Source organism: Heterodontus francisci, chromosome 2, assembly GCF_036365525.1.
Source record: "Heterodontus francisci isolate sHetFra1 chromosome 2, sHetFra1.hap1, whole genome shotgun sequence".
In the NCBI taxonomy this organism is placed as follows: Eukaryota; Metazoa; Chordata; class Chondrichthyes; order Heterodontiformes; family Heterodontidae; genus Heterodontus; species Heterodontus francisci.
The window spans coordinates 95,733,096-96,021,453 of NC_090372.1; positions in this window are offsets into that span (position 1 = coordinate 95,733,096).

Genomic DNA, 288,358 nt, shown 5'->3' on the forward strand with positions numbered 1-288,358 from the left:
GGGTACACCACTTCAGCTGTTTCCCTTTTTTGTTATAAGTCCCCTTTTAGTTTTGTTGTTTTTAGCTCAGGTGTTTCCTTTTTATTTTACTTCTGTCAGATGGCCCCTTTTAACAATTACTTCCCTTGGTCCTTTACTTTCAATGGTCCCTTTTGACATTGAACTGACTGAGGTACTCTCTTAATATATTTGTTGCTGCCCATGTTGCTCTTTTGAAATTTCTTGGTCTCTTTTTTTGTTTTTTTCACTCCTTTTTTGTTTAAGCTACTCTTCCAGGTGTTCCACACTGTGCCATGCCATGCCTCAGGCTTTTACCCATAAAGCCATTGGGAGAACTTGTGTGGTTAACTTGACAGGTTAGAAAAAAGTATTTCGAGAGGTTAGAAGGTGGAAATGTTCCAAATGAAACAAAGTACATAACTCCCCATCCACTCAGCAAAAGAAAGCATTGAAAATTCTGTTCTAGTGAGGGCAGGGGTTTCAACAAATGTGCATTTATTCTGCCTTTAACACTACATGACATCCAGTTTAAAGTGATTTGTTTGTTTTGAAGATGAGAGAAATATATACAAACAATGATTAACAGCTAGTTTTCTGCCCACAAATTGTTTAAAGCTTTGATGTGGATGACTTAATGTTACTGCACTAAAATATCTTTCTAACTAATGGGAAAATGCTTCAGGTGTACAGCAACTGCTGTTGTGGTTTCTTCACTGCCAAGCCAACCCACAGCCACTAGACAGTGATTACACATGCAATGTCTTCTACAATCAGACGCTATGTAAGCCTGAACCAACTGTTTTCAGGTAAATAGTTAGATAATTACATAACTAGCAACAGTTATTGAAATGTAAGGTTTGGAAACTGCAAACATTTCCTCAAAAAGTTTTTAGATGTTCATTAAGAACAAAGAAAATTTGCACTCAACAGGAGACTGCTTGCTGCCTTTGGTTTCTATGACCACAAAATTGGAGTCTGTAGCACCCATAGTTTTGGTACCAAAATGGAATCTGCGCAACATGGCACTCATGCCAAATGCCACCTTGGTGAGGACATTAATGCCAACATTAGCGGCATGCACCAAAAGAATGCTGAATAGGTAGATTGTGATGTCAATCAGCGTGTAATGCTGATTTGACATCAGCGCTGCCATTTTGGACTTCACCACTCCTGCTAATATCCTCTCTTAAACAAACAAAGCTGAACATGCATTCTGCAGCAGGAAGGACCCCTCCACCAGCACTATTTAAAGGGATCATCAACAACTTGCAAGTTAGTTGCTGATTACTTACTACTGGGTCTGTTTGAGTTGGTTAAAGTTGCTAATTCAGCAGGGAGTGGTGCTGCATGTGGAGAAAGCCTTGGTTGTGGCTTCAAGGATTCTGGACAGACCACATGCTCCCAATCACGGGTACTATAGTTGTAATTCCCCATGGGCTGCAGCATGAGCGAGAGATGGAGCACAGGCAGCAAAGAAGAGGACAAGCTGCTCGCAGAATGAGGAGGAGGGGAGAAGGGCTCTCAGCAGGAGGCCTTATCCACCTCGGGTCGTCCGGGAGCATTTTCTTACCTCCACCTAAGCCAGTGTGTGCATCATCTGCACTTTACAAAGGAGGTCCTCACAGAACTCTGTCACCTCTTACAACCAGACCTGCAGTCTCAGTAGGGCAAGAACTGCAGGGCTATTGGCTGTGAAGGTGACTGTGGCCCTGAATTTGCTTACGTTGGGATCCTTTCAGACTGGAGCAGGTCACATCTGTAACAGCTCCCAGTTCACCATCAACTGCTGCATCAGAGAGGTGGCAGGCAATCTTGATGCCAGGAGAAGGGAGTTCATTGTGATCTATCTGACCTGAAAGAAGCAGATGGAGCGTGCATGTGGCTTTACCAGAATAGAAGATCTCCTCATTGTGCAGGGTATCATCGACCTCCCACATGTGGCTTTGCGGATGCTGTACCTAAATGCTGAGAAACTGCAAAAACTACCACCCTCTGGATGTCCAGTTGATGTGTGACCCTGCTCAACACATCATGCTGGTGAATTTCTGCTTTCCTGTCGGCTGTCATGATGCTTTCATTCTGTGTGAGTCTGCTGTTCCCTCAATATTTGAGATACCATGTCAGACTAAAGGATGGCTGCTGTGTGATGAGGAATATCCACATAACACTTGGCTTATGACTCCGCTCCGTAACCCAACCACATATGACCATCATGCGTACAATGAGAGCCATGCTGCTGCATGAAACATTATAAAGCAGATCATCGGGATGCTGAAGCAATGGTTCCGCTGCCTGGACTGCTCTGGGGGGGGGGGGGCCTCGAGTACTCTTATGACGCATACCAGAGTATGTGTCCCGATTCATAGTGATCTGCTGTATCATCCACAACCTGGCAACCAGGGATATAATAAGCAGCAGAGGTATAGCAGTAGAAGGAAGCTGAAAAGGAGAAAGTGACTCATTTGTAAGGATATGGGATGTGAAGATGAATTCAGACCCCTGACCATTTGTGTGAGGTCTTTGAACTTTTTGCGGCACTGCATCTAGGTCCTCAGAGCTAAACTGCTGGCATTCACCACGACAGTGATTTGCTCGGACTGCCTTCATAGCATCTGTCTGGAAGGCCCCAGAGGGAAGAGGACATCTCTCCTTCTGTGCATCTCCTGCACCAAGGTCTCTAGTGCTGCATCGGAGAATCTTGGAGCACATTCTTTGGCTTAGTTTAGTTTAGAGATACAGCACTGAAACAGGCCAGCATTTATTGCCCATCCCTAATTGCCCTTGAGAAAGTGGTGGTGAGCTGCCTTCTTGAACCGCTGCAGTCCATGTGGTGTAGGTAGACCCAAAGTGCTGTTAGGACGGGAGTTCCAGGATTTTGACCCAGCTACATTGAAGGAACAGCGATATAGTTCCAAGTTAGGACAGTGTGTGGCTTGGAGAGGAACTTGCAGATGGTGGTGTTCCCATACATCTGCTGCCCTTGTCCTTCTAGATGGTAGAGGTCGCGGGTTTGGAAGGTGCTGTCTAAGGATCCTTGGTGCGTTGCTGCAGTGCATCTTGTAATTTGTACACACTTCTACCACTGTTGGTGGAGGGAGTGAATGTTGAAAGTGGTGGATGGGGTGCCAATCAAGTGGGCTGCTTTGTCCTGGATGGTGTCGAGCTTCTTGAGTTTTGTTGGAGCTGCACCCATCTAGGCAAGAGGAGAGTATTCCATTACACTCCTGACTTGTGCCTTGTAGATTGTGGACAGGCATTGGGGAGACAAGAGATGAGTTACTCACCGCAGGATTCCTAGCCTCTGACCTGCTCTTGTAGCCACGGTATTTAGATGGCTACTCCAGTTCAGTTTCTGGTCAATGTTGACCTTCCAGGATGTTGATAGTGGGGGATTCAGCAATCGTAATGCCATTGAATGTCAAGGGGGGATGGTTGGATTCTCTCTTGTTGGAGATGGTCATTGCCTGGCACTTGTGTGGCATGAATGTTACTTGCCACTTATCAGTCCAAGCCTGTATATTGTCCAGGTCATGCTGCATTTCTACACCTGGCTGCTTCAGTATTTGAGGAGTCACGAATGGTCCTGAACATTGTGCAGTCATCAGCGAACATCCCCACTTCTGACCTTATGATTGAAGGAAGGTCATTGATGAAGCAGCTGAAGATGGTTGAGCCTAGGACACTACCCTGAGGAACTTCTACAGTGATGTCCTGGAGCTGAGATGATTGACCTCCAACAACCACAATCATCTTCCTTTGCACTAGGTATGACTCCAACTCACGGAGAGTTTTCCCCTAGGTTCCCATTGACTCCAGTTTTGCTAGGGCTCCTTGATGCCATACTCTGTCAAATGCTGCCTTGATGTCAAGGGCAGTCACTCTCACCTCACCTCTTGAGTCAGCTCTTTTGTCAATTTTTGGACCAAGGCTGTAATGAGGTCAGGTGCTGAGTGGCCCTGGTAGAACCCAAACTGAGCGTTACTGAGCAGGTTATTGCTCTGCAAGTGCCGCTTGATAGCACTGTCGATAACCCCTTCAATCGCTTTACTTATGATTGAGAATAGACTGATGGGGCGATAATTGGCCGGGTTGGATTTGTCCGCTTTTTGTGTACAGGACGCACCTGGGCAATTTTCCACATTGCCGGGTAGATGCTAGTGGGAATGCGCGGGTTGTCTAATGAGGAAAGGTTGGACAGGCTAGGCTTTTATCCATTTGAGTTTAGAAGAGTAAGAGGTGACTTGATTGAAACATATAAGATTCTGAGGGGTCTTGACAGGGTGGATGTGGAAAGGATGTTTTCTCTTGTGGATGAATCTAAACCAAGGGCCACTGTTTAAAAATAAGTGGTCGCCCATTTACGACAGATGAGGAAATTTTTTTTCTGAGTGTTGGGAGTCTTTGGAACTCTCTTCCTCAAAAGGCAGTGGAAGCAGAGTCTTTGAATATTTTTAAGGCAGAGGTAGATAGATTCTTGCTAAGCAAGGGGGTTAGATGTTATTGGGGGTAGGCGGGAATGTTGAGTTGAGATTACAGTCAGTTCAGCTTGTTGAATGGCGGAACAAGCTTGAGAGGCCGAGTGGCCTACGCCTGTTTCTAATTTGTATGTTTGTAAAGAAGGTGTGGCAGGAAGTGTCCCAGGAGGTCAGCAGCTGGACAATTGTGTCATGTTGCAGGCTTCAGTGCAGGAAGCACTATGATGACTTAACCAGGTTAGGAAAGGTGAGTACAGTGTTATGGCCAGGTGATGAGGGGGTCTCAGGCTCCCCTTTTGCTCCTTCCTCTTATTTGACTGCAACAGGGTTTATTCCTTTTAAACAGTGGTTATGCTTCCCAACTCTGAGTGTTTTACTTTTTTCCTTTACTGTGATTACGAAAGAACCAATCGGACAGGTTTTCTTGAGTTTAAACAAGAGGTAAGTTTGTTGTACTTAACACTCTAACCTGATTTAAAAATACTAAAAATATGCTACACTTTCATGCACACCATCATGCTAGGCCCCCACCTGCCAAGAATGAGACACATCCATTTTGTCATGAACATTGATGTTAAACTGTTACTGGAGTGAAGAAAGGACTTGTTAAACAGACCAGCTGTGCTGGAAAAGACATTTGCATGTTAACAGATGGTGATTGGAAGGACAAAGGACCATTCCCTGCCACATTCAACCCACAATGGACCTTGATCACCAGGTATTGTGTTTAAGAGGAGCATTCCAGAGACTGCTAATGTGATACAATCCAAGACGTGGTCAGACCAGTTAGTCACATGACTAACTGCTTGGCAACCTCGGTTTTTCTGAATTGTGCAAACCGTTTGAACTGAGAAGGTCTGTTTGCTCCTGAACTGAGAAGATCTCTCCTCTCCTGTCTGCTCCAATCTCTTTCTCAGAAGCCTCTGAATCCACTGAAGACACATGAACCCCAAGAGAGAAAAGTCTCCTACAGAAAACAAGGTTTAAGAAGAATACTGGGCCCCAACGAAAAGCAAGATCTACCTACAATCAAGGACTCTACAGTGAGCTCGAAGAACCATAACAAAAATCTTCAGATATTGCCTCAAACTTTTCTACTTTATTTTTCCTTTGCTCTTTTCTGTCTCTATTTGCATGTGTGTATCGTGTATGCATGATAGCGTGGGCGCGTTGTGTATCCATAGGCGTCAACCGAATTAGAGTTTAAGTTCAAGTTTAAATAAATTTCAACTTTTCTTCTTTAAACCTGAGAAAGCCTGTTTGTGCTGGTTTCTTTGCCTTATAATTGGAAAGCGGTGAACAAGGATTTAGCAAGGGGGAGCTAAAAACTGTGTTTAAAAATTAAACCCTGTTACGGTAAGACCAGGTGAAGGATGAGAGGGAACCCTAGACACCTTTCTCACCTGGTCATTGCAACACATTCACACGAGAATCACACATACACAAATAGATTACGAGGGAAAATAGATTTGGTGGTTGGATTAAAGTCCAGAATAAATGGAACTTAAATACATGCTGTCAAGTGAATGATCCAGTAGTCCTCAGCTGAAGCTGTATTCTTGAAGTTTTTGGTTGGTCAAGGTATATTTTGGCTGACTTGCTTTGCTTCGCGTTTTCCTGAAGGCAGAATCTGTAATTGGCTCTCTTCCCCTGGTTGCTGGCTGTAGTGGACTATGGCCTTGGAAAATCCCCCAGTCGCAGACGTTTTTCAAACTTGATGTTTTCTGGGGAGAGAGAAAGAGAGAAAGGGAAGCACACCGCTTTCTGCTGTTGCACACTCAGTTACTGCTTGTCTTCTGTCTGTGTAACAAAACCTCTAGGCCAGAATTTTGTGGTGGCCAGAGGGGAGCCGTACACCCACCAAAAAGTTGATGGCGACACCGCCTCCACTCGGCCTGAGGATCCAGACTGGATTTTACGGTCCCCAGGCCCTTAATTGGTCTTAGGTGGGATTTCCACCTCATTGAGGCAGGAAGTCCCGCCTAATGGAGCTGTCAGCCAATCAGCGGGCTGGCAGCTCTATGTCCCAGCAGCATCACCGGGAACGGTGGCCATTGCTGGGACTGCAACCCAGCTGAAGACTGAAGATGTCACGGAACCCTGGAGAATGGGTAAGTGTCCCTGGCGAGGCCCCAAAAAATCAGTCGGGCCCTGGCAAGGCAGGGGACTTTGATTGGGGGGGGGGGGGGGGGGGTGGTGGGGGGCGTGTTGGGTGGTTGGGGCATTGAGGGCGGCTCTCCGTCAGGCACAGGGTGCTCGATCAGGAAGGTCCCCTGCAGGGCGTCAGAAGGCTGCCTACATTTATCAGGCTACTTTTCTGAGGCCTCGGCCGCCCACCTGCCAACTGAGGCAGGCGGAGGCCCTTAAGTGGCCGTTATCTGGCCAGTTAAGGGCCTTGATTGGCCTGGGGTGGACGGGCCATTTTTTGCCGCTGCCGCCCACGTAAAATGGCAGAGGCGGGAGCCTGTCAGCAAGGGTCCCCTGAGACTCCCACTCCATTTTATGCCCCCCACCACCAGCCCACTCTTTGCGGGGACATAACATTCCAGCCCTAGTTTCTTCTGAGATGGGCAGACAATCACGTGGTTCTCTCAATCCCCTTTTGTTTTTAATGAAGTTTTCTGGCACCTGCTAATGAAATTCAAGGTTCCACATGCCTCAGGATGCCAATTCACACTTGGAGGGGGTTGGCTCTTTCAAAGTTAATGTATAAGGGTTGCCTTGACTGTCGTGCTAATGAAGCCATTTTAGGTAAGTCAATTACTTCGAGCAAGCCATTGTCCTGGCAGTTCGTCTTATTAGACTTCCTGTCTTCACTTCAATCTCCTGATATTTCAGATGTAAATTGCAGTGGCCATCTTGGCTGTTAGTTTTTTAAAAGTTACTGTAGGATTTGTTCCCATTAAAAGTCTAATGTAAGTTTCCAACCGATAAAATTAATATTTCCCATTTAGCATATAGGGTTTTCTTGACAACAGTTGCACATTAACTTGCATCCAATTGTGCACAACCCCCTCACTCTGGCTTGTCAAGCCTCCTCAATCACATCACTCCTTACACCAACTTACCTTGCACACCCACCCATCCTTCTCTTTCTAGGCACTTCTTCACATTCCATCCATCCATCCACCGCTGGCATTCACCCTGATCCTTCTGCAATTTGATGCCTCTCCCTAATAGTCACCTTCATCAAATACACTCCATTTGCCAAGTGAACAAATGCCATTCTAACAACAACTTGTATTTATATACTGCCTTTAACACAGTAAAAATATCCTAAGGTACTTCACAGGAGCATTATCAGACAAAATTTGGTCCTGAGCCACATAAGGAGATATTAGGATAGAAGGTCGGTTTTAAGGAGCAACTTAAAGGAGAAGAGAGAGGTGGAGAAGTTTAGAGAGGGAATTCTGGAGGTTCGGGCCGGGGGAGCTGAAGGCTGGATCAGATACATTGGAGGTAAAGTTCATTCATGTAGAGCTGCCTCTAGCGGTGCTACGCAGGCCTACCTGCAGTGTTGTAGCAGGGGAGGCACTGCTGGCTGCATGCACCCGAAGTTGCTGACCATGCACAAGCATGACATCACTGATGTCAGTGGCCTGATGCAACACCAGGATACCAAAATGGACCAACAAATGTGCAGGCAATGCCTCCTTATTCACTCCTGCATTCCTGAAACAACTAACGTTGGGAAGTAAGATCAGCCCTGTTCTGGGGCGATTTAAAGGGCCACTCAACAAGTTACAGATAAGGTGCATTTGACTTACTTATGCTTAAGCAAAGTTGGTGGAAGCCCTGTAGTGACATGCTTGAGGAGTTTGGAGGTTTCTGCTGACCACAAAGACAGAAAATAACATTGGTTTGCATAAATATGGGAGCGGTTGCTGCAATGCCACTTGCTCCGCAACATGAGCAGGACATGCAGAGGAGGAGGAAGAGAGAGGAGGCTCGATGAGGAGGGAGGAGAAGGAGGGCTTTCCTTAGAATGCCCTACTCCAAGAGGATCTTCCAAGAGCACCAGTCCAATGTTGGTATGAGCCAGGAGCAGTGCCTCAGGAGGCTTCACTTCATGAAAGAGGTAGTGATGGAGTTGTGCCACCTGCTTCATGATGACCTGAAGCTTCAAACCAGGGTGAGGACGGCCCTCCCAGTGGCTGTGAAGATCACCATTGTCCTTTCTTTCTCTGCAACGGGATCCTTCAGGCTGGAGATGGTAACATCAGCACCGTGTTGCAACTCTCTTGATCCGGGAGGTGACATCGGCACTCTGTTGGAGGAGAGGGGACTTCATTTTCTTCTCTCTGACGTGGGAAGACCAGGATGAGAGGGCATGAGGATTTACCAGAATAACAGGCTTCCCAATGCTGCAGGGCACCATCGACTGCACACACGTTTAGTTTAGTTTAGAGATACAGCACTGAAACAGGCCCTTCGGCCCACCGAGTCTGTGCCGACCATCAACCACCCATTTATACTAATCCTACACTAATTCCATATCCCTGCCACATCCCCACCTGTCCCTATATTTCCCTACCACCTACCTACACTAGGGGCAATTCATAATGGCCAATTTACCTATCAACCTGCAAGTCTTTGGCATGTGGGAGGAAACCGGAGCACCCGGAGGAAACCCACGCAGACACAGGGAGAACTTGCAAACTCCACACAGGCAGTACCCAGGATTGAACCCGGGTCGCTGGAGCTGTGAGGCTGCGGTGCTAACCACTGTGCCACTGTGCATGTGAATCTGCCAGCCCCCCACGCCAACAGGGATCGATACCACAATCACAATCACAACTACAATACTCTGTCAATGTACAGTCGGTGTGCGACCACACCAAGAAGTTCAACTCTGAGAATGCCTGCTATCCTGGCACAGTCAACAATTTCCACTGTCTTCAGGCCTCCAAGATTCACCACAGGATGGCTGCTCAGAGACCAGGAATACACCGCCACCCCCCTACAGCACATGACTCATGACCCTTTCTGACATCCCACCATGAGAGCTGAGAAGGTCTTCACTGAGAGCTATGGAGACACTTGCAACGCTGTGGAACAAGCTATCAGCCTCCTCAAGCAGAGAATTAGCTGCATTAGATCACTCCGGGATCTCTGCAGTACACGCCCGAGAGGGTCTCCATGTTTGCCATGCTGTGCTGCGTCCTCCACAACCTCACAATTATGAGGGCCCGGCCACTACCTCCAGATGGCCTTGTAGGATTCCCTCAAACAGCCCAGCTACGAACTGCACCACAACAGCATGGGTGGTAGCAGTCTGGGCTGGCTGGCTGAGAGGCATCAAGCAATGGCACTGGCGGAGTGACAGTGACGGGAGCACAAATGTCGTCACCCTGAGAGAGGATAGCAAGTTCGTGCTCCACAGATCCACTCAGCAATCCTCGTAATCTGCTGAAGCACAGATTGCTGGACTGCTGTGAGAGCCTGCATGCTCCATCGAGTACTGAGATCCACATCCATGATGGCAGCAGTCTGAGACTGGATGGCCAGGGATCTGATTACCTCTGTCTGAGATTCCACTGCAGCAGTGAGATGTTGGTAAGTCTCTGCTTGTGCTGCAGTGGAAGCTCAGACAGCAGACACTCCATCATGGTTTGGTCTGGCAGTACTGCCATGGAGGAGCCTGTCCCTTCCATGGTGGGAAAGATGGACTCCAAGCTCTGCATGATGCCCTGTGCCATGATGGAGCTGGGCTCCTCAATGCTGCTAGCTGGTGACTGGAGACTATCTGCAGCCCACTCGTGCCCAGTGACTTACCATGTGCAGGCCCTGACTCTAAACTACCCACTGCCATTCACACTGTCCCAGGATCTGAACAGGTCACGTGACAATGCTGCTTCCTCAGTGCTCTCTTCATCCTCTTGTCCTACCACATGAGGCTGCAGTGGCTGAGCGGTTGGCAGTTCTTGACTATCTGAAAGCACAAAAGCATAAGCAGAGGGGAGGGGTGAGGGAAGTGGCGGTCCTTGGTCACTCCATCGGCAGTTTCCATTTTGTGACATCTTTCAGGATGATGGTGAAGATTGAGTGGAGAAGCTACATAAGGCAGCAATTTACCATTGTCTGGGATGGCCTCGGCATCACCGGGCATCACTTGCTTTGTGGCACTGGTGCCCATGATCCTGCGGACCATTTACTCGAGTGTGCCAAGGGGATGCAGGAGTGCTGGTACTCAGCCTCTCCGTCTAGTTGTGGGCAACCTTCTCCTGCAAGAGAGAGGGCAGAATGTCAATGACTGTGCAGCACTGAGTTTGGGTTATTTGCCTGCCATAGCTAACTAGAAGGAAGTATATGGAGGCAGTAAGAGGTGAGTGTGAGGTTGGCATGATTGGAAGGTGCATGTAGGTGAGCTGTGGGTAAGGATATTAGGGTGTTCTGAGTGCTAGGGTGTGCTGCTGGGTGAGTGATGGGGGTATGGTGCATTGAACAATGTGAGAGGTGGGTGGTGTGGTGGGTCTGAGATGTGATGTTCAGATGCAGCCACTCACCTTAACCACTCGAGTGAAGTTATTAAATGTTTCCATCACTGTTGCCAAGTTTGGGAACCATGCTCTGGGCACTAACCACCCTCGCCCCCCTTCCCCCCACTCTCATTCCCTTCAAAGGGTTAGTCTCAAGAGCTTCCTGCCAAACCCCCCACCATACCCCACCAGAAACATGGCCTCCTTCCCTACTTGGACCTCTCCACATAGTGCTTCTACGACAGCCATTGCCTTCACCTGGTGTTCCATTCCTCCTTCTCCATTATTACCAAAATGGTCTGCAGCAGTGCATTGCTGCAACTTCCCCTTTTATATGGACTGTGTCTTTAAAAAGGCAAAACTTTACAAAAAAACCAAAAAAAAATACTTTGGCCAAATACTTAATTCTTGAAGAAAAAGGATAAGATATGAATTGTTCAAGATGGTTCTTTTGTATGGCATCCAGGTACACGCAGATGGGTGTCACTAGACACAAGAGGTGGTCACTGGGATCTTTTCAGAAGCAGTTTGTTCAGGAGATGTCGAGAGAAAGTCTTGCAGAAGCTTCTCAGGAGAAATGCTGCATCAGTTTCTCCAGTTCTTACCATGGATTCTCAGGGTTTCTCAAAAAGGTGGAACAGGATGAGCCTCTCTCTCTTAGCAGGCTTACGCCTCAACTGCCCATTCAAACAGTTCAAAAATGAAACCAACTGCTGACCACCATAAATCTAAACATGTCATTTCTCTGTAAACAACACCAGCAGTCAGCAAGGCTCCTGCTGTTAACTTAGCTTAAGACATGTGACTTCCAAAAGTGTCTGTTTTTAATCAAAATCCTAAGTGTCCTTCCAGTGACCCTCTTTAAAATAAAAATCAAGTCCAGCATTTCCTCAGGTATTTCCACAGTCTTTTGAACACAAGTCCTCAAAAAATATTAACAATGGAAGCACGTTCATGACTAGTTAAATTTCCCAGTCACTTATAGTTCTGTTCTTCCGCTGTTGCAGAAGAAAAGAGTGCAAGATACAAGTGAAAGCGAGAGAACCTTCATAGATCTTGCAGCTGACAACTGCAGAGGAGGAGGACATACTGGAGATCACTGGTGTCTTGGAGTCCCTGGCCATTGGAGATTGAGAGATGGAAACCTCCCAGCTACCTGGTAACACAGTTCAAGATCATCGACCCATAGATCATGCATACAAAACTCTGTCATGTTGACTTGATTTCAGCAGTGAATGAAATACCATCATCTTCATAATGCTAAGTTGCAATGTTCTTCCCTTACCATTATTAATTCATATCTTTTCTCTCCACCCTGGCCGTCACATGTGCAGCTGCAGTCACTGGACTTAGGGGATGACAAACTTTTGGTGGAGCTGATTCCTTCTGAGAGTGCTCAATCACAGGATTCATGCTTACCAAGTATCAGAGCAGATAGTTACACTTCAGTGGGTCCAGTTAGACAAATAGTTGGATTTTCACCCAGTGACACACAGTTCACAAGTGAACAGGAGCAAACGGTGGTGGCAGAGACAGCAGTGGAGAGTCTGCATTGGAGGGCACAGCCTTCTCTAAGTTCTGATCTGCTGGATATGGATGTTGCACCCCAGGGCTATTAACGAAAAGGATAATCATTGAAGACCAGCTGAAAATCTGCGATATACTGACAGGCCCCCTATTCACACTGTCTCTGATTGCAGAGAGAATAGAGGCATCCACCTGAAGCATGGGTGGGCTGAAGTCACAGGGCATTCTGACGATGTCTTCTTCCATGGATACAGGGACCAACTCTGTGGAACATTGATCACAGCAATCAAATGAGTCCACGCAGGCCTCGACAACAGCTGTGCACAGTCTGGATGCCAACATGTCTGGACCTCAAATAGGAGGCCTTACGGCACTTGACGGACCTGCACCAAGCTGTTGTCCAGTCTGGCTGGCCCATGAGAGGGATGATGATGAAAGGGGGCATGTAAGTGCGAACTCTACGAAAATGCTCCCACCTCTCACCTGTTGTCAGCCAGTCCATACCCAGAGGATGTTGGTCAGGAGCACCTTAGCAGTCAGAGCAGCCTGTCTCTACCTGAACTGAAGCCTTAGAAGTTGCACCATGCAGGTATGGAAGAATAATGCTTTGTAGTTTCACAGCACTATGCACAGGGGTGTCTGGAAAAATACTTGCAAAAAGCTTTTCCAGTGGTTTCACACCAGCTGCACACTGATGGAATGGAACACCTTGTGGTGTTCCTGGGTGACCTGGGGGTGTATGGATTGCCATGTGTGTGCTGCCAATGACAGCCTGCACCCGTGGGAAGTTAGCCAGAGATGGAAGCCTGAATGCCTGCTCATTCTCAGTGGCATCATCACAGCCATGTCGCCACCCCCATCCTTATCTGAGTCTCAAAACATCCAAAGTGTAGATAGAAACTAACCTCTCGCCACAAGTGTTCTGAACAAACACTTTCCCAGTGGTAGGTATGAAAGCTGCTGTGAGCAAGGAATATGTATTGCAGTATTTTCCTGACTTTTAGTGAGCCCCTGGATTGCCTTTTTCTTCTCACCTTGGTTTCAATGGTGAGTTCCAGGAAGCTTGAGAAACCTGTGGATGTGCCATTGAGTTGGAAAGGACAATGTCGCTACAATGGAGTAATTTGCATCTTAAAGTCAGTAACCTGCTTCTCCTGAGGGCATTCTGTGCAACTTGCACAATGTGCTCGTCTTACACCCGGAAATTGAAGAGTTGGAACCAGCTTCTGGATACACTAACATTTTAGGCAAACTTAGCCCCCTCCTGCACCTAAACCTACATGGTCTTCAATGTGAAAATTTTCTCCACCATTTCTAGTAGGAGTCAATGGAGAGTGTTTAATTAGTAATTAACAAAATGGACAACGATAGATACTTGAAGGAGAGTCTGGTTCCATTCCTATCTATCCAGTCATTAGCCAGTGAATCTCCTGCAATAACTTCTCTTCCTGCTAGTGCACCATGGCTTCTAGAGCACTGCAAGGATTAATGCTTGGTCCTTTATTCCTGCCCTACACACTGCCCCTTTGCAGCATCAACCAAAACACAGTGGCAGATTCCACATGTTCACTGATGACACCCCGCTCTACCTCACCACCATCTCTCTCCATCCTTCCACTTCTGAACTGATTTGGCGCACTGCTTGTCGACATTCAGTACTGGATGAGCAGAAATTTTCTTCAATTAAATATTGGGATGACTTTGGTTTTCGGTCCCTACCACAATTACATTCCCTTGCCACCGATTTGTTTGCAACATCAGTGTCCTACTTGACCTTGAGCTAAGCTTCTGACCCTCTCCACCACCAAGACCATCTACTTCCATCTCCTGTAACCTACCCTGTCTCTGCCCCTGCCTCAGCTCATCTGCTGCTGAATTCCCCCATCTAGTCCTTTGTTATTTCTACACTCAACTATACTAATGCTCCCCTGGTTGGCCTTCCATCCTCCCACCCTCTTTAAATTTGAGCTGGTGGAACCCAAAGTCAGCATCAGTGAGCAAGTTATTGCTGAGCAAGTTGATGACCTCTTGCACCACTTTGCTGATGATCGAGAGTAGATTGATAGGGGGGTAATTGGTCAAACTGGATTTGTCCTTTTTGTGGACAGGACATACCTGGTCAATTTTCCACATTGCTGGAAAGATCACAGTGTTGTAGCTGTACTGGAACAGCTTGGCTAGGGACGTGGCTAGTTCTGGAGCACAAGTCATCAGTACTATTGTCAGAATGTTGTCAGGGCCCATAGCCTTTCCAGTATCCAGTGCCTTCAGCCATTTCTTGATATCACCTGGAGTGAATCAGATTGGTTGAAGACTGCTCTGTGCTGCTGGGGACCTCAGGAGGCGGTCGAGATGGATCATCCACTCGGCACTTCTGGCTGAAGATGGATGAAATCCCTTCATTGCCTCACTCCTTCCTATCTCTACAAACTTCCAGCCTTACAAGCATTTTGAGATTCTGCACTCCTCCTATTCTGGCCTCTTGTGCATCCTCAATTTCCTTTGCTCCACTATTGGCAGTTGTGCATGCTGCTGCCTATGAACTAAACTCTGGAATTCCATGCCGAAACTGGCAGCTGTGGCTCACTTGGTAGCAATCTCGCTTCTGAGTCAGAAGGTTGTAGATTCAAGTTCCACTCCAGTACAACACTGTTGGAAGTGCTGTCTTTCTGATGCAAGATCAAACTGAGGCCCAGATTTCCCTCTCAGGTGGATATAAAAAGCCCCATGGTAATATTTCAAGGAGGAGCAGGGAAGTTATCCCCTGTACCCTGGCTGCTATTTATCCCTCAGCCAACATCATAAAAGCAAATCACATTGCTGCTGTTGGGGATTGCTGTGCACAAATTGGCTGCTACATTTCCCACATTACAACAGTGACCACACTTCAAAAGTACTTCATTGGCTGTAAAATGCTTTAGGACACTGTATGGTCATAAAAGGAACTACATAAATGCAAGTCCTTTTAAAAAAAAATCTTGCTGCCTCTCTAACTATCTCTCCACCTTTAAACCCCTCCTTAAAATTTACCTCTTTGACCAAGTTTTTGGTCACCTGTCCTAATATTTTTTATCTACCTCACTTTTTTTCCCCAAAAATATACTTTATTCATAAAATCTGTAAAAAAAAAAATACATTACAAAACAGTTCCAAATAGCACCAAGTTGACATTCCAAAAGGTGCAAAGGAAATCGGTTTTCTTCAATACAGGAGTAAGTTGCCTCACAAACCTTCCATTTCATTTTATATGCCATATACATTTTACAGCAAACCCATATTTGGTGTATACAGCCCGAGGGGTTTCCCATGTGTCCAGCCCCTCAGTTCACTATGGCGGGAGGACCTTACACAGTGTTCTTTCCCCATTGAGCCTTTACAGCGGCTGCCCCAAGCTTTAGTGCGTCCCTTGGCGCATAGTCCTGGACCTTGGAATGTGCCAGTCTGCAACACTTGGTCGTGGACAACTCTTTGTGTTGGAAGACCAGCAAGTTTCGGGCAGACCAAAGAGCGTCTTTTACCAAATTGATGGTCCTCCAGCAGCAGTTGATGTTTATCTCGGTGCGTGTCTTGGGATCTGCTTGGGATGAACCTTGACAAAAACCACTGCATTTCTTTCCACGCCTGCTTTGCAAAGACACATTCCAGTAGGAGGTGGGCAACTGTCTCTTCCCCACCGCAGCCACCTCGAAGGCAGCATGTGGAGGGGGTGAGACTCTGGGCGTGCAGGAAGGATCTGACTGGGAGGGCCCTTCTCACCACCAGCCAGGCTACGTCTTGGTGCTTGTTTGAAAGTTCTGGTGATGAGGCATTCTGCCAAATGAACTTGGCAGTCTGCTCGGGCAACCATCTGACAGGATCCACCATCTCCTTATCCTATACAGCCTTGAGGACATTCCGTGCAGACCATTTCCTGATGGATTGGTGGTCAAAGGTGTTTTTCTGCAGAAACTTTCCCACAAAGGATAGGTGGTATGGCACGGTCCAACTGGATGGAGCGTTCCACAGCAATGTGACCAGACCCATCCTTCGCAACACCGAGGACAGATAGAACCTCAGCATGTAGTGACACTTGGTGTTTGCGTATTGGGCCTCTATGCACAGCTTGATGCAGCCACACACGAAGGTAGTCATCAGGCTGAGGGCGACGTTGGGTACATTTTTCCCGCCCTTATCCAGAGATTTGTCCATTGTGTCCCTCCGGACCCGGTCCGTTTTGCATCTCCAGATAAAGTGGAAAATGGCTCGGGTGACCGCCACAGCGCAGGAGTGGGGTATGGGCCAGACCTGCGCCACATGCAGCAACAACGTGAGTGCCTCGCACCTGATGACCAGGTTCTTACCCATAATGGAGAGAGATCGCTGCTCCCACATGCTCAGTTTATGGTGTACTTTGGCTACTTGCTCCTTCCAGGTTTTGGCGCAGACCCCAGCCCTTCCGAACCATATTCCTAGCACCTTCAGGTAGTCTGACCTGACGGTGAATGGGACAAAGGATCGGTCGTCCCAGTTCCCAAAGAACATGGTCTCACTCTTGCCATGGTAACTTCGGCTCCTGAGGCCAATTCGAACTGGTCGCAGATGCTCATCAGTCTGCGAACGGACAGCGGATCCGAGCAGAAGACGACGACGTCGTCCATGTACAGGGAGGTTTTTACCTGAGTGCCTCCACTGCCTGGGATTTTCACTCCTCTTATGCCCGCATCCTTCCTAATAGGCTCAGCAAAGGGTTCAATACAGCAAACAAACAAGACAGGGGAAAGAGGACAGCCCTGTCTGACTCCAGATTGGATCGGGAAACTTTCTGATTCCCACCCATTGAGACTGCGCTACTGATGTTTGTGTAGAGCAGTTTGATCCAATTGCGGATTCCCTCCTCAAACCCAATTTTGGAGCACGTCCATCATGTATGTGTGTGATCTCCTGTCAAAAGCCTTCTCCTGGTCCAAGCTGATGAGGCAGGTGTCCACTGTCCTGTCCCGTACATAGGCGATCGTATCCCTGAGTAGCTCGAGACGATCAGAGATCTTCCTGCCGGGTACAGTACAGGTCTGGTCAGGGTGGATCACCAACTCCAGAGCAGACTTGACCCGACTGGCGATGACTTTGTACGGAATCTTGTAGTCAACATTAAGCAGTGAGATGGGCCGCCAATTTCTGATTTCTGCCGTCTCCCCCTTCCGCTTGTAGATGAGGGTGATGATGCCTTTCCTCATGGATTCTGACATGCTGCCAGCCAGAAGCATACTCTTGTACACTTCCAGCAGGTCTGGGCCGATCCAGTCCCACAGAGCCGAATACAACTCAACCGGTAAGCTATCGCTTCCCGGAGTTTTACTCGTCTCGAAGGACCTGACTGCATTTGTCAGCTCATCCAGAGTTAGCAGTTTGTCCAGTCTCTCCCACATGCTGTCATCTAAGACCTCTGTGATAGATGACAGGAAGGACTGGGAAGCCGTGCTGTCCGTGGGCTTCACGTCGTACAGCCCAGCATAAAAGGATTTGCTGATCCTTAGTATGTGGACTGCGAAGACGTTACTGAGCCATCCTCTTCCTTCAGGATGCTGATCACCGAGCTCTCTCTGTGTACCTTTTGGAAGAAGAAACGTGAGCACATCTCATCCTGCTCAACGGAGCGAACTCTGGAACGGAAGATGATCTTGGAGGCCTCCGTGGCAAAGAACGAGGCCTGTTGGCTCTTCACCTCTTGGAGATCCTACTTGAGCTCAACCCCCATCGACTGCAGCCGGAGCAAATTTTGCATTCTTTTCTGGAGTTGGGACATTTCCCTCTGTCTCACTCTCTCGCCCTCTGAACACCTTTGAAGATAAAGAACCTCGTGATCTTCTCCTTGATTGCCTCCCACCAGCGGACTGGAGACTCAAAGAGGGGTTTCAACCTTTGTAATCCCTTTTGTGTTCCTCAATGTTCTCTGCGGATAGCAGTGTAGCATTGAGCTTCCATGTCCCCCTGCTAACCCGCTGGTCATCCTGTAAGTGACAGTCGGCCAGTAAGAGGCAATGGTCAGAGAAGAACACTGGCTTGACGTCAGTGGATCTGACTGTGACAGCACGGGACACAAACAGGAGGTCAATCCTGGAACGGGCAGACCTGTCTGATCTTGACAAGGTGTATCTATGCTGCGCTCCGTCTGCAGGGTTGCTGAAGACGTCATGCAGTTTGGCATCTTTTACTGTTTCCATTAGGAATCTCGACATAGCGTTCAGTTTGCTGTCATCCCTGCCAGATCATCCAGCTGCGTTAATGATGCAGTTGAAGTTGCCACCTAGAACGACCGGTCTGGATGTTGCCAGCAGCACTGGGAGCTGCTGGAGGACGATCAGTCTCTCGCTGCATTGAGCAGGGGCATACACGTTGATCAACCTGAGTGGAGTATTGTTGTACATTACATCTGCTATGAGGATGCGACCGCCCACCACCTCCTTAACTTTCGGAGATGATGAGGTTGCCTCCCCGCAGCAGAATACCCAGGCCGGAGAAACAGGAATCATTTCCCCGTGACGAGATTGATGTCCCGTGCAACCACCATCGCGACCATTGTCTGTAGGAGCTGAGATGTGGTATTCCACACTCCTGCAGAAACAACAGGTTGGCTTTGACCTTGGTGAGGTAATCCAAGGTTGAAACACATCGCGTAGTGGATTTAATGCTACGCATATTAATCAAAGCAATCTTTATACCCATTTTAAAGTTGGGTGTTGCTTCCCACACCAGTTGTCCTTTCTAGTCCCAGTCCTTGGGTATGTTCCTGCATACCCATAGTGTACACAAGCTGTTTCACGTTCGTTGGGCTCAGAAACCCCTCCTGGTTACTCAGGGGGGGTTTGTTCCACTGGGGTGACATCGGGTGGGGGGGGGGTGGATCTTGTAGACAGCAAGGCATGGGCTGTCCTCTGCTGTTGGTGTCTTTCCCCTCTGTTCGTCCTTGAAGACATCAATGCTTCCGGCTTCCCGGAGCTGGAGTGTGCCAGACGCGTCTTTGTTCTCGGTGCCCTGGAGCTGGGGTGCGCTGGGCATGTCGCTGGGTTCGGTGCTTTGGGTTTGGGATGCGCTGAGCCCATCATAACTTCCAGTGACCCGGAACTGGGGGGCTTTATCTTCCAGCTACTTTTGAGTTCTGCCACTACTTTTGCAGGTGCCGTTGTTCTAGTCCTTCCTCGTGCAATGAGGAGGAGCTGCTGTAGTCCGTCTCAGATGGTAGCCCTCTTGCCACTGGTTTGGGTGGTGGCCTGTTCCTTTTTTGGAGGTTTTATCTTTGTGGTTTTTCTTTGTACCACATGCCACTGTCCAGTTTGTCCATCTGCTGCCTCCTCCTCCATTGATTCTGTCTGTAGAGGAGGGGTTTCCAGGCACGGGGTAGGTGTTGGGTCGCTGGTTGCAGCTGCCTCTCCTTTCTTCTCCTTCTCAGGTAGACTTTCCTTGTTGAGGAGAGGGTTGCTTGTCTCCTTCCCAGCACCAGACACGTTCACCGTTCCTTCTCCCGGCCTTTCCTTGGAACTTGGCACCTGAGCATAACTGAGGCAGTGTTTGGGGCAGGTTTATTATAGGTGGCTTGCCTCACCACACAGGTTGCAGCACTTACTCTGCTTACAGTCCTAGGTCTGATGGCCTTCCTTCTTGCAGACGACTGTGCTGCAGATTTGCCACAGGTGCAAAAAGCTCTGGGCTGCCCCGCATAGACCAAGAAGCCTCGACTTCCCCCAATAGTGAAGTTGGAGGGAGGATGGATGATGGCTCCATTGGCATCGATCTTCAAGGTCACCTTGACCTGTCGCTTGCTGGTCCAAATCCCAAATGGGTCTTTGACATCAGTGCTGCTGCCAGCCACCTCGACATACCTGGCGAGGAATGTGAGTACATCCATGACAGGAACATGAGGGTTGTAGAGGTGAACTGTCACCACCCAGTTGCGTTGCGATGGCAGTGTGAAGAGCGGCTCCACTGTTAGGATCGATGGCGACACCTGGTTTCCCTTCTCTTTGAATACTTTCAGGAACTTGATGCATCCTGCTGCACTGTTGAACGTCACGTCAAAATATCCACTGCTGGGGAAGTCCTCCAGGCAGAAAATGTCTGCAGCTTAGAATCCACAGCAATCAATAAGGATTTTCTTAATGAAGAAGGTACGGTCAACAGGTGCACCTCCTTCCTTATCCTTCACCTCCACCTGAACGGTGTTATGCACTCCTTGGCCTGAAGCTCTAGAATTGGTAACAGCCATTTTACTCAAAATCTACCCAGAATAGGATCAAGGGCCACTGACCATGGTTTCTCCCCTGCCAGGTCAGTATCTAACTCTTATCAGCACCTCACTTTTTTTTATTTCCAAAATATACTTTATTCATAAAAATCTGTAAAAAATACATTACAGAACAGTTCCAAACAGCACCAAATCAAAAAATACAAACCGTGCAAAGGTCAGTTTCCTTCAATACAGGAGTGAGTTGCCTCACAACCCTTCCATTTCATTTTTCATGCCATATACATTTTACAGCAAACAAAAATTTTCCCGTTACAGTTCAAGGGGTTTTCCATGGATCCAGCCCCTCAGTTCAGCTTGATGGGGGGCCCTTACACAGTGGTCTTTCCCCATTGAGCATTTGCTGCGGCTGCCCCAAGCTTTAGTGTGTCCCTCAGCACGTAGTCCTGGACTTTGGAATGTGCCAGTCTGCAACATTCGGTCTTGGACAACTCTTTTCGCTGGAAGACCAGCAAGTTTCAGGTAGACCAAAGGGCGTCTTTCACCGAATTGATGGTCCTCCAGCAGCAGTTGATGTTTATCTTGGTGTGTGTCCCTGGGAACAGCCCGTAGAGCACAGTCTCAGCACTTTACTGTCAGTCTGATAATGCTCCTGAGAAACACCTTGGGATGCTTTACTATGTCCTAGTCTTCTCCACCTCTCTACCACTCATCCTCCTTTAAGCTGTTCCTTAAAACCTCTTTGACCGAGCTTTTGGTCATTTGCCCTAATATCTCCTTATGCAGCTCACGTTAAATTCTGTTTGATAAGACTCCTTTGAAGCATCTTGGGACATTTGACTACATTAAAGGCTGTTTATAAATACATATTGTTGTTGTTGTTGTTGCTAAGGGCGCTATTTAAATATAAGCTGTTGTTGTAAAGGGCATGGGGAGTAAATAGGAGAATGAGATAAGATTAGGCGGTTTATGGGAAGGAAAACACCAATACAGACTTACTAGGCTAAAGGTCTGTGTCGTAATTTTATAATTCTCTTTTCATTTCTAGGTCACAGGTTAAGTATTGACTGAGCCACAGTTCTGACTTGAGTTTCAGTAGTTTCACTCTTAACAACTTGAAAACGGTTACGTCTTCCCCAACCATCATCCCCCATCCCCCTTACCCCCCAAAAATAGGATGCATTTGTTTCAGTAAAAATTATGTTCCAGCAAGGGCAAAGGGTTAATCAAATATGTAAATTTACTGCCTCATATTTTCTCTTCTCAGCCAGGCATGCTGAGGCCAGTCGTGGTTTACCAACTGCTGCTCCACTGAGATCGAGTAGTTTGGTGTTCAACATACTTATTTACTGGGAATAAATAAATAGAATAAATGTAAATAAAAATTAGGGTACGATCTTTAGCTACTTCCTTATTAGAAACAGAACATTTGTCAAGATTTTGCTTAAATTAAATCGACAATATGATGATTTAAAACATATCATTTGATTGTGCTCAAAAAGGTGTCACAATATTGCTTTAAAAGACTACTGTAGCACAACATCTTTATTGCAAAAGTTAGCAGCCAGCACATTGCTTTTCTAATTCCATCTAATTTCATCCATATAAATCTAAAGCAAGGCAAGGATTGCAATCATTAGCAGAAAGGCAAAACAATGGCAGCTTTTAAAGTTAAGCAGCCATTCAAATGCTAACACAGCAAAGACTAATTAAATGGCATTCACTGGCCACTTACAACCCTTTCATCCCGGCAGTCTAGTCACTCAAATGCAGTCAGCTAAAGTGTTTTGTTATTTTGCATTTGCAGTCGTCAATTTAGCAGAGTGGCATAAAATCTCTATTGTGCGTGAGTCTTTTTTTGCATACAGTGCTTAAGTGAGTCGAAGATTGAAGCTTGCATAGAGCGGGTATGAAGAATTAAATTAACTACAATTTGTTTCACAAAAAGATCACACAGTGAAATTTCATCAGTCAAAATGGATATTGACAATTAAAAAAAGCTATCTTGATGGGTGCGTCATCATTTCAAAGATGCTATGCTTGTTTCCCTATGCTTATTTGGAACTGCTGTGCTGGAGAGCTACCCAATATTTTCCCATGAGAAAAGTGCAACATTGTTTTGATCTCAGCATGAGCAAATAACTTTGCAAGAGAGAGAAAATAGGATCTGTGAAGAGCCCATATGAAAGGAATGTTGTCCAGGCTGTTCTATAAAACATATCCTACTTCATTTAACTGTATACCTGTTCCTATAGAAACCTGGTAAATGTAGACCAATTAGGCCATTTTCAACTTTGTGTATAGTTTTACAGTTTGTACATACAATGTGCATTTAAGCAATAGGTTAGACGTCATCTATTCTCACTTTTGTAATTGCTAATCTCTTAATTATTTGTCGAACCAAGTTATTTTAACATCTCATTATTCGCTGGCTTATATATATATACCCAGCCTCCACATTCAAGGACCATCCTCCTGGGTGATGCCACCATTAAACACATCTTCCCTCCCTTCCCATTTCAGCATTCTGAAGGGACCATTCCCTCTGCAACACCCTGGTCCACTCATATTAACTATCCCCAACACCCCTCTTCTTCCCATTGTGCCTTCCCATGCAAGCTCGGGAGGTGTAACACCTGCCCTTTTACCTCCTCCCTTCCCACCATGCATGGCCCCAAATACTCTTTCCAGGTGTAACAAAGGTTTACTTGTACTTCTTTCAATTTAGTATACTGTAATCACTGTACTGTTCACGATGCAGTCTCCTGTAAATTGGGAAGATCAAACATAGATTGGGTGAGCGTTTTGCAGAACACAATCATTCAGACCACAAGCATAATCCTGAGCTTCAAGTTACCTGTCATTTTAATTCTCACTCTGGCCTCTCTGTCCTTGGCCTCCTACACTGTTCCAATGACGCTGAACATAAGCTGAGGACAGCACCTCAGCTTTCGATTAGGTACTTTACAGCCTTTTGGACTCAACATTGAGCTCAATAATTTCAGATCATAACCTCTGTCCCCATTTTTATTCTCAGACATTTGACCCCTCCTACCTACTACTCTATCACAAACCTTTCCTTTTGTTCTTTCCCCTCTCCCCCCTTTCCTTGCCTCTGCACTTGCGGCACAGTGGCGCAGTGGTTAGCACCGCAGCCTCACAGCTCCAGCGACCCGGGTTCAATTCCGGGTACTGCCTGTGTGGAGTTTGCAAGTTCTCCCTGTGTCTGCGTGGGTTTCCTCCGGGTGCTCCGGTTTCCTCCCACATGCCAAAGACTTGCAGGTTGATAGGTAAATTGGCCATTAGAAATTGCCCCTAGTATAGGTAGGTGGTAGGGAACTATATAGGGATAGGTGGGGATGTGATAGGAATGTAGGATTAGTGTAAACGGGTGGTTGATGGTCGGCACAGACTCGGTGGGCCGAAGGGCCTGTTTCAGTGCTGTATCTCTAAACTAAACTAAAACCAGTTACATTTCTAACTTTTTCCAGTTCTGTCTAAAGGTTATCAACCTGAAATGTTAACTCTGTTTCTCTCTCTGCAGATGCTGCCTGACCTGCTAAGTATTTCTAGCATTTTCTACTTTTGTTATAAAGGTCATAGAGTGGATTTCACTCATTGTCACAGTTTCATAAAGACCCAATTCTTAGTACTAGATCTGATTCATTTTTTGAAATATCTAGCATTGCTTAATATGGCCAGTTCCCATTTAGTGTTGCTTTTATGTATACAAAGATTTTGTGTATACATATGCTTTATCAGAAATTCTTTGTCCATTCATTGAGATATAAATGTTACAGTGCTGTCTAATGTAATTAAAACTTGCACAGAACTGCAATAATGGTAATTGCAATATGTGTGCAATTTCTTTTGTTCTGATTTTATTACAAAGCAGTTCTCAGAGAATAATTCTCTGAGGAAAAACAGCATTACATTGAAGTTGTTATTTTTACATTTATTGTCATTTTGTTGGTTGGCAGAGATTGAAAGGAACACCAAAACGTTTTGTGTTCAATTTCTGGCACCTCATTTTAGGAAGAAGGTCTTGATGTAAGCTTGCTGATGATTCATCAGGATGATACATGGAAGAAAGGTCTGAGTTATGAAGAGAAATTGGATAAATTTCGGTTATATTCCTTGAAGACGAGGAGATTAAAATACAGAGAAAATGAGTGTTCCCCAATCGGGAATTCCAGTATAAGAGGGCATATTTCTTAGAATTCAAGTTGAGCTGATTAAAAGTGAATCCAGGAAAACTTTTTTTTTACAGAGAAAGAGCTATGAGATTGTGGATTGCCAAAGATGGCAGATGCAAATTCATTTGAGGTATTTTAAAGGAAGATGGATATTTATCTGACGTAAAGTCATTAAGGACTTTGGAGAAAAAACAGGGGATTGTATTTAAATAGATGCAGAAAAGTTATGGAGATGACTAAGTTGGGCAAATAGCTTACTCATGTTCCTATGTACGAAGGTTATTCAGTATTTGCACTTTAGTAGCAGCCTTGGCTCAGTGGTGGCACTCTTGCCTCTGAGTCAAAAGTTTGTGGGTTGAGGTCCCACTATAGAGAATTGAGCATGTAATCTAGGCTGACACTTCAGTGCAGTACAGAAGACACTATATAAACGCAAGTTCTTTTTCAATTATTTTGAATCTGTACAAAGAAATCTCACTGATGGATTTTTCCAGTTTGCTTCCTTTCTTTTCTAAAGGTGTACTTCACCTTAACATACATTTCTGCAGGTATTGACAGCACCTTTTCCAGTGTCCATTCTTCATTTATGAGTATAGGCACTGAGGCCCAGAAAATGCATGATTCTCCTTCGCTGCTGTAACAAAGGTGGAGCAGGATTTCCTGTGCATTGGTCAGTTGCACCATTGACTGCATAACCCTCAAAGCCCTTGCTTAACAAAAATCTATCAACAACTTTTTGAGGGAGAGACATCCACGACCATTTGTGTGAAGAAGTGCCTCTTGACATCACCCCCAGACATCCTAGCTCAAATTTTAAGGTTGTGTCCTGTTATTTTGGATTCCTCATTAGAGGAAATATTTTGGGTGTAGAGATTAGCCCAGCAACTAAGGCCAGTCAGTTTAACTTCAGTGGTGGGGAAACTTTTAGAAAAAATAATTCGGAACAAAATTAATAGTCACATGGTTAATTAAGGAAAGCCAGCATGGATTTCTTAAGGGAAAATCATGTTTAACTAACTTGCTGGAGTTTTTTAAGAAGGTAACAGAGAGGGTTGATGAGGGCAATGCAGTTGATGTGGTGTATATGGACTTTCAAAAGGCATTTGATAAAGTGCCAAACAACAGACTTGTGAGCAAATGTGTAGCTCATGGAATAAAAGGGACGGTAGCAACATGGATATGGAATTGGCTGAGTGAAAGGAAACAGAGAGTAGTTATTAATGGATATTTTTCGGGCTGGATGAAGGTTTGTAGTCAAGTTCCCCAGGAGTCAGTGTTGGGGCCCTTGCTTTTCCTGATATATATTAATGACCTAGACCTTGGTCTACAGGGCACTATTTCAAAGTTTGCAAATGATACAAAACTTGGAAGCATTGTGAACTGTGAGGAGGATAGTGTAGATTTCCAAAAGGACATAGATAAGTTGGTGGAATGGGCAGACAGTAGCAGACGAAGTTCAATGCAGAGAAATGTGAAGTGATTCATTTTGGTAGGAAGAACATGGAGAGACAATATAAAATAAAGGGTACAATTCTAAATGGGGTGCAGGAGCAGAGGGACCTGGGTGTATATAATTGCATAAGACATTGAAGATGGTAGGACAGGTTGAGAGCGTGGTTAATAAAGCATACAGTTTCCTGGGCTTTATTCATATGGGCATAGAGTACAAGAGCAAGGAAGTTATGTTGAACTTGTATAAGACACTAGTTCGGTCTCAGCTGGAGTATTGCATCCAGTTCTGAGCGCCGCACTTTAGGAAAGACGTGGGGGCATTGGAGACAGTACAGAGAAGATTCACGAGAATGGTTCCAGGGATGAGGAACTTCAGTTATGAAGATAGATTGGAGAAGTTAGGACTGTTTTCCTTGGAGAAGAGAAGGCTGAGAGGTGATTTGATAGAGGAATTCAAAAGCATGATGGGTCTGGACAGAGTAGATAGAGCGAAACTCTTCCCATTTGTGAAAGGATCGAGAACGAGAGGGCACAGATTTAAAGTATTTGGTAAGAGAAGATAAAGTGACATGAGGAAAAAAAATTTTGATGCAGAGAGTGGGTAAGGTCTGGAATGTGCTGCCTGAGAATGTGGTGAAGGCAGGTTCAATTGAAGCATTCAAAAGGGAATTAGACAGTTACATGAAAAGGAAGAATATGCAGGATTATGGGGAGAAGGTGGGGGAATGGAACTGAGTGAATTGCTCTTTTGGAGAGCCAGTGCGGACACGATGGACCAAATGGCCTCCTTCTGCACTGTAACAATTCTGTGATTCTATGATTTTCTCTGTATCTAACATATCCAATCATTTAATGATCTTTAAGCGATGATATAATTCAGGTGTTTAATCTTCTGTATTCAAGGAAATACAAGTATAGTCTGTGCAACCTGTTCTCATAACTTAACCCTTTCAGCCCCACTATCATACTGGTGAATCTCTTCTGCACCCCTGCCAAGAGCAGTATATCCTTTATGGTGTGGTGTGGTGCCCAGAACTGAACATAGTTCTCCAGATGGGTTCTACCAGAGTTTTATGTAACTGTAACATATCTTCTGCTCCTTTGTATTCCAGCCCTCTTGAGATGAATGCTTACATTCTATTCACCTTTCTAAAATTATTATTTGTATCTGTCTTCTAGCGTTTGTGATTTCTGTGCATGGACCCTTAACTCTCTCTGCTCCTTCACTTCCTACTTTTTCACCATTTAAAAACTAATCTGATCTATCTTTGTTAGGTCCAAAGGGGATGACCTCATGTTTCCCCACATTGAATTCCGTCTGCCACAGTTTATCCCACTCACTTAATCTATCAAAGTCCCTTTGCAACATAATGCTCCCAACCACACTACCTGCTGTCCTCCCAAAATTAGTTTCATCTACAAACTTGGCTATGTCCTTCCTCCAAGTCATTGATAAATATAGTGAAAAGCTGAAGTCCCAGTCCCTGGCAGACACCACTAGTCACCTCCTGCCTATTGGAGTTGTGACGACCAGGTGAGAAAGAGGTCTAGGGTTCCCTTTCAGCCTTCACCTGGTCTTACTGTAATTAATTTTAAACACACCTTGCTTTTTAGCTCCCCCTTGGTGAATCCTTGTTCACCTCTTTCCAATTATAAGGCAAAAGAACCAGGATCCAAAGGAAACAGGCTTTCATAGGTCTAAAGAAGAAATTTATTAAACTGAAACTTAAACTTTAATTCGGTTGATGCCTACGGGTACACGACATGCCCACGCTAGCATGCATACACGATACACACATGAAAATAAAGGCAGAAAAGAGCAGAAGAAAAATAAAGTGGAAAAGTTTGAGGCAATATCTGAAGAGTATTTGTTATGGTTCTTCGATCTCACTGTAGAGTCCTTGATTGTAGGTAGATCTTACTTTTCATTAGGGCCCAGTATTCTTCTTAAACCTTGTTCGCTGTAGGAGACTTTTCTTTCTTGGGGCTCATGTGTCTTCAGTGGATTCAGAGACTTGTGAGAAAGAGATGGGAGCTGTCAGATAGGAGAGGCTGTGGCGAACCAGCCAGGAGAGATCTTCTCAGTTCAGGAGCTTTCTACTTTTTACCCAAATTGTTTGTACAAATTCAAAAAACTCAGGTTGCCCAGCAGTCATGTGACTGGCTGGTTTGACCATGTCCGTTTGTGTTTTCGGCCATCTTAGCCTGGAATGCGAGCTTTCCCACCTTCACCGTCCGGTGATCAAAAATCCATTGTGGATTGAATGTGTCACGGACTGGCTGCTTTGTCCTTCCAAACACTGTCTGTTAATATGCAAATGGCTTTCCAGCCACGGCTGGTCTTTTTAACAAGTCCTTTCTTCACTCCAGTAATAGTTTAAAATCAATGTTCATGACAAAATTCATGCGCCTTATTCTTGGCAGGTGGGGGCCTAGCATGAACGAGTACATATCCATTGTCCTTACTCTCTGTCTCGTACCTCCCATTCAATTCCCTACCCATGTCAAAAAGTTGCCTCCAATACTTAAAAAGAGGTCTTAATCTACTGGTTGTTACCACTGTCAAAGACACCTTCATAAATGCATCTGGGAATCTGAGTAGCAGGTGAGAGGTGTTCTTTAAATGCTGCAACTCTACATTTCCCTTTCTCCCAGCAGAAATAAAATTACCACATGCAGTATTATCACTCCAAACTCACCTCACATACATAGGGCTGGATTTTGCGGAGGAGGCAGGTCTCCCGGCACCGGGCCATAAAGACAGGAGGAGCTTCAAGAGGCCCAATCATAGGGCCAGCAGCTCAGCAGTATCGGCAGTGCCACTGGGAATGGTGGCCACTGCCGGTACTGCAGAGGCCTTGGACCCACACCCAGCACTGGAAGCACGGACCTCAGGTAAGTGAGGCAGTGTTGTTGGGGCCTGACTCAAAGGCTTGGTGAACGGGGGCTGGGAGGGTGATCGCAAAGTTCAGGGGAGGGGATCCTGGGAGGTGGATTGTTTCCCATCTGGGGCCCTCCGGAGGAGGGACCACCCCCCAAGCCTGTAGGGAGGGTCTCATTTTACCACCCCGCATGGCAGAGACACTCCTGCCGCCCCCCCACCACCACTGCCACTGGTTAAATCCCAGCGGCGGGGGAAGAGGCCCAGAAGTGGCCATTAATAGGCCACTTAAAGGCCTCAATTTGCGTCGGGCAGGAAGGCCGTCATCGACCTATCCCAACAATAAAAAATCGCTTGGCGATGGCAGCGACAGGCCCATCACCACCCATTGTGATTCTATGGGGCCCCCTGTTTCTGACCCCACCTTGTGGGGCCCATAAAACCCAGCCCATAGTGTCATCTCTGAGAGGAAACACCAATGAGAGGAGAATCCAGCCACAGGTTACTTGGGACAGAACAAGGATTGAACCTGGAATCATTTTGGTCTCCAAGACTTAATCACACAGCGACTGAATGAGCTATCAAGAGGAACTTCTTTTTCTTGAAAGGTACAACATCTCCTCCTTCCAACAGTTCAGTTGAGAGAATGGTGATATGTCAATGATAATATTCCAAGTTCCCCTCCCCTTCTGGGCACTCATGACAAATGTATTGTCTGTCTGGGTATTTGCCATCTTCCTGTTGGTTGGATTATTTGTACTGACTTACAAAAAAGCAGTTAAAAGTTCAATTAATTAACTACAGATTTGAATGATTTTGAATTTTCTGCTGCATTTCTTTATCAAAAACTTTAGCACAAAAGTCTGAAATTCTGGCTTAATCTCCAATTCTTGGACAGGAATGAAGATGAAAGACAAAAAATCATCAAACAAAAGTCAGAGGCCAAGAAAGGGTAATTTCCTCCTATTTAACCTCCAGCACAATCTTAGGAGCATCCAAACAGTGTTTACAGCCCTTGGCTATTACTGGTAGATTAGTCAGAGAACAAGACTATACAAAACTTAAAATGATTTTGATCTGCTATTCTCTTGACAGCAAGTGCTTGTTAAAGAAGGTGCAACACAGAAATTTACCTTTATACAAGCCTTAATTAACATTGATCATTGAATGACACCAACAACTTGCATTTATATAGTGCCATTAATGTAGTAATGTTCCAAAGTGATTCACAGGATTGTTATTCAATGCCGATCACCTAAGCAGATATTAGGGCAGATGATCAAAATTTTGGTGAAAGAGGCAGGTTTTGAGCAGGGTCTTAAAGGAGAAAAGAGGGGTAGAGAGCCAGAGAATGCTAATATCAACATCAGGGCTGGGATTTAACGAGCATAGCCAAGGAGTGGAAGGCAGGGCTGTAAGGAGACAGCGCTGACACTCCCAACCCGATCACCGATTGCACTGCTATCTCGTGCCCGCCGGCCAATTAACTGCCGGCAGGCAGGGGAGGTGGACCATTCTGAGGTTGGAGGCAGACATTTAGGTGGCGGCAGTTGCATTAGCTGATGCCAACAGATGTGCTGGCGCCATCTTTAAAGGGCTGCCAGCTCCGGAACGCAGGCAAGGCCCTCCTTCAGTGAAGCCAGTGTTCCCTGGAAGCCCTCTTTGACTGAAGCCAGCCTTCCCTCAAGATCCAGCCAGCAGTGCAGGCCTCATGGAGGACCTGTCTCCTGCGTGGATGATGCCCATGGCAGGTGGGCATTCCCAGTCTCAAGGGCAACTCTGCCAAATGCTTCCTCCAACCACCCCAGCCCACCTCTCAGTCCCCTTTCAATGCACCCAAATGCCAGCAGCCAGATCACACAATCACACAATTTGGGTTAGACCCAAAAGCCCTGGCACCTGAACTCCCCCTCCTCGGTGCAAGATGCTATGGCTGCGCTGCCCCAGCCTTCCTGTAAGGGCAAGCTGCCTCACCTGAAGGCTGCCGAATGCAGAAATGACCTGGGCTGCCTCCTCGTTGTTAGCCTGATATACCCGTCGAGGCTCTGACATCATATAGCTCTCATACACTTTTCGGATAATTGCAACAAGCCTGTAAAATATCTGTCGATTGCCACCTTGATTGCCTTAAGTACCTTTCCTTCAGAACCGCGTGCTATTCCCATTAGACATGCCGTCTGCCCCTTGTAAAATCTGGACCTGATGTGTTGATGTCAGAACACCCCCACCTCCAAGGCTGTCCGCAAAGGAGCCAGAGAATCCCAGCCCATGACTCAACATCAAAAATTTTGGCACTGGCATTATTTCTAAGGTAGTTTGTATTTTCCTCATGATCTTGCAAGTTTGCTGATCAACAACAAGGACAACTTGCATTTGTGTAGCACCTTTAACATAGTAAAACATTCCAAGCCACTTTGCAGGAACGTAATCAGACAAAAATTGCCACTGAGTCAGAGAAGGAGGTATTAGGACAGTTGACCAAAGCTTAGTAGGTTTTACAGAGGGTCTTAACGGAGGAGAAAGAGCTGGAGAGATGAAAAGGTTTAAAGAGGGAATTCAGAGATTAGGGCACAGGCAGCTGAATGAACAGCTGCTAATGGTGGAGTGAAGGGAGTTGGAGGATTGGCGAGAGGCATGTTGGAGGAGTGCAGAGTTTTTGAAGGATTGTAAGGCTGGAGGAGTTTACAGGTGTAGTATTTCTATGGCGATTTTTATGATGTCCCTTTGTAAATTTGGCAGCAGAGCAGTAGAATCCTGGAGAAATAGTGTAAGTAGCAATTTTGGGATTTTTGCCATCTTTCTGGGGTTCTGCGGTTCTCCTGCGAAGTTACAGAAGAAGATTTGAAGAACCTTGTGGCAATTCATAGACTCACAGAATGGAACAGAACAGAAGGATGCCAGTCGGCTCAATGTAAATATGAAATAAAACACGATGTGACATCTAACGTGTCGCATCGGAAAGGTGACATGCCACAAAATGAGACATGATATGATGTAAACGAGACACAATGTAAAAAGCGATATGACATAAACAGGACATAAAATGTGACATGACCTAAAATGTAGCATGACAAAAATGTGACGTGAAAAGTGACATGAAAATATGACACGCTGTGAAATGAGATGTGATGTGAAATGCAACACATGATAAAACCTGATGGGACAGAAAACATGACACAGCATGATGTGACGTAAACATGACATAAAATGTGATGCAAAATAAAATGTGACATGACATAAAATGTGACATAAAACATGTCACAAGGGAAAACTTGCCGCAACAGAAAACGTGACATATAAAAAATGAGACGTACTAGAAAAATTAAACCTAGTACCGCGTAAAACATATTAAAGGTGAAGTGATGAAAAATGTGATATAATTTGTGTTACAACAGAAAATTTGATGTGACCTAAAATGTAACATGACATGAAGCATGATGTCAAAGACCTTGCAATAGAAAACGTGATCTGATGGAAAACATGGCACAGTGTAAAATATGACGTGAACAGCCATAAAATGTGAAATGACATAAAATGTGACATGATGTAAAATGAGACTTGGTGTAAAATATGGCATAAAACAAGACATATTGTGCCATCATGTAAAACATGATGTGATTGAAAACATGACGTAACCTAAAAGAGAATATGATTCAAAAGGTGACGCAATGGCAAATGTGATAAAATGGATAACCTGACACAACATTAAATATGATATTCCAGAAAATGAGATGTGAGGTAAAACGTGACATGAAGTAAAAGGTAACATGATATTAAATGCGAAATAAAACATGCCACAGTGTAAAATGTGACATGATCTAAAATGTAACATGATGTGAAACATGAGGTGAAACGTGATATGAAAGGTGTGTGACAGAAATCACACCTGCCAAATGGAAACATATTAATTTTGTCATATGGGACACTACTTGAACCTTTTTTGACTGGACATTGCACATAACTTGTTTAAAAGAACAACAGAACTGAACAGCTGAAAACATGGTTGCACATTTACATTCTGAGAGACTGTTGAATAGAGATACAATGGGAGTGCTCACTGATTCAATTAACAAGTTTAGTCTGGGCAATAGTGATGATCCACATCCTGTCTGTGTAAGAGCCAGAACTCCACCCCCCACCGAATGTGTCTGGAAAGCTTTGAAGTCCAGCAACCCCCCCACCCCCACCCACCCATTCTCAAATAGCTGCTGTTTCAAACTAAGAGATGGTCACATGATCTACCTGCTGGCCAGACTGGGGACTTTTTGAATTGTGCCACATAAAAAAGGCAGACTGCATTTTGAACAGAAAGGAAAGAGCCTGCAACAGGGCTGGCAGAAGGAAGACCTCTCTCTCTCTGCCGATCTCTCCAGCAAAGTCCCAGGGGAACCATGGTGGCAGCATAAGCCTCAAGACTACAGAACCTTACAGGTGACCACCAAGAAGACAAGTGAAACCCGTCTTTGGCCTTCTGGTACCAGAGAAGCAAGCCTGAAATTGTGCACCGGACCCCAGCAAGAACTCCAGACCTTACCTTCAATCAAGGACATTACATCAAAGACCCAAAGGACAGTAACTGAATTCCATTTATTACAAACTCTACTTCAACCCACCCCCCCAATTCTTTCTTCCCCTCTGTATCTATTTGTGTGTGTTTCTCTTGTGTGCATGCGAGCATGGTTGCATTGCGTATTTTAGTAATTTGAACTGAGTTAGAGTGATAAGGCTAATAAACTTACATCTTCTTTGTTTAAACTTCAGAAAACCTGTCTGATTGGTTCATTTGCAATTACAATTAGAGTGCAGTGAGCCCAGGGCTCACTGAGGAGGTAAGCTAAAATCATTGTATTTTAAAAGATAAACCCTGTTACGACCAAACAAGAAAAGGGGCAAGAGGGGATCCTGAGACCCCTTCCTCACCCGGTCGTAACAGGGATCACAATGGAAAATGTGTGTCATGCTCATGCAATCTGAACTTATGAACTATAAAATGAACTTATGAAGTAAACCCGAAATGGGCACTTTTCTTGTAAACAAAATGGAGTAAGAGGTCAGGTGAGCCTTCCTTTCCTGCCAATACACATAGAACTACAAGAACCCTGAGCTAATTTCCATGTCTGTACAAGCCCTAAAGAAGTCATTCAAATGCAAATAGCTTTTCTGGACACATTCCTGAGAAATTATTAAAACGCAAATGACCTTTTATGTGGAAATGGCTGCTTCTCTCCAACTGATTGGGTTAACAATACAGTCACAGACTTTTTGAGTCCAAACTCAAAAACCAAAGAATGGGTGTGAAAAGCCCTACTTTATGAAGGTGAGCTGAGTAGGAAAGACAATGGCCTCACCATCAGAAACCATTTATGAGGACAATGAAAGGAGAAACTATGGTCACATGACAGAAGCTAGGTTTCTGATAAGGAGCTTTAATAAAGGTATATTCTGGGAAGACAAAGAAGACCCATCTATGCCATCGAATGGAAAAGACATCTGCCTAAGATTACCAGCTTTGAACTACACGAAGGCAGTGACTGGAGTTTGGCCTTGAACTCCCTACCTGAGAAATCATACCAGGACTTCGCCAGTGACCTTTGGCTGGAATATGACAAAAGCAGTCTGTCGCAGCACATCCATCTTCCTAAACCTCCTATGTCATTCTTTAGTGAACTAGGGAAAAGAATACAGGCCTGCACCATTTCATGTCTTCACCCTGGGGAAAAGCAACTTTAACAGAGGATGCTCTAAAATCATCAGACCCAATACATTTATCTTTATAATCTCTATCTTTTCTTGTGTCTGTATGAGTGTGAGAGTGGGTGGAGTTGTGAATATTTCTAGTGTTGTATAATAAACATTATCGTTACGAGAAAACCTATCATTTGTCTGTTCTTGATAATTAAAACACTCGGGTTGAAAAAAACACATTAAAAAAATAACACTGTCTTCGGTCAGTCGAGAGGTGGAAAAGGGTGAACCATCCCAATCATCTCTCACCTGTCCGTAGCAATGTGCATAAAATGAGAGTGGCATAAAACTTACACAACATAAAAGGAGACACAAGCATGGCTTAAAATGTGACATGACGGAAAACATGAAACACCATGAAATGCGACATAAAACATGGCGTGTTATAAAATGTGATGTGACTTAAAGGCAGCATGTTATTAAAGGTGACATAATTTGTGATGTGGCAAAAAATTGACATGACATAGCACATATGTGAACACAACATAAAACAGGATGCAAGTTATTAGTGCAATAGAGAGGAATGATCTGAGTTCAGGAAACCAGGATGTAGAAGTGGTTTGGGTCGAGATGAGAAATAATAAAGGCAAGAAGCCACTTGTGGGAGTTGTGTACAGGTCCCCTAAAAGTAACCTTATGGTAGGACGGGGTATAAGGGAAGAAATAATGGGAGCTTGTCAGAAAGGTACCGTGATAATCATAGAGGATATTAATCTACATATAGATTGAAAAATCAGATGTGCCTAGGTAGCCTAGATGAGGAGTTCATAGAATGTTTTTGGGATAGTTTCTGAGAACAGCATGTTCTGGAATCAACCAGAGAGCAGGCTATACTAGACCTGGTATTATGCAACAAGATAGGATTAATTAATGACCTCATAGTGAAGGCACCCCAAGGCAGCAGGGATCATAATATGATTGAATTTTACATTTAATTTGACAGAGAGTTGAGTGCGTCTAAGACTAGATTTTAAACTTAAGTAAGGGCAATTATGAGGGCATGAAAGCAGAGCTAGCTAAAGTGAATTGGCAAATTAGGTTAAGGGATAGGTCAATAGTAATGCAGTGGCAGACATTTAAGGGGATATTTCAGAATACACAGAATGGATACATTCCAACTACAAAGAAAAATTCAGGGTGAACCCATGGTTAACTAAAAAGTTAAAGATAGTATCAAACATAAAGAAAAAGCGTGTAATTGCACAAAGATGGGTGGCAGGTGGGAAGATTGGACAGAATATAAAAAACAGCAAAGAATGAGTAAAAGGTTAATAAGGAGGGAAAAATCAGACTACGCGAGAAAGCTAGCTAGAAATATAAAAATGATAGTAAAAGTTGCTATAGTGTCATGATCTTTTTTTTTCAGGAAACATGCGATGTGCCTTTAAGGCTATAAGAGATCGGTACTTCTTTAAGGCAGCAAGCCTCAGAAGTTCCCAAGGAAAGTGCACCTTGGTTGCCCTGGATACAACCATTCAGAGATGGAGAACCGGATATACAATGTTGCCATTTAACTTTGAAAGTAGCTGAAAAAAAACTGGCTTTGCAGAGACAATTGAGAGACAGTTTGAGAAACAGACATACATCTGTGTGTTAGCACCTGAAAGGAGTGCTCTCAGACCATTTAAACTGAAAGAAGAGAATTTAGTCTGTTTATTTAATATTCTCTCTAAAAATTATAAAAAGTCAAGCCAAAACAGAGATCACTGAGAATTTAAACTGAAGGAAGGGAAGTTAGACTGTGACAATCATTTTTCGCTCAAAAATTCTAAAGCCACATTGATTCATTAAAAAGTGTTTGCAAATTGATAATTGTTGAAATTCATCGCTGGCGAAGGAAAGCACTAATTTCGACATCTGCATTAGACTACGGACTGTTCCACTGTTGAAGAACCTTTTTTTCCTCCATCACACGGCTGTGAGGACTTCAAGCAACCTTGGACTGCTCCACATCCGGCAGGAGCATAAATCTGCAAGGACTCTAATTTTTTCTATTTTTAATGTTGTTTATATCTTAGTAGTGTTTAAGAATTTAGTTTTTTCTAATTAAACAGTTAATTTGTTGATTTAATGACACCTGGTTTGGTTAGCCTCATTCGGGGGTTAATAGATGGTATAATTTGGCTGGGTCTTTCTTTAATTTGGAAAGTTTAAAAATGATATGTTAGGCGATCTATGGAGGGACAGGATTGAATCAACAGTGCATTTCTCCCACCACAATCAGAATGGTATATTTTGATTGGGGGCTTTGACTGGAGCATTGGTCGTAATAATACATATTTAAAAAAGAGTTAACAAAGTGAGTGTCGGTCCTATAGAAAGTGAGTCTGGGGAATTAATAATGGAAAATAAGGAGATGGCAGATGAATTGAACAGGTATTTTACATCGGTCTTCACTATGAAGGATACAAGTAACATCCCAGAAAGAGCTGTAAATCAGAAAATGGAAGGGAGGGAGGAAATCAAGAAGTGGTACTGAGCAAAATATTGGAGCTGCGGGTTGACAAGTCCCTAGGTCCTGATGGACGTCATCTAGGGTTTTTAAAGAAGTGGCTAGTGAGATAGGGAGGGAGGCAGAAAGCAGGATACTAAGGGCCACATCTACATCTGTCATAGGGAAAATGTTAGAAGCTACTATTAAAGACATTATAACAGGCCACTTAGAAAAATTCAAGGTAATCAGACAGAGTCAACATGGTTTTGTGAAAGGGAAATCATGTTTAACCAATTTATTGGAGTTCTTTGAAGAAGCAACATGTGCTGTGAATAAAAGGGAACTGGTGGATGTACTGTACTTAGATTTCCAGCAAGCATTTGATAAGGTGCCAGATCAAAGGTTATTGTGGAAAATAAAAGTTCATGGTGTAGAGGGTAACATATTGGCATGGATAGGAGATTGGCTAGCTAACAGGAAACAGAGAGTAGGCATAAATGGGTCATTTTCTGGTTGGTAAGATGTAACGAGTGGTGTGCCACAGGTTTCAATGCTGGGGCCTCAACTTTTTGCAGTTTATATAAATGACTTAGATGAAGGGACCGAAGGTATGGTTGCTAAATTTGCCGATAGCACAAAGATAGGTAGGAAAGTAAGTTGTGAAGAGGACATAAGGAGGCTACCATGGGATATGGGTAGGTTAGATGAGTGGCCAAAGATCTGGCAAATGGAGTATAATGTGGGCAATTGTGAAATTGTCCATTTTGGCAGGAAGAATAAAAAAGAAGTATATTATCTAAATGGTGAGAGATTGCAGAGATGCAAAGGGATCTGGGTGTCCTTGCGAATGGATTGCAAAAGGTTAGTATGCAGATACAGCAAGTAATTAGGAAAGCTAATAGAATATTATTGTTTATTGCGAGGTTAATTGAATACAAAAGTAGGGAGGTTATGCTTCAGCTATACAGGGCATTGGTGAGACCACACTTGGAGTACTGTGTACAGTATTTGTCTCCTTATTTAAGGAAGGATGTAAATGCATTAGCAGCAGTTCAGAGAAGGTTCACTGGACTACTACCTGGAATGGGCAAGTTGTCTTATGAGGAAAGGTCGGACAGGCTAGGCTTGTATCCACTGGAGTTTAGGAGAGTAAAAGGCAACTTGATTGAAACATATAAGATCCTGAGGGGTCTTGACAGGGTGGATGTGGAAAGGATGTTTCCTCTTGTGGGAGAATCTATAACTATGGGTCACTGTTTAAAAATAAGGGATTGCCCATTTAAGACAGAGATGAGGAGAAATTATTTCTCTCAGAGGGTCGTGACTCTTTGGAACTCTCTTTCTCAAAAGGCAGTAGAAGCAGAGTCTTTGAATATTTTTAAGGCAGAGGTAGATAGATTCTTGATAAGCAAAGGGGTGAAAGGTTATCGGGGGTAGGAGAGAATGTGGAGTTGGGGTTACAGTCAGATCAGCTATGATCTTGTTGAATGGCAATGGCGGAGCAGGTTCTAGGGGTCGAGTGACCTACTCCTGCTCCTAATTCATATGTTCGTATGTTCGTATGTATGTTCGTATTTAAAATTTGGCACAGATTGAAACATGGCGTGAAATGTATCACAATGAAAAACTTGATGCACTGGAAAACGGGACGTGATGGAAACCAGGACACAATGTGCTGGATTTTAAAGCCCCACTGCTGCTGGGAATGGTGGCGGGGGGCAATGCAGATTGGTACGGCGGAGGCCCGCCACCGACGGTGGCAGGCCCCGTACAGATCTCTGCAGTGGAGCCAATGCCTCGTGGTGGCTGCCCTGCCGCTTGGTGACAGGACCCGCATTAAAATATGTTAATGCCTACTTACCCTGTAGGCTGCAGCAATTCAGCCACCACATTCCAATCTTTATTATGGCGGCTGGCAATGCCCCGCCTTCGAATCCCCATTCGGGGAAATGAGGTGTGATACCTGTTGGGAGGGGGCAGGAGGTTTTCTTCTCTGTGTGGGAGGGGGGAGAGGGATTAGAATGCCTCTGATTAGTTGGGGGGATGGTGATGGGAAGGGGTAAAGGACAAAGGTGTCGACCTTTGTTGGGGGGGGTGATGGTCAACTGTATTCTAGGACGGTGGGGGGTGGGCAAGGAAGAGTAGGAATGTTGCAATATGCCATTGCGGGGGGTGGGGGGGTTGGCAAAATGCATGGTAAGGTTATTTCATTCATTTTTGCAACACTTAACATTAACTGGCCCTTTAAATTTTAAATATACATTGAAGGCCTTAAAAATGGTGGCAGTGCCAGCGCATTGGCGCTGGACTCCGTTGCCAGCGACAGCTTGCCCACCCCCTCCACGTCATCGCGAGGGGTGGCGTCGTGGCCATGCAAATGAGCCACCGCTTTTGAAATCATGGTGGCTCCGCGACGTGGTGCCCATGCGCGCAGACCACATGTTTTTACACCCGTCGCCTATTTCGGCGGCAGAGTGTTAAAATGCAGCCCAATGTAAAACATGGCATAACGAATAAATGTGTCACAACATAAATCATGATATGCCTCAAAATGAGATGCAATGGAAAGCATGACACAATATAAAATGTGATGTGACAAAAACATGACATAAAATATGATGCAATGTAAAACATGATAGGACCTAAATCGCGACATGTGGTGAAACATGACATGAAATGTGATGTGAAAAGTGTCTCAATGGAAAATGTGATGCACTGGAAAACGAGATTTGATGGAAAGTATGACTCAATGTAAAACATGACTTGACAAAAATTGTGTCATTACAGAAAATGTGACGTACCATAAAATCAGACTTGAGGAAAAGCATGATAGAATATAAAACGTGATGTGATGTAAAGATGACATAACTTATGATGTGATGTAAAACATAACGTGGCCAAAAAGGTAATATGATGTGAAACGCAATGTCAAATGTGACATGAAAGGTTTTGCGACGAAAAGCTTGTTGGATCATATAATTTGATGTGATGTAAAATGTGAAGCAAAACAGGACGTGATGTTAAACAAAAGACACAATGGAAACTATGACACGAAGGAAAACATAACCATAATGTAAAATGTGTTGCAATGGAAAACATAATGCATTATAAAACATGACTGGCTGTAAAATGTAACACAATGGAAAACGTGATGTGATGTGACGTGACGTGATGTAAAAGGTGACATGAACTAAAATATGACATAAAAATTCTGCAAAGTAAAATATGTCATTACAGAAAACATAATGCAACGTAAAAGTGGTGTGACATAAACCTGACAAAAATGTGTTGCAATTTGAAACGTGATATGAAACGGAACGTGTATTGTGATGTAAAAAGAGACAAGATGTAAAATATGCCACTGCGTAAAGTGAGACATGGGCTGGAATTTTCCACCCCCCTCCCCACAAGAGCGGGCTGGAGGCAGTGGGGTCGTAAAATTGAGTGGGAGGTGAGGGTTTCTGCTCCCATCGCCTTCCCGCTCCTGCTGCAATTTTACAAGGGGCAGTAGCAGCGAGAAACAGCCCACCCGCACCAGGCCAATTAAGGCTCTTAAGTGGCAATTAACTGCTACTTAAGGGCCTCCTCCCACTGCCACTACTATTTTACCAGTGGCTGGCGGGCGGCTCAGGCCCCCAGAGGCCGTCCAGTAAAACAGGGCAACCTCCTTGTGGGCTGAGGGGGGCCCTCCTGATCGGGCACTCTGTGCCCCATGGAGGGCCTCCCACAGCCCAACTGCCCCGACTGAAATACATTCCTCCCCCCACCTCCCAACCGATGCCTTTGCCTTGCCAGTGCCCAGCCAATTGTCCCCGCGAGGCCCCACAAACTTACCTTTTTTCTGGGGCCAGTGTCCCTCTTGCTCCACTCCCTGTCTGCAGCCCCAGCAGTGGCCACTACTTCCGGTGGCGCAGCTGGGACTGAGAGCTGCCGACCTGCTAATTGGTCAGCAGCTCCAGGAGGTGGAATTTCTTGCCTCAGAGGGGTGGAAGTCCCGCCCAAGGCCAACTAAGTGCCTGGAACACGTAAAATCGTATTGTGGCTCGAGGCCTGACAAAGGCAGCCTCGCACCCGACTTTTTGGCCGGTGGGCAGGGCCTCCCACCCAAAGTAAAATTCCGGGCATGATGTAAAACGTGACATTAAATGTGTCGCATCCTGAAATGTGCCATGACATTAAGTGTGACTTGGCAGAAAACATCATGTCATACATGACATAAAATGACACGCTATAAAATGAGACAAGCTACTTGACCTCATCCTCACCAATCTACCTGTTGCAGATGTATCTGTCCATGACAGTATTGGTAGGAGTGACCACTGCAGAGGCCTTGTGGAGACAAAGTCCAGTCTTCACACTATGCATACTCTCCATTATGTTGTGGCACTACCACCGTGCTAAATGGGATAGATTTTGATCAGATCTAGCAGCTCTAAACATTCATGAGGTGCTGTGGGCCATCAGCAGCAGCAGAATTGTACTCCACCACAATCAGTAACCTCATGACCCAGCATTTCCCTCACTCTACCATTGCTATCAAGCCAAGGGATCAACCCTGGTTCAATGAGGAGTGTAGAACAGCATGCCAGGAGCAGCAGCAGGCATACGTAAAAATGGGGTACCAACCTGATGAAGCACCAACACAGGATACATACATGTTAATCAGTGCAAGCAGCATGCTATATGCAGAGCTCAGCAATCCCACAACCAACAGATCAGATCTAAGCTCTGCAGTCCTGCCAAATCCAGTCATGAATGGTGGTGGAAAATTAAACAACAAACGGGAGGAGGAAGCTCCACAAATATCCCCATCCTGAATGATGACACAGCCCAGCATGTCAGTGCAAAAGACAAGGCTGAAACATTTGCAACCATCTTCAGGCAGAAGTGCTGAATGGATAATCCATCATGGCCTCCTCCCGAGGTCCCCAGAATCACAGATTCCAGTTGACAGCCAATTTGATTCACTCCATGTGTTATCAAGAAACAGCTGAGTGCACCGGACACAGCAAAGGCTATGGGCCCCAATAACATCCCAGCTATTGTACTGAAGACTTGTTCTTCAGTAATAGCCATGCCCCTAGCCAAGCTGTCCAGAACAGTTACAACACTGGCATTTACCCAACAATGTAGAAAATTGCCAAGGTATGTCCTGTCCACAAACAGCAGGACAAATTCAATCCAGCTAATTACCGCCCCATCAGTCTACTCTCAATTATCAACAAAGTGATGGAAGATGTCATTGATAGTACTATCAAGTGGCATTTGCTCATCAATAACCTGCTTACCGATGCTCAGTTTGGGTTCTGCCAGGATCACTTGGCTCCAGATCAATGGCCTCACTTCCTGTTCCCACACCGTTACCTCTGGTGTCCCCCAAGGATCTATCCTTGACCCCCCTTCTATTTCTTATCTTCATGTTGCCCCTTGGTGACATCATCCAAATGCATGGCATTAGTTTTCACTTGTATGCTGACGACACTCACTCTACCTTACCACCACTTCTCCCGACTCCTCCACTGTTGCTAAATTTTCAGACTGCTTATCCAACATCCAGTACTGGATGAGCAGACATTTCCTCCAATTAAATATTGGAAAGACTGAAGCCATTGTTTTGGTCTCCACACCAAACTTCATTCCCTAGCTACCGATCCATTCCTCGCTCTGGCAATAGTCTGAGATTAAGCCAGTCTGTTTGCAACTTCGGTGTCACATTTGACCCCATGATGAGCTTCCAACCTCATATTTGTGCAATCAGTAAGACTGCCTATTTCCTCCTCCAAAACATCGCCCAACTTCACCCTTGTCTTAGCTTATCTGCTGCTGAAGCCCTGATTCATGATTTTATTACCTCTAGACTCTGCTGAGCGTGTTTTAACTTGTACCAAGTCCTGTTCACCTATCACCCCTGTGCTTGCTGAGCTACATTGGCAAGCAATGTTTTGATTTTCAAATTCTCATCCTTGTTTTCATATCCCTCCATGGCTTCACCCCTTCTATCTCTGTAATCTTCTCCAGTCCCACAATCCTCCAAGATATCTGCACTCCTCTAGATTCTGGCCTCCTGCGCATCCTTGATTTTAATTGCTCCACCATTGGTGGCCTTAAGTTACCTAGGTCCCAAGCTCTGAAATACCTTCCCTACACCATCCACCTCTTTCTTCCTTTAAGACTCTCCTTACAAGCTTTAGGTCATCTGACTTAATATCTCCTTTTGTGGCTCAATGTCATGCTTTTTTTTTGTAATGCTCCTGTAAAGTGTTTTGGGACGTTTTATTATGTTAAAGGTGCTATATAAATATAAGTTGGCCTCTTACCCGCTCTTGATCTTTTCATTGAAAACTGTCGGCGAGACATTGGTCATCTCAATTTCTCTGCCCCCCTCACTCACTCTAACCTGTCCCCCTCTGAACTTGAGGCACTCTGTTCTCTCAGGTCAAACCCCAACTTGGTCATCAAATCTGTAGACAAGGGGGCGGGGGGGTGGTGCTGTTGTATGGCGTACCGACTTCTACCTTGCAGAGGCTCAGCACCAACTCTCAGACATTTCTTCCTACTTCCCCCTGGACCATGACCCCACCACCGAACATCAAGCTATTGTCCACAGGACTGTCACTGACTTCATCTCCTCCGGAGATCTTCCCTCTATAGCTTCCAACCTCATAGTCCCACAACCTGGACAGCCCGCTTCTACCTCCTTCCCAAAATCCACAAACAGGACTGTCCCAGCAGACCCATTGTGTCAGCCTGCTCCTGCCCCACTGAACTTATTTTTTCCTATCTTGACTCTATCTTTTCCCCACTGGTCCAGTCTCTTCCCACCTACATCCATGACTCTTCTGACGCCCTACGTTATTTTGACAATTTTCAGTTTCCTGGCCGCAACCGCCTCCTCTCAACGATGGATGTCCAATCTCTCTACACCTCCATCCCCCACCAGGACGGTCTGAGGGCTCTCCGCTTCTTCCTTGAACAGAGACCCAACCAGTCCCCATCCACCACCACCCTCCTCCGCTTGGCTGAACTTGTTCTCACATTGAACAACTTCTCCTGCAACTCCACTCACTTCCTTCAAGTAAAAGGTGTTGCTATGGGTATCCGCATGGGTCCTAGTTATGCCTGTCTTTTTGTGGGATATGCCGAACATTCCTTGTTTCAGTCCTACTCAGGCCCCCTCCCCCAACTCTTTTTCCAGTACATTGATGACTGTATTGGTGCCGTTTCCTGCTCCTGCCCCGAACTGGAAAACTTTATCAACTTTGCTTCTAATTTCCACCCTTTTCTCACCTTTACATGGTCCATCTCCGACACTTCCCTTCCCTTCCTCGACTTCTCTGTCTCCATCTCTGGGGATAGGCTGTCTACTAATATCCATTAAATGCCCACCGACTCCCACAGCTACCTTGACTACACTTCTTCACAACCTGCTTCCTGTAAGGACTCCGTTCCATTCTCCCAGTTTCTCCGTCTCCGACACATTTGCTCTGATGATGCCTTCCATGACAGTGCTTCTGATATGTCTTCCTTTTTGCTCAACCGAGGATTGTCCCCCACTGTGGTTGACAGGGCCCTCAACCGTGTCCGGCCCATTTCCCGCACCTCTACTTTCACCCCTTCCCCTCCCTCTCAGAACCGCGACAGGGTTCCCCTTGTCCTCACTTTCCACCCCATCAGGCTCCATATCCAAAGGATCATCCTCCGCCATTTCCACCACCTCCGTCGTGATGCCACTACCAAACGCATCTTCCCCTCCCTTCCCCTGTCAGCATTCCGAAGGGATCATTCCCTCCGCGACACCCTGGTCCACTCCTCCATTACCCCCACCGCCTCATCCCCTTCCCATGGCACCTTCCTCTGCAATCGCAGGAGGTGTAATACCTGCCCATTTACCTCCTCTCTCCTCACTATTCCAGGCCCTAAGCACTCTTTTCAGGTGAAGCAGCGATTTACTTGTACTTCTTTCAATGTAGTATACTGTATTCGCTGCTCACAATGTGGTCTCCTCCACATTGGGGAGACCAAACGCAGACTGGGTGACCACTTTGCGGAACACCTCCGCTCAATCCGTAAGCAGGATCCCGAGCTTCCAATTGCTTGCCATTTCAACACTCCCCCCTGCTCTCATGCTCACATCTCTGTCCTGGGATTGCTGCAGAGTTCCAGTGAACTTCAATGCAAGCTCGAGGAACAGCATCTCATTTACCGATTACTACAGCCTGCCGAACTGAACATTGAGTTCAGTAGTTTCAGAGCATGACAGGCCCCCCATTTTACTTTTATTTTTAGTTATTTTTTCTTTTTTCTTTTTTATATATATTTTTTGTGTGTTTATTTTATTTTATTTCATCTTAATTTGTTCAGTTTGCTTACCCACTGTTTTTTTCATATTTGTACTTGCTGCTGTTCAATTTTCAGTCTGTTAACACCCTTTCTGTACTAATGCTTTGTCTTTCAACACACCATTAACATATTGTTTGCCTTTGCTCCATGACCTTCTGGTCAGCTATTCTGTGACCTGGTCCTATCTACACTTTCTCCTTTGTTATCTCTTGCCCCACCCCCCGCTTTACCTGCTTATAACCTTTCACATTTCTAATATTTGCCAGTTCTGAAGAAGGGTCACTGACCTGAAACGTTAACTCTGCTTCTCTCTCCACAGATGCTGCCAGACCTGCTGAGTATTTCCGGCATTTCTTGTTTTTATTTCAGATTTCCAGCATCCGCAGTATTTTGCTTTTATTTTAATATAAGTTGTTGTTGACCTCATAATAACCTTGGTCCAAACATGGACAAAAGAGCTGAATTCCAGAGGTGAGGTAAGAGTGACTTCACTTGATATCAAGGCAGCATTTGGCCTGGTGTGGTATCAAGGATCCCGAGTAAAATTGAAACTAATGGGAATCTGAGGGGAAACTCTCTACTGGCTGGAATCATACCGAGTACAAAGGAAGCTGGTTGTGGTTGTTGGAGGCCAATCATCACCGCAGGAGTTCCTCAGGGTGGTGTCCAAGGCCCAACCGTCTTCAGCTGCATCATCAATGACCTTCCTTCAATCATCAGGTCAGAAGTGGGGATGTTTGCTGATGATTGCACAATGTTCAGCACCATTTGCGACTCCTCAGATACTGAAGCAGCCTGTGTCCAGATGCAGCAAGACCTATGTGTGATCCCTCAGTTCTGAAAGAACACAGTAGGAGAGTACCATAAACTGTTCGCTGACAAGAATTAAATCTAAACATGATAATTTCACACTTCAACAACTTTTTATTGCTGTCAGAAATTTCCAACAACATTTCCGGGTGACAATGGCAACTGACAAATGAATTGATGCCAATCTCTAACAGCATCCCAACCAGCAGGGACATACGTGAATGGGTGCCATTTGCATGCCATCTTCAGTCTTGTAAGAATTGTCAGAGCTACTTCACACTGTGTTATCAAATCTCATTTTTGTTGGAAAAACCTCAACTGCAACAGAAAGGTGGGACAAATGAGCATCCTTACCAGGGTTGATCGGGACAACGGATTCGAAACCCAAAATCGGCACTGTCCAAATGAAATCAAGATAGATGGCAATCCTACCCACATTCGGTTATCTCTGTGTACAAAAGCATAGCTACAAAAAAGTGATGAATAATTAGTTGACCATAGGAAACTGCAATCTCAACACACTATTTCTTCTGCTTGGCTTTGCATTTGTTTGAAATCTTTCTATACCGATCTTCACAGAGAATAGAAAGTCTAGGCTCATCAGTTTATTTGCTCAATGCCCCTCTCCTCACACTTGCACAAAGGCAGGAAAAAGTCTCTTTCAAAAAGCAGTTAACAGAAGCCATTCAATTGTTACAGTACTGGACATAGTTGCAAAAAGAAAGAAACATTATAAGATTTCCCATAAATTAAAACAAGATGAATTCTAGATCCATCACACTTTCTAACAACTGTAACATCAACCTCTGAAAAGATGCCAAAGTTGAGGAAATCCTGATTGGTAATCTTCTCAAGCAAAATTGCTTGAATGTTGTAATAAATTAACGTGACTGACAAAATTACTGTTGGCCGATTGCTTGAATTGGCATCCAGTTTGGAAAAGACTTTTACGCTTTCCAGCAGAAATAAAGTCTGGTCTAAAGTCTGGTCTACTGATGGTAGCACTCTTTTCTGACAATATACTTTTGTTTCACTTAGTGAAATCCATGCAACTTTGTATTGTGTCCTTTAGATTTGGGACAATGAGAATGTCAGCATGTCAGCCTTGTGGGTGCTTCCAGCTCAGAAACTACAACCAGTTGTTCCATTCTGGCAAGTTCCTATTTAACCCTTGATAGCCTTGGAATGGATCTGCACTTGGAAACAAGGATGAGAAATAATTTTGCATTATGTTTCATCTTGACTGGTATTCTCAGAAAGTATGCCGAGACAATTGAACAGTTTGGGATATTTTGATTTGTAGTCTGCTTTTTCCCATGCCCACTGTCTCTAATCTGGACATTAGTCCAAGGGTTAGAATCATTGAACAAATACATTGCCATGTTCATGCTCTTGAATGGGATGAACAGAATTCCGTTTTTTGGATATTGCCTGGAAATGATCTTTCCTCTGACAAAGTGTGTCATGTCTCGATCAAGACACTGTTGAATGCCTCCATCCAAAGCAAGCTTTCAGTTTACTGGTGAGTGTCTTTTCTTTTTGTGAATTTCTTTAGAAGCAAGTTTGGCTGCTAAGATTTTCCCTCTGCCTTCAGGTGATCTATATTTATTTTTCCATTTGGCTGTTTTCTAGCTACTACCTGTTGCTTTTTTAACAGCTTCATTCAATATTAGCTTTTTAAGTGTAAACTCAGGATCAAGCTAAAGCCTTTCCCACAGCCTTTCATCTTGCAGTCTAACTACCACACATCATTTCAGTGTTTAGTGCATCATCTTTTCAATACCCTGCACTATAGGTTCAGGATTGTAACAATGGTCATAGAGTTATAGAGTTATACAGCACAGAAACAGGCCCTTCAGCCCATAGTGTCTGTACCAGCCATCAAGCACCTAACTATTCTAAATCCCATTTTCCAGCACTTGGCCCGTAGCCTTGTATGCTATGGCGTTTCAGGTGTTCATCTAAATACTTCTTAAATGTTGTGAGCGTTCCTGCCTGCACCACTTCTTCAGGCAGTGCGTTCCAGATTCCAACCACCCTCTGAGTGAAAAAATGTTTCTCAAATACCCTCTACACCTTCTGCCCCTTACCTTAAATCTATGCCCCCTGGTGATTGACACCTCCGCTATGGGAAAATATTTCTATCTAACCTATCAATGCCTCTCATAATTTTGTATACTTCAGTCATGTCCCCCCTCAGCCTTCTCTGCTCTAAGGAAAACAACCCTGGCCTTTTCAGTCTCTCTTCATAACTGAAATGCTCCAGCCCAGGCAACATCCTGGTGAATTTCCTCTGCACTCTCTCCAGTGCGATCACATCCTTCCTATAGTGTGGTGACCAGAACTGTACACAGTACTCCAGCTGTGGCCTAACTAGCATTTTATACAGCTCCATCATAACCTCTCTGCTCTTATATTCTATGTCTCGGCTAATAAAGGCAAGTGTCCCATATGCCTTCCTAACCACCTTATCTGCCTGTGCTGCTGCCTTTAGTGATCTATAGACACGTACACCAAGGGCCCTCTGACCCTCTGTACTTCCTAGGGTCCTACCATCCATTGTATATCCCCTTGCCTTGTTAGTCCTCCCAAAATGCATCACCCCACACTTCTCAGGATTAAATTCCATTTGACACTGTTCCACCCATCTTACCTGCCCATCTATATCATCTTGTAATCTAAGGCTTTCCTCCTCACTATTTATGACATCACCAATTTTCATGTCATCTGCGAACTTACTGATCATACCTCCTATATTCATGTCTAAATCATTAATGTACACTACAAACAGAAAGGGTCCCAGCACCGATCCCTGTGGTACACCACTGGTCACAGGCTTCCACTCGCAAAAACAACCCTGGACCATCACCCTCTACTTCCTGCCACTATGCCAATTTTGGATCCAATTTGCCAAATTGCCCTGGATCCCATGGGCTCTTACCTTCTTAATTAATTTCCCATGCGGGACCTTATTAAAAGCCTTACTGAAGTCCATGTAGACTACATCAACTGCTTTACCCTCATCTACACATCTAGTCACTGCCTCGAAATATTCAATCAAGTCAGTTAGACATGATTTCCCCCTGACAAAGCCATGCTGACTATCCCTGATTAATCCCTGCCTCTCCAAGTGGAGATTAATCCTATCGCTCAGAATTTTTTCCAATAGTTTCCCTACCACTGATGTTAGATTCACCGGCCTGTAATTACCTGATTTATCCCTGCTACCCTTCTTGAATAATGGTACCACATTTGCTGTCCTCCAATCTTCTGGTACATCTCCTGTGGCCAGAGAGGTTTTGAAAATTTGTGTCAGAGCCTATCTCCTCCCTTGCCTCACATAACAGCCTGGGATACATCTCATCTGGGCCTGGGAATTTATCCACTTTTAAGCCTGCTAAAACAGCTAATACTTCTTCCCTTTCAATGCTAATATGTTCAAGTATATCACAACCCCCCTCCCTGATCTCAACATCTATATTGTCCTTCTCCATAATGAGCACAGATGAAAAGTAATCATTTAAAATCTCACCTATGTCCTCTGGCTCCACACACAGATTGCCACTTTGGTCTCTAATGGGCCCTACCCTTTCCCTGGTTATCCTCTTGCCCTTAATATACTGATAAAATGCCTTCGGATTTTCCTTTAACTTGCCTGCCAGTGTTTCCTCATATCCCCTCTTCGCTCTCCTAATTACTTTTTAAAGTACCTCCCCTACACTTTCTATACTCCTCTAGTGCCTCTGCAGTTTTCAATGCTCTGAATCTGCCATAAGCCTCCTCTTTTTTCCTGATCCAATCCTCTATATCCCTTTACTTCCAGGGTTCCCTGGACTTGTAGGTCCTACCCTTCACCTTAACGGGTACATGTTGGCTCTGAACTCTCACTATTTCTTCTTTGAATGACTCCCACTGGTCTGATGTAGACTTTCCTACAAGTAGCTGCTCCCAGTCCACTTTGGCCAGATACTGTTTTATCATATTGAAATCGGCCTTCCCCCAATTCAGTACCTTTATTTCTGGTCCATCTTTGTCCTATTCCATAACTACCTTAAATCTTACAGAGTTATGGTCACTATCCCCGAAATACTCCCCCACTGACACTCTGTCACTTGTCCAGCTTCATTCCCTAAGATTAGGTCCAGTACTGCCCCTTCTCTTGGAGGACTTTCTACGTTCTGACTCAAAAAGCTCTCCTGTATGCATTTTAAAAATTCTGCCCCCTTTAAGCCTTTTGCATTAAGACTATCCTAATTGATATTGGGTAAGTTGAAATCCCCTACTATTATTACCCTAGTATTTTTATACCTCTCTGAGATTTGCTCACTTATCTGCTCCTGTATCTCTCCCTGACTGTTTGGAGGCCTGTAGTACACTCCTAGCCAAATGATTGCCCCCTTTTTGTTTTCAGGTTCTACCCATATGGCCTCATTTGAGGAACCTTCTGAAATATCATCCCTCCTTACTGCAGTAATTGACTCCTTGATCAACAGTGCAATGCCACCTCCTCTTTTACCCCCTCCCCTGTTTCGCCTATAGATTCTATACCCTGGAATATTGAGCTGCCAGTCCTGCCCCTCCTTCAACCATGTCTCTGTGATAGCAATAATATCATAATGCCATGTGCTAATCATCGCCCTCAATTCATCTGCCTCACTATTAACACTCCTTGCATTAAAATAGATGCAATCCAGCCTTGCATTTTTCACTTGTGCCATTAATAGGTCTATATTTGCTCTGCCTTCCAGACTGACTCAGTTTCTCTTTTATATTTGACTGTGCATCACCCCCGATTGTACCTCCACTCTGCATCCCATCCCCCTGCCAAATTAGTTTAAACCCCCCCAACAGCACTAGCAAACCTCCCAGCAAGGATGTTGGTCCCATTCCAGTTCAGGTGCAATCTGTCCAACTTGTACAGGTCCCACCTTTGCCAGACACAGACCCAGTGATCCAGAAAACTGAAGCCCTCCCTCCTGCACCATCTCCTCAGCCACACATTCATCTGCTCTATCCTCCTATTCCTATACTCACTCACACGTGGCACCCGGAGTAATCCAGAGATTACAAACTTTGAGGTCCTGCTTTTTAATCTGCTACCTAATTCCATAAATTCTTGTTGCAGGACCTCATCCTTCTTTCTACCTATGTCGTCTACAAATAGTGTCTACGAATCAATTTTTTATTTCATTGATTCTATGTCATTCGACGTAATTCTAATTACATTTTGGTCTTTTGAAGATGATATCTCTGCAAAATGACATGTCCCTCAATCTGTACTTTGTACCCCATCTCTCTGTGAGCTTAAATGAACAGAGAATAGTTTATATTCCTTCCCATATTACATATATCATAAAACAGATTTCTATTTCCTCATCCTTTTTGCATAAACCAGAAGTTTGAATGTAGCCAGTGCAGAGTGATGCTCATAGGGATGTATCTCAGGAAGTCACCTGTCTATTATATCAACTGACCTAATTTTCACTTCATTTCATTCAAAGGGATGAAATGGATAAGTGATTACTGCCCAGGCACTGAGGATGAAAATTACCCCCCATGGGTAAGCAGCCCATAATCTTTTGCCCATTAAAATTTATGGATAGAACATAGAACATAGAACATTACAGCGCAGTACAGGCCCTTCGGCCCTTGATGTTTCGCCGACCTGTGAAACCATCTGACCTACACTATTCCATTTTCATCCATATGTCTATCCAATGACCACTTAAATGCCCTTAAAGTTGGCGAGTCTACTACTGTTGCAGGCAGGGCGTTCCACGCCCCTACTACTCTCTGAGCAAAGAAACTACCTCTGACATCTGTCCTATATCTATCACCCCTCAACTTAAAGCTATGTCCCCTCGTGTTTGCCATCACCATCCGAGGAAAAAGACTCTAACTATCCACCCTATCTAACCCTCTGATTATCTTATATGTCTCTATTACGTCACCTCTCCTCCTCCTTCTCTCTAACGAAAACAACCTCAAGTCCCTCAGCCTTTCCTCGTAAGACCTTCCCTCCATACCAGGCAACATCCTAGTAAATCTCCTTTGCACCCTTTCCAAAGCTTCCACATCCTTCCTATTATGCGGTGACCAGAACTGCACGCAATACTCCACGTGCGGCCGCACCAGAGTATTGTTATAGATATTGTTTTTAAATATCATGACGCATGGTAGATTTTATAATTTAAAATAGTCACATTATAAAGATTCTAAACTAAAATAATCTTGTTTGCAGCACAGATCTCATCACAATCTTGATGAAAACTATTTAAAAATGATGTTTCCCTTTTTAAAGGGTCCAAATATTATGCAACGTACAAATTGTACCAGATCTTGCTAGTGACAGTGGAAAAGTAATGAGACTAGTATTGTAACTCTAAGAAACAAATCCTGCACTCCACTTCGAATCGAGAGCCAGCCGACAGTAACAAGTTTGAAGTTCTCTTGCATCATCCTCAAATCAGGCTCAAAAGTTTGGTAATGGCCCTATGACAATGCAGTAGGTCCAATGGACAGCTGTATAACCCAACAGTGATGAACACTTCTGGCTCCCGTTCCACTGTATCAATTGGTGCAGTGGCAGCTGCATTTAGCAGCAAAGTGAGCTGCAAATCATGTTGGCTTGGAGAAAGACAGCACTCTGTATTTACATGTTTATACATGTACAGAGTATTGTGCCATCAGCCTCAGAAGCTCAGTGACCATTTATAGTCACTGCGGAGAGCTCATAGATAGTTGCATTGTAGTCAATGCACAGCACTTAATTAATTAACATCACAATGCAGGACAGCATTTCCAGATAATCTTAAGTCATGCCAAACCACACATTGAAGAAAAATATCCAGAGTTATACTGTTGCCTTGCAGCACTATAGTGCAAAATGTGTCATGAAAACCCGATATGCCAAAGGTGAAATATTAATTTCATCGGTTGGAACATATGAACATATGAATTAGGAACAGGTGTAGGCCACTCGGCCCTTTGAGCCTGCTCTGCCATTCAATAAGACTTTTAATGGAAAAATCCTGCAAGTAACTTTTTAAAAAACTGGCAGCCAAGATGGCCACTGCAATTTACATTTGAAACAACAAAAGATTAAACTGTCTCACCAAGCCTAGCCAGAACAATAACTTGCTGTTGGTGATTGAATTACCTAGAATGGCCTTATAACTCGGTCGTCAAAGTCATCTACACCCATTGACTTTGAAAGAGCCAACCCCCTCCAAGTGTGACTCGACATCCTAAGGCATGTAGCACCTTGAATCTCACAGAAGATTCCAGAAAAAATGCATTAAAAAAACAAAGGGGCTTGATAGAGCCTGCACAGCTCTGGAGAAACTGTAAGCTTTGTCACACAGACAGCAGAGAGTGGTAACTGAAAAGCTATCAATGAAACAGCAAGTATCAAGAGAAGATCTGGCTGTGACTGGGAACCCCCTCAAGCCTACAGACTGCCACAGCCAGCAATCAGGGGATGAGAATCAATCCCCTCTTCTGCCTTCAGGAGCCCTGAGCAAAGCAAGCCCACCACTGTGCACGTGGCCCAGTGAGGAATACAATTTCAGCTGAGGACTATTGAACTCACAAACTGTATTTAAATTTCATTTATCCCGGACTTTAATCCAACCACCAAATCTGTTATCCCTCTGTAATGTATTTGTGTGTGTGACCCTGGTGTGAATGTGTGTGTGAATGCGCAGCGTAATTTTAGTATTTTTAACCGGGTTCGAGTGTTAAGAGTAATAAACTTACGTCTTTCTTGGTTAAACGCAAGAAAACCTGTCTGATGGGTTCTTTTGCAATTACATTAGAGGAACAGGAGCAGGCACTCACTGAGGGGGCAAAAAAGGATAAATCCTGTTGCGGTCAAATGAGAGAAGGGGCGAAGGGGAAGCTTGAGACCCCCTCCTCACCTGACCGTAACAGATGGAAAACCATGGACTGTGCATCCGCAGTGCGCTCCCTGTGAGTGTCACTCCCTGTTGCAAGTGCTGGATCACGGAATCAGTTTTTCATCAGTTCCTCCTGCTTTTTGAAATCAAGCTTCTATGGGGTCTGCTTCTTCACTTTCATACTTGTTTTTTGACAAAAGTACAGTCGCTGTCACCGTTTGTTGTTGTGGGTTCTGTAATCAAATGCATACAGCAATAAACAAGTGCATTTTAGTCAAACAAAGACATTCCACTGTACCTGCTTGTTTGTTCCTAACCCCCTGCTGTCTAAAAGAGGTAGTCCTTTTAGTCCATGTGATTCCTAAACTAGTACATTATATTAGCAGAACCCATAACCTGGATAACCTTACATTTATAATCAAGTGCAATGATTAAGTGTAACAAGGAGTGAGTTTAAGCTGCTGCAAAAGGTCATGCTGTTGTTGTGTATGTTATACTATTGACTGTGAGTGGACTGTCCAGTAGGGCCCAATAAACAGATGGTATTTGAGATAACTGCAGCAGAAATATTTTTCCAAAGAAAGTACGTATAAAATGAACACACCTGAAATGGTAATAGATAAGTCATTTGTATTTTCAAGCTTGTTATGTATTAAACATTTGATTAAGAGATCTAACCTTAATGAAAAACACTTTGGAAAAAATGTTCCTTCAATTGATTGAAATGAACAAATGTAACAAAAGATAAAGCATAAAGTATCACAGTGAATGTCTGCTTGATTAGCTCATGCAGGCATTACCTTACCTACAGGGCAATTTCTAACTGCAGCCCCTCAAGCAGACACTTCAAGCATGTATCACACAAATCTGTCAGTAACTGTTGAAGGCAGAAAATTGTCATCTCAAATGTTACAGTACAGCAAAATCGCCTCACTGCACATGCTGCCAAAAAATGACAGCTTAATTTATGCCATGCTCAAGCCACATCATAGAACCATTCAGTATGGCAGCTAAATACACTCCCAGCGTACATTGCCACTCTTCCAAGTACACTGCAGCATGACAGCCAGACTAACTACCATGTGTGCAACAGGTATAAAAATTTCTCATGGCAGTGGAAAGAGTTTGTGTTTCCTGGTCTATGCAACTCACTGGCGACGTATGTTTCAGAGTCATCCAAGTTGTTTCCACTTGTTCAGAAGTGTGAATAAGCTTTAGGCATTAGTAAATGAAATCGCAGATGCTCTACGTAAGTTACCAACAAATTTTGTAATCCTTTAAATGAAATATTCTTCTAAGTACAATCAAATGAATGAGCATTTAAAAAAAGGGGTAAACAAAGATAAAGCTCTGAATTTAATTCAGAGTGCGACTGCAGCATGTGGATGGTGGGTGGAGGGGGCATGCTGAGAGAATGTCCAGCACATTTAGCTGCATCATTGTGTGGTTCAGGCTGTTTTAATTCCTGGGCCTCAAATCCATATTTGAAGTGAGTCTGCCTGAGCCCAGCTGGAATCATTAGCTGGCTGGTGGTTGGGCAGGAAAGGAACTTCAGTTGGCAGGACTGATGGGGATCCAAGGGAACTGTTTCTGGCACTCAGGTAAATGAGTTGGGGGGGAATAAGGAGGTGATTGTGGTTGGCTGGGGGGCTGGGGGAAAGCCTGGTTAGAGGAGGCCCAAGGTTTCATTGGGGGGCATGGAGAAACACTTCCGTTCCTCTTAGGCCACAAGCAACATCAGTTTTTGAAATAATGTCTGCTGGTCTCGATCCTGCAGACTGTCAACATTCACTCAGCAAGAGACTTGTGACTATTTGTTAAAATCATGTCGGGATCATATTTGCATCATAGGTCCCTGTGTGAGGGCCCCACCTGCCTGCAGTAAGTGGCTCACACACATCCTGAAACTTGGGAGATAAAGTGGCTGCAGGTGGGAGTGCGGTGCGAACGGGGAGGTGAGTACCCAGCCCTTATTTTAACCCCTAGAGCTAGAGGGAGAAAATAGGGGCTAGAGTCACTAATAGAATATATACCTGGATTTTTGCTCCCATTGCAAAATACTTCAGTGTCATTGGAAAGAACAAAGAAATATTGCCAAACATTGCATTGTGTCTGGGCCAAATACTATAAAAAGTATAAAAAGAGAAAATAATTACCTACTGCACACTTTTATAGTAAAACATCACAGAGTTTTCAGTGGGACATTCAGAAACTTTCCGATGCTGAAGGACATTAATAATATTAATAAAGAAATGAATGTATAGGTTGGGGAAAATACGTCAGAAGGCAGTATAAGTCTGTTGATTTTCATGATGAAAGTAGGTAGTAGGAAATACATTTTTCACAAAGAGTCGCTGTTAAATTAGTTTCTTTTTGATGCTGCTGCAGTCAAATTGGATCTTAATGGGAAGCCTATTTCTCCCTCACTTCAAGATTGTCATGAAAAGATCAGATGATTAAGAGATACTTGGGAATTTCTTCCTCCTAAACTGATAGCCCAATTTCATTTGATTAACTCCAAGTATGCATTAGAGCAGTTTATGGCTATTCACAATTCAAAAATCTAATCACTAGAGGATACTCTATAATATATATATTATATATACATATATATATATGGAATATAGTTACATTTGTAACCAACGAGTAAAAATGATCATATAAGGTGATAGGTAAATTGGCCGTTGTAAATTGCCCCTAGTGTAGGGAGGTGATAGGGAATATGGGATTACTGTAGGGTTAGTATAAATGGGTGGTTGTTGGTCGGCACAGACTCGGTGGGCTGAAGGGCCTGTTTCAGTGCTGTATCTCTAATAACTCACAAGTCACAAGTGAGTTCTTTGCATGTCGGTTTTAGATGGTGTTAAGAGTCATCACTTTAATATATAATTTAGATGAAGGAAAGAGAATGCATATTTTTGGATTGGAAGTTATTGGATGTTAATTTAAGTGTAGGGGCCAGCTTGGTGCCATCCAAGATCAAAGGATATAGCTTTCATTGCCCACCAGTGACCATGATGTGACTTCCAAAGCCTCATTGGCAGAATTATTAGGAGACCACACACTGGTCCTTTCTAAGTACCAACTCTTCATGGCCTGTTCCTGTTATGTTCACAGCCAGCTTTGAGGATGCATCTGGAGACATTCCCAGGCTGCCCAGGAATTCTGATTGACTGAGTGGAGCCTATACCTGCTGAGAGCAGCTTTGGGTTTCATTCTGAGCCTTCTGAAAGCCCCAACTCTGGGGAATACAAAAGTAATCACTTGACAAGACTTCTGCTCATTCGATTCCTGTTGTGAATGAAGATTTGTTTTTGCATGTTTACAATGGGTACTGTCTGCAGGGCTACTCTGTGTCTACCTCTACTCTGTCTGGGTGCCTCAGCCGCCGGGCACCTGGCCCGAACAATTAAATGACATGATTTGCAGGTATACATATGGATTTGCAGGATTTGAGACTGGGGGCTGAATTTTACCAGCCCCTTGATGCTGTGGGTCGTGGCGGGGGGGCTGGTAAAATTCTGCGGGGAGAGGCCCGCCTTGACCCACGATGTCGAGAAGAGCCCGCCGCATATTACTGGCGGCGGGGGGACCTTGGTGCGGCCCCCCCCTCCCCCACCGTCTGGCGGCGGGCCCTTCAACTGCATATGTAACTCAATTCAAATGACATGACGTGCAAAAATGACCTGCAGGCGGTGGCCATCCCATGCTGATTTTACTGCTAGCGAATGCAGCTTGCATTATTGGCTGTGGGGATGGTGGGAAGGGATTGACGGTCAAAGGGAACAGATGTCAGGGGAGTGAGTTCAGGATACTAATAAAATTTTATCATGGGGGTAAAGGGCAATTAATGTATGAATTACCCATTGTGGGGGGGTGGGGGGGTGGGGGGGTGGGATTGACACCTGACAAAACATTTTATTTTTAATTTTAAAAAAAATTCATTCATGGGATGTGGGCATCGCTGACCAGGCCAGCATTTAATGCCCATCCCTAATTGCCCTTGAGATGGTGGCAGTGAGCTGCCAACTGAGTGGCTTGCTAGGCCATTTCAGAGGGCATGTAAGAGTCAACCACATTGCTGTGGGTCTGGAGTCACATGTAGGCCAGACCAGGTAAGGACAGCAGATTTCCTTCCCTAAAGGACATTAGTGAACCAGATGGGTTTTTACAACAATCGACAATGGTTTCATGGCCATCATTAGACTGGCTTTTTAATTCCAGATTTCTTAATTGAATTCAAATTCCACATTCTGCTGTGGTGGGATTCAAACCCATGTCCCCAGATCAATACCCTGGGTCTCTGGGTTACTAGTCCAATGACAATACCACTATGCCACCGCCTCCCCATAATTCCCGGAGATCGAGACCTTTAAATTTTACAATGGAACTGAAGAGCTTAAAGCCCTTTAAAAATGGAGCCGGTGCTGGCGGGGTGGTGCCGGAGCTGTTGCTGGGGATGTGGCAGGCACCCCCTCTACGTCATCGGGGGCAGCCGCTCTGTCCCTTCTACTTAAATCAGCCTCTACACATAATATTGCAGGGGCTCAGGGACGGCACATCCGCACGGGATGCACGCCGCCATCAGAGTGCACAGCCGCGACTGCGGCGCACTTGTAAAATTCAGCCCTGGGTCACTGGCTTAGTAAAAGCAATGGTGGTCATGCTGCCCCTCCATACTTCTGCCTCTTTGAAAGGGTTTGTCAATTTTTTTGACCAATAAATCAGGAATATATGGAAATAGTGAATGTAAGGAAATAACTTGCTGTCCTAATACTTAAATTTATTGGCAGTGCTACTGCAGATTTATTCAAAGCCAGACAAGTTCCCTAATATGTCCATAGCGTGTGCATTGATATGAAGAAGAGTTAGTTGAAGTGCCAGATGTGGTGCTGCAACTGGTCTCAGGAAGGAAGGAGCTGAGGAAGGGAGAAATCTTAAAGGATTCCTCAAGAGTGAGCTTGAACTGTTTCTGGCAGGGCAGAGATCACCTTGTACAAAGTGTAGATATCCGATACATTAAATCAGAATGATGCGATTTCCTGAACTGGTTTTGATCACCTTGAGGGATTGGAGAGAAATTTTCCAGATGTTTTTCCGTAACTACTTGGGTTGTTACTTGGATTTCTCGTCTCTCCCAGTGGATTACATGGCTTTGTGTTTGTGGGTAGCAATGTACCCTCTAATCTTTTGGTGGAGGGCACAGATATTTTGTTTCAGTGTGCAAGCCCTTTAAATTATTTTGCACAGCCACACGCATGCAGTACCTTAAAGGAGCTGACTTGTGCTCAGTCTACATGGGAACTTTTGGATTCCCTCCCAGCCATGCGGCTGCACAGCTTAGCGGGAATATTAGTGGTGTGTGTGCATTAGGGATCACAAGTATATAGGACAGGTTTGATGGACTGGAGGATCTTTTCCTGTCTGCCATTTTCTCATGTTTATATGTTCATGGTTTGTATGTTCATATTCCTGCTGCTGGTCCACTAGTCCATATTGCTAGTCCTATTGCTCACCAATTTATGATTCCGTCGCCATTTTACTGGAGTCAGAACGGCCCCCTGGCACATGTGGAGTCTACCAGCTTCATCGGGGCAGCCTCCCAGTGACTTCCCGGGAGCGGGGTGGGGGGCCTTCCTTTCCTAAGGCTTCATGGCCCACAGAGGGGCCCACTGGTGGCAATGGCTGTCAGGCAGCCCTGATGCTGCCACTGGAGTGACAGCTCTCCAATCGCTGAGGCCTACCTGTCTGGCCCTGGCATATCATTACTTTTTTTGCTGGCCCTTCGAGGGCGCCTCAATCTGGAGGCACCGTCTCTTTCCCCTGGCAGCCTCAGCAAAGGCCACCTCTATCGGTGATGCTGCTGAGGCTGCAGAGCTGCCAACTCTCTGATTGGGCCGGCAGCTCAAAGAGACAGGCCACTGTCCTTAGTAGGACGGTGGTCCAGGTGGCGTCCTCTAATTGGCTGCTGCCAGTAAAATTGCCACCGCGGTCCCGCCATTTGCTCTCGTGGGCTCAGAACCCACATTTGGCTCTAATGTTGGGACTCGCAGTGTGTCGCTAAAATCCCGGCCCATGTTTTGAAATGATACTGTGGAATATTAGCATTAATGCCTCCATTAAAAGAGAAGACAAAGGAATTTCATATGAACACATTTTCTTTGTTCTTTTTTAAGTGTTCAGGCACTGATATACAACCTTGCAATTTTACAGCCCATTTACTCTACCTAAATCATACAATACTTGGATCAAAGCTGATTTGAAATATATTTTTCTAGCATGACCCAAAATGCAATATTCAAACCTTAACTTTTAGGTTGCTAGAAATCGGCATTCAATCATGTAGGGGTGATCTGTGAAGAGCAGTTAACTTTCTCTTCAAAAAATGTTTAAAAAATTAAAAACAAAAGCATTTTTATCAATGTTTCATGTGTTTCTTCATCTGGGTGTTAATATAATCTACAGCACTGCCCAGGCATTACAGAACCATGAAAGGTGTTTTAAATACAGAATAACAAAACAGAAAAAGTTTGTCACAACTAACACATTATTGCAACATCCTCTGGTTTTGAAAAAAAACTTCACATGTTTTTAGTAATACTCTTACATGTAAAAAAAAAATCACTCATTTAAAATTGACGTAAAAGTAGTTTGTTGGGGCCCATCAAAAGTGAGATGACTAAAGATGCAGTCAACAGCAAGAATTTCTGAAGCACAATGAAATGCAATAAAAAGGAGCTCAGATTTCTGGTTGCTAGGAGACACGCATTACAAACTATGGCTGTTGAATTGTGACTCAAATTGGTCTGCAATTTAACTCTTTGTGATCTATCTAATTCACCAAAAACTAACTGGAAGCCATTTGATTGTCAGCCTGTAATTTGAGCACAAACCAACACCAACTATTCTGCTAAAGCTCAGTAAGAACCACAGAAGCACTGCAATCTGTTTAAAATGGCACAATGTGGGATTACGTTTATAAATGAGTAGGATGAAACAATTCATATCAATCCAGCATTATTACCTAGATCACAATAACTTGCTAATTTTAAAATTATTTTGGTCTAATTACAGAATTATACTAGTTGTGATACTCAAAAAGGGAGATAGCGGTATATATTAATGTTGATATCCATTTTGAAGACTTGATCCTTTTTTCCCCCTAGAACTGGTGAAAGAGAATTTGAGTTGTTTCCTTGTGTTATTTGATACAATACTTCGTGTGGTCAAAATGAAATATACTGTAATCCTATTTGTTGCGAGATTTCAACATCTGACACATTTTTCACCATTGCCAGTTTATAAACAGGTAATAAATAATATTAAATAAAACTGTCTCTCTTACAATGTTTTTTGATTTATGGATGACCTGCACATTGAACAAAACATCAGAAAGGAGCAGTGACGTGATTATTTTGTCACATGCAAGCCTTCCAGAGAAGTCTAGCCATTTCCTGCTTCTCTCTGTGATCAGAGCACATACAACTGGTTAGACATGTTTATTTTCTTGAAATTTACAAATTACAGTTACAATGTATGCATTCAGGATGAACTATCTCTTCAAATGAATAACATCAGTGTAATCTCTCTGAATTCAGCAAACTATAAGTCATGTCAGCCCGTTCCTTCCATCTTTACAAGACTGCAGGTCCCTAATCAATCTCACAGTCATGTTTTTAATCCAAAATGTTTAACCTTGCCCATTTACAATGTCATGTCTTGCAAACATGCATTACAAACCAGACTCATTTTCCTTCTCAGAAATTGTCCCTAATAATTCTCTATATGTGAGGACTCATAAAAAAAACATGACTGTCACCACTACTGCTAGATCCCTTAAATGACCCGATTTTTGAAACCAACATTCAAATATTGAAAGCAATTAACACCAACAGAACACAATATCTATCAGATAATCAATTAAAATCAGAAGGGAGAACAAAAGATATAAGATAACAAGTGCAAAACAAAAACAATCTGATTTTTGCTTAAAAGTGGGGAAATATATTGGAGAAAAAAACAAATTAAGACCACAAGGAAGGATTAAAGAAAAAGATCCCGACTACAAATTGATTGCAAAATCAGAATGTTTATGTCAAAAATAGAAATGACTAAAAAGGTATTATACCCTCATATTATTATGTTCCAGAAAGGAAGAACACTAATGAGAAGAAGAGAGTGATTGTGACAAGTAATTATGTCACCTATGTGAACAGCTTAATTTTTTAAATTAGCCACTTTGATAATTATGACATCTCATTTTGTCTTCCATTCCATGAACCCTGAAGTTTACCTTTTGATTTTCTTTTCTCAATCAGATAACAGGCTCAGATATGCCAAGGGCCTATTAAATTCACTGGGTAACTCAGATTTCAAGCTGATTGGAGTAGTTGATCTGTCTGAGCTAGGATTCAAAAGGTAATCCTAAAGCACACCTTATATGAGATCACTTCAAAACAGATCTGGTTTCATCTGTTTGTACAGTGTATGAAAATGTCTGCTAAGTAGATTAGAAGTCTTAACAGGAAGGCTATTTACACTACTTGACACCAGGAGTAAACAAGATTGTTAAACTGCAGTGCTTTCGTTTAGAATCATAGAATGGTTACAGCACAAAAGGAGGCCATTTGGCCCATGGAGTCCATGCCAGGTCTCTGTAAGAGCAATTTGGCTAGTCCCACTCCCCTGCCCTTTTCCCATAAGCCTGCAATTTTTTTTATCTTCAGGTGCTTATCCAATTCCCTTTTGAAAGTCACAATTGAATCTACTTCCACCACCCTCCACATCCTAAGCAATTGTGTTTCCTACATTACAACAGTGGTTGGCATACTTCCATCTATGAAAGATGATGGACACGCAGCAAACAATCCATCTAGGTGGGGTGTCTTCTCTTGGTGCACCTTTGCTGATGGCAGTGAAGGCCAATCCTTGAGAGACAGGTTCTGCCACAAATGCCGCACGTGAAGCTGCCAAGTGATGCTGTGAGTTGTTGTTTTTGATGTTGGCACCTGTTGCCAAGCTGTTGTAGCAACTGGTCATCGTGGTAGTGCACACCAGTCCACAGGATGTGTCACGATTTCGCTCTTTTGCCAGTTAGTGACTCCCAGGTGCGATAGTTGACATTTAGAGCCTTCATTTCATGCTTGCAAGAATCCTTGAATTGGAGCTTGGGCACCCCACTGGTCACATGACTCTGGCTACTTCACTATACAGAATGTCCTTGGGTATGCAACCATCTTCCATTCTGCGGACATGTCCAACCCACCAAAGCCACCTCTATTTGATTAGTGCCAACACACTTGGGAGCTCTGTCTTTGAGAGGACTGCCACATTTGTGATTTTGTCCTGCTAGGATATACCCATAATGCACCGCAGACAGCAAAGTTGGAAATTATTGAGCTTCTTTCCCTGGTAGCTGTAAGTCACCCATGTTTCACAGCCATACAGCAAGGTACTGAGAACACAGGCCTTATAAACCATTAGCTTGGTCCTAAGGGTCAGCTTGGTGTTATCCCATGCATGTTTCGCTAATCGGCCAAAGGTGGCGGCTGCTTTCCCTATACGTGTATCGAGCTCTGCATTAAGGAACAGATTGTCTGTCACCATGGACCCAAGGTAGCAGAATTTGCCAACCACTTCCAGTGGGGTGTTATTTGGTGTGAACAGGAACAGAGATGCTTGTCCCATCACCACAGTTTTCTTGATTCTTATAGACAAGGAGAACAAGTTACAGGCATGGGAGAGACAGTCCATGAGTCTTTGTAGCTGAGTTTCCACGTGAACGACTAGCACAGTATCATCAGCATGGAGGAGTTCTCTGATCAGGACGCAATGTGCTTTTGTCTTGGCTTTCAGCCTTGATAAATTGTAGAGCTTGCTGTCTGATCTAGTGTGCAAATAGACTCCTTCCATATTTGCAGGGAAAGAGAAGGTCAGGAGCATGGAGAAGAAGATGCTAAACAGAGTGGGGGCTAGGACAATCTTGTTTCACTTCATTCTCCAATCCGAAACAGTGGAAATGGAGCTATTGAACTGTACAGTGCAGTGCATGTTGTCATGGAAGGAGTGGAGGAAACTGTGGACCTTCAGTGGACACACAATTTTTCCCAAAATCTTGTAGAGCCCTGCTCTGCTGACGGTGTCGAATACCTTAGTGAGATCTACAAAAGTAAGGTAAAGGGGTATACTCTGTTCCCTACACTTCTCTTGTAGCTGGCATACGGAGAAGATCATATTCACAGTAGATCTACCAGCACGGAAACCGCACTGTGCTTTTGGGTACACTCAGCCTGCAAGTAAATGGAGTCTTTGAAGTATGACCCTAGCAAAGGCCTTCCCCGTGGCACTAAGCAGTGAGATGCCCCTGCAGTTGTTGCAGTCTCCTCTGTCACCTTTGTTTTTGTATAGTGACCTAACCATTTTGTATAGTGATCCTAACCACTTGTGTCTCTTACATTACAACAGTGACTACACTTCAAATAGTATTCCTTTGGCTGTAAAGCACTTTGAGACACCCGGTGGTCATGAAAAACACTCTATCAGTTCCGAAGAAGGGTCACTGACCCAAAACGTTAACTCTGCTTCTCTTTCCACAGATGCTGCCAGACCTGCTGAGTGATTCCAGCATTTCTTGTTTTTGTTTCAGATTTCCAGCATCCGCAGTATTTTGCTTTTATATAAATGCAAGTCTTCATTTCTTTTCTCTACATAAAAAATGTTTTCTCATGTCACCTTTGGTTCTTTTGCCAATCACCTTAAATCTGTGTCTTCTGGTTCTTGATCCCCCACGCCAAAGGGAATAGTTTGTTTCTATCTACTCTGTCTAGACCCCTCATAATTTAGAACATCTCTATCAGATCTCCTCTCAACCTTCTATCCTCTTGGGAGAACGACCCCAGCTTCTCTAATTTATCCTGGTAACTCAAGTCACTCATCCCTGGAACCATTCTCGCAAATCTTTTCTGCATCCTCTCCAAAGCCTTCACATCCTTCCTAAAGTGCAGTGCCCAGAATGTGACACAATACTCTAGTTGAGGCTGAACCTGAGTTTTATAAAGGTTCAGCGTAACTTCCTTGCTTTTGTACTCAATGCCTCAATTTATAAAGTTCAGGATCCCGTATGCCTTTTTAACCACTTTCTCAACCTGCCCTATCATCTTCAACAATTTGTGCACATATACCCTTTAGAATTGCACCCTTTAGTTTATATTGCTTCTCCTTGTTCTTCCTACCACAATGTATCACTTCACATTTCTCTGCATTAAATTTCATCTGCCACATGTTCACCTATTCCATCAGCCTGACTATGTCCTCTTGAAGTCTATCAATATCCTCCTCACAGTTCCAACTCCCAAATTTTGAAATTGTGCCCTGCACACCCAAGTCTAGGTCATTAATATATATCAAGAAAAGCAGTGGTCCGAGAACTGACCCCTGAGGAACACCACTGTATGCCTTCCTCCAGTCTGAAAAATAACCGTTTACCACGACTGTTTGTTTCCTGTCACTCAGCCAACTATACATACATGCCACAAGTGTCCCTTTTATTCCATGGGCCTCTAATTTGCTGACAAGCCTATTGTGCGCACTTTATCAAACACCTTTTGGAAGTCCATATACACCACATTGACTGCATTACCCTCATTGACCCTCTCTGTCACCTCATCAAACAAACTCAAGTTAGTTAGCCACAATTTGTCTTTAACAAATCTGTGCTGGATTTCCTTAATTAATCCACCCCTGTCCAAATGACTATTAATTTTGTCCCGGATTATCATTTTTTTTCCCATCACCGAGGTTAAACTGACTGGCCTGTAGTTGCTGTGCTTATTTTTAGATTTCTTTAGAGATACAGCACTGAAACAGGCCCTTCGGCCCACCGAGTCTGTGCCGACCATTAACCACCCATTTATACTAATCCTACACTAATCCCATATTCCTACCACATCCTCACCTGTCCCTATATTTCCCTACCACCTACCTATACTAGGGGCAATTTATAATGGCCAATTTACCTATCAACCTGCAAGTCTTTTTGGCTGTGGGAGGAAACCGGAGCACCCGGAGGAAACCCACGCAGACACAGGGAGAACTTGCAAACTCCACACAGGCAGTACCCAGAATTGAACCCGGGTCGCTGGAGCTGTGAGGCTGCGGTGCTAACCACTGCGCCGCCCTATTCTTAAACCCTTTTTTGAACAACGGTGTAACATTTGCAATTCTCCAGTCCTCTCGCAGCACCACTGTATCTAAGGAGGAATGTAAGATTATGGCCAGTACCTCAGCAATTTCTGCCCTTACTTTCTTCAGCACCCTCAATGCATCCCTTCTGGCCCTGGTGGCTTATCAACTTTAAGTACAGCCAGCCATTCTAATACCTCCTGTTGATCAATTTTTAGCCCATCCAGTATCTCAGTTATCTCCTTCTTCACTATGGCAGCATTTTCTTCCTTGGCCAAGACAGATACAAAGTGCTTATTTAGTACCTCAGCCATGCCATCTGCCTTCATGTACAGATCCCCTTTTTGGTGCCTAATCAGCCTCACCCCTCCTTTTACTATTCTTTTACTACAATAGATTGTGGTGTATAAGTCGACCCTGTGTATAAGACGACCCTATTTTTCCAGCATCACAAATCATGTTTTTGCATATACTCGGTATGTAAGTTGACCCCCCCCTTTCAGCCACGACATGCTCTACTTACATTAGTAGTCAGTCTCAATTTTTCAGCCCACAAATGCATATTTTACTTACCTTATAACTGGGTGCAAGGGATCAAGCAGGCGATATGCGCTGTGTGGCAAAGATACATGGAAGTTTAAGACATGCACTTGCAGAGCAGACCCCGCATGGTGAATGACAAAGAGAAGTGGGTCCTCCAGCAAAACAAATGAAGTATGAATCTGATTTCGAGATAAAAGTTGCAACCTTTGCCAACTCGTCAAATAACTGTGCAGCAGTGAGGGAATTCAGTGTTAGTGAAAAACTGGTGGGAGCATGGAAGAAGAAGATGATGCCCAAGACCGAATGCACCATGAGAACAGAGACCAGTCACTGGCCTGATCTTGAGAAGAATGTATCGGAATGTGTCCTCAAAAATTGCCAGAATGGTTACATTGCCACCAGAATACAATATGTTACAATACACACTTAAGTTGTCCAAATCAAACCCTGCGTCCAGCAAACATTTCACGGCAATAGGTAGTTGGCGTAGCTACTTTATGGAATAAAAAAGTCTAGTGTTGCAGCAGACGACCAAGATTGCTCAGAGACTACCAAAACACCTTGATGCCAAATTGACCAGTTTCCAGTGATTCATCATCAGACAGCGGCAAAAACACGAGTACCCATTATGTCACATTGACAACACGGATGAAATGCCCAAGAATTTCGATATGCCCAGCAATCAATTTGTGGAGTAGAAAGATTTGAAAACAGTTCTAGTGAAAACTACAGGATATGAGAAGACAAGATTCAGGGTGGTACTATCCTGCATGGCTGTTGGAACAAAGTAAAGCCTATGGTAATTTTCAAACATAAAACAATGCCGAACATCAAGTTCCCTGCAGGAGTTTTTGCGCATGTCCATGACAACAGTTGGATGGATGAGGATGGAGTGAAGTTATGGATTGATAATGTGTGGAATAGGCGTCCCAGTGGCCTACATAAAGATTGAAGCTTATTAGTGTGGGACATGTTCAGATCCCATATAACCGATGAGATCAAGAGGTGCCTGTGAAGAAATAACACCCACATTGCAGTTATACCAGGGGGTCTGATATCCATAGTACAACCTTTGGATGTATGCCTCAACAAGCCATTCAAGGATCATGTTTGCACCAAATGGAATAGGGTGGATGCCTAATGGCGAATAAACCTTCACAAAGAGTGGATATATGCACGCTGCCTTGCTTGATGTTTTGGGTGGTTTCATCGTCAAATTGTGGGATGCTATTCATGCACAAACTGTTATCGGATGGTTCAAAAAATGTGGAATATCCAATTCAATGGATGGAGAGGAAGATGATTTGCTGTGGAGGGATGATTATGAAACTGAAAGTGCCACATCTGATCCAGAGTGGGATCCTTATGATGATACCATCGTCAAAGTGACTTGAATAAATTCAATGAATTCTTTGTGTCAGATTCCAAAGACAATGAGTTTGACAGGTTTTAAAATGCTTTGATTGTGGTTAAAGGTATCTTTGAGAATTAATTTATTCAATAAACATTAATTTAATGTGAATTACCAGTGTTATTTTTTCACATTTCAAAATGGCGACCACCCACACCCACTCAGTGTATAATTCGACCTCCATTTTTGGAACATTATTTGGAGGCTTCAAAGGTTAGCTTATGTGCTGCGATCTACAGTCGATATATGCCTATACAAGACTTTTGGATTCTGTTTTATGTTAGTTGCCAGTCTCTTCTCATATTTTCTCTTTGCCTCATTTATTTCCTTTTTCACTGCCCCTTGAGCCTTCTATATTCAGCATGGTTGTCAATTGTATTATCAACCTGACATCTGTCTTACTCTCTATCTCTTTCACCATCCAACTTATTATTGCGAACAAAAGCATCCAAAAATATGTCCTTGGATTTCATGCATTCATCCAAAGGAATTTTACTCATCAAATTGAAGCAAACTGTTTTAATAAGTCAAACAAACATCAATAATTAGTAAGTTTAGTAAATCAGTGTTATCAAATTCTTTGTTTATGTGGTTAGCATTTTTTGCAACAGTTATAGTTTGGTTAAAATCAACTTTGGAAAACCTTTTTTAACTTTATAAGAAAGTCTGCTCTATTAAAGAAAATGGCTAAAGTACCTGTCATGTGACTGAAGTGTACCTTCAGACTTGGGCTGGAGATTTTCGTTGGGTGGGAGGCCCCACTGGCTGAAAAGTCAGTGGCGAGCCCGCCTCCCCCGAGCCTGGGGAGACAGGCTGGGATTTTTCGCTCCCCAGGCCTTTAATTGGACTTGGGCAGAACTTCCACCTCCTTGAGGCAGGAAGACCTGCCTAATGGAGCTGCCAGCCAACCAGCAGGCCAACAGCTCTTAGTCCCAGGAGCAGTGGCCACTGCTGGGGCTACACCCAGCCATCATGGGAAGATGGAGAATGGCCCCGGAAAAAAGGTAAGTTTTTAGGGCCTCGCTGGGGACAATTGATCGGGCCCCAGCAAGGCAAGGGAGGGGGGGAGGGGGAGTCGGTTAGGGGGGAGTGTTGTGTGTTGGGGGCTGTGGGGGCTTCAGGAGTGGCCCTCCGTGGGGCACAGGATGCCCAGTCAGGAGGGCCTCCCCACAGACCGCAAGAAGGCCGCCTGGTTTAAGGGAAAAATACCCATGGAGGCGGGCGGAGGCCCTTATGTGCCAGTTAATTGGCCACTTTAAGGGCCTTGATTGGCCTGGGGTGGGAGGTGGTTTCTTGCCGCCGCCGCCCCTCATAAATTTGCAATGGGGGCGGGAGGGGGTCGGGAACGGCCTCCTCCCCTCCACCTCACACTCAATTTTACATCCCTCTCCCCACTCCCACCACCAGCCCACTCATTTGGGGGGCATAAAATTCTGGCCCAAGAGTAAGTTTTGCAATAAAAACAAGAAATGCTGGAAATACTCAGCAGGTCTGGCAGCATCTGTGGAGAGAGAAGCAGAGTTAACGTTTCAGGTCAGTGACCCTTCTTCAGAACTGGCAGATATTAGAAATGTAAAAGGTGTTAAGCAAGTAAAGCGGGGGGTGGAGCAAGAGATAACAAAAGAGGTGTTGATAGGACAGAGGATCATAGAGAATAACTGACCAGAAGGTCATGGAACAATGGCAAACGGTATGTTAACGGTGTGTTGAAAGACGAAGCATTAGTACAGTGAGGGTGTGAATTGACTGTAAAGCACACAGCACTTCAAGCACAAACATTTAAAAAAACAGAAACAGTGGGTAGGCACAGTAGAAACAAACTAAACAAACGAAAAAAGCCAAAATAAAATAACCAAATAAAAAAGAAAAAAGAAAAAAAGAAAAAATAACTAAACATAAAAAAGGGGGGCCAGTCATGCTCTGAAATTATTGAACTCAATGTTCAGTCTGGCAGGCTGTGGTGTGCGTAATCGATAAAAGATGCTGTTCCTCGAGCTTGCGTTGATGTTCGCTGGAACACTGCAGCAGTCCCAGGACAGAGATGTGAGCACGAGAGCAGGGGGTGGGGTGTTGAAATGCCCAGCAATCGGAAGCTCGGGGTCATGCTTACGGACTGAGCGGAGGTGTTCCGCAAAGCGGTCACGAAATCTGCATTTGGTCTCCCCAATATAGAGGAGACCACATTGTGAGCAGCGAATACAACATACTACATTGAAAGGAGTACAAGTAAATCGCTGCTTCACCTGAAAGGAGCATTTGGGACCTTGGATAGTGAGGAGACCTCCTGCGATTGCAAGTGAAGGTGCCGTGGGAAGCGGACGAGGTGGTGGGGGTAATGGAGGAGTGGACGGGGGTGTCGCGGATGGAATGATCCCTTTGGAATGCTGACAGGGGAAGGAAGGGGAAGATGCGTTTGGTAGTGGCAGCACACTGGATGTGGTGGAAGTGGTGGAGGATGATCTTTGGCTCTGGAGTCTGGTGGGGTGGAAAGTGAGGACAAATTTCGCAATGTATTTTCCATGACGCTATGTTTAGTATTCTATTAGATGTTGGATTCATCAGATAAATTGAATATTAATGTTTCTGCCTGTTCATATTCAAAATTTCATGAGCTAATGGCTGCATCCCTCTGTCCGGTACATTGATGACTGTATTGGTGCCGTTTCCTGCTCCTGCCCCGAACTAGAAAACTTTATCAACTTTGCTTCCAATTTCCACCCTTCTCTCACCTTTACATGGTCCATCTCTGACACTTCCCTTCCCTTCCTCGACTTCTCTGTCTCCATCTCTGGGGATAGGTTGTCTACCAATATCCATTATAAGCCCACCGACTCCCACAGCTACCTCGACTACACTTCTTCACACCCTACCTCCTGTAAGGACTCCATTCCATTCTCCCAGTTTCTCCGTCTCCGACGCATCTGCTCTGATGATGCTACCTTCCATGACAGTGCTTCTGATATGACCTCCTTTTTCCTCAACCGAGGATTTCCCCCTACTGTGGTTGACAGGGCCCTCAACCGTGTCCGACCCATTCCCCGCACCTCTACCCTCACCCCTTCCCCTCCCTCCCAGAACCGTGACAGGGTTCCCCTTGTCCTCACTTTTCATCCCACCAGCCTCCATAACCAAAGGAGCATCCTCCGCCATTTTCGCCACCTCCAGCGTGATGCCACTACCAGTCGCATCTTCCCCTCCCTTCCCCTGTCAGCATTCCGAAGGGATCGTTCCCTTCGCGACACCCTGGTCCACTCCTCCATTACCCCCACCACCTCGTCACCGTCCCAGGGCACCTTCCCCTGCAATCGCAGGAGGTGTAATACCTGCCCATTTACCTCCTCTCTCCTCACTATCCCAGGCCCCAAACTCTCCTTTCAGGTGAAGCAGCGATTTACTTGTACTTCTTTCAATGTAGTATACTGTATTCACTGCTCACAGTGTGGTCTCTTCTACATTGGGGAGACCAAGCGCAGACTGGGTGACCGCTTTGCGGAACATCTCCGCTCAGTCCGCAAGCAGGACCCTGAGCTTCCGGTTGCTTGCCATTTCAACACTCCCCCCTGCTCTCATGCTCACATCTCTGTCCTGGGATTGCTGCAGTGTTCCAGTGAATATCAACGCAAGCTCGAGGAACAGCATCTCATCTACCGATTAGGCACACTACAGCCTGCCGGACTGAACATTGAGTTCAATAATTTCAGAGCACGACAGCCCCCCATTTTACTTTCATTTTTAGTTATTTTTTCTTCCTTTTTTTTACATTCTTTTTTACATTTTTTACTATCTTTTTTTGCATTTATTTCATTTCATCTTAGTTTGTTCAGTTTGCTTACCCACTGTTTTTTTTCAGGTTTTTTTTCAGGTTTGCACTTGCTGCTGTTCAATATTCAGTGTATTCACACCTAATCTGTACTAATGCTTTGTCTTTCAACACACCATTAACATATTGTTTGCCTTTGCTCCGTGACCTTTTGGTCAGCTATGTGGCCTGGTCCAATCTGCACCTTCTCTTTTGTTATCTCTTGCCCCACCCCCACCTCACTTGCTTATAACCTGTGACTTTTCTAATATTTGTCAGTTCTGAAGAAGGGTCACTGACCCGAAACGTTAACTCTGCTTCTCTTTCCACAGATGCTGCCAGACCTGCTGAGTGATTCCAGCATTTCTTGTTTTTGCATCCCTCTGTAGCTGGCTTACCTTCAAGAGTTTAAATTTAATTTCTCTATTTATGAATATTGTTCCCTTTAATTCACCTTCATTGTGCATGACCCATTTTCTCTTCTTTGTTGTCTCTGAGGCCCTAGAATGTATCTTTGGCCTCCTTATCTCGAGAGACAATGGGTAAGCGCCTGGAGGTGGTCAGTGGTTTGTGAAGCAGCGCCTGGAGTGGCTATAAAGGCCAATTCTAGAGTGACAGACTCTTCCACAGGTGCTGCAGAAAAATTTGTTTGTCGGGGCTGTTACACAGTTGGCTCTCCCCTTGCGCCTCTGTCTTTTTTCCTGCCAACTGCTAAGTCTCTTCGACTCACCACACTTTAGCCCCGCCTTTATGGCTGCCCGCCAGCTCTGGCGAACGCTGGCAACTGACTCCCACGACTTGTGATCAACGTCACAGGACTTCATGTCGCATTTGCAGACGTCTTTAAAGCGGAGACATGGACGGCTGGTGGGTCTGATATCAGTGGCGAGCTCGCTGTACAATGTGTCTTTGGGGATCCTGCCATCTTCCATGCGGCTCACATGGCCAAGCCATCTCAAGCGCCGCTGGCTCAGTAGTGTGTATAAGCTGGGGATGTTGGCCGCCTCGAGGACTTGTGTGTTGGAGATACGGTCCTGCCACCTGATGCCAAGAATTCTCCGGCGGCAGCGAAGATGGAATGAATTGAGACGTCGCTCTTGGCTGACATACGTTGTCCAGGCCTCGCTGCCATAGAGCAAGGTACTGAGGACACAGGCTTGATACACTCGGACTTTTGTGTTCCGAGTCAGTGCGCCATTTTCCCACACTCTCCTGGCCAGTCTGGACATAGCAGTGGAAGCCTTTCCCATGCGCTTGTTGATTTCTGCATCTAGAGACAGGTTACTGGTGATAGTTGAGCCTAGGTAGATGAACTCTTGAACCACTTCCAGAGCGTGGTCGCCAATATTGAAGGATGGAGCATTTCTGATGTCCTGCCCCATGATGTTCGTTTTCTTGAGGCTGATGGTTAGGCCAAATTCATTGCAGGCAGCCGCAAACCTGTCGATGAGACTCTGCAGGCACTCTTCAGTGTGAGATGTTAAAGCAGCATCGTCAGCATAGAGGAGTTCCCTGATGAGGACTTTCCGTACTTTGGACTTCGCTCTTAGACGGGCAAGGTTGAACAACCTGCCACCTGATCTTGTGCGGAGGAAAATTCCTTCTTCAGAGGACTTGAACGCATGTGAAAGCAGCAGGGAGAAGAAAATCCCAAAAAGTGTGGGTGCGAGAACACAGCCCTGTTTCACGCCACTCAGGATAGGAAAGGGGTCTGATGAGGAGCCACCATGTTGAATTGTGCCTTTCATAGAAAGTAAGCATTTTAAAAAACATACATGCTCTCTCCATCTTTGTTTTACAATTTTTAGTGAGTCTAATTAAATGTTTGGGGAAAAAATGTAAATTATTTGTTTGAGCATTGCTTACCAAAACAGTTTGATGGATGGAACATATAAGGAGGAATACTCTCTTTGCTGTGACAGCCACCCTATCTGGGCTCACTTTCCAGGGAGCTTGACAGCGAATGAAGCACCTTTTTTTAAGAGTGCGGCCTGGGCTCTGGGGATGGGTGTAACTGTGGGGCAGGAAGCTGACTAATGCTGATATTGCTGCTGTTTTGCCCAAAAGGAGCTGGCCATCTCTGGGTCATACTCTCATTACTCCTGTTTACAGAGTGCTTTTTGCATTGCCACGGTGCACTGGTGCTTGGAGGATCAACATTTGGAGTAATAACTTTTCCGTCAGCTGCACAATAAAATCACAACTCAACTACAGCAAATACTGTTCTAGCTTCTCTCTCCATCTTGAAATCCAAGTGGCATTGTCCTTTGACTGGTGAGATAGATGCCAAGCTCTGCATAAACAGTGCCCAAGGATTTGGCAAAAAACATTATAAATGATATGTTATTGTACAATTTGTAATTTTTCCTCAGGTACCCAAAACTGACACATTTTATCAAACTTGTTACACTCACATCATCCAAACTGCAAACTAACTTTTAGGCCGGAATTTTATCTGGGTGACGGTGGTCTTGGCCTCCGGCTAAAGCACAGGTGAGAGCCCTGCTTTGCCTCCTCTGGAGAAGGCCCACCAAAACAAGTGCCAATTAGATACGTAAGTGACAGGCCATCCCTGGGATCAAGAACACCGGTGACGGAAGTCCCGCCCCCTGAGAGCTTTCGGCCGACCAGAGGTCAGCAGCTCTTGAACTGAGCAGCGCCACTTCAGAGGCGGTGGCTGCTGCCAGTACTGGACTCACCGGAGGCGTTGGACCCAGGCAACAGTTAAGTCAGAACGGGAGGTGTTTCACCGGGTGGGGATCGTTGGGGAGGGGTGTGTAGGAGGATCGGCAACAAGGGCAGAGGGTGGCTCTCAAAGGGTCCTCCCTTCCCAATGCTGGGTCCCTCATTCAGGCATTAAATGCTTTTTAACGAGGGTATTCCCCCATCCCCGCACAGGTTTGCCGAGCCAATTCCAGCTGTGGTGGGATGAGGCCCTTAATTGGGCATTAATTGCCTCATTAAGAACACCTATTTCAACCTCCATATCATCACCCAACTTCGGCCCTGTCTCAGCTCATCTGCTGCTGAAACCTTCATTCAGGCTTTCGTATCCTCTAAACCTGACTATTCTAACAGACTCCTGGCTGATCTCCCACAGTCTATGCTCCATAAACAGAAGGTCATCCAAAACTCTCCTGCCCATGTCTTAATTGGCACCAAGTCCCATTCCCCTCTCACCCAGAGGTGAGGTTTTAAATGATTACTTTGCATCTGTGTTCACTATGGAGAAGGACGAGGTAGGTGTAGAGATCAGGGAGGGGGATTGTGTTATACTTGAACATATTAGCATTGAAAGGGAGGAAGTATTAGCTGTTTTAGTGGGCTTAAAAGTGGATAAATCCCCAGGCCCAGATGAGATGTATCTAAGGCTGTTATGTGAGGCAAGGGAGGAGATAGCAGGGGCTCTGACACAAATTTTCAAATCCTCTCTAGCCACAGGAGAAGTACCAGAGGATTGGAGGACAGCAAATGTGGTGCCATTATTCAAGAAGGGTAGCAGGGATAAACCAGGTAATTACAGGCCAGTGAGTCTAACATCAGTGGTTGGGAAAATATTGGAAAAAATTCTGAGGGACATGATTAATCTCCACTTGGAGAGGCAGGGAGTAATCAGGGATAGTCAGCATGCCTTTGTCAGGGGGAGATCGTGTCTAACTCACGTGATAGAATTTTTTGAGGCGGTGACTAGATGTGTAGATGAGGGTAAAGCAGTTGATGTAGTCTACATGGACTTCAGTAAGGTTTTTGATGAAGTCCCGCATGGGAGATTGGTTAAGAAGGTAAGAGCCCATGGGATCCAGGGCAATTTGGCAAATTGGATCCAAAATTGGTTTAGTGGCAGGAGGCAGAGGATGATGGTCGAGAGTTGTTTTTGTGAGTGTAAGCCTGTGAACAGTGGTGTACCACAGGGATCGGTGCTGGGACCCTTGCTGTTTGTAGTGTATATTAATGACTTAGCCGTGAATATAGGATGTATGATCAGTAAGTTTGCAGATGACACGAAAATTGGTGATGTCATAAATAATGAGGAGGAAAGCCTTAGATTACAGGACGATATGGATGGGCTGGTAAGATGGGCAGAGCAGTGGCAAATGGAATTTAATTCTGAGAAGTGTGAGGTGATGCATTTTGGGAGGACTAACAAGGCAAGAGAATATACAATGGATGGTAGGACCCTAGGAAGTACAGAGGGTCAGAGGGATCTTGGTGTACTTGTCCATAGATCACTGAAGGCAGCAGCACAGGTAGATAAGGTGGTTAGAAAGGCATATGGGATACTTGCCTTTAGCAGCCGAGGCATAGAATATAGGAGCAGGGAGCTTATGATGGAACTGTACAAAACGTTAGTTAGGCCACAGCTGGAGTACTGTGTATAGTTCTGGGCACCACACTATAGGAAGGATGTGATTGCACTGGAGAGGGTGCAGAGGAGATTCACCAGGATGTTGCCTGAGCTGGAGCATTTCAGTTATGAAGAGAGACTGAAAAAGCTCGGGTTGTTTTCCTTAGTGCAGAGAAGGCTGAGGGGGGACGTGATTGATGAGGGGCAAAATTATGAGGGGCATTGATAGGTTAGATAGGAAGAAACCTTTTCCCTTAGCAGAGGTGTCAATACCAAGGGGCATAGATTTAAGGTAAGGGGCAGGAGGTTTAGAGTGGATTTGAGGTAAAATCTTTTCACCTAGAGGGTGGTTGGAATCTGGAACGCACTGCCTGAAGAGGTGGTAGAAGCAGGAACGCTCACAACATTTAAGAAGTATTTAGATGAGCACTTGAAATGCCATAGCATGCAAGGCTACGGGCCAAGTGCTGGAAAATGGGATTAGAATAGTTCGGTGCTTGATGGCCGGCGAAGACATGATGGGCCGAAGGGCCTGTTTCTGTGCTGTATAACTCTATTACTCTATGACTCCACGACCTCCGTGCTGGCTGACCTACATTGGATCCCGGTCAAGCAATGTCTTTATTTTAAAATTCTCATCTTTGTTTTCAAATCTCTCCCTGGCCTCACATGTACATAGACATCTAAATCCCTTGGTACTCCATAGCACCTAGTCTCTGACGATTAAGAAAATATTCTGATTTATCTTTCTTGGATCCAAAGTGGATGGCCTCACACTTTGTCACATTGAACTCCATCTACCATAGTTTTGCACAATCACTTAGACTGTCTATGTTCCTTTATAACTTGCGGCGCCAAGACTTAGTTGGTTAAAGCGCCTGCCTAGTAAACAGGAGATTCTACGTTCAAATTCCAGCGGTGCCTGCAGGTTAGTTTTGGGGTGGCACAGTGGCGCAGTGGGTAGCACTGCAGCCTCATAGCTCCAGGGACCCGGGTTCAATTCTGGGTACTGCCTGTGCGGAGTTTGCAAGTTCTCCCTGTGACCGCGTGGGTTTTCGCCAGGTGCTCCAGTTTCCTTCCACAGCCAAAGACTTGCAGGTGATAGGCAAATTGGCCATTGTAAATTGCCCCTAGTTTAGGTAGGTGGTAGGGAATATGGGATTACTGTCGGGTTAGTATAAATGGGTGGTTGTTGGTCGGCACAGACTCGGTGGGCCGTAGGGCCTGTTTCAGTGCTGTATCTCTAAATAAATAAACTTACTGCTACCATCTACACAGCCTATTGGGCTTCCTAATATAGTGTCAATCTGCAAATCTAGATATAATACTCTCTATTCCTTTATCCAATCATTAATGTTCTGGTGAAAACCTGAAGCCCCAATACAGATCCTTGGGGAACACCATTTGTCATACACTGTTAATCAGAGAACATTACCTTTATCCTTACTTTCTGTCTTCTACCTTAAAACCAATTACCAATCCATGTGACAAGGTTACCTCCAATTCTGTATCTTTCATTTTTACTAACAATAACTTGCACAGAACCTTATCAAATGCATCTGGAAGTCTATATAGACAACATTCATAGATACTTCCCTAGGCACCATGCTAGTGACCTCCTCAAAAAATTCAATTAGATTGGTGAGATATGATCTATCCTTCACAAATCCATGCATTAAACATTTAAAATTTACATTATTCTTATTTCCCTTCCATTAACCCATACAGTCCAACAACAACAACAGGCACAGCATTGGGTTTATGTTACTAGACTAGTAATCCAAATGCTAACGGCACTGCAAGGGTACCTATACCACATGGACTGCAGGATTCAAGAAGACAGCTCACCAGCACCTTCTCAAGGGCAATTCGGAATGGACAATAAGTGCTGGCCTTGCCAGTGACACTCATATACCATAAGCGAATAAAAATAAAATGCCTTTACTGATAATCCTGAGCAGGTGAGTTCAAATCTCACCGTGGCAGTTTAAGAATTCATGTTCAGTTTAAAGAATCCTGAAACAAAAAGTTGGTGTCAATAAAATATTGGTCACAAAGCAAACAGATTGTTGCAAAATCCCGACAAGTTCACTGATGTCCTTTAGGAAAGGCAATCTGCTATCCTCTGGCCTAGTCCTATACCAGTGTGGTTGACTCTTAAATGCCATTCAATATCAAATTGTTACAAAGAATTTCTAGGGCAACTAGGGATGGGCAATATATGCTGGCATAGCCAGTGACGCACACATCACAAAAATGAATTTAAAAAAAAATTATTGAAGCTTTGTTGTGTGTTGTAACTGATGTTTTGCCTATAAGCTTTAAAAGCTTTCTGCTGGTTCCAGGGCCAACTGATTTGTTTGCCTTGGATTTTTGAGTCTTTGTGTTTGACAATACTTCTCTGGACATTTAATACGCAAATATAATTTGAGCTAGTGCTTACAGTTTGTGTGATAGTGTATTTTAGGGCTGTTTACTTGTTCCATCCTTTCTTTTGTCTTAATACATGTTTTAAGAAGCTATTTAAAGGGAACTAAACTCTACCAATGGAAATGTGAGTTAATTTTTTCTCCAACCAGATTATTTGGAATTTGGTCAGAAAAGCAAATTGTATTACAGAGTCTTACATTAGTTATCCTCATAACCTCTCCAAATGAGATTTCTAATTTAATGCCTTATTCTGTACCATTGGCGAATAAGAAAAACAATGTTAACAATAAGAAGTGAAAGATTATATCAGTTCATTGAATGGCTAGCTGGAAGCGAAAGAGAGGAAGCTGGTGGGAGGATCTTTTACAGGTAAGTGCATTAGACTTTTTAAGGGCCCATCTTGCCACATTTTAAAATTATTTCCCCCGGAGCCTTTTTCACAGTGTTTTTATTTATTTATTTTGCCATCAATGCCCTTTATTGGCACCAGAGGGTTGCCACCAGGAATCCTTCAATCTGACATGTCCAGAGGGAAAAGAGACCAATGGAAGGAAGTCAGGCAGGCCAGAGTGCCCGGGAGGTGCTCCCTGTCCTCCCATCTGCACTCACACTTCAACAACTGCAGAGAGACGTAGAGAACCTCATTTTGGCAGATGCTGTTAGTGAAGTCTCCTCTTCTCAATGGTGCTTGCACCATCAGACGCCCAATGCCATCACAATGAGATATGAAGGCCTGTTGAACCTTATGTTAAAATGTTCTTCAGTGCCATCCCAATTACAACATGCCCTGCTGTTGCATGAAAGAAGGCATGCCAGGGTGAGCAACAGCCAACATCTGCCAAGATACCACCAACTATTTTTGCAGGCCCTGGAAAACTGACATAAGAACTACTGTGGTAAGCTGACTTCTTAAGGTCTGAATCTGCAAAAGGGAAGATACAACAACAACAAAGTATATTTATATTGCGCCTTTAATATAATAAAATGTCCCAAGGTGCTTTACAGGAGCATTATAAAACAAAGTATGACACCGAGCCACAAAAGTAGATATTAGATCAGATGGCCAAAAGCTTGATCAAAAAGGTAGGCTTTAAGGATTATCTTAAAGGAGGAAAGTGAGGTGGAGAGGTGTAGGGAGGGTATTCCTGAGCTTGGGGCCCAGGCAAGTGTAGGTGCAGCCACCAATGGTGGAGTGATTAAAATCAGGGATGCACAAGAAGCCAGAATTAGAGAATCACAGATATCTTGGAGGGTTGGGGGGCTGAAGGAGATTACGAAGATAGGGAGGGGCGAGGCCATAGAGGGATTTAAAAACAAGGATGAGAATTTTAAAGTGAAGACATTGCTTAACTGGGAGCCAATGTAGGTCAGCAAGCAGAGGGATGATAGGGGAACAGGACTTAGTGCGAATTAAGACATGGGCAGCAGAGTTTTGGATGACCTCAAGTTTACAGAGAGAAGGCTGTGGGAGACCAGCCAGGAGTCTATTGGAATAGTCAGGTCTAGAGGTAACAAAGGCATGAATGAGGATTTCAGCAGCAGATGAGCTGAGACAAGAATGAAGTTGGGTGATTTTACGAAGCTGTGAATAGGCGGTCTTAGTGATGGCACAAACATGATGTTGGAAACTCCTCTTGGGGGTCAAATGTGACACCAAGGTTGTGAACAGACTGGCTTAATCTCAGACTGTTGCCAGGGAAAGGAATGGAGTTGATAGCTAGGGAAGAGTTTATAGCAGGGACTGAAAACGATGGGTTCAGTCTTCCCATTATTTAATTGGAGGAAATTTATGTTCATCCTGTACTGATGTTGGATAAGCAGTCCTAGCAATCTAATAATTTAACAAGAATGGAGGAGTTTGAAGTGATGGTAAATAGTGTCGTCAGCATACATCCATGCTTTCGGATGATGTGTCTGAGAGCAGCATGTAGATGAGAAATAGGAAGGGGCCAAGGATAGTTATTTGATGCAAGGACGCCTGTGGCTACAATATATTACAGAAACTGCACATATGCAGTGAAAGTAATGTTCAGCTGTGGTCTGAAGCTTGGCCGCACCTTCGGCAGGCATGGTGCAGTGCTGACATAATGGATGGTGTTGTGGAGTGGCACAGAGGAAAACTCCCTTGGAAGTATCTCATGCAGTAACATATCAATGACAGCAGCCATCAAAATGGAGGGCCAGTGCTGGGCTGCACACAGACTCATTCCTGCACCTACTTGTCCCTTTCCATTGATCTTGATGTGCCATTTCTTAACCCATTCCCCTTCAGCCTTGGTGTCAACTGTGATGTTCTCTTTCCATTAAAATTTGACTGACACACCGTTTTCTTCTCCTGCCAAGAGTGTCATTCCTAGACCCAACTGAGGTAGATTTACCACAGAACTGAAAATCAGGAGAGATACATAATGGGCGGCTGAATCAATATCGGCCATTATCACCCAAAGTCAAAATTACCCTGAATTGACTTATGATGTCAGTTTTCCAGGATTTAAAATCAGACCCATTAACTACAAACCAAATTGTTAGCTTGGCTCAGTGGTTGCACTCTAATCTCTGAGTCATAAGCTTGTGGAATCAAACCTTGCCAATAAACTAGGTAGGCTTTGCATAAGTGTTGAAGGAATGCTACATTGTGGGAGGTGCTGTCCTTCAGATAGAATGTTGAAGAAGTCCTTTGTGCTGGTTTTACTGGCTCAAGTGGAGGTTTGAGATAATTGGCTGTATGTAAACTACAACAGGTAGATGTACTGGTCACCATTCCTTCTTGAGCTATTCCATCAAGACCAGATTAACTGGTGATTCATCTCATTGCTGGTTGTGTGATTTTCCCATGCTAAAGAAGGCTGGCATCTTTGTTACTGTACATCAAAGCAATTCATCATATGCAAAGGACTTTGAGAATTGGGCATAAAGTTTCCTCATACTCTTCATGCAACAATGATGGGGATGTGTCCTTTTTTACAAGGAAATTTGTGTGTGACTTATGTCACTTACACACAAAAAGAGCAATAACATCTTCCAGTTCTGATTGAAAGATAGTGATCTCCTGGGGTAGACCTTCCTTTCTTCCAGCACATTTCTGGGTCTTCTCTTCTTTGCAAGATTTTCCCTGTGCTCTGCCTCTGCTATTCTGCTGTAACCATATGCTTTGGACCCAATTTTTTTTTCTATACATGACTCATTATCATTTCCTTTTGCCTTGCACCATCATGCCTTTTATCATTTAAACATTCCATCCCTTGCACCCTATTACAGACCCTTCCCTTTTATTCCTTTCTTGCCCAGCTTTTCCCTGGCTCTGCACTGGCTGGATTAACTAACAAACTCATAGTAAAGGATCCTCTAGGAAAGATCGTAACATGATAGGATCTCACATTCAGTTTGAGGGTGAGAAACTTGAGTCTGAAACTTAAGCTTAAATAAATGCAATTAAAAAGGTACGAAGACAGAGTTGGCTAAAGTGGACTGGGAAAATACATTCAAAGGAAATATGGTAGATAAGCAGTGCCAGACATTTAAGGAGATATTTCGCAATTCTCAACGAAGATATATTCCATTGAAAAAGAAAGGCTCTATGAGAAGGATGAACCATCTTAGGCTAACTAAGGAAGTTAAGGGTGGTATCAAATTGAAAGAAAAGCTGTACAATGTTGTGAAGATTAGTGGTAGGCCAGAAGATTGGGAAAATTTTAGAAACCAGCAAAGGATGAACAAAAAATGGGACAAAATAGATTATGACAGTAAACTCGCAAGAAATATAAAAAAAATGCTTCTACAAGTATATAAAATGAAGAGAATAGCTGAGGTAAATGTTAGTGTTTTAGAGGATGAGATTGTGGAAATAATAATGGGAAACAAGGAAATGGCAGAGTCTTTGAGCAAAGTTTGTATCTTTCTTCAAGGTAGAAAACAATAAAAGCATCCCAATAATAGTAGAAAATCAGAGGGCAAAAGGGAGGGAAGAACTTAAAACAATCATTATCACTAGAGAAAAAGTACCAGACAAACTAATGGGATTAAAGGCTGACAAGTCCCCTGGACCTGATGGCCTGCATCCTAGTGTAAGATTTGGTCTGGGATTCACAGATTACCCAAAAAGGGGGTCGAGCTCATAAGTGATTTTAAAGCAGTTTGTTAAGAAACAACAGTTTAAATGTGATGATTAAGCTAAATAGAGAGAAAAGACATTGTACCTGTGACAGGTGAGAACAGTTTACCGATCCCAGAGGACAGATGGATGGATGACACCGAGTGAGTGCTGATTTTCATATCGGGTGGTGGCAGTCCCTTCTGCCCTCAGTCTCCTTGAGCTAACCAAAGTGTTATGCAGCTCTGCTCCGTTCTTCTTGCACCCAAAGAAGACAGAAAACTTCCCTCCCGAGCATCTTTTTATATACCTTACTTCTAGAGGCTGTTGGGTATCCCATGTCAACCACTTGATCAATCCCATTTGCCCAATCACCCAGGGAGACAGCTACCCAACATTAACCCCTCCTCTATCAATCACTCTTCCCCCAAAGTCACCTTCCAGCTTATCTCATGCTTGGTATTATTTGTTAACTTCTGTCTAGAGAGGGTACTAAGCTCATGTTATCAGCTTTAGGAATGTCTTGTTTCAGAGCCTGTGCTGGAGTCATGTCCTTGAGAGATAACAGGCTTGCACTGTCCTGTGTCTGTCAGTCTGGCTGCCTGCTATAGATTCCTTCTTAATAAAAGAAAGAGCAATTTTTACAATATTCAATTAATTTTCTTAAGATTTTATAAGGTTATTAGATAGCCATTTCTTACACTAGGGTCTTAAAAGAAGTGGCTGCAGAGATAGTGGATGCATTGGTTGTAATCTTCCAAAATTCCTTAGATCTGGAATGGTCCCCGCAGATTGGAAAACCACAATTCAAGAAAGGAGGGAGTCAGAAAGCAGGAAACTATAGTCCAGTTAGCCTAACAACTGTCGTTGGGAAAATGCTGGAATCGATTATTAAGGAAGTAGTAACAGGTCATTTATAAAATCATAATACAATCAAGCAGAGTCAACATGGTTTTATGAAAGGGAAATAGTGTTTGATAAATTTATTAGAGTTCTTTGAGGATGTAATGAACAGGGTGGATAAAGGGGAACCAGTAGATGTAATGTATCTGGATTTCCAAATAGCATTCGATAAGATGCCACATAAAAGGTTGCTACACAAGATTAAGAGCTCATGGTATTGGGGATAATATATTGGCATGGGTAGGGGATTGGCTAACTAACAGGAAACAGAGTGACAGGATAAATGAGTCATTTTCAGGTTAGCAAATTGTAATTAGTGGAGTGCCACAGGGATCATCGCTGGGGCCTCAACTATTTGTAATCTATGTTAATGACTTGAATGAAGGACTGTGTATGTAGCCAAAATGGCTGATAATACAAAGATAAGTGCAAAAGCAAATTGTGAGGATGACACAATGGGCTGGATTTTCAAAGCTCATTGAGTACGGGAACGGAGGTGAGCACGATTTGAAGATGGCATTCACAGAGCTCGGCACTGTGCCCCACCACCTCCGGAACTTGATGCCATTTTTAAAGGGATGCTGGCAGCAAGGGAATGGGTGAGGGGCCGCTTTCATTTAAGTGCATGTTGAGCTGATTAAAGAGCTCATTAACAGGCTTGTCAATATCAGTTTTCAATTTTTGAAGTCTGGGAACAGGGAAGATGCCATGGGGAGAATACGACAAGGTTGTGAAGGCATGAACTGTGTGGAGGGCGATGAGGGCTATGGGAAGCGCTAATTGAAATAAAGCAGAGGTAGCAGATAAAGCTCATCTGTTTCAGATGTGCCTCAGTGTACCTATTGCTGCAGCTGGAAGAGTTGAATTTCTCATTGTTAAGTGGTAGGAAACTGGAGAGGGACATGAGCTTGCTGGCATCACAGGGGCAGTTGGGGTTGGCAGGGGAAGGCCTGGTGAACATTCAAGCCCTGGCTGAGGGAGTTCAGATTGGAACAAGCTACTCTGAAACTGGACAGAGCAGCAGGATGAGGTTCAGCAAATGCAACCTCCTGGACAGCAGAAGGCCAGAGGAGGACAGCAGAGGGCTGCAAGGGGATGAAGGTACTACTCAAGACATCGGGTGCACAGCCCAAGAGTCAGCTACCTACATATGACAGAGTACCAGTGCTGTAGGAGGCTGTACCTATCCAGGCAGATGGTCTCGGTCCTGTGTGCTCTGATCCACAATGACCTGAGGCCTCACAGTCCCCATGGCAGTCCCCTACCTGCAGCTGTTAAGGTTTCTGTCACCCTGAACTTCTATGCAACCAGGTCATTCCAAGGATCAGTTGTGGATCTCGGTGGCCTCTTGCCATCGGCATTTCATTAGGCCATTAGGCAGATCATGAATGCCCTTTTCAGGAGGGCAGGGACTACACCCACTTTGACACAGATGGGCCTGCACAGGCACTGAGGGCATTGTGTTCCGCCTGCATCTCTGGATTTCCCCAGGTGCAGGGCATCATCACTTGCTCCCATGTAGCCATCAAGGCACCCAGCGACTGGCCAGTGAGATCCATCAACAGAAATGGTTTTCACTCCCTCAACATCCAACTGGTTTGTGACCAAAACAAGAGCTTTCTCTATGTGTGCGCTCCCATTCCTGACAGCTGCCATGACTCCTTCATCTTCTGCCAGTCCAGGCTGCCTCGGTCCTTCACTCCATACCACACAGTGCATGACTGGCTCCAACGGGATAAGGGAAATCCCTTGAAGAGATGGCTACTGACCCCTCTGTGGGAGCCCCAGATAGAGGCACAGAGGCGAAACAACCAATGCCACCTGCTCAGCAGGCCAACCATTGCACAGGCCATCAGGTTTCTGAAGATGTGATTCTGGTGCCTGGATTAGTTGGTGGCACCCTCCAATATCCTCCTGCAAGGGTGTCTGTCATTGTGGTTATGTGCTGCGCTGTCCATAACATGGCCCTCCAGAGAGGTGTGGACCTTGAGGACAGTGAGGCCCTGGAAGGAGACTGCTCATTGGGGGAGGAGCAGGAGGTAAGAAAGGAGGTGGAAGAGGGGGTAGAGGGGAATAACACTGAATAAAGAGGTGCCCTGCTGCATGACAAGGTGACCTTCTTCTGCCACCCTCTGGAAAGAGGACCTCCCTTCTCTCCATCACTGCCTGCAGCATTAGATCCAGGTGGGTATCAATGAAGCGAGGGTCTGCCCTGTCCATAGTGCCAGGCCTCTAGCTGCCCTGTGACATCTCGCTTCCTTCTGGTGCAGTGGAAGACAGATCTCTCCCTCAGGGCAACCAGCAGCACCATGATGGCTGCCATGGGAATCTATAGGAGTCCCACACTTGATCTGACCCATGCCATTTTCAATCCCACTTACTCTAAGAGGATAGGAAAACCATCTCCATACTAATTAAGGGCTTACCCATTTGAAAATTACAATCTGAATCAGCTTCACAGAGGCAGGTTTCGGACTCAAAGTCAGACCCGGTTCCTGTATCCTGCTTCCATAAGGAAAATCCAGAATCTGCAAAGAGATATAGATAGGTTAAGTGAGTAGGTAAACATCTAGCACATGGGGTATAATGTGGAAAAATGTGAGGTTGTCCACTTTGATAGGAAGAATTGAAAAGAAAAATATTATTTAAATGGAGATGACAGAATACTGCAGTACAGAGGGATCTGGGTTCCCTTGTACATGAAGCACAAAAAGTTAGCTTGCACTTACAGTAAGTAACAGCAAGTAAGTAGAAAGGCAAATGGAATGTTGGCCTTTATTGTGTCACGCCAACTTGCTTTGTTGAATGATAATTTTCTTTAATCCACTAACTGGAGATCTGAATTTATATATTTTTGAAGAAATGTAAAAGGAACAGATAAAAAAAAATGACTCTGGACTCTGACACCTGCAGGTCCAAAGTGCGGGGTCCCTCTCTCTCTCCATTTCAGCTTGAAAGCTTTAAATCCTGCTTGTTGACTGACCACCTTTGCAAACTCCAGCTACAATCAGAAACCCCATTGGAGGAAATCATCCACATCGCTGCCTGCAAGAGAATCACCGACCCAATCATTTACCTCTTCAAACTAAAAGCCTCAGGACCACCAAATTCAACTAGAAGCCAGCCGAATCACCAAAGGCCACAGACTGTATCGCCCTTTTTTCTATGGACTCTGACTCAACCAATCTACCTTTCCCCACTCTGTAACATATTTGTGTTGTGCAAACCTCTAATGTGTGTGTGAGCGAAAGTTGGTGCATAGTTTATTATGTTCATTAGTTTAGTTTTGGTACAATAAAGTTAACCTCTTTCTTTGTTTGAACTCAAGAAAACCTGTCCGATTGGTTCTTGTCATGATCATAGCAAGTAAGTAATCAAACACCTATTGAATTGGCCAGTATATCCACTTTAAGAAAGAATTAAACCTGTTGTGGTCAAACAAGGAGAGGGAAAAGAGGGAAGCCCTTCAACCTCATCTCACTTGACCGTAACAGAAATTTGGGGGCTCACCTGTGGGATCAATCACAAAGACAAACAGGAAATTTGAAGCGGGAAACCAAATTTGTTGTCCTCTTTGGTAGGAAAAATAGAAAAGAAAAATATTATTTGAATGGAAGAGAGACTACAGAATGCTGTGGTACAGCGGGATCTGGGTGTCCTCGTACATGAAACACAAAAAGTGCGCATGAAGTTACAGCAAGTAATTAGAAAGGCAAATGGAATGTTGGCCTTTATTGTGTCATGCCAACTTGCTTTGTTGAATGATAATTTTCTTGAATCCACTGACTGGAGATCTGAATTTATATTTTTTTGAACAAATTTGGAAAGAACAGATAAAAAAAATAAAAACTTCAAAACAGGTTTCCTTGTGGTTTTTAGTGCTAGAGTACCAAAATGTCCACATTCAAAGCCAGTACATTCTTAGAACAGAGTGAAGTAACTTGGGCCAGGTTAAAAGCCCCTTTCTAATTATTTGCTGTTACGAAAACCTGAGAGAGGTGATCCTCCTCGAGGAATTCAAAAACTTGCTTCCCCTTTCCATTAGAAACCAGATGGAGGAACAAAAGGTTCCCAGAGCCAGTCAGGCAGCAATCTTGGTTGATGTTTATACACTTATTCACAAGCCCTTGCCCCAAGGGAACCCCTTCCCTAGTCACCTCCTTAAACTGAAAAGGATAGAAGGTGGGAGGGTGATAGGAGGATGAACATCCATAGGTGAGAAGGGAGAGCTGGAAACACAGGAGGCCCTCCTCAGGCCAAAAAGGAAGGTGCTCAGAATAGGAGTGACGCATGAAAACCTGTATGTTTCCATTATAACAAGGCAGGTCACATTTTAGCTAACTGCTGCAAGTTACAGGGAAAACCAATAGGTTTAGTCAGGGTACACCAGACCAGTGCAGGAAAAGGGGCCCTGATGGAAATCACAGCAGACCAGGCTGTGGCTTTAGCTGCTGTGGTAAAACCCAGTAAACCTACCACTGAGAGTGTGGGAAAACTTAACAAAATTTCTGAGAGTTACCACGATTTTGTGCCCAGAGAAAAAGTTGCCCCATACTCCTCGAGTGAGGCGGGTAAGCCCATAGTCATACTTAGGGATACAGGGGCCACTCAATGCCTTCTGCTGGGAAAAGTCATGACCTTTCCCCCAGAGAGGGCATTGAATGCTAGCGTGCTAGTAAACGATATCAAAGGAAAGTGTATGCCCATATCTTTATACTAGATGCACCAGGAGTGTGACCTTGTTTCAGGACCGGTAACCGTGGGGATTGTCCCTAGTTTACCTGTGGAGGGGTCAACCTGCTCCTGGGTAATGATCTGGTGGGGGCGAAGGTGGTAGCTTCCCCAGTGGTTTTAGAGACCGAAAGAGGTCAGGGAGACAGAGCACTTACAGGTAAATGTCCCTGGCATTTTTCCTGACTGTGTGGTGACCCAGTCCATAGCCAAACAAGCTCCGTAAGAGGAGGCTGAACTAGCACTGCAGGGAGATGGCTCCACTGTCTGGTTATCTGAAACCTTCTTTGGGAAGTTAGGGAACCCAGAGGATGGGTTAAACAGATCTTCCTTGGTTGAGGCTCAGCAAGCTGACCCAGTGTTAAAAACGTTAGCACAGACTGTCCAAACTGAAGCTGAAGCAGAGGGAGTTCCAGAGTGCTACTAGTTAAAGGATGATGTGCTGATGAGGTGGTGGAGACCTCCTCACAGGCCTGCAGATGAAAAGTGGACAGGGGTTCATATGGTAGTGGTGCCGCCGAGGTACACGAGGGAAATATTGAGAATAGGCCATGAGATTCCAAAGGCTGGACATGTTGACATCAGAAGGACCCAAGACTGCATCAGAAAGCATTTTCACTGGCCACAGATCCTCAAGGATGTGATGGAGTTCCGTAAGACTTGCCACATGTGCCAGGTTGTGGGGAAGCCTCAACCTGCAATAAAACCTGCACCCCTAATTCCCATACCAGCTTTTGGGAACCATTCAGCAGAGTGCTGGTAGATTATGTGGAGCCCCTGCTGAAAACATAAAGGGGGCTACCAGTATCTTCTCACCATTATGGATGTGGCTACAATTTCCAGAGGCTATCCCTCTAAGAACTATCTCTGCCAACGTAGTGGTGGAGGGGCTAACTCAATTCTTCACCCGATATGGCCTGCCTGATGAGATCCAGTTGGATCAGGGCACAAATTTTATGTCCAATATTTTTCAAAAGGTCATGGTTAATCTGGGCATAACCTAGCTAAAGTCCTCAGCCTACCACCCACAGTCACAAGGGGCTTTGGAGCGGTACCACCAGATCCTAATGACAATGATCAGGGCATACTGCTGTGAGTACCCACACGAGACAAAGGGCTGGGATTTTTTCTGTTTGCTACCAGAGATTCACCCAATGGGTCCACTGGCTTTAGTCCCTTTGAATTAGTTTGTGGACATGAGGTGAGAGGTCCTCTAAACCTAATCAAGGAGTGGGTTTTTGGGACCAAGGGATGAATGTTCCCTGCTGGATTACATCTCCATTTTCCAAGAACGGCTCACGAGAGCCTGTGCGGTCGGCTCAGGAACACCTAAAAACCTCCTAGACCGTTATGAAAAGGCAGGTGAATAAACATGCCAAGGTCAGAACATTTCAGACCATGAGCTGGATTTTACCAGCCCTCCGAGGTCAGGGGTCGTGGTCGTGGGTGGGGGGGCCTGGAAAATACCTCTGGGAGAGGTCTGCCATGGGCCTCGATGCCAGGAAGGGCCCGTCCAATATTACTGGTGGCGATGAGGCCTCGTGGCAGCCGCCCCGTCACTCGGCGATGGAAACTTAATTTAATATTAAAATAAATGGTAATAAATGAATAAATACTCACCTCGGCATGCCGACCGTCCCACTCTGATATTCTGGCTGGTTGCCGTTCGGAGATCTATGGCGGAACACTGGTGGGGAGGGGAAAGGAGTGAAGTTTTCAGGGCGGTGGGGGGAGCGGGGAAAACTCCGGCTTTTGGTTGAGAAGATGGTGGGAAGGGGTTGATTTTCAAAGTGAATAAAGTTCGGGGGGGAAATTTCAGGATTGGAAGAAAATTTTTTGGGTGTTACGACCAGGTGAGAAAGGGCTCTAGGGGTTCCCCCTCAGCCTTCACCTGATCTTACCGTAACAGGGTTTAATTTTAAACACACCATGTTTTTAGCTTCCCCTTGTTGAATCCTTGTTCACTGCTTTCCAATTATAAGGCAAAGAAACCTGCACAAAACAGTCTTCCTTAGGTTTAAAGAAGAGTTGAAATTTATTTAAACTTGAACTTAAACTCTAATTCGGTTAACGCCTACGGATACTCAACGTGCCCATACTAGCATGCATATGCGATATACACATGCAGATAGAGACAGAAAAGAGCAGAAGAAAAATAAAGTGGAAAAGTTTGAGGCAATATCTGAAGATGGTTTTGGTTACTGTTCTTCAAGCTCGCTGCAGAGTCCTTGATTGCAGGTAGGTCTTGCTTTTTGTTGGGGCCCAGTATTCTTCTTAAACCTTGTTTGATGTAGGAGACTTTTCTCTCTTGAGATTCACGTGATTTCAGTGGGTCCAGAGGTTTGTGAGAAAGCGATGGGAGCTGACAGGAGAGGTCTTCTCAGTCCAGGAGCAAACAGTCTCTCTGAGTTCAAAAACTGTCTGTATAATTCAAAACTCCCCAAGTTGGCCAGCAGGTTAGTCACATGACCAACTGGTGTACCTAGTTCTGTGTTTCTGGATTCTCTTTTCCTAGCAGACCCTGGAATGTCTCTTCTTACACACAATACCTAGTGATCAAAGTCCATTTTAGGATAAGTGGATAAGGGAAGTAACCTCTCTTGTCCGTATTGGTATGCAAATGTCCTCCAGCTAAGTGTCTGGCAGCCCTTGTAAAGGCCTTCTCTTCTTCCCAGCAACAATTAAAAATTTAATGCCCCTATGGCGAAATTTATATGCCTCATTCTTGGCAGGTGGGGGCCCAGCATGACGGGGTGGGGTGAGGGGGGGGCGGTGGTGAAGGTAATTAATAAAAATGGGGAAAATGGTGCCGACACCTGCGCGGTGGAGCCGGACGCTGTAGCTGGGGATGGAGCGCCCGCCCCCTCTACGTCATTGAGAGCAAGCATTTGGCCCCCTCTACGTAAACGAGCACTCGCGATAAATATCGCGGTGACTCCGCGGTGCACATCTCGCACGTGCGCTGTGCCATGAGCTGGAAAAATTCAGCCCTATGTGTTAGTGCTATTACCAATACAGGGAGAACCATTGAAAGCCCAGTTCAGTGGCCCATACAGAGTAATAAAGAGAACTAGCCAGGTAAATTATATAATTGAAACCCCAGATCATAGGAGAAAACAAAGGCTGTGCCACATCAATATGTTAAAACAGTATCACAACCGGGAAGGGGACAAACAAGCACAGGTCTGGCAGGCAGTCAGGAAAGAGGACGGTGAAAGGGACATTGAGGATGAACTAGAGGGAGGCCTAGAGGATTCCCAAATCAAGCCCCCTACTGTCCGGTTAGCTACCACTGAAATGTTAGGGAAATTAGACACCGTATTCTCCTATTTAAATGTGGAACGGAGAGGTGACCTAACAAGGCTTCTCATAGCGTTTAAAGGGATCTGCAGAGACAAACCAGAGTGCACAACCGTAACCCTCCACAATGTGGATGTAGGAGAGAACCCTCCCATAAAATAAAATCCCTATTGCCTACCTCCCAGGAAACTGACCCAGGTTCAGGTGAAAATTCAGACTGAAGACCTAGAAATTAAAGATGTAAATTCTGAAGGGAGACACAGTAAGCCAAAGGAAAATCCTAAGACCAAAAAGGTTTTTGTGGAAGATTTGGAGCGTAGTGATTGGGTGGTGACTGCAAGTCAAGTATCCAAACTGAGGAGGAATTGTGGGCCAGGCTGGATGAGCTGGAACTACAGGAAGAGATGCAGGACGAAACTGATAGGTGGTCTCAATGTGCAAGGAAAAAATCCAGCACTGAGTTAAAGTACAACATGACTATGAAGCACTTCAAGGCAGGCTTAAAACTTTACCTGGCAAAGTGTCTTATGATGTTCTGGTGCCATTTTACCCACCTGCATTTATGCCAGGACAGCTAATCCTCACAAATGAAGTCACTGTTTTACTAGGTTACAGTTGGTTTGCAAAGTGCTCTGCAAAGCAAGCTGTTGGCCTGGTGGAGCACAAGAAAAACCCTGAACAAAAAACATTCCATGGTCTTCACAAAGTTATGAACAACTTTGAATCCAGGGTTGAGTTCACTGATATAGTGAAACTGGAAATGGAAGGTATTGTAGAAATACACAAGGAAATTCAGCATATGCTAGAGCACAAGCTGCTTGAACCCAGTCAGAGCAGTTGTAGTTCCCCAGTTGTGCTTGTGCCCAATCCCCAATGGAAAAAAAATTAAACCAGAGTATGGCTATGACAGTGAGACTGCTGAGTGTGTGTGTACAGTTTCTTTTTAATTTCTGATCCCATAATGAAATGCTCCTGTTGTCATGTTTCATTTTGCATGGTGGGGAGGCATCACGCCAACTTGATTTGTTGAATGATAATTTTCTTTAATCCACTGATTGGAGACCTGACCATAACAAGGGGGAATCGAATATAAAGGTAGGAAAGTCTTGTGCTACAACTGTACAGGGTGTTGCTGAGACCACACCTCAAGTACTGTGTACAGTTTTAGTCTATTGATTTAAGGAAGGATATACTTACATTTGAGGTAGTTCAGAAAAGGTTCACTAGATTAATTCCTGGGATGAAGGGATTGTCTTATGAGGAAAGGTTGAGAAAGTTGGGCCTATACTCATCGGAGTATAGAAGAATGAGAGGTGATCTTATTGAAACATGTAAGATTCTGAGGGGGCTTGACAGGGTAGATGCTGAGAAGATGTTTCCCCTGTTGGGGAATCTAGAACTAGGGGCATAGGTTCAGAATAAGGAATCGCCCATTTAAGACAGAGATAAGGAGGAATTTCTCCTCTCAAAGGGTTGTTAATTTTTGGAATTCTCTTCCCCAGAGAGTAGTGGAGACTGGGTCATTGAATATATTCAAGGCTGAGATAGATAGATTCTACATATGAGCATACAAACAAATGAACTAGGAGCAGGAGTAGGCTATTTTGCCCTCGAGCCTGCTCTACCATTCTATAAGATCATGGCTGATATGTTTGTGGCCACAACTCCACTTTCCTGCCTACCCTCAAAACCCTTTGACTCCCTTGTTTGTCAAGAATCTGTTGTGATGAAAACTACACCTGCCAAGAATGAGGCATATTAATTTTGTCATATGGAATATTAATTTTAAACTCTTACTTCACTGAAATATGGCTGTACCTGCATTTTAAAAGGACAGTAGCTGGAAATACTTGCATTCTAAGAGACAATTGCCTGGAGAAGACAATGGAACTGCTCCCCAATTCAATTAACCCAAATGGATCACCAGACATTGAATGTGTAAAAAGCCAGCATTCCAATTCCCCGCCCCCCCCACCCCCCCAATGAGGGTGCCTACGAAGATGGACAATCCACAAACCCAAGGAGCAGTTGTCCAAATAAGCGGTTAGTCACATGACTAACCTGCTAGCCAACTTGGAGTTTTGACTTGTGCCTAAGAAAACCTGTCTGGTTGATTTCTTTGCCATTACAAGTGGACAGCAGTGAACAAGGATTCACTGAGGAGAAGCTAAAAACACGGTGTTTTAGAAATTAAACCCTGTTTTGGCCAAACCAGGAAAAAGCTGAGAGGGAACCCCTGGACCCCTTTCTCACCTGGTCGTAACACTGTCTACCTCTGCCTTAAAAACATTCAATGACCCTGCCTTCACTGCTCTCTGGGGAAGAGAATTCCACAGATTCACGACCCTCTGAGAGAAAAAATTTCTCCTCATCTCTGTCTTAACTGGGAGATGCCTTATTTTTAAACTCTGCCCCCTAGTTTTAGTCTCTCCCACAAGGGGAAACATCCTTTCAGCATCCACCTTGTCACGTCCCCTCAGGATCTTATATGTTTCAATAAGATCACTTCTCATCCTTCTAAACTCCAATGAATACAGACCCAACCTGTCCAACCTTTCCTCATAAGATAACCCTCTCATCCCAGGAATTAGTTGAGTGAACCTTCTCTGAACTGCTTCCAATGCAATTATATCCTTTCTTAAGTAAGGGGACCAAAATTGTACACAATACTCTTGATGTGGTCTCACCAATGCCCTATACAACTGTAGCATTTGTATACCAGGCCACCCAGATCCCTCTGCATCTCAGAGTTCTGCAATCTTTCTCCATTTAAGTAATATGTTACTTTTCCATCTTTCCAGCAAAAATGGACAAGTTCACACTTTCCCACATTATATTTCTTGAACTATAGGGGAGTCAAGGGTTATGGGGAGCCAGCAGGAAAGTGGACTTCATATTAGCCGTGATCTCATTGAATGGTGGAGCAGGCTCGAGGGACCGAATGGCCTACTCCTGCTTCTACTTCTTATGTTCTTATGCTTAAAACCTGTTTACCTCGAGTATCTTCCAATGCTGATGAAAAGTCATCACCTTGAAATGTTGAGGGGAGTTTTAACCTCCAAATAACAGGTTGAATTGGGTTGGGTGGGATGTAAAACTGTTAAAAATCTCAAATCCAAACCCAATCCACCTCCATCCGGCCCACTTCCAGGACATGTGGCGGGCATCCAACATGCTTCTAGCAGGTTGGCGGTTCATTTAAATATTTTAAAGTGACTGCCACCTCATATTTTACCTCTCTTCCAGGTTTAATGCTGGCAGCTGGGTTTCTCGGGTCACGGGAACCCTGACAGCTACAGAGAACTGACTACTGCTGCATGGAAAATATAAGTGCTTTTCCAGCACTATTTGAGGAGGAGCAGGAATGCTGTCTCCCGAACCCCAAAGCTAACCTTCTTCCCTCCATGCCATTTAATTTCCTCCCCCACCTCCAGCCGCAATTGGACCCCTCCCACAATCCGATTCCTGTGATTACTGACTGCCCCTCCAAACAATTTGACTCCCACTGTGATCACTGATCCCAATCTGACACCAACCCCCCATCTCTGCCCTGATCTCTCTATGACCATCTATGAGCACCCACTGATCCTCCAAATCGCACTGTACCCACCATCACTCCCATTGATCTCAACCCCAACAGCACAAACATACCTGCTTCTGAGTGGCAACCTCTTTTTTTTTTGTTGCTGCAACACTCCCTGCCCGGCAAGGCGCCAAGCTTGTCAATCAGGCTGGTTTCTGGGTGGGAATCCTGTTGAAGACAAACTACACACAGTGTTTGGGGAAACCCAGACTTCTGGGTTTCCAAAACAGAACTCCTCCATCCCACTTGCAAATCCTGCCCCAGAAAATGTGGGGCTGTGAGCTCTGTTTTTCTCTCTCCACAGATGCTGCCTGACTGGCTGAGAGTTCACAACATTGTCTGTTTTTATTGACAAGAATAAACAAGTTGGGAATGCTTCCAGGGTATCAGACAACCACCTGGTCATCACAAGCAAGCTGGATATTTGTCAGGTGGAATTAGCTCTGGGACTGGGTCTGCGGCAGGTGATGAGGGAACCAACAAGAGGGAAAAGCCTTCTTGACCTCATCCTCAGCAATCTACCTGTCATAGATGTATCTGTCAATGCCAGTATTGGCAGGAGTAACCACTGCACAATCCTTGTGGAGACGAAGTCCTGCCTTCACATTGAAAATACCCACCATCGTGTTGTGTGGCACTACCACCGTCCTAAATGGGACAGATTTCGATCAGATCTAGCAACTCAAAACTGGACATCCATGAGGCGCTGTGGGCCATCAGTAGCAGCAGAATTGTACTCAACCACAATCTGTAACCTTGTGGCCTGGCATATACCACACTCTACCATTATCATCAAGCCGGGGAACCAACCCTCATTCAATGAAGAGTGCAGGAGGGCATGCCCGGAACGATACCAGGCATACCTAAAAATGATGTGTCAGCCTGGTGAAGCTACAACACAGGACTACTTGCATACCAAACAATGGAAGCAGCATGCAATAGACAAGGCTAAATGATCAGATCTAACCTCTGCAGTCCTGCCACATTCAGTCGCAAATGGTGGTGGACAATTAAACAATTAACGGGAAGAGAAGGCTCCACAAATATCCCCATCCTCAATTATGAGGGAGCCCAGTACATCAGTGCAAAAGACCAAGGCTGAAGCATTTGCATCCATCTTCAGCCAGAAGTGCCAATGTGGAAAATTGCCTATGTATGTCCTGTACACAAAAAGCAGGACAAATCCAACCCAGCCAATTACCGCCCTCTCAGTTTGCTCTCGATCATCAGAAAAGTGATGGAAGGGGTCGTTGACAGTGCTATCAAGCAGCACTTGCTCAGCAATAACCTGCTCATTGATGCTCAGCTTGGGTTCCGCCAGGGTCACTCAGCTCCTGACCTCCTGGCCTTGGTCCAAGCATGGACAAAAGGGCTGAACTCCAGAGGTGAGGTGAGAGTGACTGCCCTTGACATCAAGGTAGCATTTGACCAAGTATGGCATGAAGGAGCACGAGCAAAACTGGAGTCAATGGGAATCAGGGGGAAAACTCTTCGCTGGTTGGAGTCATACCTAGCACAAAGGAAGATGGTTGTGATTGTTGGAGGTCAATCATCTCAGTCCCAGGACATTACTGCAGGGGTTCCTCAGGGTAATGTCCTCGGCCCAACCATCTTCAGCTGCCTCATCAATAAACCTTCCCTCCATGATAAGGTCCAGGGATAGGCACCAACATGTTGCACCACGGACATTTGACAAAATTATTGACTCAGCCACAGACATGGGGGCAATTAACCTGTATATAAACTGTACAGCCAACCTAATGCCATCAAAACACAGTCCAATTTAAAAGGCATTTCTCACTATTTAGTGAGATACGTGGCATTATTTTTGCTTATACAAGTAGTCAATGTCTGCCTGCACACTTGATGTAGCAATGCAGAGAATCCTGATAAATGTCTATCTGTCCGGAGAGATCTTAATCTCTTTGTCTCTTCTCTCACTCGCTCTCTCCCTCCCTGTGTCAATCCATATCTTGTCTCTGTGTCCATTTCACACCCCTCACTCTCTCCCATCCCTGTGTCTGTCTCTTTCCCCTCTCTCGCTCCCCCCTCTCTCCTCCCTCTGTGTCCAGCCCGCTCTCACTCTCTCTCCCACCACCCTCTCCCCCACTCCCCTATTTCCCTCTCTCCCTCTACCCCCTCTCTCTTTCTCCTGTCCCCTCTCTCTCCCCCCTCTCTCTTCCACTCTCCCTCCCCTCTCTCTCTCTCCATCCTCTCTCCCCCTCTCTCTCCCCCTTTCTCTTTCCTCCCTCTCTTCCCCCATCCCTTTTCTCTTTCCCCTTCTCTCTCCCCCCTCTCCCTCACTCCCTCTCTGTCTCCACCCTCTCTCTCTCCCTTCTCCCCCCCTCTCTCCTCCCTCTTTTTCTCTCCACCTCCCTCCTCTCTCTCCCCTCTCTCTCACCGCTCTCCCTCACCTCCCCTCTCTCCCTCTACCTCTCTCTCTGAACATTACTGAGAGCGGGAACAGCAGTTTCTGAACTTCAGGCAGAACCAGGGTTTTCTGTCAGGCTTTAAAAAAATCAGAACCCACCGGAAAACCCCAAATCTGTCCGAAGTTCAGAAACCACTGTTCCCGCTGTCAGCACCCGTCAGCTGTGATAGTGACGTGATTTTTTTTAAAGCCAATCTGAAGAAGCCAATGGGAAATTTCTGGTCTGTGAAATTAGCAGTCATGAACCCCAAAATCTTTTACCATGGACACTGCTGTCCGTGTATGAACACGTTGTTGACCCCGATAAGGTCTGAAGTGGGGATGTTCGCTGATGATTGCACAATATTCAGCACCATTACACCTCAGATAATGAAGCAGCCCGTGCCCAGATGCAGCAAGATCTGGACAACATCCAGGCTTGGGTTGATAAGTGGCAAGTAACACTCACGCCACACAAGTGCCAGGCAATGACCAACTAAAACAAGAGAGAATCTAACCATTTCCCCTGGAAGTTCAGTGGCATTACCATCACTGAATCCTCCACTATCAACATCCTGGGGGTTACCATTGACCAGAAACTGAACTGGACCAGCCACATAAATACCATGGCTACAAGAGCAGGTCAGAGGCTCGGAATTCTGCGGTGAGTAACTCAACTCCTGTCTCCCCAGTGCCTGTCCACCATCGACAAGGCACAAGACAGGAGTGTGATGGAATTCTCTCCACTTGCCTGGATGGGTGCAGCTCCAACAACACTCAAGAAGCTCGACACCATCCAGGACAAAGCAGCCCATTTGATTGGCGCCCCATCCGCCATCTTCAACATTCTTTTGAATCTTTGGAATTCTGTGCCCCAGATGGTTGTGGATGCTCCATCATTGAATACATTTAAGGCTGGGATAGATAGATTTTGGTCTCACGGGAATCAAGGGATGTGGGGAGCAGGTAGGAAAGTGGAATTGAAGCCCAAGGTCAGCCATGATCGTATCGAATGGCGGAGCAGGCTTGATGGGCCATATGGTCTATTTCTTGTGTTCTTGTGTTCTTGAATTCACTCCCTTCACGACTGATGGACAGTTGCAGCAGTGTGTACCATCTACAAGATGCCCTGCAGCAACGCACCAAGACAGCACCTTCCAAACCCACTACCTCTACCACCTAGAAGGACAAGGGCAGCAGATGCATGGGAGCACCACAATCTGCAAGTTCCCCTCCAAGCCACATACCATTCTGACTTGGAACTATATCACTGTTCCTTCACTGTCACTGGGTCAAAATCCTGGAACTCCTTTCCGAAGAACACTGTGGGTATACCTACACCCCAATCACTGTGGTTCAAGAAGGCAGCTCACCACCACCGTCTCAAGGGCAATTAGGGATGGACAGTTGCCTAGCCAGCGACCCCCTACATCCCATGAACGAATGAGGAAAAATAATTATTTTCTGTTAACGCATGTCACTGGAGTAATGGAAAGAGTCTCTTCGGCTGCATGAGTGGCATCAATTAGGATCTGAAGCTGGGGGAGTTTCCTGTCACCCTGTAGAAATGTTCTGCCTTCTTCTGCTGCTTCATCTTTAGAGCAGTGAATGAACTCAGTCGCTCATTAAAAGCAGGCAGCAGTGCACAAATGGATAGAATAGTGTGCTGCATTCTGGTTAATCTGGCATGTGCCCCTTCATAGCACCTTGGAAGGAGCCAGTTACATAAAAATTTACAATTGGTGTCACCTCCGCCAGGTCTTCCACTGTAACTTTCTCCTGGGTGAATCTCAGTCTGTTGATGGCACAGTTCCTTTGACACCTGGAATATAATATGTCTGTGAATAGGCACTTGAGTATTTGGGTGGACCTTTCTGCACTGAACCCTCAGAGTGATATAGGCTGATTCCTCTTCATTCTCCATCACTCTAAGGGAATGTTCATTGTGCTGATTCAGTTGTTTAAGAAAGGTACGTGATGGCAAATTTGAATGTGCAAAAATAAGGTTAATTAATGGTTGCTGCACTACAAATTAAACACAATTTGAATGAAGTTTAAATTGTCTTTGTAACCAAAGTGAACAAAAAAGCTTCAAAGGAAGTTTAATTGGATAGCCCCTGAAAAAGTTTGTGGGGATTGTGATGCATGATTAACCCGCATGCCTTGCATCTGATGTAGACAGCACATCAACTTCGTTCTGCTTGCTATTTGCTGTGTGCAATCTGTGCTAAATGTACTGTTGAGTAACTGCATGCCTCAGCAAAGGGTTCAGCTTCATGTGTGACTCGTGCCACTTAATGCCAGCCTGCACTACTGAAAACCAGCTGAACCTCGAAAAGTGGAGGTGTATTTTGGCTAGAGCAGGTACTGGAACTGTTTGTGGAACAGAGTCTGAGCATGAAGAGTGAATTATGGTGCAACAGGGCTCTCTGATGCTGCACTGGACACCTTGTCGGAGGAAGGGGAGAGGAGGAGAGATATCATAGAGTCATAGAGTTATACAGCACAGAAACAGGCCCTTCGGTCCATCGTGTCTGTGCCGGCCATCAAGCACCTAACTATTCTAATCCCATTTTCCATCACTTGGACCATAGCCTTGTATGCTATGGCATTTCAAGTGCTCATCTAAATACTTCTTAAATGTTGTGAGTGATCCTGCCTCGACTATCTCTTCAGGCAGTGCGTTCCAGATTCCAACCACCCTCTGAGTGAAAAAATGTTTCCTCAAATCCCCTCTAAACCTTCTGCCCCTTACCGTAAATCTATGCCCCCTGGTTATTGACCCCTCGGCTAAGGGAAAAAGTTTTTTCTATCTAACCTATCAATGCCCCTCATAATTTTGTATACCTCAATCACGTCCCCCTTCAGCCTTCTCTGCTCTAAGGAAAACAACCCGAGCCTTTTCAGTTTCTCTTCCTAGCTGAAATGCTCCAGCCCAGGCAACATCCTGGTGAATCTCCTCTGCACCCTCTCCAGTGCAATCACATCCTTCCTATAGTGTGGTGCCCAGAACTATACACAATACTCCAGTTGTGGCCTAACTAGCGTTTTATCCAGCTCCAGCATAACCTCTTATATTCTATACCTCAGCTAATAAAGGCAAGTGTCCCATATGCCTTCCTAGCCACCTTATATACCTGTGCTGTGGCCTTCAGGGATCTCTGGACAAGTAGATCAAGGTCCCTCTGACCCTCTGTACTTCCTAGGGTCCTACCATCCATTGTATATCCCCTTGCCTTGTTAGTCCTCCCAAAATGCATCACCCCACACTTCTCAGGATTAAATTCCATTTGACACTGTTCCACCCATCTTATCAGCCCATCTATATCATCTTGTAATCTAAGGCTTTCCTCCTCACTATTTATGACATCACCAATTTTCATGTCATTTGCGAACTTACTGATCATACCTCCTATATTCATGTCTAAATCATTAATGTACACTACAAACAGAAAGGGTCCCAGCACCGATCCCTGTGGCACACCACTGTTCACAGGCTTCCACTTGCAAAAACAACCCTCGACCATCACCCTCTGCCTCCTGCCACTCAGCCAATTTTGGATCCAATTTGCCAAATTGCCCTGGATCCCAGGGACTCTTACCTGCTTAACCAATCTCTCATGACGGACCTTATCAAAAGCCTTACTGAAGTCCAGATAGACTACATCAGCTGCTTTACCCTCATCTACACGTATAGTCACCGCCTCGAAAAATTCAATCAAGTCAGTTAGACACGATCTCCCCCTGACAAAGCCATGCTGACTATCCCTGATTAGTCCCTGCCTCTCCAAGTGGAGATTAATCCTGTCCCTCAGAATTTTTTCCAATATTTTCCCAACCACTGATGTTAGACTCACCGGCCTGTAATTACTTGGTTTATCCCTGCTACCCTTCTTGAATAATGATACCACATTCACTGTCCTCCAATCCTCTGGTACTTCTCCTGTGGCCAGAGAGGTTTTGAAAATTTGTGTCAAAACCCCTGCTATCTCCTCCCTTGCTTCACATAACAACCTGGGATACATCTCATCTGGGCCTGGGGATTTATCCACTTTTCAGCTCGCTAAAACAGCTAATACTGCTTCCCTTTCAATGCTAATATGTTCAAGTATATCAATCCCCCTCCCTGATCTCTATATCTACATCGTCCTTCTCCATAGTGAACACAGATGAAAAGTAATCATTTAAAACCTCACCTATGTCCTCCGGCTCCACACACAGATTGCCACTTTGGTCCCTAATGGGCCCGACTGTTGCGCTGGTTATCCTCTTGCCCTTAATATACTTATAAAACGACTTAGGATTTTCCTTTATCTTGCCTGCCAGTGTTTTTTCATGTCCCCTCTTCACTCTCCTAATTACTTTTTTAAGTACCCCCGTACACTTTCTATATTCCTCTAGGGCCTCCGCTGTTTTCAGTGCTCTGAATCTGCCATAAGCCTTCTTTTTTTTACTGATCCAATACTCTATATCCCTTGACATCCAGGGTTCCCTGGACTTGTTGGTCCTACCCTTCACCTTAATGGGTACATATTGGCTCTGAACTCTTACTATTTCCGCCTTGAATGATTCCCACTGGTCTGATGTAGACTTTCCTACAAGTAGCTGCTCCCAGTCCACTTTGGCCAGATCCTGGTTTATCATATTGAAATCGGCCTTCCCCCAATTCAGTATCTTTATTTCCGGTTAATCTTTGTCCTTTTCCATAACTACCTTAAATCTTACAGAGTTATGGTCACTATCCCCGAAATACTCCCCCACTGACACTTCTACCACTTGTCCGGCTTCATTCCCTCGGATTAGGTCAAGTACTGCCCCTTCCCTTGTAGGACGTTCTACGTACTGGCTCAAAAAGCTCTCCTGTATGCATTTTAAGAATTCTGCCCCCTTTAAGCCTTTTGCACTAAGACTATCCTAGTTGATTTGGGGAAGTTGAGATCCTCTACTATTATTACCCTATTATTTTTACACCCCTCTGAGATTTGCCTATATATCTGCTCCTCTATTTCTCCCTGACTGTTTGGAGGCCTGTAGTACCCTCCCAGTGAAATGATTGCCCCCTTTTTGATTTTAAGTTCTATCCATATGGCCTCATTTGAGGAACCTTCTAAGACATCATCCCTCCTTACTGCAGTAATTGACTCCTTGATCAACAGTACAGTGTCACCTCCTCTTTTACCCCCTCCCCTGTCTCGCCTGAAGATTCTATACCCTGGAATATTGATCTGCTAGTCCTGCCCCTCCCTCAACCATGTCTCTGTGATAGCAATAATATTATAATCCCATGTGCTAATCAATGCCCTCAATTCATCTGCCTTACTAGTAAGACTCTTCGCATTAAAATAGATGCAATCCAGCCTTGCATTTTTCACTTGTGCCTGGACAAGTCTATATTTGCTCTGTCTTCCAGACTGGCTCAATTTCTCTTCTATATTTGACTGTGCATCACCCCCTACTGTACCTCTACTCTGTATCCCACCCCCCTGTTAAATTAGTTTAAATCTCCCCAACAGCGCTAGCAATCCTCCCAGCAAAGATGTTGGTCGCATTCTGGTTCAGGTGCAACCCGTCCAACTTGTACAGGTCCCATCTTTGCCAGAAACAGGCCCAGTGATCCAGGAAACTAAAGCCCTCCCTCCTGCATCATCTCCTCAGCTATGCATTCATCTGCTCTATCCTCCTATTCCTATACTCACTCACATGTGGCACCAGGAGTAATCCAGAGATTACAATCTTTGAGGTCCTGCTTTTTAATCTGCTACCTATCTCCCTCAATTCTTGTTGCAGGACCTCATCCCTCTTTCTACCTATGTCATTGTTACCAATGTGTACCACGACCTCTGACTGTTCACCCTCCCCCTTCAGAATGTCCTGCAGCCGCTCCGTGACATCCTTGACTCTAGCACCAGGGAGGCAACATACCATCCTGGAGTCATCCTGGAACACCTATCTGTACCCCTTACGATAGAATCCCCCATCACAATGGCTCTTCCACTCCTTTTCCTCCCCTCCTGTGCAGCTGAGCCACCCGTGGTGCCAAAGACTTGGCTATTGGTGCAACCCCTGAGACGCTATCTCCCCCAACAGTATCCAAAGTGGAAAATCTGTTAGATAGGGAGATGGACCCAGGGGACTCCTGCACTACCTGCCTGAGTTCTTCTACTCTGTCTGGCGGTCACCCATTCCCTTTCTGCCTGAGCAGTCTTTACCTGCGGTGTGACCACCTCCCTGTACATGCTATCAACGATGATCTCAGCCTCGCGGATGCTCCACAGTGTCTCCAGCCGCCGCTCCAGATCCTAACATGGATGTTGAGTAGCAGCAGCTGGAGACACTTCCTGCATATGTGTTTGCCCTGGACACTGGAAGTGTCCCTGACTTCCAACATTGCACAGGAGGAGCGTTTGCTGCTGAGCTGCCCTGCCATGACTTACTCTTAATTTATCCCCTTAATTTACCCAAAAATTGGATTATTTACACTCGGGACCTTGATTCCCTAAAAAAAAAAGCTACCTACTATATGAAAAAAAACTGTAGACCTTTCCCTTTACTTTTAGTTACTTACCCAGCTAGTTAGAATTATTCCCTAACAGCAGATACTCATCAACCAATTACCTTGTAGCTTTCTTGTGACGTCACTGCTCACTTGTTTTCAAACTTCGTCATGCCTGGACTGCTCTCCGCTCCGCTCCTGGAAGGTAAGTGACTGGGCCTCGATCCTCGGGCTCAATTTATTGGCTCCGCTTTTGGCGTTCTCCCCACAGGTCCGCTCCTCTCCGCTCTGCTCCGCTCCGCTCCTGGAAGGTCATTGACTGGGCCTCGATCTTCGGGCTCTATTTATCAGCTCCTTTCTTGGCGTTTTCCCCACAGGTCCGCTCCACTCCTGGAAGGTAAGTGGATTCATCTACGGGGACCAGGAAGCAAAATTTGCGAAATCAGTGGAAGCAGATTGCTGTGACAGTCAATGTCCGGAGTCAAGCCCCAAGGAACCAGGTGCAGTGCCACAAGAAATTCAGTGACCTCACACAAGAAGTGAAGGTCAGTGAATGTATCTTGAAATGCCGCATTCCACCAACTGCACTACTAGCCTCATACACTGCTTACTGCATACCACCCCCATCACTCAACTACCAACAATCCCTATCAATCACGACTCATACCTGACATTCATAGCTTCACCTCACCCTCACATTTCACACTGTTGCAAGCCTCACACCCACATCTCACAGATTTCACACACTGCCAGCTGTTCAACCATGATAGCTACTCTAGCCAAACACATTGCACCACATTCACTAACACACTTCCCTTTCCCTTGCAGGTCAATTTGGCGCATAACTGGAGGCAACAGGAACTAAATGTTGGGGACGGGCATGGCTACATATTCTTACCCACTATGATGCGACTGTGGTCACCATCATTAGAGCGGCCATCGCTGAGGTCATGGCTGTGGCCAGTTGTGGGACTGAAACCATTGAAGATGACGGTATTCCCATACTTAATTCTCATCCTTGCTTCCCACTTCCCCCTCATCCCACAACATTTTCTGATTTACAAGCTGCAGACGGTGTAAGGATGCACATCTTGCTTTCCCCTCATCACAATTCTATCTTTGTACCTTTCTCCTTTCAGATACCCAAGAACTGCAAAATGTCCAGGCAGTGGTGGAAGAGCAAGAGAAGGAAAAGCAGCCAGACAGTGATGAAGAAACACCATCATTCCCTCTCGTACTCGCAGCCACCACCTCAGATAATGACATTGCGCATACTTTAGAGGACAGCTCAGAGGTGGGATAGGCATGTGGTGAGATACTGGGCACAAATGCTCTGCAGCCAGGACAGGGGACACAGGTAGAGCAGGTGTCAGCTTGCCGAAGGGCGAGGTCACATGTGAGTTCTGCTGCAGTGGATTCAGATGAGGACTTTGATGGGGTGGGTTACAGAAGAATGCTGATGGATATGGACAATGAAATACTTGGTCTTTTGGCAGGTCTACCAGCAAGCCTGTGAAGTCAATGTCCAGGAGCATGGAGGAGTCTGGCACCAACTTAGCACAGGGCTTTGCACAGAGCTTGGAGCCCATCCTTTCCAGTATGGAAGTGGTGGCCAACTCCATTAGTACACTTGTGGACCCAACCACAATGGCCAACGTGTCAGCTTTCATTGCAGTAGAAGCAGAAGCCACCCAAAGTATGGGTGCTGCAGTGGAAACTCAGACTTCAATGATGCAAGGTCAGCTTTCTGCCATGGATGCCCAGACTGTTCTTATGCAAGTTCAGCTTACGACCACACAAACTCCGACAGTTACCATCATGCCATTAGAGTTCAAAAGGGCTTGCAGGGTGTCACAGCAGTCTAGCAATCCGTCTTCCAATACATTACTCGGATTGTTGAGGCGCCACTCCAGAGCTGTGGTAGTGGCTCCATGGAGCACAAACCTGCCGACCTCTCAGGATGATCGCATTTGTTCTCCCACTCCTGCCAATCCACCATTGCCCTTGCTGTTGCCTGCCAGCAAGCCAGCCCAGACTGCTGCCACCCATACCAAGGTGCTGCCTTCTAAAGCTGCACATTATATGGCCAGACGTGCTTGAGATCATCCTCCAAGGCCATCTACAGAAAGGTCAGCAGCTTTCCAGCAGCCATGCTGCAGCCACTGGGATAGCATAGCTTAGGAGCACGAGAACAGACAAAGGCACATGGAAAACAGGAATTAAAGAAAAGCACAAGGCTGATTAGTTGAATTCTTTAGGCAATATGGCATGTTTTTCATTATAAATTTAGTTTGTAATATTTATTTTGCATTGTGGCCAAGTGGACACTGTGATGGTCAGTAACAGAGGGAAGGTAAGGTGTAGGACTGTGGTGAATGGGGAATTGAGGTTATGGTTACTAGTATCTCAATTGGATAAGTCGATCATGTAAAGCCCCGCCAGAAAGGGGCTGTATTGGTGGTCTCCTCCCTTCCTTGTCTTCCACCTCTTCTTCTTCTTCAGTAGCTCACCATATAGCTGGTGGCAAAAGCTGTGCCCTCATGATGATGGTATTGTGTAGCATACAGCAGGGCACCATGAATCTTAACATGCATTCTGCTGAGTATTGCAGGGCTCCTCCAGACTGGTCCAGGCAGTGGAAACATTGTTTCAGCACCCAAATAGCCTGCTCTGTCTCATCTAGTGTAGCAGGAAGATTTTCATTGTATGCCTGCTGCCCATATGTGCGTGGGTTGCCCATCGGAAACATGAGCTATGTCATCAAAGGGTAGTACTTGTCATGCTGTAGCCACCCTTTGGTTTGCCATGCTGACTCAAATGCAGGTGGCATAGCAGACTTCCGCAGAATGAAGGCATCTTTACTGCAGCCATTGGGCTGCGTGATATGCTGCGTATGGTTGCACTAGCTGGACATTGAGGGAGTGGAATCCCTTTCTGTTGTGCTTCATCTCAGAATTGACATGTGGCACCTGCAAAGGGATGTGCGTGAATAACACCTCACAGCCTTGGGATGTCTGTATTCCTCGCAAAGCTGTGTGCTTGCTCTATCAGCTTCTCTCAGACAAAAGAAATTGAAGAGCAAGGTTAATGATTTGGATTTGGCATGTCACCAGTATCCTGATGAGCAGCTCATCTGAAATGTTAATTTAGCTTTCTCTTTCAGGTGCTGATTTACCTCACGGACATTTTCTCTATGTTTCACTTTTAGTTCATATTTCCAACATTTGTGGTTTCTCCTCATCTCTTTTGAATTGGCTTGCTGTTTATGCAGTTTGCAAGTTTTAAAATATTTTTCAATAATTAACTTTTTGTATTATTGTTATCTACACAAATGCAAAGTTTTAGCTTTGAAAGTAGTAGAAGTTGATGCTCATCTGCTTCTAGAGTTTGTCCAATTTTCAGCATTTCAAAACTGACAGAAACATTTTTGCATACCTTCTATCCAATATTTTGAAAAAATAATTTGTGTTTTATTGATGAACCCCTTCAAAAATGACTTTCAACAATTGAACATAACTGCACGTACTGAGGTGTACTTTGACTTCTGAAAATAAGTTTTTCCCCACTTACAAGTTTTTAGTTGTTTTATTATCGAGGCTATGAAACACCAACAGGTTGTGCCAGTCATACAGGAAGATAGGAATTGCTCGACGACAAAAGATCAAGGTCCATCTCCTTTGCCGTCTATCATCCTGGTAGTTGCATGATAGAATGATAATGCAATTGTTGACTAATTGTAGCAATCAATCTCTATCAGATAGTCTACAATAGATCCAGAAATGATATGAGACCGCCCCCCCCACCACCCTTGCCCACTGTGGTGGAGAACTTTGGGAACCACAGGTGCAAAGTCGCCTTTTTTCTACCAACCATGCTGCACTTACCACATGTCATGTCTCAAATTACTCACATACTGTATCCCAAAATGTTATTTCTTGAAAGAAAATCTAATTTGCATTTGAATCAATCAATACTGACTGCTTCCACTATCTCCCTGGGGAGTCTGTTACATAGATAGACCAGTCGCTCACTGAAATATGACTTTGCTTTCCACTGCAGTTTGTTGTTGTACCAGCTGAGCTATGGATATGTTATACAAACTTAAACTTGGCGTTAAACAACTTTTAAAAGGTTGCTGATATATTTTGTTAGCACCATGCTTCCTCTCGCAAAGAAGAAATAATTACTATCTAAAAGTTTTCTGGAGACAGGGGCTATGTTTTAAGCCTTCAACACGCTTATATGATTAAAAACATTTGTGTTTGTACACCGGTTTCCCTAAAGAAAAGCAAGAACAAACTTGTGCACATTTTTTGCTTACTCTTAGCTTTGCAAGTCGTAGTTAGGAAATGTGTTACCTTGGAATGGGCTGTTGTTGCTATCCTAAAGAAAGGTTTGTTTTGTCTCATTTAAGTTTTTAAAGAAAGTAGTTGTAAAATTTGCAGGCAGATAGAAATTGTCATTTGTAAAGAGGAATGATACATTAAGATTTCTGAAGTTATTACTGAACCTGTGACATGAACATTAGGCCACTTCTGGAGGAGTCTTACACACTATCTTGTTTCCAAATACATTCTTAGCTGCTGATTCTTCCCCTCATATTGGGACACTCATTAATCTAACTGAAGATCAAAGATATTACTCCAATGTTACTGGTCTAACACAAATTATGTTACATAGAAATATAGAGGTACATTGTGGTATTTTATCAGTTGTGCATTAAACTTAAGACAGTTCTGGTAGGCCAGTATGTTTCATCTATTGCAAAATTTGTCATAATTCAATAATATCTCTTGAGCAATATAAATAATTGATCATTCACTCTGAGATTATTAAGATTATAGATTTTAAATTAATGATAGCGTCCCATTGTAAATATGATAGTTCAAAATCCTAAATTTGTATTTTTTTTTTGCAAGTTGTACTATGCTCACATAAAAACAAGAAAACAATTTGTTTTATCCTTTAATGTAGACGTTTCAAGCCAGAAAGGTTGAAATGTCATGAAATCCACTTTCATTGAGCACAGATAAATGAAATTTACTGGGGTATAAAATGAGGATCTGTACATCATAAACATCACTGAAAGACTTTGCTGAGCCAACTGCAAGATTTGGCATGTATTAAGCAATGCCTTCGAGGGGTGAATGCAGAATGTTTCTGACGCCAGTCACTACTGTTTCTGTCTCTGTTTATTAGCGGCAAGAGGCACCAAAGCTGCAAATACCTTGTGCACTAGCCAAAGGCTATCTCTACATTGTATATAATTCATTTACTGGCGTGTTATTTCTGTTTAGTCTTTTGCTACATTGTAGGCACACACTGAAATACATTCAGAGATCTGCACTTACAGTTACTCACTCATGTATTTTCACATATCCAAAGTTAATAAGTGGAAGAAGCAGAACGACATAGTTTTTCCCAAAAATGAAATGGTCATGGGTTATGAGCACATCTGTTGTTTTGAAACAACCTTTCAATATGGTGATTACATTCTTAGTGCAACTCCCAGGCTACTAACTGCGGTTATGTGAGTAACTAATAGATGATTGCATTCTTGAGTAAACCCACTTCTCAGATCACGACAACTACTTCCTACAGGTGACAAGTAATCTACTGTTACGTCTTCACCTGACTAGTCATTTTGGCCATGATCACAAGTGTTGGAGACTGATGAAATTATCTCAGTCAACATCAAACGCGATGTGGTTGTAAATCAGTTGAGGCCACGACAGAAGGCAACTGTCTCATTTTTAATGTTTTTTTCCTGGCTCCTTTTTCTCCACTAGCTATGTTAAAAATCAAAAAAAAATGTTAAAAAAAAAAAGAAATAATGCAGCTTTAACAGAAGCTTATGCTAAATACAATTGATTCATCTTAAATATTTTTCGAGTAATCGTCAGCTGTAAAGCAATGTAGAGCTGGAGCTTTCTGATCTTTTGGCAGTTTTGTAGTACAATAGTTTCCATATTAAAGTAGAAACACTCTTGTCGAATCATTATCCCATTTTAGTTCATCCATCTAGAAAAATCTACAATCCCTATGTCACAACATCCATTGTCTTTTCAGTGACTTTGAGCTTTATGTCTCCACTAAAATACATTTTGTAATATAGACACTGGCTGTATTTTCAACATTTTTCCCTGTTTCAATCTCCTTCTCCTAAAGTCACCAGTTCTTGCTGGGAAGTGGTTCTACAGATGTTAGTCGCCCGCTGGAACTTCACCCTAGTGGAACTTGCTTTGTTGTGAACCGAGACAAATGAGGAGTCTTTCAAGAGCTGGCCACCTGATTCTTGCCTGGAAAACAGGCAATGAGCTGTTGAAAGTTTGGTGGGACTTTGTGTACCAATTTGCCGTGCCTGAATTAACTTAAATGGGCACCCAGCACCCGTGCCCAAAACAGGCATTGAGGCTATTTAAATATGCAAATCAGTATCCTATGACTGTTGTAGGAACCCAATTGTATCTTTCAAGGAGAAATAGCCAAAGTACGCATGACATATGACAGTCCCATTTCTCCAGATGTTGAGACACATAACCAGCAATCCTTAAAGGTACCACTGGGGGCCTCTTCCAAACAATAACATTTTTGGTTTACTTAAAAAATTTTGTGGGACCAGGAATAGCAGGAGTGTTCTTCGGGGCCCCACAAAAATCTTAGGGACTGCTGCCATCCTGTTCTTGGCCCCACCCTCTTTGATATTCGTTCTCACCCCAACAAGAGTTACCTGTTGTTACCTGCATTACAGTAGGTGGCTGATTTTCCCCTGAGAAGGCAGAAAGGCTGCAGAGAGGTGCCTGTTCAGTGTTTGCAACTCACTGAGAAAATGTTAACGAAGCCCGAATCTGAAAGTGATTTGAAACCTCCCCACAGCCACATTGGGCGAGGGCTAGAGGTGCATTGCCGATGCCAAGCCTACTCACAGCTGAACCCTAAAGTCTCCCTGAATGACTGTGGACCATCCAGTCAACTGTCGAGGGCATCATAGCCAAAACCGATCTTGATCTCACTCACCTTCCAAATGTGTAGACTTTCCAGTATGGTGACTGACTAGTGATTAAGGGTGATATGCTGGATAATGCACAGACATCAGAAGCAGAGAATAGAAGTTTGGAATTTGGTGAGAGTGGGAATCGGTGTAAAAGGGGAAGGAGGTGCTGCTTTTGCCTCCAATTCTTGTCATGTCAGCTTGAGACAGTATGTTACTCAAATTTTTGTAGTGATTTAGTATGTAGAAGAAGGAAAAGAAATTTACAACAAACTATGAAGTAGATATAAATAATATAAATAACCTAGACTAAGATATATCAGAGCAGGTTGTGTGCCTGGACTGCAGTAGTGAGACTGTCCTCAGTGAACACATCTGCGATGGATGTCTCCATCTCAAATCTCTCTGACTCAAGAGTTGTTGAGTTTGAGTGAAGACACTCCAATGCATAAAGGAGAAGGGGGAGTATCTAGACAGTTTGCATAAGACCTTGATCACACCTTGTAGAGAGGTGAGGGATCAGAATAAGGTTGATTTATGATCATGTACAGAGCAAGGGGAACCCAGGTGAGATAGAGAATGAGGATCTGCAGAAACTGATCCTATCAAACAGGGGATAAGAGGATAAGGATAAAGACTGTTGGGAGGACAGCCAGAATGCTGACCATGGAACCTTGGGGCAGGGGGCTGTCCAACAGGAGGAGGAAAGCAAGCCAAATGTGGTAGTTGCAGGGGATTCAATAATTAGGGGCATACATAGCATCTTTTGTAAGCAGGATCTAGAATCCTACAAGATATGTCGTCTGCTTGGTATTTGGATGAGGGACATCTTGAACTAGCTTGGAAGGATATTGGAGGGAAAGGGGAGGATACAGTCATTGTGATCTATGTTGGGACCAACAACATAGGGGAGAGTAAGTAAGAGGTCCTGTTTGGAGAGTACCAGGAACTAGGAGCAAAATTAAAGAACAGGACTCAAGGGTTATAATCTCCAGATTATTACCTGAGCCATATGCAGATTAGTCAAGTGAACATGTGACTGAAGGAATGGTGTGAGAAAGAGGGCTTCCACTTCATGGTACGTTGGCACCAGTAATTGGTCAGAAAGGAACTGTATCGTTGGGACAGGTTCCACCTGAACCAGGTTGGACCAGGGTCCTAGCGGAAAGGATAAATAGGGCAATCACAAGAATACTTTAAACTAGTAAATGGGGGGAGGGGGCATGGTTTGCTCAGGTGGAATGATATTATAAATAAAAGTTCAAAACAAACAAAATGTAAAAGAGTAACAGTTAGAAATTGTGCTTTAGACACTACACGTAAAAGGAAAACTAAAAAATGTAAAGTAATTAATCCAGGAGAGAGAAATAAAAAGCGTGTAAACAGAAGGACAGGTTATGGCCTAAATAAGCATCCTTTATACAAAAGTGGAGGATGAGGAACAAATTGAATGAATTACAGGTGCAAATTCAACTTGGAGTGTATGACCATGGTGGCCATTACTGAGACATGGCTGCAAGATGGTCAGGACTGGGAACTAAATATAACAGGTTATAAGGTCTACAGGAAAAATAGGAAAAATGATAGAGGGGGAAGAATGGCCTTAGTGATTAAGGATGAAATCACTGCATTATAACAGAGGATACAATGAGAGGTAAGCAGGCAGAGGAGACTTTTTGGGTAATGTTATGACTGACTGTTTCAGTCAAAGCCCCCAATCAAAATATATGATTCTGATTGTGGTGGGAGAAACGCACTGTTAATTCAATTCTGTCCCTCCACAGATCACCTAACACATCATTTTAAACTTTCCAAATTAAAGAAGGACCCAGCCAAATTGTACCATCTATTAACCCCCAAATGAGGATAACCAAACCAGGTGTCTTTAAATCAACAAATTAACTGTTTAATTAAAAAAACTAAAATCTTAAACACTACTAAGATATAAACAACATTTAAAATAGAAAAAAATTAGAGTCCTTGCAAATTTACAGTCCAATGTTGCTTGAAGTCCTCACAGCCATCCGATGGGGAAAAAGGTTCACCAACAGTAGAACAGTCCGTAATCTAATTCCAGCAGTAAGTGATGCTTTCCTTCTCTAGCGATGAATTTCAACAATTAACGACTTGCAAACACTTTTAAAATTAATCAAGTTGGCTTTAGAATTTTTGAGGGAAAAAAGATTGTCACAGTCTAACTTCAGTTTAAATTATCAGAGATCTCTGTTTTGGCTTGACTTTTTTTTAGAATTTTGAGAGATAATAATAAATAAACAGGCTAAATTCTCTTCCTTCAGTTTAAATGGGCTGAGAGCCCTTCTTTCAGGTGCGAACACACAGCTGTCTGTCTGTGTCCCGTTAGAACAGACTGATTGCACAATAAGCCAGTTCAAAATTTAATTGCAACAAATGTATCTCTCGATGCTCAGTTCGCGTAGCTGTATCCGAGGCAACAAGAATGCACACTTTGAATCACAGTCTCCGACTGGCTGTATCCAAGGCAACGAGAATCCACTCTTTGATTCATTTTTTCGAGCTTGCTGCCTTAAAGCAGTGCGGCTCTTTTTCCAGCCTTAAAGGGACACTGCATTCTTCCCAGAAAAAAAAGTACAGGATCATAACACCTCCGCCCCTGGTGGAATGAAAGGCTATTCCTGGAATGCGTTTCATTACAATGGGTAAAAAATACAATTTGAAAAAAGGCTAACATTTTTTTTCCACATTTACAGGCATACACTTTTCTAAAATGTTAAGACTAGTTCCACCAGAACATTTTGGCTTTAAATTTTCAAAACGTTGCCACAATTAACCCATTTTTAAATGGACAAGCATAGTCTTCCAATTGTTTCATGTTTTCCTTCCAAGTGTCCTTATTGTCCATCACCTCAGCCAGGCAAATTGCATATCTAAAAGCACTGACCACCACTGGGTTCACTATTCTCTGAGAAGTTTCTCGAGTACCCCTTAACCTATGTGACTTCACTTGACACTGGAAAACCTTGTCCGGTGTAACAGAAGCTGATTTTTTCTTACCCTGGGGTGTCAAAGGAATTTGACAGCATCCCTCCAACACATCTGTCTCTTTAAGACACATTGTGTTGCCCATTCTGTCCTTACAGTCCTTTAAATGAGAATTTGGGTAAGAGTCTGCCTGCTTTACCACAGTGACTTTTCTAGAGTCTATGCAAGTTTGAGCTGACCCACCAGGTTTAGTCCTCAAAACCATCTGCGAATTCCAGCTGTCCTGACTAGGTTCATCTAAGCTGCGCTTCAGTATGCATTGCACCTCTGCTTCCACTTGGGCCCGTCCGTCTGGACCTAAGCAACGAGGATATTGTTTTAAAGGACTGGTTCTCCCTAAACCCACATCATGTGTGGTTAAGGTTGTACATCCTGGCTTAGCCCTACAAACTTTTTGAAAAGTTGTGAAAACTATGGTTAGGACCTCAAGCTTTTTTTTCATTCATTCATTCATGGCATGTGGGCGTCGCTGGCCAGGCCAGCATTTATTGCCCATCCCTAATTGCCCTTGAGAAGGTAGTGGTGAGCTGCCTTCTTGAACCGCTGCAGTCCATGTGCAGTAGGTACACCCACAGTGCTGTAAGGAAGGGAGTTCCAGGATTTTGACCCAGCGACAGCGAAGGAACGGTGATATAGTTCCAAGTCAGGATGGTGTGTGACTTGGACGGGAACTTGCAGGTGGTGGTGTTCCCATGCATTTGCTGCCCTTCTCCTTCTAGTTGGTAGAGGTTGCGGGTTTGGAAGGTGCTGTCTCAGGAGCCTTGGTGCATTGCTGCAGTGCATCTTGTAGATGGTACACACTGCTGCCACTGTGCGTCGGTGGTGGAGGGAGTGAATGTTTGTAGATGGGGTGCCAATCAAGCAGGCTGCTTTGTCCAGGATGGTGTCGAGCTTCCTGAGTGTTGGTGGAGCTGCACCCATCCAGGCAAGTGGAGAGTATTCCATCACACTTCTGACCTGTGCCTTGTAAATGGTGGACAGGCTTTGGGGAGTCAGGAGGTGAGTTACTCGCCTCAGGATTCCTAGCCTCTGACCTGCTCTTGTAGCCATGGTATTTATATGGCTACTTCAGTTCAGTTTCTGGTCAATGGTTGCCTCTAGGATGTGGGGCATTCAGCAATGATAATGCCATTGGATGTCAAGGGGAGATGGTTAGATTCTCTCTTGTTGGAGATGGACATTGCCTGGCACTTGTGTGGCGTGAATGTTACTTGCCACTTATCAGCCCAAGCCTGGATATTGTCCAGGTCTTGCTGCATTTTTACACGGACTGCTTCAGTATCTGAGGAGTCACGAATGGTGCTGAACATTGTGCAATCATCAGCGAACATCCCCATTTCTGACCTTATGATTGAAGGTAGGTCATTGATGAAGCAGCTGAAGATGGTTGGGCCTGGGACGCTACCCTGAGGAACACCTGCAATGATGTCCTGGAGCTCAGATGATTGACCTCCAACAACCACAACCATCTTCCTTTGCGTTAGGTATGACTCCAGCCAGCGGAGGGGTTTTCGCCTGATTCCCATTGACCTTAGTTTTGCTAGGGTTCCTTGATACCATACTCGGTCAAATGCTGCCTTGATGTCAAGGGCAGTCACTCTCACCTCACCTCTTGAGTTCAGCTCTTTTGTTCATGTTTGAACCAAGGCTGTAATGAGGTTAGGAGCTGAGTGGCCCTGGCAGATCCCAAACTGAACGTCACTGAGCAGGTTATTGCTAAGCAAGTGCCGCTTGATGGCACTGTTGATGACACCTTCCATCACTTTACTGATGATTGAGAGTAGGCTGATGGGGCGGTAATTGGCTGGGTTGGACTTGTCATGCTTTTTGTGTACAGGACATACCTGGACAATTTTCCACATTGCAAGGTAGATGCCAGTGTTGTAGCTGTACTGGAACAGCTTGGCTAGGGGCGTGGCAAGTTCTGTAGCAGAGGTCTTCAGTACTATTGCCGGAATATTGTCAGGGCCCATAGCTTTTGCAGTATCCAGTGCCTTCAGTCGTTTCTTGATATCATGCGGAGTGAATTGAATTGGCTGAAGTCTGGCATTTGTAATGCTAGGGACTTCAGGAGGAGGCCAAGATGGATCATCAACTCGGTACTTCTGGCTGAAGATTGTTGCAAATGCTTCAGCCTTATCTTTTGCACTGATGTGCTGGGCTTCCCCATCATTGAGGATGGGGATATTTGTGGAGCCACCTCCTCCAGTTAGTTGTTTAATTGTCCACCACCATTCATGGCTGGATGTGGCAGGACTGCAGAGCTTAGATCTGATCTGTTGGTTATGGGATCGCTTAGCTCTGTCTATCACATGCTGCTTATGCAGTTTGGCATGCAGATAGCCCTGTGTTGTAGCTTCACCAGGTTGATACCTCATTTTGAGGTATGCCTGGTGCTGCTCCTGGCATGCCCTCTTGCACTCTTCATTGAACCAGGGTTGGTCTCCTGGTTTGATGGCATGGTAGAGTGGGGGATATGCCGGGCCACGAGGTTATAGATTGTGGCTGAGTACGATTCTGCTTCTGATGGCCCACAGCACTTCATGGATGCCCAGTTTTGCATTGCTAGATCTGTTCAAAATCTATCCCATTTAGCACGGTGGTAGTGCCACACAACACGATGGAGGGTATCCTCAATGTGAAGGCTGTTTTGCCTCTAAGTGTAAAAGCCTATTGTCTAATTTCCCTAGCCATTCTATATTCACTAATTGGATAGTTGGAGGTTCAATCTGAGAATTTCCTAGGCCTACTTCTGCCTCATCCTCACTATCCTTTTCCTTCTCAACAGTCCCCATTACCTGACATACCAGGACTGGCTTATCCTCCTCCATGCGGTAATATTGTTTGGGCATATTAATGTGACACAACCGGTTCTTCTTCCAGCTATCAGGAGTGTCAATCAAGTAATCTACCTTATCCACTCTTTTGATCACTCTATATGGACCCCTGAACTGTGCTTTTAATGGTTCTTTCTGCAAAGGTAACAACACTAATACTTCATCCCCTGGTTTTAGGGTAGGTTGTGGTTTTCCCACCATTTGACAGGTATGGCATGCCCTACAAAATTGTTTCACATCCTTTATAAGATCTGGCAAGTAATAATGTTGGCTTATGTGTGATTTGGTCTTCCAAATTACCCTATGTCCTGCAAAGGAAATGTTGTGTGCTTACCTTAATAATCCTTGTCGATATTTAGGTGGTACCACTATCTGTTCAACAACTGTCCCGCTTTCGTCGGCAGACCTATGAGGTGGTCTCCATTTCCTCCTCAAAACCCCGTTTGCCATATAATAGCCTTCTGGAACTCCTTTCGCCTCAGCTTCTGACAGAGTCATCTGTGCTATTCGGTATATCTCTGGATCAGCTTACTGTACTGCAATGATAGATGATCTGTTAAACATCTCATTTGGAATATTTAAATCCCCAAATAAGGTCTCAGATACTTGGCTATCTATTTGTGGTGCCCCTTTTGCCTCTGACAATGGATCCTGTTTAACCATTGCTCGGGCAACTGCACACGCAGGAAATATTCCCGGAACTTGTTCCTGTAATTGCTCCATTTCCTTAATTTCACTTGTTTCCTCATAACTATAGAAGAAATTGATACTTTTGATCCAGCCAAATTATTTCCTAGGAGTAGATCAATTCCCTTTACTGGTAAACTGTGGACAACACCTACAGTAACTATCCCAGATAGTAAGTCACTTTCTAGGTGCACTTTATACAAAGGTATGGATATATACACCCCGCCAATTCCATTAACTAAAACTGTAGCATTCAAGGCGCTCTCTGGTGGAAACCTTATATTTTTCCCCAGCAAGAGTGTTTGGATTGCTCCTGTGTCCCTGAGTATAATGATAGGTTTTCCTGCCTCACTTACAGGATACGGAGTTACTCTCCCCTTTGACAAAATTTCATTATAACTCTCAGGTATTTTATTCTTAACCTCTGCACTCCTTTTAGTTTTAGTATCTGGTTTCATATTCACAGTTGTCATTAAAGCTATAGCCTGGTCTGCTATACTCTCAGTCAGAGTCTTTTCCACTGCTCTAACTTTGCGTACCCCAACAAGTCCTATGGTATTACCTTGCAATGTCCAGCACTCTGAACAAAGATGACCCGTTTTGTTGTAATGATAACACTTTGGCTTTCAAACCTCACTTCTACCCTCAGCACCTTCCTTTCTGACCTGAGGAGGTGATCCTGGGGCATTCCCAGCTGTTCCTTCCTGTCCCTGGCTACTTGCCTTCCTTTCACTCTCCCACTTTCTATGCTTCTCGTGTTTATGGGGGTGATGGACAAAATAGGTTGGCTTATTCACAAGCTCAAAATCATCAGCAACCTCTGCTGCTTGACTAACTTTCAAAACTTTCAGGTTATCTATATGAGTTCTCACTACTGAAGAAATGGAGTTTTTAAACTCTTCTAATAGAATCAATTCTCTAAGGTTCTCATATGTAGTTTCTATCTTTAATGCCCATATCCAATGGTCAAAATTCATTTGCTTCACCCTCTTAAATTCTAAATATGTCTGCCCAGTCAATCTCTGTAAATTCCTAAACTTGTGATGGTAAGCTTCAGGGACTAACTCATATGCAGCGAGAATAGCCTTTTTTGCTATCTCATAATCTGCAGAGGCCTCTTCAGAAAGCATGGCATAAGCTTCATGAGCTCTGCCTACCAGCCTGCTCTGCATGAGCAATGTCCAGCTTTCTTTCAGCCATTTCATCTGTTTGGCTATTTTTTCAAAAGATATGAAAAATGCCTCTACGTCCCTTTCCTCGAACTTAGGGAGAGCCTGTATAAATTCAAACAACATCTTGCTGGGTCCAAATCTAAATTCAGATTCTTCCTGACCTGAATTTTCCCTGGATTTAAGACTACCCCTTTGTCTTAGTTCCATCTCTTTTAATTTAAATTCCCTCTCTTCTCTTTCACTCTCTCTCTGAAGTTCAAGTTTTTTATTGCTATTGCTTTTTCTTTTTCCCTTTCTTCTTTTTCCAGTTCAAGTTTTCTTAATCCTTTTTCCGTCTCAAATTTTTTCATTTCTAACTGAATCCTAGCCAATACCACTGCATCACTCTTAGAGCTACTACCTTCATTTCTCTCGTATTCCCTTTCTTGTTCCTCGTATTGTCCTTCATCATCATCATCATCTTCTACTAATTCCAGATGTTCGGCTATTATGTCAATTATCTCTGCTTTTTTGGCACCTGATTTCAATTCCAACCCCAATTTCATTGCCAATTCTTTTAATTTGTTCTTAGTTAAAGTAATGAAGCCACTCAGGGAAGCATTCTGTTTTCCCAAAAACTCTGCTGCAACTGCTAATGCCATAACAATGGTATAGATTGTACCTTTTCATACAACACACCTGGTTTTTTTAATTTCATGGTAATTGGTGTTAGATTTAGATCCCAACAATAGAGTTTCCAATTGATATGATTCCAGACTCGAGAGCAATTAAATATGATGCCAAGTGCAAAACCTCAATTAAATTTTTTTCCCAGAGACGAGTAATCAATATGATTCCAAATGTGAGCCCTCCTAATTAGTCTGATTCTGATCCCAGACGAGCCCTCAATTAATATGTTATGACCAACTGCTCAAGTCAAAGCCCCCACTCAAAATATATGATTCTGATTGTGGTGGGAGAAATGCACTGTTAATTCAATCCCGTCCCTCCACAGATCACCTGACATATCATTTTAAATTTTCCAAATTAAAGAAAGATCCAGCCAAATTGTACCATCTATTAACCTCCAAATAAGGCCAACCAAACCAGATGCCTTTAAATCAACAAATTAACTGTTTAATTAGAAAAACTAAATTCTTAAACACTACTAAGACATAAACAACATTTAAAATAGAAAAAATTAGAGTCCTTGCAAATTTACAGTCCGATGTTGCTTGAAGTCCTCACAGCCATCCGATGGGGAAAAAGGTTCTTCAATAGGAAAACAGTCTGTAGTCTAATTCCAGCAGTTATTGATGCTTTCCCTCTCCAGTGATGTATTTCAACAATTAATGACTTGCCAACACTTTTTAAATTAATCAATTTGGCTTGAGAACTTTTGAGGGATAAAAGATTGTCACAGTCTAACTTCCCTTCCTTCAGTTTAAATTATCAGAGATCTCTGTTTTGGCTTGACTATTTTTAGAATTTTGAGAGATAATAATAAACAAACAGACTAAATTCTCTTCCTTCAGTTTTAATGGGCTGAGAGCCCTTCTTTCAGGTGCTAACACACAGCTGTCTGTCGGTGTCCCCTGTTGGAACAGACTGTTTGCACTATCAGCCAGTTCAAAATTGAATTGTAACAAATGTATCTCTCGATGCTCAGTCCAAGTGGCTGTATCCAAGGCAACGAGAATGCAGTCTTTGACTCAGTCTTTCAAGCTTGCTGCCTTAAAGCAGTACGGCTCTTTTTACAGTCATAAAGGCACACCACATTCTTCCCAGAAAGAAAAAACAACAGGATCATAGCAGCAGAATTAAGAAATAGCAAAGAATTTAAGACTGTATAGTGGGAGTTGTGTCTCAGCCCCCTGGGAGCAGCTGCGAAGTGGGAGATTCTATAAATGCAGAGATTAAAACATGTAGTAAAGGCAAGGTTTTAATAGGGAATTTTAACTTCCATATAGATTAGGATAAGCAGATTAGCACGTGTCAGAATAGGAGTGAATTTCTTGAGCATGTCGGAGAATCATAGAATCGTTACAGCACAGAAGGAGGCCATGCCATCTCTCTGCAACAGCAACTCAGCTAATCCCACTCACCCACCCTTTTCCTGTAGCCCTTCAAATTTTTTCTCTTTAGGTGTTTATCTAATTCCCTTTTGAAAGCCATGATTGAATCGGCCTCCACCATACTCTCAGGCAGTGCATTCCAGATCCTAACTACTCACTGCATAAAAAAGTTTATCCTCAGATCACCTTTGGTTCTTTGCCATTCACCATAAATCTGTATCCTCTGGTTCTCAATCCTTCCACCAATGGGAACAATTCGCTCTATCTACTCTGTCTGGACCCCTCATGATTTTGAACACCTCTAGCCAATTTCCTGTCAACCTTTTCTTCTCTAAAGAGAATAATTCCAGCTTCTCCAATCTATCCACACCACTGAAGTCCTCATCCCTGGAAGCATTCTTGTAAATCTTTTCTGCATCCTCTCTAAAGCCTTCACATCCTTCCTAAAGTACGGTGCTCAGGATAGTTTTCTGCAACAATATGTCCAATAACCAACAAGGGGGCAGGTCATCTTAGATTTAGTAATGAGTAATGAACTGGATTTAGTTAACAGCTTACTGGTGTGTGAACATTTATCTAATAGCAATCCAAATATGATCAAATTCAATGTAGTGCTTGAAAGGGAGAAATGTAAAATAGCTGCTAAGATTAGGTCAGGCTGACTTCAATGGGATGAGACAGAGACTGTCCACAGTAAACTTGGCAAGTCTGTTAGTGGGTAAACTAACAGACGATCAGTGGGAGATGTTCAAAAAGGAATTTAATGTGTTACAAAACCAGTTTATACCTCTAAAGTGCAAGAGCTCTACTTGGCAAAATAAAAAGCCATGGATAACTAAAGAGGTAACAGACAACATAAACTAAAAGAAAAAGCAAACAAAAATACAAAAAATAGCACAGGTCATAGCAAATGGGAGAGATACAAAGAACAGCCAGGGTGACAAAATAAATAGTAAGCGCTACAAAAAGGGGAGATGAAAACAAACTTATAAGAGATATCAAAATCAACATCATTTTTTTTACAATTATGTTAGGAATAAGAGGGTGGTCAGAAGCAATGTGGGCCACTTGAAAACTGGTATTGATATCGTCAGTGAAAATAAGAAAATGGCTGACATGTTGATTAATTACTTTGCATCCGTATTTACAGTAGAGGACGAGGATAGCATGCTGGACATCCCAAGGAAACTAATATTGAGTCAGGGACAGGGACTCACCAGAATTAACGTTAGCAAATTAATAGTCATGAAGAATGTAATGGCAATAAGGAATGATAAATCCCAAGGACCAGATGGTTTTTATCCTGAAATTTTAACGGAGGTAGGTGAGAACATTGCAGATGACCTAACTATAATCTTACAAAGTTCTATACATTTGGGCACCGTTCCTTTAGATTGGAAAACTGCACATGTCACTCTGCTATCTAAGAAAGTTGAGAGAGAGAGAGAAACAAAAGAATTACAGACCCTTCTAAAGAAGGGTCACTGACCTGAAATGTTAACTCTGCTTCTCTCTCCACAGATGCTGCCAGACCTGCTGAGTATTTCCAGCATTTCCTGTTTTTATTTCAGATTTCCAGCATCTGCAGTATGTTGCTTTTATTATAGAATTATAGACCAGTTGGCCAACCATATGTTGTTAGGAAATTATAGAGTCTATAATTAAAGATAGAGTGACTGAACACCTCAAAAATTTTCAGCTGATCAGAGAAAGCCAGTATGGATTTGTAAAGGGTAGGTCATGCCTGATGAACCTGATTAAATTTTTTGAAGAGGTGACTAAAGGAGTGGATAGGAGAATGTCTAGGGATGTTCCAGAAGGCATTTGATGAAATCCCTCAGAAGAGACTGTTATCTCAAGCTTATGGAATTAAAAGCAAATTATTCAGCTGGTTAAGAAATTGGCAGGAGACAGAGAGTAAGGATAATGGACAGGTACTCACATTGGCAAGATATGACTAGTGATGTCGGCAAGGATCTGTGTCGGGGCCTCAATTATTCACTGTATTTATTAACAACTTAGCTGATTGGAAATAAAGTCACATATTCAAGTTCATTGATGACACAAAGGTATTGTAAGCAGTACAGATGGAAGCATAAAACTACAAACTGGTAGCGATAGATTAAGTGAACAGGCAAATCTGTACCAAGTGGATTTCAGGGTAGGCAAATGTGAAGTTATCCAGTTTAGACCAAAAAGGATAAAACAGAGTACTTTTCAAATCTGCTTATCCTAATCTATGGAAGGGGTAGAGGTCCAAAGAGATTTAGGGATTCAGGCACATAGATCATTAAAATGTCATGAACAGCTACAGAAAATAATCCAAAAGGATAATGGAATGTTGGCCTTTATATCTATTCTTTTGGGCCTCCTTATCTCGAGAGACAATGGATACGCGCCTGGAGGTGGTCAGCGGTTTGTGAAGCAGCGCCTGGAGTGGCTATAAAGGCCAATTCTGGAGTGACAGGCTCTTCCACAGGTGCTGCAGAGAAATTTGTTTGTTGGGGCTGTTGCACAGTTGGCTCTCCCCTTGCGCCTCTGTCTTTTTTCCTGCCAACTACTAAGTCTCTTCGACTCGCCACAATTTAGCCCTGTCTTTATGGCTGCCCGCCAGCTCTGGCGAATGCTGGCAACTGACTCCCACGACTTGTGATCAATGTCACACGATTTCATGTCGCGTTTGCAGACGTCTTTATAACGGAGACATGGACGGCCGGTGGGTCTGATACCAGTGGCGAGCTCGCTGTACAATGTGTCTTTGGGGATCCTGCCATCTTCCATGCGGCTCACATGGCCAAGCCATCTCAAGCGCCGCTGACTCAGTAGTGTGTATAAGCTGGGGATGTTGGCCGCTTCAAGGACTTCTGTGTTGGAGATATAGTCCTGCCACCTGATGCCAAGTATTCTCCGAAGGCAGCGAAGATGGAATGAATTGAGACGTCGCTCTTGGCTGGCATACGTTGTCCAGGCCTCGCTGCCGTAGAGCAAGGTACTGAGGACACAGGCCTGATACACTCGGACTTTTGTGTTCCGTGTCAGTGCGCCATTTTCCCACACTCTCTTGGCCAGTCTGAACATAGCAGTGGAAGCCTTACCCATGCGCTTGTTGATTTCTGCATCTAGAGACAGGTTACTGGTGATAGTTGAGCCTAGGTAGGTGAACTCTTGAACCACTTCCAGAGCGTAGTCGCCAATATTGATGGATGGAGCATTTCTGACATCCTGCCCCATGATGTTCGTTTTCTTGAGGCTGATGGTTAGGCCAAATTCATTGCAGGCAGACGCAAACCTGTCGATGAGACTCTGCAGGCATTCTTCAGTGTGAGATGTTAAAGCAGCATCGTCAGCAAAGAGGAGTTCTCTGATGAGGACTTTCCGTACTTTGGACTTCGCTCTTAGACGGGCAAGGTTGAACAACCTGCCCCCTGATCTTGTGTGGAGGAAAATTCCTTCTTCAGAGGATTTGAACGCATGTGAAAGCAGCAGGGAGAAGAAAATCCCAAAAAGTGTGGGTGCGAGAACACAGCCCTGTTTCACACCACTCAGGATAGGAAAGGGCTCTGATGAGGAGCCACCATGTTGAATTGTGCCTTTCATATTGTCATGGAATGAGGTGATGATACTTAGTAGCTTTGGTGGACATCCGATCTTTTCTAGTAGTCTGAAGAGACCACGTCTGCTGACGAGGTCAAAGGCTTTGGTGAGATCAATGAAAGCAATGTAGAGGGGCATCTGTTGTTCACGGCATTTCTCCTGTATCTGACGAAGGGAGAACAGCATGTCAATAGTCGATCTCTCTGCACGAAAGCCACACTGTGCCTCAGGGTAGACGCGCTCGGCCAGCTTCTGGAGCCTGTTCAGAGCGACTCGAGCAAAGACTTTCCCCACTATGCTGAGCAGGGAGATTCCACGGTAGTTGTTGCAGTCACCGCGGTCACCTTTGTTTTTATAGAGGGTGATGATGTTGGCATCGCGCATGTCCTGGGGTACTGCTCCCTCGTCCCAGCACAGGCATAGCAGTTCATGTAGTGCTGAGAGTATAGCAGGCTTGGCACTCTTGATTATTTCAGGGGTAATGCTGTCCTTCCCAGGGGCTTTTCCGCTGGCTAGGGAATCAATGGCATCACTGAGTTCCGATTTGGTTGGCTGTATGTCCAGCTCATCCATGACTGGTAGAGGCTGGGCTGCATTGAGGGCAGTCTCAGTGACAGCATTCTCCCTGGAGTACAGTTCTAGGTAGTGCTCAACCCAGCGGTCCATCTGTTTGTGTTGGTCAGTGATTATGTCCCCCGATTTAGATTTGAGGGGGGTGATCTTCTTGATGGTTGGCCCAAGAGCTCTCTTCCTGCCATCATACATTCCTCTGATGTTTCCGGTGTCTGAGGCCAGCTGAATATGACTGCATAGGTGTTGCCAGTAGTCGTTTGCGCAACGCCTAGCTGTTCTTTGTGCAGTACTTCTGGCTGCTTTAAGTGCTGCGGATGTTAAATCGCTGGGGGCTTTCTTGTAGTTCAAAAGTGCAATGCGCTTAGCGGCTATGACAGGTTCCAGCTCTTCATTATGAGATTGAAACCAGTCTGCATTTCTCTTCGCACTTTTGCCGTAGGTGGTCAAAGCTGACTCATAGATGGCGTCTCTGATGTGGGCCCACTTGGTCTCAGCATCCCCTGTGGGAGTGTTTTGAAGGGCTGTTACAAGTGAATTTAGAAATTTTTGTAACAGTTGTGGGTGAGAAATTCTGCTCGTGTTGATGCGCGGGTGGCCCTTCTGCTTGGAATGATGCAACTTCTTTGGTCTGAGTCTAACCTTGCTGCACACCAGGGAGTGGTCGGTGTCGCAGTCCGCACTGTGGAAGCTGCGTGTGATTTGAACACTGTTTAAGGCGGCTCGCCTTGTGACAATGAGGTCTAGCTGGTGCCAACGACGTGATCTTGGGTGCCTCCATGAAACCTGGTGACAGGGTTTAGTGTGAAAGAACGAGTTGGTGATGCAGAGGTTATGATAGGTACACAACTCAAGCAGTCTCTGCCCGTTCTCATTCATCCTTCCAACGCCATAGCGCCCAAGGCAGGAGGGCCATGAGTCATGGTCGGCCCCAACCCTGGCATTAAAGTCCCCCAGCAGGAATAGGTGTTCGGTGTTGGGGATGCTGCTAATGATGTTATGGAGTTGTTCATAGAACTGGTCTTTAGCTTCAGGTGCGGAACAGAGTGTTGGAGCATAGATGCTGAGTAGGTGTACTGGACCAGAGGTGGTGAGCAGTCGGATGGACAGTATGCGTTCCGAGCCATTTGAGGGAGGCTCTATCATGCTGAGCAAGGAGTTTCTGATGGCGAAGCCCACTCCATGCTGTCTTGGTTCTTCAGGATCCCTGCCCTGCCAGAAGAAGGTGTAGTCTTGCTCTGCTAGAGAGCCACTCGCGGGGAGGCGAGTCTCCTGAAGTGCTGCAATGTCCACATTGAGTCTACTGAGCTCGTTGTTAATGATGGCGGTCTTCCGAGAATCGTTGATTTGTGTAGGGTCTTCCGACAGGCCAGGACACATAGTTCTGACGTTCCAGCTTGCAAAGCGAAGGGCTGGTACCTTCTTTCCTTTTTTCATGTTGTTTGGTGCGGTGTATCAGTCCACCTTTCGGGCAATGACCCTGAGCTCCAAGCACCCATTGAAGCAGGCAGACTGTGGCGGGACAGAACCTTATTGACCGGGGGCTGCCCGGTTTGAGGCGGGCGGTAGCTGTCCAGTGAGGTGCAATGACCTCTCCCACCGACAAAGGCAACCCGTGGCGCCCAGTTTCTACGCCAATTTATCTGGACTTATAACCCATAACTGCTGCCTTCCGTGTTGTTTCAGTCGCTGTGAGGCAACTATGGAGTGACCTCTCCATGGCGCATGCCTGGGCAAATTTATGGAGGTTGAGAGTTGCCCAGTCGTCAAAACCCCCCTCTCGGCCTTTCTGGTGGGGTCCAAAGGAGTGCAGGACACGACGTTTGGCACCAGTATGGCTGCAGGAACTGCCGGAAACATGCCAAAGGTGACACATGACCGCCTACGGGGTTCCGCTCCGGATTTTCTGTTAGGGTTTACTCCCTTAGCCTATCTATAGGACTAGAATATAAGGGGGTAGAATACATACTTCAGCTATACAAAGCCCTGTTTAGACCATATCTGGAGTACTGCTAGCAGTTCTGGACGTCACACCTTGGGAAGGATATATTGGCCCTGAAGGGAGTGAAATGTAGTTTTACCAGAATGATACCCGGACTCCAGATGTTAAATTACAAGGAGTGATTCACAAACTAGGGCTGTGTTCCCTGGAATTTAGAAGGTTGAAGGCTGATTTGATCAAAGTATTCAAGATATTAAGGGGAACAGATATGGTACGTAGAGAGAAACTATTTCTGTTGCTCGGAGAATCTAGGACTAGGAGGCCTAATTTAAAAATTAGAGCTAGAACTTGAAATTAGGAAGCATTTCTACACATTTAGGGCAAACGATGCTAGATCAATTGTTAATTTTACATCTGAATTGACAATTTTTTGTTAGCCAAAGATATTATGGGCAATGGGGAAATGGGATATGGAGTTGGAATACATATCAGCTATGGTATCATTGAAAAGTGCAAAACAGGCTCAAGGGGCCTAATCTTGCCTGTGTGCCTTTTCATTGTTCAGGTCGGAGTGACCAATTGCAACATCCACCTGCTGCCTCTGCTGAGATCAATTAACTCAGAGCAGACAGGGAAGCCACCCTGGAATATCTCTTTGGTGGCTGGAACCACAGGAAGCAAGATTTGAGATAACCAACACCATCTGAAGTTGCAGGTTGGCTTTAGGGATATTTGAGGTTTGAATGTCTTAGCATTACACCTTACAATGCCATTAAGTCATTGGGGAAGCTGTCAGTATTTACGCTCCTCCCCTTTTTTACCTAGAGCTTTAGCTATTTAAGTTCTGCCTCCCAATAATTCAAATCATTACATAATGGAAAACACAGGGAGTCATCTGCCAGTGATGCCTGTGAGGCAGCCAATGGGAGACACAGGACAATGTAATAACCGATTGTCACTAATGTGGAATTGCAACGCTGGGAGTTAATATAAGGCGAATCATGGAATCAAACCTGGGTCCATTACTTCATGTCACAATGCATTAGTTCATCAAAACACTGTGTAGAACAAATTGATAAAGTCAGAAAACAATGAAAAAGCAGTAGAAAAAAAATTAGTGGAAACAAATCAATATGAGACAAAAATAGGTCAAAATGATTTCCTAAGACGGATAGTTATGGAGCTCTCACCTATACCCTCAACAGGAGACTGAGCTATCCTACAATATCTAGTCTTACTATTTCTGCGGCTGATTGTTGACCCCTTATTAAGCAGCAAATGCATTTAAGCCCCTATTTTAATTTCATGGAACAATGTTATCTACTGGCTTGTTCCCTCCTTGTCTAAGATATTTCTTATCACAGCAGTGGCTAACAATATGTCCAGAACAGGATATCATTGTATTGTAAGTAAGTCAGTATTCTGATGGACTTGGCTAATTCTTCAGATATAACTGAGAACCAAACTACAGCATCCGGGCAAAATTTTTCAGCTTCGCTCCAAATCTCAGGTATATGAAATGATTTATAATTTGGAAAGAAATGGAGCTATGGCAATCAAATGGCTATAAATTCAGAGATGGCGGTGTCAGTTTGCATCAGGTGGTAGGTGTGGGCTGACATGAGTGCAGTTTCAGCTCTCCCAAAATACTATTTGTAATTGGTATATAAACAATGATAAGGTTAGTGGCAGCACCTAAAAACACCACTTCTGTTTTGAATTGCCTTGCAGCACGGGAATTAGGCACCTAGTGTTTTGAAAGATAGAAAAGGATGTATTGGGCAAATTGAGGCAACTATTCATTAAGGTATTAACACTGACATACATGCTTACAGACAAAATTTAGATCAAGTGCTGTGTGATACAATACTTAACTAGTACCGCATGACAAAATTCAAAATATTACACATCAACAATAATTTGAATTTATATATCGACTGTAATGTAAAAATATATTCCAAGACACTTCACAAAGGCATAATCAGACATAAAGTGGACACCAAGCCAAAGAAGGAGATATGAGTAAACTTGACCAAAGAGCTGTGTTTCAAGGAGCTTGTAAAAGAGCAGTGGGAAGTGGAGAGATGGAAAAGTTTGGGGAGGTAATTCCAGAGCATGGGGCCTAGGCAGCTAAAGGCATAGCCACCTATGGTGGGGTGAAAGAAATGAGGGATGCAAAAGAGACCTGTTTGGAGGACCCCAGAGTTTTTGGAGATTTGTAGAGATGGAAGAGGTTACGGAAGTTTTTATTTATTCTTTCATGAGAAGTGAGCATCACTGGCTAGGCCAGCATTTGTTGCCCATCGCTAATTGCCCTTGAGAAGGTGGTGATGAGCTGCCTTCTTGAACCGCTGCAATCATTCTCGTGTAGGCACAACCACAATGCTGTTAGGAAGGGAGTTCCAGGATTTTAACCCAGCAACAGTGAAGGAACGATGATATCGGTCCAAGTCAGGATGGTGTGTGACTTGGAGGGGAACTTGCGATGGTGCTGTTCCCATGCATCTGCTGCCTTGTCCATCTAGGTGACAGAGGTTGCTGGTCTGGAAGGTGCTGTCAAAGGAGGCTTGGTGCATTGCTGCAGTGCATCTTGTAGATGGTACACATTGCTGCCACTGTGCACCAGTGGTGGAGGGATTGAATGTTGAAGGTGGTGGATGGGGAGCCGATCATAGGGCTGCTTTGTCCTGGATGGTGTCGAGCTTCTTGAGTGTTGTCGGAGCTGCGCTTATCCAGGCAAGTGGAAGGTATTCCATCACACACCTGATTTGTGCCTTGTAGATGGTGGACAGGCTTTGGGGAGTCAGGAGTCGAATTACTTGCCACAGAATTTCCAGCCTCTGACCTCCTCTTGTAGCCACAGTATTTATATGGCTAGTCCAGTTATGTTTCTAGTCATTAGTAACCCCAGGATGTTGATGGTGGGGGATTCAGTGATGGTAATGCTGTTGAACGCCAAGGGGAGATGATTAGGTTCTTGTTGGAGATGGTTATTGCCCGTCACTTATGTGGTGTGAATGATATTTGCCACTTATCAGCTCAAGCCTGGATATTGTCCAGGTCTTGCTGCATCTGGACACAGACTGCTTCATTACCTCAGAAGTTGAAAATGGTACTGAACACTGTGCAACGCTCAGCAAACATCCCCACTCTGACCTTATGTTGGAGGGAAGGTCATTAATAAGCAACTGAAGATGGTTGGGCCTAGTAAACTACCCTGAGGAACTCTTGCAGTTATGTCTTGGGGCTGAGATGATTGGCCTTCAACAACCACAACCATCTTCCTTTGTGTTAGGCATGACTCCAACAAGTAGAGAATTTCCCCACAGAGGTAGGGAGGTTTGAGACCATAGAGAATTTAGAAATGAAGAGGACAATTTTAAAATCGAGGCATTGGTGGTCAGTGAGCACAGGGATGATGGATGAATAGCACGGTACAAGTTGATGATAGGCAGCAGAGTTTTGGATGAGTTCAAGCATATGGAGGGTGGACAATGAAAGATGGCCTGCAGAGTACTGAAATAGTCAAGTCCAGAGGTAACAAAAGCACAGATGAGGGTTTCAGCAGCAGGTGGGCTGAAGGAGGTGTGGAGCTGGGCAATGTTATGAAGGTGGAAGTAGGCGACCCTTGTGATGGAGAATATATGAGGTTGGAAGATCAACTGAGGGCTGAATAGGACACTAAGTTTATCCAACCTGATACACTGGCCAGAGCAGGATGAAATCAATAGCAAGGATATGGAGTTTGTAGTGTTTGAAGACAATGGCTTTGGTCTTCCCTGTGTTAAATTGAAGGAAACTTCAAAACTAGATGCCAGAGAAGTATTATGGCTGAGAGAGGCAGTGCAAAATTGAGAGTTAGCTGTTATCAGCATACATCAGCAGAAGCTGACCCCATGTCTTTGGATGATGATACCAAGTTGCAATATGTGGATAAGGAAGAGAAGCGGACCAAGGATCAATCCTTAGGGGACCAGGAATAATGTTCTGGCTATGATTAGATAGAAAATATGCAAGCAAGCAAGGACAGTCCCACTGAGTCAAACAATGGGGATACTGTGGTCAACTGTGGCCAGAATGTCGAGGAGGAAAAATGCACCGTGACTACTGTCACAGAGGATGTCATTTGTAACTTTGATTTGGGTTCAGCTTTGTGATAGGGATTGAAAACTAATTGGAAAGATTAAAATATAGTTACAGGAAAATGGGTGTGGATTTGCAAAGTGACAAATGTTTAAGGACTTTGGTGACAAAAGGGTGGTTGAAGATGGGGCAGTAGCTTGAAGGGTTGAAGGTGAGCTTTTTGAGGAGGGGTAATGATACCTGTTCTGAAAGTAAGGGAGACAGTACCCAAAGAGAGGGCATTAATTACAGTGTGCGGAAGGGAAATTGGATGATTAGCTGTTTGGAGGGAATGAGGTCTGGGAGCCGGAGATGGATTGCATGAACAATATGAGCTCAGAGAGGACATAAGAGAGATAGGAGTGAAACTACAGAAAGGCATGGCATCAGGACTAGGCAGGGGAGGGTTTGATTTGGTGATATTATGACAGACCGCTCCAGTCAAAGCCCCCAATCAAAATATACGATTCTGATTGTGGTGAGAGAAATGCACTGTTAATTCAATCCCGTCCCTCCACAGATCACCTAATATATCATTTTAAATTTTCCAAATTAAAGAAAGACCCAGCCGAATTATACCATCTAGTAATCCCCGAATGAGGCCAACCAAATCAGGTGTCTTTAAATCAACAAATTAACTGTTTAATTTAAAAAACTAAATTCTTAAACACTATGAAGATATAAATAACTTTTAAAATAGAAAAAATTAGAGTCCTTGCAAATTTACAGTCCAATGTTGCTTGAAGTCCTCACAGCCGTTCGATGGCGAAATAGGTTCTTCAACAGCAGAACAGTCCGTAGTCTAATTCCAACAGTAAGTGATGCTTTCCTTCTCCAGCGATGGATTTCAACAAATTAACCACTTGCAAACACTGTCAATAGAATCAATCTGACTTTAGAGTTTGTTGAGGGATAAAAGATTTTCATAGTCTAACTTCCCTTCCTTCAGTTTAAATTATCAGAGATCCCTGTTTTGGCTTGACATTTTTAGAATTTTGAGAGATAATAATAATTAAACAGACTAAATTCTCTTCCTTCAGTTTAAATGGTTGAGAGCTCTTCTTTCAGGTGCTAACACCAGCTGTCTGTCTGTCTTCCCTTAGAACAGACTGTCTTCAACTAAAAAGCAAGTTCAAAAAATAATTTCAACCTTGTATATCTGGTCTTGGGTCCCTGAATGGCTGTTGCCGGGTAACCAGGATGCATTCTCTGAAGCTGGTTGGTTCCCTCTCCATATGGTTGTATTTAAAGGCAACCAAAATGCATTTTCTCCAGCTCCTGAGGCTTGCTGGTTCTTAAAACAGTATGGCTCCTTTTTCAGCCTTAAAGACACACCACATATTCCCCGGAGAAAATAAACTACAGGACCATGACAGTGGGCAATGGGAAGGGAGCGAATCAGTAGAGGCAGCTCAACTAATTCAATCCTCGTGACATCCATGAGCTCCTTACACTTGTTGGCGGTGAGGCTGAAGGGGCAAGTGAGAGGGTTTTAATTGGATGGTTGGTAGTGCAGGTAAGATGCTGAGGGTCATCTTTTTTCACCAGGATATTCACGGAGAACAATGGATGATTTTGGCAGACGACAGTGAGTCCCAATAGTGCTTGATGTTCTCCAGCCGTTTGTGGTGATGGATGATGAAATGAATTGTGGGCCAGATACTCTTGTACACCTTGGAATTAAGGGAGATGGAGACCATATGAGGGGGAACAAGCAAAGTGGAACAGAGTATAGTCTTTACTCGGAACAAAGTTGAGGTGAGTGAGTGGCAAATGGAACACCATAAGGTAGGCAGTTAGCAGCTTGAAAGTGCAACTGTAAGTAACTTGGGGGAGAGGTGTTTTTGGGGCAGTTTCAGAAGGAAGTGGAGTTGAAAGGGAAGTTGTTTGGTCAATAGTTTAGTGTGAATGGGAGCAAGGGAACAGGAAGTGGATTTCATGAACAAGATGAGTCTGGTGAGGACGTAGGGGGCATTAGGAGAGAAACTAGAGAAAGACACAGGATCAGGGGATATGGAGGTTGAGGGATACAAGGAATTGGCCAAAGATGGTCTTGTCTGCGATCAAGAACATGGGAGCAGAGAGGCCATTCGTGATAGGTGAATCTCTGGCAAAATCTGAAAGGATATTAACGGATGAGGTGAACGGGATTAGAAGAGGTTGATGAGATTAGCCACAGTGGGCTTGCTGGATAAGAAGGTTGGTGAGAGAGAAGGATAAGTATCAGTTGAGGTTGCTGCTTGCAAGATGGTAGCGTCGAGTGCCTTGATGGGCCATTAGGTGAATGCTGAGAGGCACAGAGGTTAGCTATGGGCTAATCCAAAGGTAATTCAAGCCTTGAACTGTGGCTGGTGAGTAGGAAGACATGACTGGGTGAAAAAAGTGAAGGAGACAGGAGAGGAGGGCATGAAAGGGGCCAAGTGGCAAACAAGATTGAGAAAGAAGTAATACAGATGCATTTCAAGCAACAGTTACTCCTGTAAAAGGTTGGCAGTCAGGATGCAAGATGGTATCAAGTATGTGATTACATTTGTGCTGGCAGTGTAAAAACTCGACCGAGTGGCTTCTGCTGGAAATTTGTGGTGGGTACTTTGTTTGATCAATAAGCCAACATGTGTGATCAGAAAAGAAATTGTGTAGTTTGTTAATAAATCATAGCAGCTTGGAAGATCCTGGGTTTGATCTGTAGTGTGCACTGAGTTTGCACTGGGATAATATTGTCCTGGGCAGCAGGGAGAAAAAAATAATCAGCAAGAATTTTTTTTTTACATTTTTATAATTCCTACTGAAAAGTCTGTTTCTGTGGACATTGGGCAGGTGTAGTTCCGATGCTTTCTATGATTAAATAGCTGGCCAACACTCACTTCCTAGATTAAGAGTGGTCACTTAGGTGAGGTACCAGAAGGCTGCTGGCACCTGTGGCTATCTTGACATCACACAGCCCTACTGACTGATGTGACATCCATTGCCTAAATTTGGATCATGCAGGTCCATTGTACAAATTTGCCCATTAATCAAGCATTCAGCTGCAAGGAGCCCAGCATGTGCATTACTTAAAGGGCCAGGCACCCAACTTGGAAGTAAGGTGAGTTCCTGGATTTGGCAGGGAGTGTTCCTGCATCCTCACAGGGAGGGAAGAGGATTAGGTGCCCTGTCCACATGACGGCTACAACAGGTATGGAGGCTGTAGTTGCAGTGCCTCTGCACCTGCAACATGATAGGGAGGTGGAGCAGAGGCTGCGGAGAGAGCAAGATCTCTGTGCGATGCTTTCTGCCAAATTGGAGATGGACGTCACCATTCTCCTTGACAGTGATAGGATGTCCATCCATGTTCTCCTGTATGCTGCTCCATGGAGGTGGACTATCTGGATGTTATCTGTCAGTCATGAGTGCCAGTAAGTGATGCTGGGTGATTAATGGGGGTGTGGTGCATTAAGAAGTGTGAGAGGGTGGTGGAAAAGTGGATAGGATACATCATGTGAAGATGCATTCACTGGCCTTGACCACCCATGTGAGGTCATTAGACTCCTTGTGGCACTGCTGCCAGATGCTCAGGTCCACTCTCCAGGAATTCACCTCCCTGGTCATCTACTCCCAATCCTTTCGGAACATGGTCCTTAGGGATCTCCTGGATCCCTGCAGAACCATGGGGTCTCTCCTCCTGTCCACCTCCACCATTAATACCTCCTGGAGCCTCCTTTTTGTCGTGGTGTTCCAATTTTATTGTTTTGAATTGCTGCAATATTATTTAGCAGTAGCCTCCCATCATTCAGTGCAGCTTCCCTTTAAGAGGGACAGGTTGCCTTTAAGAACAGGAGGCTGACTGTGCCATTTGTTATCAACAGAGCTACTGGGCCCCTTGTTGAGTACAGTGGCAGCCAGCAGCATGGGAGCTGTTAGGCCAACGCTACTAACATGGAAATGAGGTGTCAGCAAATGAGCAATAATTCAACACCAAGAGATCTTTAACAAGAATCAGCTGATTACTGTGCCACGGTTGCAATTTCTGAAAGAGTTGCATGAATATGTGCTCCATTATTATTCTGCTACCTGTCATACAGTTATGGAACCTTTACCACTGAACTGCTGCTCTGTGTTTACTCTGCCCTATTGGCAATAAATATGATATTGCACAAATGATACAGAATTCAGCTTTTTCTTTTCTAAATTTTACATATTCATTACTCATGAGTGCAGTCATGCATGCACTGAGTTGATAGTTTTTCAATGCTGCATTACAGGCAGGAACAATTTGCTCATAGACAAATGCATGAGGAAAAGTGAAACTTCATTTACCGCCAGATTAACAGTTTCTGCCCTCTTCCATTATTATGTCTTAGAAAATATTGAAAATGTGAAATTAACTCCTGTTCTCTCTAATTGTCATGCAGGCCCCCACCTGCCAAGAAGGATGCACATTAATTTCACCACATGGACATTAAATTTAAAATTGTTGCTGGGAAGAAGAGAAGGCCTGTTACAAGGAATTGCCAGGTCCCTGGCCGGAAAGACATTTTTGCATATTAGCAGACAGTGTTGGAACAAAGGAGCTATCCCCTGCTCCCATAAAATAGACAGAACAGACCAGGTCAAACCAGTCAGTCACGTGATCATCCTGCTGACCAACTTGGGAAGTTTAAGTTGTAGAGACAGTGTTTGAACTGGCAGAAAGCTCTTTGCTCCTGGACTGAAAAAGACCTCCTCGCCTCCTGTCTACTCCCATCTTTTTCTCATGGAACTGAAACCCACTGAAGACAAATGAACCCCAAGACAGAAAAATCTCCTACAGTGAACAAGATTTAAGAAGAACACTGGGCCCCAACGAAAAGCAAGATAAACCTACAAAAGGACTCTACAGTGAGCTCAAAGAACCATAAAAAACTCTTCAGATATTGCCTCAAATCTTTCCACTTTATTTTTCTTCTGCTCTTTTCTGTTTCTATTTGCATGTATGTATCGCGTATGCATACTAGCGTGGGCACGTCGTGTATCCGTAGGCGTCAACTGAGTTAGCGTTTAAGTTTTAATAAATTTCAATCTTTCTTCTTTAAACCTAAGAAAACCTGTTTCTGCTCATTTCTTTGTCTTTTAATTGGAAATTGGTGAACAAGGATTCACCAAGGGGGAGCTAAAAACACAGTGTGTTTGAAAAATAAAACCCTGTTACAGTAAGACCAGGTGAAGGCTGAAAGGGAACCCCTAGACCTCTTTCTCACCTGGTCATAACACTAATATATGAATGTAGTAAATATGTGAGGATTTTAAATTAACACAACAGTGGATTGATGACTTCAATGTACAGTACATGAAATGGTCGCTATGTACTAAGTGGGTATACATGCCAGGGAGTAAATTTTATCCTGAACTTGGAGATGGCATGGGAGGCTGGCGGCACACAATCTGGTGTGGGGAGGCATTGGACGACGTGCCCGATGTTGTCCTGCCCCTATGCCATTTTGTCCAGGCGGGTACTGTGCAAACAGGAAGTCCGTGGGTAGGCCAGTTAAGCCACTTGAGGGCTGTCTCCTGCCTCCACTGGCAATGGTGGCAGTGGCCACCTTTGTGGCAAGTCAACCCCCTCCCTCACCCCGCCCTCACCAACCACCCTCCAATCCACTCACCGGGGCCTCCTGCAGTACTTGCAGTGGCCACCACTCCCAGTGGCACTGCTGGTGCTGCTGCGCTGCTGGCCTGCTGAGCTGCCAGTCCTCTGATTGGAAGTGGGATTTTGTCCCTTAGAGGGTCAGTGTCTCCAACAGTGGGAAGTTAATTGCCTGCCTGCCCACTGTTGAATTTGGCTGGGTTTCCAATAGACAGCCGAGGCAGGGATCACCCCCCGCCCCCCACCTTCCGGCCCATTGCTGGAACTCCGTCACCACTATAAAATCATGTCCCAGGTATTTCATAAACTGCACATAATATTTAAATAAGCTTTTTGTATACCACTTCATATAAAGGGAATGCTTAAATACAAACTAATATTGTGATTTTTATCCTTCTAATTTGTACAAAGAGTCATGAATTATAGATAGCAACAAATTATTTAGCACAAACCATTATTACAGGTAATTTTTAAATATTATTTTCTCTTGGAATGTGTATGATATAAACAATACCACAGTTATTGCCCACCTGAGTTGTTCTAAGAAGCTCTTGTGCCCTTACCTTGAACTGCTACACTCTTTGTGATAATGGTGCTTTCACAATGGTGTTATGTTGGGAATTCTGGACTAGCGTCCATGAAAATACAAGAATATATGTCCCAGTCTGATGGTGTGTGACTTAGAGGGAAACCTGAAGGCATGCTTTCCCACAGAGTTGCTGATCTTGTGCTTGGTCGGTAGAGGTTGCAAGGGAGGCAGCTGCTGTTGAAGTAACCTTGGTGAGTTGCTGTAATAATGTATTCCGTAGATTATACATATTGGAGCCACAAGGCCCTAGTGGTGGGAGTGGACATTGGGTTGGGAGTCAGGGCACCAATGAAGTGAACAGTTCCATCCCGGATAGTGTTGAGCTTCTCCAGTGTTGTTGTGGCTGCAGGCAATAGCAAATATATCCAAGCAAATAGTGAGTATTCCATTACCTTGTAGATTGTAGACACGGCTTCAGAGGCCAGGAAGTGAGCCACTCATCATAGTCTATGTTCTGCTGTTGTCACCATGGTGTTGATATGGCTGGTCAATTTCAGCTTCTGACCATTGTTGACTTGACATTGGGCGGTACCGTTGATCAAGAAGAGTTAGCGGGCCTTTCTCTTATGTGAAATAAAAACAAGAAATGCTGGAAATACTCAGCAGGTCTGGCAGCATCTGTGGAGAAAGAAGCAGAGTTAACGTTTCAGGTCAGTGACCCTTCTTCAGAACTGGCAAATATTAGAAATGTGAAAGGTTATAAGCAAGTAAAGCGGGGGTGGGGCAAGAGATAACAAAGGAGAAGGTGTAGATAGGACAAAGGGTCACAGAATAGCTGACCAGAAGGTTGTGGAGCAAAGGCAAACAATATGTTAATGGTGTGTTGAAAGACAAAGCATTAGTACAGATAGGGTGTTAATAGACTGAAAATTGAACAGCTGCAAGTACAAACATGAAAAAAAGGAAAACAAAACTGAAAAAAAAACAGTGGGTAAATAAACTGAACAAACTAAGATGAAATAAAATAAACACAAAAAAAAGAAAAAAGAAATAAATAACTAAAAATAAAAGTAAAATGGGGGGCCCGTCATGCTCTGAAATTATTGAACTCAATGTTCAGTCCGGCAGGCTGTAGCGTGCCTAATCGGTAAATGAGATGCTGTTCCTCGAGCTTGCGTTGATGTTCACTGGAACACTGCAGCAATCCCAGGACAGAGATGTGAGCATGAGAACGTGGGGATTGTTGAAATAGCAAGCAATTGGAAGCTCGGGGTGTTGCTTGCGGACTGAGCGGAGGTGTTCCGCAAAGCAGTCACTCAGTCTGTGTTTGGTGTCCCCAATGTAGAGGAGACCACATTTTCAGCAGCGAATACAGTATACTACATTGAAAGAAGTACAAGTAAATCGCTGCTTCACCTGAAAGGAGTGTTTAGGGCCTGGGATAGTGAGGAGAGAGGAGGTAAATGGTCAGGTATTACACCTCCTGCGATTGCAGGGGAAGGTGCGAGGTGGTGGGGGTAATGGAGGAGTGGACCAGGGTGTCACGGAGGGAACGATCCCTTCGGAATGCTGATAGGGGAAGGGAGGAGAAGATGCGTTTGGTAGTGGCATCACGCTGGAGGTGGCGGAAATGGCGGAGGATGATCCTTTGGATATAGAGGCTGATGGGGTGGAAAGTGAGGACAGGGGGATCCCTGTCACGGTTCTGGGAGGGAGGGGAAGGGGTGAGGGTAGAGGTACTGAAAATGGGCCGGACACGGTTGAGGGCCCTGTCAACCACAGTTGGGGGGAATACTCGGTTGAGGGAAAAGGAAGACATATCAGAAGCGCTGTCATGGAAGGTAGCATCATCAGAGCAGATGTGTCGGAGACAGAGAAACTGGGAGAATGGAATGGAGTCCTAACAGGAGGCAGAGTGTGACGAAGTGTAGTCAAGGTAGCTGTGGGAGTCAGTGGGCTTATAAGGGATATTAGTAGACAGCCCATCCCCAGAAATGGAGACAGAGAAGTCAAGGAAGGGAAGGGAAGTATCGGAGATGGACCAAGTAAAGGTGAGAGAGGGGTGGAAATTAGAAGCAAAGTTGATAAAGTTTTCCAGTTCGGGCGGGAGCAGGAAACGGCACCGATGCAGTCATCAATGTACCGGAAAAAGGATTGGGGCAGGGGGCCTGAGTAGGACTGGAACAAGGAATGTTCGACATATCCCACAAAAAGACAGGCATAACTAGGACCCTTGCGGGTACCCATAGCAGCACCTTTTACTTGAAGGAAGTGAGTGGAGTTGAAGGAGAAGTTGTTCAATGTGAGAACAAGTTCAGCCAGGCGGAGGAGGGTGGTGGTGGATGGGGACTGGTTAGGCCTCTGTTCAAGGAAGAAGCGGAGAGCCCTTAAACCGTTTTGGTGGGGGATGGAGGTGTCTCTTATCTGAGATGTGTTATTTGAGATGGTCAGTACATGTTACCAGTGCTATCTGCCATTTGTCAGCCCAAGTCTGGATGTTATTCTAGGTCCTGTTGTCAACTGGCATGGGCTATTTCAATATTGGAAGAGTTTGAATAGAGTTGAACAATGGAATCATCAGCAAAAAATCTCAGGGTTGATCTTATTTTCGGGTGACGGTCATTAATAAAGAAGCTGAAGTTGGCTAAACTGAGGACACTTCTCTGACGAATTCTGCAATGAAGTCCTGGCCTGTGATGACTGGCCTGTGATGACTGGCATCTGACAACCAGAACCATCTTCCTTTGCATTAGATATGGCTCTAGCTGTTGGAGGTTTATCCCTCTCACTTCTCCTCTGGCATTCAGCTCTTGTGTCCATGCCTGGAATCGACTGTTATTTTGCAAAACCCGAGCTGAACATCAATGAGCAAGTTATTGATGTGTAGTTGTTACTTGATGACTCATTCCATGACTACATTGATGATTGGGAGGAAGTTGATTGGATCATAATTTGTCAGGCTAGATTTATCCTGATTTCTTTTTTGGGTAGATGCCAGTGTCGTAGCAGTAGTGAAACTGTTTGATTTGAGGAAGTTATCTCTAGTGCATAGATCTTTAGTACTACCACCAGGATTTTGTGAGGTCTTTTGCTGTGTCCAGTGCAGTCAGCCATTTCTTAATTCACCATAGTGCGAAGAGACTTAACTGTGCACTCGCATCTGTGATGAAGCGAACAGCAGAATTATCAGCTGAAGTTGTTTGCAAATGCCTCAGCCTTATCGTCTGCACTCACATGTTAGGTTCCACTGTGGTTGAGGATGACGATATCCATTCAGTTCCCTCCTCCTTTTAGTTATTTGGTTGTTTATGACTATTATCAATTGGATAAGGTAGGGCTACAAAGCTTTGTTTTTATCCAGTTATTGAGGGACTGCTTAGCTATATTTATAGCCTGCTGCTTTTGATGTTCAGTATGCAGGTATCCCTATGCAGGAGATTCACTAGGTTTATACCCCAATCTAAGGTATGCTTAGTGCAGCTCTTGGCACACCCTTCAACAGTCTGGTTCATCGCCAGGCTTGATGGTGATCATGCAGTTTGGGATGTGTCAGGCTATGAAGTTACAGACTGTGGTCATATACGAGTCTTTTGCTGCTACAGTGCTTCATGGATGTCCAATTTTGGGCAGCTAGATTTGTTCTTAGTCTGTCTCACTTTCCATGGTGCTATTGCCAAACTACATGATGGATGATGCCTCACAGTGGAAACTAGGCTTTTTCTTCAAAAGGATTATCCGAAGATCATTTGTGCTAAATTTCTAGTGGAGAGATGTGCGCAGCAGATAGGTTGGTGAAGATGAGGTAAAGTTTTTAGTTCCCTCATCATCTGATGCAGGCCTACCATGTTACTTTCAGGACCCAGCCATCTTTGTACTACCGAAATACTTTTGGTGGTGCATATTGAAGTCTCCCAACCAGAATATGTTCTATGTCTTTGATTTTGTTAGAGGTTCAATAAAATAAAGGATATGCATTTGAAGTGCAATAAACTATAAGGCGATGGACCAAGAGCTGAAAAGTGGAATTAGACTGGCTAGCCCCTTTTCAGCTGGCACAGACACAATGGGCTGAATGTGCTCATTCTGGGCTGTAAATTTCTAATATGATGATTGCAAAGTGATGTTCAACACTGCATATGAACAAACGAATTAGGAGCAGGAGTAGGCCACTCGGCCCCTAAAGCCTGCTCCGCCATTCAACAAGATCATGGCTGATCTGATTGTAACCTCAACTCCACATTCACGCCTACCACCAATAGCCTTTCACCTCTTTGCTTATCAAGAATCTATCTACCTCTGCCTTAAAAATATTTAAAGACTCTGTTTCCACTGCCTTTTGAGGAGGAGAGTTCCAAAGACTCTCTCGACCCTCTGAGAGAAAACATTTCTCATCTCTGATTTAAATGAGTGACCCCTTATTTTCAAATGATGACTCCTAGTTCTAGATTCTCCCACAAGGGGAAGCACCCTTCCCACATCCACCCTGTCAAGACCCCTCAGGATCTTGTATGTTTCAATCGAGTCACCTCTTACTCTTCTAAACTCCACAGATTCATTGGTTGAGGGGGTCAGGGTACCTGGGGGGAGTTGGTAGTGATGAGCAGCAGGTTTCTTTTGCTATGTTTGTTCTGAAATCGTGAGATTACATGCTTCCAGGTAAATGTTGAGGACTTTCAGGGTCCCTCCCACCCAACTATGTGCCACTATACTCCCACCTTTGGTGAGTTTATCCTCCCTCGGGTGTAGACAGACCCAGGGATGGTGATGGAGGAATCTGGGAGGTTGGATGATAGTTATGATTCTCTGAGTATGTCTGTGACAGGCTGTTACTTAACTTGTCCACGGGACAACTCCCCCCCACTTGGGCACCAGTCCCCAGATAATATTGAGGAGAACTTTGCAGGGTTCACTGAGCTGTGATAGCTTTATTTTTGTCCAGATATAATGCCTTGGTTAAGAACATAAGAACTAGGAGCGGAGTAGTTAATTCAGTCCCTCGAGCTACCCCACCATTCAATACAATCATGGCTGATCTCACCTCGGCCTCAACTCTACTTTCCTGCCCGTTCTCCATAACTCTTCAACCCATTACTAATTAATTGTTTGTTGCTGATAGGTTTATTACCATTCACTACTGTCATTCTGACAAAAGGCATTATATACTTCTAGAATGTGACGGGCTTAATACGAATTAAGAAGTAATGACATAATTATAAAGAAAGAAAGAACTTGCAGTTATATGTCACTTTACACTTTCTCAGGATGCCCCAAAGCCAATTGAACATTTTTGGAGTATAGTTACTGTTGCAATTAAGGGAAACATGGCAAGAAATTTACACACAACAACGTCCCATAAACAGCAATGAGGTAACTGATTACAATAGTTATTGGTGGCGTTAGCCAGGACAACAGGAGAATGTGCCTGCTCTTTGGTTAGTGCCAAAGGATCAGTTACATCTACCAGCAAAGGCAGGCTATGCCTCAGTCTGATATCTGATCTGAAAGATGAAAACCCTTGTCCAATTCAATACTCCTCTAGTAATGCACTGAAAGGTCAACCTAGTTTAAGGGAGAAAAAATTGGTCTCCATTTCTGGGTGGAAAATGGGAGGAAAAAAGGATAGGTTAGAGTACCTTCTAAATGGTGAAAACCTAGAAGCAGTAGAGGTCCAAAGAGACTTAGGGGTCCATGTACATTGATCATTAATGTTATGGACAGGTACAAAAAAATAATCAAAAAGGCTAACGAAATGCTGGCCTCTATATTTAGAGGACTAGGTGGTCAGATGGGTTGCTTTGTCTTGGATGGTATCGTTGGAGCTGCACTCATCCAGGCAAATGGAGGGTGTTCCACCACACTCCTGACTTGTGTCTTATAGATCATAGACAGGCTACAAGGAGTCAGGAGGTGACTTACTCACCATAGAATTCCTATTTATATTTATATGGCAAGTTCAGTTAAGATTCTGGTCAATGGTAACCCTCAGGATGTTGATGGTGGGAGATTCTGAGATGGTAATGTCATTGAACATCAAGGGGAGATGGTTCAATTTTCTCTTGTTGGAGATGACCATTGCCTGGCACTTGTGTGGCATGAATGTTACATGCCACCTATCAGCTCAAGCCTGAATGTTGTCCAGATCTTGTTGTGTATGAGTACGGACTGCTTCATTAGCTGAGGAGTTGCGAATGGTACTGGATACTATGCGATGCTCAGCGAACATCCCCACTTCTGACCTTATGGTGGAGAGAATGTCATTGATGAAGCAGCTGAAGATTAACCTGAGGAATTCGTGCAGCAATGTCCTGGGACTGAGATGTTTGGCATCCAACAACTGCAACCATCCTCCTTTGTGCTAGGTATGACATCAATCAATGGAGTTTTCCCTGATTTCCATTGGCTTCAGTTTTGCTCCTTAATGCCACACTCAATCAAATGCTGCTTTGATGTCAAGGACAGTCACCCTCACCTCCCCTCTGGACATCAGCTTTTTTGTACATGTTTGGACCAAGGCTGTAATGAGGTCTGGAGCCGTGCAGTCCTGTCAGAATCCAAACTGATAATCGGTGAGCAGGTTATTGCTGAGCAAGTGCCGCTTCCACCAAAAAGATACAAAGAATTGTTTTCAACATACCTTTATGTGGAAGCTAGGGGAGCAGGAGTAAGGATCACTGAAGTTTGCTGGAGGCCTGCATTAGTTCGCTTCACTTGTCCTCACTGCCGCCTGTGGGAATGCTGTTGGTGAGATGGTCATGATGGTGGGGATTGGTGCTCCTTCTGGCCCCACAATGAAATCTTGGTTCTCCCCTGGCCATCACATGATCCTGGACTTACTTGACTCCCCAATCTGAACCAACCATGCCATGAAACATTTCTGTGTGTCACCACTGGTGGCCTGACCACACCCAACACATCAACCAATTTTGACCCCTGTTGGCTTTGGGTACAGTCAGATTTAGGCATGCAAATGAGGTCCGGGACTTAAAACTTCCTGGGATTTGTGCTGTGGGGCATCAGACGGTTCACTTCACATTTTGGCTCTCTCACCTCTGATTTACACCTCAAGTTAAAATTGGTCATTTAGTGCCCAATCACGAATTAGAACTCACAAAATTATTACAGTTTAGTAAACACCCTGTGCAAAACCCAGCTCTTATTCTTAGAGCTAATTCAATCTCCACACTTGTCTAATTTCTACTTTGCAATTTTATTTATAAAGATACTATCCATTCTAAGAGTGACATGAATGTTCCAGGATTCCAAATCATCAGCAGTCTACACACAACTCTGGCCTGTCAGAGCTCATGATCAGTATGGGCCTGGCATCCTTATGCACTACACATATCAAGTGAACAGCTGGTCAAGCACTTCCTTAGAAAAATATTAATATATTTAGCTGTTCTTTTTTCTTGTATGTCACACTTTTTATTGTTATTTTTAATCCAGACATTTTTATGCTTTCCAGTGATACCAAGTCCTGTTCTTTTCTTTGCTTTTGTTTGAAAATGGAAAGCGTTGCTTCATTCTCATTGGTTGCAATTTAGAGGAGTTGCAATTTAATAAAATGGCAAATGGGAACAGAGTTAGTAAAATTATCATTTGTAAACTTTAAAAGGGGGAATTACACTTCTGCCAAGCCACATTACTGAAACATCTCTGATGACCCCCATCCCCCCGTCTCCATTTATCTACTACTACTGTCCACTAATAGATTTCTGCTGTATGATTTATTGCAGAACAAATGTCACATAGGAATGGGCTTTTGATAAAACTGTTCATGGGTTCCTGGCCAATAAATCCTAATCTATCTATCTGAGTTGTAAGCTATTTCACTATCACTACTTTATTAATAATGCATGCCAGTTTTGACAATAAACCTATTTATTAAATTCTTCCATTTTTTGAAGCACAACGACTAGCATTTTTGATTAAAGCAATTGGAAACCTGTCCCTACACTTTAGGGACTACTTTAAACACGTTGAATAACTGAGGTTTTGTTTAAATAATTTGGCTATTTATCAATGCACTTGTAGCCAAATTAAAGAATCTATCCTTTATCATTGGAATCCGATGCATTAAAATTGTTATTAAGGTGATTTGATAAATTAAAATGTATCTGTGTCCCACTAACTGTAGCAATTAGTACATTAGTGACAAAAGTAGTGCTCCATATGTGGGAGCTGTAGAGAAATGCTTTGTTAGTTTGTCAATGATGCTGTAGGTAGCAGCTAATAAAGATTACCTGATAAAAAAATGTTCTTCCTAACAGTGACTTTTCACATACTATTCAGCGACATGATAGAGGTTTACAAAGTTATGAGCGGCATGGACAGCGTGGATAGTCAGAAGCTTTTTCCCAGGGTGGAAGAGTCAGTTACTAGGGGACATAGGTTTAAGGTGCGAGGGGCAAAGTTTAGAGGGGATGTGCGAGGCAAGTTTTTTACACAGAGGGTGGTGCGTGCCTGGAACTTGCTGCCAGGGGAGGTGGTGGAAGCAGATACGATAGCGACGTTTAAGAGACATCTTGACAAATACATGAATAGGAAGGGAATAGAGGGATATGGGCCCCGGAAGTGCAGAAGGTGTTAGTTTAGGCAGGCATCAAGATCGGCGCAGGCTTGGAGGACCGAATGGCCTGTTCCTGTGCTGTACTGTTCTTTGTTCTTTTCTTCTTTGTTATTGTTCACTGAGTCCAATTTTAGGGGAAAAAATAGGCCAGTTAGGCTCATCATGTTTCATTGAGATGAAAATGGTTTTAGATGTTGCTACAGATTATGTAACATGTGATGCAAAGTGGGACCTAAAATTCCTCCGGAGGTATCTCAAAAGTGAATCTTGAGTGGGATGAAACCTTTGCCTGCTCTTTGCCTGCACCTGGGACCCTGTGCCATTTCTGGCATTCAGGGGTATTTAAATATCTTGGATGGAGGCCAGCACCAAGGAGGAAATTCATTATTGTATCTTGCCACAGTGTACATCAGCTTGTGGTACCAGCAGAAGAGTAAACAAAAATAGCAAAATGTGCTAATTTCCAAAATTCAAACAATTGCATTGCTGAAATCTTAATCCCCCTCACAAGATCCTTAGCATCATTGAATACCAGGGCTACACAGGCATCCGTAATACACGCCATTTCTTGGGTGCAAAAGATAGGAAGTACGTTTCATATTGTATTTCTCTCATTTGCTTGCAATTATAATGGCCCAAAAATTGCTGTGGCAGGCCAGCAACCAGCATGCACAATTAGTTAGCTTTGTACTTGCCCATTTATTGCCAATGATATTGTGCCCTGCAAGTGGCTGGAATTGCAATATGGAAATCGCACTCTCTACCTGGAATCTGAGTGAACAGGGCAAACAATTGTGCATCTCCTTAACCAATCGGATGGAAGGATTGCAAACTTAACAAGTGCAAGGTCTGAGCAAAGAAGAGTAATGGTGAATTCAATGTCAAGCAGATACAGAAAGTGAAATAAAGTTAGGGAAAGAAAGATTGGATTAAGGGAGAGAGAAAAAAAAGACAAAAAGAAAACTTGAAAAACTCCAATAATTAAAACTTGAAGGAATAAGATTCCACATTTGTAATAGTTAATTTTCAGTGCCAGGGAGTTGAGTGGCAGTAATTAACACTTACATGTTGTTAAAAGGGTATTTAGTCTTGAAATGGCTTGACTTTATGGGGCAAGTTTACTTTGTGTCTACCATGCAAGTTCAGGAGATTCATGTCAATCAATGCATTTGAATGGAGGCAAATAGCAAGGTGCTGTTTTCACAAAGCTAACCGTGGTGTAGTGCATCTCGGGCAGCAACTTTTTGACTTCCGCATTTAATCGTGCACCTGCCCTCACCTGACATTTCTGTGGCATTTACACAAAAATAATGGCAAGCACTATTAGCCTCATTGTTATTTTGTCTGCAATTTTGGACCAATATGTCCATGGTTATATTGTGTTTCCAATACCCCTTCTGGTGTAAAATGTTGCGATGCCTTTGGTGATGGAGGGCCTATGAAATGGCTTTGGACATGATTTTCCTCTCCACATACTCATGTTTGTTTCTTGGTGTAATTCGACAGGAAATTTCAGGCCCTGATAGTTCCCCAGTGCATCATCTTTAAAATTCTCACAGTTATTTTCAGAGCCATCCATGACTTTACTCTATTTTACCTCAACATTCTGCTCAGCATTATTCTCCAACGTTACAGCTCAGCATACAACCTCCACTCTTCTAACTCTGATCTTTTGTGCAGTTCTTGGCAGGTTTTGTTACATGAAAGGTGCATAGAAGAATACATTTGATGAATTCGTGATTCTGGAGTGATGCTTTGCCAGGTGCAAAGATTAAGAATCTGTAGTTCCGGAGGTCAGCATATCCTACAGGATATTCTGTACATTATAATGAATGAACCTCCAATTTATCATCAATGGGCTTAGCAAAGGGAAAAGGGAAATCAGCAAGGTGTTCCACTCCTGCTTATTGTTCAGTGACTCCTGCTGGAAAATATCTTTATGGATGTTGGGTGAAGACAGGATCAGGCGCGGTTTGATGTCCCATGTTATTTTTTTAAGTTCATTCTTGGGATGTGAGCATTGCCGGCAAGATTGGCATTTATTGCTCATCTACAGTTGCCATTCAAAGATGGTGGTGGACCCTTTATAATGGTTTGATAACACGTACTAGAGGGCACTTAAGAGTCAACCATGTTGGTATGGGATTGGAGTCAGTTAGAATCATAGAAAGTTTACGGTACAGAAAGAGGCCACTTGGCCCATTGTATCTGTGCCAACTGAAAAATGTTACACCCATTCTAATCTCACCTTCCAGCATTTGGTCCGTAACCCTGCAGATCACAGCATCTGAGGTGCATAGCCAGACTTCTTTTGAATAAGTTGAGGGTTTCTGCCTCAACTACCCTTTCAGGCAGTGAGTTGCAGACCCCCACCACCCTCTGGTGAAAAAAACCTTTCCTCATCTCCTCGCTAATCTTTCTACAAATCACTTTAAATCTATGTCACTGACTCCTCTGCTAAGGTAAATAGGCCCTTCACCTCCACTCTATTCAGGCCCCTCACAATTTTGTACATTTCAATCAGTTCTCCCCTCAGCTTTCTCTGTTCCAAAGAGAACAACCCTAGCCGATCCAATCTTTCCTCATAGCTGCATTTTTCCAGTCCCAGCAACAACCTCGTAAATCTCCTTTGTACCCTCTCCTTTCTGTAATGAGGTGACCAGAACTGCACAGAGTACTCAGGTTGTGGCCTAACCAATGATTTATACAGTTCCAGCATAACCTCCCTGCTCATATTCTATACCTCGGCTAATAAAGGAAAGGATTCCATATGCTTTCTTAACCACCTTATTGACTTTTCCTGCTATCTTCAGGGATCTGTGGACATTTACTCCAAGGTCCCTCACTTCCTCTAAACTTCGCAGTATTTTTCCATTAATCGTGTATTCCTTTGTCTTGTTTGACCTCCCCAAATGCATCACCTCACACTTCTCTGGCTTGAATTCCACTTGCCACTTTTCTGCCCATCTGACCAGACCATCAATATCTTCCTGAGGCCTACAGCTATTCTCCTCACTATCTACCACATGGCCAATCTTTGTAGCGTCTGCAAACTTCTTGATCATACGCCCCACATTTACGTGTCGAAATCATTAATATATACTACAAAAATCAGGGGACCCAGTACTGAGCCCTGCAGAACACCACTGGAAACAGCACTCCAGTTGCAAAAACAGCCGTCAACAATTACTCTTTGTTTCCTGCCACTGAGCCAATTTTGTATCCACCTTGCTGCATTTCCCTGGGTCCCATGGGATTTTATTATTTTAACCAGTCTGCCATGTGGGACTTTGTCAAAAGCCTTGCTAAAATCCATGTTGACCAGATCAACTGCACTTCGCTCATCTATCTTCCTTGTTACTTCTTCAAAAAATTCGATCAAGTTGGTCAGACAAGATCTTCCCTTAACTAATCCATGCTGAGTATCCTTGATTAATCTGTGCCTTTCTAAGTGACAGCTTATCCTGTCTCTCAGAATAGATTCAAATAATTTTCCCACTACTGAGGTTAGACTGACTGGCTTGTAATTATTTGGTCTATCCCTTGCTCTCTTTTTAAACAGAGGTACAATGTTAGCAGTTCTCCAATCCTCCGGCACCACACCTGTATCCAGTGAGGACTGGAAAATGATGGTCAGTCCTTTTGCTATTTCTTCTCTTGCTTCTTTTAACAGCCTTGGGTACATTTCACCTGGCACTGGTAATTTATCAAGCTTCAAGGATGCTAATCTCATTAATACGTCCTCTCTCCCTATGTTGATCACATGCAATACTTCACACCTCTCTTCCTTAACTACAACATCTGCAACATCCACCTCTTTTGTGAAGACAGATGCAAAGTATTCATTAAGAACAATACCAACATCTTCCGCCCCTACAAATAGGTTACCTTTTTGGTCTTTTATGGGCCGTACTCTTTCCTTAGTTACCCTCTTATTCTTAATGTATTGATAAAACATTTTTGCTTGCCAATATTCTTTCATGCCCTCTCTTTGCTTTCCTAATTTCTTTTTTGATTTCACTCCTCCCCTTTCTATACTCCTCTCGGCTTTCTGTAGTATTGAGTTCTCGGTGACGGGCATAAGCTTTCCTTTTCTGCCTTATCGTACCCTGTAATCCCCTTGACATCCATGAGGCTCTAGATTTATATAGGATAGACTAGGTAAGGATGGCAGATTTCCTTCCCAAAAGGACATGAATGAACCAAATGGGTTTTTTCGACAATCTGACAGATTCATGATCACTTTTACTAATACCAGCTTTTTACTTCCAGATATTTTAAAACTGAATTCAAATTCTCAAACTGTTATTGTGGGATTTGAACTCACATTCACTGAATTTAATTCTAAGGGGGAAAAATTCTATTTGCATAATGCCGCTTCAAGTGGCGCTACACAGATTTAAGTTTATTTCAGGGGTGGGGGGTGCACAGCGCTGCTGGCCACTACTTGCGCAGGCTGTGCAGGTTTCCTCATCGCTGTCATTGAAGGAAGCTGTGGGAACTGCATAGGTAGTGGCCAGTGGCACTGTCTGCTCCTGGGGAATTGACATAGCAACACTATGCGAATGAATTTTTCCCTCTTAAGACTCTGGATTACTAATTTATTATGATAATCACTACACTGCCCTACCACTAGTATGGTACTGTAGCGCAGGCTTTTATCATCATCCACTTACTTTATATTGTGCAATTAAGTTGAAGGATATTTGTGTTGGGGAATGGAACATTTCATTTCAGGCACTCCCAGATCAGGAATGGCAATTAGATATAGAGCAAAACATAATTTTCCCCTGCCACCTTCTGCACCAGTAAGACCCTTGATTTCCAAGAGCAGTCATCCTGTCAAATTGCCAATTTTGGGCCATGTAAGTAACAGTTTGTGGTGTGAGCCCATGCCCACTTCGCACTGGGCTGACACTACCCACATTTTGTTCATGGAAGATCCCTTACAGCCAGCAGAATGAAAACATGTTCAGCTGGATTTGAGATCAGATCTGAGAGGTGAAATTACAGCGTATACAGTGTATAACCTCACTGTACCACGCCTTTCCTCCTATCTAGGGTCAGAATAAAGAATGGCCAATGACTATTAGATGAGCATACCGGTGCTTCAGAAAATGAGGGAGGTTGTTTACTGGTGCTTGGAATGAGGATCCCCTGTCATTACATAGCTGGTCTGCACCTCTGGTATCTGCTAGCCTTTTCCTTCCACTACACTCCTAGGCCACTGCAGCCTTAGCTGCTTTACTTTACTGCTGAAGGTCATCGGGAATAGTCAGCATGGCTCTGTGAAAGGGAGATTGTGTTTAACCAATTTATTGGAGTTCTTTGAAGGAGTAACATGTGCCGTGGATAAAGAGGAGCCTGTTGACGTACTATACTTGGATTTCCAGAAGGCATTTGACAAGGTACCACATAAAAGGTTATTGCGCAAAGTAGGAGATCATGCTGTAGCGGGTAACATATTGGCATGGTTGGAAGATTGGCTGGCTGGCAGAAAACAGAGAGTATACATAAATGTGTCATACAAACATATGTACGAACATATGAATTAGGAACAGGAGTAGGCCACTCGGCCCCTCGAGCCTGCACTGCCATTCAATAAGTTCATGGCTGAACTGATTGCTCCATATTACCACCTACCCCTGATAACCTTTCACTCCTTTTCTGATTGGCAGGATGTAACGAGTGGAGTCCCACAGGAGTCTGTGCTGGGGCCTCAACTTTTTATAATTTATATCAATGATTTAGATGAGGGGAGTGATGGCATGGTAGCTAAATTTGCAGATGACACAAAGATAGGTAGGAAAGAATGTTGTGAAGAGGGCATAAGAAGCTTGCAGACTGATTGGTTGAGTGTGTGGGCAAAAATCTGGCAGATAGAGTATAATGTGGGAAAATGTGAAGTTGTTCACTTTGTCAGGAAGAATAAAAAAGCAGAGTATTAAACGGAGAATGACTGCTCAACTCCGAGGTGCGGAGGGATCCAGGTGTTCTAGTGCATGAGTCACAAAAAGTTAATATGTAGGTACAGCAAGTAATAAAGCAGGCTAATGGAATGCGATCCTTTATTATGAGAGGAATTGAAAATAAAAGTAATGATATTATGCTTCAGTTATACAGGGCATTGATGAGATTGTATCTTGAATACTGTGTGCAGTTTTGGTCTCCTTATTTAAGTAAGGTTGTGAATGCGTTGGAGGTGGTTCAGAGGAGGTTTACAAGATTGATACCTGGAATGAGTGGGTTGTTTTATGAGGAAAGGTTGGACAGACTGGGCTTGTTTTCACTGGAGTTTAGAAGAGTGAGGGGAGACTTAACTGAAGGATATAAGATCCTGAACAGTCTTGACAAGGTGGATGTGGAAAGGATGTTTCCTCTTGTGAGTGATTCCAGAACTAGGGGGCACTGTTTTAAAATTAGGGGTCGCCCTTTTAGGACAGAGATGAGGAGAATTTTTTTCTCTTTGAGGGTTGTGCGACTTTGGAACTCTCTGCCTCAGAAGGTGGTGGAGGTGGGGTCATTGAATAATATTAAGGTGGAGGTAGATAGATTCTTGTTAGGCAAGGGAATCAAAGGTTATCAGGGGTAGATGGCAGTGTGGAATTCGAGACACAAACAGATCAGCCATGATCTTAATGAATGGCGGAGCAGGCTAGAGGGGCCGAATGGCCTACTTCTGCTGCTAATTTGTATGTTCGTATGTACTAGATTTCCATACTTTCTTCTCTTATGGTATTCTTCTGTAAATATTTACACATCTTCTGGATCTCGGATATATCTTTCTCTAATTTCTCTCATTACCACCTCCTTTTGCCTTACACCATTATTAATGGCATTTAATCACCTCCTTTTCTTCACCAAATCTCTCTTCAATATTTTATCCCACCCCCTTTTCCATGACTGTGCTGCTCTTTATTAGCTGTTCATTATAAATATCTCCTCATTCTGACTAAACTGACAAATTTGAAACATTAACCCTACTTTCTTCTCTCCTCAGTAGCTGCCTGACCAGCTGTGTGTTTCCAGCATTTCCTGCTTTTATTTCAATCTTCTATCTGGCGCAACAGTTTGCCTTTTGAAGAATGACCATTTGTACTAGGTCTGAAGAGCAGCCAGCACCTGTGGCTTTGTACGCTAGCATGACTCAGTGCCATCTGTGCCTTCAAGCAATAAAGAGAGAGAATTGGTGGAGAAGTAGTACATAAATAGTATTCCAGGTCAGGCCACACCTTACTCTTGCATCCAAACCAAAACATATATTGCAGTGTTGATTTGACAGGAAGCAAGTTGACATCCTTTGATGACTCACACAAGGTTGCTGCGCAGCACAGGTAAAAAGAAACGGAGACTCAGCAGTGGATAATTGGTTAACATTCTTAGTAAATGGCAATCGCTCAACCCCTCAACTAGAATAAAATGGGTTCGTCTTGGACAATTTTCTAAATGTCTGTTGCCAGCATGAAGCCCTGCCCATTGGGAGTGCACATTGAGAAATAGTAGGTATGCATCCCATGATTCCCATCTAAAACAAAACTCTAATACTGCAATATTGAATAATGCAAGTATATTGCAATAGTTTGTGGCAACCTGTTCCTCTACATTTATATTTACATTTATATGCAGAACTCCATAAGTTGAGACCATCTGTAATTGTCACCTTTTTCAGAAGAGTACAAGAAATACAGAATGCAAGGCTTTTAAGCTGAGGCCTGAATTATGTCTGGATGTACCATTCCAATTCTTCCCTGCTCTCTAACTAGGCTTTCAACTGAAGATGATATTTTGTCTTGACTCACCATGTGCATTACTTTGGGAGATTGCCTGACATTTATATAATAATAACATGTAGCCGCATACAACATATAAATGGCACTAACCATTAGTCATCATCGTAGATGTCAATTCAACCAGATTAGTGCACTGACTATTTTGGGCAGTTCAAACAGCTTCAATCAGCTGTTCGCACCTTTTTTATGGGCGATTACCACAGTGAGGTGTCTGTTATTCTTAGGGGTCTGCCACTTGGATCAGGCAGTCCCACCCCTCCAGCCTGCCCACTCCTCCTACTCCCTGGGGTCTCTAGAACCTGAGTGACTGCTGCAAGCTCTTCTTGTCAGATGGCTGAACTACTCATCATTGTGGATGGTGAGTGTAGGTAGTTGGAATAACGTGTGACTTCTTGTCCCACAGCGCATTGCCCGCCAGCTTGAGGATCTCAGTCATCAAACTTAAGGACGGCGGTGAAGTAGAATGGGACACCAACACTGGCACTGGCTCTAGACTCGATGTTTTCCCCAAAATAATAACCAAAACTGGAATAGAATTAATCCAAACTGATTATTCTGACAACTTTCTAAATTTCTTGTTCACACTGTTCACCACATAAAGCAGGAAAATTGAGTAGACACTGACGTGCCCGCTACAATTGATGGGGATGGAATATATAGACAGATAGATAGTTAAAAGGATGATAAATAGATAGATACGATAGATAAGGTAGACAGATAAGATAGACAGATAGACAGATAGACATAAACAAATAGACCGACAGACCGACAGATAGATAGATAGATAGATAGATAGATAGATAGATAGATAGATAGATGAATACAAAAGCAAAATACTGCAGATGATGGAAATCTGAAACAAAAACAGAAAATGTTGGAAATACTCAGCAAGTCAGGCAGCATCAATGGAGAGAGAAACAGAGCTAAAGTTTCAGGTCTGTGTGACCTTTCATCAGAACTGGCAAAAGTTAGAAATGTAATAGGTTTTGAGCAAGTGAAAGAGGGAGGGGGAAAGAAGAACAAAAGGGAAGGAGGTCTATGATAGGTTGGAGGGCAGGAGAGATTAAATGACAAAAAGTTTCATATACAAAGCCATGGGGAGTGGTAATGGGACATGTTAAGCGATACAGATAGATGGATAGATGACATATATAAACCCCTCTCCCCTGCCTTTTCCACCCTCACCTCCAACAGCATGTGCGAGAAGCTCATGGACTTCACTAAGATCGAGACCATCCTATCAGCTACGTCTGCCGCTTCCCTTCCTTCCTCTAGTCCGCAGGTCCAAACTTCCCCTAAAGTTCCCCCCCTCACCCCCCAGACCAGCCCTAAACTCACATCTTTCTCTAGTTTCTCGCCTATCTCCCCTGATGACCTTTCTGGGTTCATCTTGTCCATGAGATTTACCTCCTGCTCCCTCAACCCTATTCCCACTAAACTGCTGATCATCCAACTTCCCCTCCTGGTCCCCACATTAGCCGATATTGTTAACAGTTCTCTCTCCTCAGGTACTGTTACCCTTTCCTTCAAATCTGCTGCCATTACCCCTCTTCTCAAATAAACAACCCTTGACCCTACCATCCTTGCAAACTACCACCCCATCTCTAACTTCCCTTTCCTTTCCAAAGTCCTTGAATGTGTTGTCACCTCCCAAATCCATGCCCATCTTTCCCAGAACTCCATGTTTGAATCTCTCCAAACAGTTTTCTGCCTATGCAACAGTACTTAAAGGCTCCTATCAAAACCACAAATGGCATCCTATGTGACTGTGACAAATGTAAACTATCCCTCCTTGTCCTTCTCAACCTGTCTGCACCCTTTGACACAATCAATCACACTATCCTCCTCCAACGCCTCTTCACTGTGGTCCAGCTGGGTGGGACCGCACTTTCCAGCTTCCATTCTTATCTATCTAATCGCAGCCAGGTTCCTGCAGTTACCTCTGATGTTCCCCAACAACCTGTCCTTGGCACCCTCCTATTTCTTATCTCTCTCCCTGGCAACTGTCTGAGGCTAATCCAGTCTGTTTGTAACCTTGGTGTAATATTTGACCCTGAGATGAGCTTTCGACCACATTTCTACACTATCACTAAGACTGCCTATTTCCACCTCTCAAATAATACCTGACTCTGTCCCTGCCTCAGCTCATCTGCTGCTGAAACCCTCATCTATGACTATTCCAACACACTCCTGGCTGGCCTCCCATGTTTTACCTTCCATAAACTTGAGGTTATCCAAAACTCTGCTGTCTGTGTCCTTACTCACACCAAGTCCCGTTTACCCATCATCCCTGTGCACGCTGATCTACATTGGCTCCTGGTCTGACAACACCTTGATTTTAAAATTCTCATCCTTGTTTTCAAATCCCCCATAGCCTTGCCCCTGCTTACCTCTGCAATCTCCTCCATCCCACAATCTGCCCAGATTTCCGCACTCCTCTAATTCCGGATCTGAGCATCCCTGTTTTTAATTGCTCCGCCATTATGAACATACGAACATACAAATTAGGAGCAGGAGTAAGCTACTCGGCCCTTCGAGCCTGCTCCACCATTCGATAAGTTCATGGCTGAACTGATTATTCCACATTTCCACCTACCCCTGATAACCTTCCACCCTCTTGCCTATCAAGAATTTATCTACCTTTACCTTAAAAATATTCAAAGACTCTGCTTCCACCACCTTTTGAGGAAGAGAATTCCAAAGACTCACAACCCCCTGAGAGAAAAAATTTCTCCTCATCTCTGTCTTAAATGGGCGACCCTTTATTTTTAAACAGTGACCCCTAGTTCTAGATTCTCCCACAAGGGGAAACATCCTTTCCACATCCACCCTGTCAAGACCCCCCAGGATCTTATCTGCTTCAATCAAGTCGCCTCTTACTCTTCTAAATTCCAGGGGATACAAGCCTATCCTGTCCAACCTTTCCTCATAAGACAGCTCGTCAATTCCAGCTTTTAGTCTAGTAAACCTTCACTGTACTGCTCCAATGCATTTACATCCTTCCTTAAATAAGGTGACCAGTACTGTATACAGTATTCCAGATGTGGTCTCACCAATGCCCTGTGTAGCTGAAGCATAACCTCCCTACTTTTATATTCAATTCCCGTCGTGATAAACAATAACATTCTATTAAGCTTTCCATTTATGTGCTATACCTGCATACTAACCTTTTGCAATTCATGCACTAGGACACCCAGATCTCTCTGCATCTCAGACTCTGCAATCTCTCACCATTTAGATAATATGCTTCTTTTTTATTCTTCCTGCCAAAGTCAACAATTTCACATTTTCCCACATTATACTCCATTTGCCAAGTCTTTGCCCACTCACTTAACCTATCTATATCCTTTTGTAGCCTCCTTTTGTCATTTTCACAGGTTACTTTCCTACCTATCTTTGTGTCATCAGCAAATTTAGCAACCATACCTTACCTTCGGTCTCTTCATCTAAGTCATTTATATAAATTGTAAAAAGTTGAGGCCTCAGCACACCACTTGTTACATCTTGCCAACCAGAAAATGACCCATTTATGCCTCCTCTCTGTTTCCTGTTAGCTAACCAATCTTCTATCCGTGCCTATATGTTACCCCCTACACCATGAGCTTTTATTTTCTGCAATAACCTTTGATGTGGCACCTTATCAAATGCCTTCTGGAAATCTAAGTACAATACATCCACTGGTTCCCCTTTATCCACAGCACATGTAACTCCCTGAAAGAACACCAATAAATTGGTTAAACATGATTTCCCTTTCACAATTCCATGTTGACTCTGCCTGATTACCCTGAATTGTTCTAAATACCCTGCTATAACATCTTTAATAATAGTTTCTAACATTTTCTCTTGGAAAGATGTTAAGCTAATTGGCCTGTAGTTTCCTGTTTTCTGTTTCCCTCCCTTTTTGAATAAAGGAGTTACATTTGCTATTTTCGAATCTAACGAAACCTTCCCCGAATCAAAGGAATTTTGGAAAATTAAAACTAATGCATCAACTATCTCACTAGCCACATTTTTTAACACCCTAGGATGAAGTCCATCAGGACCCGGGGACTCGTCAGCCCGAAGCTCCAACAATTTGTTCAGTACCACTTCCCTGATGGTTGTAATTTTCTTGAGTTCCTCCCTCCCTTCCATTTCCTGACGTACAGATAATACTGAGGTGTTACTTGTATCCTCAATAGTGAAGATCAATGCAAAATATCTGTTCAATTAATCTGCCATCTCCTTATTACCTATTATTAATTCCCCAGACTTACTTTCTATAGGACCAACGCTCACTTTGTAAACTCTTTTCTTCTTTAAATATCTATAGAAACTCTTACTATCTGTCTTTATATTTCTAGCTAGCTTTCTCTCGTACTCTAATTTTACCTTCCTTATCAATCTGTTAGTCATTCTTTGCTGTTTTTTATATTCTGTCCAATCTTCTGACCTGCCTCCCATCTTTGAAAAAATATAGGGTTTTTCTTTAAATTTGATACTATGTTTAACTCTTATAGTTACCGCCACCCATGGATGGCGGGTCCCATCCCCATTGGTGGCTGTTCTTTAAGCGGACAAGGTCCTAACTCTGGAATTCCCTTCCTAAGCCTTTCTTCCTCTCTACCTCTCTTTCCTCTTTTAAGATTCTCCTCAAAACCTACCTCTTTGACCAAGCTTTTGGCCATCTTCCCTAATATCTCCTTATGTGGCTCAGTGCCAAATTTTGCCTTATAGCACTCCTGTGAAGCACTTTGGGATGTTTTATTATGTTAAAGGCACTGTATAACTACAAGTTGTTGTTAGATAGATAGATTGATAGGCTGATACTGCAGTCCATTACTGAGGGCTGGCTCCATTATCGGAGGGGCTGTCTTCCAGATGAGCCGTTAAATCCTCTTAGGTGGATGTAAAATATCCCATGGCACTATTCGATGAAGAGCTGGGGAGAGCTCCCTGGTTTCCCAGTCAAATATTTAGCCCTGAAACTACATCACTAAAACAAATGATTTGCTCATTATCAAATTACTGTTTGTGGACCTTGCTGTGCGCAAATTGACTGCAATGTTACATCCACATGACAGTGACTACACTTAAAAGACATAGTTAATTCATTGCATTGCACTTTGAGACTTCCTGATGTTGTGGAATGCATGATATAAATGCAAGTCTTTCTTTTTTCTTCCTTTCACATTGTTTGAACGTAGGTGCTCTGCCAACAGTTCTCCCACAATGTATGAGAAAAAAAATACTGAAAGAAAATTTTTGAGCTGAGTTGTGGAGTCTGTACTATTTAAGGTAAACGTTACGACTGACCTGTAGTTTTAATATCACTTATCCATTGGTGCTAATTGCAATTTGTTTCATTTTTGAGGAGTAAGTTACAGACCTCAACTTAGAAGGCAGGGAGCACTTCCAAACTAGCAATCCATTTGCATAATGCAAATGTTAACATTCCCAGTGTTGTTGCTGCCAGGGGATATAAAAGTTCCACAACTGCCACTGCTAGAATAAATTAGACATGAAATGGGCGTGCACTGCCACACATTACATTGCACAGTTTTGGTAAACTGAAAGTTTAGTGTGTAGCATGTAAACCAAGTTTGAATCAAATATTGCTTGAAGAAAATAGAAAACAAGGAAAACTTTTTCCAATGCAATCTACTGCAAAGGTTAACCAAAGCAAGTTTAAAAAAATACTTTTGTTGCAAAATCAATGTCACTAGCCTTTGGCTAAATTCAAAGATAATTTATAGTAACCATAATGATTAGCATCTGGAATCTCCGGTCAGACCTGTCACGTGACTGTTCTGTTCCTATAAAGAATTGTGCACCTAGCAAGCTGGCGCCACAACAGATGAGAGAATGAGCTTAATCACTTCACAGGATTGCCAGTTGCGGTCTTGCTGGCATGATCTGAATGAAGGATTTTAGGAAGGCAATGGTTGACGAGAATGCTTCACAAGACTGTACAGGTGTTTTTCAACAAAACCTAACATGTAAGAACAGGTACATTTAAACAACAGGATAAAGCCTTGACACCTTTAATAACAACCTTGCTCCTCTTGAACTAAACATTTGCTTTAGCCCTAAAGCAATCATAATTACAGCTGTCTCCTAATTTGTTCATAAAATAAAATAGAACTTTACATGAGGATAATAGGCAAAATCAAAGTCCCTTCAAAGAGGAGCAACATCATTGTGGTTACTCGTTTGGTTGTGCTTAATTGATGAATCTGAATACTTGCAAGGTGCTGCAGTTACAAATTAATACTTCCAAATCTTAAAGCTAATTATGTCTTAAAAGATACTATTGATAAGATGATGTGAACCTGAGATTATTGTGATGTAAATCAAAGTCACTATGCTTGTTATAGAGCACAAAAGCTGTATGGTATTCTGACAACATAAATACTGATGTCCCAGTGGCATTGTGTACTGACCAGCCATTTGACTGTATCGTGGGGTCTTTGTCAATTGCCAGCTGAGTCACCAGATGGAGTGTGATGTAAATGCCGAGAAAAAGGGAAACAAGTATTGATCAGTTTGCCCTACTTGAATTGCACCTTAAGCTGGAAAACTCACAAGACTTTCATACTCTTGGAAGAAAACTAAAAGCAAATTTCTCTTGAGTTTGTTTTGGGTTTGGAAAGCCACTCTATATTGGCTCCTCAAAACCGGTATTACTTCCTGTTTTGAAATGGCTATGAGGACCATTGGTACATTTGTGTCATGAGGTGTGTGTGTGTGTGTGTGTGTGTGTGTGTGTGTGTGTGTGTGTGTGTGTGTGTGTGTGTGTGTGTGTGTGTGTGTGTGTGTGTGTGTGTGTGTGTGATTATGACATCACAACAGATATGCATCAGAGATATTGCTAACTTAACTAATTAAGCAGATTTGCTGCATATATTCCCAGGAAGGCACCTGTTTTCCAAATTTATTTTGTTAAATTTCCATTTTCTCTTGGCTTGTCGGCAAAGTTCTAGACATACCCTCACTCTACTCTGCACTCTTGAACCTAAACTGTAGAAGATGACATTCATACTGATGCCTGGTACCTCCTGCTGCTGAGAGGTTTCACGTGGGGAGCTCCCCAACAATCTGCTTTGAGATATCAGGCATCAATTTTTGTTTCATACAGCAACCAAGTGGAAACTGCTTTACTGCGATAATAACAACAACTTGTATTTATATAGAGCCTTTCATATAGTAAAAAGTCCAAATCGTTTCACAGGAACGTTATCAAACAAAATTTGGCACCAAACTACATAAGGAGTTTTAGGTAAGATGACCAAAAGTTTGGTCAAAGAGGTAGGTTTTAAGGAGTGTCTGAAAGGAAGAAAGAGGAGAAGAGAGGTGGAGAGTTATGGGGAGAGAATTCCAGAGCTTAGGGCCTTGGCAGCTGTAGGCAAGTTCACTAATGGTGAAGCGATTAAAATTGGGGATGCTAAAGAGGCCAAAATTGGAGGAGTTCTGAGATCTCAGAAAGTTACAGGGCTGGAGGAAGTTACAGAGATAAGGAGATAATCCATGAAGAAATTTGTAAACAAGGTTGAGAATTTTAAAATCGAGGCTATAGTGTTGCGTTGTGTTCTTAAGTCTTCATTAAATGATAACTGCAGGATTTATAATCAGATTCAACACAAACACTATTTATTGCCTTTCTTATCTATAGTGTATGATCTCAGGTCCAGATCTTTTCCACACTGGTGTATATATGTGTTCTCTGTAAACCATGTGCTGTGTGTGTCTCTCTCAAAATGGTGCCTCCTCCTTTATATATATATGATGATGTCATCAGTTGTATCAGTGGCCTGATCCCTTAAAGGTATGGTTTCTTAAAGGTGAAGTCACCACTACACTTTATTACATTACTTCCCCCCCCCTTCTTTTAAATTTAAATTTTCCTCCTTTTCTTTACAAATTAACAATTACTCTGTAGCTACTTAATTATGTAAAATTATATTGAACAATACTCAGTTGGACTGAAGTTTGAAAACTTGGAGGGGAGAGGTTTCAGGTACATCATCCTTAATACCAGACTTTTTTTTCCATGCCTGTCTCCTTCATCATTGATGCACGTCATTAAATGGGACAGGTAACCAATGAGGTCTTGATGATCTTCCCTGTGGATCTTGCAGTGTCGATCTCGGATATCTTTGATTTGGGTGAGCTGCTAAGTTCTCGCAGGTGTGAAGTCATCAAAGTCACCTTTGTCGCTTTCTTCTGGAATTGTTTTAGCATTGACTCTTTGTAAGAAGGTTACATCTCTGTTCACAATGTAGTTTTCTCTCTTTGCTATGATCATATTTCTTTTTCTCTGAACTACCGTAAGCACTCTTGCATCAAATGTTGAGCTAATTTTCAATGTTTTCTCTTGCTGAAACAAGGTTTTTGTCTCCTTTTTAATCTCATTATCTTTTGCGTGCATCCATCAATCTGCATGCATCTCCATCCTTTGTTTTTAACTCTTGTCTCCATCCCTCAAGCTTTCCATTGAGTACATGGAGGGTTGAGTAGGTGTGAATTGTGACAGCTCGCACTTTGTCTTCCATTTGGACTGAAGCTTGGTGATATATTTGTGGTCAAATGAGGGGTATCTGATCCGTAGGAGAAGATTTTAGATATCGGCTTGTTCAATTGTAGTTTCTGTTTTCTCTGTAATTCATGGAATGTTGGGGCATCCATTATATTGACTGTTGCTCCCGAGTCAATTACTGCAGAGATTGTGGAATTGCCCATGAACACATCATACATGGGCAGGCATTGGCACTTGTGGTGCGAGCAACAAAAATCTTCTCCAGTGTTGCAAAGATGTAATTTTCCTTCTGGCAATTAACTCTATTAATGTCCTGTGCCAGCTTCGATCGATATACTCTTGTGAAATGTCCCATTTTTCCACAGGTTTTAGACTTCTTTCCTCTTGCAGGAAATGTTTTGTAGTGAGGATATGCACCACCGCAATGATTACATGTTTGAACGTGATGTGATTGTGATTTCTGTCTTGGTCTTCCTGGACGTGTCTTGAATCTTTTTCTGGGTTTCCTCTGTGCCGTTATGTTTGGTGTGTTTCTCTGGTGAAACCAACCTCTTGTGGCATTCACAGATTCGGTTAACAATCCTGACCTGGCCTCAGGGGATTCTCATCTTATGTTTTTTGCCTCTTTCCCTTCAAAGACTTTGACTTGTCTTTTAATATCTTCCAGCGTTCTGCCAATATCAAGTAACCTTTGCAAGTTTAATGATAGCTCTGCATTGCTCGTTTTTTCTCCTTTTTTTCCCTTGTTGCCAGAAAGTGCTGTGTTGTGCTGTATTCTTCAGTCTTCATTAAATGATAACCGCAGGCTTTGTAATTGGTTTCAACACAAGAACTATTTATTATCTTACTCATCTACATCGTATGATCTCAGGTCCAGGTCTTTTCCTCGCTGATGTATGTATGCATTCTCTGTTAACAATATGCTGAGTATGTCTCTCAAAATGGTGTCTCCTCCTTATGTATGTATGATGATGTCATCAGTTGCATTAGTGGCCTGGTCTCTTAAAAGTATATGATATGTCTTCCTTTTTCCTCAACAGTGGATTCCCCCCACTGGTGTTGACAGGGCGTTCAACCGTGTCTGGCCCATTTCCCGCACTTCTGCCCTCACGCCTTCCCTTCCCTCCCAGAACCACGACAGGGTTCCCCTTGTCCTCACTTTCCACTCCACCAGCCTCCACATCCAGAAGACCATCCTCCGCCATTTCCACCACTTCCAGTTTGATGCTACCACCAAATGCATCTTCCCCTCCCCGAAGGGATCGTTCCCTCCGTGACACTCTGGTTCACTCCTCCATTACCCCCGACACCTCGTCCCCTTCCTGCAGCACCTTCCCATGTACTCGTAGGAGGTGTAATACCTGCCCTTTTACCTTCTCTCTCCTCACTATCCAAAGCCCCAAACACTCCTTTCAGGTGAAGCAGCGATTTACTTGTACTTCTTTCAATTTAGTATACTGTATTCACTGCTCACAATGCGGTCTCCTTTACACTGGGGAGACCAAACGTAGATTGGGTAACTGCTTTGCGGAACACCTCCGCTAAGTCCGAAAACATGACCCTGAGCTTGCCATTTCAACACTTTCCCCTGCTCTCATGCCAACATTTCTGTCTTTGGCCTGCTCCAGTGTTCCAGTGAATATGAATGCAAGCTTAAGGAGCAGCACCTGATTTTTCGATTAGGCACTCTACAGCCTTGTGGACTGAACATTAAGTTCAATAACTTAAAAGCATGACTGACCTTTTTTGAATATTTTATTTTTTAACCATGTGCCTGCTTTTCATGTCGTCAGAGCTGCTCATTATTCCACTATTAATAATCTCTCTGGACTAATGCTTTGTCTTTCACCACAAGCATTAACACATGCTTTGCCTTTGTCCCAGGACAGCTTTGTTATCTAATCTCTCCTGCCCTTTCAAACACCTTCCCCTGTGTTCTCTCCCCCATCCCCATCCCCTTCATTTGTTTAAAACCTAATTCTTTTCTAACCTTTGCCAGTTCTGATGAAAGGTCACAGACCTGAAACGTTAACTCTGCTTCTCTTTCCACAGACGCTGCCAGACCTGCTGAGTAGTTTTTTGCAGCACTTTTTGTTTTTGTCTCTTAAAAGTATGGTTTCTTAAAAGTGAAGTCACCACTACACTACTTTACAGGAGTGTTGCTGAATTGGGAGCCAGTGCAGGTCAGTGAGCATGAGTCAATTATGTTGAAAGTGGCTTCAGTTTGAGGACAACCAGAGCAGCAGCAGTGCTCAATATCATGAATTTTCCCATATTTTTGACTGAATGAGTTGTCTTGCTAGGCTCCCACATGCCAAGAATGGGGCACATCAATTTTGTCATGAACATTGAATTTTAGCTGTTGCTACAGCGAGGAAATGACTCATTAAACAGATCAGCCGTGGCTGGAAAAAACATTTACATACTAACAGACATCGAAGGTGAGGATGCACATTTCAGAGCCTGCTAAGGAGGATAAAGTCCACAAGGGCCTGGACTGGTTAGACCAGCTGGTCACATGACAAACTGGCTGTTCCAGGGGTCTTTTGAACTAGCCCCAGAGAGTTTGAACTGAAGAAAGACTGTTTTCTCCTGGACTGAGAAGATCTCTCCTGTTTGCTCCCATCTCTTTCTCACAAGCCTCTGAGTCCACTGAAGACACATGAACCCCAAGAGAGAAAAGTCTCTTACAGCGAACAAGGTTTAAGAAGAATACTGGGCCCCAACGAAACGCAAGACCTACAATCAAGGACTGTACAATGAGCTTGAAGAACCGTAACAAAAACTCTTCAGATATTCCCTTAAACCTCTCCACTTTATTCTTCTCCTGCTCTTTTCTGTCTCTATTTGCATGTGTGTATTGCGTATGCATGCTAGTGTGGGCGCGTCGCGTATTTGTAGGCGTCAACTGAATTAGAGTTTAAGTTCAAGTTTAACAAATTTAAACTTTTCTTCTTTAAACCTAAGAAAACCTGTTTGTACTAATTTATTTGCCTTATAATTGGATAGTGGTGAACAAGGATTCACCAAAGGGGAGCTAAAACACAATGTGTTTAAAATTAAACCCTGTTATGGTAAGACCAGGTGAAGGCTGAGAGGGACCGCTAGATCCCTTTCTCACCTAGTCGTAACAGAACACTTAGTGGGCTGCATTTTAAGAGCCCGTGTTGCTTCCGATGGCGAGCTCAAAAGTGCACACGCTGAAGAGCCGCTACATTTAAATAGACCCCGCCCACCAATCACATGAAGGGGGCGGGCTGTCCATCGCTGGCAATGGTGTCAGCTGCCTATGCTGAGGTGCTGCCACCATTTTTAAAGAAGATTCCTGAAACACAGAGCAGTAAATTCAAGGGATATTTCATTATGGAGAGAGAGCAGCTTGCCAGGGTGGCACCACGGTTCAGTGATGCCTCCCTGACCGCCCTCCTCCAGGCTGTGTGTGCAAGGCAGGAGGTCCTGTTCTCCAGCGATGGCAGGAAGAGGCCCTCTTGCCTAACCAAGGCAGCCTGGCTGGAGGTAGCTCAGGAGGTGAGCAGCCATGGTGCCATCCGGCGCGACTGGGTGCAATGCCAAAAATGAATGAATGACCTGTTAAGAAACGCGAGAGTCAGTACCAATGTCTATCAGGGCTCCTTTGAAACTGGGTGCATCCACACAGAGTGGCATATGCGTGCCACTGCCATGCCGAAGAACTGGAGGTTGGGCGGGCAGGGAATAAGCGCCATGAATGGTGCAATGTATGACAGAACGTTTCCTCGTCCAGTGCTCAGGGAATGGCACCTACATGAGTGGCTCACTCAGTAGTGCACACCGATCACCTCCCCCACCTTTGTGGCCAGCAACTGTCTTTTGGCAGGTGTCATCCTCCTGACATACCATTGTTAATATCTGCCTCCTTGCCCCGCCAGGCGAAGATGGCCCTCAAAGCGAGGGAGTCCTCTCGCACAGGAGGAGGTCCAGCACATCTGCTTAGACGGATGCCGGGGAGGAGGCCCTGCAGCTGGCACCAAGGCAACAGGCAGCTCATTCGGGCAGATTTACATCGGGCTCCAAGGTGAGCAGACATCCATTTGAAATGAAAGATGGGCACTGTAGATTGTTGGTTTGGTAATGCAATGCTGCTGACATTGTGAAATGAGTTACATCAGAACTGACAATGTCCTCTCCCCATTGTGTTTTCCAGGTGAAAGAACAGAGTCGACCCTGACTGTGTGCATGCCATCCGCCACCTCGGAGGAAGAGCCAGATTCTGAGGAAGCAGCGTCCCAGGCTACTAATGCATCTTCCACCAGCACTGATACTGTCACTTCGGTGGGTATCCGTCTGGCTTTAGAGTGTGGGTCACAATCTGGTGAGAGCACTGCACACGCTCCTGAGCAGCTGACTGAGGCTGAGACAACCATGGCCCCTGATAGTCGGAGGCCTGTGAGTCGCCAGGCCCATGCTGAGCCCCAGGCTACAGATGACCCTCTGCTGTCGACAGACCAGGGCAGGCCGGAGCTGTTGGAAAAGCTATGGCAACTGCAGGCGGAGATATCACAGTGCATGCATGGCCTTGTGCTGACAATAGGCGTGTCTATCTATGCCATGACTGCGGTCATGTCGCAGGCATATGAGTGCCTGGCATCATCCATTGAGATGGCGGCAGCCCTCGTGGTAACCCAGAATCAATCAATATGCTCAGACCTGCAATCCCTCCTCGCTACCGTCACATCCATTGAGCAGTGGCTAGACGAGAGAGGGACCAGGGGCATGAAGAATGCCCCTGTTCCTGGTTTCTCCCGGGAGGACAGAGGCGTTCCAATGAAGCCTGAGATGGAGGAGCCGAGCCAGTGCTGGGGTCCCCCGTCCAGGCGATTCCAATGTGGATGCTGGCCCTTCCACCCCTCCACCTGTGAATGAAGCTCCAGCAGCTACAACAGCTGACAAGGGTTCAGTGATGATGCAGGCTCCCCCTAGACAGCTGGGGCTCTCCTTTCATTGGACCGCTTCACTTTTCCACAGTATTTTACATAGGACTCTTCTAAAACTTATCCAACTGGAGCAAGTGAATATCTCAGTCACCAGTAGCTTTGAGAATTACATTTTCTATCTACGGGTTGAAAACCAAGTGGAGTGACAGGATGTTCAGCTCCTTTTTAAAGAGAATTATTCCTTATTAAAATTTGGTTGAAGTGATGATTTGGCTAAAGTACCATCTGCAGAGTCTCATCGACAGGTTTGCGGCTGCCTGCAACGAATTTGGCCTAACCATCAGCCTCAAGAAAACAAACATCATGGGACAGGACGTCAGAAATGCTCCATCCATCAATATCGGCGAACACGCTCTGGAAGTGGTTCAAGAGTTCACCTACCTAGGCTCAACTATCACCAGTACCTGTCTCTAGATGCAGAAATCAACAAGCGCTTGGGAAAGGCTTCCACTGCTATGTCCAGACTGGCCAAGAGAGTGTGGGAAAATGGCGCATTGACACGGAACACAAAAGTCCGAGTGTATCAAGCCTGTGTCCTCAGTGCCTTGCTCTATGGCAGCGAGGCCTGTACAACGTATGTCAGCCAAGAGAGATGTCTCAATTCATTCTATCTTCGCTGCCTCCGGAGAATACTGGGCATCAGGTGGCAGGACCGTATCTCCAACACAGAAGTCCTCGAGGCGGCCAACATCCCCAGCTTATACACATTACTGATTCAGCGGTGCTTGAGATGGCTTGGCCATGTCAGCCGCACGGAAGATGGCAGGATCCCCAAAGACACATTGTACAGCGAGCTCGCTACTGGTATCAGACCCACCGGCCGTCCATGTCTCCGCTTTAAAGACGTCTGCAAACGCGACATGAAGTCCTGTGACATTGATCACAAGTCGTGAGAGTCAGTTGCCAGCGATCGCCAGAGCTGGTGGGCAGCCATAAAGGCGGGGCTAAAGTGTGGCGAGTTGAAGAGACTTAGCAGTTGGTAGGAAAAAAGACAGAAGCGCAAGGGGAGAGCCAACTGTGTAACAGCCCCGACAAACAAATTTTTCTGCAGCACCTGTGGAAGAGTCCGTCACTCTAGAATTGGCCTTTATAGCCAATCCAGGCGCTGCTCCACAAACCACTGACCACGTCCAGGCACTTACCCATTGTCTCTCGAGACAAGGAGGCCAAAGAAGAAGAAGACCAGCTATAGAACTGTGGCTAGTAACATTGTTGATGCTAAATGGAATGGTCGACATGGTGCATTTCCTGGGCTAAAATGGCTAGGGATATTAGTTGTAAGTTTAACAAAACACTTAGGAACATAGGAACAGGTGTAGGCCATTCAGTTTTTCGAGCCTATTCAGCATTTAATTAGATCATGGATCTACCGCTTTTGTTCTATTAATCCTTAATACCTTTGTCTAACAAAAATCTATCAATCTCAGTTTTGAAATTTTTAACTGACCTAACTTCAACAGCATTTTGTGGGAGAGAGTTCTAAAATTCCATTACTCTTTGTGTAAAGAAGTGCTTTCCGACATCATCCCTGAATGGCCCAGTGCTAATTTTAAGGTTAAGCCTCCTTGTTCTGGACTAACCCACCAGAGGAAATAGTTTCTATCTACTCTATTAAATCCTTTAATCATCTTAAAACACCTCAATTAGATCGTCCCTTAATCTTCTATGCTCAAGGGAATACAAGCCTAGTCTATGCAACCTGTCCTCATAATTTAACCCTTTTAGCTCGCATATCATTCTGGTGAACCTGCTCTGCATCCCTTCCAAGGCCAATGATCCATCCTGAGGTGTAGCACTCAGAACTAAATGGGATGGTATCCAGATGGGATCTAACCAGAGCTCTATAAAGCTATAACTCAACTTCCATCCTTTTGTACTCCAGCCCTCTTGAGATAAACGTCAATATTCCATTAGCCTTTAAAATTATTTTTTGCATCTGTCCACTAGCTTTTAGCGATTTCTGTACTTGGACCCTGAAATCTCTCTGTCCATCCACAGTCACCAACTTCTTGCCATTTAGAAAATTTTCTGATCTATCTTCTTAGGTCCAAAGAGGATGACCCCACATGTTCTCACATTGAAATCCATCTGCTAAAGATTGTGCCCACTCATCTAATCTACCAATGTCCCTTTTCAAATTTCTGCACCTATCTACACTATTTACTGTGCAATCTATCTTGGTGTTGTTAGCAAACACGGATATATGGCTCTCTATTCCTTAATTCAAGTAATTGATAAATATAATGAAAAGCTACAGCCCTTGGACAGATCCCTGGGGTCACCACTATTCTGCCAATTTGAGTACATATCCAGTGGGGTGAATTTTAATGTGCTGAAATGCTTGGGTTTTGGGTGCAGGTGGGAGCCTCAAAAATGGGGAATTTGACGTTGCGTTGGGAAGCTGGCACTAACCTGCCACGTTTCATTCCAGCGTGTGAGGCTACATGCATGAAACCCCCTCGGGAGGGGTAGGTTGGCAATTACCATGTGTTATTCACTCAATTGGAGTAACATTGACATAGATTTTTGATTTTAACATCAGGTCCATGGGTTTCCCAGGCTTTCTGAAACTCAATGATAATGGAGGAGGCTGAATCAATCTCAGGGGAAAATGGCAATAACCACTCAATATTCATAGCTGATTTCTCATCTGTGAGTAGGAAAGTGTTTGCTCACAGTGCTTTTGTTGAAAATTGGCTTTCTACACTTTGCATGTCTGATCTACACTTTAGAGGTTTGATCTATCACATCAGGATCGGTGCTGTTTATGCTGCCTTAGAATGGACATCAAATGAGGTTTAATATGGCCAGCAGTAGCATCACAGTGTCATAGAGTCATTATGGCATAGAAGGAGGCCATTTGGTCCATCGAGTCCATGCTAGCTCTCTGTCGAGCAATCCTGTTAGTCCTATTCCCCTGTTCTATCCCTGTAGCCCGGCAAGTTTCTTTCCCTCAAGTGCCTATCCAATTTCCTTTTGAAATCATTGATTGTCTCTGCTTCCATCACATTCATGGGCAGTGAGTTCCAGGTCATTACCACTAGCTGCATAAAAAATTTCTTTCTCACATTCCCCCCAGTATCTCTTGCCCAAAACCTTAAATTTCTATCCCCTAGTCCTTGTACCAACATGCAGCAGTTCAAGCACCCTGATGCCTTTGGATCTGAAAGCAGATTTAAGGGGTGGCTGCTAGGCAACAAGGGATAGATACCCACCTCAAACTTAGCTCATGACACCCGTCAGAAACCTCAACACTGAAGCCCAACGGCACTACAATGTAATTTCACCACCAGATGTGTGTTTGAATAGACCATCTGCATACTGAATATACACTTCAGGTGCTTGAACAGATCAAGGGCTACCGTTCAGCATGCAGCAGCCAGAGTCACCAGAATCGTCATGGTTTGCTGTGCACTGCACAACATTGTGCAGCAGCAAGCTTTGGACGTGCAGGAGGGACGAGGTGAAGAGGTCAGATCCTTCTCAAATGATTTGGAGGGGGAGGAGGCAGAAGAGGCAGAAGGGCGGCATAGTGGCGCAGTGGTTAGCACCACAGCCTCACAGCTCCAGCGACCCGGGTTCAGTTCCGGGTACTGCCTGTGCGGAGTTTGCAAGTTCTCCCTGTGTCTGCGTGGGTTTCCGCCGGGTGCTCCGGTTTCCTCTCACAGACAAAGACTTGCAGGTTGATAGGTCAATTGGCCATTGTAAATTGCCGTTAGTGGTGGTAGGAGAATGGTGGGGATGTGGTTGGGATTAATGTAGGATTACTATAAGTGGGTGGTTGTTGGTCGGCACAGACTCGGTGGGCCGAAGGGCCTGTTTCGGTGCTGTATTTCTAAACTAAACTGAAGAGGAGAAGGATGATGATGAGAGCAATGTAGCCTAGCTGCTCACATTGCTGCCAGGGATGCCCTTATTAATGCAAGGTTCACTTAGGTTGCACCAGTGGACTCATGTCACCAGAAAAAATCACTCTTCCTGCTACCCAGACCCTCTGCAATGCCACTGCCACAAAGCAGTCCTACAACAATCAACCATCTCTTCAACATACCCCATTGGTCCTCATTGATTCATGTCTTCCCACGCATCATCAAATATGTGAAAAGTCAGTTTGCCACCTAACATCCAAGAATAGGCAATACAGGAAAGTGGTGAGCTCAAGAAACATGTCAATACAACATTTTCTCAGACATCCATGTGCATACCATTGTGCAACTACAAAGTCTTATTCTTCCCTTTTTTGCTACTTCTATATGATGCAACCCCTATGGCTCCAGCAGAGGTAGAGGCAGGCTGCTCAGATTCCTGCTTTGGCTGCTGAGATGCTCTTAACTGACATCCTCTGCATTTGGGAGCCCATGAAGGCCCCGCCAAAGACTGCTTCACCTGCATTTGTGAAGGGACAGACTCACCCATTGGGAGTCAAGGCAGCCCAGCAGATAGAGAGGTGGGCAGATGGAGAAATGGTGGTGCTTGAGTGGAGTCCCACTTCCATGACCCCTATCGCCATCATCCATCTCATGGCCCAACCACACTTCACTAGCACTATTGTGCTGGAGAAGACTTTGTTGTTGATCAATGCAGTTCTGTAAGGCCAAGGCGAAAGTATCTCTCAACCGATTTAAAGTGACACGTTGGCATCTGGAGTGTGCAAAGCCTTGATCAAGTTGTGTATGGATTCATTTGATTGGAACGTTCAATGTTTTACAGCACTGGCCACTCTATCCATGGAAGAATACATCACTGCAAAGGCCCATGACATCAACCCACTCATGTGCAAGGTGGATTCCATCTCTTTGCAATCATGATGAGTCCACTTTGAAGAGATGTCCGTGCATCATACACTTTCAGCTACTGCTCAATGATTCTCCTCTTCATCGACAGCCCCCAGGGTACAGCATCTGTGTCCGGCTGGGCAGAGCTTGGAGAGAGCTACGCTCTTGGACACGGACTCTCCACTACTGTCTATGCCACTATCATCTGCTGTTGTTCACTTGTGAAGTGTGAGTCATCAGATGAAAACCCAACTGTCTGTTTTGCTGGTCCCACCAAAATGTGATTATCTGAGCTGGTGCGTGGCCCGAATGAATCCTGCTATAGTGCACCCTCAGAAAGACTCAGCTCCTCTAAGGAACCATGGTCAGCCTCCTCTACTGATTCCATCTGCATGAATGAAGGCCCTGCAAGGTAAGAATATTGCAAGTTATCATTATGAAGATGATCGTATTTCACTCAGCGTAGAAACCAAGTCAACATGACTGAGTGACGTATAACGTGTGGATGACTTATTTAATTGTGTCACTAGGTAGCGGGGCGTTTCCCATCTTCTCATCTTCAACAGACAGGGACACCAAAACTCCACTGATTTCCAGCGCTTCCTTCTCTCCAGTTGACAATTGGGAAATCTGTGCAGAGCCACCACTGGTTCTCTCCCTCTCCCTGGTATTCTGTACTCTCTTTGCCTGCAAGGAGGGAAAAAATAGACCTATGAGTGCGTGTAATAGCATTTGTTCAGCTGATGGATGGAGTGCATTTGTTCAGAGTGACTGTGAGGGAGAAGCATGAAATTGCATAAGGATGAGGTTAAGTGGAAGTGGTGGCTGGATATATGGTTTGTGAGGAGCTGCATTAAAAGACAAAGATGGGTGGGCATGTGATGTAGATGGGTGTGATGAAATAGAATTGAGAAAGCAAAGTGAGGGGGTCGGATGATGTGCACAACAGGATTTAGCTGTATGTACAAGTGTACTCACCTTTCCTGACCTGATTGGGACATTAAACCACTTCCTACACTGTATCCAGAGATGACCTCCTCTGCAACCTCCAACCATGCCTTCTTTGTTTCAGCTGCAGACTTCTTCTTCCCCTTGCTCAGGAAGAGTATCTCTCACCCTCTCCTCACAGTCCCCATCAGCACATCAAAGTTTTCATCCATGAAGTGGAGCACAGCCTTTGATTATCTGGATTCCATTGTAACACTTCCACTTCTCTTCCTGCCAACTCCAATTCCACCAATGTGCATCTTTAGATTGTCCCTTTAAATACTAGAGTTGAGATCATATTGTGTGGGCCACTAATTGGACATGAAACCTGAAAATCAAATGCTATTTAGGTGATTGAGTCAAAAAGCTACTGACTGATCTGCTGAAATAACTTTGTTGTTTCCTGTTCACTATTGGAGTCCAATGCTACAGAGTCCAGTTTCGCAGCCAAGGAGTTTATGCACATCATCAGCACTTTGAAATCATGTCTCAATAACCTATTTGTTATTTGCTATTATGATACACTGTTTTATAATAGGGGTGTTAATACCATATAAGGGATAGCACTGGGGCCATTGAATTACTGTAACAAAAACAGGAAATGCTGGAAGCTCTCAACAGGTCAATCAATGGTCTTTTCTTTATTGTTATTTATTATTGTTATTTGTTATTTATTCATGAGATGTGGACATCATTGGCAAGGCCAGCATTTATTGCCCATCTCTAAATGCTCTTGAGAAGGTAGTGGTGAACCACCTTCTTGAACCCCTGCAGTCCGTGTGTTGAAGCTTCTCCAACAGTGCTCTTAGGGAGGGAATTCCAGGATTTTCACTGAGCAACAATGAAGGAAACGAGTTTATATCCAAATCAAGATGGAATGTGACTTGGAAGGGAACTTGGAAGTGGTGGCGTTCACTTGCACCTTCTGCCTTTGTTCTTCGAGGTGGTAGAGGTTATGGATTTGGGAGGTGCTGTCGAAGAAACCTTGCAAATTGTTGTAGTGCATCCTGTAAGTGGTAACAATGCAGCCATGTTGCTTCAATGCTGGAGGGAGTGAATGTTTAAGTTGGTGCATGGGGTGCCGATCAAGTGGGTTGCTTTGTCCTGGATGGTGTTGACCTTCTTGATTGTTGTTGGAGCTGCACTCATCCAGGAAAGTGGAGAGAATACCATCACACTCCTGACTTATGCCTTGTAAATGGCGTATAGGCTTTGGGGAGTCAGGAGGTGGGTCACTCATTGCAGAACTCCCACCCCCCGACCTGCTCCTAGCCACAGTATTTATTTTACTAGTCAATGGTGACTATCCCCACTGCCCTTCCCCTGCCCCCCAGATGTTAATTTTGGGGGATTCAACAATGGTAATGCCATTGAATGTCAAGGGAAATTGTTCGATTTTCTTTTGTTGGAGAGGATCATTGCTTGGCACATGTGCGGCGGGAATGTAAATTGCCACTTATCATCCCAAGCCTGAATGCTATTCAGGTCTTGCTGCATGCAGGCAAGGACTGATTCTGTATCTGAGGAGTTGCAAGTGGTAAAGAACACTGTGCAATTATCAGTGAACATCCACACCTCTGACCTTATTATGGCGGGAAGATCATTGATGAAACAGCTGAAGATGGTTGGGTCTAGGACATTACCCTGAGGAACTCCTGCAGCGATGTCCTGGGACTGAGATGATTGGCCTCCAACAACCACAACTATCTTCCTTTGTATGCAGTAACTTCTGTGTCAGCGTGTCCCTGGAGAAGGAGCATGCGGTGTTCACTGGTACCCTTGAGGATTTCTGTGACCAGTTGGGACCGCAGGACTGGAGTGCATACTGGACAGTAGTGATAATATTATTTTAGTTTGTAAGTTTTTTTATGGTTTAGTTCTTTATTAGCTGTGCTGCTAAAAAAAAAGGTGTTTTTTTTGTTTGATGACATTATGGTAACCCAGTGACTTCTTATTGGATTACTTAGAAAAGTTATCTGTGGAATAAATAGGGCATGCTAATGTTTCAGGTATGGATCCATTATTGGAATTGCAAACTCTTTAAGAATTTGCAGTAGCACATGATTTCCCATCCTCTAATGGGAAGTTTGTTTTACTCTTGTAGCCTGGCTATCCCTTTCAAGTGACAGGAATCCCAGAAAATCGGACTCCCTCTGACTCAGATGGCCAGTTAGAACCCTTGCAGTGCCCAGCTCCCACTAGTTTAATGATTGTAAGCCAGCCCCTGTATGTGAGTGTGTGTCTCTCTTTCCCTCTCAGCTTAATATGATTTCTGAAATTTATAGAATATTTATAACTAACAGAGACCTGCAAAACATTTGGGTTCAAATTAGTATCTTTATTGCAACAGTACTTCTTTAAATACAGGATTTAAAGTGATTCTTTCGCCAAAGACATCAGCAGAATCAAAACCTCTCACCCTGGAAAAAGCTACATAAAGCTGTTCATATGTAAAAATAGGCCTCGGAGTATAAATACAGATTTTGTCAAGAGTCTGACCTTGTGACTTGTTTAGTAATAGAATATGAAAGTTTAATTGGGAACTGTGTTCTCCTGAATTGAAAAGACAGGTTTACATCTGATGGGCTCAATATTATTCAAGGAATAAATCTGCTTCTTATAATTTGAGCATCTATCATCGAAGAAAACAGCTTCCTAACTACCAATCTTGTTCCATAACAAAGACCTTGTTTAGGATTCAAGTTTCATAGCAACACTATAACTGCTCCTTCCTTGGGCTGAATTTTATGCGGTCCTAGGGGACGGGAACAGAGCCGGGGGTTGCGGGGGCATAAAATTGGAATGGGACACGTTGGACCAGAAGTCTAATGTTGTGACGTCCCATCTCAATTTTATTGATGGTAGCAAACATGGAGGGTGGAGACCAGACATCGACGCGGTGGGCAGGCAATTAAGGTCATTAAGAGGCCGACTTACAGTGATTTTAATCTCAGTTTTAAATTTTATTAACAGCGCTTAGGAATCATAGCACGTCAGAGCCTCACCTGGTTGAGGGAGGCGACATGGAGGCGAGAGCTCATTGCTTGCTGCAAAGGAAGGCCATCGGGAGAGGCCGCATCAACTGCCAGGCAGGGTGGAAAAGGGAAGGCATCGGGTATTGGATGAAGGGTGGGAGCAAAGGTACCAGCACTGTGGGGGTGCCATACTAGGGGGGCATTGGGCAAGTGCCACCTCATCAGAGGTGACAAGTGGAGGGAAAGGAGTGAGGGGGGGTGGTACTGTTGGCAGTGAAAGCCTTGAACTTAGGGGGAGGCCACCTATCATGGACCTCATTCATCCAAGCTTCAGGGACCCTGTTGAAGAGGAGATACAACAGAGCAGGAGGGAGGTCCAGTCACCAGTGGCTTCACTGCAATGACCTGTGAGCTGACAGCAGGGTCAACATCAGCCTCCAGATGATAGAGAAAGGCACAGAGGGGAAAGCCAACTGCCTCCTCTGCGCAGAAGAAGCTACCCTCCAGAAAGGCTCAACGACCTACAGATACCCAAGAGGCAGTGCCACCGAAGACTGCGCCTCTCCAGGAGGCCGTCACTGACCTAAGCACTGTGATGCAAGATGAGCAGTGCCCCAGGGCACTTGGTGGAAATCCAATGCCTGTGGCATTGAAGGTCACCATGGCACTGAACTTCTATGGCTCTGGACATTCCAGGGAACTCACAGTCGGCGGCCCATTGGTGCATCAAGGAGGTCACCAATGCCCTTTACAGGAACGCCGGCATCTATGTGCATTTCTGCACTGATCCCTAACTCTCAAACTGAGAGGGCCATCGGGGTTGGGCCGTCACTGAATTCCTCCAGATGCAGGGTGTCATTGACTGCATGCATGTCGTCATTGAGACTCCTGCACACCAGCCAGTGGTCTTCATCAACAGAAAAGGCTTCCACTCACTCAATGTACAACTTGTCTGCGACCCTTGTAAATGGATCCTGCAGATCTGTGCATGTTTCCCAGGAAGCTGCCGTGATGCCTTCATTTTAAGGCAGTCCCAGCTGCCAGAGCTTTTCTGGCCTCCTGCTTGCCTTCAGGGATGGATCCTTGGAGACAAGGGCAACCCACTGAGGATATGGCTACTGACACCTGTGACATGCACAGATGCATAGGAGAGGTACAACACCTTGCACAGGACAACCCGCGACCATAGAGCAGTGCATTGGTCTGCTCATAATGAGATTCAAGAGCTCAGATTGGTGCGATGAAGCCCTTCATATCCCCCAGCAGGGTCTCATGTATGGTAGTGGTCTGCTGAGCACTGCATAACCTGTCGCGACAAAGCTGGGAGGCATTTTTGAACAATTAGGATAGTGGGGAGTATGCTGCCTCCTCGGACAACCCGGATGCGGAGGAGGAAGCTGGCCAAGCATCGCCAGATGTAGGACCCCAGGGACAACAGGAAAAACATGATGAGATACGTATAAGGAAGGCTCATGATGCCCTTATACATATATGTTTCCTTTGATCCTTACTGCTCGTTGTAGGTTGACCAATAAAGACTTACCATTATGCAGCCCTGTCATTGCCATCCTTCCTTCTGGAAGCATTCACACAGTGCCAAGATGCACAGTGTTCAGCTGGCAAGGCTTCAGACATGATCCTTGCAGCAGGATCCCTCGTCTCAAGCCCCTTGACAGAGGCAGAGTTGAAATGAAGCCCCAAAGGCCATAATTAAGAGGGGGATCTTGTGATATAGAAGCCCATCTTTATTATGCCTGACAACAAATGCAAGCATTTCTATTTACATTAGACATTTACCTATGAACCCCGAGTGCTTCTACGTGCTCTTCTTTATTTTTTTGCGTGTACTCCTACGCAGTGCACTCCCTGCGCTGTCAGCTGAAGTGGTGGCAGTGTGCTGACCTCGATGCCCCTTGGGATGGCCTTGGCAGTAGTCCTTTGGATGACTTAGGCCTGGAAGGTCCCAGCATGCTGAGGGCCTCCTGCACAGAAGCAGTATCACCCTCTGTCACCAGGGATGAAGGAGGATCTGGCGTTACTGGCAGAGGGGCTGAGGAACTGCAGCCCACACCAGGTGCACCTTGAGAGGAGGCCTCAACTGCAGGAGGCAGCCACTCTTCCTCCCTTGTAAGGCACATTTGTGCCTCCCTGCTGACCTGAAAGGGTAGAGGACCTGGTGGTAACACCAGGTGCCTTGTCCCCCTCTCACCTTGCCACTGCTGGATAGAGCTCATGGTCAAAATGAGGGTATGCTGGTCTGCACAAATATCCTGCAAACAGAGTGCTCTGCTGGATGTGGCTGTCCAGGAGAGCCGCCAGTCTCTCAATGGAGGATGCCACTCGTGCACCAATCAGAGACAGTGCAGCACTCAAGGCCTGGATGGACTCCTCCATCGTCCACACTTGAGCACACATTACCTCTGGCATCAGCTAGCTGGTGCCTGACTTCTCGCTGCAGCATTTCCCATTATTCTGGTGGCACCAGAGGCACCTCATGATTCTGGAGCTCAGCATGGGCTTGGCTTCCCACAGACCCCTGACTACCAGTGGTCTGGACTGTCACAGCCTCCGTCAGCTGCTTGGTCATGTCCGTGCTATGTGCACCAGGTTGTGTGACCAAATCTAATCATGGGCGCATACCCACCAATGTGTGAGTACCTGTGCTGGTGGAGGATGCGGGTCTATGAGGTGATGATGCAGGCTCCGAGGCTCTGTCCTCCCCCTCAGAGGTGGCAGGCTCGCCCACAGTCTTGCTGGCTCTTTGTTCATGTTCTGCATGACCTACATGAGAGAACAGAGACATTGAAGGGTTCAGGACCTCCGCTCCTGACATTCCAACTACCCCTATGTTAGAGATCCCTTTCGGCACAAGATGCCTCATGAGCAGCATGCTCATGCTGCCGATGCACCCTTGTGCCCCATGGTGACCTTACTGACTGTCTTTGGAAGGTGCCTCTCTCTCTCCAACTGCAACCTAACATCCATCCTGTGGCCATGCCAGTTTCATGGCCTCCTTCTCCATTGGACTTAGGACTTGGAGACTTGGCAGTCCACTGCAGATCTTGGCCCTCTCTGTGATTGTGAGCTATCTTCTCCTGCAAACACAAAGATGAATATTGTTGGTCTCCTGGGGGAACAAGTCCAAGACATATGCTGGTGGTAGTCCAGCTGCTAGTAATGGGGCACACAGAGGTCCCCTGCATGCAACCCCTTTCCAGGGACTTCGTGAGAGTCTGCAATGACAAACGGCTGCCTTTCAGAGCCACTTTGCCATGCCTCAGGCATTTATGACCTGACCCTTTGCTGAGATCTGGGTGGCACTCCCTCTCCATTCAATGGAAGGTTCAAGAGTTCAAGGGTTTATGAGATACTCACTTTTGCTGCCCGGATGAGGTCATTGAGCCATTGTGGCACTGGATCCAGGTCTTTGGTGTGACCCCACAGCTACTGACCTCCTCTGTTATCTGCAGCCAGGCTTGCTTGGTCATGTGCCCAGCTCTCCTCCTCCTGTCCCTGGGGAAGACGACCTCCCCAGCTTTCCCTGGCAGCCTGTAGGAGAACTTGGAGGGAGGCATCATTAAAACATGGGGCCATCCGGGGTCTTCCTTCTGCTATCGTTGTGCAGGTTCTCTGCCCTGAAGAAATCCTTGCAGTTGTAGATCATACATTGAGGATACCCTCCATTGTGTTGTGTGGCACTACCACCGTGCTAAATGGGATAGATTTCAAACAAATCTATCAATGCAAAACTGGGTATTCATGAGACACTGTGGGCCACCAGCAGCAGCAGAATTGTACTCAAACACAATCTGTAACATCATGGCCCAGCATATCCCCCACTACACCTTTAACATCAAGCCAGGGAACCAACCTTGGTTCAATGAGGAGTGCAGGAGGGCACGCCAGGAGCAGCATCAGGCATACCTCAAAATGAGATGTCAACCTGGTGAAGCTATAAGCCAGGATTACTTGCATGCCAAACATCAGAAACAGCAAGCGATAGACAGAGCTAAGCGATCCCATAACCAACAGATCAGATCTAAGCTTTGAAGTCCTGACACATCCATCGTGAATGGTGGTGGACAAATAAACAACTAACAGGAGGAGGTAGCTTCACAAATATCCCCATCCTCAACGATGGGGGAGCCCAGCACACCAGGGCAAAAGATAAGGCTGACGTAATTGTAACAATCTTCAGCCAGAAGTGCAGAGTAGATAATTCATCGCAGCCTCCTCCCGTATCACAGATGCCAGTCTTCAGCCAATTCGATTCACTCCGCGAGATTTCAAGAAACGACTGAAGACACTGGGATATTGCAAAGGCTATGGGCCCTGACAACATTCCGGCAATAGTACTGAAGACCTGTGCTCCAGAATTTGCCGCGTCCCTAGCCAAGCTGTTCCAGCACAGCTGTAACACTGGCATCTCCCCGGCAATGTGGAAAATTGCCCAGGTATGTCCTGTACACAAAAAGCAGGACAAGTCCAACCTGGCCAATTACCGTCCCATCAGTCTACTCTCAATCATCAGTAAAGTGATGGAAGATGTCGTCAACAGTGCTATCAACTGGCACTTGCTTAGCAGTAACCTGCTCAGTGACGTTCAATTTGGGTTCCGCCAGGGCCACTCAGCTCCTGACCTCATTACAGCTTTGGTTCAAACATGAACAAAAGAGCTGAACTCAAGAGGTGAGGTGAGTGTGACTGCCCTTGACATCAAGGCAGCATTTGACCGAGTAAGGCATCAAGGAGCCCTAGCAAAACTGGAGTCAATGGGACTCAGGAGGAAACGCTCCACTGGTTGGAGTCGTACCCAGCAGAAAGGAAGATGGTTGTGGTTGTTGGAGGTCAATCATTTCAGCTCCAGGACATCACTGCAGGAGTTCCTCAGGGTAGTGTCCTTGGCCCAACCATCTTCAGCTGTTTTATCAATGACCTTCCTTCAATCATACGGACAGAAGTGGGGATGTTCACCGATGATCACACAGTGTTCAGCACCATTCATCAATCCTCAGATACTGAAGCAGTCCATGTAGAAATGCAGCAAGATCTGGACAATATCCAGGCTTGGGCTGATAAGTGGCAAGTAACATTTGTGCCACACAAATACCAGGCAATAACCATCTCCAACAAGAGAGAATCTAACCATCTCCCCTTGACGTTCAATGGCATTACGATCGCTGAATCCCCCACTATCAACATCCTGGGGTTACCATTGACCAAAAACTGAACTGGAGTAGCCATATAAATACTGTGGCGACAAGAGCAGTTCAGAGGCTAGGAATCCTGCAGTGAGTAACTCACCTCCTGACTCCCCAAAGCCTGTCCCCCATCTATGAGGCACAAGTCAGGAGAGTGATGGAATACTCTCCACTTGCCTGGATGGGTGCAGCTCTAACAACACTCAAGAAGCTCGACACCATCCAGGACAAAGCAGCCTGCTTGATTAGCACCCCATCCGCAAACATTCACTTCCTCCACTACCGATGCACAGTGGCAGCAGTGTGTACCATCTACAAGATACACTGCAGCAATGCACCAAGACTCCTTAGACAGCACCTTCCAAACCCGCGACCTCTACCACCTAGAAGGACAAGCGCAGCGGATGCATGGGAACACCACCACCTTCAAGTTCCCCTCCAAGCCACACACGATCCTGACTTGGAACTATATTGCCGATACTTCACTGTTGCTGGGTCAAATTCCTGTAACTCCCTTCCTTACAGCACTGTGGGTGTACCTATCCCACATGGACTGCAGTGGTTCAAGAAGGCAGCTCACCACCACCTTCTCAAGGGCAATTAGGGCTGGGCAATAAATGCTGGCCTAGCCAGTGACGCTCACATCCCAGGAACGAATAAAAAAACAGAATGCAGGGCTGGCAGCTCTTTAAATATGGCACCAGCACCTGCCATGGCATCAGCTGATGCCAGCATCTCTGCCTCTCCCTCTGCCCCTGCCATCGTCCATTTCATTGGATGGCCCCATACCTCATTCACCTTAATTGGCCAGTTGCAGCTTGATTGCATCCCTCACCTGCTTCTGGTCCCAACACTGGGCCCTGCAGCTTCCGAATAAAATCCAGCCCCTTGAGTCTAACTTTGTGCGGTGGCATGTCCATTGGAATTAGACTGTGTAGAAACTCTGGAGGGTATAGAGTGTTATCATATTCTTCATCTATAGAATCAATGCTGATGTCATAGAGAATATAGAGTCATAGAGACAGAGTCAGCACTGAAACAGGCCCTTCGGCCCACTGAGTCTGTACCGACCAACAACCACCCATTTATACTAATCCTACATTAATCCCCTATTCCCTAACACATCCCCTACCTACACTAGGGGCAATTTACTATGACCAATTTACCTATCAACCTGCAAGTCTTTGGCTGTGGGAGGAAACCAGAGCACCTGGTGGAAACCCACGCAGACACAGGGAGAACTTGCAAACTCCGCACAGGCAGTACCCAGAACCAAACCTGGGTCGTTGGAGTTGTGCGGCTGCAGTGCTAACCACTGCGCCACTGTGCCACCCCTTTTAGTTATTCTTTTAATTCACCTGACAGCTTTTCTAAAACCTTTCTATTCAAATCTAGTGAATCTTCATTTTTAGCACAAAGAATAGCTTTCAAATAAGTTGCATCAAATATTTATCCCTGCCATTTTGCCACATTTAACCAATTGCTTCAGTTCATTCATCCCTCCTATGCCATCCCTATCTCATGCCATTCTATCTTTCCCCTGCCATCCCTCTCATGTCACCCCATCTCATTTCTTTCAACACTCCCATGTCATCCTCATCCAGCTCTTGCCAACCCCATCCCTCCCATCAGTCCCATCCCATCCCTCACAGAAATAATTTCTCCATTCAGAGTAACTTTGTTGTTGAACTCCCCTTACTGTCTGCTGTTCTTTTTCTCCATCAATCGACCCACCGCGCCGCTGCCTCCACCAACCATTGACAGCTGCATGTGCGTCTCGCTCTCCAGTCCTTTGCATGCCCCATGTACCTCCGTGTGAGCCAGGCACACCGTTCACCAAATAAACCCACAAACAGATGCACCCCTAAAACTGATTAATCACCGGACAGACAAGAACTGATTTATTATAGATTATAAAAGAACAATGGGTGTATAATCAAAACAGTTCTTTCTTTCTCTCACACACATACTTAGGGCAAGCTTTGAGCCATTTACAGTCCCATTTTCTGGCAGGAACAAGACAATTGTGAAAACAAAATTGCTAAAGAACACTTTCCACCCTATAGCAGGCAAGGTTTGACCCACTCCCATTTTGGTCCAGGCTAGGAAATAGGTGGGCAAGGCTCCAGAAACAGGTGGAACCCTCTGTAACTTATGCAATTCAGGTTTCTATGAAATACATAGAAATTCACTAACAATTTAAAGTTCTAAAGGGTGGCGTGTGCCCGCCTAGTGGAACTGTATGTACCGTGCCCTAGCCAGTGACCCTTAAAGGGGCTGCTGGAGACTTCTACAAAAACATTAAAGGTAAGTTTGTTTAATGACTTTTATGGGGCATAGAGGAGGAGCATGCAAAGCATCCCAGTCACTGCTAGACCCACTGTGCTCCCCTCCCCCCAGATCACATCCACCCTCTTTAATCACGAAATGCCAGCTCAGTTCCACAGAGAAACCATTGGATTTCCCGCCTCCCTAATTAGCAAACTGCCTGTCAGTGCCCCAAATGCATGGGTAGCTTGCCATGAATATTAAATTGAGACCTGTGCATGATTATGTTTCAGGGCTCTGAGTGAGTTCATTGGGCTTATTCTGCCCACCACCAGACCCGACGAATGGGATCACAGGAAAATTGACCCCATACACACAAAAACAAGCAGCATCTTGGTTTAAAAAAGATATATCAACAACTTTAAGCTGATTTAAACTTTTGAAATTTGTCCTTTAGCTTTCCTTCAAATAATTTTGAAAAACAGCCACATAGAATTTATTAGAAATGAAGAGAGAAGCATGTACCATTTGGCTATCGTAACCACAAGCACTGCATGCTGGGCATTTGAGTGTGTTGCATATACTCAGAATTCAGTACCTGCTTCAGCTGAAAAAGTCACCTCTATGGGCAAAAATATCAAGATGCCCAGCATCTTGGGAGAAGTTGAGATCTTAAGTAAAAACTTCTGTCAGGATATTCAAACAGTTTAATAGATAAATTCAATAATGTTATTGTAAAACATCCCATCTTATTTTGTTTATTCCCTTAAATAGGTCACTTGAAATTTCAGTTACTTAGAAGAATAATAGACAATTGATTTTTCAGAGAACAATTCAAGTAATTTTATTATTACATCAGCAAACTATGATAATTGTGTTTTGACATGTTTATGTAAGATGTTCATTGTGACATGTTGATTTATGTGTTTGCCGTTATGGAAGTGCAACATAGGAACTAAGATTAATGTGTAAACAATTACTCATTTTAAAGAAATAAAATATACGTCATATATATATGCGGGTTGTTTTTCATCTTTACTACATGGGCATTATGCAGGCCTGGATGGAGTGCAGAGAAAAATTGTTCAGAGAGAATGGTGTGTCTGTTGGAGAACATGCTTGATTTTCCTTCTATTATTTTTTAAATTAAGTAGGTTCCATGAGGGACGTACAATCTTCTCCACTAGAATTTCCTTGCTGCACACTGCCCAGGTGATGCTTAACAAGCAGGAGCTGAACAAGAAAATTTAAGCCATATGTTTCAGTGGTATTTTCTTTGTTCCTAATAGGTCGGGCTTTGTGAGGTCTGCTGGGACTGTCACATGCAGGACACAACTAAAGTCCTATATCTGTAAGAATAATTAAAATCTTTAAGCCTATCTCAAACCATAAGGAAGAGTACCAATGATACTGGAACATCTTTGCTATTCTATAACTGAAAGTTAATATAGGAAGCATTCTACCTTGCTAATCAGAAATATAAACTTTAACTCTTTAAGGATTTCACTGCAACATTTCTGCACCAAGTCAATAATATTGATTGCAGCTGAGGCCAGTAGCTTACCTGAAGTCTGAAAACTGCAGTTAATATTTGTTTCACTGCAGCCTTAAATGTTTAAATGCATACTTTGCAAAATGCCTAAGTCTATGAACAGTGTTTCTGTTTGGGCTGCTGCAGAGCTAATGTGCACTCTTAAAAATGGCATATCTTTGCATGCATTTTGTGCTTGCTGCAACCTGTGTTTTGAGACACAGAGGTAATCGTCTCTGTTCTGCTACGTGCTGATATCACTAACTGAAGATGATTGCCTGCTGACAAACCACCAATTTAGCCAATTATTAGGGGGAGTGTCCAATCAACTTTGGACTCATTGCAATTTTCCGCTATCACTACAGTTTTGCACCAGGTGTGAAATTAAGGCTCAATGAAGCCAAGGTTAAAAATATACAGTTTATTGGATAGACAGGAAACCTCTTTTCCTTTGAAATTTAATGTTGCATTTATCATGTAATAAATATATAACACAATTTCTTTTCTCTCTGAGTTACTGTATTGGCAAATCAATAACATTTTCATACATAGCTGAAAGCTAAAACTTCACAATATAATTATATATTTGTATTAAAGGAATGGTCACATTTGCAAAATGTATATGTGAATATTTATGGGAATGAGAAATATTTCATATCTTTGTGAAATGGTTCAATCTAATTCACAAGTTGCATTATGTTAATGAAGGCAAGACCCGAACTATAAAAGAGGGCTACACAAGACAGATTTCAGAAAGTATTACTAGGCACCAGTCATAGTCTACTGCTAAACTGGGACTGGCTTGTTGTTTTCAAATAGGTAATCTGAAAGAAATCTATAATGCAGAAGAAAGAAGGCACAGTGCAGAGAAGTGATGCATTTAGCCCTGTTTTTCTGAGTAAGACTAGATTTTATTGTAAAAATGATCTGATTGTAAAATGCTTAAATGGTGAGTGAAGTTCTAACAAATGCGTAACTTCAAGAATTAACATATCAATTTTAATAATAAATCTTGTATGGGGTAACATTGGATGGTACCCTAAAATTTGGTTAAGGTGGGTATCAGCTTCCTCTCTGGTGGTCTGAATGGTGACAACCCAATGAGATACAGAGGGCGACTCCTGGATTTTTACAAGTGCTTGGAGTGCATCAATTAGAGAGATAACCTACCACAATAATGGTATCCTACAGTATGGTGAAACATGTTGTTATGTACGCTTGTTCTTACGCATGTTTTGAACCTATAGTATACAACTTCAACAGTGTATCTAACATCTAATATCTGAAACAAATCTCATGCAAGCTCTGGGACTGTGGTGGTGGATAGGAGGAAATACCACCTGTGAAACCGGGTTCAGATATTCCTCTCAGATGTGTTACTTTTGTGAATGATATCTCCAAATAAAAGGTGTCCTCCCAGAATTCAATAACATACTCATGGATCTATTTCCTACTTTTTAGTTTAGTTTAGAGATACAGCACTGAAACAGGCCCTTTGGCCCACCGAGTCCGTGCCGACCATCAACCACCCATTTATACTAATCCTACACTAATTAAATATTCCTACCACATCCCCACCTGTCCCTATATTTTCCCTACCACCTACCTACACTAGGGGCAATTTCTAATGGCCAATTTACCTATCAACCTGCAAGTCTTTGGCATGTGGGAGGAAACTGGAGCACCCGGAGGAAACCCACGCAGACACAGGGAGAACTTGCAAACTCCACACAGGCAGTACCCGGAATTGAACCCGGGTCGCTGGAGCTGTGAGGCTGTGGTGCTAACTACTGCGCCACACCCTTGGCTTCAATATCTTCTTCAGCTTTAACATTAGCACTCTCTGTGGGGAGCTGACACATTATTACCTTCCCACTTTGAGAAGATGTTAATGTCCAGTTATATTGACCCCCCCCCCCCCGCTGCTGTATGTGGATGTGGAAACAGTATCTGTGGAGATATGACGCAAATATTTTTGCTGAGTTGACAATGTACCATAAATCAAAAAAGGATGGATTTTATTAAGGCATTGCAGGAATTTTGAACATCAAGAACACCAGTGTTGAATTTATGATAACACTGATTATTTTATTTTATTTTATTTATTTAGAGATACAGCACTGAAACAGGCCCTTCGGTCCACCGAGTCTGTGCCGACCAACAACCACTCATTTATACTAATCCTACATTAACCCCATATTCTCTACCACATCCCCACCATTCTCCTACCACTACCTACACTAGGGGCAATTTACAATGGCCAATTTACCTATCAACCTGCAAGTCTTTGGCTGTGGGAGGAAACCGGAGCACCCGGCGGAAACCCACGCAGACACAGGGAGAACTTGCAAGCTCCACACAGGCAGTACCCAGAACTGAACCTGGGTCGCTGGAGCACATTCTTTAAAGTATTTCAAGTAGAGTGCTGGAATTCAAGTATATATGATGCACAATGATACTACCTAAATTTGTTATATATGAAATAATGGAACATGGTTCAAAACATAACACTCACCTCTGGTTCCATTTCCACAAGGTGGAATATACAGGTCTTCCTTCTTTAAATCATATTAATGTGTTTTCTCTTGCTGGGAACATTGTTGCTCTTATACTATAGTATATAAGTGGCTAAATTGGATCATCCCTGAAATCAGGATCGAGGATCGTGATATGTGATTAACTCACGCCAATTCAAAGTGATGCAGGGAACACAAGAACTTTGTACTACCTACTAATTATAATGATCATGCCATGCAACCCAGCACTCAACACGCTGTTGAGTGGCTGCACACCTCAGCAGAGGGCTCAGGTTCATGCAAAGCTGACACCACTTAAAGCTAAACTGCATTACCTAAAACCAGACTGTACCTCTTAAAGGTAAGGTGCATTTTGGCTGCAGGAGGGACTGGAATTTGTTAAAGAAGAGTTGAAGACCAGGGAGAACATACAAAAATGGAACAACAGGCCAGAGACTTTGCCCCAAGGTTTTTAGATGCTGCGCTGGAGGCCTTGCTGTAGTAGGTGCACAGGAGGAGGGAAGCAGAGGCCCTCCAGTCAGACACTGAGAAGGCAGTGGGAGCAGTCAACATCAGCAGTCTAGCCCCGAGTACCTGGATGCAGTGCCAAAAGGAGTTTAATGACCTCACACAAGTGGTCAAAGTTAGTGACTGCCTCTTCAAATGCCACATCCTAAAAACTGCGTTGTTTGCCTCATTTACTGCTCGATTCACTACACCCGATTCACTTGCTGACAAGCAATCTCTATGAATCACGCCTCAAACCTCACTTTCTTAGCCTCACCTCACCCTCACGCACTTAGCACTGCTGCAAGCCTCACCTCCACATCTCACAGCTTGACCACAGCGCCAGCCATTCAAGCTTTGCAGACATTTCACCAAACATAGTGTACCACATTCACTAACACATTTCCCTCTCTCTTGCAGGACAAAGTGGCCAACAATAGGTAGCAGCGGCAGCTAACTGATGGGGGCCAGGCACGGCTGCATGTGCTCACCCCCATGGAGGAGATGGTGTTGGCCACCTTTGGAGCAGCTATCATGAAGGCCCTGGCCTGTAGCTGGGCTGAAACTGTTGCAGAGGACAGTATGTTCTTGCCTAATCCACATATTCACATCTTGTTGCCTCTGCACCATCTCCCTTTCACACTGCCGCCCACAGGGAATGCTACTTTAGCCCCCATGACTGGGAGCAAGAGGTGTTCCCTGAGCCCTTGCATTTGGGGCGGCACAGTGGCGCAGTGGTTAGCACTGCAGCCTCACAGCTCGAGGGACCTGGGTTCGATTCTGGGTACTGTCTGTGCGGAGTTTGCAAGTTCTCCCTGTGACCGCATGGGTTTTCGCTGGGTGCTCTGGTTTCCTCCCACAGCCAAAGACTTGCCGGTTGATAGGTCATTGTAAATTGCCCCTAGTGTAGGTAGGTGGTAGGGAATATGGGATTACTGTAGGGTTAGTATAAATGGGTGGTTGTTGGTCGGCACAGACTCGGTGGGCCGAAGGGCCTGTTTCAGTGCTGTATCTCTAAATATAAAAAATAAGCAAAACCTTCCCTATGCACAGCAGACTTCACCAACTGTAACTAGTTCCTCAAAACACCTAGGACTTTCACAAACCCAAACAGAGCCAGTAGAAAATAATCAGCAACTAACCTGTAAATTGTTGGTCATCCCTCTAAATAGCACTGGTTGGGTGGGCGGGGGGTGCCTTCATGCTGATGAATGCATGTTCAGCTGTACATATTTAAGAGGAAAGTATTAACTAGAATAGCGAAGTCAAAATGGTGTCAAAGCAGCATTAGACACTGAATGACATCTGCATGTTTATGATGCATGCATGTAATGCCCATACTAATCCCCTCACCAAGATGGCATTCTGCATGGCTGTGCCTGAAGTGGGCGGAGTGGTGCAGCCACCATTTTGCTACCAAACCAGCATCCGTAGCACCAAAACTACTGGTGCTATGGAGCCAAATTTAGTGACCATTTTGTCTTGTTACACACAGTAAGTCATTTATGTGCTTTTGGCTGTCTTCATCAGTACGTGTGACCTTTGGAACCTTAGATAAAATTATTGCTGGCAATATTAGTGGATAGATGTTAAATATGTTTGCATGACATGCCTTTGCTCATTTATTGGACACATTAATCTCTCATTCACCAACTGAGTTGACACCCAATATGACAAGCATTTATTTTTTGGGTAACCAGAACTGAAATTCAGTCGATGTAAATTTTGGTGTCTTTTGTGTATTTTGTTTGATGTGGTTTTCCATTGTTTATCATCTGTATTTACTGGAAAAGTGTAATTTGTATAAATCAGATGGCTTACATCTAGTTACTGAAAACAGCAACCTTAAATTTTGATGATAAGTGGTAACTTGCTACCAGCTGAATTTTCAGTCTGATCATGGTTCACAGGAAAATGCTTCCTCCCAGATATCTAAGTGTGAAAAATTAGGTTTAGGTGTCTTTACACTTTATACCTGGTGGTACGGTAAAGTGAGGAGGGATTGAAGGGTATCCTTCTTTCCCCTTTCCTTGTTATACCACAACAGGTTTAATTCTTTCTTAAAGTGGATGGAATGGCCAATTCAGCAGGTGTTTGATTACTTACTTGCTATGATCATAACAAGAACCAATTGGACAGGTTTTCTTGAGTTCACAAAGAAACAGGTGAACTTTATTGTACCTAAACTGAACTAATAAAAATAATAAACAACATGGCAAATTTCACTCACACAAACACTCTGGAGGTTTACACAGACACAAATAGGTTACAGAGAGTGGGGAAGGGTAGATTGGTTGAGTTGGAGTCAATAAAAAAAGGTGTACAGTTTGTGGAGTTTGGTGATTTGGCTTGCCTCTAGTTGAATTCAGTGGTCCTGAGGCTGTTAGTTTGAAGAATTATATGACTGGTTTGATGAGTCTCTTGGAGATAGCGATGTGGATGATTTCCTCCAATAGGTTTCTGATTGTAGCCAGAGCGTGCAAAGGTGATCAGTCAACAGGCAGGATTTGAAAGCATTCAAGCTGGAATGGAGAGAGAGAGGATCCCCCATTTAGGGTCTGCTCATGTTAGAGTCCAGTTGCTTCTTCTCTGCTGCAAAGAAAACATCAGCTTAAAACCACAGATGGGAGGGGGCTTGTCACCTGACAGTCACTCAGTCATTTGAGCATATTTCTCTGCTTTCTGAGAGAGCAGGTAGTTCCTTTAAACTTCCAAGGTCTTGGTTCTTGCTGGGAAATGCAGACATTTCGTCTCCTCAACACAGTCTTTTGCAATGTAGGATACATTGTAGCAATGTAGCAAACTGGGTAATCATCTTAAGCTGAGAGGATGACTGCTGGCAGCTTGCCTTTTAAAAATACAAATTCAGATCTCCAGTGAGTGGATTAAAGAAAATTATCATTCAACAAAACACATTGGCGTAACACTGGACAATAACTGGAGTTTAGAAGAATGAGAGGTGATCTCATTGAAATGTATAAGATTCTGAGAGGGTTGACAGGGAAAATGCTGTGAGGGTGTTTCCCCTGACTGGAGATTCTAGAACCAGGAGACAACATCTCAGGATAAGTGGTCAGCCATTTAGGATAAAAATGAGGAGATATTTTTTCGTTCAGAGTATTGTGAATTTTTGGAATTCTCTACTCCGGGGGATTTTTTAAAGGGTCAATCATTGAGTACTCTGAGGGAATCAAGGAATATAGAGATTGGGTGGGCAAGTGGAGTTTAATTTGAAGATCAACCACGAGCGTATTGAATGGTAAAGTAGGCTCAAGGGGCCATATGGCCGATTCCTGCTCCTATTTCTTATGCTCCGAATATTCTATTATTTCATAGTTAATGGAGGAGATCATTATGATTGTACAGTTTCCAAGTTCTCTTGCAGTTTATGAAGCTTTCAGACACCCTTCAGTTGAATTACAGTTTTATAATATTTATTTATTCTATTCGTATGTCTGTTGGTGTACATAGTTTTAAGTTTACCCACAGACAATTAGGAATTAATACATTGAATACATTTAATGAATACAATGTTACAATAACATTTAAAAATTTACAAATGATATCATAGATATTACATGATAGAATTGTGTGCCTTTCAGAATTTGCATTGCACAATTGGTAGCCATAAAGGCGGGGCTAAAGTGTGGCGAGTCGAAGAGACTTAGCAGTTGGCAGGAAAAAAGACAGAAGCACAAGGGGAGAGCCAACTGTGTAACAGCCCTGACAAACAAATTTTTCTGCAGCACCTGTGGAAGAGCCTGTCACTCTAGAATTGGCCTTTATAGCCACTCCAGGCGCTGCTCCACATACCACTGACCACCTCCAGGCGCTTGCTTACCCATTGTCTCTCGAGATAAGGAGGCCAAAGAAGAATTGCACAATTAGTTATAAAAGAGTTAAATCAAATTTCTAAAGTGTTCTTCCTCCTTCCCCTGCAGCATTTCTACATAGTGATGACATTTTTATTAGGAAAATATTTATTCGTGTTCTTGGCATTTATTATAATCAAGACTTAAAAACAAAATAGTTTTCTCTCTTGTCGATCACTCACCACTACTCACTCCACAAATGCTTTCAATGTTGCACCATGATCAGATGATGCTAGAAACAATTTAAATGGAGTAAACCATAGGATGTCGACTTCTATCTCCTCATAGATGATTTTTAAAAATTCATTCCTGGGATGTGGGTGTCGCTGGTTGGGTCAGCATTTATTGCCCATCCCTAATTGCCCTTGGGAAGTGGTGGTGAGCTGTCATCTTGAACCGCTGCAGTCCATGTGGGGTAGATACACCTACAGTGAAGTTAGGAAACATGTTCCAGGATTTTGCTCCAGCAACAGTGAAGGAATGGCGATATAGTTCCAAGTCAGGATGGTGTGTGGCTTGGAGGGGAACTTGAAGGTGGTGGTGTTCCCAGGAATCTGCTGCTCTTGTGCTTTTAGGTGGTAAAGGTCGCAGGTTTGGAAGGTGCTGTCGAAGGAGCCTTGGTGCTTTGCTGCAGTGCATCTTGTAGATGGTAAACACTACTGCCACTGTGCATCAGTAGTGGAGGGAGTGAATGTTTGTGGATGGGGCACTAATCAAGCAGGCTGCTTTGTCCTGGATAGTGTCGAGCTTCTTCAGTGTTGTTGGAGCTGCACCCATCCAGGTAAGTGGAGAGTATTCCATCACACTCCTGACTGGTGCCTCATAGATAGTAGACAGGCTTTGGGGAGTCAGGAGGTGAGTTACTTGCCACAGGATTCCTAGCCTCTGACCTGCTTTTGTTGCCACAGTATTTATATGGCTACTCCAGTTCAGTTTCTGGTCATTGGTAACCCCCAGGATTTTGATAGTGGGGGATTCAGCAATGGTAATGCCATTGAATGTCAAGTAGAGATGGTTAGATTCTCTCTTGTTGGAGATGGCCATAGCCTGGCACTTGTGTGGCGCAAATGTTACTTGCCACTTTTCAACCCAAGGCTGGATATTGTCCAGGTCTTGCTGCATTTCTACATGGACTGCTTCAGTATCTGAGAGTCGGGAATGGTGCTGAACATTGTGCAATCATTAGCGCCCATCCTACTCTGACCTTATGATTGAAGGAAGGTCATTGATAAAACAGCTGGTTGTGCCCAGGACACTACCCTGAGGGACTCCTGCAGTGATATCCTGGAGCTGAGATGATTGACCTCCAACAACTACAACCATCTTCCTTTGCGCTAGGTACGACTCCAACCAGCGGAGAGTTTTCCCCCTGATTCCCATTGACTCCAGTTTTGCTAGGGTTCCTTGATATCATATTCGGTTGAATGCTGCCTTGATGTCAAGGGCAGTCACTCTCACCTCACCTCTTGAGTTCAGCTCTTTTGTCGATGTTTCAACCAAGGCTGTAATGAGATCAGGAGCTGAGTGGCCCTGGTGGAACCCAAACTGAGTATCAGTGTGATAATGCTTGTTGCGACAAGGTGTTTCAATAAGAACTAGCAAAATTTATTGCATTGAGACAATAGGGAAGATTTTGCTCTTTAGTGATTGCGTGTAAGGTTTTGCATTGGTGGATCGCAGAAAGGAAAACTGGGCATTGAAAATTGAATGCTAGTTATACAGCTGACTCTCTTTATCATCCATTAACTTTAAATGAATGTAAACCTGGGTGGGATGTCTGATTTTTCAAATGTGCTCCACTCATGCAATGGTTTACATACAAGCACCATATATTGACAAATATGTGATTTGCAATGTATCCGCTGATTCATTAAGATTTTCCAACTGTCCAGTGTCAAAAATAATTTCTGAATTCCCTACTAGGTGAAGTTGGTATGGATTCTGCTTAAATGAAAGTGTCTACTTGATCCTCCCCAGTATCTTTAGACTGAAGATCATGGTTTCAATCTTAATATTGTGATTCAAGAGAGCCTGGTTTGGATTGGGGAATTGGTTACATTCTCACAGGCAGAGGATTTTTATTAATGGAAGCAGTTTTGTGTGCAGCCTGGTTACTAGTGATCTCCCACAGAAATCCGTATTGGGACTGCTGCTACTTCACCATCTATTTCGGACTATGGGGGTGATTTTAACTCTCTCTGGTTGGTAGAAACCAGGCAGGTGAGCAATTAAAATCATACGAGTTACTATTCTCCATAAGTTGCCTGGATCCCATTTTTTTTGCAGGCTTCTGGATGAGCAACTAAATTGAGGATTCAAAGCTGGTGAGGTCCTTCTTTAAATATTCAGATTGGCATCCAATGATGCCATCCAGTTCCAAATGCAATTTTAACTCAGGCCTGAGCATGGAAGTCAGTGTGACTTTTCTGCCAGATGGAAGAGTGTTGGGAACTGCCATGCAAACGACGAAACCAAACAACTACATTTTTCACCTTTACTTTGTGGGGTTAGGAGGACCATGAGTGGTCATGTGTATAAGCTCTGAAAACAGAGACCTAGGAACAATGTTAGGAGCTTTCTTTTTACGCAGAGAGCTGTTGCCGCTCGGAACAAGTTATTGACTTGTGTGGTGAGTGTAGATTCGTGGCACCATTTCAAAAAGGAGCTGGATAAGTTCTTTGCTGCAGCTAAGACCACTGTATCCAAGTGGTAGGTAGGACGTTGGGTATGTACCTCATTGTTACTGTGATCTCCAGAATTACTTTTGATTACCTTAGGGAGTTACAGAGGAATTTCCATTTTGCTTTCTCCCTGATTTTTTTTAATTCTGCTTTTTTTTGCTTCCCAGGAGATTACACAACAAGTGGAAGGAAACAGTGGGATTCATGATACTTAGCTGTGTCATGACTGTTTGGGACAGCCTCAAAGGACTAATCAGTCCTTTTCTGTCTATCTTTTCATATGTTTTTATACAGGCTATGGTGAGAGAGTAGGGCTGCGGCAATAGTCTTCACTTCCTCTGGCAAAGAGTAAGCACAGGCATGATGGTCTCTTTTAGTGATGTAAATCTTTATGGTTCAATCGATGTATCTACATAATCGTTTGTACCTCTTTCATTACTGCGCAGGTCCAATGCTTTAAAAATAGACATGAACCATGATTTCTGGACTTGTGTTAAATGGCCCTAGGTGCCATAGCCTGGACCAGTTTTAGAGTGAATTAATGTAATGAGCTTTCTTTAAATAGAGGTACCATTGAATAGAGGGTCCAAACTATGGCCTGATGGCTACTTTTAGGCCCTGAGTCTCAATCTGTTCCACCAAACCCAGGCAGCTTTGTGCTTTTTTGGTCATTTCTTTGTTTTCACCACCTGGGCAATAATCTGGTACAGCAGATTCCTGTCTGTTATAGGACATGCCCGATTTTCATTCCATTAATTAAACAGGACATGTTCGATAACAGGCGGGTGATCTGCTTTCCTAGGTTACCGCCCATGCAGAGATGATGAAAATTTATGCACATAAATCTTATTTGCTGAATTGTTCTATTGAATTTTTTGACATGGAGATCTAGAAAAGGTTGCTTTTAGCATTGTTGCCTCATTGGTGAATAAATTCTGAATCACAGTACCAATTACAACCAGTAACTTGAGAAAAGCGGAAATAAATAGGAACATGGATTGGAGCATTATATGCGGCCTCTGAAGGTTCAAGGTACACATGAAATAACGACATTCGAGCTGCTGTACATAGTTTTAAGATGTTCTTTGCACTTTTAATTTGCACTATTGGTCGGTAGAGGTTTTTAATCACCATTATCACTGATGCTATGGTTGAAGTGTCCAAAAATGTTATGAGCAGCCAGCTACTTAAAACAATGGTCTTGAAAAGCACAAACTCATTTAAATGTATGGTGTGAAATGTGGAGGCAGAAAAAGAATCTCAAGACATGCTAAAATGCCTTGAAGCAGAAGGGTAGAGAAGTTAGTCTGTATAAAATTGAGCTACGAACAATCTTCCCCAGCTGAAACACCTGGAATTGAATTTTCTTGGTCCATTGGCGATGGGGTTGAGAGATGGGAAGACTGGCAAAACGGCAGAGGAAGGCGTCGGGAGGGGAGCCTGCATGTTCCCGCTGCCATACCATATTGACAGCGGCAGGAAGATTGGTGGCTTTGCCATCTGTTGGGTGGCCAATTGAGCCACTTAAGTGGCCAATTCAGGGTCACTTCCCACCTCTGGGGTTTTTTGACTACATCAGGAGGGCCCGTCGTCAGCTGGGGAAACCACCCAGTGAAATTTGGTGGTCTCCCAATGGGCTCTGAGGGATACCCTCCTTTTATGGGCACTCCATGGCCCATGGACGGATCCCAAGGTGGCAGTGGCCAAGCCTGCAAACGGCATCACTGGTGCTCCATGACCTATCGACAACCACCCCCTCTCCCCAATCAGCAGGTCCTGGCTGCCAGGCCCCAGTTTTCCCCAGCCTACCTCAACTCTTTTCGAGGGTGCCCTGCAGTGGCACTGCTGGGCCAGCAGCTCTTGGAGGCAGGCCGCCATCGTTAATTGGACAGCGGGCCCAGCAATGGCCAATTCACAGGCCCCCTGGGTCCCATCGCCCGCTGCAGCGGGGTTGCCTCTCCTGCTTTCAGTCTTAGCCACAGGACTTGCTAGTATGCAGCAAAATTCAGCTCCTGATCTCTTTACTAGTCCCTAAGTAGGTCAATGTGAACCCAACATTTCCTGCGGGTGCAGGAACAGGAGAAGAACCAAAGAAAGCTTTGTGGAAGAAAGAATTTGTGGAGAAAAGAATTTGTGGAACAAGACAAAAAGAGGGTATAAGAGCTTGCAGTCACTGTGGAATTGGTTGAGGCACTCAGCATAGCAGCTCCCTTTTAGCTGCCCAGGAATGCATGTACTCAAAACTGAAGACATTACAGAAATCCTCTTGTTCCTGCATATCCATTTGGTTGATTGTCTCCAATATTCATCTGTCATTATAATCCTCTGACAAGTTGACAGTAATATGAGAACATGTTGCTATCTTGTGCAGGAGGTAATAGTCAACAAAGTATTCCTTCTTTGAGCTGTTTTTAAAATCTGTTTCCTGTGATGTTTACGTACGTACAACTACATCTAATATTAATATATCAGAGGTGTTTGTGACTGTGTGGTTAGTATAATGAGTTAGGACACTGTCCACTGACATTTGGAACTTAGATTCAAATCCAGCCAGACAGATGAAATTTCTCTGACAGTTATAAGAATTTCTCATGAAATGGCTTTGGACAATGTTACTATTTGCCATTGGGGTCAGCCCAGACCACAAAATTATCTATAATTTGGTAACTTGGCAGTTCCATTCAGAAGAACAATGATGACTGGTCTATGAAATGGAAATGTCACAGTGGTGTAATAGTAGATGCTCTTCTGAAGTTAGGCTTAGCGCACATTTTTAGGATTGAATAGAGGGAATTTCGCATTTCATATGCCCCATGTGATATATAACCTTGAGGCGCTCAATGCTGACACTGCAGGGTAGATTTACCAAGTCCATACCCATGGTGAGGTAGCTGACATGCAGTGATTGGACAGTCTGCTCTTGTATGCGTATTGCATATTCCTGTTACAAAATATGGGTGGGCTCTCATGAAGTATATGGGTGTATATCTGGGTGACGTCATTAAAGTCTGAGACTATGGAAAAGCAATTATAGAAAATAGTTCCTTTTTGGTTGTCTGTGGCTGCTTTGATTATATTCTGAAAAGGATATTTCATAACATACTCATAATAAAAGCAGTGATGACTTGAGAGATAGGTAGGAAACTATGTCGTGAAGATGCCATTAGGAGGTTGCAGACTGATATAGATAGATTAAATGAGTGGGCAAAAATCTGGCAGATGGAGCATGATGTGGGAAAATGTAAAGTTGTTCACTTTGGCAGGAAGAATAAAAAAGCAGAGCATTACTTAAACGGAGAACGACTGCAGAACTCCAAGGTGCAGAAGGATCTAGGTGTTCTAGTGCATGAGTCACAACAGCTTAGTATACAGGTACAGTAAGTGATAAAGAAGGCTAATGGAATGCTATCCTCTATTATAAGAGGAACTGAAAATAAAAGTAAGGATGTTATGCTTCCGTTATACAGGGCATTGGTGAGACCACATCTCGAATATTGTGTGCAGTTTTGGTCATATTTTATTTAAGTAAATGTAAATGCATTGGAGGTAGTTCAGAGGAGATTTACTAGATTGCTACCCAGAATGAGCGGGTTGGCTTATGAGGAAAGGTTGGACAGACTGGGCTTGTTTTCACTGGAGTTTAGAAGAGTGAGGGGAGACTTGATTGAAGTTTATAAGATTCTGAATGGTTTTGACAGGGTGGATGTGAAGAGGATGTTTTCATTTGTGGGTGAGTCCAGAGCTAGGGGGGCACTGTTTTAAAATTAGAGGTCACCCTTTTAGTTTTAGTTTTAGTTTTGTTAGTTTTAGAGATACAGCACTGAAACAGGCCCTTCGGCCCACCGAGTCTGTGCCGACCATCAACCACCCATTTATACTAATCCTGCACTAATTTTAGGACAGAGATGAAGAGAAATTTCTTCTCCCAGAGGGTTGTGTGACTTTGGAACTCCCTACTTCTGAAGGTGGTGGAGGCGGGGTCATTGAATATTCTTAAGGCGGAGATAGATAGATTCTTGTTAGGCAAGGGAATTAAAGGTTATCAGGGGTAGATGGGAGTGTGCAATTCGAGACACAAACAGATTAGCCATGATCTTATTGAATGGTGGAGCAGGCTTGAGGGGCTGAATAGCCTACTTCTGCTGCTAACTCGTATGTTCGTGTGAGAGATGATTTTGGACACTGCCAGCTAACTCTTCCTCATGTTAGTTCTGATGAAGATCAGAAAGGTAATAACAGCAGAGAAAGTGAATGAAGTGGTCATCTTTGTTAATGTTTTCAGCTTATACCTGGTGTAGGTCATGGGGAGTTTTAATGTAACGATGCTCTGGAAATTGAGGTGGTGTGGTGTGGGGAGGATCCGGTAGTATGTGGAGAAACCAGTCATATGTGCAGTGCGTCTGGAGTTCAGAAGAGTAAGAGGCAACTTGATTGAAACATATAAGATCCTGAAGGGTCTTGATAGAGGGGATGTGGAAAGGATGTTTCGCCTTGTGGGAGAATCTCGAACTAGGGGTCACTATTTAAGAATGAGGGGTCACCCATTTAAGACAGAGATGAGGAGAAATGTTTTCTCTCAGAGGGTTATGAGTCTTTGGAACGCTTTTCCTCAAAAGTCAGTGGAAGCAGAGTCTTTAAATATTTTTAAGGCAGAGGTAGATAGATTCTTGATAAGCGAGACGGTCTAGGGTTATCGGGGGTAGGTGGAAATATGGAGTCAAGGTTACAATCAGATCAGCCATGATCTTATTGAATGGTGGAGCAGGCTCGAGGGGCCGAGTGGCCTACTCCTACTCCTAATTCGTTTGGTCATATCTCTATCAGTGGCTTTCTAACCTAGCCACTGTATTTGCATCTGACTTCAGAGTTTCTTGACCAATTAGTGTAAGCAGGCATGATGACTACCCACAGGAATCGATTTCAACTGCACTATTTAAAGGGACACTGCAAAGCCAACTTTGATAGGTTGTGGATATGGGGGAACAAAAGAACTATATTTTGTAATGGAGTCCCAATGTGCTACGTCTGCTCCTCACTGCATTGATGCCTCCCTGGATTTAATGCTGCAGCCTGTAAGAGCCTGCAGGGAGATACTCTTCCCCATCAACAGGAACAAAATTATGAGGGGCATGGATAGGTTAGATAGGAAGATACTTTTTCCCTTAGCGGAATAACCAGAGGGCATAGATTTAAGGCAAGGGGGAGGAGGTTTAGAGGGAACACACCACCTGAAGGGGTGGTAAAGGCAGGAACCCTCGCAACATTTAAGAAGTACTTAGATGAGGACTTGAAACGCCATAGCATACAAGGTTATGGGCCAAGTGCTGGAAAATGGATAGGTGCTTGATGGCCGGCACGGACACAATAGGCCGAAGGGCCTGTCCCTGTGCTGTATAACTCTATGATTCAATGAGAAGCATGTCACTGAGAGCAAGAACGCGTGGCTCAAGGTTGCTCAGGAGGTGAGTGCTGGAGTGTGCTGGCGCGTTCCTGGATTCAATGCCAAATGCGGATTAATGACCTAGTCACAGTAGGAAAGATGTGTGCAGCAGCTCGTTCACTACATCTTGATGTGTCTATCACATCCAACCCCTCACTCTGTCTCCTCAAGCCTATTCCAGCATATCAGTCCTCACATGAGCATAATTTGTAGGTGCACCCATCCCTCTACCTATGCACTTTCCCACATCCCTATCTGTCCATCTGCCACTGACACTCACCCTCACCTTAATGCAATGTCACGCATCTCCCTCATAGTCACCCTGAACAAATGTTGTCCAGCCATCTGTTCAACACATTCCATTACTCTCATTCATGGGTCTCTTCTTTCCTTCCTTGCAGGAGAAGAGAGCACAGAACATGAGGGGGAGGTAGAGAACAGGAGGTGGTCCTCTAGCAATCTCGATGCATCAGCGAAGGAGAAGGTGCTGGAGGTCAGCGGAGTCTCAGCATGCCTGTCTATTGGAAATAGAGGCCTTCCAGCTACCTGGAAGAATTAAATATCACACAGCCACATGGCATACAACACTCACTCGTGAGTGTTAGAAGCCAGTGAAATATGAACATGTGCATAATGGTCACTGAAAACATTCTTACCTTGACAGTTCTAATTCAGGTCTTTAATCTCCCACAGGATCATCAAGTGTCCTGCAGGAGGTGGTTCAGGAGGGCAACAACAACAATTTATATTTATATAGTGCCTTTAAAGTATTAAAATGACCCAAAGCGCATCACAGGAGTATTATAAAACAAAGTATGATACTGAGTTACAAGAAGAGATATTAGGTCAGATGACCAAAAGTTTGTTCAAAGAGGTAGCTTTTAAGGAGTGTCTTAAAGGAGGAAAGCGAGGTAGAGAGGTGGAGAGGTTTAGGGAGGGTGTTGTAGAGCTTGGGGCCTAGGCAACTGAAGGCGCAGCCCCCAAAGGTGAAGCGATTAAAATCAGGGATGCACAAGAGGCCAGAATTAGAGGAGCACAGATATCTTGGAGGGTTGTGGGGCTGGAGGAAATTACAGAGATGGGGAGGGGTGAGGCCATGGAGGGATTTGAAAACAAGGATGAGAATTTTAAAATCAAAGACATTGCTTGACTGGAGCCAATGTAGGTCAGTGAGGACAGGGTAATGGGGAACGGGACTTGGTGCGAGTTAAGACATGGGCATCAGCGTTTTGGATGACCTTGAGTTTACAGAGAGTAGAATGTGGGAATCCAGTTAGGAGTGCATTGAAATAATCAAGTCTAGAGTTAATGAAGACACGAATGAAGGTTTCAGCAGCAGATGAGCTGAGACAGGACAACAGTGAATCTTCAGAGGAGGTCAACACCATCACAAAACTCATGTAGACTATGCACTAGCTCCGATACTCAAACTGGCAAAGGCGATGGTTGGATTTTCACCTGGTGTTTCACGTCACGTGAAGAAGAGCAGATGGTGCAGACAAGGACAGCAGTGGAGAGTCTGCATCAGAGCCTGTAGGACGCTCAAAGCTCTGCTCAGCTGGACACAGATGCTGTACCTCGGGGGAGCAGCAGCAAAGAATGTGCAATGAATTGACATGCTTTCCAGCCACACTGTGCATGCTTGCGGAGAGATTGGAGGAGTCTGTCTCAAGTATTAATAACATGATGGTGCAGGCCTTTGCGATGATATCTTTGTCCATTGAAAGAGTGACCACCTGCATGAAACTTCAAATGCAGCAATTAAACGAATGCTTTCAGGCCCTCACCAATGACTTGCACACTCTGAATGCCACCTTAAATAGGATGTGCTGTTAACCTCGCATTGGCAGTTTATTGTCCCACTGATCTGCAGCAAGCTGCTCTCCAGCTTATTGCTAGCAGGGAGGTGTGGGTGGATCATGAGAGGGATGATAGTGAAAGGGACATGGAAGTAGGGTCTTAAAATGCTTCCACTTCTCACATGTTAACCTGCACCACCCGCCCACCCACCACGCCCCCATCAATCCTCAGTCAGTACCCCACCTGCTACATCCTGTCCTGATGGCCAAGTCTGCCCTGCATAGGTGCAGGTGAAGCTGTCTTTGGCAGGCCTTCACAGATTCCAAAATTCAAAGGGCATCAGCCAAAAGCATCTGAGCAGTTGAGCAGAGATCTGAGCAGCCTGCCTCTATCTTTGCTGGAGCCACAAGGATTGCACCACATAGAAGTGCTAGGGAGAGGAAGAGTAAACATTTGTTGTTGGACAAAGGTTGTGTTAACACATGAGTGTGTTAGGCATTGTTGGATTGTTACGCTTCTGTGGCGAGTCGAAGAGACTTAGTAGTTGGCAGGAAAAAAGACAGAGGCGCAAGGGGAGAGCCAACTGTGCAACAGCCCCAACAAACAAATTTCTCTGCAGCACCTGTGGAAGAGCCTGTCACTCCAGAATTGGCCTTTATAGCCACTCCAGGCGCTGCTTCACAAACCACTGACCACCTCCAGGCGCGTATCCATTGTCTCTCGAGATAAGGAGGCCCAAAAAGAAAAGATAATCCACATAAATATTATTATTTATTATTTATTTGTTTATGCTATTTTCCCATCTTGCCCATTTTTGATTGCTGCATGGTAAGTGGCTATCTCACTTGTGATGAATGGTAAGACAAGAATTAATGTTGAGCAATGGGGGACTGTGAAAGAGATGTTTGGCTGATTATAGGACTGCTTTGTGTTGGGGGAAGGTGGAGGGGAGGTGGTTGCGGTGGCTCTTGCATGTGGTTACCAGATGGGTGGACAGGTGCAGTCTAACTGAACATCACCATTATGAAGGCACTCTGGGCATTCTCAGGCAGCAATGTGCATGGCTGCTAGTGCACTAGCTGCATCACGTTCCTCCTCCTCCTCCTTTTTTCTTACTGCTCTGAAGAGACTCTGTGCTCTGTACCTTGCTCCTCCTGAAGGTTAAAACCTTGCTTCTGTGCAATGTTGTGCAGAGCACAGCACACCACAATCATTCTGGAAACCTCGGTTGGTGCTTATTGAAGGACATCCACAGTTCTGTCCAGGCACCTGAAGCCCATGGCTTTCTCAGACACATCTGGTTGTCATATGCCTTTCATTGTATTGCCTAATTGCTTGGGCTCCTCATGGGTGTCATCAGCCATGTTTTAAGTGGGTACTCTTGTCTTCAAGCAGCCAGCCAATACATCTGCTTTGAGGTGCGAAGAGATCAGGGAGGGTGGACTGGCACAGGATGAAAGCATCATGGCAGCTTGCATACCCCTGCATAATCATCTGTTAGTGGTTGCACACCAGCTACACATTGATGGAGTGGAAGCCCTTGTGGTTCACAAACTTTTGTGGGGGCAATTTGATTACTACATGTGTGCAGTCGATAATGCCTGTACCTGTGGGAAGCCATCCAGAGCTGCAAACCCAAGCGCCCACTCATTCTGACTGGCATCATTGGTAACAAAGTGTACATAGTCACCTGCCCTGGCAAACATGGTATCAGTCACCTTTGTAATGCATTTGTGGGCAGATGACTGTGAAATCCTACAAATTTCAGCAGCTGATCCCTGGGAGGAGTTTAAACTTGGATAGGATATCAATGGCTTTCCAGTTCATGCTGGGAAGTTTGGTACCCATCTTTCTGCTGTTCTTTTGCTTTCTGTTCTTTAGTTAACTTTGTATAGCTCCATGTGTGTGTACCCGCTGCACTGTATTTATTATAACTTATCTATTTGTGGTTTGAAACTAGTTTTAAACTTGTTCTATTCACTCTGCGCTGTTTCCCCTTTAAGAAATTCTCTGTTGTTTGCACTGGCTGCTTTGGTGGAGAGGAGCAGGTGTTCGATAGTGTTCTCTGTTTAGCTTGCTTGCCGCATTTAAGCTTGTCTGTTTACACAGCTGTTCAATAGACAGTTCAATTGCTTTTTTAAGAGTTTGTTTATGTTCTTCATGCTTGAGTGATTTAATGTTTTTTTAGCTGTGGCTGCATCAATGGAAACTCTTCTTCACACTTGAGTGGTTTAATGATTTTTTAAAACTTTGGAGGCATGGATGGAGACTCAGCAGTGTTGGGGAATTCCCACATTTTTGTTATCTGACACCTCCTGTAATGGCACAGACCTCGATCAGCCTGGAAGAGAAATCGGGGTTTTCCCGCTTTTTTTTCACGGAGCCTTTGAAAATAAAGATCAATCTTTTAAGCACGTCAAAGCTTGTTTTTTTTAAACCAGTATCTGTCGACTGTCAGCACAATGACTCACCCAATCGCAGGAATTTACTTGTAGCCTGTTGTTTTGTGCTCTTTCTTTACAGCTGGAGGTAAGTTCTTCTTTCCACTTTTTGGGCCAGTATTTCTTTTAAAATTTCTCTCTTTTGGCTGTAAGAAGTGTAGTTTTCAAAGGTGTTTTACCCATGGTCTTCAAACTTAGACTTTGTCTTTTCACCATATAATGAGTTCTTTATGTTACCTGATGCGACATAAATGGTGGAGTCCAGGTTGCTGAAGATCCTAACAGGTTAATTAACAGCTAAACTATTATGTACAGTACAGAGCAAACTATTTACAGAACCTTCCTGTAGGTGTTTCAGTTGCAGAGTGACTCTGGCTTCCAGTCACATGACTACATCCTGGTAACATACTGGGATCGTAAAAGGATATCACTCTTAAGGCGATCACACAACAATATAGTTCCAAGTCCGGATGCTGTGTGACTTTGAGGGGAATTTGCAGATGGTGGTGTTCCCGTGCAACTGCTGCCCTTGTCCGTCTAGATGGTAAAGGTCACAGGTTTGGAAGGTGCTGTCGAAGAAGGTGTGGCGAGTTGCTGTGCATCTTGTAGGCGGTACACAATGCTGCCACTGTGCACCAGTCATGGAGGGAGTGAATGTTTATGGTGGTGTATTAACTTATGTTGCAACTTGGAGTGATTGGTGTATGCGTACCCTTAGATCCCTTTGTTCCTCTACCCCATTTAGATACATATTATGCAAGCAGTATGATGCCTCCTTTTCCTTCCTACCAAAATAAACCACCGCACACTTACCTATATTGAAATTCATTTGCCAATTAAACATTCATTCGACAAGTTGATTAATTTTTTGTATTTTATAGAATTTTTCCTTTGCATAATCTACACCTCCCAATTTGGTGACATCTGCAAATTTAGAAATTGTAATTTTGATTTACAAGTCCAAATCATTAATATAAATTGTGAACAACAGTGGTCTCAGCACCAATCCCTTTGGAACAGCATTTCCCACCTTTTGACAATCTAAGAAGCTGCCCTTAACCCACCTCTGTTTCAGTTTTGTAGCCAACTTGCCATCCATCTGCTACCTGTCTCCTGACTCCACATAACCTTAGTCCTGAGTCTACTATGTAACCTCTTAACGAGGCCTCTTGAAAATCCAAATATATTTTATTGACTGTATTACCCTTCTCTACTTTTTCTGCTACTTCTTCAAAGAATTCAATCAGGTTGGCCAAGCATGACCTTCCCTTTTGAAATCCGTACTGACCACTCTTCATTATATTTTCTGTTTCTAGTTGTTATTCTATTATATCTTTGAGCAAAGGTTCCATTATCTTTCCTGTTACTGATGTTATGCTAACTGGTTTATAGTTCCCTGGACTTGTTCTATCTCCCTTTTAAGATGTAGGAATGGCATTCACTATCTGTCAGTCCTCTGGCACTATTCCCTCTTCTAATGAATCATCATATACATACGAAATAGTGACTCCACTTTTTCTTCTCTAACCTCTTTTAATATGTGCAGATGCAATCCATCTGGATCAGGGGTTGTGGCTTTACTAAGTTTGATTAATTTATCAATTATCTTCCCCCTTTCTATATTAAATGTCTTTATATATTTTTTGATCTCTTCTTCGAATTTCAATTTGATAAGTGTAATGGAATACATTTTGTCAGGGAGAATAAGGATGGTACATACTCATTGGAAAAGGAGTGCAGGCTGCTTCAGTATCTGAGGAGTTGTGAATGGATCTGAACACTATGCAACCAGCAGCGAACATCCCCAGTTCTGACCTTATGATGGGGAAAAATTCAATGATGAAGCAGCTGAGGATGGTTGCGCTTAGGACACTACCCTGAGGAACTCCTGCAATGATGTCCTGGGACAGTGATGATTGGCTTCCAACAACCACAACCATCTTCCTTTGTGATGGGTGTGACTCCAACCAGTGGAGAGTTTTCACCCAATTCCCATTGACTTTAATTTTGCCAGCTCTCTTTGACAACACACTCGGTCAAATGCAGCCTTGATGTCAAGGGCAGTGACTCTCACCTCATCTCTTGAATTCAGCTCTTTAATCCATGTTTTGAATAAGTCTGCAATGAGAGCTGGAGCTGAGTGGCTCTGGCAGAACCCAAACTGAACATCAGTGAGCATTATTTCTGCCCCTGTTGCAGTACCGAAATGGCTCTTATCAGAGTAACAAATGCCATCCTATGTCACTGTGACAAAACTACTACCCTCCTTGTCCTTCTTGACCTGTCTGCAGGCTTTGACAAGGTTGACTGCACCATATGATTCCAATGACTTTCCACCATCGTCCAGCTGTGTGAGACGTTTTTTTTATTCGTACATGGGATGTGGGTGTCGCTGGCTAGGCCAGCATTTATTTCCCATCCCTAATTGCCCTTGAGAAGGTGATGGTGAGCTGCCTTCTTGAACCGCTGCAGTCCTTGGGGTGCAGGTACACCCACAGTGCTTTTAGAAAGGAAGTTCCAGGATCTTGACCCAGCGACAGTGAAGGAACGGTGATATAGTTTCAAGTCAGGATGGTGTGTGGCTTGGAGGGGAATTTGCAGGTGGTGGTGTTCCCACACATCAGCTGCCCATGTCCATCTAGGTGGTAGAGGTCACGGGTTTGGAAGGTGCTGTCGAAGGAGCCTTGGTGAGTTGCTGCGGTGCATCTTGTAGATGGTACACACTGCTGCCACTGTGCGTCGGTGGTGGAGGGAGTGGATGTTTGTAGATGGGGTGCCAATCAAGCAGGCTGCTTTGTCCTGAATGGTGTCGAGCTTCTTTGGTGTTGTTGGAGCTGCACCCATCCTGCAAGTGGAGAGTATTACATCACACTCCTGACTTATGCCAGATGGTGGATAGGCATTGGGGAGACAGGAAATGAGTTACTTGCCACAGAATTCCTAGCCTCTGACCTGCTCTTGCAGCCAGACCATTTATGTGGTTGGTCCAGTTTAGTTTCTGGTCAATGGTGACCCCCGAGCTGTTGATAGTGGGAGATTCATCAATGGTAATGCTATTAAATGCCAAGGGGAGATGGTTAGATTCTCTCTTGTTTGAGATGGTCATTGCTTGGTACTTGTGTGGCGCGAATGTTACTTGCCACCTCTCAGCCCAAGCCTGAATGTTATCCAGGTCTTGCTGCATATGGACACAGGCTGCTTCAGTATCTGAGGAGTTGTGAATGGTGCTGAACATTGTGCAATCATCAGTGAACATCCCCACTTCTGACCTTATGATGGAGGGAAGGTCATTGATGAAGTAGCTGAAGATGGTTGGGCCTAGGACAGTACCCTGAGGAACTCCTGCAGTGATGTCCTGGGACTGAGATTTTTGACCTCCAAAAACCACAACCATCTTCATTTGTGCTAGGTATGACTCCAACCAGTGGAGAGTTTTCCCCTGATTCCCATTGACTTCAATTTTGCTCCTTAATACCACATTCAGTCAAATTCTTCCTTGATGTTAAGGGCAGTCACTCTCACCTCACCTCTGGAATTCAGCTCTTTTGTCCATGTTTGGACCAAGGTTGTAATGAGGTCAGGAGCTGAGTGGCCCTGGCAGAACCAAAACTGAGTGTCAATGAGCACGTTATTGCTGAGCAAGTGCTACTTGACAACTGCTGACAACGCCTTCTATCACTTTGCTGATGCGCTCATCCCGTTCCATTCTCCACATTAAGTTCAACAATTCATATCATAATCTCTGCCCCCATTTTTGTTTCATTTTTCTTTGCTGGTTTGTTTTGTCTCTTTTGTTTCTTTCTTATTTCCCTTTTTTTGCTTTCAGACAGCAGCTATTCAGGATCCTGCCATTCATACCTCCTCTAGAAACATATTTTGTTTCTTTACTTGTCCCATTACCACTCCCTTTGGCCTTGCACCATGAAATATTTTGTCATTTAAACTCTCTTGCCCTTCAATCTATCACAGACCTTCCCTTTTATTCTTCATCCCACCGACCCCCTTTCACTTGCTCAAAACCTATTACATTTTTAACTTTTCCTAGTTCTGATGAAAAGTCACTGACCTGAAACATTAACTCTGTTTCTCTCTCTGCAGATGCTCCCAAACCTGCTGAATACTTCCAGCATTTTCTGCCTTTATTTCTGATTTCCAGTATCTGTAGTATTTTGCTTTTCCATTCTTATCTATCCAATCGGAGCCAGAGAATCACCTACAATGGCTTCTCTTCCCTGTCTGCAGTGTTACTTCTGGATCTATCCTTGGCATCCCCCCACCCCCCCCACCATTTCTTATCTGCATGCTGCCCCTCGACAACATCATCTGAAAACACAGTCTTAGTTTACATATGTACGCTGACCTCTCTCGACTCCTCCACTGTTGCTAAATTATCAGACTGCTTGTCTGACATCTAGTACTCGATGAGCAGAAGATTCCTGCATTTAAATGTTGGGAAGATCAAAGTCATTGTCTTCCGTCCCCACTACAACTCGATTCCATAGCTACCGACTTCATTTCTCTCCCTGGCAACTGACTGAGGATGAACCAGACTGTTTGCAATTTGATATCATATTTGACCCCAAGGTGAGTTTCTGACAACATAACCGTGCCATCACTAAGACCAACATCACAATCAACAAATCACCACTTTTTCCAGGGTAAATAGGGAAAGGCAGTAAATGTTGTCCTTGTCACGATGCCCACATCCTGTGAATGAATTTTTAAAAAAAGATATGGAAATCATCCTCCCAGATCCATGGGGTAGTGACTTCCCCTCACCTGACTCTGCAAAAACCACAACCCAGGCTCAGCATCAGCTTTGTCAGAAATATCCCAGGAGAGGTATGTTCCATTCTTTCTATCTCTTTCACACATATATACACACACATGATTAAAGAGAAGTAATCATTAAAACAATTAGTAGCGATTCACATGTTGGTAGTGCGACAGAACCCCACATACCAAATATTAATTTCATCATGTGGAACTTTGCCTGAGATTTTACTGGACATTGTTGCAAGTAACTTTTAAAACAGAACAACTAGCAGCCAAGATGGCAACTCATAATTTGCATATGAAAAAACCAAAGAATCAGGCTGGAGACAGATATTATTACGCAGCCTTGCCAGAACAATGGGGTGCTCTCTGATTCACTTATCGGGGAAAGCCTTATCAATGGGGGTTGTCAAAAGCCATCTACACCCATTGACTTTGAAAGACCCAAACCCCGCCCAACCAAGTATGTCTGAACAGCCCTGAATTTCAAAGATCATTCCAGAAGGTGCTGAGTCAAACACAGAGAGGTGTTAACATCACATGACTGCTTGGGCCACTCTGGGTATTTGTGAGTGGTGACTCAGTCAGTAACTGAGATTCAGCCAGGGAACATCCCTCCTCCCTATCTCTCTCTCTCTCCAGTAGAGATCCTGAGAAGCCTCAAGCCTCAGTTGGTGGAAGATAAGTCCACAGATGCTTATAGTCAGCAACAAAGGGACAAGGAAAAAGCCCCTCTTCTGCCTTCCGGAACCTGAGAAGCAAGCCCAAACCGTGGGCTGAATTTTATTCGGGCACCACGCTGCGCGGTGGCGCCCTTTCAACTCAGCCTGGCACCTGCATTTGGCGGCCGCCGCAAAGCCCCCGAGACATTCCGTGCGGGGGCTCATTAGAATCATGGCACCAAGCCGCCCTCCCCATATTACGTGGGGAAAGGTGGGACATTTGGTGCAGTGAGAGAGTTTTTGACAGTTGTGCAGCAGGTGGTGGGGCCCTATTTTAAGCACCCCAGCACCTGCTTCCTGACAGCTGTCAAAGAATACTTACCTGACTACTGAAGAGTTGGGCTACTGTCAATCTGGGAGCAAAGCAGAAAGTGCTGCAGAAATCCAGCAGGTCAGGCAGCATCTGTGGAGAGAGAAGCAGAGTTAACTTTTTCAAGTTCACAGACCTGAAAGTTAACACTGCTTCTCTTTCTACAGATGCTGCCTGACCTGCTGAGTTACCCCAGCACTTTCCGCTTTGCTGCCACATACTTACCCTGCTGTGTCCCAGTGTCCTGTGAAGTTGTGATCCTCTTCTCCCACTCAAGTGTAACATTCCTTCTTGTAGGTGTGCCACACCTGGGTGAATAAACTTAATTTTGCACATTCCAGGACGTGAGATGTAAATAGACCATAAAAGGTATTACAGAGGTTTACAGAGAACACACTGACACAAATGGGAATGCACAGGTGTCACAGCAATTTAAATACGTCTTTCACTAAGTGTTCCTCACCAACATGTGTGTCCTTTTCTCCGTGTGAATGATGCGCGCCAGCATGTAGCGCCAATGTCGCATCCCTTTACACTGTTGGCCCTTCAGAAGAGCCAATGTATGCAATGACATCATTGCCATGGCCACCATTACTCATGAGCGTCTCTAAGGATGCAGTGACATAGACATTGGCTCAGTCAGCTGCTGCCTCTAATAGTTTACACAGGGATGTTGCAGATGTGGACTGGTGCACAACAGGTGAGTGAGGGTGATGTGTGGCTTGCAGAGCTCATGTCGGTTCCTATGGAGCAGACAGCCTTTGTCTGATAAGCCACTTCCGTACATCCCTACCCCACTGCTAGCCCTGCATGTAGAGCCTGGGTGCCATCTGCCCTCCCATGCGTTATTCATGTTGTAGGTTCTCAGCGTCCTCATAGTCCGAGGAGGAATCTTGTCCACATCTCTCCTTATCATGCCATGCCTGGCCCCTATTGGATGTGTAGTTGTGCAGAGCAGCAAAGAAAGGAGCTGGCCTTTTCGGCCCGTAATACAAGGCATCATCCAATCCATACAGGCATTGGAGGCGCTCTTTCAGCATGCCGATCTCCTGCTCAATGGTGGCTCATGCAGCTCAGTGGCTGGCGTTGTATCTCTCCTCTGCAGCAGTGGTGGGGTCTCTCAATGGTGTCGGGAGCCATGTCTACAAAGGATAGCCAAGAAGGCACCCCTCCATCTGAGCCAGTTCAGTGAATGCGGGCACAGCTGGGACTGGCGCAAGACCCAGGTGGCATGGCAGCTGCCTGAGAAGTGGTCACACATTCGCAGCAAGCATCTGCGGTGTTCACACACCAGCTTCACCTAGATTGAGAGGGCTCCTTTAATGGTGACATCTGCAGGTGGTAACCTGGCAGTAGTCCGATGGCCACATGAATGCAGTCTATGAACATTATAACCTATGGTTCTCTGGCAACAGTGCCAGAACCAATGGCCCTCTGGGCACGGCTGTGAGAGTCTGTCCTGAAGCGAACATACTCACTGGTCCTCCAGTGCAGTGCATTGGTGACCTCCCTAATGCAGCAGTGCACTGCTGTGTGACCCCACAAAGGTCTCTGTTGGGCCCCGAAAAGGCTGCAGAGGTGTCAGGCTTAGGAACCGCTGCCACTATGAGGAACAGAGGCATGGGATGTCCATCAGAGCCCATGGGCTGCAGGTCATCCTTGAGCAGGGCACAGAGACGATTCACCACCCTCTCTATATGAGCAATCTCCTCTGACACTGGTGCTCTGACATTCGATGGCATGTCATGTGGGGCCTGCAGATGTATGGCAACCATAATGGCAGGCTCCCCTTGGGGGCTGCTGCTCACGACCAGGGGCCTCTACGTGGATTGCACCTGCCGATTGGTATTGCCGCTGGCGCATACCGATCCTCACGTGCAGAGGATTACACAATGTAGGATGAGCCACACCTATTTCCATGTGATAAATATGTTGAACCCTGCATGTATTCAAAGGTTCCTAACAGGGTATGGATTGGTGTTGGTGGGTACATCAGCTGCTTTCCTGGATCAACTATGTAGTGTGCCATGGCATTACCCATCTTGGCCATCACTCAGAGTGACACAACATGACCACATCAAGATCCTACCAGCTGAAGCGATTGCCTCACCATCCAAATAACCTTCATGCTCCTGCCTTTTCTAGCACCCTCCCCATACACAGGGTGCCTAGTGTGCCATTGCCCCCTCACTAAACACAGAGCGTACACTGTTAATGGAGGGATGGTACATGGCACCTCCCTTCATGACAGGACAGCTTTCCCTCCAGTAATCCCAGTCCTTCCTCCCTTTAGGAATGCAGAGTTAGACCCCTGAATATCCCCCCTCCCTCCTCCATTTAGGAATGCAGTGTGAGACCCCTTGATATCCCCTCTCTCTCCTCCCTTCCGTAATGCAGAGAGACCCCTGGAGAACGGAACTTACCTTTGCTGGCGACAATGTCTACCTCTGAGGGCCCGCTGGCTTTTCAATTCGTGAACGCGATGGCAAGTGACGGCCGCCCGTTCAGCAAAAAATCTGGAAGTGTCACTGGTGAGGCGGTGGAATGCATAATCAGCAAAGGTAAGCACTCTTTACCATATGCTAATTGTGGTGCCGCCACCATGCAGCGGGGGCCGCACTGAGGTCCTACCGCCGCCGGTTATATGTGGCGGGCCCTTCTCAACGTCGCGGGTCGTGGCCGGCCTCTCCCCACAGCATTTTACCGGCCCCCGCGCTGCGACCCGCGGCGTCGAGGGGTAAAGGCCTGTTCAGCTTGGGAAAAAGAACCCGACCCGAACCTGACCGGACCATAGCAGACCCGAGCCCAACCCCGCCCAAGTCCCTCCGATTTTGCCCCAAGCCTGACCTGACCCGAGCCCAACCCCGACCCCAACTCGACCCGACCCAAACCCGACCCAACCATCCCTTTACTTACCTCCTGACACCGATCCTGCAGGAAGCTGCAGCGCATGCGTGATGACGTCATAGTGACATCACTCACTCACGGCGCAGACTCAGTTTGGGCCCAGACTCCCAGTTCAGGTAAGTTTTTTAATTTCAATACTTGCCAGCAGAGTACTTACCATGTGCGTCTGGCCTGACCAGATTCGGCCCGACCTGACCTGAGCCCAAAATGCTGGACCCGGAAGCAGGGCCCGACCCAACCTGAACCTGACACATGTCGTCGGGTCCTGTTGGGTTCGGCTCGGGTAGCAGACCTTTATCGAGAGGCCGGTAAAATTCAACCCCGTGTGTGGCCCAGCGAGGACTTCAGGATTACAAATTCAACTAAGGACTCTGGGACTAAACTTCAGTATTTAAATTCCATTTTTATTAAGGACTCCACTCCAACCTCCCAACTGTAATCTATTTGTGTGTGTGTGTGCCTCTCGTATGAATGTGAACGTGGATGCATCACTATTTTAGTAATTTAACCGGTTCAAAGTGAGAAGGTTAATAAACTTACATCTTTCTTGTTTAAACTCAAGAAAACCTGTCTGATTGGTTCATTTGCAATTATATTGAGGAAAAGGAGCAAGTGCTCACTGACGTGGTAAGTTCAATCACTGTGTTTAAAAAGATAAACTCTGTTGCGTTCAAATGAGAGAAGGGGCAAAAGGGGAGCCTGAGACCCCCTTCCTCACCTGGTCTTAACAATAGCAAAATGTTTTCCTTCCTTTTCATATGAATGCTAAACTTTACTTTATGTGTATCTAGTTGGCCTAACAGTACATCTTAATCTAAATCCAGAGCGAATGCTCTGGTCAGTTGAACTGTATTTAACAGATATTTAAATTTGCATTCTTTCCACTTAGGTAGCACTCAGAATGTAATTTCTTTAGAGATAGTATATGGTTTAGAGAGGGATTTGAAGTCTAGGATATTGGACTTTGAATCTTAACATTAGTATTTTGCTGTGGCTGGATGCAGTCAAAGATATTGCTGACAAATCTAATGACTTTGCACAGGAATGCAAGAGTCTTTGTTCAAACTTCTTCTTTACTATTATTGCTGATGGGCTGAGATGAGCCAACACCAGTGCTTCCTAAATTTCTACTGTCTCTGACACTGACTCTAGCCCTACCTTTGCCATGCAATCAGGACTGTCCTACATGATCCATTTCTTAAGCTTATTTTATTGAAATTATTCAGATAGCCAAATAAAACTCATATTCCAATGCTGTATGCTCTGACTAATGATAAACTTTCACTGGCTGTAAACGGCCTTGAAATCATCCACTAGATGCCAGACAACATGTTGATTTGCATGTTTTTTTATCATGGAAACAGAACCATAGCTGTTGTTGGAAAGGCATCAGGAAGGATTCTTATGCACCTGCAAACAATTCTTGGGAATGCAATAAAAATGCTGGAAAGTATGGTATTATTTGAGTATCATCACCTCATTCCATGACAATATGAAAGGCACAATTCAGCATAGCAGCGCCTCATCAGACCCCTTTCCTATCCTGAGTGGTGTGAAACAGGGCTGTGTTCTCGCACCTACACTGTTTGGGATCTTCTTCTCCCTGCTGCTCTCAGAAGAAGGACTTTTCCTCCACACAAGATCAGGTGGCAGGTTGTTCAACCTTGCCTGTCTAAGAGCGAAGACCAAAGTACGGAAAGTCCTCATCAGGGAACTCCTCTTTGCTGGCGATGCTGCATTAACATCCCACACTGAAGAGTGTCTGAAGAGACTCATCGACAGGTTTGCGGCTGCCTACAACGAATTTGGCCTAACCATCAGCCTCAAGAAAATGAACATCATGGGACAGGATGTCAGAAACATGGGACAGGATGTCAGAAATGCTCCATCCATCAATATCGGCAACCACGCTCTGGAAGTGGTTCAAGAGTTCACCTACCTAGGCTCAGCTATCACCAGTACCTGTCTCTCGATGCAGAAATCAACAAGTGCATGGGAAAGGCTTCCACAGCTATGTCCAGACTGGCCAAGAGAGTGTGGGAAAATGGCGCACTGACGCTGAGTGTATCAGGCCTGTGTCCTCAGTACCTTGCTCTACGGCAGCGAGGCCTGGACAATGTATGTCAGCCAAGAGCGACGTCTCAATTCATTCCATCTTCGCTGCCTCCGGAGAATCCTTGGCATCAGGTGGCAGGACCGCATCTCCAACACAGAAGTCCTCGAGGCGGCCAACATGAGCCAGCGGCGCTTGAATCTGTTTGGCCATGGGAGCTGCATGGAAGATGGCAGGATCCCCAAGGACACATTGTACAGCGAGTTCGTCACTGGTATCAGACCCACCGGCCGTCCATGTCTCCGCTTTAAAGACGTCTGCAAACGCGACATGAAGTCCTGTGACATTGATCACAAGTCGTGGGAGTCAGTTGCCAGTGATCGCCAGAGCTGGCCGACAGTCATAAAGGCGCGGCTAAAGTGTGGCGAGTTGAAGAGACTGAGCACTTGGTAGGAAAAAAGACAGAAGCGCAAGGAGAGAGCCAACTGTGTAGTAGCCCCGACAACCAATTTTATCTGCAGCACCTGTGGAAGAGTCTGTCACTCTAGAATTGGCCTTTATAGCCACTCCAGGTGCTGCTCCACAAACCACTGACCACCTCCAGGCACTTACCCATTGTCTCTCGAGACAAGGAGGCCAAAGAAGAAGAGAGATGGCTCTCACAGGTTGCTCTTCTTTAGTTTACCACTGTCTTCTTCATCCAACCCATAAATGATTTTAATCAATTGAGGCAGGAGAAAAATCAAAAGGATTTACCTGGGAATATTAAGATGATTCTAAGTCAGGCACGACAGAGATAGTGCAGCTCCAGTAATGATTGAGCACTAGAGATATCAGAAGAAATTATGGTAGTTTACTGTATTTGGGTTGATATGGCAGTTTGAACCAACACTGTTCCTGCTATTCACAGGCAATACAGTTGAAGATGAGAAGTATATCATTGGCAACCCTAGGAGTAGCAACAAGAGAAAAAATTGTGCATTTGTATGATGTAGAAATAGAAGACAATAGTAATAAGAGAGGTAAGCATGTAGTTTGTAAGTAAGTGTTTACTTCATTGTTACTAATTGCTTCTGCTTTGCCTTTTTAGGCAGTTAGATGTTGCAATTAGTTATTTAGCCTTTTTATGGAAATAAGGTGTAGTGATAGGGTATTTTCCTCTTCATTCTGGTACTATTGTTGTATTTTCCTTTGGCCAATGATGCTTCAGTTGTACAGAACCTTAATCAGGCCCTCTCAGTTTTAGTCACCAAGCCTCAGGAAAGATAGAGGTGCTACATCGCAGAGTTAAATTATTAGAACAGTTTGCAAAACTTAAGTTTTGAGGGTTGCGGGTTGATCTAATTGAGATGTTTAAAATGATCAAATGATTTTATAAGGTAGGCACAGAGAAATTATTTCCTTTGGAGGGAAATTCTGAACAAAGAGATATAATCTTAAAATTAGAGCTGGGCCATTTTAGAGTGACATCATGAAGCACTTACTCACACAGAGGGTAGTGGAAATCTGAAACTGGCTGTGGATGCTGGGTCAATTGAAATGTGCAAACCTGGGATTGATAGGTCAGAGCATCGAGCAGCACAGTGAGTAAATGTTGAGGTACAGATCAGTCGTGATCTAATGGAACGATGGAACAAGCTTGAGGGGCTGAATAGCCTAATCCTGTCCCTGTGTTTCTATGTCAGGTTATATGGGATGGGTGATTTTACTGATCCTAATGATGGTAAAGCTAGTAACAATGAAACCAAGCCTCTGATAATGGAATGAAATGTTTACACTTCACTGGTGTTCAGACTGATTATATTATGGTATAATAGTATAGTAATTATGGTACTGGATAATAGTCCATAAATTGTGAGTTCATAATCACCACACAAGTGCCGGGCAATGGCCATCTCAAACAAGAGACAATCAAACCATTTCCCCTTGACATTCAACGGCATTACCATCACTGAATCCTCCACTATCAACATCCTGGGGATTGACCAGAAACTGAACCGGACCAGCCATATAAGTACTGTGGCTACAAGAGAGGGTCAGAGGCTAGGAATTCTATGGTGAGTAACTCATCTCCTGAGTTCGCAATGCCTCTCCATCATCTACAAGGCACAGGTCAGGAGTGTGATGGACTACTCTCCACTTGCCTGGATAAGTGCGGCTCCAACAACACTCAAGAAGCTCAAACCATCCAGGACAAAGCAACCCGCTTGGTTGGCACTCTGTCTACCACCTTCAACATTCACTCCATCCACCACTGATGCACAGTGTGTACCACAGATGCACTGCAGCAAAGGTTCTTCGACAGCACCTTCCAAACCCATGACCTGTACCACCTAGAAGGATAAGGGCATGGCATGGGAACACCACCGCTTGCAAGTTCCCCTCCAAACCACACACCATCCTGACTTGGAACTATATCACTGTTCCTTCACTGTCACTGGGTCGAAATCCTGGAACTCCCTTCCTACAGCACTGTGGGTGTACCTACCTCACATGGACTGCAGCGGTTCAAGAAGGCGGCTCACCACCACCTTCTCATGGGCAATTAGGGATGGTCTAGCCAGTGACGCCCACATCCCCATGAAAGAACAAAAGAAAAAGGCATCATGATAAATTGTGAATTTAAATTCAATAAACTTTTTAATTTATGAACTTGCACCAGAAAAAAAATCATGAAAACTGTTGGATTATTCTTTAAACCCAGGGAAGCAAACATCTCACTCTTACATGCTTGACTCTGTTTGCTGAAGGATCCTTAACTGTCCACTCAGTTGTAAAAACAATCATGCCTCTTGTACATCGTTGTTTTTGACAACTCAAATTTTAAATCAAATATAAAATACTAATTAACAGCCAACTGGGTAACCTATGGGGAAAATTCTTAAACCATTCATAAATTAGCTAACAGTTATTTTGTTATTACAGCCCTTCAGAAAAAATACTTCAATGTATTTGACTATATTAAAATAATTGTACAAGTTGTAGTCATTGGACCAGCAAGACTACTCTGCTCTTGGATGTTGTGTGAGGAGTAGGCACACTTGGATTTGGGATTAACAGTGTTATTTGCTCAATAATTGAACATTTGTAAAAATTAAACCCAGCTAAACTCCAAGTCAGTAGTGAATAAGGTGAAGAGGAGCACATTTACATAAGGTATATGCACCAGATTCAGATGTTTAGGCACCAGTGGGTGGGCACACAGCATTATTTCTGCAGCCTGACTTGTGTGTTATTCTTCCTTTGGTGTTCCTCTTCTTTAGAACACCTTAGGTTGAGGAATTCTTATTGAGAAACACATTATTTGGTGCCATTAATGGTGCAGGGAAAAAAGTAAATAAATTAGAACTGGCACAGAGGCCGAGTACCATCAGGAAAAAAAATTAAGAAAAATAAATAAGAAATGGCTAAAGTATGGCTAAAGAACTGGCTTAATATTACAGTTCTCTTTCCATCATCTCCAGGATGCTTCTAACTGCCATGAATGTCCATTTGATATCGTCAAGAAATGGTGTGCAGGAAAGCTCCATTCCCTTACCCCTATTTAAATAAAAAGCCTACCTGTTTGATTTGGGTAGTTGCACCACTGCTGGTTCTGCCCACCAGAAACTGTGTCGATGGGTTTGTGCCAAAGTGGGTGGAGTCCAGGCTATTTTATTTCTGCCCAAAAAGTCTGGCGATAAGAAACTGGAGAGAAAGCTTATGACGTTCTCGGCAAGCAATAAAGACTGATAACCAGTTCCCTTCTGAATTTTTATTTATAGTCTGTCAAGGAATGCTGAGATTCAATACAATTTGTTTTATTAAGTTGTCATCAGGGTCATCCCCCTATAAATTAACAGTAAGCAATAGGATCAGTGATGAAGAGGCGGGCTGGGAAATGGTTATAAAGGGGTGTTCCTTCTTTTGAAAAAATGGTTGAAATACATTGGATAATTAACTGCTAACAAAATTGTGTGGAAATGCAGGATTCTGAAGATTGCGATTTTGCTGGCAGTAATGTAAATGTTCTTTTTCATTCATGGGATGTGAGCATCACTGGCAAGGCCAGCATTTGTTACCCATTCTTAATTGTCCTTGAGAAGGTGGTGGTGAGCTGCCTTCTTGAGCCATTGCAGTCCTTGTAATGAAGGTACATCCACAGTGCTGTTAGAAAGGGAGTTCAAGGTTTTTGACCCAGCAATGACAAAGAAATTGCGATATAGTTCCACGTCAGGATGATGTGTAACTTGGAAGTGAGCTTGCAGATGGTGCTGGCTCATGAATCTGCTGCCTTTTTCCTTTTAGGTGGTAGAGGTTGTGGGTTTGGACAGGGCTGCCGATGAAAGCTTGGCAAATTGGTGCACACTGCTGTCGCTCTGCACTGGTGGTGGATGGGGTGCCAATCAAGTGGGCTGCTTTGTCCTGGGTGGTGTCAAGCTTCTTGACTTGTGCCTTGTAGATGGTGGACAGGCATTGGGGAGTCAGGAGGTGAGTTTCTCACCACAGAATTCCCAGCATTTGACCTGCTCTTGTAGCCACAGCATTTATATAGCTGGTCCTGTTAAGTTTCTGGTAGATGATAACTCCCATGATGTTGATGGTGGGTAATTCTGAGATGGTATTACCATTGAATGTCAAGGGGACTACACTCTTTGTAGTATATATAAATGATTTGGAGGAAAATGTAGCTGGTCTGATTAGTAAGTTTGCGGACGACACAAAGGTTGGTGGAGTTGCGGATAGTGATGAGGATTGTCAGAGGATACAGCAGGATATAGATCGGTTGGAGACTTGGGCGGAGAAATGGCAGATGGAGTTTAATCCGGACAAATGTGAGGTAATGCATTTTGGAAGATCTAATGCAGGTGGAAAGTATACAGTAAATGGCAGAACCCTTAGGAGTATTGACAGGCAGAGAGATCTGGGTATACAGGTCCACAGGTCACTGAAAGTGGCAACGTAGGTGGATAAGGTAGTCAAGAAGGCATACGGCCTGCTTGCCTTCATCGGTCGGGGCATAGAGTATAAAAATAGGCAAGTCATGCTGCAGCTGTACAGAACTTTAGTTAGGCCACACTTAGAATATTGCGTGCAATTCTGGTTGCCACGCTACCAGAAGGATGTGGAGGCTTTGGAGAGGGTACAGAAGCGGTTTACCAGGATGTTGCCTGGTCTGGAGGGCATTAGCTATGAGGAGAGGTTGGATAAACTCGGATTGTTTTCACTGGAACGACAGAGGTGGAGGGGTGACATGATAGAGGTTTACAAAATTATGAGCCGCATGGACAGAGTGGATAGTCAGAAGCTTTTTCCCAGGGTGGAAGAGTCAGTTACTAGGGGACATAGGTTTAAGGTGAGAGGGTCAAAGTTTAGAGGGGATGTGCGAGGCAAGTTCTTTACACAGAGGGTGGTGAGTGCCTGGAACTTGCTGCTGGGGGAGGTGGTGGAAGCAGGTACGATAATGACGTTTAAGAGGCAGCTTGACAAATACATGAATAGGATGGGAATAGAGGGATACGGACCCCGGAAGTGCAGAAGGTTTTAGTTTAGGCAGGCATCAAGATCGGCGCAGGCTTGGAGGGCCGAATGGCCTGTTCCTGTGCTGTACTGTTCGTTGTTCTTTGTTCTTTGAGATGGTTCAATTCTCTCTTGTTGGAGATGATGATTGCCTGGCACTTGTGTGGCATGTATTATACTTGCCACTTAGTGAACATCTCCACTTCTGACCATATGATGGAGAGTGGTCATTGATGAAGCAGCAGAAGATGGTTGGGCCTAGGACACTACCCTGAGGAAATCCTGCAGCAATGTCCTGGGGCTGAGATGATTGGCTTCCAACTACCACAACCATCTTCCTTTGTGCTAGGTAGGACTCCAACCAGTAGAGAGTTTCCCCTGATTCCCAATTTTACTAGAGTGCCTTGATGTCACTCTCAGCCAAATGCTGTCTTGATGTCAAGGGCAGTCACTCTCACCTCACCTCTGGAATTTAGCTGTTTTGTCCATGTTTGAACCAAGATTATAATGAGGTCAGGAGCGTGGTGGTCCTGGCAGAACCCAAACTGTGCATCAGTGAGCAGGTTATTGCTGTATAAGTGCCTCTTGAGAGCACTGTCAATGACACTTTCCATCATTTTGCTGATGATTTAAAGTAGATTGATGGGGCTATAATTGGCCGGATTGGATTTGTCCTGATTTTTGTGGACAGGACATATCTGGGCAATTTTCCACATTGTCGGGTAGTTGCCAATGCTGCAACCAGTAGTCAATATTCAACTAGTAGCCAATGATCCTTTCACACTCCTCAAGAGACTAATGAACCATTTACCCAATATAAATATTGGAAAATTTGCTGTGAAGTATGCAACTGTAACTGAAAATAGATGAACACCTGCAGAGAAAGTCTGATTTTATCAACCTACCTTTGGAAGTTCTTATGATATCTGTAATTAAATTAGAAAATAACATTTTTAGTGACCAAGCATGAAAAGGAAGAGGCATTGGAGTATATGCTAGAAATGGTGAAACTCTGGTCAAGCACCAGAAAGACCAGAAATGAGAAACAAGTTTCATAGCATAAAGAAAAGCACAAAGGAGTGCATGGCTATTACTGCCAAATAGCAACACTGGGCATAAAAATACATGAGGTGCCTATCTGCCCTCTCAGACAGATATAAAATATCCCACGGCACTATTTTGAAGTAGAGCAGGGGACTTTTCCAGTTTTCTGGCCAACATTTATCACTCAGCCAACACCTACAACAAATTGTCTGGTCATTACCACTTTGCTATTTGTGGGACCTTGCTGTGTGCAAATTGACTGTTGTGTTTCCTACATTACAATTGTGGCTACACTTCAAAAGAAATTGATTGGCTGTGAAGCACTTTGGTACTCCTGTGAAATGAAAAATATAAATTCAAGTTCTTTCTTTAATGGACAGAAAATCACAGGCTGTGTGCCCCACGACATGCTCCCTGCTGGAAGTACAGGAGTGCAGGATTGGCCATCATGTTTCAATCCCACTGCTCTTATGTTTAAAGGCACACTTTGCACATAATTAGATAGCACAGTGTCAGACAGTCCCCCCACCTGCCACGAATGAGACACATATTTCGCCACATGAACATTAAAACTTAAAATTGGGGTTAGAGGGCCTATCACAAGGAATTGCCAGGCCTCTTGCCAGAAAGACCTTTTTTGCATGCGAGCAGACAGTGTTGGAACAAAGGACCCACTCCCTGATTCCCCAATACACAGAAGAAGTGGCCAGACCAGTTAAGTCACATGAAGAATCTGAACTTGCCACAGAGAATTTTTGAACTGAGAAAGCTCTTTTTTCCTGGACTGAGAACACCTCTCTCCTGTCTGCTCCCATCTCTTTCTCATGGAACTGAAGACCCATTGAAGACACATGAACCCCAAGAGAGAAAAGTCTCCTACAGTGAACAAGGTTTAAGAAGAATACTGGGCCCCAATGAAAAGCAAGATCTACTCACAAAAGGACAACAGTGAGCTCGAAGCACAGTAAACAAGAAACTCTTCTGAGATTGCCTCAAACCTCTCTATTTGTCTTCTGCTCTTTTCTGTCCCGATTTGCATGTGTGTATCGATTATGCACACTAGCGTGGGCGCGTCATATATCCGTAGGTGTTACCTGTATTAGAGTTTAAGATTAAGCTTTAATAAATTTCACTTTTTGTCTTTAAACCTAAGAAAGCCTGTTTATGCTCATTTCTTTGCCTTATGATTGGAAAGTGGTGAACAAAGATTCACCAAGGGGGAGCTCAAAACACAGCATGTTTAAAAATTAAACCCTGTTACAATAAGACCAGGTGAAGACAGTAAAAGACCCCTAGACACCTTTCTCACCTGGTCATAACAACAGTGTGGAACAGTTGCTGGATTCCCAGACTGATGCTGTATGAGAAAACTATTATGGATCTGTTAGGGAGGGAGAGCTCTGAAGGCATCGGCCTATCGGAGATTGAAGGACAGAACTAACATTATGCCCCATATTATTCCAACATTCCATGATTTACACAATATGTTACATGAACTTGTCCACAAACAGTGAGTGAGCCCAAGCTTGTAAAAGTCCATGAAATGACAATATGGATAAATATGCTTATTCACTAACAATGCATCATCTGCTTGCTTTATAGAAGGTGGAGAACAAGTCACTCACTCTCCAGTTAAACCCAAAGAGCAGCACTTGCCAAAACACTAACCAACACCATTTTCAATCCTCAATCAAGTGGTACGGCAATGTTCCTGATTCCTGATGTGTCCCCTGTGGGTGCCTGTATGTCTGAGTGTTATAAAAGTTGAGAACAGTTGCAACCTTCACTACATCTGATAGCACAATGTGGACGCTTGTCCCCTTGCAGCTCTCCCTGGGTCAGATGCCACACATTCAGTCACAGCCTGCCTGTTATTTTAGAGTCTCTGTGTGTACTGCTCTTCTGTCATGACTAGCAAGCAGACTCTGGTGCAGTAGACCTATTGCCTGGTTTAATATTTGCTGTGAATTATGAACTTTTTATGCTCCCTGTGCTCCCAAGTTGCCCTGTTCTACCTGTGCTACCCTGTGAGATACCTGGGAATGAATGGGTTGCTGCAGTCAAGCTGTGGGCAGAAAACTCCACTGTCATGTTCACTTCTGTCACTGCAATGCTGATATTTCAAAATATTCCCCTTTCTTAAGCCAGTGTGACCCAAAATAAAGCATTAATTTTTCTCAAATCTACAGCTATGTGAGTCAGTATGAGTTTTCTTGATTGGTCTTTATACATCATGTAATATTATATTGGCCCTTTTCTCAAACTTTTTACCAATGTTTGTTCATCCATTTATGGAGGAATTAGAACCCTCTGAATAGCACTAAATACAGATCAATAGCTAGTTAGCACTCTCTACTGACATTCCACCACCATTTATTCAAAGTACATTTTTTGCTAAAATTGACAAAATCAGTCACATTGGTTACAAAAAGTTATCACAATGGGAACCAGAAATCAGTAGGAAAAACAGGTAGAACATGAGATATCAGAGATTGAAACAAATATATTCATGCAAAGCTAAAAACAAGCTGGAGTACCACAAGACCATAGTCAAGCATGTCTGGCGTTGCCATGGCCTCACATTATGTGGTCTGTATGCGTATTGTTTCCATTTGTCTCTGTCCTTAAGTATTGCTCATAACATAGTGACTTACATGGTTAAACTGTGAACTTTGTGTTCCTGAAGTCGAACCAGTTTCAAATTTAGTACAAACCTTGTATACTTGATTAGCTTCTCTCTGTAACATTTACAGATAGGTTGTGACCATTGGTATAACATCTATATCTCTGACTATCATACCGCTCCCAAAACCATATGAAACGCCCCCAGTATAGCATCACTCTTCATAATAAAAGACATGTATTCAAGTTTGTACAGAATGTCTACTGTGTCACATTTTGTGAATTTCGCTCATGTTGGATAAATGTAATAGTTGCTTTGATTCTGTCACACACAGAACTGTTTCTCTATACATTACTTTTTTAAAAACTGGCAAGTATATGCTTCAGCTATTATTTCACATACATAACGCTTAAGCTAAGTGTACATTTCTCCAATGGACCTGCAAATATTTGTAATTTCCTTTCTCTATAATTTATTTCTGATAAGTTCACAAAGAAAATAGTGGGTTTAGGGATGGAACTCTAAATGTTTATTTGCCATTTCAATGTGTAGGTAGAAAAAAAACTCATGTTAATTTAATCTTCTTTCCAAATGATAGCAGCAGTATAAAAATGGTTGCTCTCATCCTTGTAATCAGTTGCTCAGAGCACAAGGGCAGCAATCCCTAGTGTCTCATCTGTGAACTAATCTTTCATTTCATAGCAGATCTTTCCATATCAAACAACACAAATGGCTCAATTTGCATGACAGGATTTGTAACGGGGCAAATCTAGTGTCAAACTCGATTAAAGATTACACTAGAGAGCTATCATAATCAGCACTCTAATGAGCCTAAAGAGTACATATAAAGTCTCCCCTCTTTGTCATTCCAGTCATGTAAAAAGGGAATGTGTTTCTTTTCATCCACAATCCAGTTCTTTATTTTGCTCATTATGCCCTGTGTGGATCGCAAGTCATGTCAGGCTGGTTTCAGAGGGGGAGAATGGGGAATAATAAAGCAAACATCACTTCACAAATGACACTGCTTGGTATAAGCCAACGTTTGAAGCCCTAATTCTTCTAATCTGCAAAATAGTGAATACTAATGGGTTTTTGCTTTTGTGACTGCTGATGCATATAAAGAAAAACTTTAATGAGCTGCCTGGGTTGTGCTTACAGATACCTGTCAAATGTCTGTCATTTTAGCTATCATTGGTGCATTTTAAGGTAGGGAACAGCCAAAGGATGACAGTATTTGTGCAAGCATTCTTCATACTAAATTGTGCAATTTTCCTCATGTCATAATTTTATCATATCCAGCAAGCTAGGTGGCTTGCAAAGATGGGACAAAGGATGTGTTCACTCTGACTAACTGTCTTGGAAGAATTCAGCCAATTCTTATTCTCAAGTGGATATTGTGTTCAACAGAATCTATGTATCATCATAAAAAGGCTTTAAAACACAGTATGTACTTACTTAAGTCACACAATCCTTTCCGTTTAACTTGTTTCTAAACAATGCATAAATCTTGGTCACAATTATTACAAATCCTCTTCAGCACTGCATCCTGTGTCTCTGAAAACTACCTCCCTGACCTAGTCAGTGTACCTCTGATCTTCTGCACCCCAGAAGCTGTCACAAGTCTCCCTCCTTCCCAGGAGTTGAACACACAATAGAGAATAGGCCCTGGCTGTGAGGTTCAGCAGCCATTAACCCCTACCAGCTGTTCCTGCAGGGAGGCTTCTGTGGCTGAATGTCCTTTCTCTGTGGAGGCCCTCATTTCCACTAATCTAACTATTGTTTGTTAGGAATGCTGACAGAAGAAAAGAAATTTTTCTTGTGTCCATGCAAGCGTGTGTATCTGTGTGCGAGAGGAGAGAAACTGAAAGCTAATTTTCTTTTGCTGGCATCCTAGCAGAAGGAACAGGACTGCCATAAATTAGCAAAGATACTTCCTCGCTTATTTACTTTAAATGGTTAAACAGGCCAAAATATTTTTGGAGATACTCTTCAAATAAAATGCAAAATTGGCTCAATAACTGCATATTGCTCCTCAAGAAAACAGAGCATGCAACATTGATGTTTTCATTTTGATACATTTGAAGAAATCAATATTTTCTGCAATATTTTTATAATGCAGTAAAGATTTTGGATGGCTCACATTTAAAATATTTCAGCGATATTCGGCGAATTGCCAGTTAAAAAAATTAACTAAAATTATACCATTTGACATGCTTTTGGAATGGGAAGTAGAAATGTCTTGATGCCAAACAGAGGTTAAAGGCAAAAGAATGAAAAAATACAACAAATAAGCTTATTACAAGTCTGTACAGTTCCAAATAGTATCCTTTCCAGAGTATAAATCAAATCTGGAAACAGAGACAATTACCAGATAACAAGGCATTTCTCGTTGAAAAAGAGATCTCATTTGATTACTTTAATAATTGTGTTTCCAAGTGTGTAAGGAGCTTGCAGTAATTGTTTAAAATGATCTGGAATTAAAGCAAGGCCAGGCCAGGAAAATGCATGCAGTCTGTTTCCTTAACAAACTTATAGACCAAAATTCTGAGCTTTCAAAAGACAGTTTTTTTCAGACCTCATTTTTTTTCTTAATTTTAGCACTACATTTTGATTATGAATACACAACAGTTGGCCCATTTCAATTCAAATTAACAATAATCCATGTAAAGATCGTATTTTCCAGGCAATTAGACTATATGGGTGAGGCAAAGCACTTTGAGTTAATAAACCTCAACTCTGCATCTGTTCCCATGTCCAGTCTGTTGTAATTTTCTTTCACTCTGCCAGAAGAAATCAAAATGTCTTGTGTTAGTACAAAACTTGGACTTGTAGCTGTGAGAACACGTAAGAATGTTTGAAACATCTTTTAATCTGAGGTGGCTGAAAAAAAATCATAAACAACAGCTGAAGCATGTGGCACATACAGCACTCGTCCTGTTGTGACAGCCAGCACTATCAGCGTCAGTCAATTATCTTCACAAACGCCTCTTGTGCTAATGAGCACTCACAAAAATCACCAGACTTTTCTGGCAAGGAGAAAAGATCAGTTTCATTGCTTGCAGAACTAATTCAGCGCACAAAAGTGGAGGCTCCACCATCGCTGCCTCTTTTACTGCCCCTTTTGTTCTGTCTTTTGATGTGCACTGAAGAGATCGGCCTGTGTTTGGGGCTCTTCATCTCCAGTTCATTGCCTGTCATTAACATACATATCCATATGAAAAGTTTGGTAAGTCACTAACAGCTGTCCAGAATGGAGTTTCAGAAATAAGGAGAAAAAAGGACCAATTCCTTCTTAAAATGGTGACAGAACCTTTTAGCCCTTTTTGGCAATGATATACCTAACCATTTAAAGTGTCTTTCACTCAGAAAGTAACAGGCATAATACAACATTCACAGGCACAGCAGCCTCCATCGTTGCAAAGCAGTCATTATCCGAATTCAAAAAAGTTAGTGAGATCCCATGTCCATTTGAACTTTTACCACCCCTATCACAAGATAGCTGTGAATTGCATTTTCTCTGCTTTTTTTTTTGAAGAAACTGCAACCTTTTAGTCAAGTGCACCCCACTGAAAAGGTAACTGCATGATTTCCAGTTTTTTCATAGACTGACAGAATGAAAGTAAATTGACAGTCAGGACAGGCAGCCAGGCATGAAGCCCACTACAGTAGTCATTCAGGAGACAGGAAGATTTACATCAGGCTACTGATGGGCTGTCTGAAATTGCTGCTAGTGAATAGTTCCAAACTGCAGTGAAGTACCCAGAATAGAAATTCAACATATCCAGCTAGAAAGGAAAAAAATGTTTTCCAGATGATTGCCAACAGTCCTCTTGGATGACTTTATCACATGTGGCCGTATTAAACAAATGGTGAATAAATGGGTGTTGTAATGCTATGCAATAAGCAAGGCTTCCACAACTTGTATGCCATGTGTATACAAGAAAACCTTCTGCATTTGGTAGTAACCATTGAAAAGTTTGTCTATTATTTGCAATAAGAACATGTACAATTAACTTCCATTCATGTTATCTAAAGCTAAGACTCAACAAGTTTCTAAATGCTGATTTATAAATCCAAGTCCCCAGCCCAGCCCACCCCAAAGTTCACGACCTTTAGGTCATAATTTACAACATGTGGCACCCCGAGTTTTCTAAATCTCAGTTTGAACTTGGATGGATAAATTTGTGTCCAATTATGAGGGTTCTGATGTGCTTTTACAAGGGCTATTACCAAAACCAAAACGCACAGCAGGCTACAAGCTACTGGTGCCAGCAAATTTTTTTCTACAATTGATCCTGCAGCCATATATCAGCTGCTTGTGTTGCATTTAAACAAGAGTTTAATCCCACTTGTTGCTTCCTTTTTTTCATTTTCCATACCCTTTCTCACAAGCATCTCTCCCACATCAATCACCCAAGCACTTCTGTCCATCATTATCTGAAAATTAAATCTTATTTATTATACATCCTGTTTGTTGTCTTTATTCGAATTCCAGCATTCATTAAAAAAGCCCAGAATGACTTCTTAAACACATTTCTGTCTTTGCTGCAATTATACAAACTGCAGCTGTGATTAGTCCGCCGCAGGGGGAAAAGAAAAAGACACCCTTGAATCAAAATGGAGGGACCTGACTGTGTATTATTGTCTCACAATGCTGAAGTTTATTGCTGGGTCCTGCTTATCCACTTGCACTGCAAACCATGGGAACTGCAGTCAGGTGGAAAGTGATTCCCTTCTCTGCTTGACATAGCCCTAAGTATCGTAAGAGCAGCTAAACTCACTGAAACCCTTTCCAGTAACTGAGACATTTAGGATAATCTTTATGAGAGTTTTGCATGAGCCTTCTGTTTGTCTGCTGTTAGAAGTGGAGTTAATGATGAGCTTCCACTGGTTGCCTTTCCTCCTAGGCCAAAAGCGCCTGTTTAACTTAAGTACCTCCTCCCTCAAGCCCTTGGGAAACCACTCAAGAGGGATTTGCTTGGCTCAATGTTCATGACACATAATGAAAACAATTTTACGCTGCAGAGGGAAGTAGCGGGCAATTACTGACGTGACAGCCACCTGCAGAAGCGAGCCCTTGGCTGGAGTATTGGGCTGTTCATGAATATTTTATGGTGTGATGTTATTCTGAATGGCTGGGGCAGGTGAAGGGGGCCGAGGGTGTAAGTACACAGCTGGAGGCTGTGTAGCAAGCCCTGTTTCTCTGCAGCAGTCCATAGTATAACAGCAAGAAGATTTTTGACCCTGGATGAGTCTTTGCAAAAGTAGCAGGAGTAAAGGAAAGATGATGTGACAAGTCATGGTGGGCACTCCTCAGAAAACTCTTGTTGGCCAATTTTACACATCATGTCTAACTTGAAAAGCCACTGTATCAACTCTTTCAGAGGTTTGTGATATAATTTGCTAACTTGAGGTCTGAATTGTGATTAGAAAGGCAGTTCAATTAGGCTTGACCTCTGACCTGGTTCAACTGTTATCCTATCCTTGTTGTATTCTGTAATAAAAAAGTTATCATAATTTATCTGGATTGATGTTGCATACAATAGTTTAAAGAGAATAAATAAGCTACAAGTTGTCAGAAGAGGTAGAAAATGTGGGGATCAGTATTATCAGATGTATGAATTTGAATGTTAATGTGCTCAACCACTGTTGGCATGCATCTAACAATAAAAGGGCGTATATGCCACACCCTAATGTTAGAAGGAGGAGGTGCTGTGAGAGTAAGCCTATTGTTGTACGTGACGAAAGTGATAATAAAGATTAAAGATCAAAAAGAGAGTATTACACGAGATTATGATTACTCACGAGGAATGCTTCAAACATTACCTAATTGTTAACACAAGAAAAAGACACAAAGTGTAGCAGTTAAATTTATAACAATAGGCAGCCTTCTATTTTTCTGTATTTGTTTTTAGGAGTGCAGCCAGCTGAGCAACCTATTTGTTAAGGTTAAGCCCACGTGAAAGGAGGAGAATAATAATATAACAGCATTGAGGACAGGGAAAAGCATAACAGTATATAAAGGAACAGAATAAATGGGGATTTTATATAAAATATGGTGGATAAGTTATGGGGGAGGCCTGTAGAACTGAATGATGCTGGAAAAATTCCCTGTTCAGACAGTGTGATCTGCAGAAAATAAAGCAGTGCTTAATGGGGAGTCCACGAGCAATTGCCTCACAGTGACCATTTATTTAGGTTTCTAATCTCTATCAGGTACTAAAATCTGGAGTTATCAGATGGTTAATAGGTCTTTACCATTTGGACTTTGGAGAAAAGAATTAACTGCCATGAATGCCCTGCATACAAATGGGTAGCCTTGTGACAGTGGTGTTAATAGAGTAACACAAGAGCAAAAAACATGAAGAACCCAAACCCATCAAACAAAGATCCTTACACAGTACACTCCTCCATTCTGCAACCAAATGTAAAGTATACTGAATGAGGATTTCATGTGTTTTGCTATGAATGAGCGGGATTAACGTGTAATCTCAAGAGCAAATGACAGATTTAAAAATAGAACTAAAAAAGTACATATAACACATGCCTCTTTATTATTGTACTTAGAACACTTGTTTTATGCCTTCTATTAAAAACCATTTTAATAGTTGTTTAGGCTAGGAAAATAGAACAAATGATCAATTATGAAAATATGATTTTTTTATTTCCACAGTTTTGGAATTATATGAGCTGGAAAAATTATTTTCTCAGCTATACCAATCAACAGAAAATAAATCAAAGCTTAATATGGAGTCTACAAATAACAAATTATTTGTGAAAAAGAGTCCCATCTTTTACCCATGTCATTTCTCAATAAGCCGATGCTGTGCTGGAAGCTGAAGATAGCCAAATAGGAGTTTGGAATTTTCATTGTGAATATTGTGAGAATTTATTAGCAAAAACAAATGATTTTTCAAACTAGATATTAATTAAAATATAGATTATGTTAGGTGCAGGGAGAAGAAAGAAATCTGCTTCAGCACAAAATGCCATAGAAAGCCATCATGCATCTCAATGGAATTGCTGTATTGATAACCTCTTGCAACAAAAAAGTACCTACATGTGTACTAAATAGGACTTCACAGCCATAAATAAAACATTTTAGAAATGCTCAGTTTCCAGTAGTGCCATTTGTCAATTTCAATGTCAGTTTCATGAATTCAAATTCAGCTAAGCAGTAATCTCTGGATATGATGGCTGATTTAAATATCTTTCAACAGATCTATCACCAAAGAGAGGATTAAAACAGCTAAAACAACTGCAGGGGTTGGGGGTTGGGGGTGGGGTGGAAACAAAGCTAATCACATGATACTAATTATAAAAACATATTCCGATGATAAAGCCATTTATTTTCTATAATTTTCAAAGATTACAATAGTGTACTCAGTTATTAACCTTAATAAATGTAATAGAAGTAAATCAACAAAGAAAAATTCTGGTTCGAAATTTTTGAAATTTGCCTATATTGTGACATCCAACAAAACCATCGTATTTTATGACTTTCTTTTTTATTATTCATTTCCAGCATCTTATTCTATGCTTCTTAATGAAGAAGATGACATATTGGCACACCTGGAGGGAGCTGCATAAATCCTCTCAATACAGATCTTGGTAAACTCTCTAATGGTGCACTTGAGCAGTGTAGGAAAGGTGACCCCAGTTAATTTTTTCCGTCATTTTCTCAACTCCTCTCAAGTAACTGATTCAATTTGGTAATACGGAAGCTTATTGGTACTTTACCCAATAGCAATTTTTTTATATATGAGGCTAGATAATGTATCTATTTGACTGTGGTGTGCATCACACTGAGCCTAATTCTGTCTTCGCTTGACAACCATACAGGTTCACTTTCCAGTATGGATATTGGAGTGACCAGTTGTTGGAACACTATCTGATTTCCCGCCTTCCCAGGCCACCAAAGCTCAGGCCAAAAATAGTACCTATACTGTTGCCTGATGTGAGATTAGCTAATTCACCATTGACTCAAAACTGGGATCTAATAGATCTATAGGGCTCAATATCACATTGTGCATTTACCTACTGAGTCATTCATTTTTTGATATACCTAGGGTGGCACTGAACATAAGAAACTTTAGGAGCAAGAAAATCCCATTTTTCCAAAAAAGTCTGGCCTTTTCCATAAACTAGCTCCATCTACCCACCTAATCACATACCTTTCAATACATTCTCTCTCCTAAAGATGCTGAGTTGGTTTAGTAGCCTCTCTGGTAATTTATTGCAGCGATCTATTACTGTTCAGATAAAAAGGATCTGATTGACTTCCTTTCTTACTCTTAAAATTTTAATTTTTAACTTGTGTCTCCTAGAATTTGGCCACTCACCATTGTAAACAACTTATTGGATTAACTCCTTGTTATTAACAACTTGTTGGATAATCTCCTTCAGACTCCTGAAAATTTCAGTTAGGTCACCTCAAAATCTCCTGTTCCCTAGAACAAGTCCAAACCTTGCCGTCTAGAGAAAGCTGGAGTATAAAATTCTATACGAAACTCTGGGGTGGATTTTACCCCTGAACAGACTTTGGATGGCTGACCAGCAGGATACATGGCCATCTGGCAGTGCTGCTCGGGTTAAAATCAGCCCTATAAATAACAGGGATGGAGTAGACAGGAGTGACGAAAGACATCAACATGAGTGAACACATATGAAATATTAGCTATCTCACTGGTTTATTCACGTTCTGCACAACTGAACAGGGGGAATAAAACAAAGCAATCATGAACAGTACGGACCGAGTAATGAAGTAACACTGGATTAAAGGGCATCCTTCAGGAAAACATTGATAGAAAGGCTGCTTAGGAAGGCCTATAACAATGATTATAGTACAATGGGGAGGAAGAAAGAGCACAAATTAACTGGAATATACAAATGTAAAATTTATATACACAATTAAGTACATATTATTAAGTTGTAGAGTGCCAAGTGGTTTCACAGCAGTTCAACAGAATCATTACCAATCAACAAACTTAAATAAAAGACGAGTGAGGGAAAATTATGATTAGGCAAACAGGTAGTGTTCCAGTCTATTTAAAGTACATTTGAATTTTAAGGATGTTTTTGAATCAGCAGTGAAGCTGTGTGCAGAATGTCTTAAATTTGGTATCAGGGCTGAAAAAAGAAAATTCAGCAATGTTGGGGGGAAGTTTTACTCGGCCTTAGGAGGCAGGTTTGGAGGTGGTGGGGTGGGGGGGGGGGCGGGGTGGGGGGTACGAGGAAACTTAGTCAAAAATTAGGTTGGACAGGAATTCCGACATGCTCCCTCCTCCTCCCGCTTTTCCTAGAGGCGGCCTCTGTGCGCTGAAGGCAACCTGCTTGGCAGCAGCGGGAAGCCAATGGAGGTTATTAATGAAGCAATTCGCAAGTATTTTTCAAGGGCAATGGAATTTTACCGGAGATACACTGTACCCCGGCAGTATCTGCAGCTTGTCAACTCACAGGATGCAAATGCACAGCGAGAGGTCAGAGCGCCATGAAAATGATATGCAATCTGTAGTTAAAGGGGAAAATCGGCAAGGCTGAAGTCATCCACAGATAGGGGTTTGCAATTGCATAATTATCTCCTGAAGACTGATGTCACGGATCGTGCTAGTGGTGAAGAAGTGACTGTCATTTTCCTCCATCCATTTTGTGCCTCCATTTCGTCCTGCCCTCCCTTGTCCCATTCGCCTCAGCGGCACTGTCACGACAGACACAGAGAAGGCTGCCAACTACGCTTGCAATCGCATGTGCTGTATCGCCATCCCGCCTCCTCAACCTGGCCGGTGTCCCTAATTGGACAGCGATCCCAGAGGTGTCCTCTTAATTTTATACCTTCTGGAAGATTGTACCCGCAGTCCTGCCGCTGCGGCAATCGGGTTCGTGTTCCAAAAATGGTCGTGCCATCCAGAAAAAAACCTAAGGTGAAAAAAGTTATCCTGTTGAGTTTAGGAGAAAAAAAATATCTCCAGTCGAGGAGACAGAAGAAACAAAGGATAGAAAAAAAAAGACTTTTGACAGTGCTCAAGGGTATCTATTTTAATGCAAGGAGTATAACAAATAAAGCAGATGAGCTGAAGGCACAGATAGACACGTAGCTGTATGACATCATCGCTATTACAGAAACATGGCTTAAAGAGGGACAGGAATGGCAGCTGAACGTTCCTGGTTATAGGGTTTTCACACACGATAGGGAGGGAGATAAGAAAGGAGGGGGGTGGCAATGTTGGTCAAAGGAACAATTACAGCTGTGAGGAGGGATAATATGTTGGAAAGTTCATCAAATGAGGCCATATGGATCGAGCTAAGTAACACATAAGGGGCAATCACACTGCTGGGAGTGTACTGTAGACCCCCGAACAGTCAAAGGGAGATAGAGGAGCAGATATGTAGGTAAATCTCTGAGAAGTGCAAGAACAATTGGGCAGTAATAGTAGGGAATTTTAACTACCTCAATATTAACTGGGATAGTTTCAGTGTGAAAGGAATTAAGGGAGCAGAATTCTTGAGGTGCATTCAGGAGAACTTTTTTGGCCAGTATGTAGCAAGTCCAACAAGACAGGATGCAGTTTTAGACTTAGTTTTAGGAAATGAAGATGGGCAGGTGGAAGGAGTGGCAGTGGGAGAGCACTTTGGTGGTAATGATCATAATTCAATCAGTTTTAACATAATTATGGAAAAGGACAAGGATAGAACAGGAGTTAGAGTTCTCAATTGGGGCAAGGCCAATTTTACTAAACTGAGTAGTGATTTAGCGAAAGTGGACTGGAAACAGCTACTTGAAGGTAAATCAGTGTCAGAGCAGTGGGAGGCATTCAAAGGTGAGATTCAAGGGGTTCAGAGTAAACATGTCCCCACAAAGAAAAAGGGTGAGACGGACAAATATAGAGCCACATGGATGTCAAAGAACTTACAGGGTCAGATGAGGCAGAAAAGGAAGGCTTATGTCCAACACCAAGAACAAAGAACAAAAGAACAAAGAACAGTACAGCACAGGAACAGGCCATTCAGCCCTCCAAGCCTGCGCCGATCTTGATGCCTGCCTAAACTAAAACCTTCTGCACTTCCGGGGTCCGTATCCCTCTATTCCCATCCTATTCATGTATTTGTCAAGATGCCTCGTAAACGTCTCTATGGTACCTGCTTCCCACCTCCCCCGGCAACAAGTTCCAGGCACTCACCACCCTCTGTGTAAAGAACTTGCCTCGCACATCCCCTCTAAACTTTGCCCCTCTCACCTTAAACCTATGTCCCCTAGTAACTGACTCTTCCACCCTGGGAAAAAGCTTCTGACTATCCACTCTGTCCATGCCGCTTATAACTTTGTAAACCTCTATCATGTCGCCCCTCCACCTCCGTCGTTCCAGTGAAAACAATCCAAGTTTATTCAACCTCTCCTCATAGCTAATGCCCTCCAGACCAGGCAACATCCTGGTAAACCTCTTCTGTACCCTCTCCAAAGCCTCCACGTCCTTCTGGTAGCGTGGCAACCAGAATTGCACGCAATATTCTAAGTGTGGCCTAACTAAACTTCTGTACAGCTGCAGCATGACTTGCCTATTTTTATACTCTATGCCCCGACCGATGAAGGCAAGCAGGCCGTATGCCTTCTTGACTACCTTATCCACCTGCGTTGCCACTTTCAGTGACATGTGGACCTGTACGCCCAGATCTCTCTGTCTGTCAATACTCCTGAGGGTTCTGCCATTTACTGTATACTTCCCACCTGCATTAGACCTTCCAAAATGCATTATCTCACATTTGTCCGAATTAAACTCCATCTGCCATTTCTCCGCCCAAGTCTCCAATCGATCTATATCCTGCTGTATCCTCTGACATTCCTCATCACTGTCCGCAACTCCACCAACCTTTGTATCGTCCGCAAACTTACTAATCAGACCAGCTACATTTTCCTCCAAATCATTTATATATACTACAAACAGCAAAGGTCCCAGCACTGATCCCTGCGGAACACCACTAGTCACATCCCTCCATTCAGAAAAGCACCCTTCCACTGCTACCCTCTGTCTTCTGTGACCGAGCCAGTTCTGTATTCCCTTATGTGTTCCTTAGCTCGATCCATATGGCCTCATTTGATGAACTTTCCAACATATTATCCCTCCTCACAGCTGTAATTGCTCCTAGACCAACATTGCCACCCCCCTCCTTTCTTATCTCCCTCCCTATCATGTGTGAAAACCCTATAACCAAGAACTCAGTACTAGAGAAAGCCGAGAGGAATATAGAAAGTGGAGGAGTGAATCAAAAAGGAAATTAGGAAAGCTAAGAGAGGGCATGAAAGAATATTGGCAGGCAAAATCAAGGTGAACCGGAAGATGTTTTATCAATACATTGAGTAAGAGGATAACTAAGGAAAGAGTAGGGCCCATAAAAGACCAGAAAGGTGACCTATGTGTAGGGGCGGCAGATGTTGGTATTGCTCTTAATGAATACTTTGTGTCTGTCTTCACAAAAGTGAGGGATGATGCAGATATTGTAGTTGAGAAAGAGGGGTATGAAGTAATAGATGTGATAAACATAGGGAGAGAGGAAGTATTAATGGGATTAGCATCCTTGAAAGCTGATAAATCACCAGGGCCAGATGAAATGTACCCTCGGCCATTAAAAGAAGCAAGAGAAGAAACAGCGGAAGATCTGCCCATCATTTTCCAGTCCTCACTGGATACAGGTGTGGTGCCGGAGGATTGGAGGACTGCTAACCTTGTACTTCTGTTCAAAAAGAGAGCGAGGGATAGACCAAATAATTACAGGACTGTCAGTCTCTTCTCAGTAGTGGGCAAATTATTGGAATCAATTCTGAGAGGCAGGATAAACTGTCACTTAAAAAGGCACGGATTAATCAAGGACAGTCAGCATGGATTTGTTAAGGGAAGATCTTGTCTGACCAACCTGATTGAATTTTTGAAGAAGTAACAAGGAAGATAGATGAGGGTAGTGCAGTTGATGTGGTCTACATGGATTTTAGCAAGGCTTTTGACAAGGTCCCACATGGCAGACTGGTTAAAAAATAGAATCCCATGGGATCCAGAGAAATGCAGCAAGGTGGATACAAAATTAGCTCAGTGGCAGGAAACAAAGGGTAATTGTTTACAGGTGTTTTTGCGACTGGAGGGCTGTTTCCAGTGGTGTTGCACAGGGCTCAGCACTGGGTCTCCTGCTTTTTTGTAGTATATATTAATGATTTGAATGTAAGTGTAGGGAGCATGATCAAGAAGTTTGCAGATGACACAAAGATTGGCCGTGTGGTAGATAGCGAGGAGGATAGCTATAGGATGCAGGAAGATATTGATGGTCTGGTCAGATGGGCAGTAAGTGGCAAATGGAATTCAACCTGGAGAAGTGTGAGGTGATGAATTTGGGGAGGTCAAACAAGGCAAAGGAATACACGATTAAGGGGAAAATACTGAAAGGTGTAGAGGAAGTGAGGGACCTTGGATTGAATATCCACAGATCCCTGAAGGTAGCCGGACAAGTCGATAAGGTGGTTAAGGAGGCATATGGAATCCTTTCCATTATTAGCTGAGGTATAGAATATAAGAGCAGGGAGGGTATGCTGGAACTGTATAAATCATTAGTTAGGCCACAACTTGGGTACTGTGTGCAGTTCTGGTCATCTCATTAGACAAAGGATGTAATTGTGCCAGAGAGGGTACAGAGGAAATTTATGAGGATGTTGCTGGGACTGGAAAACTGCAGCTATGAGGAAAGATTGGATAGGCTAGGGTTGTTATCCTTGGAATGGAGAAGGCTGAGAGGAGATCTGATTGAAATGTACAAAATTTTGAGGGGCCTGGATAAAGTGGAGGTGAAGGGCCTATTTACCTTAACAGAGAGGTCAGTGACTAGGGGGAATAGATTTAAAGTAATTGGTAGAAAGATTAGAGGGGAGATGAGGAAATTTCTTTTTCAGCCAAAGGGTGGTGGGGGTCTGGAACTCACTGCCTGAAAGGGTCATTGAGGCAGAAACCCTCAACTCATTTAAAAGGAGTCTGGCTATGCACCTCAAGCGCCATAACCTGCAGGGCTTTGGACCAAATGCTGGAAGGTGGGATTAGACTGGGTGGATCGTTCATTGGCCGGCACAGATACGATGGGTCAAGTGACCTCTTTCTGTGCCGTAAACTTTCTATGATTCTATGATTTGAAAGAGTGCTTAATTAAAAAAATTAGGAATGGCACATTATCCATGAGACTATTTTTTATATCTTACACAGAATGGATTTATTCGCAGAAAAGACAAGTTTGGCCAATCCACATATCGATAAGTGAGATTCAAATGGATGATTACAATTCCTAGTTTTAAAGGATTCTGCTGCAGGAAAATTTCTGGACTGATCCTAGTTTCTTGTTATTGTGTTGTTAGTGAGGCTGGATCCAGATTAATGAGTGGCATTCCAGCATGGGATCCACAAAAGAGCAATGAAATTTTTTGGACAGCGGAATTCAAACAGCGATGTGTGCAAAAAATATTCATCCTAATTATCATTGTACGAGTGTTTTATATGCCTCCTTGATATGAAACAATCATGTTAAATGATCCAGATAAGTGGAAATAAATTCCCTTCCAAATGTTCATTTAAAGAAGAGTGAAATCAGAAATCAGTTTTCAACAAGTAACAACACTTTTGGGGGAGAATTTCCATGGGACTCTCCTGCTGTAACTTCAGCAGAAAATCAGGGGAAACCCTGCAAAAACACTGTAAGTTGCTGTTTTTAGCTGTTTTAACTGTTTATGCTGATTGTTTGCCAAAGTTATGGGAGGAGATTAAGAAAACCCCACAGAAATTCCAGGCAATGCTTTTGTATTGTGTGAAAGTTATAACGAAATCATTTTTCTATCTTGAAATCTTAATGTATTAGTTTTCATTTTTATTTCAGATTTCAAAGCCTTCAAAACATGTAGAACTAAAAATAAACAAACAAAAACCAGCATATTAAAGAGGAATAATATATTATTGAACAATTAAGATTTTCATCTGACAGCAAGTTGACAAGATCGTAACAGAAACAAACAGAAAGTTAGTAGTAGCTTGCCCAATGAGTAAGTACACTTTGTAGTGTGATACTGAATTACATAGACCAGAAGATCCCTGTGCTGATTTGGCACGTATCAAATAGGGGAAAAACAATTGACCTGAGACGCGAACTTGTGAGGAGGAAAAACTCAATTACATTTGTCCCTCCTAATTGCCAGCTACTGGCTCTTACTGAAAAACCCGTGCGGTTAAGAGAAGATAGGATTGGACTTTGTTGTGATGGCCTTCGTGATCAATTTGCCTACTGACGTTTGTTCAGAATTCGGAAATGAAGAATGGCCACTTGCATGAGGTACAAAAGTGCTACTGACACCCATGGAGCCATAGCAAGGATCAGAACCTTGAGGAGAAAAGAGAAAAAAATAGAAACAAAGAGAATAATAGACCAGCTCAACATCTCTCCCAGTGAGACTAATATATATAAGAAACCATACTGATTGGAAAAACTAAAATTGAACATAAGAATAAAAGAACATAAGAACTTAAGAAATAGGAACAGGAGTAGGCCATTTGGCCCTATGAGCCTGCTCTGCCATTCAATAAAATCATGATGTTAAGATAAGATAAGGTAAGATTGCCTTTAACCTTAGAATTTTATGGCACAGAAGGAGGCCATTTGGCCTATCATGTCTGTGCTGGCTCTTTGAAGAAGCTATCCAATTCATCCCACTCTGCAGCACTTTCCCCATAGTCCTCCAATTTCTTGTACGTCCATCACCCTTTCAGGCAATGTATTCTAGATCATAAAAACTCACTGCATAAAAAAGTTTTCCTCCTCTCGCCTTTGATTCTTTTTTCCAATCATCTTATGTCTGTGTTGTCTGGTTATCAATCCACCCATTAGTGGAAGCAGGTTCTCCATATTTACTCTATAACAACAACTTATATTCATATAGCCCCTCTAATGTAATAAAACGTCCCAAGGCGCTTCACAGGGGCATTATAAAACAAAGAATGACACCGAGCCACAAAATGAGATATTAGGCCTTCCAGTGGGTTCCCATGGCAGTGGGGGGGGAGATGGGGGAAGGGCCTCCTTGATGGGTGGTCCATGGTCCATGGAGGGGCCCCTAGTTGCAATGGCCATGCCACAGCAACAGTGCCTCTGGTGCACCCATGACCCTACAACCCCAACCCCCAGACCTGCCTACCTGGCCCCAGATTCTTCACAAAAACCCACCTGCTCTTTGAGGGCGTCTGATGTTGCAGCCTCAGCAGTGGCCACCGCTAGTGGTAGCACTGCCGAGGCTGCTGAACTGCCAGTCCTGTGATTGGATAAGCAGCTCAAGGAGGTGGGCTGCCATCCTCAATTGGACGGCAGCTCTGACAGCGGCAAAATGCCACCCCAGGGTTCCGCCGCCCGCCGGAGTGGGGTCGCTCCCATTTCCGGCCCTAGTGGTGGGACCTCAGCCTCTGAAAAATTCTTGGATGCACAGGACTCTGGTAGTAATATTGATAACTGTAACATCTCACATGATCAACCATATTATTGTAAGCAGCCCAAAGGAGATAGCATATTTTCTCAACTTTTTTTTCCACAGATTAGTTATAGATTAAATGGAGCTGAGCACCTCTCTTACTACCTTAGGTATTTGCACTGTCCAGCACAAAAATCAGAAATTCCCATGTTTAATTTGTCATCTGTGCTGTGTTAGCTGACCTCAGCCCCAGGGTTCAAATGTAGCAACAATTGGTCACAGCATTGCTGGATTAAGAGGGAGAAAATCAGTTGATTAATGTCCAGTGATTTCTGCTGTGAAATCCACCAGTGTATTGGGTGAAAACATGATTAGGCAATTCTATGATTTAATTTACAGACAAATGGCCTTCCCACAATCACTGTGTATGTTTTCATGACTACTTGAAGGTTGTCAGCATCAGTGGAATCATGCCTAACAGAATTTGAGCAAACAAAGGAGGTGAGATTTTTGCATCACAGATGCCACAAGGACAGTATATCCAGCAACCCTAACGATAGTTGAAGTACCCAATATTATGCTGTAGGCTTGTGCAGAGTCAGCCATCAGGATCTCTGTTCTACTGAAAATGAGTTGATTGACTCAAGGCCTGCTTTGCTTCATAAGAATTCAAGTATCTTAGATAAATCAGCAGATAAGACTCTGTCATTCAACTGCCATCTCAACAGAATTGTGGGAATCTCTTTCAGCTATGTAATGGGAGAAAGCATTTTTTTTGAATATATGGACCTTATTGAACATACTGAATAACCGGAAGTCTACATCACAGCAGTCTGCTTTCCATATGTGAAAATTTTCAGCTTTGTCCAAATTGCCACTGTGATGGTTCAATCATAAATACCTCAAACAGATTTGTTCCTGCAACTTGGTCCCCAGTGCCTGCAATTGATCAGGGCTCAGTGCATTCCTGAGCTATTTGACCAAACTCCCAAAAGCACTGCTATCCAGTTGGCATAATGTTTAGATTTTGAAAATTGCAACCAGTGAAAGACTAAGCAGCTTTCTTAAGCAACTGCCTGTAAAACAGTAACTAACAGAATCTTAAAATAAAAGCAAAATACTGCAGATGATAGAAATCTGAAATAAAACCAAAAAGTGCTGGAAATACTCAGCAGGCCTGGCAGCATCTGCGGAGAGAAAAGCAAAGTTAACGTTTCAGGTCTTTTATCAGACTGGCAATGGTTAGAAATGTAATAGGTTTTAAGCAAATAAAGTGGTGGTGGGACAACAGAGGACAAATGGGAAGGTGTTGATAGGTCAGAGGCTCACAGAGAATAACTGACAAGGAGGTCATGGGGAAAAGGCAAAGACAAAGACTGTGTCAATGAGGGTGTTAAATGACAGAATAATGAAAGCCCTAGCCAAATGCAAAAACATGAAAAAAAAAAGTGGGCAGGCACATGGTAAAAAAAATGGAACGATGAAACAAACTAAAATAAAATGAAATAAAAAGAAATAAAAATAAAAAATACAAAGTGATGCTCTGAAATTATTGAACTCAATGTTCAGTCCAGCAGGCTGTAGCGCGCCTAATCGGTAAATGAGGTGCTGTTTCTCGAGCTTGCGTTGATGTTCACTGGAACACTGCAGCAATCTCAGGACAGAGATGTGAACATGAGAGCAGTGGGGTGTGTTGAAATGGCAAGCAACAGGAAGCTCGGGGTCATGTTTTCGGACTGAGCAGCGGTGTTCCACAAAACAGTCACCCAACCTGCGTTTGGTCTCCCCAATGTCAAGGAGACCGCATTGTGAGCAGCGAATACAGGAGACTAAATTGAAAGAAGTACAAGTAAATCGCTGCTTTGCCTGAAAGGACTGTTTGGGGCCTTGGATAATGAGGAGAGAGGTGGTAAAAGGCCAGGTATTACATCTCCTGCGATTGCATGGGAAGGTGCCGTGGGAAGGGGACAAGGTGTCGGGGGTAATGGAGGAGTGTACCAGGGTGTCGCGGAGGGAACGATCCCTTCGGAATGCTGACAGGGGAGGCGAGGGGAAGATGTGTTCGGCAGTGGCATCACGCTGGAGGTGGCGGAAATGGCGGAGGATGATCTTTTGGATGTGGAGGCTGGTGGAGTGGAAAGTGAGGACAAGGGGAACCCTGTCGCGGTTCTGGGAGGGAGGGGAAGGGGTGAAACCAGAGGTATGGGAAATGGGCCGGACACAGCTGAGGGCTCTATCAACCGCAGTGGGGGGAATCCTTGGTTAAGGAAAAAGGAAGACGTATCTGATGTGCTGTTGTGGAAGGCTGTATCATCAGAGCAGATGTATCGGATACAGAGAAACTGGGAGAATGGAGTGAAGTTCTTACAGGAAACAGGGTGTGAGGAAGTGTAGTCAAGGTAGCCGTGGGAGTCGGTGGGCTTATAATGAATAGTAGTAGACAGCCTTACCCAGAGATGGAGACAGAGAGGTCGAGGAAGGGAAGGGAAGTGTCAGAGATGGACCATGTAAGGGTGAGAGAAAGGTGGAAATTGGAAGCAAGGTTGATAAAGATTTCCAGTTCTGGGCGAGAGCAGGAAACGGCACGGATACAGTCATCAATGTATCGGAAAAAATTTGCGGGACGGGGCCAGAGTAGGATTGGAACAAAGAATGTTCAACATATCGCACAAAAAGACAGGCATAACTAGGACCCATGCGGGTGCCCAAAGCAACACCTTTAACTTAAAGAAAGTGAGTGGAGTTGAAGGAGAAGTTGTTCAATGTGAGAATAAGTTCAGCCAGGCGGAGGAGGGTGGTGGTGGACGGGGACTGGTTGGTCCGCTATTCAAGGAAGGAGTAAAGAGCCCTCAAACCGTCCTGGTGGGGGATGGAGGTGTAGAGAGATTGGACGTCCATAATGAAGAGGAGGTGGTTAGGGCCAAAAAACTGGAAACTGTTAGAATGATGTTGGGTGTCAGAAGAGTCATGGATGTAGGTGGGAAAAGACTGGACCAGCAGAGAAAAGATAGAGTCACGTTAGGAAGAAATAAGTTCAGTGAGGCAGGAACAGGCTGAAACAATGGGTCTGCCATGGGTCTTGATCTTTTCATTTTCAGTGTGATATCGGCTGTCTCGATTTTTCCGCTCCCCTCACTCACTCTAACCTGTCTCCCTCTGAACTTGCTGCACTCTGTTCTCTCAGGTCTAACCCCTACTTTGTGATCAAACCTGCTGACAAGGGTGATGCTGTTGTTGTCTGACATACAGAGCATGACCTCTACCTTGCAGAGACTGAGAGTCAACTTTCCGACACTTCTTCCTACCTCCCCCTGGACCATGACCCCACCACTGAACATCAAGCTACTGTCCACAGGACTGTCACTGACCTCATCTCCTCCGGAGACCTTCCCTCTACAGCTTCCAACCTCATAGTCGCGCAACCCTGGACAGCCCGCTTTTACCTCCTTCCTAAAATCCAAAATCAGGACTGTCCTGGCAAATCCATCATTTCAGCCTGTTCCTGCCCCAATGAACTTATTTTTTTCTAACTTGTCTCTATCTTTTCTCCCATGGTCCAGTCTCTTCCCACCTACATCCATGACCAAACGCAGATTGGGTTAGCGCTTTGCTGAAGACCTCTGCTCAGTCCGAAAACATGACCCCAAGCTTCCTGTCGCTTGTCATTGCAACACACCCCCCTGCTCTCATGCCCACATCTCTGTCCTGAGATTGCTGCAGTGTTCCAGTGAACATCAACGCAAGCACGAGGAACAGCACCTCATTTACCGATTAGACACGTGACAGCCTACGGGACTGAACATTGAGTTCGATAATTTCAGAGCATGACTGCCCCCTTTTTTTTTAGTTTTACTTTGTAATTTTTATTTTTATTTCTTTTTATTTCATCTTATTTTAGTTTGTTTCATCATTCCACTTTTTTTTAACCATGTGCCTGCCCACTTTTTTTTCATGTTTTTGCTTTTGGCTAGGGCTTTCCTTATTCTGTCATTCTCTGCACTAATGCTTTATCTTTCACCACACCATTAACACACTCTTTGTCTTTGTCTTTGTCCCATGATTTCCTTGTCAGTTACTCTCTGTGACCCTCTGTCCTATCAAAATTTGTTGATCCCATTTGATCTCTTTTGCCCCACCCCCACTTTATTTGCTTAAAACCTATTACATTTCTAACCTTTGCCAGTCTGATGAAAGGTCATGGACCTGAAACGTTAACTCTGCTTCTCTCTCCACAGATGCTGCCAGTCCTGCTGAGTATTTCCAGTACTTTTTGGTTTTATAACTAACAGAACCTGTTCTGCATAAACCGCGGATGCTTGAATTACATTGTCGTTTTTGACTTTCTTGTTGCATTTGTTATCTTTTCATCAAAATGAACAGCCAAGTGCAATGTTGCTGGTTGTGCATAAATTATAAAATATTATCCAATCTTGCTTTTTGTTCCGAACTAAAGTACTAACTGCAATTATCTCTCCATACCAAGTCAGCTCACAGAAACAAACTTGGTCTTCATGACTGACGTGAAAGCCATGTGCAACCTTGTTATTCCACATTGAACTACTAACTTATATCCCACTATTAAATAATTAATTTATTCACTGGTCTTCTGCAAATTCATATGGTCAAATTAGCCTAATTTTTAAAAAATTCATTCATAGGATGTTGGCGTCACTGGCTATGCCAGCATTTATTGCCCATCCCTAATTGCCCTTGAGAAGGTGGTGGTGAGCTGCCTTCTTGAACCGCTGCAGTCCATGTGGGGTAGGTACACCCACAGTGCTGTTAGGAAGGGAGTTCCAGGATTTTGACCCCGCGACAGTGAAGGAATGGCGATATAGTTCCAAGTCAGGATGGTGTGTGACTTGGACGGGAACTTGCAGGTGGTGGTGTTCCCATGTATTTGCTGCCCTTGTCCTTCTAGTTGGTAGAGGTCACGGGTTTGGAAGGTGCTGTCTAAGCAGCCTTGGTGCATTGCTGCAGTGCATCTTGTAGATGGTACACACTGCTGCCACTGTGCGTCGGTGTTGGAGGGAGTGCATGTTTGTAGATGGGGTGCCAATCAAGTGGACTGCTTTGTCCTGGATGGTGTCAAGCTTCTTGAGTGTTGTTGGAGCTGCACCCATCCAGGCAAGTGGTGAGTATTCCATCACACTCCTGACTTGTGTCTTGTAGATGGTGGACAGGCTTTGGGGAGTCAGGAGGTGAGTTGCTCGCCTCAGGATTCCTAGCTTCTGACCTGCTCTTGTAGCCACGGTATTTATATGGCTACTCCAGTTCAGTTTCTGGTCAATGGTAGCCCCTAGGATGTTGATAGTGGGGGAGTCAGCGATAGTAATGCTATTGAATGTCAAGGGGAGATGGTTAGATTCTCTCTTGTTGGAGATGGTCATTGCCTGGCACTTGTGTGGAGCGAATGTTACTTGCCACTTATCAGCCCAAGCCTGGATATTGTCCAGGTTTTGCTGCATTTCTACACGGACTGCTTCAGTATCTGTGGAGTCACGAATGGTGCTGAACATTGTGCAATCATCAGCGAACATCCCCACTTCTGACCTTATGATTGTGTTTTGCTTCACTGCATCTGTCCGTTTCATCCTGAAATGTTTTCAGTTTCGTAATTTTTGTTTTTTGTCTCCTGTAATAATCCTCTAATACTAATCTTTTCTGCATATATAAACTATGAATTCCAGAATAAATATAAATTTGAGTAGCATGAGACAGAAAGTGATGTGGGATCCATACATGGAATTATTGGATTGGACTGTGAAGGGTCAAATCAACAATGCACATGGCGAGTTTTGTTTCCAGGATAGATTTGAGTATTATTGTAATGATTAATGGGATAATGGTGCAAGGCAAACGGAGATGGTAATGGGACAAGTAAAGCAATAAAAGATGGGTCTAGATATGATGTGAATGGAAATAGCAGAATCATCACCTGCTGTCTGAAATAATTGGAGCAGCGGTTATATCTGAAATTGTTGAACTCAATATGGAGTCTGGAAGGCTGTCGAGTGCAGAATTGAAAGATGAGGTTTTGTTCCACAAGCTTTCTTTGAGCTTCATTGAAACAGTGTAGGAGGCTAATGACAGACAGGTCAGGGTGAGAGTGGGACAGAGAATTAAAACAACATGCAACTGGAAGCTCAGGTTTATGCTTGCGGACTGAACGAGGTGTTCCACAAAGCAATCGTCCAATCTGCATTTAGTCTCCCCAATGCAGAGGAGACTGCATCATGAACAGTGAGTACACTATACTAAATTGAAATACAAAAAAAAATTGCTGTTTTACCTAGAAGGAGTGTTTGGGGCCCAGGACAGTGGGAATGGAGGATGTGTAAGGGCAGGTGCTGCCTCTCCTGCTCTTGCACGAGAAGGTGTCTTGGGGAGGGGAAGGGATGTTGAGGATGATGGAAAAGTGGACCAGGGTGTTCTGGAGGGAATGGTTCCTTCGGAATGCTGAAAGTGGAGGGGAGGGGAAGATGCATTTGGTGGTGGCATCAAGCTGGAGGTGGCAGAAATGGTGGAGGATGGTCCATTAAATGTGGAGGCTGGTGGCATGGAAGATGAGATCAAGTGAAATCCTATCACGGTTCTGGGAAAGAGGAGAAGGGGTAAGGGCAGAAGTCCAGGAAATGGGTAGGGGGGGGTCGGGGGGGGGAGGGGAAACACGGTCAAGGGACCTGTCAACCATGGTGGAGGGGAATCCTCAGTTAAGGAAAAAGGAAGTCATATTGGAAGCAGTGGTGTGGAGGTGGCATTGTCAGAACAGATATGACAGATATGGAGAACCTGAGAGTATGAAATAGAGTCTTTACAAGAGCAGGGGTGGGAGGAAATGTAATCAAGGTAACTTTGGGTAGCCAACTGACACTTAATGCAGTAAAACATCCCAAGGTGCTTTACACAAGCATTATCAGATAAAATTTGACACTGTACCACATAAGGACATATTAGGAGAGGTTACCAAAAGTTTGGGCAACGAGGTCCTCATGAATCTCCATAAGAACTGTGCAGTGGTCGTCACTCCTACCAATACTGTCATGGACAGATGCATCTGTGACAGTTAGATTGATGAAGATGTCAAGTAGATTTTTTCCTCTTGTTGGTTCTCTCACCGCCTGCCACATACCCAGTCTACCAGCTATGTCCTTCAGGACTCAGACAGTAGTGGTGCTGCCGAGTCACTCTTGGTGATGGACATTGAAGTTCCTATCCAGAGTACATTCTGTGCCCTTGCCACCCTCAGTGTTTCTTCTAAGTGGTGCTAAACATGGAGGAGTACTCATTCATCAGCTGAGGGAGGGCAATAGGTGGTAATCAGCAGGAGGGTTTCCTTGCCCATGTTGTCCCGCTCCCACCCCCCAATAAGAATTAAATTATTTGCCCTTCCCCCCAAAACACTTACCTTAACCATCTGACCGTCCCCCCAACAAACTGCACAAAGTTAAAACTACAGCCCTTCCCACCATCCCCTACATCCACGACGCAAATTTGACCCTGTTCCCCCCCCCCCACCACCCACCGCACCAATCAACTTATCTCCTCCCCCCCCCCTCCCCACCAGTGTCGCTCCTCGATTCCCCGGACGGGGATCTGAAGGCGCGGGAATGCCGGCTGCCGCTCTGAAGATTGCGGCGGGCCCGTAAGATCCCAGGTAAATGCATGTTTATTTATTGTTCTTATTCACTTGCATATGTTAATACAGGTCCTGTCGCCCAGAGGTGGGGAGGCCACCACGGTGCCTCGCCACCGCCGGGAGGATTGGGCAGGGACCTGCTGGCGTCGAGGTCTGTGGTGGGCCTAATCCGGGGCCATCTTAAGTACCCCCCCCTACCCCAGATACTGACGTTAAGGGCTCCTTAAAATCCAGCCCATTGAAACAGTTATAAAGCTGCAATGACATGGGTCTCATATACCCAATATTTTTGCAACCTCTGGAGCAAGAGGAGAGGCTGAGACAGAGGAGGGTGCTTGCTGCTCAGCGGCTGAGGCCGCAATGTCAGCAACAGCACAAGAAAGGGAGGCTGCTCAGAATGATGTCACCCAGGGAAGGCATCATAGAAGACGTCCACTAGCGCGTCAACACGTCCTCAGGACAAGGACTAACTACCGTCAGATGTCGGAGAGACAATGCCAAAGACATCTGAGGATGTCATGCAAAATGGTCACTGAAATTTGTGGGATCGTTCAGCAAGACCTGCAACCCTGTGGGTTTGGTGGGAACCGCATGCCAGTTGCCCTCAAGGGTGACTGCGGCACTCAAATTTTTGCAAGCGATGCTTTCCAGGGCTCAACAGGCATCTCACAGGCTGCCACTCAACAGGTGCATGAAGGAGGTGACTAATGCCCTATTGCATCATGCCAATGATATCATCTATTTCCCAGTAGATGAGGACAGCCAGGCAGCCATGTTAACGGTCTTCGGCGCCATTGCTTTTTTCCCTACAGTGCAAGGGGTGATCGACCACACTCCTGTGGCCATTCGCACTCACTGGGACCACCCTGCTACATTTGTGAATCGCAAAGGCTTTCACTCTTTGAACGTTCAACTGGTTTGCGAGAGTCATGCAGGTCTGTCCTTGTTTTCCCAGGAGCTGTCATGATGCATACATTTTGTGAACTCACAATTACTGGGAATATTTGATGCACCTGTCCAGGTTGATGGCTGGATCCTGGGTAACAAGGGTTACCACCTTCAGACATGGTTGATGACACCAGTGAGGCATCTCCAAAGCTCAGCTGAAGGGCAACACAATGCAGCTCACACCTCCACCAGAGCCATCATCGAACATACTGCTGGCTTGCTGAAAATGCACTTCTGCTGCCTTGACTGGTCTGGAGGGGCTCTGCAAGATGCACCACAGAGGGTCTCAGAAATAGTTGTAGTCTGCTGTACACTGCACAACCTGGCAATGCAACACGGCCATATTTTGTAGCTGGAGGAACAGGAGGAGCACTCCTCCTCAGATGTGGATGATTTGGATAAGCCTGAGGATGATGCCATTAATATGAATGAGGCTTTAATAGATGCCAGGATCATGGAGAGGCGTGAATGGGCTACCAGGGACAACCTTATATTCGCACGTTTCAGCCATGAGTGAGGCACCTGCGTGATTATTGTTCCAAAACCAGAATGCATTGCCTTCCTGGGATGTTGACCTACCCCTGCCAACCTCTCTGGTGCTCAGAATTCAAAACAGGCGTCCTCTGCCATCTACAATTGCACAGGGAGTGGAGCTTTGCTCAATGCACTCGCTAGTGAATACTGAAGCTGAAGAAATCTGTGACATATGTCTATCATCCAGCCACGCGGTCAGAACTAGAATCACCATAACATTACCTCGAGTGCACCTGCACCATCTCATCTCCAAGTTGTGAGTAGACGCAGGCAAACTCCTTTGCAAGGCATAGAAGGGAGGGCCAGCTGAGCCTTCATATGAAGCCATGTCCCACAGACGGTCAAGTGCAAAACTGCACATTCAAACTAGCAATCAGTGAATAATGAACACTCAAATTTTCAACAATAAAGCCATGTCTGTTACTCCTCTGTAAGCATCAAAGCATGCCAGTCATGAGGCATCCCATTACATTTAGCTCTCTAGCTCGGCAAGTTTTAAGAAATGACAAATGTACAAAAAAGCAGAAAAAATATATTGTAAACTATTTACATGTGTCATATTTTGCATTTGACCACCCATGTCATCTACGTGCTCATAATTCCTTAAGTTTACACTTTCTCCCAGTATATCTTGGTGCTACTCCGACATTACCAGCTGAGGTGAAGTCAGTCGGCTCATTGCTGCCCTGTTGCTCTGGATGACCATGGCGGGCGATCTCAGGAATTAGGGGGCCTTGAGAACTCCATCCTACTGGAGGTCTCCTGCACTGGTGCAGGGGCATCCCCCTCTGCCTCACCTGTTGCAGGTAAGGGGGTCAATGTCGGGGGGAGGGTGTGGCGGAAGAGGAGACTCCACTCACCCTGTGGGTGTCCAGAGAAGAAGGCCCCAGGGGCAGTTGACATGTGCTCCTCCTCCATCTGGGTGCAAGATGGCACCTGCCTGTCTCCCTGAGGGAGGTGCTGCGACTCCCTCTCACTTAGCCACTGCTGCACAGAGCTCTTGGCTACAGCTCTAGACTACAGGTCAGAGTGCATCTGAATTGAGTGCTTGACCTGGCCCTCCATGTCGGTCGCTACCCTCTCCATGGAGGAAGTCATATGCTCACATGCCTGGGATGTGATAGACATCATGGCTTGCATAGACTCCTCCATTGCCCACACAAAGCTGCGCCTGACCTCTGGTATCTCTGACAAATGTTCCCCATATGTTTGCTGCATTTCCAGCAGACTTCTTGTGACTTCGAACAGAGTATCGTCATCAGCATGGGGCTCAGCAGACCTGTGACTGTTAGGGGACCTGGCTGAAACATAGTCACTCAGCTGCTGGGACGTATCTGTACTGTGTCCACCAGATTGTGACCCTGATTCTACGTGCAAACCCCCCTCAGACCTTGTGGATGCAACTGCATTGATGGAGAATGTAGAAGAGGCAGGTGACGGTGTACCCTTAGGGGCATTGTTCTCATCGTCCTCAGAGGCGGAGTCAACAGCTTGCTGGCTTGTCATTGTGCGATTGTAGGAACCTGCAGTGGAGAACAAACAGATTTTAATTAAGCATCATAACACCATGAGCGCATTACTTTTTCACGCTTCTCCTGTGTGCCCAAGTGGCATCAACACCTAGACGATCCAGCCTCGCCATCCGCAATGGCTTCTCCTCTTTCCTCTCATGCTATTTGGACTGCCTCCTCCTCTGCTGGGGTCAGGAGACTAAGATCTAGAACACCACCCCCTTTCTTGGTATGCCCCTGCTGATTGTGGGTCTGCTTGTCCTGCAGGAAAAAGCGCTGAGTTAATGATATGTGTTATGACCAGATAAGAAAGGTGTCTCGGGGTTCCTCTCAGCCTTCATTGGGTCTTACCGTAACAGGGTTTAATTTTTAAAACAATGTGTTTTTCGCTCCCCCTTGGTGAATCCTTGTTCACTGCTTTCCAATTATAAGGCAAAGAAACCAGCACAAAACAGGTTTTCTTAGGTTTAAAGAAGAAGGGTTGAAATTTATTAAACTTAAACTTAAACTTTAATTTGGTTAATGCCTATGGATACACGACGTGCCCACACTAGCATGCATACATGCAAATAGAGACAGAAAAGAACAGAAGAAAAATAAAGTGGAAAAGTTTGAGGCATTATCTGAAGAGTTTTTGTTACGGTTCTTTGAGTTCACTGTAGATTTCTTGATTGTAGGCGGATCTGGCTTTTCATTGGGGCCCAGTATTCTTCTTAAACCTTGTTCGCTGTAGGAGACTTTTGTCTCGTGGGGTTCATGTGTCTTCAGTGGATTCAGAGGCTTGTGAGAAAGAGATGGGAGGAGGCAGGAGAGGAGAGATCTTCTCAATCCAGGACAGTCTTTCCTGAGTTCAAACTCTCTGTGGCTGGTTCAAAAAACCCTGGAATAGCCAGTTAGTCATGTGACCAACTGGTCCAACCAGTCCTGGCCTCTGTGGATTGCATCACCCCAGAAGGCCCTGGAATGTGCTTCCCCATCTCCTCACTGTCCGCTGATCAACATTCATTGTGGGGCGAATGTGTCAGTAACAGTTCTTTGTCTAGACAAGCACCGTCTGTTAGTATGCAAATGTTTTTTTCAGCCACTGCTGCTCTGTTCAACAAGTCATTTCCTTGCTCCAGCAACAGTTCAAAATCAATGTTCAAATGACAAAACCAATGTGCCTCATTCTTGGCAGGACTTATGTCAAGTGACGCCTAACCCCTACTTGTCTGTTTACATCCCTCTCACATTCTGGCTTTTCAGTCTCACGCTGCACCCAAGTGCAATCAGACTCCAGACTTCCACATTCTCGGGACACAATTGCTATGTGGCACCAAGGCTGATAACACATTCATCTGCCTGGCATGGATGCCCACTGACAGACATAAAGTTTTGAGGTCCGCACTAGATACCCTTTGTTAAGATTCGGCCACATCACTTTCCCTCTCCGATCTGAGCAGGTCATTGACATACTTCCTATACTGCCCCCAGGTTCTTCGTTGAACTCCATGGTTTGACACCTCCTCAGCCAGCTCCGTCCAGGTCACCTTGGTCAGGCAGCAGAGTCTTCTGATGCTATCTGCAGGAAAGAGGACCTCCCACCTTTCCCTGATGGACAGGAGGAGCACCTGAATGGAGGCATCACTGAACAATGGGGCTGGCCTCTACCTACTGGCTGAGATGTTGGTGATGGTGAGGAAAAAATCCAGACAAATACAAAAGTGGGTGGTGATGGTGTAGGAGAGGTTTAAAGACAGGTGAGGGTGGGTAACATTTTAAACTATATTAAGGGGAAAAGCCTAGAATATTCTGCCTCAAGAAAAATGGCCATGCTGATAAGCCTACATGATTGTACTGAAGGATGACTTCTAACCCTATCACACATGATGCTTTGCTGGATGACGGGAGGTTCCACCAGTGAAAATCATTCTCCACCAACTGATTGCACGTGTCTCCTGTGCCTGTCACTGGAACTTTGATTTTCACTCATAATCATGTGGGAAACAGCAAAAAGGAATTGAGCGGAGTGCCACCCACTTCCAGTTCTACCATCGGAAAAATTGCAAGATGACATTGGCTCTAAGGTCTGATTTGGTGAGCATATTAGGCTGTTGCTTGACTAGCAGTTTGATACAACTGAGTGGCTTGCTAGGCCATTTCAGAGATCATGTAAGAGTCAACCACATTGCTGTGGGTCTGGAGTCACATGTAGGCCAGACAAGGTAAAGACGGCAGATTTCCTTCCCTAAAGGATGCAACAATCTGGTTGTTTCATGATCATCATTACTGAGATTAGCCTTTTTTATTCCAAATTTATTTATTAATTGAATTTAAATTCCCCACCTGCTGGTGGGATTTGAACTCTTATCTCTGGACCATTAGTCTGAGCCTCTGGAGTACTAGTCCAGTCACAGTACCCTCTATGCTACAGTTCCCTTAACCTTTCTTCATGCTTGCAGCAGTGCTAAGTGTATGAAGGTGAGATAAAGAAATGCATGTAGGATGTGAGTCATGGCTGATAGCGTGTGTTGGTAGGTGAGTGATGGGGTGATGCATTGAGCAATGTGTGATGCTAGTGGTGCAGTTAGTGGGATATGCCATTTGAAGATGAATGCATTGACTTTGACCATTCGTGTGAGGTCATTGAACTTCTTGCGGCACTGCATCCAGGTCCTCGGTTCTAGACTCCTAGTAATAGCCACCACGGCTGTCTGCTCCCATTGCCTTCACACAGTTTTTTCTGGAGGGCCTCCTGACCCCTGTGGATAGAGGACTTCTCTCTTTCCGTCCACCTCCTCTACCAACACGTCCAGGCAAGCATCCTTGCTCTCTGCCCCATTGTGCCGTAATTCAGTGTTCTTTTTGCTCACAATCTCTTCTGCAACCAGTGCCAGCACCTACTCCAGCCAGAATGCTTCTTTCTTTTAAGAAGTGCAAGCTGGCTTTAAGTAGTGCAGGCTAGCTTTAAATGGTGCTAGCTTTCCACAAACATGGGCCACCTGCTGAGGTTTGCAGCCACTCAGCAGCACATTTAGAGCTGGCTGCACGTAGCTGTCATGCAAATTAGCAGGCAGCATGAAGTTTTCATGCTCCCTGCATTGGAGGCAATGGGCCCCGGTTAATTGTGCACTGTGATATTCGTGTCCGTTTTTGGGGGCTGTCCAATTTCACAGTTTTAATTTCTTAATTTCCTGTTCCATCAACCTAAGAAGAACAGCAGTAGAATATATAGCTTAAATGGAATGTTAAAGATTTTTTTTTAAGTAAAAGGACTGGATGGCAGAGTGTGTCAGTATGCCATCTTTTGCCTTCTAGCACCTGGGTTTGAATTCAATCCAAGTGAGCGTCTCCTCTATCTGTTGAAGATAATGGTTTCCAGTGAAATGACTTTGGCAGTCTCACCCAGTTCCTAGTAAATGCCAGGCTACTGCACAAAGCTCAGCACAGTTTGGCACATATCATCATTAAACTGGCAACCTCATTAAGACAGATCAAATATTGCATGAAGTGAAAGCGTCCTACTGGTGCAGCAGGGAGTGCTCTCCTGAAGCTAGTTATTGGAGCAGAGTACGGCGAGCTTTACATTACATGTAGCTGTGGTACATCTGACCTGAGAATGCAGAATGCTAATGCTGAATAACAAAAGGTGGGGAATAAATTTTTCATTCTTTGACACCAACATTAGTCATCTCGATGAAATCAAAAACAAATGATCAGAAATATGCATATATATTTTAAACAGTAGGCTGTGGATGATTCAGTTTACTCTCTGTCACTGTGAAGAAGAAATATTGGGGATAACAAGATGTTTAGCTGTTTTGGTATTAGAAGATACATTATGGTCTGAAACCAACAAGTACATTATTAACACATAATACAAGACATGCTTGGTTTGTTAAGAGGCAGGTGCACTGTTGCAGCTATATAGTACATTGGAAACATATGGGGCTGAATTTTATTAACGCGCTGCACTTCGTGGCGACGCGCTTTGAATTCAGCAGTGTGCCCGCACTGTGCGGCTGCTGGCGAGGCCCTGCAATATTACACGCAGGGGTGCATTAACATCACTGTGACGCACCGCACCGCCCCCAATATTACTTGGGGAGAGGCGGGACATCCGGCACAGTGAGGGACCATATGACATTTGTGCAGCAGGTGCTCGGGCCCTATTTAAAGCACCCCAGCGCCTGCTTCCTGACACCTGCCAAAGAAATACTTAGCTCACAATTGAAGAGTGGGGCTGCTGTCAATCTGGCAGCCAAAGCAGAAAGTGCTGTAGTAACTCAGCAGGTCAGGCAGCATCTGTGGCGAGAGAAGCAGAGTTAACTTGACCAAGTTCACAGACCTGAAAGTTAACTCTGCTTCTCTCTCCACAGATGCAGCCTGACCTGTTGAGTTTCCCCAGCACTTTCTGCTTTGCTGTCACATACTTACCCTGCTGTGTCCCAGTGTCCTTTGAAGTCGTGATCCTCTTCTTCCACTCAAGTGTAACATTGCTTCTTGTAGGCATGCCGCACCTGGGTGAATAATCTTAATTTCGCACATTCCAGGACGTGAGAGTTAAATATACCATAAAAGGCAAATACACAACAGAAAAAAACATAATTGAAGAATATCGACACACTATGGCCACACAAGATCAGGGGGCTGGTTGTTCAACCTTGCCCGTCTAAGAGCGAAGTCCAAAGTACGGAAAGTCCTCATTAGGGAACTCCTCTTTGCTGACGATGCTGCTTTAACATCTCACACTGAAGAGTGCCTGCAGAGTCTCATCGACAGGTTTGCGGCTGCCTGCAATGAATTTGGCCTAACCATCAGCCTCAAGAAAACGAACATCATGGGGCAGGACGTCAGAAATGCTCCATCCATCAATATTGGCGACCACGCTCTGGAAGTGGTTCAAGAGTTCACCTACCTAGGCTCAACTATCACCAGTAACCTGTCTCTAGATGCAGAAATCAACAAGCGCATGGGTAAGGCTTCCACTGCTATGTCCAGACTGGCCAAGAGCGTGTGGGAAAATGGCGCACTGACACGGAACACAAAAGTCCGAGTGTATCAGGCCTGTGTCCTCAGTACCTTGCTCTATGGCAGCGAGGCCTGGAGAACATATGTCAGCCAAGAGCGACGTCTCAATTCATTCCATCTTCGCTGCCTCCGGAGAATTCTTGGCATCAGGTGGCAGGACCGTATCTCCAAACACAGAAGTCCTCGAGGTGGCCAACATCCCCAGCTTGTACACACTACTGAGTCAGCGGCGCTTGAGATGGCTTGGCCATGTGAGTCGCATGGAAGATGGCAGGATCCCCAAAGACACATTGTACGGCGAGCTCGCCACTGGTATCAGACCCACCGGCCGTCCACGTCTCCGCTTTAAAGACGTCTGCAAACGCGACATGAAATCCTGTGACATTGATCACAAGTCGTGGGAGTCAGTTGCCAGCGTTCGCCAGAGCTGGCAGGCAGCCATAAAGACAGGGCTAAAATGTGGCGAGTCGAAGAGACTTAGTAGTTGGCAGGAAAAAAGACAGAGGCGCAAGGGGAGAGCCAACTGTGTAACAGCCCCGACAAACAAATTTCTCTGCAGCACCTGTGGAAGAGCCTGTCACTCTAGAATTGGCCTTTATAGCCACTCCAGGCGCTGCTTCACAAACCACTGACCACCTCCAGGCGCGTATCCATTGTCTCTCGAGATAAGGAGGCCCAAAAGAAAAGAATGGGCTTCTAATCATCTGACTGTGAAAAGCCACAGATTAAAATGCATTTGGAGTCTGTGTTCATTTCTCTACTAACTGTTATGTGAAAATACATGGAACTGCAATTAAATGATCTTTGTAAAAAAAACAGGAAAATATGTTCATTTCCTAGCTGCATTGCCAACTAGAAATAATACACCAATAATTATGATCAGCTGATTCAGAAACAAAGTGTTCGTGAGAATGTGTCAATATTAATAGATAAAAAACCAGGACAGCACCACATATTTCCTCACTAGTCCTGCATTGGTTTTCAAACATGTGCAAGACAAACCTTGTAGCCAAAAGGTAAAGCAGTTACACGGTGGAGTCACCTTTGCCTCTAAAGGACCAAAACAAGAACCAAGGATAGCAGAGGGGTACTCTAGGGTGGCCCACAGTTCAGCGAAGCCTCCCTGTTCACTCTCCTTCAGGCTGTGCGGGCAAGGCGGGAGGTCCTTTTCCCCAGCGATGGTAAGAAGAGGCCCTCCTGCCTGAACAAGGCAGCCTGGCTGGAGATGGCAGAGGAGGTAAATAGCCGTGGAGTCATCCGGCGTCAAAGGGTCCAATGCCGGAACAGGATGAACGATCACTCCCCCAGCCAGTCGGGGCCCACTAGGCCTAACGCGCACAAGGTTTGAATACCAAAGTCATCCGCAGCAAAGGGCAATCAGATCAGCAGCCTTCCTCCAGTCAGGCTGCTAGCGCAGAGGTTGCACTGAGAAGGGGAACTCGCAAGCATTTATAGAGATCACATTGACACAAATGGGACTGCATGGGTGTCACAGCAATGTAAATACGTCTTTCACTAAATGTTCCTCACCAACATGTGTGTCCTTTTCTCTGTGCGAATGATGTGTACCAGCATGTAGCGCCAATGTCACATCCCTTTGCACCGTTGGCCCTTCAGGAGAGCCAATGTATGCAATAAAATCATTGCCATGCCACCATTACTCATGAGCCTCTCCACAGATGCAGGGCCATAGACATTGGCACAGTCAGCTGCTGCCTCTAATGTGGACTGCTGTACAGCAGGTGAGCGAGGGTGATGTGTGGCTTGCAGAGCTCATGTCGGTTCCTATGGAGCAGAGAGCCTTTGTCTGATAAGCCACTTCCGTACATCCCTACCTCACTGCTAGCCCTGCGTGCCAAGCCTGGGAGCCATCTACCCTCTCATGCACCTTTCATGTTGTAGTTGCTCAGTGTCCTCATAGTCCAAGGAGGAATCCTGCTGATGTCTCTCCTCAACATGCCAGGCCTGCCCCTATTGGGTGCGTAGTTGTGCAGAGCACAGTGAGCAGTAAAGAAAGGAGCTGGCCTTTTTAGCCCGTAGTACAGGGCATCACCCTATCTATCCAGGCATTGGAAGCACTTTTTCAGCATGCCGATTTCCTGCTCAATGGTGGCTCTTGTAGCTCAGTGGCTGGCATTGTATCTCTCCTCTGCAGCAGTGGTGGCGTCTCTCACTGGTGTCGGGTGCCATGTCTGCAATTTTAGCCCTTATCTCCAAGAAGCCACCTCTCCATCTGAGCCAGTTCAATGAATAGTGGTGGCAGAAGGGATTGGCGCAGGGCCCAGGTGTCATGGCAGCTGCGTGAGAAGTGGGGCACAGATTTGCATGACGCATCTGCGGTAATCACATACCAGCTGCACCTAGATTGGGGACAGGATTCCTTTAATGGTAACATCAGCAGGTGGTAGCCTGGCGGGAGGCCTGATGGCCACATGGGTGCAGTCTACGATCCCTAAAACCTATGGTTCGCCAGCAGTGATGCCGAAACTGATGCCCTCCGGGCCTGGCTGTGAGAGTCTGTCATAAAGCGGACATACTCACTGGCCCTCTGGTGTAGGGCATTGGTGAACTCCCTGATGCAAAGGTGCACTGCTGACTGTGTGACCCCACAAAGGTTTCTGGTGGGCCCCTGAAAAGCTGCATAAGTGTCAAACTTAAGAACCGCTGCCACTATGAAGACCGCAGGCATAGGATGTCCACCGAAGCCCATGGGCTTTGTTGAGCCCATTGTTGAGCAGGGCTCAGAGACATATCACCACCCTCTCTACATGCGCAATCACCTCTGACACTGGTGCTCTAACATCCGATGGCATGTCATGTGGGGCCTGTAGATGCATGGTGACTGTAATGGTGAGCTCCCCTTGGGGGCTGCTGCTCACAACCGGGGGCCTCTATGTGGACCACACTTGCCTGTTGATTTTGCCTGCGGCGCATATGGATCCTCAGGAGAAGTGGATCACACAATGTAGGATGAGCCAGACCCATTTCTATGTGATAAATAAAGTTGTATCCTTCATTTATTCAAGGGTTCCTAACAGGGCAGGGATTGGTGTTGTTGGGTACATCAAGTGCTTTCACGGATCGACTATGTGGCATGCCATGGCATTGCCCATCTTGGCTAATACCTAGAGTGGCACAGCATGACCACATCAAAATCCTACCAGCTGCATCGATTGCCCCCACCATCCACATAACCTTAACGCTCCTGCCCTTTCTGGCACCCTCCCCACACACAGGTGACTAGAGTGTCATTGCTCCTTCACACACACAAACAAATACAAAGCATACACTGTTTACAGTTGTGGGGTACACAGTACCTCCCTTCATGCCTGCAGAGCTTTCCCTCCAGTAATCCCAGACCCCCCTCTCTCCTCCCTTTAAGAATGCAGAGCTGAGACCCCTGTAATCCCCCCTCCCTCCTCTCTTTCAGAATGCAGTGCTGAGACCCTTGTATTTCTGCACTTACCTTCATTGTCCAGTACTCCTGCTTCTGATGTACCGTCTGGTTTTCTGTTTGTGAGTGGGACAGCACGTGACGTTTTACGTTCTACGTAAAATGCCGAAGTGTGGAGCAAGAGGCGGCAGCGTGCATAAGCTGGAGGTGTAAGTAATGTTTTACATATTCTCATCGGGGTGCCGCTGCCGAGCGGCAAGGGGGCCGCACCGAAGTCCCCCCGCCGCTGTTAAGATGCGGTGGGCCTCTCCCCTCAGAATTTTACGCGCCCCCTCACCACGACCCACGGCGTCGAGGGGCTCGTAAAATTCAACCCATGGTCTACTTTGCAATCCCTTCCTAATTTGCTCACAAAATTGCAATTCTATGTTGTTGCTGTTGTTTATGCTAAGATACAGGTGTGCTGCATGATGCAAATATGCTTCTGTTGTTATTGACATTAACATTTTTAATTAGCACTAATTTGCTGTATGTAGCACATAAAAGTTATGTAATTATTCCACTACATTTGTGTATTGATTCACAGGCTAAGTGTGGTTTGAATCTCAGCCAGAAGCACTTTTGACCACCCTGAATGTCGGGAATTGCCCAGATGATACAAATATTTAATGTGTAGTGGAATTATGTATTGTGTTTGTAAATGTTAATACAAATATTTGAAAACCTAAGACTTATTTTCCATTGACAAGCTTTCTCCCTTGACTGCATTGCTTAGACACACATATAGTGCGTGCCCACATGTGCTTCTCATGCACATTCACAGAACACAAATAATGCAAAACTAAAAGATATTACCGACACATTTGTCAGGCACATGTAAGCTGCAGACACTTATAACCAGTTATCCAGTCCAGGAAAGGAAACCTGTGAAAAATATTTATATTATCCATAATTATATACAAATAAAGGTTTAATATACCAATAATCCCTGATCTCTATGTGGCCATTATTATTCTTGCCTTCAATTTTTTTATGGCTGGCTGACCCATGATTTCCTAACAATGTAAACATCCTAAACATATCTGATCATTGTGTGTTAATGGTATTAAAAGTAAGCTGCTTTATGCTTGGTAGCCCTAGAAAAGTTGCGTTTGTTCTAACAAAATAAGTTTATGATTTAGCTGGAAGAAGTGAACATAGGTGGCTTGAATTTCTGCAGCGATTCTCCAGTGGGAGTTCAGTATTAGAAACCATTTCTCCGGAGGTTTCATCAGTCTCCTGCAAAAGTTATGGCAGGAAATCAGGAGAACCTATACAGAAGTTCCCAGCCAGGAAATTTTTCCTGCTGTGTTTACAATGTTTTAACACACAGTGATCAGGGTGATTCTCTCCCTATGTGCAGTATTTTTTTCTTCTTCCTAAATTATTGGCTGAAAGCAAACAAACAATCTATTTTCATGGAGAATTAAAAAAAAATCTTTTCTAAACATTCCTTGAATGCTTAAATATTACAATTGGCCTATAAAATACTAATTTATTTTTAATTTAGATTTTATTCCAAGAAACAATTTCTTCACATCTTACTTTTCAAAATTATCTTATTTTACTATTACTAAAAATTTACCAGCGTCAAATCTGTATCTCTGATATCCCAGCTTATTGTAGGTGTTTTCAATGTCATGTAGAGGGTCAAATGTATCTTTCATTGGAATTATGTCATTATTCTAAAATGATTCTTTAAACTGAGATAAGGAAGCTAAGTGGTGACAAAAATAAGATAGAGATAGATAGAGGGTTAGTAAATGTGAGGTCACTGAGAAAGTTTAATAGCAGTTCAGCCCTAGAAGATAAAATCATCAAGTTTAGCCAAAGGGGTTGGTTAAGTGAAGAGACCAGAGACAGTGAAGCTAACATCGTCTGGTAAAACCTGACCTGATCAGATAATCTATAGATAATGCAAGAGTGAAAAAAATCTTTGAAATGATTAGCGGTAAAGCAGTCGCAGAAGAAAAGTACAGCTAAGAAAATGAAAAAACAGGAAAAGCACAGAACAAATTAAACAATAATGGAAATGAAAAAATATAATGCCAAAAATAAGTATATGAAATGATTCAGAAAGTGAGCAGTCGAGGAAGGGATGAAGTGTAGTTAGAGTTAAGTGGAGGGCAATTTTAACCTAACCTACTGACGGGATCGGTTACAATGCTGGTTTTACACCCCACTCGATTTTATTTGGCGGGATGTAAAATCGTTGTTCCATCCTATCCAATGGGTGTCCCGCCTGGCAACCCCCAAGGTAACACCATACTAACAGAAGGAAAGGAGATGTACAAGCAAACATCCAAATAAAACTGAAAAATTATCAGCAAAAGAAGAACTGGCAGAAGAAAAAAATGGTAGGAGCAGATGAGAAAAGTAAATTAATCTTACTGTCCTGAATAAGAGAAAAAGCTCGGTAGTCTTTATTTCATATAACAACTCAAGACAAATGACTACACAGGAGATATTAGTTTTGATGAAGGGCATGTGAGAAAGACAAAGGCTTTCCATTTTAAAATTAATCGACGGTCAAGTGATGTATCTCTGAAAATAATAAATGGGATTAAATGCAATCATGAATCAAGATAGTAAAGTGGGCAAATGCTGCATTCCTACTGTGGAAGCTCTCCAAAATGTAGATGAACTATGCATAATATTAGAAAGGACTGCTGTTGTTGAATGTCTGCAGAAAGAGCACCTGGAAGATTAAAGCTGTGGACACAACATTAACAAAGTGCAGGCCACATTGAATTAATGAGCACTACAGATAGATATTCAGTGGAGTCTTAATTTATTTTCCCTTTCTAGCCCATCCTTTACAAAAATGACAGCATCCCCTTATCGATTTTACACTCAGAGATCAATCAGAATTGCCCTGACTCAGACAAAATTTACAGCACTCGCTGACAGAGCCTGGAGCATCTGGGTCTGAGCAATAGTTAACAAGGAAGCAATATATAATGTTTGTAGTAGGAGATGGGTTTGGTTAAAAAATAAGCTAATCTGTACTGGAATTTCCTCCTTTCTGTCAAGTCAGTCTGCCCAGCTTTGCGGCCTCTTGTTATGAATTTCCCTCAAGTCATACTATTAATTATAACATGTTCCTAGGATTCATGTATTTAGGCCCACAGGGAGGTCATCTACTCTGCTGTTTTAGATAAAATATAAACTAACAGATCACTCCTACTTAAACAATGTGAAGTGTCATTTTGATGTACTCCATAAAGAAGCCTGAGGTGTTCCATCAAGAGCTATGATCAATTCTGACAGCCCAACAATATCAACACTAAATGATGGGCCTGTGTGTTCCTAAACAGCCTCAATGGAAATCACTGCATCCGGAGGTCCATTGTGTAACTAACCAGCTGTATCAAATGCAATAATTATGGAAATAAATCGAGCACAGTTCTAATGCAGATTTTGTATATTTTTGGTTGTTTCCAACAAATTATATAGAGCTACTTACGGGGCAATTAGAACAATCTAAAGATGAATTGCAGCCGATGAACATCTGAATCTCTATTTTAAAAGTGTCAAAAGTTAGAAATTTGTAAGTTTATTTAATTTATTTAAATAATTTATTTAAACAATATATATATTTCAAGACAGCCTTTGAGGAGACAAAAAATTCAATCAGGACAATGGATATTACCAATTTATCTGGCTTTAACCTATTGCTGCACAACTGCTGTTGAGAAACAAACCCTATGAACTAGAATACTATAAAGTAATAATTCTAAGATAGTAAAATAGTAATAGTAAAAAGTACGAATTCTTGTTCTTTGTTTCATGTACCACGCCACAACATATGCAGATCATGCTGCACCCCTGTTATATGCAGTGAACTATAACCTTATATTTACTGTGGGTTGAATCAGGTGGAACAGCAGTACTTCAGTTCAAATCATGTGATTTAATCACTGGGGACCTGTAATTTGTCACTATCTACCATGACACCCATCAACAACTAAAAATATGCCCAAAATGGAATAAAACTGCAAGTGCCACCTGTATTTTATGCTACAGAGACTAGAGTGTGTTTCAAGAATTGAGCAAGCTCAGTATCATGGATGAACTGCTAAATCTTTAGCTTATGGGCTGGATTTTAAGCCAGGTGGACGGGAGCTGGCCACCGACGTAAAAGTCGGGGGCGAACCCACTTCCGCTCGGCCCGGGGATCCGACTCGTATTTACGGGTCCCCGGCTTTAACTGTTCCGAGGCGGGACTTCCACCCGCTTGAGGGTGCTGAGAGGCCGCTAGGTTTCACGTCTCCCGGACGCCCGCTTGCCATGGAAGCAGGGCAAAGGCCCTTAAGTGGCCACTCAAGGGTCTTGATTGGCCTGGGGCAGGTGGCCCATTTCTCCCCCCACCCCAGCCCACATAAAGTGTTGCGGAGGCAGGAGCAGGTCGGGAAGGCCTCCTGGAGCCTCCCGCTCAATTTTATGCCACCCACCCCATGCCACCATCTGGCTTGCTGGGGTGGCATAAAATTCTGGCCTATGTGTCATTCTAAGTCTGACAGTTCAGCAGTGTCCAGAGCTTATTTTATGAGATGGAAGACAGATTATTAATCTTTACCAAGATATACATTGACACTAACCAATAGTTAATAATTGCTATGCAATAATTAATAAGAGTAAACTTTAATATAATTTTGTATTGCACAACAATCCTTTTTCTGAACCTTATGTCGTGCAGGCCTCCATCTGCCAAGAATGAGGCACATTAATTTCATCATATGAACATTGATTTTTAAACTGTTATTGGAATAAAGAAACAACCTGCATTTTAAAAAAAAGACCTTTGACTGGAAAGACATTTGCATATTTACAGACAGTGCTTAAAAGGGACAAAAGACCATGCCCTGATGCATTCAATCCACAATGGACTTTTGATTACCAGACGTTGAAGGTGGAGCTGCTAGCTTTCCAAGTTGACTGCTAAGATGGCCAAATACACAATCTGACATAGTCAGACCAGTTTAGTCACATGACTAACTGGCTGTTTGAGGTTTTTTTTGAACTTGCCACAGAGAATTTGAACTCAAAAAGCTGTTTGCTCCTGGACTGAAAAGACCTCTCTTGGTTGGCTTGCGGCAGCCTCTCCTGTCTGCTTTCATCTCTTTCTCATGAAACTGAAACCAACTGAAGATACAGGAACCTGAGAGAGAAAAGTCTCCTACAGTGAATAAGGTTTAAGAGGAATACTGGGCTCCAAGGAAAAACAAGATCCACCTACAATCAAGGACTCTACAGTGAGCTCGAAGCACAGTAACAAACCCCCTTCAGAGATTGCCTCAAACTTTTTCACTTTATTTTTCTTCTGCTCTTTTCTGTCTCTATTTGCATGTGCCTATCGTGTATGCATGCTAGCATGGGGCATGGCGTGTATCCGTAGGCATTAACCGAATTAGAGTTTAAGTTTAAGTTTTAATAAATTTCACTTTTCTTCTTTTAGAATTAGAATTAGAACATTACAGCGCAGTACAGGCCCTTCGGCCCTCGATGTTGCGCCGACCTGTGAAACCATCTGACCTACACTATTCCATTTTCATCCATATGTCTATCCAATGACCACTTAAATGCCCTTAAAGTTGGCGAGTCTACTACTGTTGCAGGCAGGGTGTTCCACGCCCCTACTACTCTCTGAGTAAAGAAACTACCTCTGACATCTGTCCTATATCTATCACCCCTCAACTTAAAGCTATGTCCCCTCGTGTTTGCCATCACCATCCGAGGAAAAAGACTCTCACTATCCACCCTATCTAACCCTCTGATTATCCTATATGTCTCTATTAAGTCACCTCTCCTCCTCCTTCTCTCCAACGAAAACAACCTCAAGTCCCTCAGCCTTTCCTCGTAAGACCTTCCCTCCATACCAGGCAACATCCTAGTAAATCTCCTCTGCACCCTTTCCATAGCTTCCACATCCTTCCTATAATGCGGTGACCAGAACTGCACGCAATACTCGAGGTGCGGTCTCACCAGAGTTTTGGACAGCTGCAGCATGACCTCGTGGCTCCAAAACTCGATCCCCCTACTAATAAAAGCTAACACACCATATGCCTTCTTAACAGCCCTATTAACCTGGGTAGCAACCTTCAGGGATTTATGCACCTGGACACCAAGATTTCTCTGTTCATCTACACTACCAAGAATCTTCCCATTAGCCCAGTACTCTGCATTCCTGTTACTCCTTCCAAAGTGAATCACCTCGCACTTTTCCGCATTAAGCTCCATTTGCCATCTCTCAGCCCAGCTCTGCAGCCTACCTATGTCCCTCTGTACCCTACAACATCCTTCGGCACTATCCACAACTCCACCGACCTTAGTGTCATCCGTAAATTTACTAACCCACCCTTCTACACCCTCTTCCAGGTCATTTATAAAAATGACAAACAGCAGTGGCCCCAAAACAGATCCTTGCGGTACACCACTAGTAACTAAACTCCAGGATGAACATTTGCCATCAACCACCACCCTCTGTCTTCTTTCAGCTAGCCAATTTCTGGTCCAAAGCTCTAAATCACCTTCAACCCCATACTTCCGTATTTTCTGCAATAGCCTACCATGGGGAACCTTATCAAACACCTTACTGAAATCCATATACACCACATCCACTGCTTTACCCTCATCCACCTGTTTGGTTACCTTCGCGAAAAACTCAATAAGGTTTGTGAGGCACAACCTACCCGTCACAAAACCGTGCTGACTATCGCTAATGAACTTATTCTTTTCAAGATGATTATAAATCCTGTCTCTTATAACCTTTTCCAACATTTTACCCACAACCGAAGTAAGGCTCACAGGTCTATAATTACCAGGGCTGTCTCTACTCCCCTTCTTGAACAAGGGGACAACATTTGCTATCCTCCAGTCTTCCGGCACTATTCCTGTCGACAATGACGACATAAAGATCAAGGACAAAGGCTCTGCAATCTCCTCCCTAGCTTCCCAGAGAATCCTAGGATAAATCCCATCTGGCCCAGGGGACTTATCTATTTTCACACTTTCCAAAATTGATAACACCTCCTCCTTGTGAACCTCAATCCCGTCTAGCCTAGTAGTCTGAATCTCAGTATTCTCCTCGACAACATTTTCTTTCTCTACTGTAAATACTGACGCAAAATATTCATTTAACACTTCCCCTACCTCCTCTGATTCCACACACAACTTCCCACTACTATCCTTGATTGGCCCTAATCTAACTCTAGTCATTCTTTTATTCCTGATATACCTATAGAAAGCCTTAGGGTTTTCCCTGATCCCATCCGCCAATGACTTCTCGTGTCCTCTCCTTGCTCTTCTTATCTCTCCCTTTTAGATCCTTCCTGGCTAGCTTGTAACTCTCAAGCGCCCTAACTGAGCCTTCACGTTTCATCCTAACATAAGCCTTCTTCTTCCTCTTGACAAGCGCTTCAACTTCTTTAGTAAACCATGGCTCCCTCGCTCGACAACTTCCTCCCTGCCTCACAGGTACATACTTATCAAGGACACACAGTAGCTGCTCCTTGAATAAGCTCCACATTTCGATTGTTCCCATCCCCTGCAGTTTCCTTCCCCATCCTACGCATCCTAAATCTTGCCTAATCGCATCATAATTTCCTTTCCCCCAGCTATAATTTTTGCCCTGCGGTATATACCTGTCCCTGCCCATCGCTAAGGTAAACCTAACCGAATTGTGATCACTATCACCAAAGTGCTCACCTACATCTAAATCTAACACCTGGCCGGGTTCATTACCTAGTACCAAATCCAATGTGGCATCGCCCCTGGTTGGCCTGTCTACATACTGTGTCAGAAAACCCTCCTGCACACACTGGACAAAAACAGACCCATCTAAAGTACTCGAACTATCGTATTTCCAGTCGATATTTGGAAAGTTAAAGTCCCCCATAACAACTACCCTGTTACTCTCGCCCCTGTCGAGAATCATCTTCGCTATCCTTTCCTCTACATCTCTGGAACTATTTGGAGGTCTATAAAAGACTCCCAACAGGGTGACCTCACCTCTCCTGTTTCTAACCTCGGCCCATACTACCTCAGTAGACGAGTCCTCAAACATCCTTTCTGTCGCTGTAATACTCTCCTTGATTAACAATGCCACACCCCCCACTCTTTTACCATCTTCTCTGTTCTTACTGAAACATCTAAATCCCGGAACCTGCAACATCCATTCCTGCCCCTGCTCTACCCATGTCTCCGAAATGGCCACTACATCGAGATCCCAGGTACCAACCCATGCTGCAAGCTCACCCACCTTATTCCGGATGCTCCTGGCGTTGAAGTAGACACACTTTAAACCAGGTTCTTGCTTGCCAGTGCCCTCTTGCGTCCTTGTAACCTTATCCCTGACCTCACTACTCTCAACATCCTGTACACTGGCACTACATTTTAGGTTCCCATTCCCCTGCTGAATTAGTTTAAACCCCCCCGAAGAGCACTAGCAAATCTTCCCCCCAGGATATTGGTACCCCTCTGGTTCAGGTGAAGACCATCCTGTTTGTAGAGGTCCCACCTACCCCAGAAAGAGCCCCAATTATCCAGGAAACCAAAACCCTCCCTCCTGCACCATCCCTGCAGCCACGTGTTCAACTCCTCTCTCTCCCTATTCCTCGCTTCGCTATCACGTGGCACGGGCAACAAACCAGAGATAACAACTCTGTTTGTTCTCGCTCTAAGCTTCCACCCTAGCTCCCTGAATTTCTGTCTTAAATCCCCATCTCTCTTCCTACCTATGTCGTTGGTGCCTATGTGGACCACGACTTGGGGCTGCTCCCCCTCCCCCTTAAGGATCCCAAAAACACGATCCGAGACATCACGAACCCTGGCACCTGGGAGGCAACATACCAACCGTGAGTCTCTCTCGTTCCCACAGAACCTCCTATCTGTTCCCCTAACTATGGAGTCCCCAATGACTAATGCTCTGCTCCTCTTCCCCCTTCCCTTCTGAGCAACAGGGACAGACTCTGTGCCAGATACCTGTACCCCATTGCTTACCCCTGGTAAGTCGTCCCCCGCAACAGTATCCAAAACGGTATACCTGTTGTTGAGGGAAACGGCCACAGGGGATCCCTGCACTGCCTGCTGGTTCCCTCTCCTTCCCCTGACAGTAACCCATCTACCTACTTCTTTTACCTGAGGTGTGACTACCTCCCCATAACTCCTCTCAATAACCCCCTCCGCCTCCCGAATGATCCGAAGTTCATCCAGCTCCAGCTCCAGTTCCCTAACGCGGTTCTCGAGGAGCTGGAGTTGGGTGCACTTCCCGCAGATGCAGTCAGCAGGGACACTCTTGGCGACCCTTACCTCCCACATTCTGCAGGAGGAACATACAACTGCCTTAACTTCCATTCCCTCTATTCTAAATTCCCAACAAATCTACTGAAAAACCAAAAAAAAATGTCAAAACTTGTTAGGTTAGCAATCCAACGGACAGAACTTCTTAAATAAAAAGCTTACCTTATCAACACAACAGTATCCTTTTTTTTTGGTTGGAGGAGGAGGGTGGGTGGGAGACACTACACGTGTAGTGTCTCGGGTACAGCCACCACCCAAAAATATTAAACCTAAGAAAGCCTGTTTGTGCTAATTTCTTTGCCTTATGATTGGAAAGTAGTGAGCATGGGTTCACTAAGGGGAAGCTCAAAACACAGTGTGTTTAAAATTAAATCCTGCTACAGTAAGACCAGGTGAAGGCTGAAAGGGACCCCGAGACACCTTTCTCACCTGGTCGTACCAGTTAAAACTATTCACTTGACATATTTCAGAATTTTCACCCTCTAACAAATCTGAGATTTAACCAACAAAGAATATTGTATAATTTTGCCCATATTGCAAAGGACAAACAACTATAATAATGTTCACAAAATTATTAAGCCTTCCTTAATAGTTTAATGGATAAGTGAAACGCTCATGTGATTCAGAGCCACACAGATCAGGATACCTGGCAAGGGTGAGTTTAGGTAATCTTGGCTGGGGTGGCAGTAAGAGACTGATAATTGGTCTTAGTGCCTCTGGGGCTAGGGAAGGGTAAAACATCAGGCAGGGCTGCTGCTTGTGGACATTAACCAGTGACCCTTAATGGAAAGTATATGTATGGATGGTGGAGGAGGACAAAATAATCCTTGGTTATGATCCTTTCCATAGTTGAATAATCTGCTGATATTGCCTACATTCATATCCAAAGAATGAGACCAATTACAAGAGCTAGTGGATAGTTACCAGTGTCTGCGACACCATAGTTCATACGTGCTAGCCCTTCAAATAGGAACAAAAGTCTAGGGAGGAACATCTTTTGTTCAAATTAGTCTACCAAATGATATTATTACAGATATTTATTAAATTTTTTTTACTTTAACGTGATAGGGAATTGGGACAGGACCTGGTTACATTGAATTCTCACCTTTGTTCTGCCCACCAGAAATTGCAGCAGTAGTGGGATTGGGAGGTTGATATGGTGAAAATGGGAGGACATTATACAGTGCATATTCTACTACTGCAACCTAGAAATGTTGGGCACTTGGAACATCTGAGCGATTAATCAGTCCCAATCCAGAAACTGTCCCATTTAAAATATAGTCCATTATTTTTTCATTTGGTAGTACAGAACTTGATTATTGCTGAAAATAGAGACATTATGTCGAAGCTTTTCGTCTTGCACTCATCGGGGCAATCTGCAAGAATACCAATGTAAGTGAAAACAACAAATTTATACTGTGTGAGAACAGAGTGCTGATTCTTTCTGTTTATTTATTTAAAAATCTTCTGGCCCATTTATGAAGCAGCAAAACACTGCAGTGAATTTCCCACTGGAGGCAGACATCCTGTGCTACTCCATAAATGGCATGGGTGCATGTCTGGACAATTTAATTAAGGGGTACGGTTACACAGTGGTTATGTTATGGGGCTAACAATCCAGAAGGCTGGTCTAATGATCTGAAGAGATAAGTTCAAATCCTGCCACAGCAGCTGGGGAATTTAACTTCAATTAATTATTATAGAATCATCGAATGGTTACAGCAGACAAGGAGTCCATTCAGCCCATTGTGTACATGCTGGCTCTCTGCAAGAGCAACTCAACTAGTCCCACACTTCCACTCTTTGCTTATAGCCCTGCAAATGTTTTCTCTTCAAGTGTTTATCTAATTCCCTTTTTAAAGCCACAATTGAATGTATCTCTATTCTCAGGCAGTGTATTCCAGATCCTCACTGCTTGCTATGTCAATAAGGTTTTCGTCATGTTGCTGTTGGTTCTTTTACCATTCACTTTAAATCGGTATACTCTGGTTCTCGACCTTCCGCTAATGGGAACAGCTTCTCCCTATCTACTCTGTCCAGACCCTTCCTGATTTTGAATACCTCTATCAAATCTCCTCTGAAACTTCTCTTCCCTAAGGAGAACAGCCCCTGCTTCTCCAGTCTATCCATGTAACTGAAGTCCCTCATCCCTGAAACCATTCTCATAAACCTTTTCTGCACCCTCTCTAAAGCCTTCACATCCTTCCTATGGTGCCCAGAACTGGACACAATACTCCAGTTGAGACTGAACCAAAGTTTTCTAAAGATTCATCATAGCTTCCTTGCTTTTGTACTCAATGCCTCGATCTATAAAGCCCAGAATCCCATATGCTTTTTTAACCACTTTCTCAACCTGCCCTGCCACCTTCAACAATTTGTGCACATATACCCCCAGATTTCTAATTTTTAAGTTGTATCTTTTGTTTTATATTGCCTCTCCTCATTCTTCCTTCACACTTCTCTGCATTAAATTTCATCTGCCAAGTGTCCGCCCATACCACAAGCCTGTCTATGTCCTCTTGAAGTCTATCACTATCCTCCTCATAGCTCACAATACTTCCACATTTTGTGTCATCAGCAAATTTAGAAATTGTGCCCTGCATACCCACATCTAGGTCATGAATATATATCAAGAAAAGCAGTGGTCCTAACACCAACCCCTGGGGAACCCCACTGTGTAACTTCCTCCAGTCTGAAAAATAACAACAATTTATATTTATATAGCGCCTTTAAAGTAATAAAATGTCCCAAGGAACATTATAAAACTAAGTATGACACTGAGCCACAAAAGGAGATAATAGGTCAGATGACAAAAAGCTTGATCAAAGAGGTAGCTTTTAAGGAGTGTCTTAAAGGAGGAAAGCGAGGTTGAGAGGCAGAGAGGTGTAGGGAGGGTGTTCCAGAGCTTGGAGGCCTAGGCAATTGAAGGCGCAGCCACCAATGGTGGTGTGATTAAAATCAGGGATGCACAAGAGGTCAGAAGTAGAAGAGCACAGATATCTCGGAGGGTTGTGATGATGGAGGAGATTATGGAGATAGGGAGGTGTGAGGCCATGGAGGGATTTGAAAACAAGGATAAGAATTTTAAAATCAAGATGTTGCTTGACCAGGACCCACTGTAGGTCAGCAAGCACAGAGGTGATAGGGGAATGGGACCTGGCGCGAGTTAAGACATGGACAACAGAGTTTTGGATGAACTCAAGTTTACAGAGAGTAGAATGTGGGAGACTAGCCAAGAATGTGTTGGAATAGTCAAGTCTAGAGGTAACAAAGGCATGAATAAGGGTTTCAGCAACAGATGAGCTGAGACAGGGACGAAGTCAGGCGATGTTATGGAGGTGGAAATAGGTAGTCTTAGTGATGGCATGAATATGTGGTCAGAAGTTCATCTCAGGGCCAAATGTAACACCAAAATTGCAAATAGACTGGCTTAATCTCAGACTGTTGCCAGGAAGAGAAATGGAGTCGGTAGCTAGGGAATGGAGTTTGGAGCGGGGACTGAAAACAATAGCCCCAGTTTTCCCAATATTTAATCGGAAGAAATTTCTGCTCATCCAGTATTGGATGCTGGATAAGCAATCTGATAATTTAGTGACAGTGGAGGAGTTTAGAAAAGTGGTGGCGAGGTACAGCTGAGTGTCATCAGCATACATATGAAAACTAATGTTATGCTTTTGGACAATGTTGCCGAGGGGCAGTATGTAGACAGGAAATAGAAGGAGACCAGGGATAGATCCTTGGGGGACACCAGAGGTAATAGTGTGGGAGCAGGAAGAGAAGCCATTGCAAGTGATTCTCTGACTATGATTAGATAAATAAGAATGGAATCAGGTGAGAGCAGTCCCACCCATCTGGACTAGGTGACAGTGGAGAGGCATTGGAGGAGGACGGTGTGGTCAACTGTGTCAAAGGCTGCAGACAGATTGGGAAGGACAAGGAGGGAAAGTTTACCTTTGTCACATAGAATGTCATTTGTGACTTTGATAAGAGCTGTGGCTGGGGCAGAAACCTGATTGGAGAGATTCAAACATGGAGTTCCGGGAAAGATGGGAATGGATTTGGGAGGCGACAACATGTTCAAGGACTTTGGCGAGGAAAGGGAGGTTGCAGATGGGACGGTAGTTTGCAAGGATGGTGGAGTCAAGGGTTTTTTTTTGAGGAGAGGGATGATGATGGCAGATTTAAAGAAGAGAGGGACAACACCTGAAGAGAGAGAACAGTTAACAATATTGGCTAACATGGGGACGAGAAGAGGAAGTTTGCTGATTAGCAGTTTAGTGGGAATAGGATCCAGTCTGATATACAACTGTTCATCGCTACTCTCTGTTTCCTGTCACTCAGACTACTTCATATCCATGCTGCCACTGTCCCTTTTATTTCATGGACTTTAACTTTCTTTAACTTTGCTGACAAGCCTGTTATGTTGCACTTTATCAAATGCCTTTTGGAAGTCCATGCACAGCACATCAACCAATGACCCCCATCAAAAATCTCTGTTACCTCAATCAAGTTAGTTAAACACGATTTGCCTATGACAAATCCATGCTGGCTTTCCTTAATTAATCCACACTTGTTCAAGTGAAAGTTAATTTTAACCCGGATTATCATTTCTAAAAGGTTTTCCATCACCGAGGTTAAACTGACTGGTCTGTCGTAGCTGTGTTTATCCTCACACTCTTTTTTGAACAAGATTGTAGCACTTGCAATTCTCCAGTCGTCTGGCACAACCCATATATCTAAGGAGGTTTGGAAGATTGTGGTCAATACCTCTGCAATTTCTACCCTTAGTTCCCTCGGTATCCTCAGACACATCCCATCCGATCCTTTTACTAGTTAAATAAATCTGGAATAAAAAGCTAGAGTCAGTAATGGTGCCCACAAAACTACCAGATTGTTGTAAAAACCCATCTGATTCACTAATGTCCTTTAGAGAAGAAGATCTGCCATCCTTACCAGTGACTCAACAGCAAAGTGGTTGACTCTTAACTTCCCTCCGACATGGCCCTGCAAGCTACCCAGTTGTATTCAAAAAGGCGGTTCACCACCACCTTCCTAAAGGCAATTGGGAAAGGCAATAAATGCTGGCCTTGTCAGTGATGCCCCATCCCATGAATGAATAATTTTAAAAAACTGCCGCTGGTTTTCAGAACTGGGACTGGGTCAGACAGGATTTCTTGGCAGAAATCCTGCCCACCATACTTATGGTGGCAGAATGGGACCTGAAAAAAAAATAAGGTTGTTATTCCTGATAAGATTATTGCTCTTTGAAGAACACTTGTACTGTTCTTTCCATGCCAAGTTGCTATGCTTACATTGCTCAGCTACTACGAAATAATAGACAAAAGCCAGCATTCTAAGATTTTACAGAAAATATTCCCAATTAAATGCTGAAATGCAACTTTTGGATTCTTCCTATAATCTAACTTATCAGGTCTCACAAAGATAAGGGGCTGGATTTTACCGCCCCCCACCCCCCCACCCCCGATATTGGGGGTTGTGGCAGGGGGCTTGGTTAATACCTCCGGGAGAGGCCCGTCATGGGCCTTAACACCAGGAAGGCCCTGCCCCATATTATTGACGGCAGCGAGGTCTCGTGGTGACCCGCCCACCACTTGGTGCCGGGAACATAATTAAAATATGTTAAACAATTTAAATGAATGAATAAATACTAACATTGTCACGACGACCATCTCACTACGATATTCCGGCCGGTTGCCAGAACTCCCACCCCTTTGGATCTCCATTCAGAGATCTGAGGTGGAACACTGGTTGGGAGAGGGGAGCAGGTAAGTTTACAGGGTTGGTGGGGGGAGTGGGGAAAACTCTTGTGATTGGTGGAAGGGATGGTGGAAGGGGTTGAAGGTAATCAGTTAAAAGCTTTGGGGAGGAACGATCAGGATCGCAAAGTTAGTTTTTTGGTGGGGGAGAGGGCACTTAATAGTTTTTTTAGTCATGGGGTTGAAAGAGGGGATGAAAACTTTTATTACATTTTTCCCCTTAGTTTTTAAACTACTGTTACTGTAATAATGTAAATAACACTGAAGGGCGGCAAGTCCTTTAGAAATGCGCTGGCGCCTGTGCAGTGGTGCCGGATTACGTTGCCAGGGACGGTGTGCCCGCCGCCTCCACATCATCGGGGGGCGGGGGGGGTGGTCTGCCCTGGCCATGTAAATGATCCGCCGCAGTAAATATCACGGCGGCTCCGTGGAGCACTTCATGTGCGTGCGCGGCGCTGTTTTTGAAGCTCGCTGCCAATGTCGGCGGCGAGCTGGAAAAATTCAGCCCAAGAAAAGATTCTTGCAGGAAGCTATAGTCAACAGAAGAGCTTTAAAGAGCATACTTATAATTTGAAATAAATATAAGTGTTGAACTTTATCTACTTGGTAGAATTTATAAATAGTTTCATGCTAATACTAATCTCACTGTCCTTCACTTTCTCCAAAGCCCTGTAACATTTTCTGGTTCAAATATTTATCTACTCTTCCATTAAAAGATGCAAAGATCTCTGTATCAACTATTCCGTGTTCTAACAACTAGATGCTTGAAAGAAACTTCTCTTAAACACTCTTCTCACTCTTTGGGGCCTATTTTCACAGCTTTGCTTGGTGTTAACAGGGTATTTAGTGAATGAAAATAGTGGTATAGTACTTAGTCTCCTGATCGGGCCTCCACTGGCTCCACCTCTGTTTGGATTGCTGGAAGGACCCAAGTGTATCAAGTGGCAAAAGTATATAAATATTTAGATAGGGGTCATTTTATGCAGATAGAACCATCCTGCAATTTTAACAGGACAAATTAGGACAGCTGCTCAGTGAAGGATCTACTCAGGAAATTTAGGTGGTAAAGGAACTAAACCAGGGATATTTAAAAGGACAGTCTGAAGTCTGCTGCATCATTCAACTATGTGTAAGTAAGCACTGTTTGTTACAGTGCTGTAAATTTAGGAGATAATTTTTTCTTGTGTTTCTGAGTGTTTTGAAACAAATGGGTATTCTTGAGCATGAGAATAGTTCCATGAACAGGATCAGGAGAGAAAAGGTTAATTAGCACAGAATGCTGCTGCAGGAAAGCCAAGGAAAGGGGTATAATGGGTGGCCAATGAAAAAGCCAACATGGTCTACAAAAACCATATAACATACCTAAATCTCAGCAAGGAACATGTGTTAGAAAGCTTTGGATCAGTCACAAGGGGGTTACTGCCCCATGTCACTGGCTGCAATCAGGCCTGGAACCCACACTGAAGCGGTCATGCTTTGCCTGTGGACTTCAAGATCATGACAGCTAGTCAGCTGTACAAACCTGCATCAAGTAGGTTATGGATGCCACCTTCAGAAGGACTGGCTGTTTCAACAACTTCACCATGAACAGACAGCAGCAGCAAGCTGATGACTTTATAGCCATTGCAGGCTTCCCTCAAATGATCAGCTGCACATATGTCACCATCAGGGCACCACAAATGGAGCCTATGGGCTTCCTGAATAGGAAGGGCTTCGATTTAATAAATGTGCAGGTAGTAATAGACCATGCAAGCAAAATAATGCATGTGCACGCTTTCGGAGGAGATGTTCTGATGGTGACATACTGCGACAGTCCACAGTGCCAGCCCTTGTCAAACAAGACCGGCATGTGCATGTATCTACATGACTCATGATATTACTTTGACGTCTACAATTTCCCACTGAACATCATTGTAACAATAGCCATGGAAGTACTCGAGACATCATTGAACAGGTCTTTGGAATATTGGATCAGCACTTCAGAAGCTTGAACTAGTCGGGGAAGCACTGCAATACAGCCTGCCAAGAGTGTTGCACATGATGTTGACACGCTGCCTCCTGCAAAATTTCATTGTTGACCATGGACAGATCCTGGACATTGAGAAGTGGGGAGTCTTGCTGGACCCTGATGAGCAGCAGCTGCAAGAAGATGGTGAACCTACCAGAAATATCTCGTAGTGCAAGCAATCCAAGAACAAATGATCAACCAGCAATTCTATTTAAATGCAAGCCCCCAAATCTCACTAACACCATTCTTCCTTTCCACCTAACCCAATCTTCCCACCCTTTCCAGACAAATGAAATCACCTCATCAGATATACACAATGAAGGCCCTGCAACTCTTAATGAGACACTCTGTACAAATTGACAGTGATAAAAGTCATATTTTCTTTCATATTAAATTGATAAATTCCACTCAAATTAATAATCTCCTCAGTGCTAAACAATAATGTCGCTCTTTAGTGTACTTTTCCTAACTCTTGTGCTCCTATGTGGTGCTGCCACAGTGGCTTCAGCGTGGCTGGTGGAAGGCAGCTGTGGTTGTGTTGACTGGCTGCAGACTGGTGGATCTCTGCTGCTGCGGGGGCTGTCTGGCCCAGCTGAATTGGTGGCACCTGTGTGGGCAATGGTTAAGGATCTGATGGGGGCTCAGATACACAACCCTCCTGAGACTGGGCAGTATCTGTAGCTCCCACAGAGCCAGTACCACTCCCATTGACTGTGTATCACCTGTTCTCCCGTTGCTCTGCATGAGAGCAGATTGCAGGAGGTCAGTGACCCAATCAATGCCATTCTCCATTTGATCCCCAGTCTGTGAATACTACTGTAAAACATTTCCAGGCTGAAGACTGTAGAGGCCAAGGCTCCAATGGCAGTTTGATCTTTGATCAAATCTACCATTGGTGGTGACAAGGGCTCTTGCATTGTAGCCCTCAGTGCACCTTTCATAGAGGACCACATGCTCTACAGTAGATGGTAGAGAACTCATTCATTGCACTAGAACACCACACATGCCAGAGATGAACTCCTCCATAATCTCAGTCATGTGTGGCAGCTTCTTGGTAGGTTTTCCAATGCATCCTCTATCTGTTGGTGCAATTCCAAGATCTTTCTCTGAAAGGCTGGGACTTTGAAATCTTCGTCCCTACTCTCTTTAGCAATGTTTAGATCCAGGCTTTCCCTCCACCCACCTCTGACCGCTGCTGTCCTTTCCACCATTGCCAGCTCCTGCTCACTTTGGATGTGAATTTCACCCTGTGCAGATCCCTCTAACTCACCATCATTCTCACGCGGGTTGCCGATCTCTGAGTTGGTGTGTGCGGTCTGCAGGCTGGTGATGCTGACTCAGCTGGCCTTCTTCTGAAGGTCCCAATTCTATAGAAAGACCAGGAAGCAGAAAAAAAGATGAATGAGTAGCATTCAGTCAAGTTAAGGAGCCTCATTCATGTGGGGGTGGCAAAACATCCACAATTTGGACAACTCCCTGAAAGAGATGCACATCAAAGATGAATAGATGAGAAGAGAACAAATCATAGATGCTGCTGATCCACTACTCCCAACTCTTCATCCCCAATTCTGAGAAGGAGGAGAGTGCTCTGAATATCCAGGGCTTCCTGCTCCATTGAAGTCAGGACCTGGATGCAAGCAGACCATCGGTCTGTTCCATCCTGCTTCCTGACATAGTGTGCCACCTTATCCTGCAGAAAGAAGTGATTAATAGTGAGTAACTCCATGTAAAACTTGAGGTTTGTTGTGAGCAGTCGGCAGACTGGGGAGATGTTATAGAGCAGGAGAGTGACAGGAGGGTGATATGTGGGAGTGAGGACAAGAAAAGAGTGCATGACTTTTCCCATGCAACCATGCAACAGCAAGAAATATGTAGCATGTATCATGTACTGGCTGTGCGAGCAACAGGAGCTACTCATAGTTCAGCTGCAAGTAAAAGGAAAGGCTTAGTTTTCATTGCTCATCAGAGTATAAGCAGGTGCAGAGGGAGATGGGAGTACTATAGTGGTATATAGTATGGGGGAGGGGTAGATGAGATGACAAGATGCAACAAAGAAATCATGACAAGAATTAAATCCTAGCTTGGCTGAACGTGTAACGTTATTACATGGCCTGGGGCTGAGGTTGACGTCATTGTCCTGCTCCGAGATACCCTTCCAGTCTTGCCACAGGATTTGCCTGAGAATGCAAGTCTTTGTTGCCCATTTGATGCTGCTTCAGTGTCCGCACTGAAAATCAACCCTTCTCAGTGACAATTGCAGAAAAAATGATGAGACACGAATACAGAACATTAGAAAAATATAGATACCAACATAAATGTGAACACAAAAGCCTTTTTAAAATATGTCGGAAGTAAACAAAGGGCGCACCATGTTTCTGGTGTTCCTGCGGCACTCCCACTGAAGTTATGGCAGACATGTGGGAAAACCCCTTTGGAAAATCACTCCCAATGTGTCTGAATTTGAAGATGACCCCAAATTGGGAGCAATAGCAAATGATGGATATCAATATGCACAAATCCAAAAGAATCTAGAGAAGTTCAGTCTGTGGGAAGTGAAGTTGCAGATCCAATTTGATACAAGAAATTTAAAGATTTGAGATTTTAATAAAGAATATTAAGTCATGGAAGAGTTGCAAAGCAGAGCTATTGGATTTGTACCAGATTTAATAGGATAAAGCTATGAGTAGAGGTTTGTTACACTAAAACATTTCTCCCTTGAAAAGAGAAGAATGAGGGTGATTGAATTATTTAAGATTATGAAAAATTTGGGCAATGTAGGTTTAATTACATTTGTCTGCTATGTACAAAAATCAAGATCAAGGGATCATAGGTTCAAATTAAGGACACAATAAAATGGAAAATTTGGGCAACATTTTTTCAGTAAAAGGGTGATAAATGTATGGCACAGCAAGGGTGGCGGAACAACATCTGTGTCATCATTCAGAAAGGAAGAGTCAAGTTCCTGATAGCAAATAGTGCTCAGAATTATTTGATTTCAAAATGCATCAATGTAATACTCCAGGAAGATGGATGGTTAGGCTAGATGAACCAGTGGTCTACTGTTGGTATATTGTCACTAAATTTGGGGTGGGGCTTGAATTCAAAACTATCTGATTCAAAGTTCTTTCGTTAATCTAAGCTGACACTATTCTGTACACTTATTTAAAATCATTGATTTTGTCATTCCTGTTAATGTGTTGCCTTAGTTTCTGCACAATTAAAGAATAAAAGACTGCAACATATTTGAAAACAAGTAATATAATTTACTTTTGCAGTGCTAGGGGTTGTATATGTTTTATGCGTGTTGTTGCTGTGACTGTCCCTTGTGTGTTGTGAACTTTACCGTGCTGATTATGGGTGTGCCCTGTTAAGAAGTGTTCTCCTACATGGGGTTATAGAACTGGGTGGGGGAGGGGTGAGTTTCAAGAGATACAAAAGATCCTTTACTTGTATCTGAAACTAACCCTGATAGACCTGCATCAATGCCAAAAATCTTTGTTGTTGGAGTTGCTGTCAGCCCAGTACTTTCAGAGAAAATGCCTACTACTATTTGTGTCGGGATATCTTATGGCACAGAAGTGCCAAACAGGCTATTTCAGTGCTACCCCACACAAATCCCTAGTATTCACAATGCCCAATGCCCTGTTGAACAGTCGTAACTATGCAGTTTCAGAATCTGTCCAACATCATTAACTGTTCTTCAAGCTTGTTGAAACTGGTGATGGCTGTATCTTGGAATTTGGAATCCAAAGTCTTCACTGTAGCAGAACATTCGTAAAAGTTGCTTCCATCGCTTCCTAGAGTCTCCATAACTGAGCCCTTTACTGCAGGTGATGCTGGAGTTGTCATGTGCTCAGTGACAGAATTCTATACAGACAAACAATCTGTGCGCCATATGGGAGATGAAGATAAATTTCTTCACTCAAAGGGTTGTGAATCTTTGGAATTCTCTACCTCAGAGAATTGTGGATGCTCCATCGTTAACTATATCTAAGGCTGAGATAGACAGAATTTTGGTCTCTCAGGGAATATGGGGAGCAGGCAGAGAAGTGGAGTTGAAGCCAAAGATCAGCTCGATGGGCTGTTTGGTCTACTCTTGCTCCTATTTCTTATGTTCCTATGTTCTTGTGCTCTTGAGCCTCCATCCTATATAAACAACTTACCAGGGGTAGCTTTGGTTCAAACAAATTTCTCGGCAAATAGCTTCTTAGATCATTTAGTGCTCACTTGCCTGCACTATGCTGCACCTTCACCTATTCACTTAAAAGGGAAAATGGGAGACCAGCGCTGAAGAATCCAGAAAAATGGAACTGTATCAGGAGCAGATGTGTGTAGGAAACATGAAGAGAAGAAAATGGGAAAATTAAGTGGATCAGGCTCAGTTGAGTGTGCCCCCCGCAGGAAGAGTTGACTATATAATGTATATGTAAAGCTGCTTTGTAATGCAGGGCCCATTAAAAAGTAACATAATAAGTAGCATAACATTATTCAGAGAGATGTTGTGAAGAGGCTCTACTATATTATGCAAATTATAGACTACCTGATTAATATGGTACATACCATTAATACTGTCTCTCCTCCAATCTCCACAGTCGCAATGTCATTTAAATGCAGTTCTGTAATAGCATCTATACCCTGTTTCTTCTCTATTCAGATGCTAATATGCCTGTTGTGTATTTCATGTAGTTTCTGTCTTTATTTCAGATTTCTAACATCTACTCTTTTTTTTCTTTTTATACCTTGTAAACTGACCTTTCCAAATAAATCAACTATGGCTTCCTCAAAGTCTGGATGTGCACCACCTGTGGCACTCTGTGCCCTCCTACTGAGCATCAGTTTTGTCTTTAAACATAAGAGAAATGGGGCTAGAGACAGGGACCCTGGATTTGCTCAAGGATTCTGCCAGACTTCCACCATAACTCTGGTGAAACCCACTGCAAAAAGTCAGGGATCAGGTTGTGCTTGGCCAATGGCAATTCCAGAATTTCCTGGTCAACCTTGTAAAGGGTGCAACCTTCTCCAATCCCTTGGTACTGGTATCTATATGGGTATACATAGACCTTACTGGGGTGGATGGCAGAGTGTTGGGGAGGAGGAGATAAAGCAGGGTGTAGTTAGGCTAGGGAAGCAAAGTCATTGAAAAAAATCTGCATCAGCATTCTAACACAGAGGGCTGGGGGCAAGATGGAAGGAATCTTTGGGCCAGGTATGCCACACTCCCACCCTGATGGCAGGTATGCCACACAATTTTCTGGCTACATGATGGGATAGGTGGGTGCTGGAGATGTGCCTATATTGGCCTGAGACCCATTGGCACCTTGTAAATATGATGTTTTCCCACTGACTTCAATGGGATCACATTATGCAGACTTTGGTTTCAGCATAATTGTGCCCATTAAAATACCTTCTGGCAGTGTATTCTCTCTTCTATTATGTCAGGTATAATGTAATTTTCACGACACTAGTATTTTCACTTCTAATGCCTTTCTAAACCCTACATTGTGTTTATTTTACTAATTTTCAAGCTTCATATGTTTCTTGTGCTGCTAATTTACAGTAACATTCATGCTTTATGTTTGAGCTCATCTTTGACATATGTGCTTTTTTCCAGACCTCCTTCTTGATCTTTTGAGTGGTGGATGCAATGTTGACCCAAATTGCTAGGGTATAAACTGCCTTTCCATGATAAGATGTGTTTGCATTGCTCTATTACTGTTTTTACAGGCACTTACTAAGGCCTCATCATTAAATTGGACTTTCTCTCTGCTGGTGTTCAGTCACTTTCTCCAACAGTGAACACCCCATGACTGGATTATCAAACTTTTTCACATTTACTGTGGTTGAGTGGCTTGTTAGGTGCTTGAGAAATACTGATAGATCATTATTGCTGGTGAGTTGTGATTGGCTGCTACTTTTTTGTGGCTTCATACAAATTGCACATTCCCACAATTGTGTTCGTGGTTGGAGGGAAAAATATGCTTTTTTCCCATTTTTATGAAAATTAAGTGTTGGCCCCCTACTGAAAAAGGTGTACTCTGTTTCAAATGAATTCCATTTTAAAATACAGTAATTAACATTGAATGGAAGATGCAGAAAATTCAAGAATGTAACAGAGATGACCTGAAGCTAGCATTGATACTGAACAGTTTTTGTGTCTATGGTAGTGTGCCACAATATTTCTCCTATCCTTAGCTAATTGAACTGCAATGCAAGAAGTAGTTGTGTGATAATATCACTGAGAGATCTGTGTGACAGATGGAGAGTAACCCTTACAGCCCGTTTTCCTAGTTCTTGCAGACAATAAAAAAGGTTTGAAAATAGAACATTAAACAATGCGAATGGTACTTTTGCTATCTTACTTTAAAAACATCATTGAAATCAGAAAGTTCATTTACAAAGGACTGGCAGTTTCAATCAAAGCAATAATGTAGTGCTACGAAAAAGGGTAATTGGTTTGGTAAAGATCGCTTTCCATTACACCATAAAGCACTACACAATAGGAAAGGTCACCAATTAAGCAATCATGAATACCAAGTACTGAAGCTGATGAAAATAGGGCAGTGGTTTAAATAGATTTGCAAGCAATTTACCTTTTCACAATGTTGGCAATCTGATGCAATTTGCTTGCAATTTTGTCTGCTTTCAGTAGCACTCTAAACTGACATTACACAGACCGAATGGCAAGGAGACCCGCATAAAAAATGTACAACTATCTTGGCTACATCAGGGTACTAGGACAGTGGTTCATCAGGAAAATTACAACAATTAGCACAAGTGCAGAAAAATCAACACTTCAAATGTCAGGCTCACTAGCTGTGCTAGGGACTTTAAGAGCACCATCTCCACTGCTGGCTTAACTGTGAATATGAAGCAATCACCAACAAGCCCTGAGGACTGATGACTTGCAATTGGTATAATAATTCTGTGTATCTGGAAGAAGCCTTTCAGCCAAGAATTCTTGGCAAATATGTATTTTCATATGCTTTTCTCCTTTCTTTATTCATTTAAAAATTTCAGCATCACTTCAACATTTCACTTAATTTTTAAAAATCACATCAGTATTACCAAGCGTTTTAGACTGGGTGTAGCTTTTTAAAAAATGCATAAAAAAACTCTTTTTTATTATTAAATGAAAATATTGAGCTTCTGAAGATTTTTTCTCTAGTTTCTTCATATCAATATTATGAGACATTTATGTCACTTAATAATTTAATTATAATTGTAGTTTTTATGTACAGTACAAACAGGCCTGATTTTCCAACTATTCACAGTTTAAAAGAAGCTATTTTCTGGTTACAGAATTGCTTGGGGATTCAATTCCAGCAGATAAACTGGGATCACGCTCACCAGTGATCTACAGCACTGAATTTGCCAGATTATGTGGGGTCAGTGAGAGATCATCTATTTCGCATAGGGCTATCTTCAATGTTTGCCCCAGAAGGCCACATAAATGTGGAATGTTACGACCAGGTGAGCAAGGGCCTAGGGTTCCCCCTCAGTCTTCACCTGGTCCTACCGTAACAGAGTTTAATTTTAAACACACTTTTTTTTAGCTCCCCCTTGGTGAATCCTTGTTCACTAACTTCCAATTATAAGGCAAAGAAACTAGCCAAACAGGTTTTCTTAGGTTTAAAGAAAAAAGGTTGAACTTTATTAAACTTAAACTCTAATTCGGTTAATGCCTATGGATACGTGACGCGTCCATGCTAGCATGCATATGCGATACACACATGCAGATAGACACAGAAGAGAGAAGAAGAAATAAAGTAGAAAAGTTTGAGGCAAGATCTGAAGATGATTTTTGAGCTAGCTGTAAAGTCCTTGATTGTAGGTAGGTCTTGCTTTTCATTGGGGCCTGGTATTCTTCTTAAACCTTGTTTGGTGTAGGTGACTTTTCTCTCTTGAAGTTCATGTGTCCTCAGTGGGCCCAGAGGCTGGTGAGAAAGAGATGGGAGCAGACAGGAGAGGTCTTCTTACTCCAGGAGCAAACAGTCTTTCTGAGTTTAAAAAGACCCTGGACCAGCCAGTTAGTCATGTGACCAGCTGATTTAACCAGTCCTGGCTTTTGTGGATTGTATCACCTTAGCAGTTTCTGGAATACTCTTTCTTACACCTCCAATGTCTGGTGATCAAAATCCATTGTGGGTTAAATGTGTCAGGGAATGGCCCTTTTGTCTCCACAAGCACTGTCTGTTAGTATACAAATGTTTTTCAGCTAAGTGTCTGGCAGCCTTTGCAACAGGCCTTATCTTCTTCCCAGCCAGTTTAAAATCAATGTTCATATGACAAAATTAATATGCATCATTCTTGGCAGGTGGGCACCTGTATGACACCTCCACACCTAGCGGAATGAAATGCAATTTGAGAAAAGTGCATTTCATTAAAAAGGGTTGAGAGAGAAAATATAAGATACAGGAAAAAGCATGCATCTCTCTGTCTCAGCCATTCACATTCATTCATAAATCCTAAGACTTATTACAGCCTGTCTTTTTTTGGTAGGAGTTTTGCTTTAAACTGCCCTTTTTGGCATCCCAATAAACCTATGGTTCTTTGGGGAAGTTTTTCTTCAGTTTGCCCATTTCCATGACTGCCTAGGGTGTCTTTGAGATGGTTAGGTTGATTTAGCCCTGAGTTGGATTTTTTTTCCCCAGAAGAGTCTGTAGTGGGCGGGTCTATCCTGAACTCTCTTTCAGTGCTTTGCTGTGTCATGCAAAGGCTTTTGACTTCAGGGGATGGGTGGTTCTCTTTTTTTCGGACTGTTGGGAAGGATTCTTTGCTAATCTCCCCTTTGTCCTCTGGGACACCCCTGCCTACAGGTATTTGTGCAGACTCTACTGCACTCCCCTGTGGCACTTAGACAAGGTGAGGCATCACCCTCATGGTTTCTCTGCCCCCAAGGGGTCTTTCTTTGTCTCTGCAGTTTTCTGTAAATGCAACTCTGGTGGGGTGCTTCTAGTGCCTGCATTTACATAGCAGGATGTGGGGTCTAACTTTTCACATTTTTTGGGGTTAGCGAGCTGGACAGTAGGGGTTTTCATCCGAGATTCCTCCCGGACTTCCTTTAACCTATCCTCTTGGTCGCTTTTTCCCCTTCCCTTTCTAACCTTTTGCCAGCCTTGTGCCGGCCTGTCCACTTTTGTTCTCAGTGGGGGTCCCTTACAGTTCACCAGCCCTCTGCTGGAGGGTCCTCCTAACACCATTACAGGACTTAGGGGTGCAGGCTCCACTGTAGGTTGGGGTTTCCTCTCAACCTGGCATATGTGGCAACTCTTGCAGTACTCCACCACATCATTGTGGAGTTTTGGCCAGTCAAACTGCTGTCTTATGCGGGCTTTGGTCTTTCATATACTGGCATGTACAGCCACTGTAGTCTCGTGGGCCCTTCTTAATATTTCTCTCTGGTACCTCTGTGGCACCACTAACTGGTGAACTACTGTCCACTCCTTGCTCCCAGGTCTGTGAGGAGAACTCCATTTCCTCATCATTACCTCATTCTTTAAATAGTATCAATCAGGGATTTCCTCTGCTTCACTTTCAGATTGGGCAGCTTGTGCTAACTCTCACAACAGTGGGTCGACTTGATGAGTCTCAGCTAGGGAAAATTTATTCAATTCACTCCCTGAATCTTCTAACTTCCCAAAGAAAGTCTCGGACAGACAGACCTAATGGTCATCTGCCTGCAGTGCCAATTCAGTCTCCTCTGGGGGAGCTGGTTTGATCAAGGACTGATCCACTACACATTCAGGGAAACTGCAGGGGACCGTCTCCTGCCACTGCCCTGTCACTCTGACCTCCTGTAGGCTTTCTTTCACTACTGGGGGACTACCACCTTCACCCCCGCCAAATCATTTCCTAGCAGCAGGTCAACCCCATCTGCAGGCAAACTAGGGACAATCCCTACAGTCACTGGTCCCGAAACTAGGTCACACTCCAGGTACACGCATACACTGCATTCCAATACTATTTACATCATTCTGGTGTTCACTGCACTATCTGGGGGAAAGGTCAGGCCTTTTCCCAGTAAAAGGGATCTAGTGCCCCTGTGTCCCTGAGAATTACTACGGGCTTGTTTGCCCCACTTGAGGGGTTTTCCCTTCAAACACAAAATCCTGATAGCCTTCAGGAATCCTATTAACTTTTCCTGCACTTACAGTAGTAAACTTCCTGGTTTTCACTCTTACTGCAGTTAAGCTACTGCTTGCTCTGTTGTGCTCTCGAACTAGGGGTCACTGTTTAAAAATAAGGGGTCGCCCGTTTAAGACAGAGATGAGGAGAAATTATTTCTCTCAGAGGGTCCTGAGTCTTTGGAATTCTCTTCCTCAAAAGGCAGTGGAAGCAGAGTCTTTGAATATTTTTAAGGCAGAGGTAGATAGATTCTTGATAAGCAAGTGGGGTGGAAGGGTATCAGGGGTAGGTGGAAATGTGAAGTAATCAGTTCAGCCATGAACTTATTGAATGGTGGAGCAGGCTCGAGGAGTCAAGTGGCCTACTCCTGCTCCTAATTCATATGTTCATATGTTGTCCTCCAGGATTCCTTCTTCACTGAGCGGATGTGCCCTGATTAACCCTACAGTTTTTCCCTATAGTTTCCAGCAGTCAGCTTTTAGATGACCTGCCTTATGACAATGGAAGGACACAGGTCTCTGGGTCTCACTCCTGCTCACAGCACCGTCCTTTTTGGCTAGAGGAGGGTGCCCTGTGTCTCCTGCTTTTCTTTCTCTTCCAGGACTGCTTGGTCTCCTATCACCTTCCCACCCTTTGTCCTTTTCGGATTTGTGGGAGTGATTAGGAAAGATTCTCCCTGGGAAACTGACTTGTAAATTAAAGCAAACTTATCAGCCAGGGCTTGCCAGGCTTTCTGAACCCACTGCTCCTCTACATGGGTCTTTATAGAGAGTCGGATAGAATATTTAAATTCCTCTAACAGAATTACTTCTCTGAAATTCTCATAGCTGAGCTGTATTTTAAGATCCCTCAGTCACTGGTCAAAAGCCAGCTGCTTACTTCTTTCAAATTCCAGATGTTTGATTAGCTTGCTTTTTGAGGGTTCTAAACTTTTGGCGATAGCCTTCGGGTACTAATTCTTATGCCCCAAGGATAGCATTTTTGTCAGTTCATAATTTGATGAACTCTCATCTGGCAACAAGGAATAAACCTC